The sequence below is a fragment of the Thamnophis elegans genome, chromosome 3 (genome assembly GCF_009769535.1).
Source record: "Thamnophis elegans isolate rThaEle1 chromosome 3, rThaEle1.pri, whole genome shotgun sequence".
In the NCBI taxonomy this organism is placed as follows: Eukaryota; Metazoa; Chordata; class Lepidosauria; order Squamata; family Colubridae; genus Thamnophis; species Thamnophis elegans.
Window position 1 is genome coordinate 16,768,588 of NC_045543.1, and position 279,127 is coordinate 17,047,714.

Below are 279,127 nucleotides of genomic sequence, written 5' to 3' on the forward strand. Positions count from 1 at the left end.
GATGGTAGCAGATTCCTTTGGAAACCAAGTTAAGCTGTCGCTTTCACTTTTTTCTGCACTAGAACTCCGGTCAGCACTGGAACCCTCTGTGGATTTAAAGCCAAGATTGTAAGTCTCATTCACTATTTTTCTAACATCTCTGGATTGATGTGTCCTTACATTCCCTTTGTCTGGCATGTGAGCAGTTCCCTCGGTGAAAGATGCTTTAGGACAATCAAATCTGCCAGTGTTGTGGAATTTGCCAGAATCTGGAACAATGATTGAGGACAGTTTCATGCTCTGAAATGTCGGCATCCTCTTGATGGCGAAACCTCTGTCCCAACACGTGTGCCTAAAGGCATTGGGAACCCTGTGCTTATCCTTCATTTGTGGGATGAGTTTCATTTCTTTAGTTTTGGATACGAAGGTGTTCCTAGGGGTATCTTTGGGCACCGCCAGGCTTGAAGGTTTAAAAGGAATGGTATCTTCTTTTGAATGTAGGGCCTTCTTTTGTTGGATAGCTCGCTGCTTCAGATTTGGCCATGGTTTTTGGGACTTTGCAAATTTGGGAACCAGAGGCAAGGTTTTGGGGTCATCTTGCATGGCCTCAAACACGGCTCGGGCTCTCCAATATTCCTGCCTTTCCCCTGAGGCCTGTTTTCTGATGTTGCTCGATTCTAGCACATTCACCCCACCTTTTGCCGAGACAGGGAGTCTGTCCAATGGAGCGTCTTCTTGGTACTTCATTCTCTCATTCAGCTCATTAAATGTATTTTTCAGCTTGTAAACATTCTCTCTTAGCTGCTTATTAAGCACAACTCCCTTCGTTGGCCTTAAGGCATTTCTTCCTCCCTCACTGATAGCAAGAGGTTCAGACCGCTCGCTGGTGGTGGAATGGCTCTGCACGTCCTCGGTTGAGAAGCTGCAATCGGATTTGGACAAAGAACTTGACTTGCCTTCCAAGCTATCTCCCTGGAGATCAGTACTGATGGAGGAAGGTACCGAAGAAGGTGAACTGTCCTGGATGGAAGCTTGTTCCATTTTAATCCTTTGCTCATATTGCAATTTTTTAGCTAAGACGTTTTTCACTAGATTGGAAGCAAGCTTAGTTTTGCTATAAGCGTTGCCTAGAGAAGATGCTTTTAGAAACTGCTTATAATTTATCCGAAACTCATCACTAATATTCCTCCCCTTTGCAGACGGGTCTTTCCTTGGCTGTGTGAATGACTGCACGGGCGCAGGCTCGCCAGGAACACAAAAGCCCGTCTCCTTCTTGTCCTTCCGTCTCAACTGGATCTGGCGTTTGGGCACCATTCTCTTTTTAGACAGGCTCTTTTTGCCATCCGCATTCTCTTGTCTGAGATCAATGCACTCGAAGTGTTCCTTCCCCAGGACTCCACTGAGCAGTTCTGTTTCTGGGTCTTTGCCTGGTGGTGGGAATGGCCAGTTTCCTTTGCTGTGGCCAACCACCATTGTTTTCCTCTGATCACTGCACGGCGGCCACCTGTTCAGTCCATTACAATCTTCTGGCAAGGAATTGGACAGGCTGGATGACGTCCCATTACTAGAACTATACATATCTAGGTAACTGCCTTGGGGACACGAGAGGCTCTGGAAAGACCCAGCGGTGAGCTTTTCCACTTCGTTATCAGCCTCATCGGAATCACTCAGAACACTTGAATTTTCAACAAAATATCTGGGGCATGCCAATTTGCTACTTACAGGACCATGAGGTCGACTGCCAAGGCTGCTCTTCTTCAGCTTGCGAGCACTGGGCAACATTTCCTTGGATTTATCAGCACTGAGTTGTGCAGAATGATCCAAGTATTTAGATCCGCTGCTGTCTCCTGGCTGCAGCCTTGGTGTGACTAGACCCATTCCACTACTGCATACTGGGTCTGAGCTATTATTAGCTTTGATTGACGTCTGAACCTGTTGGCTTTCTTTACCACTAGAACAGAGTTTGTCTCTCCAGTTTTGATCTTTTATAGCACTGGGGAGGTCTGCTTGCAGGCTCTGTACTCTTGCCCCTTGGACTGGCATTGAGCCTCCTAAAGTCTTGCTCTTATTTGGGGGGAAATGAACTTGGATGTCTCCAGAAGTTGCAGAAGAACTATTTCTTTTCCCTTGGTAAGCATTGCTGAAATCATTCAAAGTCCTGTGGGGTTGCCTGGCCGTAGCTGTGGAGATTCTGCTTTTGCGAGCAAGTTTTGTCTGATCTGCAGAGAGGATCAACATTGCTTGTTCGTATTCCGCGTCACAGTAAGTGCATTGCATGATACGATCCCCTCCAGCTTCTTCCAAGTATTCAATACAGTCTTTAAAACTCTCGGCCTCTTCTGAGCTTGGTGCTGAACGATAAGAGCTAGAAGTGTCGGAGGTACAATTGCTAGAAACATGGCTCTCTTCTTTCTCCAGGGTAGAATGGACTCTGCAGTTGTAGTTTCTAAGCTCTTCTTCATTTGCTCCAACAGGCTGAGAAGAAAGTGGGCTCTTACTTGACACGGAGGAGAACATTTTTGGTGCTGTGGAGATCATATGAGTCTGTAATGAGACAATAGAAGACTGGATCCTTTTTTCATCCTGGGTGCAGCTGGGACTCTTCCCACTCAACCCTGAGAACTTGATCTCCTAATTGAAGCTCAGGTTCCACCTCCACTCCCCCTGCCTTTAATCCCCTCATGAGAAAAAAGGCCAAATCCTTGGTTAGGTCATGTGGCTTTGCAAACCGTGCCGAGAAAATAGAAACACACACACACATACACATATAAACAGTGTGCTATAAAAACAGCATATAAACAAAAGTATCAGTGCTACCTCTGATTGCTTTTGTGTGTGTGTGTGTGTTTGTGTGTGTGTGTGTGTGTGAGAGAGAGAGAGAGAGAGAGGGAGGGAGGGAGGGAGGGAGAGAGAGAAAACACTATCACATGTCAATATGCAATAGCTGGTTTCAAAATGCAACTTACTCTGAAATGTGAATGCTTTGCAGAACACCTTTTGCCCATAAATATAATGAGTTAACATAAAATTACAGTAACCACCAGAATCTTCAGCTTGCAATCCAATTAAAGAAATGTTAGCCTTTGAATTGTGTTAAGTTTATCTACATACAGTTGCATTAAATAGTAGTGAGAAAAAGGGGGGAAGTATCTAGAAAGATGTTGTGGGATAATTTTTTTTAAAAAAACCCTTCTAACTCTGTACTTATATAACTGAAATGTCCATGAATAAGGTTATGAGTCAAGGAATTCTGTTGTACAGCATCCACTGTATTAGCAATTCATCCTAAAGATGAATAGTCTGGCTAGTCTAGTGTAAAGAAGGACTGGGATGACATAATAGCAATGTTCCAATATTTGAGGGATTGCCATAAAGAAGATGGGGTCAACTTATTCTCCAAAGCACCTGAAGGCAGGACAAGAAGAAATGAATGGAAGTTAAGCAAGGAGAGAAGCAACCTAGAACTAAGGAGAAATTTCCTAACAGAACAGTTAACAAGTGGAACAAATTGCCTTCAGAGGTTGTGAATGCTCCAACACTGGACATTTTTAAGAAGAGATTGGACAACCACTTGTCTGAAATGATATAGGGTCTCCTGCTTGAGCAGGAGGTTGGACTAGATGATCTCCAAGGTCTCTTCCAACTCTGTTATTTTATTACATCTGAAACCCAGTACATAATTCACTCCACTTTGTTTTCTCCATCTGGTGATTCTTCATGGCAATGAGTTTGCAGAAACTCATTGTCGTTCTTAGCCCTTTCTCCTTCTCCTCCTCAAATCAGCCAATTGCTCAGTTTTGACTCCACCAATAAATCTACACTGCCAGGGTTGACTTTAATCTTATTTCTGAGGGCTCCATGAAATCAACAAGTGTCCCTTCTCTCTCCTGTTACACATCAAAAGTAAAACATAAAAAGGCCTCTTTGGGGTTGTTCTATTAATGTACATGATTATGTGCTGGTGAAAGGGAGCTTTCTGTCAAATGGGCTTCCATCTGTGAACCATGAGGAAAAAAAAATGAGTGTAAAGGTTGATGAGGAAATTGGGTTTCTGACAGTGGTGGGATTCAAAACTTTTTACGGTTCTGTGAGTGTGGCTTGGTGAGCATGGCATCGCTTGGTGGGCGTGGCTTGGTGGGCATGGCAAGGGAAGGATACTGTAAAATCTCCATTCCTTCCCCACCCCAGGGGACAGTTACTGCAAAATCCCCATTTCCTCCCAATCAGCTGGACTCAGGAGGCAGAGAACAGATGGGCGTAGAGCCAGTCAGAGGTGGTATTTACTGGTTCTCGAAACTCAAAATTTTTACTACCGGTTCCCCAGAACTGGTCAGAACCTGCTGAATACCACTTCTGGTTTCCATTGGTTATTACAGCCACATAAGTAGCAGCCCTTTGCTTTGCAGTAAAAGCAGAAAAGAGATCATTGCATGAACCAGTTTGATTTAATGATTAAGCTACAGGTCTAGAAACCAGGCGACTATGAATTCTAGTCCCAACTTAGAAATGAAAGGAGGCTGGGTGATTTTGAGCTAGTATTCTTTTTACTCTTTCAGCCTAACCCACTTCACAGGGTTGTTATTGTGGGGTAAATTGAAGGTGGAAGGAATATTAGGTAAGTTTCCATCTTGAGTTAATAATAAAGGTGGAATAAAAAATATAAAATCTAATGACGGACTAAATCTTAAACTCAGATAGTAGATGGTTGGAATATGGCTGTTTTTGCATTATGCTTTGCAGCTGATTTAAAAGTTGTAAACTGCCTAGCGTATAGCTGGGTATCAGGTGGCATTATTATAATTATATTATTATAATAGAAGCTGCAATGATAAGAATGCAGTATTGCAAGTTAAGTCTGTCCACAAACAAGAGTTCGTTCCGAACCGGCTCAAGGTTGACTCAGCCTTCCATCTTTCCAAGGTCGTTAAAATGAGGATCCAGATTGTTGGGGCCAATATACTGATTCTGTAAACCACTTAGAGAGGGCTCTAAATCATTATGAAGTGGTGTATTGCTATCATTTGGTGATTAATTTTCAAGATAAACTAGAATGACTTCAAATAAATCAACTTTTGGAGGGCAAGAGAAATTATAAGAGCACATTATGAGCGTTGTCACAAAATAGTTATTGGGGTAGTGGGAAATTTGGTTGTCCAATTTACAAAATTGTGGAAGTGATCAATCACAAGACTGCTCTAATATTCACGTTTTAAAAGGCAATTCTATGAGGCCCAGAAACTGTCACTTCAACTAATTAACAAAACCAAGCAAAGATGATTCAGATCCTGCAAATCAAAATCACATGACTCTCATGTATAGCATCAGAAAAAAACCCAAACACCCCATTTCAAAGAAGTGACATTAGGAAAACATTCACAGGAACAAAATACTGACCTATTGCCCAATCTGTAATTACACAGACAAATATGTGCAAAAAAACAAATAGGCATGCAAAACTAGGCAAATAAGTCAGCTAACGGCCACACTCACTTACATAATGCAAACCAAAAACCCCAAAGCTGGCAAGCACATAGATTGAATAGGCACGAAATGAAATGGTCTCTTCATTTGGTCCACCAGTATCCTACAAGTGCCAGCTTTCACATTGCAGGTTGTCTTTTTTCTGTTTTATTTTATTTTTTTCCTGGGGCCATGTTAGAACAAAGCATATGCATATATACTAATGGTATTCTGCTTCTCTGTCTCTCCCACTTGGTTTCTCCTGCCAGCCTAAGCTCTTTTCAGAGGGTGTTTAAGTGAGATGTCCAAATTGGGACTTCTGGCTTGTTACTAAGGCAGTTTGGAAGCCATTCCCCCACCCCACCCCACCCCAGCTTAGCCCTTATTCCTGGTCTCCAGTCAGGACAGAAAGTTGACACTGTGACCACTTGTTGCTAAAACACTCCCCGTTCCATTTCATAGCAGGCCAAATGCTTTGCATAGAGAAGACCTCGCTCCCTTTCTGGTGTCTCCAGATAGGACTGAAAAAAATGTCTGTCTGAAAGTTTGAAGAGCTGCTGCCAGAAGATCAGATTGCTTCAAGAGGGATGAAATTTATGTCTCCACAAATTCATTCAGCCTATCAGGCATTTGGTTGTTTTTTTTTAATTGCTAATTCTCCTCACCCCCTGATTCACTGTTCCTAGCTATCATAGGTGGTATTCAGCCAGTTCACACCAGTTCGTGCGAACCAGTGGGGGAAATTTCACCTGGTTCACTGAACCAGTAATGACCTCTGCTGGCCTTGCCCTGACCTGCCTGGTCACCTGCTTCCCGCTCACTCGCCCCGCCTGCTGCTCACTTGCCCCGTCCACTGTTCACTCGCTCCGCCCACTGCTCACTCGCCCCGCCCACTTACCGCTTGCCCAGCCCAGCCCTATATATGTTGCCTTCACTATGCGGCCCAGCTAATTGCTTCGCCAGTCGCCTCCATGCCTTGCCCACTCAGCTCAGCTCACCAAAGGTAAGCATGCCGCCTGCTCGCCCTTCGCCTTGGTTGCTTCGGGGAACACGCCATTCCCTGGCTCTGGCCTCCCCAGGGCCTCTTCATGCATGCCGCCTGTTCTCCCTTCACCACGTATCACCCCATTTTCCCTCCTTCATAGGCCCTGCCCAGTCCTTACTTACTCTCCCATGGGCTTACCTTAATCCTTTTGTGGCTGGTGGCAGAGGGTTGAGCCAGGGCTGAGCCATCACCGCTGGGCTCCCCGCCAGGCTGCATCTCACCCCACTCTTGTCACAAGATGCCTGCAGCCACCTCCTCTTTTTTTGGGGGGGGGGTGAGAAGCCTCTCAGCCACTGCCTCTTTGCCAGCTACTGGCAAAACTACTGGCCTCCGCTTCTCGAATGTGCCAAAAAGGAGCTTCAGTCCCACAGTCATCGGTGCCCTGTTCTTCCGGCACAACAGGCATGGGGTGCAAATGTGTGGCTGGCACGAAAAACTGGAAGGCGACAGCAGCAGATTGAAGCTCTTTATCGGCATGTTTGAGAAGTGAAGGTCGGTAGTTTTCGGCGCAGGAAGCCTGCAGCCAAAGAGGCAGCGGCTGGGAGGCTTCTTGCGGCAAAAACTAGCCAAAAGCGTAGCTAGCGTGGGTGGGACTCAATTTTTTTTACTACCAGCTCTGTGGGTGTGGCTCGGTGAGCGTGGCGGGAATGATGGTCATGTGACCGAGTGGGCGTGGGCATCTCAACATGTCAAGTTGGCCACACCCACTCAGTCACATGGCTCCCCCAAGCCACGCCTGCCAAGTCACGCCTACAGAACTGGTAGTAAAAAAAAATGAATCCCACCCCTCCTAGCTATGCTTAATTGAGTCCATTGCAGCCCATTGTCATTGCAGCTTTTGGGAAAAAGCCCTTGCTTCAAACACTGCTGGGATGCCACCTTTGCTCAGCAGGACCAGCCAATAGAAAACCTTTAACGTGTCTCTTGGAGCATTTGTTAATAGGTTCTAAGTTGAGTCCTGCCCTCCATAGCTGCATATCAGGAAGAATGTATGTAATACCAAACAAGCGTCCATAAACACCCACTTGTAGAAGAAGTATGTGTGTCATGGCAAGCAAGTTGGAGGGAGGCTAGAAATGTAGTTGTTGCTCCTTTGTGAAGGGAAGGAAGGGGCGTTCTTTTTCACTCCCTGATTTTAAATAAATAAATTTTCTTAGAACATTATTGTTACTTTTGTCAGCTTTGTTAAATAAGCTTATCAACATTATTTGTTTTTTCTCCCCTCTGGCCCTCATTATTACAGGCTGGCTTGATCCAACAAGTCCTATAATCTAATCATGGAACTCTTTTAAGTGCTAGTTGAACAATGATCTGGTCATGAGCAGAGCATGCCATTTTATTTACTTAATTTCATGTACACTTAGAGGCTGTCCACCTCACACACAGAGCAACTCTGGGCAGTGCACAATTAAAAACATAAAAAACCATATAAACACTATGTTCCAACAGGAGGCTGTTAAAACAGAAATAGTATATTGCAATTAACTTTAATATTTTTTAAATATATATATATATTCCAATAGGCGGCAGTTAAAACAGAAATAGAATATTATATCGGTAGTCCTTGACTTACAACCACAATTGAGCCCCAAATTTGTTGTTACCGTGAGACATTTGTTAAGTGAATTTTACTCCATATTAGACCTTTCTTGCCACATTTGTTAAGTGAATCATTGCAGTTGCTAACTTAGTAACCCAGTTGTTAAGTAAATCTGGCTTCCCCATTGACTTTGCTTGTCAGAAGGTCACAAAAGGGGATCATGTGTCCCTGGAACACTGCAATTGTCATAAATATGAAACAGTTGCCAAGCATCTGAATTTTGATCACATGACCCTAGGGATGCTGCAAAGGTTATAAATGTGAAAAATAGTTATAAGTTACGTTTTTCAGTGCCGTTGTAACTTTGAATGGTCACTGAATGAACTGTTGTAAGTCAAGAACTACCTGTAATTAACATTAAAGAGGCAGAAGAGGGGGGCAAGGCAGTGGTGGGATCCTACCAATTTAACAACTGGTTTGGTGAGCGCACGCTTTGCGCGCATGCACTCGCTTTGCTTGCACACACGCCTGACGCAAACTGTGAGCGTGTGCGCAGTTTTGAGAAAACTTACCTTCGGCATTACTGCTGGGGAGGGAAACAGCTGAGGTGCAGCAATCTGCTCTGCCACGCGACTCAGCTGAGTAGATAAAGGTCAGCAAAGCACAGGGGTGGGCAGGGGGGCCCACTTGATCGTCGGACTAACCGGTTCACTCCCACTTGATTGATGGAGCTACCGGTTCACACGAACCAGTCTGAACCAGTAAAATCCCACCCCTGGTTCAAGGCCCTAATCAATCCCAAATTTTGTGTCTTCTTCAAGCAAATCTGCAGAGCCAGGTCTTCAGATACTTCCGAAAGACCAAGAGAGTGGAAGCCCACCTCATCTCTGCTTATCAAAGCACCACCTTTTTTTTACAAGGACCCTCTCTCATAAAGGTTTTATCACCCACAACACTGCAGATGAACTGCGCTCCACATGGAGTGAGGAGTTTTCTGTTGCTATTATCTCCTCTATTTAATTAGATTACAATTTATAATATCGGATCAGGTCAGTGGAACAAGGGGGAATCCTGGCACAGTTGGTGATAGGAAAAAAATGGGCACAGCCTGCTATGGTTACTTGCCCCAATTCCTTTCCTGTGTCTTTGAACTTCTGTTATTTTCTCAGAGCCTCTTGGTGGATTTTTAAGTTGATTTATTGTCTGAACTGGAGAAATCACAGGTCATTATTAACAACTCTCATATCCCTGGATGCCATGCGGTTTTCATGCCAGGCAAAACAACAGGAATAGTAACAAATTGCCACTTACCTATGTACAGCATTTGGAAGAGTTCCTACTGTGACAGCTGAGAGAGCAAGTTCAACCTGACAGTTGTCACTTGGAGGATTGGATTCAACTGGTATGGGGTGGGGCAGGAAGAGGCTATCCAAGCTGTGCTCCTTTGGTCTGCCTGCAAAGGCTCGGAGAGTGCAAATATCCAATTCGCTAACAGGAGCTCTTCATTGTATTGTAGTTGACTTGTCATATATGGCAAAAAGGATAATTTATCTCATTCAAAAAAAGGATGTTTTATTTCTTAGCTAGGCTCGGCCTTGCTGCCACTTGATCTATGGCAGCATTACCAGAAGTCTTTCTCGCAATGAGATGGTACAACCATCTTGTTTTATTGTTTCTATATTTCTTAATTATTAAAACTTCAGCCTTTCTTTTGTATGTCTGCTGTGAGATCTTTTTCCATGTCATTCTTGCAGCCTGCCAGTTATAAAACCCCTTCCAACCAGTCTTGACTTTGTCAGGTGAAACTTGTTCCTCTTCCATAACATCTTTTAGACACAGGCTCTCCATACTATTAGTATTAATTTCTGAATTAATTCTAAAAAAAATATCCTTCAATATATCGAGTGTTGGAATATTTTGCTTAATTCTGCAATTTTAAATGTTCTCCTTTAATTGTAATCTTTAGTTCCCTCTAGTGTCCAATTTTTGAAATCTGACTTTTTTAAAATTCAAAACAGAAATACCCCTGTTCTAAACCCACCAAAGACAGTTGTTAAGTTCTGGGCGAAGAATGGAGGTGAGGCCGGAATGATTTCTAACAGCTCTTTATTCAATACTGCCTGTGAGGCAACTGAACTCCCTGGCTGACACAGCTCCTTTTATAGGGAGCTGTTCAGCCAAATAACCAATCAGGAGAGAGTATTTTCCCGCTCTCACAGAGGACCAGAATGAGAACTTCAACTGACAACTATACACTATATACAATACAGAACAACAGTTACTTACCTTATAATCTCCTTATGAGGAGCAACTGTCCAGCACACTTGAGTGCAAACTCAAGTCCTCTCCTTCCCTAGAGAGATTTCAAAGAGCCAGTCTATTCACAAGTTCTTCATTCACCATGGTTGTTGCCTCTGCTTTTCACAGAGATGTCTTCAGTCTGCCTTTTTGGGGTCTCCGTGTAGGCCATGGAGAACCTAACCTTTGTGTTCTCTGTCATTGAATGTGGTGAAATGAATGTTTAAAGCAAGCTCATTGGTACCCTTTAGCAATAGCAATAGCAGTTAGACTTATATACCGCTTCATAGGGCTTTCAGCCCTCTCTAAGCGGTTTACAGAGTCAGCATATTGCCTCCACAGTCTGTGTCCTCATTTTACCCACCTCGGAAGGATGGAAGGCTGAGTCAACCTTGAGCTGGTGAGATTTGAACCGCCGAACTGCAGATAGCAGTCAGCTGAAGTGGTTGCAGTACTGCACTTTAACCACTGCGCCACCTCAGCTCTTTCATAAATCATTCCCTGGAAACTAAGACCCCATGTCTTTTCATCCAAATAATCTTTCCCAGGGATCATTTTGAGAGGGGAGACATCCACCCTATTCTTCTAATCAGATCTTTGCACATACAAATAAAAAGATTTTTACCATCACTCCGTGGCTTCTACGTATTCCTTTCCCAAAATGACCATCTCTTGATTTCCCAGATTCCCAGGCGGGAAGTGTGAAGCTCCTTCTCTCTAAATGGGAAATAGAGTACTATATCCTCACTGGAGCAAACATAGATAGATTTTTTAAACCTGGTTCTGTGATTCTGAAAACCTTGTGGCTTATCCTGGGACACTTTACGAAAGAGAAGTGACTCAGCATGAAAGCACAGCTACTCTCACCAGTGGTATGGCTTACAAATTGATAATCTGGCTGCACCTTTGTGGACTGGCTGAATTTCTGAACACTCTTGGCTACTCCATATCAATTATGCTGTCAAAGAAAGATGTTTCATAAAATGTGGCATTTCTATTTATTACTGTATACACTTTTCTGATCATAGATTTAATACATTTTAAGGTTACTTGTTCTACAACAAATCTCCTCAGCATGTAATAAGAACTTACTGACCTTGACGGGGCATAGAAGCTAAATAGCATTTGCAAGGGAAACCGTGGAAATCCCAGTCCTATAAACCAGACTGCAAAGTACAAATATATTCTGGAAGGCAGGGGCAAGCCACTTCTCCTTGACCAAAAACTAGATGGATATTCCATATAAACACAGAGTCAAGTTTAAGAGTCTTCTCCGTTTTTAGGGATGTGGTGGCTCAGTGGCTAAGACGTCAAGCTTGTCAATAAGAAACAGTTCGGCAGTTCGAATTCCTAGCGCCACATAACGGGGCTTCCGTTATTTGTCTCAGCTTCTGCCAACTTAGCAGTTTGAAAGCATGTAAAAATGCAAGTAGAAAAATAGGAACCACCTTTGGTGGGAAGGTAATAGTGTTCCGTGCCCCTTTGGTCTTTAGTCATGCCGGCCACATGACCATGGAGATGTCATCAGACTCTTTGGCTTTGAAACAGAGATGAGTACCTCCCCCTAGAGTCGGAACGAGTAGCACGCTCGTGCAAGGGGAACCTTTACCTTTACCCTTTTTAAATGATGGAAACAGTGCATACAATATCAATGCTATTTTAAATGCTCATAAAATAGCTTTAAAAAATCCCTTTGCGTTACCTTAGGCTAAATTTTATTCACCAGGACTGAGGAAATTTCAAGCATTCCTACTTACTTTCCATATTATCTTCTGTTTAAATCAGTGGTTCTCAACCTGTGGATCGGGAGCCCTTTGGGGGGTCGAACGATCCTTTCACAGGGGTTGCCTAAAACCATCGGAAAACATATATTTTCAATGGTCTTAGGAATCAAGACACCAATTTTATGGTTGGGGGTCATCACAACATGAGGAACTGTATTAAAAGGTCACGGCATTGGGAAGGTTGAGAACCACTGGTTTAAATTCTCATGTTATGCTTTGTCACTGTGACTGATTCATTCTTTATATACATGTACCAAAGATGTTTGTCAGTGGCAAAGTTCAAAGTTTATTCCAAACAGTACTAGTAACAAAACCTCTATTAATAAGTAGATGCAAAATTAAGATGTTTAATATAACCACTGAAAGTACTTCGACTACAAGTACAATGTGAGTTCTTGTAAATGTTTCAGCATCTAAATGGCATATGGCTTTATTGATCCAATTCCCCAAACATCACATCAGTACTGAAATGTAGCCAAGATAATTAACTGAAGTTTACCTGACACTGATTGAAATGGCTAATTTACAATTGAGAGATCCAATCCGTTTGTACCTAAAGAGGGGACCAGAAAGGTTTCAGCTTGAGCTAAAAGGTGGCTTTCAAACTTTATATGAAATATCCCTCTTATGTTCAATATCCATAGAATAAAGGAGAGATTTTTTTTTTCTTTCTCTTCGAACCAACCAGCAAGTAAACATAGATACGTGTATATCAGTTTACAACACGTGGCTTGAGACACAACAGGCTGCACTTAGTGGAAACTATAGCAAAGTTATGTTGTTTATTTAGTTTTTTCAAAAGCGGGTAGCAAAGGAACAGCAGCAGGTGCTAATCCACTACAGCGATGCCAAGATCATGCTACTGGATACTCTGGGTCAGATCAGTTCACTAATGGAGCTAAATTTAAAGGCTTGGGAATTAATTAAAAAAACATGTAAATCTCACTACAACTTAAGGTAAACACAGTATATTAACTGAGGTTTTGAAGGACCAGAATCCAAAATGTTTAGCAGAGTTGTTCTCAACTCACCCAACAACTCAGCCATTCAGATAAATCAGGGATGTAAATCCTAAGTAAATTAGGAGAACCAATTCATGGGGAATCGTATACGGAATAAAGGCTAGGTGGTGGACATTTACTGGGAAAACAGCCAGGAGAGACTATACTGAAATTGACCATTTCTGTCTGGAGCAGGTTTCACTATTGCCCCCCTTTTATCTACCTATAATTGGTATATTATATAGTTTTGGAAATGTGGCAAGCCAAAATATATTACTTCTCCAATGTATGGTTTCTTCAAAATAGGGCATATCTCCAGGAGATGTAATACAGACATAGCTGATTACCTGAATCCCAAGAACCTCTTTTCCAAGATAGAGAAAATTAGGAAGTATTTGTGATAATTTGTGAAGTATGATACCAGGGGTGTCAAACTTGTGTCGTCACGGCGGTGTCATGTGACATATCAGGACTTTGTCCCCCTTTGCTAAATCGGGTGTGGGAATGGCCAGTTGTGACGCATCTGGCCCGCGACCCGCAAGTTTGACAGCCCTGTACTATACTAAAATATTTAGTGTGCTCCTATCAGAGGTCTGCCTTCTTCTTATTAGATATTTATAGTTGCCTAGCTGATTCTTCCTCATCTGCAAAACCTTTCAAATCTGCAGAACTGTTCAAGACTTTTCTAGAGATCATGAAAAATTCAGAAGCTCCTTTCTTAGTGCAACACTTCTAATGTAATTGCTCATATGTTTCACCCAACATAATGAATTGGGATAAGATAGTCTTGCTGTTTTATTGCCCTTCCCACCATTAATTATGTTCCTTGATAGGAATGAAACAAAACATTCAAACACTAGCATTTCAGAATAGCTGTGTTGTATTCCCACTATTTTAGATAAATGCATAAATAAAGGATATCCAATTTTGACCCAATAAAAAGAATGAGAAACGAAAACTTGATATTTTATGAATTTTTCAGTGGGAAAACTTGGGAAATCCTTTAGAGAAGAAAAACAGTCCGAAGATGGTAATCCAAGGGAATGCTTCTGTAATTACTTAAAACTTTTCTTGAGCCTTTTTCCAAGTACATTTGCTATGTAACTTTCTTGTTGCATCTGTATTTTGAATTCAGATGCTTGTTTCCTGCAAAACAACGATACATAACCATTAACAATATAGTAAGAGTCCCTACCACATGGTGCTGGTGTCAGATTGTGTATCCAGACAGAGTTTGATAGGTTGAATAAATCAAAAAAATAATTGGATGAACGTACCCATACAAAGTCCTTCCCAATATACATATAGTTGAAAAGATTTATTACCACTCCTACTTCAGAGAAAACAATATATGGGTGCTTGGGCAGTATATCAGGCAGTAATGGAGCTGGTTTAGCTGTAATAATCATACATTATTGGGAGAGGGAGGGAGGGAGGCAGGAAGGGTTAAATATGCAAATAGGGAGCGAAGGTTTCACTCAGATTGGGGGCGGGGGGGGGCTGTTAAATAGGACATTAGCATTGGTCCATTAGAGCGGTGGGAAAAATAAAGAAATGTCAGTGGCCAGATTGCCTGTCAGTGCCCTTAAAAAAGAGAGCACTTTCAGCAGCTGGCAGAGAGGTTTTTCCAAGCGTGTTTTACCAGTCGCACAATAAAGAGCTGAAGTCACTTTTGGAGACCTGCCTCTTCATTCACCCCCAACTTAACAGGAAGGAAGAAAGGAAGGAAAGAAGGAAGGAAGGAAGGAAGGAAGGAAGGAAGGAAGGAAGGAATCAATCCTTCAACTCCTAGGCTTGATCCATCATATTTTCACTTGCCTTGGTATGACTGCTTTTCTATTAATTGTGATCAACTGCAGCGTCTAAGAAAACCAGAAGAACTATGTTTAATTTAGCCACTTTGTTAAAGTATGGTCACTTCATAACATGGGAATTTTGAAGTAAATATTACCTCATGGATATACCGAAGAAAGGGGAAGAGCATACTTGTTAAAACCATATAATAGCAAAATAGGCCTAGAATTTCTGAAAACAAACTGGAAGTTATCAGAAAGAAAAGCAGATAGAAATGAAGTGAAAAGAATAAAAAGCAGGAAACCTAGTTAGGAAAGCAACAATGGATATCAATCAGATATACCCAGGAATATTATGACCCATTAAATATTACTTCAGCTTTTTCTTTGGTTTACCTATTGAGAACTAAGGAACTAACACAGGACAGTTTGAAACCAAACAATATACATATAACAAGGATTAAAATGGAAAGAAATTGATTATATCAAGAGGAAAATTCAACCATGCTTGCTATAGGAATTGGGATGGAACAGGTGGAAACTGTGGCCAGGGATATCTTTGCCCATCTCCTAAGCCATTTAAGGCTATTCCTGGACTGGGAAGCTTTGTTCAGTCATTCAGTCTAGTAATGGTTTTCTCTTACCTTCACTACCAGTTTGGAACTGGGAGCGTGCAGGTGGTGCTTCTGCACATGCGCAGAACCTTCTGTGCATGTCTCTTCTTTCCTTCCTTCCTTCATTCCTTCCTTCTTTCTTGTCTCTCTCTCCCACACTTACTTTCTCTTTCCTTCCTTCCTTCCTTCCTTCCTTCCTTCCTTCCTTCCTTCCTTCCTTCCTTCCTTCCTTCCTTCCTTCTTTCTTTCTTTCTTTCTTTCTTTCTTTCTTTCTTTCTTTCTTTCTTTCTTTCTTCTTTCTTTCTTTCCTCTCTCCCTCTTCCTTCCTTTTATTCTCTTACCCTTACTCTTTCTTTCTCTCTCTCTCTCTCATCCCCACCTCTCTCACATACACACATATCTTCCAGTTGGTGAAAATTCTGTTTTGCCAGCTGGGAAGCTGGCAAAGAAGCCTCGTTTTCCCTGCCGCCTGCAGCTCTCGGAGGAAGGAGGCATGGAAGCGAGCCCCGGGCCTCATCTCTGCCTCCTTCCTCAAGAGCTGGCTTTGGGGATGGCCAGCCTCTCCCGTTACTTGCCTTTCACCCAGAGGCTCTGCCAGCAGGGCGCCTGCCATTTCACCTCCCGAGAGAAGCTTGGGAGAGATGCGCAAATGGCCGCAATTCGAGGTTCCCGAGGAGGACTCTGGACACCGGGAGTGGCAGTGGTGCCCGCTGCTGCTGCTTCTGCTGCTCCCAGTAATGCAGGCTTCTTGGAGACCATTACGTTTAGACGTAATGGCGCATCAATTCAAGCAGTTGCTTTTTCCCTTGAAATTTGCTGTCCCGGCAACCCGAAGGGGACATTCTCCCAGCTGTGTCTCAGGCCGGGAGGGAGTGAGGATAGCTGGGCACAGTTTGGCGCCTCCCGGTTACCCTCAGATCATCATGGGGCCTCGTGCTCCTGTACTACATTAAGATCCCTGCACTTTCCATTCCCACTGGAAGCACGCAGGCCACGTGAGCGAGCAAGCGCACAAGACCCCCCGATGATCTGAGGGGAGCCGGGAGGTGCCAAACTGCATCCAGCTGTCCTCACTCCCCCTGGGCTAAGGGTGGGAGCGACTGAGATGCCACTGGGAGAATGTCCCCTTCGGGTTGCTGGGACAGCAAATATCAAGGCAAAATGCAACTGCTGGAATCGATGTGCCTGCAACTTAATGCGCTCCAAAAAGCTTGCGTTACCAGGAGCAGCACAAGCAGCAGCAGTGGGCCCCACCGCCACCCCCGGTGTCCAGTGTCGTCCCCGGGAGCCTCGAGTTGTGGCAGTTTGCTTCTCTCGGGACATGAAATGGCAGGTGGCCCACTGGCAGAGCCTCTGGGTGAAAGGCGAGTGAAGGGTGCAGTGACAGGAGAGGCTGCCATCCCGGAAGCCAGCTCTTGAGGAAGGAGGCAGAGTTGAGGCCCAGGGCCCAGTCAATCAGTGAGCAGCAGGTGAGAAAAGCATGGGGTGGACAGGTGGGGTGAGCGAGCGAGCAGAAACTGGATGGGCAGGGGGAGCAAGCGAGCAAGCGGCAACCAGACGGGTGGGGGGAGCGAGCGAGGAAGGGCAGGCAGGAGGGAGAGTTCCGGTACTGTGCCACCAAACAAACAGGTTCCAAAAGGTACACTAAATTTCACGAACGGGTTCTAGTGTACCGGTGCGAACCGGCTGAAATCCACTCCTGGCACAGAACATCTGGGTGGGTGGGCGGACCCTCCTGCTGCTGCTACCAGTTCAGCCAAACCAGGACGAACCGGCAGAATACCACCTCTGATTCAGTCCTTATTCACTTTCTGGTTGGATTACTACAATCTGCTCTATATGAGGCTGCCCTTGAAGACCATCCAGAAGTTACAACGGATGGAGCATGTGGTAGCATGCACAATGCTGGACATCTCTTAGTTTGCCATATTGTTGCAAGATGAACTGCACTGGCTTCTTTCCAGGTGCAATTCAACCTTTATGGGATAAAGCCAGATTATTTTTGGGATTGTCTCTCTCTGTGGCTATCTGCCCATCCCACTAGTCAGATATGGTCTAAGATGGGCAGCCATACAAATCTTTTAAATAAATAAATAAATAATTTCAATGAATTCGCTAAAGTATTTGTCTCCTGCTGAAGTTAACAGTGAATAATAGAAGGAGAAAGAAATCTCATCTTGAGGTACTTACTTTAAGATTTGCTTTTGCTTGTTGACGAAATAATGCAATTCCTTGATTTCATTTTCTTTGCAGCTTAGAATATTTTCCTGCTTCTGAATGTGGGTTTCAATTTCTACAAAGGGAAGTTGGGAGTCATTTAAGTTTTCCTCTTCCCAAGTCTCAAAATGTATAGCACAATCCATTTATGAGTTTCGATGAGCAGATCTGTTTCTCCTCTTAATGGTCAACATAACCACTAGAATCCTAACCTTACATAGCAAATTTTAAGAGTTGTGTACCTAAACAAATGAAGCAGACTGATCCTATTGCAAGATAGATATTATTTGAAAGCATGATGCATTTAGAAGTATTTCACTAAAACAAAAAATCAGTGGGCCCTTCAAACATTTCAAATTTCTATTGAACTTACCTGTACATTTATTTATAAGTTTGTCTTTCTGAAGTGATTGTTTTAGCACTTTACTGTTTACTTGAGAAAGTCTACAAGACAAGTAACAAAGAATCGGTTTTATTACATATTTGATCTAGCAGAATTAATTGCAGAGGAAATAGGGACTCCAAGCATTTTTGGTTATATTTTGGGTAACATGAATCATAATACATATCATTTAGAATTTACCAGATTCATGTCTGAAACTACTGAATTGTCTGACCTGCAGAGCCAATGTGAGTTACAGATAGGCCTAAACGTACAACTGTAATTGAGACTGGAATTATAGTCGTAAGTCATGCTGGTTGTTAAGTGGGTAATCATGTAATTATTGACCCAATATTTGTTTGTTTGTTCAATTTCAATGGCTGTCCATCTCAGTCAATGACTCTGGGTGGCTTACAATTGAAAAAACAAATTACCTAAAAATATGAAAAACATTTTAAAACAATAAAATAGTAAGACCAATAAAACACTAAAACATACAAATTAAATACATATAGGAGCAAGATACTTGACCACTTAGCAAGATAGCAGGAAACAGGGTCGTTGATATATTGAGATCCCGAGCCTCAGGAACATAGCCAAGATTTTGGGCCTTACAAAAGGCTAACAGGGTTGGAGCCACACTTATCTCTGAAGAGAGGATGTTCCATAGAGCTGGGGCCAGTGAGGAATAGCTCGTCATCTGATCCCCATCCAGTGGACATTCTTTGGCTGATAGGATCTGCAGCATGCCTATCCTACTTGACTTGGTTGGATGGATAGCAGCTCTTGAAAAAAGGCAATCCCTCAGGTAACATAGTCCCAAGGCATGTAAGCCTTTAAAGATAACCACCAGCACCTTGAATTGTACCTGGAAATACACCAGTAGCTAGTGAACACAGGAGTGGTGCTACATGTGCTATATATCTGTCACTATTTACTACCTGCATGGTGGCGTTCTGCACCAGTTGGAGTTTCTAAATGGTCTTCAAGGGCAACCCCATGTAGAGCATGTTACAATAGTCTAACGTGGAAGTTATAAGGGCGGGAGTTATTGTGAGCAGGGCCACTCTCAGTCCTCTTGGTCCTGGATTCCCTTTAAACTTTTGCAATTTATTTTATATATACAATATAATATTGCACTGATTCAAATTAGGGGTGGGTTCCTACCCGGTGCACAACTGGTACACTTCACGTGCGCTTCACCGCGCAAGGGTGCGCAGTTTAGCAAAATTTGGGACTTCTGCATTGCAAACAAGAAAAGGAACAAGGATACCAGCTGAGCAGTGGCAATTCAATCTGATGCCACTGATCAGCTGGGCTTTGGAAGCAGAAATAAAGGTCAGTATAACCCAGGGGCGGGCGGGCTACACATTTTCACGGATACAGAGAACCGGTTCGCTCTCGGCTTGCAGTCAGCACTAACAGTTCGGCCAAACCAGTCCGAACCGGTAGGAACCCACCACTGATTCAAGTTCACATGGAGTTATTTGTAGTATTCAGTATTATTGTATGTAGTTGTAATGAATTTATTTTTCTAATATGTGGCTCCTAATGTGGGCATTGCCCAATGGCAGAATCCAGAAAGAGATTGCCAACAGGTCTGGTTTAATAAAATCTTTTTCAAAGCGGTCAATAGCGACTATTCCTTACTGTGCAATTAGTATTATTATTCACAGAACTATTATTTAAGATACCGTTTATTAAATTATTTTCATACAATAAATAGCAATAGCAGTTAGACTTATATACCGCTTCATAGGGCTTTCAGCCCTCTCTAAGCGGTTTTACAGAGTCAGCATATTGCCCCCAACAACAATCCGGGTCCTCATTTTACCCACCTCGGAAGGATGGAAGGCTGAGTCAACCCTGAGCCGGTGAGATTTGAACAGCCGAACTGCAGAACTGCAGTCAGCTGAAGTAGCCCGCAGTGCTGCATTTAACCACTGCACCACCTCGGCTCTCTCAAATAAATATTTGGGGTGGGCAGTCAATAAACAAGCTGATACATCATGGAAAGGTTGGTGAGTTGAAGAGTTTGGGGATTCCTAATCTAATCTCAATATTAGCCAACAACATTCCACATTCCAGAACTTCATTGTAAGTTTTAAATTTGCTGGTAATATTTCAAAAAATAAATAGTATTTCATTTAATGCAACTAACTATGCTTAATTTTATTGAAACCAGTGACTGAAGTGACACTAACTTTGCATATCTTTGGCTTTTGTTTTTCCCAGCATTTAGATGATCACAGATGCTGCCAGAAGAATTAGAAGGTGAGAGAAGGGTAAGGGGTTCGCCCCTCTAAGATAAAACTATGTGATGACTAATTTAAGGAGAGTGAAATAATTTACCCCAGACAAACTATAAAACCACTTCTATTCATAGGTTACAAGCTTACGCCTTTTCAAATGCTTGTTTCTCCCACTCAAGTTGTTTCGACAAAATATCAATCTCTCCTAGGGCAAACTGCAGGCGTTCAGATGTTATAGCTAAGGTATTCTTTGTCTCTGCATGTTCTTTCTCTTCTTTCTGCAAATTAAAGTACAACTCAAGAATGTGTGTTATAGACTAAATGTTAGCCAGCATATATCATGTTTGTTCTCACCAACTTTCAAGAATTCAGGTAACTCTGAAATCATTATAATCTTACAGTGTAATTCTTACTATTGGAAACAGTAAATCAATCTCTATCTATCTATCTATCTATCTATCTATCTATCTATCTATCTATCTATCTATCTATCTATCCCAGCACACACACACACACACACACACACACACCTCTTTCAGATATCAGAATTTTTTTTTTCTTATCTCTGCCTTATATTTACACAAGAGAAGAAATATCACAGATTAGTAACTGGAAGCTTACACACCTCAAGTTTCTTCACAATAGCGTCATATTCCTCCTTATTTACTGAGTTCTCTTTCTGTATGTTTATCTATAAAAAAGTTACATTTTGTAAATTATTGTTTGTATATAAGAATCTTATCATTTAGATCAGATCTCAGCTATATGCAATTAGATGTTGAGCTGAGTATACTTAAGCACATCTAAATATAAAAGCAACCTGTTTATTTCAAAAATCGTTATTATCTATTTTAAATTACTACATCTATGTTCACATAACATGGTTATGACTAGGAATCTGTTACTCCAGTGAGTTAACTGTCCATGGAAGTGCATGACTTGGGATGTCCCTCTCTCAGTTGTCCTCATGGCCTTTTAATTCTGATAGTATGTGTAAAGGAAGCGGTCACATCCTTTTTAAATTTTATTTTCATTTAGCATGCACAAAACCCAAAACATCTGCAATAGCCCAGATGGGATGAGAACATCTTTAGATGGTCAAGAAACTCTTCATTTCCCCTGTACATCTTTTTTTTTTCATCCCACATGTACTCACAGGAGAAAACTGAAAGCCACAACAGTGTGCCTTGAGAATCCCCATTTTCATCAGGCCCACCATGTTCTCTTGAGGTGTGCAAAGGAACAATTAACCTACACATCCATCAGCTGTTTGCACAACACAGACAACTAGATGAGAGGATTAGTTTTCTGACCACACTCTTCATTTTTTCATTTCATTTCATTTTATTTGTCTTGTATGCCGCCCACTCCCGGAGGACTCCGGGCAGCTCACAACAGACAAGGGAAAGGGGATAAATAGACAAGACAACACTTTAAAAAAGATGCAACATTCACAATTTCCGTGGGGCTGGATGTTTCACAAGCCCCCCCGGCCTGCTGGAGCAGCCAGGACTTGGTGGCTTTGCGGAAGGCCAGGAGGGCAGTAAAAGTCTTCAGCATAGTTGTAGCAGCATGGCATGGGCAAAGAATTTGTTTGAGTGGAGCGACCATGGGTTGGACCTCTTACCCTTTATCGATACTGATTGGAGCTGGCCATAGAGAAAGAAACTGAATCAGTGCAAGAGTGCACCAACAGTGCAACACCGCACTGTCTCAAATCCTGCAGCTGGCCCAGAAGGATATCATGGCTGAATCAGAATCAGAATAGAACTGGAAGGGGCTTGGCGGTCTTCTAGTCCAGCCCCATGCTCAAGCAGGAGAACCTGTCCTATACCATTTCAGACAAGTGACTGTCCAGTCTCTTCTTAAAAACCTTCATCCAGTGATGAAGCCCCCACAACATCTGAAGGCAAGCTGTTCCACTGGTTAGTTGTCCTCACTGTTAGGAAGCTTCTCCTCAATTCCAGGTTGCGTCTCTCCTTGATTAGTTTCCATCCATTGTTTCTTGTCCTGCTCTCTGGGTGCTTTGGAAAATAAATTCACCCCCTCTTCTTTGTGGCAGCCTCTCAAATACTGGGATACTATCAAAAGCCACCCAGAGATCAAGGATGGATGCATTATCCCCATCCTGCTCCCACCAGAGATCATTGACAAGTGTAACCAATGCAGCCAATTGACTGAAATAGTGGGACAGTTTGAGATGATGCTGTTCTCTCAGCAAAAATAATAATAATAACGATTTGTTTATAGTACTACTGTGCCAGGTAGCTACAGGGCTTCCCGTTCCTTTCTTGGCAAGACCAAGCCGCGACTTCCAGCTGCTGCTTGGGCAATATTTTCAAGCCTGCAGGACTAAAAGTCGCAAACTTCTGAATTCAGCTTTTCTCACAATCCAAAGCATTTGGAAGCGCGAGCGATTGAGGGAAGCTGCCCAACAAGAAGACCAGCTCTCCGCAACCCCCCGCCCGCCCACTCCAGCCCAAACCTTTAGTCCAGTGTTTGTCAACCTTGGCAACTTGAAGATGTCCGGACTTCAACTCCCAGAATTCCCCAGCCAGCATTCGCTGGCTGGGGAATTCTGGGAGTTGAAGTCCAGACATCTTCAAGTTGCCAAGGTTGACAAACACTGCTTTAGTCTCACTTTATCCAGTAAAGCCTCCTGGATCTCGAGGATATCTCTCAACTGTCGGACCGCCGCTGACGACGCCATGGAGAGCCGGCTTCTTCCTCCTCCGGCCAATCCAAGCTCGGATCCTGGCGCCTCGGGGTCTCAAAGCGATCCCTACGGCTAAAGTCCCGTGCGACGCTGTGCCCGATCCAGCTGTCAAATAAAATAAAATAAAATAATAACCGGGAGAGGCGCGACTCCTCCTCGTTTTGAATACACTCGCGAGGGAGCCGCTATTGGCTGAAGCCACGAGGCTCCTCCCCCCCGTTCGAAAATGGAACTCTTCTCTATCCTAAAGGGAGGGAGGGGCCGAGTTTGAGCAAAGTGTACTGCACCGCTTTGCTTAGCTTACCACAGAAAAGCTATCCCATTTTTTTCCCCCAGGAGGCACAAGTAGACTTCAATCATTAACAAAAGTCTCTGTTGTAAAGTCATATCAGCAAGAGACTTCGGGCTTCCCGTTATTAAACGAGACAAAATAGGTACAGGATAGAAACAGGCACACTCGTATATACAGATAGAAACCCACAGAACAGCTGCTAGTTTTCAAATTGGGGTTTCTAGGTTAAATAATTTACTCTATATGCAGCTCTTTTCTATGCCTGCTTATTTGGAAGCAATGTGAACTGAGGGCTCCAGAGTCAGACTCCCTGTTTATTTTACCTTTATTGCAAAGAAGACATAAAATAGATTTCCATTCATTGTTGGGATAATAATGCTGCATTCTGCACCAAAATCTGCCTTCTAAGCTTTCTTTTCGTGAAAAAGAGACTGCTATTCTTTTGTTTGTCTCAAAATGATGTCAGTTTACCTGTGAGTACACTCACTCTCTCTCTCTCTCTCTCTCTCTCTCTCTCTCTCTCTCTCTCTCTCTCACACACACACACACACACACACACACAAACGAGAGAGGATAATCCCAAAGGTGCTTTTTTCAGGAGGCAACTGGACTTTCCTGTTTTTCTTTGAAGATGTTTCGCTTTTCATCCAAGAAGCTTCTTCAGCTCTGACAGAATAGCGTGGAATGGAAGGATTTATATTCCTTGCAGACAGCGGGTCATCTGCATCCTTTCTAGAGGATCGTTGAAGCACTTGGAGGTTTATCTGTATTTATTTGTTTTATTTGATTTTGTCAAGCGTGTATAAGATAATAGATATAAGTATACACAAGATTATGAATACATGACCTGGATAAGAATAAATGAGGTAGTTAGGACAGGGATGGTAGGCACGTTGGTGCGCTTATGCACGCCCCTTTCAGACCTCTTAGGAATGGGGTGAGGTCAACAGTGCAAAGTCTAAGGCCGTGATGGCCAACCTATGGCATGCGTGCCACAGGTAGCACGCAGAGCCATTTGTTAGGGCATACGAGGCGTTGCCCTGTCAGCACCAGTGTGCATGCGTGCGCTGACCAGCTGACTTCGGCCTTCTTTTGAGGCCATTTTTCGCCTCGAAAAACCAGCCCTACGGGCTAACGGGAACTTCAGGAATGGACTTCCGGTTTGCTCAAAAGGCCAGTTTTAGCCCTCCGGAGCCTTCAGGAGCTTTCTGAACGCTCTGGAGGGTGAAAACCGGTCCTACGAGCAAACTGGAAGTCTGTTCCTGAACTTCCCGTTTGTCCATAGGGCCGGTTTTTCGAGGCGAAAAATGGCCTCAAAAGAAGGCCGAAGTCAGCTGGTTAGCGCACGCATGCACACTGGAGCTAACAGGGCAACACTTCGCATGCCCTAACAAATGGCTCCCGTCCATTTGCTCAATTTGCTCCGGGGCTTATGAGCAAACCAGAAGTCCGTTCCCAAACTTCCCGTTTGCCTGTAGGGCTGGTTTTTCATGCTCCGGAGGCTTCAGGGAAGTTTCGGAGGGGCTCCGGGGGGGGGGCAGTGAGGCTATTTACGCCCTCCCCAGGCTCCTAGGAAGCCTCTGGAGCCTCGGGAGGGCGAAAAAAGCATGCCAAAAATGGGGGGAGCACTGATCACGCATGCGTGCCTGCATGGGGGGAAGCATGCACGCACGCTGGGGTTGTGTGCATAGCATTATGGGTGTGGCACGCCCATGCACAACCCCCTGCGCTCCCCCTGCTTTTGGCACATGAGCCAAAAAAGGTTCACTGGTCTAAGGTTAAAGTGGTGGAGGTTTGGGGAAGAAACCACTGACATTGACCACTCAATCATATTTTCTGCAATTGAGTTTGGTACGGTTTACCTTAAGTTTGTATCTATTGTGTGCTCATGTATCATATCATATGTGTCCTCAGTCAGGTCCCTTGAGCAATGCTCCTGGTTCCTGTAGTCTGCAATTTTTTTTCTCTGGAAATCCATTCCTATTGCTGCACCATTCAAAGGGTGTTTATCCTAAATTGTATAGATAAGGAGTCTGTAGAGATTCTCAGCCATCCAGGTCATGGTTGCCCTGAAGGTGCTTTTTCAGGAGGCAACTGTATTTTCTGGGTTTTTTTTCCTTTTGAAGACGTTTCGCTTCTCATCCAAGAAGCTTCTTCAGCTCTGACAGGATAGTGGGGAATGGAAGGCTAGGAAAGCTAATACACAGCAATTGCCCCTGCTATTTGTGTTTAGTCGAGAGCAGTCTGCTTGGCGGTGACGGCCCTGTAGGCCGAAGTCTTCCTAATGAATCAAGGGCTTGGGTTAGCAAAACATGCTGCAGCCTTGATGCTACCGGTACCTCTGGATTTGGAAGGCAAAAGGAAGGAAGGAAGGAAGGAAGGAGGGAGGGAGGGAGGGAGGGAGGGAGGAAGGAAGGAAGGAAGGAAGGAAGGAAGGAAGAAAGAAAGAAAGAAAGAAAGAAAGAAAGAAAGAAAGAAAGAAAGAAAGAAGAAAGAAAGAAAGAAAGAAAGAAAGACAAATTGGCCTCCCATTTATTTTCTTCCTGGCTCCTGAGATGCTCAAATAGTGTCACTTCCCTTGCTTGGCCCACCTGCTACTGATGAAAGAAATGTCCTTCTGGGTTCGGCTCCAAGTGGGTAAAAAGACACTGGAGACATGGAGGCTGCTTGGAAAGATGGTTTATTGGTGGACAGGACCACATGGCTTGAGCCCTGAACAGAAAAGGTGATCACATGCTTCAATGTTGGTGGAGAAGAAGAGAAGGGCTGAGGGAGGGGCTTGCTAGGCTTTTTATAACCTGTTCAGTCCCACCTGTTTCCTGTTCCTGTGTGAAAAATATATTCTGATTGGTTGTCAGACTCCCATGGGGCCATGCAGGGGCTACTCTCTAGGCTGTGTTTTGAATCCAGGTTTGGTTGAGTTCTCAGATGCCATGTGGTGAGTTGGGTAAAGTTCCTTAATCCCATCCCCCTGGAGTTGAAGTGGAGAAGTCTTTATTCTGTAAAGGGACTAGCTTGGTCTTCTTAATGACTTAATTGACAAAGTGGGGATGGGCAGGAAGCTACAGGCAGCTATTCTGTCTTTTAAAACATGTTTCTTTCTTTTCACATCCAGAGAAATATTCTGCCTTTTCAATATTTCCTAGGATATTTCATTTTTCTGGGAGAGGGCTGGATGATAACTTCCTACACTACCAAGCACATCTTTGGCCTTTTCTCTCATGCTTCCCACATTACCATTTGCAGCCTGTTGCTGGCATGAAGTGCAAGTTGGTCATCAAGAAGCACTGCAAAGATTTCTGTTGGGTTTATGGAGATTCTCAGTCATCCAGGTCATGGTTGTCCCAAAAAGGTGCTTTTTTCCCCTGGTTTCTCTTTGAAGACGTTTCACTTCTCCTCTCAACAACACTGGACCTTTGGGTCAAAGTCGGGTTGTTTCTTTCCCTGCTGGGCAACCTGTACAGGTAGTCCTCAACTTACAACAGTTTGCTTAGTGACCATTCGAAGTTACAACGGCACTGAAAAAAAGGTGACTTGGGGCCATTTTTCACACTTATGACCACAGTAGCATTTACCCATGGTCACATGATTAACATTCGGATGCCTGACAATTGATTCACATTTACAATGGTTGCCGTGTCCTAAGGGTCATGTGATCATCAGCTTTTGTGACCTTCTGACAAGCAAAGTCAAATGGGGAAATCAGATTCACTTAACAACCATGTTACTAATTTAACCACTGCAGCGATTCAGTTAAGAAATGTGGCAAGAAAAGTTGTGAAATGAGACAAACTCGCTTAACAAATGTTTCACTTAGCAACTTAAATTTTGGGCTCAGTTGGGGGTCGTAACTCGAGGACTACCTGTATTTCATTTCTTGCCGTGGCTGATACAGGTAGTCTTAACAACCACAATAGAGCCACACATTTCAGTTGTCCGGTGACATTTGTTAAGTGAGTTTGGTCCCATTTTACAACCTTTCTTGCCTCATTTGTTAAATGAATCACTGCAGTTGTTAAATTAGTAACATGGCTATTAAGTGAGCCTGGCTTCCCCATGGACTTTGCTTGTCTGAAGTTTGCAAAAAGGGATCACGTGATCCTGGGACAGGGCAACCATCATAAATATGAGTCAGTTGCCAGGCCTCTGAATTTTGATCACATTATTAAGTGTGAAAAATAGTCCTAAGCAGGGGTGAAATCCTCCTGCTTTGGCCCGATTTGGCCAAACCGGTATGGATGATTGTCCTTGGTTTTTTCAAACCAGTAGTAAAAAAAGCTTCTGAGGATTGTGCGGCTCAGCTTTGAGCCACACGATCGTTGGAAGCTTTTTCCCAGCTTTTTAAAACATTTTTTTCCTGCCAGTTTGGGCCAATAGGCAGGAAGAAAATGCTTTAAAAAGCGAAGAGCTTCTGACAATCGTGCAGATTAGCTGTGAGTTGTGTGATCATTGGAAGCTCCCCCTCCCCACCAGCTTTTTAAAGCATTTTTTCCCTGTCTATTCTCCTGAACTTGCAGGAAAAAAATGCTTTAAAAAGTGAAAAAAAAATGGCCATGCCCACCCAGTCACACGACAACCCGCCACCACCAAGCCATGCCCACAGAAAAAAATTAGATTTCACCACTGGTCCCAAGTCACTTTTTTTCAGTGCCATTGTAACTTCCGTCATTAAACAAACCATTGTAAGTGAAGGACTATCTGTATCTTCTTTCTCTGGCTTTATCTTCTCATACTGCAAAATTCTTCATCAACCTCAACCTGGGTCTGCATGAGGAAGTGTGGTTTCATTATACAGTGCCAGAACTATTGTACTGAAACACAACTGTAAAATAGCCACACTGCTATTGAGTTGCCTAGTTTGTGGCAAACTGAATTATCTTTTGGATTCAGAGTAAACGCTTTATTTTGGCTTCTAATAGTATCTGCTTGATGGCACTGCTTTGCCTTGTTAGAGATAGCCAATGTTTTTGATCTTTCTTTCTGGATTTCACCTTATGTCTCTTTGAGATGTTTTATCCCTCAAGCCAGCATTTGTAAGGATTTTATTGCAGTAATCCAGCCTCCCTCCCCCCCAAGTGCAACAAATCAGTTTTGATATTTATATCTTTTATTTTATTTTTTAAAATTTTCATACAATACAGTCACTAGGTGTCTTTTTAAAGTAGTACATTTAATGATTTGTGTATAAAACACACACCATAAACACACAGGGTTTTGTTTCTCAATCCAAGGGTGAAATCTTCAACAGCAGATGCACTGAAATTACCCCAGAATGTGGTCAAATTAATGGAGAACTGTTTACTTCAAATTCACAAATTGCTCCGACAAAGTATTTTTCTCTAAACAAGGAATCTTATTTTAATATTAATCCTCTGAAATGTTACACATCTAAATATTGTCTGAAAAAAGTGAACTATACAGTAATGATTCAATGCTATCATGTAATCACCATTTCGCCAATCTATATATGTACATTCAGAGAAATAAATATCGCTAATAACTTAACATTTAAATAAATAAATAAATTAAAAAAAATTGGTGCTTGATGTGAAAATAAACGAGATTTTTTTTCCAGAACTCATGCACATCTGAAGAACATTAAAAAGAAACTATTTCACAAAGGCTGAACCATGCCTTTAAGTTTATGCAAAAATCTGCTATAGATTTTACCTATTGCCAAATGGGCATATGACAAAATACAGAGTTAATTTTGTCTATCAAAATTCAGGAGCTTGGTTTTCCTGCAATTTGCAATACAAACATTTGTAAAACATGGTTGATGAAGTCTTTCAAAACAAATTTTAATATCAGATACCATCTTTGAGAACCGTTTAGTCCTGAAAGGTGTCTTAAGAATATTTCTATGTATAAGCCTGCACCTTTTCAGCAAGGATGCAACACTGGGATGTGTGTGTGGGGTCAAGTGAACTGTGAAAGGGACACTAAAGATAAACCATGGATCCCAAAGTGATAGACCAAACCCTTTAAACATACCTACTAATTGCCTTTGTCAAAAGTACAGAATTTCATAAAACTCAGGTTATGTATTCAACATGTTACAATGCAGCACAGGATTAGGCCACATTTCATCTTTAATCCCACAATCACTTGATATAATATTATTTTTTTCAAAGCTATCACATTTCACAGGATTACAGGTAGTCCTCATCTTACAGTAGTTCATTTAGTGACTGTTCAAAGTTACAACGGCACTGACAAAAGAGACCGTTGCAGCATTCCCAATTTAGGGCCCATCAAATTTTTCAACTTTCAATTTCCAAACATTAGGGGTGCTCAAAAGTTGTGATATGCTTTGGGCATTGTAGAGATATTTTGGTTACTTTAATATAATTTAGATGTGCTTGGTAAGCAACATACATAAATATCGTAACTTTTTAACATTTTGTTTGTTTCACACAATCAAGATTCGAATGCTTGACAACTGGCTCCTATTTATGACCGTTGCAGCATCCCAGCATCATGTGATCCCCTTTTGCGACCTTCTGACAAGTGAAGTTAACGAGGAAGCCAGATTCACTTAACAACCATGTTATTAAAAACTGCAGTGATTCATTTAACAAATGTGGCAAGAAAAGTCATAAAAAGGGGGGAAAACTCACTTAACAAATTTCTCACTTAGCAACATAAATTTTGGGCTCAATTGTGGTCGTAAGTCGAGAATTACCTGTATTGTACATTTTCTTTTGTTTGTGAATTATTTATGACCCTGTGTTCAGAAGTTTTACAAGAAGAATGAGAAGCAAGCTGCTGTGCTATCATAGCCCAACGGATAAAGCTACCCATTAATATTTGTAGAATAAAGTTATGCCAAATGCATCCTGCCAAGACCCTAAAAAGGCATGGGTTTTATCTCTAGGCTTTGTAATCAGGCATGACCCGTCAAAACCACGCTTGACTAAACCACATCGCTGACATCATCAACAGGGCGACAACAGCCAGCGCGGAGAAAGAAGGGCGCTTTAAATAGCACTTTGAAAACAAGCCGATTCAACTTAAGGTAAGGGTTAGGGTTAGGTTAAGGGTTAGGATTAGGATTAGGTTTAGGTTTAGGGGTTAATTTTAGGTTTAGGGTATACAGCGTGCTTCTGTCTCCGCGCTGTTGTCGCCCTGTTGATGACGTCAGCGACACGGTTTAGTCGGGCGCGGTTTAGTCGGGCGCGGTTTTGTGATGGAACCGTAATCAGGCAATATTCATTGAGAGAACAATAAGGCTTCAGCTGGAACCCTCACCTGAAAGTAGTTCTAGCTACAACCATTTTTTTATGTCGTAAGTGAAAAGACCTTTGCAAACGAAGTTACCAACATCTGTATCTTGGATCTTAGCATGCCCCCTCCAAACAAAACATTCAGCACACAGGATGCCAGGACCTTACTATGATAACATATTCCTTGGATGGCACCTCCACGTACATTCAGAGTTTAGGAATCAGATGGTGTGTTCAGATCTCAATCCACCTGGAAGGAACCTGCTGAAGTTGTATTGATAACAAAGCTTAGGCTTACAGAAATGTAACTTAGCTCACAGTATTACTTAGGTGGAAATAAATTCCATTAGCCTGTCTAGAACTTTCCTCTAGGCCAAAAGTTGGAACCTAGCTCACATTCTGATATGCGTGAAGCCACCTGGTTTGACTTCTCTCGGAGTATGTTTTTATTTCATGCTCTAGAGACCTAAAGCTGTTTTCTTTCTTTGTGTACAAGTCTCACCTGGCAACCGGAATACCAATCCATCCTCATCTACTGGCCAGATAAGGAGTTAATGTTCCAGTTCCTGCTTTGTCTTCTCTCATTTTTTCATATTGTTTTTAGATGACGAATCTTCAGGCAGCACTTTAGCTTTTCCAACTGCTTTATGTATTGCAACATAAGAGAATGTATATCCTTAACACACTGGGCTGTAAAGTTCTCTTGAAACTGAATTGCATGTGTTCTGTACAGCATATACAGTCTGTGCATGTATTTGTATGCACTGTCTGTGCATGTATCTATACATAGATACATAAATGAAAGACTAATGCCATCTTTTTCTCTTCTAATTATGATGTCTTGCAAGGTAAAATTTGAGAAACCATAGGCTCAGAAAGCATGATGGCTATGATCCTGCAAAGCACCCAGTTGGCACTTAAACAGTGGCAAAGTATCATCATGAAGACTATAACAAAATGAAGGTAAATGAAGAATCACTAACACTGAAATAACGACTGGACTGTGAAAGGAAATGCACTGTACACACTACAGCAACTGCTGCCTCTATATCTCAGTCCATATACAGTTTCCATGAACATAAATGATTCCGTGTGTGGTTTGTATGGGATGCTTTTCTCTCTCTACGCCTTTCCTCTTCATTATAAAAGTCAGTCTAATTCCTGCCAACAGAACAGACAGTATTGTTCTCTCATGCCTCAGCCAATTGGCGGCTCCTTTGAATCCCTATGAGGTTGGAGAGCTTTTCACAGTTGTCAAGTTTTATGGATTCGGCTTTCTGTTTCAGTCGCTCATCTCGGTACAGCTTGGCCAAATTAGATAACTCTGATTCTGAAAGATGAAATGTATGTTTCAGTCATGCTTTCAGGGAAAAAAATATTTCACTTTTTATAGTCATTTCAAAGCTTGACTTACGTTGGCTTGGTCAAAATGAAAAGCTATTTACAATCAGAAATATATATTAGCGGACTGCTAGTTTGGCAGTTCGGCGGTTCAAATCTCACCGGCTCAGGGTTGACTCAGCCTTCCATCCTTCCGAGGTGGGTAAAATGAGGACTCGGATTGTTGGGGGCAATATGCTGACTCTGTAAACCGCTTAGAGAGGGCTGAAAGCCCTATGAAGCGATATATGTCTAACTGCTATTGCTATTGCTATATATATATGCTATATATATATTTGGGCATACCGGGGGTTGTAAAAATCATATATATATGTATATATATGTATATATATGTATATATATGTATGTATGTATATATATATATATATATATATATATATATATATATATATATATATGTGTGTGTGTGTGTGTGTGTGTGTGTGTGTGTATGTGTGTGTGTGTGTGTGTTTTATTTGTGCTGATAAATAAATAAAGGGAGACACAGCACAAATAAAAAACACAAATATAACAAAAAGGCAACAGTAAAAATATTGGGTTTCTGTCATGATGGACTCTTGTGACGAGCCGATTGACAGATGTTGGAAGCAGTTAGCTTCCTCCCATAATTGGGGCTTACCGGGGGTTGTGACACTAATATATATAAATAAATAAATAAATAATATAATAATATATATATATATATATATATATATATATATATATATATATATATATATATATATATAAAATAATTCTTAGATACAATGGCAGAACAGCATCCATTAGTGCTGTAAAAAGTGGTTAGAGAAATCTTTTGACACAGCTAGGGTATCAGAACCATAAACAACTAGGTTTAGACAAATCCTTAACATCAAATACATAGATTTCATGTGGTCAGTAGGCAATGGCAGAGTGAAATATCTTTATTTTTACTATGTATCGTTTAGTTTTCTTGGCAGCTGAGCTGGTTATAGTGGATTATTTGTCTGTTTTAACCTAAATTTGAAAATAATGCAGGATGCTTGGGAAAAGAACAAAACTTACTTTGTTGTTTTTCTTTCCTGCAACTAGTTTGGATATAATCAATATAATCTTTTTCAATATGTTTTTCAAGGTCTTCAAGTTCTTCTCCATGGTAATTATTTTCAAAGTTCTTATCCACGTAATAAGGCACCTGCAGGTTTTGTGTTTCTCTAACAACAGTGTGCCCTAGAGACCTGTGGTAGGAAATAAGAAGGAAATAAATTAATGCCTTCATTTTGCAAACCAGAAGTACCCTTTTCCCCCAATTAAAATTTTCTACTCTCTGAAAGCGAGCAAGGGGAATCATTGACATGCCCTATGCAAAGGGTGGCTGATTATGACCAGACCCGACATCCTGTCTTCCAAGTAGTACCAGCTATAAAACACTCATTTCTGGTTTATTTTAAAACAGCTGTGTCCTGCAAAGTGATCAGGAGCTCTATACCAAGCATCAAGTAGCCAGAAAGAAAAATCATCAACTCCTTAAAACCGTGGCACAACAAAACCGCGGTCAACTAAAGCGCACCCGATTAAAGCGCGTCGCTGACGTCATCAGCAGCGCGACAATGACCGTGGAGAAAAAAGGGTGCTTTAAAAAGCGCTTTTAAAGCAAGCCGATTCACGTAAAGGTAAGGTTTAGGTTTAGGTTAAGGGTTAGGGTTACGTTAAGTGTTAGGGTTAGGTTTAGGTTAAGGGTTAGCGTTAGGTTTAGGGTTAGGTTAAGGGTTAGGTTTAGGGTTAGGTTAAGGGTTAGGTTTAGGGTTAGGTTTGGGGGGGTTAGGTTTAGGTTTACGCATTAATTTTAGCTTTACCGCTCACAGCGTGCTTTTTTCATCGCACTGTGATGACGTCAGGTACGCGGTTTCGTCGAGCGCGCTTTAGTCGACCGCGGTTTTGTGGTGGAACCCTTAAAACAAACTGTGAGTTCCATCTCAAAACATCTTTTTGACCAAAAGCTATTCTACTATATTTACATGATGAGAATTGAAGATAAAGCAGGAGTGATTGACCTGTAGCTCCAACACCTCAGTGAAGAGGGAAGCTTTGACTCTGTTACCACAATAAAATGTATTTCTTTGTTCTAATCCATTATTATAATCCTAAAAAGTTCAGAATCCTCCCCATATATCATGATTTACACATAAAGGCATTGGAATACTACCCTCAAGAATTACAGATTTTTATTAAATATCCTAAGGTTGTTTTTTTTTTTACTTCATATCTCATTTCTGAAAGGCATAGGCGCACAATCTGGAACATGAAAACAAAATATGAGAAGATACAACACTGCTTTTGGAAGTGTACTGATGTAATTTAGCATGATAAATCTCTTTGCTATCTATTTCATTTGTAATAACTTTCCTTTAAAAATTGTCTATCCTGGCTTCATACCTAATTCAGAAGGGCATATAATACTTTAAAATCCTATCATTGTAAAAATTACTAAAAAAATAATAATAATACCGAGAAACAGATTCTGCAACATTGGGGCAACTGCTTAGAAGATTCTAAAACTTTTCTCCATTAATTCTGCCCCTGTTCTAAACAAGATATAGGCAATCCTTGACTTATGACCATTTGCTTAGCAACCATTCAAAGTTCCAAAAGACCTCCCTAAGACTACTTACAACCTGGATTCAAAACTGATAGCCACCTCACACATACACACACAGTCACATAATTGCATTTTGGGCGTTCAGCAACTGACCCGCATTTACATCTGTTTGCAGCATATGCTCCAGTCACATGATTGTAATTTTACAACATTGTTTGGCCAGAAACCAGTGTTTGGTTCCAAGTTTCTGGCAAAAAAAATGTCCACTACAGACAACGGATTGGCTTACTGACTGTTGCATTCACTTAATGACCACTGTAAAAAAGTTCCTAAAATTGGGCACAGTTATCTGGTGATCCATTTAACAATTGGCATGATTTACAACTGTAATTTCAGGCTGAATTATGGTGGTAAGTTGAGGACTGTCTGTATAGGGAAGGAAGAATGCAGGATTATATGGAAGGAAGCATTTCTACAGGTGTCCTGGACCTGTGTCATTAAAAAGATGTTAATATCACAGACAGTAAATATCTGAATTCCAGCCCGTTTAGTGCTCTTTTTATTTGCTTTAAATGTAGCCTATAGCAGCTAACCACATTTCATATGCAATGAAGCAATCTTCCACAAACCAAGGTTCTTGTGATATATCGAGATTACAACTCTCAAAATCCTAAATTGCCATGTACAGCATCTTTAATACTCTTTAAAAAAAAATTCTATTTCAAGTGGCTACTTACAAAGTAAGACTGGCACTTTTTTTGATTAGTTTTTGTTTCAAATTGCCTGGTACAAAACCACAGAAAACAAGTTAATCATTTTCTATCCATCCTTTGGCCTCGAAATATTTAATCTGAAAATGGTTTTCTGTGAAGGCATTGTGGATCTTAATATAATGTATTCAAATAATAAAAGAAAAAAAAAACCAAAATGCTCACGTTTTTAATGAAAACAATATTGTTTTCTATAGAGCAATAAGTCAAAGTAGTTTATAGGTTTAATGTCCCATCCTTCAAATAATTTGCAGCCCGGAAATTAAGTTCTCTTTTCAAAAAAAAATTCAGTTGGAATGTATAGCTATGGGTATGCCTTTTCCAAGATAAAAAGCTTTTCAAATTAACTGCTATTTATATATAATGAACTAGGGGCCGCTTTGAGCAGCAAGATTAAACCTGCTGTTGGAAAGTTAGTGTCAAGAAGTAGCCTCTATTCTTCCAAGAGCACAAAGAAACAGATCTAGACTTACGATTTAAAGAAGAGGCTGTAGGGTGGATTAGTAGCCATCAGCTGAGTTACTATTGAAACAGCTATTATAATAAAGACTGGCAGTAACTGGATAAATGCTGAGTAGGAATTCTGGAAATGAAAACTATGGTTAGTAAAGCATGTAAGAAATATATGGCGAAAATGGAAACCACAATGGTACCACAATCATCCCAGATAGGGCGCTATGTTTTAATTTAGAACAAAAGCATAGGAAAAAAATGTAACATAAAAATAATATTTAATTTTATGCCAAAATCTCTTGTGGTTTTCCATTTTAGAAGGCTTGTTTTGTTTGTGGATGCAATTTGATGGCACCTTGAGGTGGTGGTGGGGCTGTCAGTCTGGATGTTTAGGTTTTTGACAATGATAAATAGAAAAAATGAAATAGTATCTACAGAGGCATTAAGAGTTGGGCAGCATACAAATTTTATTGTGACTGGTCGCACAGTCAGCCAGATGTTTAGACAGGATTTGGCATTTTTGTCCACCTGTTGACTCCTTCCCAAGGAGCTAGGATAGGTTATTTAAGAATATTAAATATCAACCTGTTCCAAGTAAAGCTGCCTTTTGCAATTTTTGAAAAGAGGTTTGAAGTGGATTTGGTGCTAGGCTTACAATTAGTTCCTGTTCTAGCTTCTATTTTTTTTAGAAGAAAGAATAAAAACTGGAGATCTGGGTAGCAGAACCATTTAGAGTTTAGTCTGACTAATTAAATAAGAAATTCAAATTCAACAGAAGGTGTATTGTCACTGCATGACAGAGTTGGTCAACGTGCTATGCAAAGGACAGCTTTGTTACTTAGTCAGAATATAACAAAGGAGAAGTTAGAAACTAAATATGGCCCATCTATAGCAAAACAGCGAAGATTTTGTTAATCAGCTCAGAGATTTAAATTACTCCTCATATTGTAAAAATAATTCAACATACTTTGTCTTTTATGGTTAATTACTCATCAGTGATATACTCAGCATTAGCTGTATAACTTTGATAACTCCTTCATCCACTTACTGATTTTATATCTCTGAATCAATTGAAAAAAAGGTTCTCCAAAGGAAACACCATGCCATTCAGTGAAATTTGTAGCCACATTTATATAAAACAATAAGTCTGCAAATGCTTTCAAAATCTTTCTTAAAAAGACAAGTTACAATTAAGACCCTTATAAGATTCATAAGTATCACTTCACTTTAAAATAGTTCAAATATTTACTAATTACAAAAACAAACCCAAGCTTCCTTTTCTAGGGATAGGCAATAAATCAGCACTGTTTATCTATGATTATAATATCTTCCCTTCCCTATGTACCTGTGGTCTGATTTCTTCCTCCTGTTCATCCTGGGCCCATGTCCTCTCATGTCTGTTGCGCTGTGGATAACATGGGGGGTCCATTGAAGAATTGGAAAACATATGTATATTTCCTGTTGAAATAGCAATAGAACAAAGGTGCAATTTTTATCCTGTATTGCTTGTGTCATAAGAAACTAAGATTTCATTTTATTTTTAAAAGCTAATTTCAAACATGCCTTAAAAAATATGCAATGGCTCTATCAGTCCAGAAAATACTTCCTATGCTGTTTTCATTGCCCTGAATGGATTTTCAAGGGCTTCATGTTTTAGTAGTGGGGACATCTAATGAGCAGAATTCTACATGTGGAACTTGGGATCAAACATTCATCCGTAGTCCTTGCCTTAATAAGGCAAAAAATGGAATAAAGTGCTATTGCAGAATTGCATGATTCCCCCACCCAGTTTCTGGCAATATTACAAAGAGTTAAGATTATCACAACTGATGTGTTAACATCTACATACTGCCAAAATAGAAGAAGTAAAGCAGTAAAACTAAATTGGTAACCTTCATATTGTCTTATAACTCACCTAGGTAGCGATTTTATCATAAATTAGATTTCTCAGAACTGCAGTACAAATCAGTTTAATAACATTCCTATAAAGCAAAGCAGCCTTCTCAAACATATTTAAGCTGTTCAGAATCATTGACTGAAATGGGCAGCCATAAAAATTGAAAGAAAATAAATAAATGAATATGTGCCTGAAAATGTATCGATTACATTCCACAATTCTTTACTATTAGTTAGGAAAAATGAAATTTTTAACTCAACAAAGTGTAAACCCAATAAATGTACTGCGGTATTCAGAGTAGGATAAGCCTAAAGAATTGAGAAAAGCTATTTTAAGTTTCCTACCCTACAGAACTGTGTAATGGCATGGTCTAGTTCAAATAGCATCATATCTTGTTGAGTAGTCATATATGCAGCACTTTTAAAGAAAACTAGCTGATAACCAGGGGTTGTCCAGGTATTTATTTATAGGGGGAAAATGTCCTGACCAAACATAATTTCTAATGTTGGATTTTTTCCCCTTGCCAGAGGGAGCCCCCTTGTGGAGCACGGCGAAGCTGTTACCATTGCAACTCCACTGCGCTGAGCCATTTTATGGCAGTACGGTAGAAGCCATTTGAATGCACAATAGGCTGTATCGTAACAGAACATACACCCCGAGTGGTGTTGGGATGTCTTACCCCCACAGTATTTGTTCCCAGAGAGTAAGTCATCTGTGTACCAAGTTTGGTTGAAATTGCTTGAGGCATTCCAGAACACATACAAATACATAGCGAGATAGAAAGATAGAAAGATAGATAGATAGAAAGAAAGAAAGAAAGATAGATAGATAGATAGATAGGAAGGATAGATAGATCTAATCGGTTTCTGAAGTTCTTTGGAAACTTCAAATAGTCATCAAAACCGTATCTGGAGCTTCATCATCAATTAAAGGCCCCATGAAGCAGGGGACAGAGTCTTGTACAGATGACTGAACAGCACCTTTCATTGCACTTTAAAGCACAGCTTTAAAAAAAAATGTACCTGTTGGGAAATTCCCTCCAAAAAACATATTAAATATTTCTTCTGGCGTTATATCTGCTTCAAATTCTCTGTAATAGTTATAGTGGTTGGGCACATTGGTATAAAAAGTATCTTCCTTTTCTCCAAACTGATCATACTGTAATCTCTTTTCAGGGTTGCTCAAAACTGCAAAAGCTGTGCCTATTGCTGTAGAGTGGAAGAGAAACGTAAAGAAAACCAATCAAAAAAGAAACCCGGGTGAAATACATAACCATATTACAAAACTCCTACAAAACATCTTTTTGTCCCACATCCAACAGAAAAGTCTAATGTTTGTATTCTATTATTTGAATATTGGGAAACGGTCATGGTAGAAGGAATAATCTGGAAGAACAGGAGAAAGATAACCAAGTCAATGATTAGATAAAAGAAATCTGAGTCCCGGGCAGAAATGTAATTTGAGACTCTCTCTAGTTTTCATGAAGATTGTACCTTAGCATGACATGAACTCCTCTATAAGCCTGGCGTTCTGATATTATTTTGTATTCATTTCACATCCTTCCTGGTAGTAACTATTATTGTACGTAATACACATTCGAGTTGGAATGAGATCCCAATATAGTGCTTGCTTTACTGTTCTCTTAATTATGTATCGCCTGCCATTGTACAGCCACCTTTAGTGTCCAATGGCAACACAAATATGGAATTTCAAATCATCTTATGATCTAGATTCAGATTCAGATTAACCTGACAAGTTACATCAATCACTGGCGTCAAATGCTTACAAAGAATTGTATGTGAGAAATATGCAAGTAGCAACTATTTCCTAAGAGGTGGCAACGTTAGAATCTTTCTTAGTGTTTCACTTAGAATTATGCAATACTACAATTGTATGTAGGAACATGTTCTAAAAAATATCTTCCTGTTAGCCAACACAGCATTGGAAGATCTTCAAAGTTTGCTGTGGTCCCTTTCAAGCTGTTTCACCTACCTTTGAATGCATCTGTTGCTCCTGGAGCACAATTCTTATCAGGATGAAATTTAAGGGCAAGTTTTCGGTAAGCTTTCTTTAGTTCTTCATCTTTCGCATTTCTTCCTACGCCTAGAATTTCATAGTAATTCTTACTCTCCTTTATTCTATAAAATAAGCACAATTATTTAATTTTGTAACTTTTCCCCAAACACATCTTACATATTCTTATTAATACAGAAGAATACCTTCCAATCCAGTAACATGCTTTTCTAATTTGCTTCACTGATAGAAAGGGATTCAGCTGCTCTTGGGCAATCCAAGTTAAATTTACATAATGAAACATGTGTTGCACTATTGTGATGCCAGTTCCATTGCTTTTGTACATGTGTTGTCACACATGTAAGGAGCAGAGCTTGGGCCATAACACTGCTTTCATAATTCTGACAAAAGCCTCTGATCCTACACATGTTTGAGCGAGAACGCTTGTCCTATGCTTCCTGGATCATGTAGCAACTTTTGGTATAATTAAGCAAGATATATTTCTGTAGTCATTGAGCCAATTGGAATCTCACATTCAGAACTCTACTACTACTATTCTTCTGACAGTAAATAGGTGGGATCTTCTTAGTATTTTATGGTATCCCCATGTTAATTAAAACTGGCATAGCTGCTGTATATATATATGGATGGCTCCGTTCAAAATGAAAAGGGATTTCATTTCTTTGGTAAGCCATTATCTGAAGTCAGTAATGAATTATTTAATTGAAATTCTGTGTATACAAGATAACATGCCCAGCATTAACAGAACTTCCCAAATCAGGAGCTCTCCAAATGTCTTGTTCTACAATTTTCATAATTCCTAGATTTATTTAATTTAACAATTCCTAGATAATAGGATACACAGCTCAACCTATCTGTGGGCACCAGATTGGGGAATATAGAGATTAGTTTTATAAATTTATTCATTAAACAGGTTGCAAGTCTAACAAGTATGAATATATTCTAATTAGGCAAGTTCCTATTTACCTTTGAACTCCAAGTAACTGTTCCTTGGTGTAGGTCATGCTGCCTTCTCCAGATGTTGACTGGCTTCTTCCACTGTCACACATACGCTCCTTTTTCATTCTCATACAGTCACTACAGCCACAGCAATCAAAATTGTTTCTTACTTCCTCCAATGGACATGGATTTCTTCTGAGCTCATCAATTAATGCTGAAACAATGACAGCCTTCCTATGTATGTATATTTACCAAAGTGGATCACAAATGACATATTCAAAATACCCATGCACATATTGTATGTATGTATGTATGTATGTATGTATGTATGTATGTATGTATATATTCATATTCTATTTTATTGAGAGCCATTAATCTATAAAATACATACAAACACGCATAACAAAACTGAAAGTCCCTTAAAATCATGATATACCCATCTCTCCACATCTTTGTTTAAATTCTAAAACTTTGCAATGATTTTTTTTCAGGAAAGCAAATTATGAAGAATATTAAAAAGATATATTTTGAAATGATAACAAGCAAGGATGGTAATTCAGCAGTTCTTTAAAAAACGTCACGTAAGGTTTGGATCTTTGGAAGCAGTTCACACATATAACTCGGTGTGTGAATTCTGTTGGAAACCTAAGTTCTTCCTACGGTTCAGAAGGACAACTTATTATAGTACATTTCAATTCATTTCTAACATGTGGTCCAACAGCAATGCTGGCCCACCGAAGATTTTCATTAGTAATGTGGATTTTAAAAACTCATGCAACCCTATTTTTATGCTGTATTTCTAGTTGCCCTGCATGTACATCCAATGTACTGTTTAAAATTATATAAAGGTTTTTCCTTAAAATTCTACATAGTTGCATAAATTGTAATACCTTGGGTATATGCCCTCGCCCAAACTCACGATAGGTGAAAATCTCCCCCCCCCAGTTCAAAACTTTTTTTTTCCTTGTCCTTCCTTCCATCATTCTTTTTGCATTCTACAATCTCAGAACTAAAGCTAGCTTTCATTCTCAAATCTCATCCAAGCAACACTTCTTGTTTTTACCCAACTGCATTATCCTCCTGGTCTCCAATCCTCCGTCCCCTGAGCCATATCCAAGCGCAAGTATGTTCATGTGTTGCAAGAAAAAAAAATGCTTTTCCAAGGCGATTGATTTTTAAACAGCAGCACAAGCTGCCGCAATCCATATGATTTTGCCCTTCGTTGGTAAACAAACATGCACACCCCTAAACTAAGAAAAATTGAAAAGACCACCAAGACAAGAGGAAGACATTTACACCTTTCTATGCAAACTCACAAATTTCGCAAGTTCGATATTTTTTATACCCTTTATCTGTCATTTAGAAGCATCGCCTTGCTAAAGCGCTCTCCCTTTCCTTTCTTCCCACTTGCATTTCTCCTTTCTCCCTCTGAGTAAAAAGCTGAAGCCACAATATGGGATTTGATCTATCTGTCATGTCTCCACAAGGCTCTCCTCTCTGGGCAACCTGAGCTCTTGGAGCACCGATCTCCCTTCCCTTAATAAAATTTAAGCCCCCAAATCGGGCCGTTTCCCCCGGCTCTTGGCCCGCGTCATCGGCGCGGAGCCTTACCTTCGGCCCAGCGATCCCCGGGGCTCAGTCCTGCCATTTTCCCATCTGGTGGGAAGGAAGGATCCGCCAAGCAGCCGGGAGGGTCACGTGAACGCGAGCCCAGTGCAGCCTGGGCAACGTAGTCTTCGCGTGTTCGGCAGCTGCCCCGCCTCCTCCCTCCTACCAGGGGCCCAGCGCTTTTGGCGGGAAAAAGAAGCGTTTGCCCCGTTGTGAAAAGTCGCGCGAACTGCAAGGGGTGGTGGTGGCGGAGTGGGAGGGCGCGCGCGCCCGCGCGCTCCGTGTGTATAACTCGCAAGCGCGCGGTCCCTTCCGAAACCGAGCTGTCATTTTTCACTCTGGAGTTTCTAGAGCGTCACCCCCACTTTTTTTTTTTTGGCGCCCGTAGAGAAGAGTCGTGAAGACAGCTCTTTGCTTCCATATCCGAAGGGAGAAGAAAGGAAAAATACTAGGCGGTTATCATTTGTGGGTCAATTCAGCCGCTCGGAGGGAGCGCTCCTTTTCTCTTGCTGCGGTTAATGCACGCAGAAGCATGACGGCTTTTTATATTCCACAAGGTAGACAAAAGATTCAGGTGACTACGACTTTCAATGGCCGCGAAGGCGGTCAGGTCTGGGATTACATTTATGGCGTAAATCCTCCGGGCGATTTTTAGGTACTAAAGTAAAAAAAAAAAAAAAAAAAAACAACCCGGAGGAAATGAAATTCGGTCAACTGCTAGGCCAGAAATACCCGCCATGACGTACTTTCAAACGCCTTTACGTTTGGCACTGACGTTTTACTGAGGGGGGTCCTTGGTGCTCTCTGAGCTGGCTTGTTTTCTTGCAGACGTTTCATTATCCCAAACTAGGCAGCGTCAAACTAGGATATTGCCTAGTTTGGGTAACGTAACGTCTGCAATAAAACAAGCCAGTTCAGGGACCCCTTATTTCAACGCCGAGCTACAAATAGTCTCCTTTATTGATTGACAGTCTACGTCCGAAGCCTGCGCAACGGCTTCCGGCGCTTCGCCTTGCGCCGGAAGTGGTACAAAAAAAAAGATCGGGTTGGTCGCGCAGACGCAATCACGGCGAATTGGGTCGGCTCTTTCCTCCCCCCCCTTTCCCCCCGCCCCTCCTGTTGGCCTCCGCGGCGAACAGGAGCAGCGGGCGACCGCCGTCGGGTGGTCTCCGCTCTCGGAGCGAGCCGCGCTCCTCTTTTTCCTCCCCGTGTGGCTCGACTTTTAGGCCCGGGAGGACGGACTCCCCCCTCGCACTCTCCCCCCCTCTCCGCCCAGGGCGGCGGCGGCGGCGGAAGCGACGGCGGGAGCGGCGGCGGGGAGGAGCAGGCCGTGTGCGGAGAGAGCAGGTGAGTCGCGGCGCTCGGGAGGAGGAGAGCGCGGCGGCGGGAAGGCGCTTCGCTCCGGCACTCCGCGTCTCAGGAAGGTCAACGCACTCACATGCACCCTGTGGCTGAGGGGAGGGAAGAATAAAACATCCGGGATTAATTCTGCGTGACGTTAGTGTGTAAGAGATACATTGATGGACGAAGATGGTAGAAAACGTGTGCCTTATATCCCCTTTCCAATGGAGGGATATTTGTCCAGATGTTGGGCGCTAACTCCCAAGCAGCTTTCAAAGCAGCAGGATGAGCGTTTCATTCCAACCTCTGGAGTCCCATTTGGCTGATCTCTGTCCTTACTCCGTAGCATCTTATCATTCCTATAAATTGTCTCTTATTATCGCCCTCCGCTTTACTATGAGTGGAAATGAGTTTTGTATGATTATTGCACAGATACGTTTGAAAGTTGCAGATTATCAGGACATCTGGGTAAGCAGAGTACAAAGGCCATGAACTGGGCTGGAGAGAATGGCCTATGTGAAGATGGCTCTTTTTAGTTTTGTAGTGACCCTCTTGTCCTTAAGGGCTGAATTATTTGAACAGGTGCTTCAGCTTTGCTGCTTATTTACAAAGTCCTAAATCTCATGGTGCCTGTTTGGGAAAGGCATTGTCAGATGTTTTGGATGAGATTGGTTCTGATTTTGTATCCCCTGGGTGCAGTGGAAGGCAGAATAAAAGTTTGGGCCAGAATAATTCAGATCTGGTAGCCTTTTTGGTTACAGCTGTTCTTTGCTATGTTTCCTATACAGGTAGTCCTCGACTTACAGCAGTTCATGTAGTGACCGTTAGAAGTTGCAGTGCCACTGAAAATAGTGACTTACGACCCCTTTTCACACTTGTGACCATTGCAGCATCTCAGGGGTCACGTTATTTACATTTGGATGCTCAATAACTGACTCATTTATGAGGTTGCAGTGTTCAGGAGTCCTTTTGCCTCCTTCTGACGAGCAGAGTTAGTGGAGAGCCCAGATTCATTTAACAACCACATTACTAATTTAACAACTGCAGTGATTCACTTAACAAATGTGGCAAGAAACGTCATAAAATGGGACAAGTTTGCTTAACAAATTTTTCACTTAACATACATTTTGAGCTTAATTGTAGTCATAAGTTGAAGACACTATCTGTAATTGTTTTAAAAATATGAGAGCTCCGTTAGCTGAATGGTCAGGTCCATTGTTCGTATTGGTTAGGTTGGCAGCATGATTGGGGACCTGAGAATGAGCTATGAAGAAGATAGCTTTTTAAAAATTATTTTCATATATTTAATGTACAACACTTTGTGTAAATTTGTTACAAAGGAGATAAGATCACTAAAAAGCTTGTACTTTAGCTTACTGAATTTGGAAGGGAGCGCAGCTGATTTCAGTGGGAGATATTTCTCAGTTTTAGTGTTCTGGAAAGTGATGTCACTGTATTGTTTTTAATTCTACCTGTCATCATTTCTTTTTGTTTATGCAGTTGTGATGTTCCTATTTTAGAAAGACTGGGTGGGATCTGGCATGTTTTAATGTTTATGCAGAAAACTAAAAACTGTTGACTTTTATTAGAGCCATTTATACAGGTCTGACTTAACAATGGCTCCTTGGAAGAATATTTCTACAAATTCCAAAAAATTGTAGGGTTATAAAGTCTTGTCCATGTAAGTTTTACTTCACTAAATGAGACTTTGTTTCAAATAACTGCATGGATTGCAGCTTAAACCAGTTGCTGATATTTATCAACTATACAGTGTAGGCTTGCTTTTAACAGGTGTTTTTGCTGCTGATTTTCCTCTATTTTGTGCCAAGTTCTCTACAAGTTCAACCATGTTTTAGCCTACTGATTTTTTATTTTAAGTTTGCGATTTTTTTTGGAAAAAGTATTTTGGACTTGTTTTGTATTATACTTATTACAATAATTAGATACAATTTTGTAATAATGTCAGATTTCAATTATTTGCTCCAGTATTTTAGTTGGAAGAGTAACAAAGCTTTTATTACTGAATATCTATGTATTTTAAACATTCACTTCCTAAGAATATTACAATGAAAAGCATTTAGTCTGTGTTCCTGTCTGCTTCATTGCTATGAATGAAGTGCAGATTGTTTAACTATATGGATTGACCTGATGATGTAGTTTAACTGTTGAAACATATGGAGATTGTCGCATCTATGTCACCTCTGAGATGGAACTCCTCAGTAGGAAGTTGAAGAATACTGATTTTTGAACAGAGTTTCCAGAAATTCTGAAGATTCCTAAAAAATTAGTACACTTTGCCTGAAATACAACTATTTACCATAGTTCACGTTCTGATTGTACGTAGGTTGAGAATATTTAATATTATTCTTTGCTACATGAAAAGGTTGTTTTAAAATTAATATCATTTACTGTTCATAGTATGAAAATGCATCCTTTAGGGCAGTTGTAGTTTTCAGTTTCAAACATACAATATAAGAGTGACAGTGATTGTGTTGTTGGAAAGTAGAGAAACTATGAATACCTGAATTCTTAAAAATTAGATAGTGATGCTGGTATGTATCTGGTTATATCCATAGTAAACACTTAATTACGTTTAACTGTCATAGCATGCATTATTTTTGGAATTGTATGTTTAAGAAAGCAGTTGAATTCAATGATTTTTTTTTAAATGTTCCTGAAAAGATAGTTAATCCATTTATTGGATTGTAATTCTAGCAAATTAGCAAGTATAGTAAATTGAACTTTTTCATGTTCTTTGTTTATATCTAGTTCAAGTTTGGACCCAGGTTTTTAAAAAAATACATTGGCTTAATTTAAGAAGGCACTGTAATTTAGATTTAGCAAAATTATATTTTTAAAGGTATTGAACAGGGTATCCATTATCCATTGCACCCTGTTTCCCCCAAAATAAGCCCTCCCCAGATAATAAGCCCAATTGGGCTTTTGAGCTGTTGTGCTAAAATAAGCCCTCCCCTGAAAATAAGCCATCCCTGAAAATATTGCAACACAGCAGCAGCCATGAAGTGACTACGCTCACCACCACTTGCACCTCAAAAATAATAACACTGCCCCAAAAATAAGGCCAAGCACTTACTTTGGGGGGCAAAAGAAAATAGGACCTTGCCTTATTTTCGGGGAAACACAGTATTCAGTTTAATTGCAGAAACATTAGCAGCCACCTACTAGTAAACAATTAGTTGTGATTGTAAGTCGCCCAAAGTTAGCTTATTTATTTATATCACAAATAAAGGAATAAAGAAGCTATGCATTCAGGAAAGTTGTTTATTAAATGTATTTGAACATGGCATATTTCTTAATCCCCCTAACATAGCACAAGAAAAAATATGAAGTTTTATGAGTCTGTCAGGCTTAATGGTTAATTTAAAAAATCTTAGTTAACCTGCATTCATATGATACCAAAAATGTTAGGAAATATTTCAGATAAAGCTTTAAATACTTAGGAGTATATGTATCCAAACAATTTTTAAATCAAGATAAGTGTTACTTTATTAGCATGGATTATTCTATGTACAGTAAATATTAATACAAAAATCTGATTTTGTACCAATGTAAAACTGGAATAATAATTAGATTAATTACTAAGGAAGATAGTACCAGATTTAGCTAACGGCTACCTTTGGAATTTGGAGAAATTAATTTTTACTTACTCACCTCAATTTAAAAACATGCTTTCTAGTTACAAATAAAAATAAGGAACATTATTTTTCTGTTGAAAGTAGAATGGGAGATGTAAATCCTGAATAATTAATATGGGTTGCCAAAGAGGATACGTTAATACATTAGAAAAATTATATCTTATAGTTTTACATTTTTGTGTTTAACCCCAGAAAAGTATCTTACAAACAAATGTTTTGATACTTTTTCTTCTTGAGTGGACATATAACAATTTCAAAATTTGTAGGCAATGTTTTTGGTGAAATAGATGTTCTAGCTAGAAAAAAATGATTGAATGCTTTGCAAGATCAAGTTTGTTACATATATTCAATCATCAGAATAAAATATCAGCAAGAAAGAAATAATACAAATTATTTTTCAGTGTTGCAATTATTCAAACTATTTCTATTCATATATTGTATTTTTTCGGAGTATAAGACGCACAAAGATTTTGAAGAGGCAAATTTAAAAAAAGGTTTTGCACTCTCCAGACCTCCCCAAAATGGCCCGTTTTTCATGAAAATGGGCCCATTTTTTGTCAAAAAAAAGGGCATGCATAGCTTTTAGGAGGCTTATAGAGTGCTCCTAAATGCTGGGAGCCCCCAAAAACGAGCAAAAAAGGGCCTGTTTTTTTGCAAAAACAGGCCTGTTTTTTGTAAAAAAAAAAAAAAATGGCACAAATAGCCTTTAGGAGGCTTATAGAGTGCTCCTGGGGGCTGGGGAGGGGCAAGAACAAACAGAAACTGGCCCGTTTTCGCTCAGGAGCACTCTGGAAGTCTCCTAAAGGTTATGCACAGCCATTTTTGCAAAGGGGGTGGGGTTTCAGGAGGCCAGAAATGCTGTATTCAGTGTATAAGACGCACCCAGATTTTCAGCCTCTTTTTTGAGGGGAAAAGGTGCGTTTTATACTCTGAAAAATATGGTATGACACAGGATGATCAAGTCAATTGCTGTGTTTGGAAAGGTTCTAAGAAAAACTCTGTCAGGAGTTCCTTAGAGTAGTTGTAGTTTTTTCTCTTGGATTCATGCAGCTGTCTTTGTCAAGATATGAGAAGAGATGGGGTAGATTAAGGTGTTCTAATAGCATGACCAAATGTTGTGCTCTTTGATTGCCCATCTCTGCGCTGTCCCAAGGACTTTAACTATTACCAAAAAAAAATACTAATCCTTAAAAATGTATCAGGATTTGTGTAAATGATACATGCACAATGGGGATGTGTAAACTGTATCATCTTATTGGTTGCATAAATAACTTCTTCAGAAAATTAAAAACAATTTAACTCAAAAATATGTGAGCGCTAGTAGCCAAGGTGTAATTTTTCTTTGGATAACTAGCAAATACATCTCTATGTTTGTGCTTTTTTTTTTTGCTTATATATAAACCTAAGGAAGCAAACATTATTATGTAAAATGGTAACTTTTGATAAAGCAAAATGTAAGATAAAACCGATAGTTCCATTTATTATTACATTTCCCCAATTAAATATTTCATGGAATTACTTTAGCTTGTTAGGGTTTTTGTTTTACTTATTACGCAATTTATGAAATTGGTATATATTTTCAATGTTTACTAAATTTAAAGCAGATATGCAACAGACAATTTAAGGGAGAAGAGTGGTTGACTTTGCAGTGCTGACAACAAGCAAGCTTTAGTGTTTTACATAGATAAAATTTATGTTGATCTGTGGTCTGAATTGTCTTGCTGATTGAGGTGAAAATAATTGTGGGAGGCAAGAAATAGGGATAGAATTGTTCACTGCAATTCATCTAAAACTTCCAGATAAGGTATTAAATAAGTTGCCTCTCTCTTCTATTATACCAGTGTTATTACATTTAATATTCAATCTGAAGATAATAATGACATATTAAGTAGCCAATTAATTCACTCTGATGTCATTGAGGGCAATTCTTTTATTCATTAGCTAATGATTTTTGAATATATGAATAGTTTGATAATCTTGTTGCATTTCTTGAAAAATTGTCAAGGAAATAGTGCTGCTCCCTCTTATACTTTTTCCATTGTCCATTTGGATATGAACCCCTGATTGCCTGCAATCACTTGTTATCATGGGAATGTCAAATAATTATTCAAGCTATACTCCAAAACCCCTGGAGGAAAATGCATCTGAATCATGCACATCCATTCATTAATCGATAGGAAGCAATATAGTAGTTCATATTTTAACTTTCGTAAGAAGAATCTTACCACTTCTTTGGCAAATCACATGCTTGCTAAATAAAGGTAAATGCTTAATTTTACCTCCAAATTACATTCTTAACTCCTAGGATCTTATGTAAATTTCTTGCAGCAAAATTGTTTATTCCCCACTTCTTTTCATATACACTTTAATATTGTTAATTATATTAATATAATTAATGGAGTGTATTTCTTTCTCACTTACTTGTTTATCCCAATTAAAGCAATTCTTTTTCCCTGACCCCATTGAAGAGTAATAACTGAAATTTAGGGAATGGAAATAAGAGTAGTCCTCTAGTTACGATGGTAATTGGAAGTCCATTGTTAAGTGATGTGGTTGTAAAGTATGATTTCACATGACCATATTACATCCTCATTGTTACCTGAATTCCACTGGTTATTAGCTGAGAACCCACCCCAATCCAAACCTTTCCAGTCTTGATCCCTCCCACACTTAAACCTCAGTTCTTCCAAGATAAAAGGGACTTCAGCTCCCACCAGTTTCCCCCCCTCCCCATCTGTGTCCTTTTGGGCACCCTGCATTCTGCCTTGGGGGAATGGTGGCAAGCAGCCCCCAGGATCATACTGTTCTGATGCTTCTTGTCACGATGCGGTTCAGGGGCTTCTTGGTGTGTCGCAGCTCTGAGGCTACAAGGAGTCCCTGAACCACAGCACACTGCTGCCCCAGCCTGACTCAGCAGTGCAGTGTGGTGTGAAGCCGCAGCCGTACCAGGAAGTCCCAGTAGCACAGTGCAAAGCTGCAGTTGCCCCAGAAAGCACTTAACTGTATGGCACAACGATGCAGCCATCAAAGCCCCAGCAATGGAACACGCAGCTTCCTGGGAAACCTCAGTCACCCCAACCCAGTCCCAGCTTCAGTTGCCCCAGCCACTCTGCATACAAAGCCCCTGCTTCCCCATCCCAGTTGACATTCAGTATCTTCTTGCTCTTGTTGCTGACTAGTTATGCCCATCCTGACCCGTCACACGGCAGCTCCTGTTCATCTAAGACCATCTTCCCTAAGTCTTGCTAGGGAACTACTGCGTGCAACTCTGGGAAGAAAACCTCATGTGGCAAGCAACTGCAGGCCAGGCAAGCTTGATCAAGCAGCGGGAGCAAGAAGAAAGAGAAGATCAGATAGCATTGCAGACACCATGGATTACTGGGAGACAAAAGGGCACATAGGGGAATTGAAATGACCCTATAGTCATAAGTGGGCTACCAAGTGCCCAAATTTTGATCATGTGGCCAAATGGCCACTGAATGAATTATCATAACTTGAGGGCTGCCTCAAGTTTTAGTATAAATAATGGGATGAAATTTCCATGAACCTATTGAATTGTGTTTTACTCTGAGTGAGCTAGTTTTAAACTTCTAAATAATCCTGCTGCTCCTTTTTACACTAATAATGTATATGCAAAGTGCCTGTTTGCAATTTGCACATGTCTCATAAATAAGCCAAGTGATAAACATTTGAGTGCGGCCTGTGTGACATGTCCCTGAAATACTGGATATTTTGCTTGTATATTGAAAATAAGTTCAATCCTTTGGGGGAGGGGGGTGTTAGAGCTTTTGAAGTAAGAACTCTTAAAATCTTCCTACATTTATTTGGACCTTTGCCTCAGTCATGGTGCAAAGTGTTCAAATTTCTCCTCTTCTCCACACAAAGACACTTGAAAATAATAGAATTAAATTATATGTGGTAAAGACCTTGTAGATATGTCATTTCTTTCCTGTTGTACTTCCCCCCCTCCCCTAAAATCTTTAGGAGCTTCAGAATAGAAGAAAAGATGTACTTATTTCTACAGTGTTGTATTGAATTGGGCCTCAATCTCCATTTATTGCAGTATTGCAAATTTTAAGATAGAAAATCTAGTTTACATTATAACTAAATTTTATACTGATTTCATTTGTTATATATTACAGTTATTGAGTCAAATGGTTATTGTGATAATGTAATATTCTTTCCCGTCAAGGTGTGTATTGGTCCTGGTTTTATTTATTCTGATGTTAGAAATACCTTCAAATTGAGACATACGGTTTGCAAAAAGTTCAGATTCTCTCATTTGATTTTTGAAATCATATTTCATATGCAAAGTATGCTAAGCCAAATCTATTTTTTTAAAATTGGTTAATTTTAGGGATTATCTAATGTAGGAAGGATCTTATCTTAATTTACAATAATTTAGAGTTTTGGATACCTTTCAGATCACTTAATTTGTAGCACACTGCTTCTCACTTTCATGCCTTTAGGCATATTGAATAACAGTTCCTAAAATGTTCCATTTTTGGATAGACGTTCCTATAGTCCAACACTTTGCATACAGCAGAATTAGAGCATTACTTTAAAAAGTGATCAAGGTAATGATTGAATAAGAGATGCTGCTCACCTCTAATAAAAATGCAAAATAAAAACACAGCTTAAAACAAGGAACATATTAGGCTTTCAGGTGGCTTTCACACAGTGCTTATAGGATATACCTGAACACTTTTTTACTGGATTTCTCATTTATTCTTTGGGTGGGATTTAGCAGTGATTCTTTGTATTTCTCTTGTAACATGTTTCTAGCATGATCACATACTTTAAAACTTAACTTAGAAATGTCCTATTTTATTTCAACAGCACAATAGCTTTGATTTCCAGCTGAGATTGATTCGTATTATTCATTGATGTTTTAAAGAGCATTTTGTTATAATGACTACTCAAGAGGAAAGCAGCTTGCACCTATCTTCTCCCTCCTCTTTTTTTATTTGCATCTCGTAAAAAACGCAGAGAGTGAAGGACATTCAATAATGGTCGAATTGCTCAAAACTGAACAAGCAAACTTGGAAAAATTCCACACTTTTGCTAGATTTGGAAAGTTTCTTCATCTTACGTAAAGTACATATCATTGAAATCTTGTACAATGTGCTTAATATTGTTCTGTCCTTATCTGTCATGAGAAATTTTGGGGACAGTACAATGAGTTAGACAAGAAAAAGGAGAAAGAAAATGATAGTTTGCATGGGCCTTCCTCTGAGTGAGCTATCTTCAAGTTGTGTAACTATTGTATTGATTACAATCCAACACTGTATACCATTTATAAGAATATTTGGCTCCCCCCCCCCCCCAGTACTTTTATTTTTTACTGAAAATAAAGCTTTCTTCTAGAGGGAAACCCCCCCCCCCTTATTTTAGTACTTCATGGATATATTATTTCAGATAATAGCCAGAGATGGATAAGGTAGCTGAAAGATGGTATAAAGATGGATTCCTCATCTTGGGATGTTTACTAATGAATCGATTAAAATAATTCCTTTGAAATAAAATTCTGTATTTGCTACTTGATTAATTTCTACAGACAGTTCTGATGATGAATAGCGTTAACTAATCCCCCCACACCCCCTATGAGTTCAGTTGCATAGTTCAACTTGAGAATTTTACAGTGTTGCTTTTTTTTTTGGTTGAAGTAGTACAAAATGTCAAAAATTAGAAGGAAGGTCACAGTGGAAAATACCAAGACCATATCTGATAGCACATCGAGAAGACCCAGTGTGTTTGAAAGACTTGGACCCAGCACTGGAAGTTCTGCAGAGGTGAGTCAAAAAGTATTCTTCCTTCTTAATGTGACACACTCATAAACCAGAGATTATGGCAGGGAATGCTTTTCTCTTTTCTTTCTCATAGAGTAAGTCACCTTATTGGTTTAATTGGGATGCTATAAACCTATAAAGATTTTCTTATCTTACACTGATATATTATGAACTCTTACATTGTTTCAAATGGGATAAGATGAAGATGAACATCTTTGTTCAGTACTTGTTCCTGATTGAATAAATGTTTGTGTCCATAATCTAAACATACTCAATTTCAAAAAATAATCCACTCTTGAAGAAGTGACTCTGTTAGCTTGTTGATGTTGAGGTTGTGCCTTTATGTAACGGGGTTTCTTTTAATATTTGAAGCCTTCAAGATAACTTTCTTAGATGCAGTGCAACCTGTTTAACTCTGCTGACAGCTGATTATTCAATTAGAATGCTGCATTTGGATATTATCTATTTTCAACTCTGATTTTCTAGGTCCAAATCCATCCCTATTCTGCAGAATGAAGCATATGGATGGATGAATTGTTTAGCTAAAAACAGAACAAATTCCAATATTTGATTACATGTTTCACATTTTTGGTGATACATGGTCAGAAAAAAACTCTTTTATCTTTTAGTTGTGAGTGAGAAGAGATCTTAGTTCATGTCAATATACCTTGAAATGACTTCTGTTTAATGAGCACTGTCAGATTTGGCACTAAATTATTGTTTGGTTGGAATGATATGTGGAATTATTTGTTCTGTGAATCTTCACGCGAGCAGTATTCCAACATTAGTTTGAAATTCACCCAGTAATGTCTGTCTCTTAGACACAGTGCCGTAACTGGCTGAAGACTGGCAACTGCCTCTATGGGAACACATGTAGATTCGTACATGGCCCTTCTCCACGAGGTAAAGGCTTTAGCAGCAGTTACCGAAGGTAAATGAAGAACTCAGCTTCATATTCAGATGCTTTTTCAAGCTGTTTTCTTGTCATCTTAAAAAAATTACAATGCAATGATGTGCCTTATAAAGAATATGGTTATTCTGGAAATATTGTTATTCTCTCACTTTTTGAGTGTTGATTCTGAAACTCAAAATATTTTTGTTATTACGTGATTTCTGCTTTAATTTACCAATGATAATCAGAAGTGAAAATGAAATTATTGCAGTTTTGTTTTGCTCAAATTCTCTCTAGTAAGTGATGAAGACACCAAATTCTCAATTTCTCTTCATAAAAATTTACACCTGGCAGTGTGATCAGTAAATATGTTTTCACACTTTTATGACAAAATTATTTTTCTAGTTGTCAGTATAAAACAAAAAATGATATATATGAGAAATTTATTTATATTAGTACCTCATGAAGAGCTTTAGTCTTACTTGTATTTACAATATGTAGCGTTTTGTTTAGCTAAAATGTATGTATGTAGTCTGGAATCCAATTAATTCCTTTCCCTAACAAATTTGCATCAGGTGAGATGGAACAGTAGCTAATTTTTGCTATCTCCTATACTTTTCCATGCATTTTCTATGTGTGTTCATGGGAACAGGGATTGGAAGACAGATTTTGAGGTATGAAAAAGTAGTTTATAAAATAATTAGACTGCAATCCTATAAACAATTATCTGTGAATAAGTCACATTACATTCCAGGGCAGGGGTGAAATGCTATCGGTTTGGGCTGGTTCGCCTGAACCGGTTATAAAAAATGCTACCGTTCGCCCGAACCAGTAGTAAAAAAAATGCTTAACAAAGTAAAAAAAAAGTTTCGACAATCAGCTGTGCTGCGTGATGGTAGGAACTTTTTACAAACTTTTTTTTAGCATTTGGGGGTTGTTTTTGTTCCCAGGAGGCTTCCCTAAGGCCTGCTAGGCCAAAAATGGGGGGAGGGGCCGAGGGGTCGGTTTTTGCTTGGAGGAGGCTTCCCTGAGGCCTGCTAGGCCAAAAACGGGGTGGGGGGTGCTGCAAAAGAAAGAAAGAGGGAGGGAGGGAAGGGAGAAAGAAAGAGAGAGGGAGGGAGGGAAAAAAGCGGGAGGAAGGACCACAAGCCTGGCACTAGACGCAGCTTCAGAGGATACCTTGAAAAAGCACAGCAATCCAGGGCTGGAAGGGACCCGGAGGTCATCTAGTCCAACCCTCTGCTCCAGCAGGACATTGTTAAAGTGAGTTTCTGTCTTTTGACCCCCCAGTCACATGACTACATAGCCACACCCACCCAGTCACATGACCCCACCACCAAGCCACACCCACAGAACCGGTAGTGTTCAAGGGGGTTACTTTGGGAATACACTACCAATTGTAGCTGAGAAATGCAGGAAAGGAAATGCAGGAAAAACAGGAAAGGAGCTTGGATTATTGTTTGGAATGGCAAACATTTCATTTCTGATTTTCATATGAATATGGAATTACAATTGTGAATTTACGTTGTATAAATTATGCTTTAGATTAGAATACAAAATGTATTAAGCAGCAAACAATCATTATATGGCCATTTTATGAATATATTAGGAGCCACTCCATTTATAGCAAATTATCATTGTCAAATGGACCAGTGTTTTTCATTATTGCAAATAAAGTGATAATGATTCTTTCTTTAGTTTCAGAGGAAGCATGATGGTGCTACAGTGTAACTAGCAAACCATATTAGTGGAAAATTTAGACCTTTCATGCCACAGCTATAGGATGGCAGAAGGTAGGGCTTCTAATCAAAAAGACGGGCGACATACTCAGATAAATCTCAGGTTTACAGAAACATATACAGTATCTTTACAGAAACATATAAAAACACCTTAGAGAATAACCACTTTCCCCTCAAAAGCAAAGAAAGTACATAGGTTGAAAAAAAAAAGAATACATAAAGATTGTTCTTGAAGTTATGCTCTTCAATTAAGTCTCTAGTTAGTTTAACTAGAATAGTTCTTCAGTGGTGGGGAAACCTGAAACATCTTAGAAGGGGATCAAGAAAAAAGGGAGGGCACTCCAGCAGTTAAGTGTTTGACAGGATGGGAGCAGAAAAAGATGGCGGAAGCAGAAGATGATTAGAATAGGAATGTGACATTAAAGTTGGTGAATAATCTGTCATCTAAATTGTACACAATTTATCGCAGTCTTTTCTGAAAATCACTGTGATTGCATACTTAAATTCATTTAAGAAACAAGCTTGATTCTGTATATTTTTTTACTTATAGTTTTATTGCTTTTAAAAATGACTAGAAGCATAAAGACAAAAAGGCATACATTGTCAAAGAAAAAGACAAAATGTGCTTTTTAAAAGTGCAAAAATGCAACAAAAACATGTATAACTTTTAATTATGTATAAATGTATAATCACAAATGATATGTTATGATTTTATATTTGCTCGTGGAATAGTTAATAAAAATATTCAGTACTAATAACTGTTTCTATTGCATGAGTATAAATAGATATTGTAGAAATAAGAATCCTCAGTGATATTTGGGAATTTATGCTATAAAGCCTAGATTGATGACTGATCATCATTGATTTTAAAGTAAAGCAGTTCAGATCAGTAAATTAAATCATTCAACACTATGAGGAATAAATGATTTAAAATAAATCCCATTGTAATATCCACAGTTCTGGTGATCCACAAGTCTTCTGACTACACATATTATTTTTTGCCATATGGTAATTAATGCATTTCATGAAGAAGAACAATTTCTAGATTGGAGAACAGCAAGACTTTGAAATCCATGGATTTCTGATCCCTACCCCCCATCCCGGCAAGCATGGAACTTTCTTGAGCTCTTTAAATAAACATTAAATCATCAAATGTTAAATAGTTATTAAATCTTCAGGAGAAGACTTGTGAACGGCTTCAGCCTCCTCCCAGTGTAATTTCTGTCCTGTTTTCTTTCTCTTGTTTACAAATATAGATTGGGAGCATAGGAAAAGTTGTATAATCCTGTTATTTATGGATATAAAATGAATGTAGAATAGGTTAGAGATGGGTATCTTATAGCCCTCCAATTATTGAGACTACAATTTTATCTTCTGTCCATAAAGTTAATAGTCAGAGATGATAAAAATTTTAATCCAATAAAATCTGGAAGGAAATAATGTCTCCAAAATGTTTGGGAAAATCAAATGTTAATACTGTTAATTAAATAATCCTGTATATTACATGTTATATTATTAATATATATTATATAGACAGATGTGTGTGTACTGACAGAAACAAACACTATGCATACACAATTATACATCTACCAGCATATATACACTTTCTTATAAGATAATAATACTCCATGCAGATGGGAAAATGATTCTCTATTTTCAGGAATGCTTGGCTAAGACCTTTTTCAGCAGCCCTTAATTGTTTATTAATATTTTTCTATTAATACTGCTGGTTTTTAATGTTTATAACATTTTTATTGATTTGCCTGTTACATGTGGTTGGTTGTTTTTTTGTCTATAAACATTCCATAGCATTTGGACCAGATATAAATAGAATAAATAAGTTTTGTTTAGTATCAAGATAAAATAAATGTATTCATGAAAATATTGGATTATTATAGATTTATTTTTGTGTGTGGGCCACATTAAGCTCTATGTAACTAACTTAAATCTTAAGTAAAAATCTATATTTAATTTTTGTTTTTATCTGTATCTTAATTTCCTAAGGATATACACTTTCCTTTTATTTATGTTTTAAATATAACATTTGAGGGGCCAGTGTGTGGAGATAACTCCAGGTAATGTTTTTCTGTTATGCTGTTCCTGTTGGAAACGGAGACTCAGTTCAGTTGGGAATAAATAAATAAAACAGGATAGATAGGAAAAGTGAGAAAAAGGCTGTTCCTGAAACGCTACCAGTGCTGGGGTAAAAAGCAGATCTATTTTCATTCAAAGAGGCAGAGATGGTGCTATGCACACTCTGCCAATATACTTGTTAGACAGGCTGTGAAAAGTGTAATGAACCTGCAGAGGAAAATTAAAACCTTTTTTTCTTTTTCTGCCTCCTTTCCCAATGAGCTTGATCAAAATACTTGTGTTCTTTTGGCTGTTATAGGGAAACAATTATTCTGAAAAATAATAGGGGTATGGGGGAGTTGTCTTGACTAGCTGTGTGCAAAAATTTGAAATGTTTTAAATTTAAAATACCTGTTCTATCTTTTTTGAGAAGTGTTTTGTGTTTAGAATAGCCTAGATTTCCTACTTCAATACTGAATGTTTCCAGTTATTTTCAGTCCTTATCAACATTATTTCACTTTCCCCTTTAGCAGCTCTCTTCCACAGGATAATTCCTTATCTTGTTAACAAGATAATTACTTGTTAACTTACTATTGAGAGAATAAAATTAGCAAATTCATGGGAATCCATTTTAATATTTCTAACTACATTAATTTCATATCTTTTAAATTATAAAGATAATATTTATCTTAAATAATAGCATTAAATAGCACCATTATTTAATTTTTCTAAAGTTATATCTTCTTTAAACAACTGGAGATAGTGAATGTTTACATCCATTTTTAAACTTCTAATCATTTTAGATTTTTTTTTTTGCTTTATTTAAGTCCTAGCCCTACAATTTAATATTTGTCTTACATTACCTCAGGGTTTTAAGTTGAGCTAAATCTGAATGTCAAAATAATAAGCATTTATATCACGTATTCAAAAAATAATTAGCATTTTCCTAATAATTCATCCTAGAATAGAAGGGTAAGGTGGGGCTACTGTCTTTCCTATAACAATATGGAGAATTTGTAAATTACACATTAGCTTCCATTGCAACTGCAATTAACTATACTTTTTCTTGTTGGAAAAAGATTCTGGTACATTTTTAAAACTAGAAGCAAATACTTTGAATATCACTCAGGAACAAAATGAGAATGGTAGCAAACTAGGATGTGCTACTGAGTGATAAATAAGAATGAACGTGCCTTGATAATATTTTTATATAGGCAGTCCCTGGGTAAAGAGCAATTTTTGTTCCTAATTCTTTAACTGGAAGTTGTATGCAAGTTGGAACTGCCTATTACTAAGAATGGTAGGCAGCGTTCCCCTTCCTCAAGCCAACGAACTGCTGACACCGTGCAGTGCTTTCAGGATCTGCTGAAAACAGGCTTTATATTAAAAACATACAGCTTTCTGAAAGCATTATGTCATTTCAGCAGTACGTTGACTTGAGGAAGGATAACACTACCCACCATTTTTAATTATAGACAGCCTGTTCGTATGTAGTGGTGGTTCTTAAGACAGATGTTCTTAACCCAGGGACTAACTGTTATTTTTTAATATTTGAAGTCTTTAGATTGCCAATATCTGCTTTCAGGCAAAATAGATACGGTGTATGTTGCAGTCTCTTTCTACCTGTGGAAAACACCTATATTTTTGAATATTTATTTTTATTACAGTTTAGTTTAGCTCAGTTATTCAAGCATAGAAAAAATGCATGCGAGTTGCAGATGCTTTGTGATTTTGGGATATAGATCAAATTTCATCTGTTTGTCTTTGTTGTGAAGCTATATATGTGTGTATATGTTTCAAACTGGATATATATTGAGTTTTCAGTAGTTAACAGAATGAAGTGACATCGAGTATTCCCTCAGATTTGAACTTGACAGTCTTCTTCAGATTTGAAGATATAGAAAAAGAAATATAGTAATTGCTTGAGGTTATTGAGGTAATTAGTTACTGTAGGCATCCTCCCAAGTCATGTCTTTTTCAATGCAACTGATTATTTGTAAATATTAGGTGCTTAAACGTAAAACTACTTCTCTGTATTGCTTACAGTATTCTGTAATTTCAAATATGTGGGGAAAAAATTCTTGTTGAAATTAGTAACATATCTGTAATCTATCTGTTTCTAATCTGTATCTTAATTCTAATTGATATATACCTTCTTTAGAGAGCTTACATATTTTCTCTTTATACCAAAGTATTGTGTGCAATTGAAGGCAGGTCCCCTTTGATTGTTAGAAATGAATGCCAGGATCTTTGTGCTGGCAGAAAAGAGCTCCTAGTAGATAATTTACCAGGATTTTGGCAGCCCAAAATCTTGTAATTGCATTGTTTTCTTAGATGGAGCAGTCTGTTGTACAGAAAATTGATATGTGGCGAATTCAAAAATTAGGGAATAGCCATATGTGATCAGGATTCCCTCTAACTAAGCTGTGAACTAGTGATAGAATATATTTATTTATTAAATTTGTACGCCACCCATTTCACTGATACAGCGACTTGGGGAAATTTATAAAGTAATAAAAAGTACCCAAAACAATTAAAATTAGAGGAAAAAATATAGTAGAAAATTTAAAAACTGAGATGATGGGTGGCCTGGCAGTGGGGATCTTCTCTACTTGGTCAGCTGCCCCAAAAATAGCAGACCCTTGCTGGCCTCCCAGGCCAAGCAACAGAACTAAGTTTTTAGACTCTTGTAGAAGGCCAGGAGTGTGTGGGCAAACTTCATCTCAATGGGAGAATATTCCAGAGGGTGGGGCCCCACCAGAAAAGGTTTTTCTTCTGGACCTCACCAGCCGAAATTCTTTAGCCGCTGGAATTTGAAGAACACCCTTTCTGCTGGAACAAGAGAGGCAGGTTCCATTGGGGTAAGGTGGTCCCCCAGGTAGCCTGAGCCCATGCCATAAAGGGCTTTGAAGGTGCTAACCTAAACATTGAATTGAATCCAGGAGCAAACTGGCAGCTGGTTCAGCTCATATAATAGCAGTGTCACATCTACCACCCGAGGGGCTATCCATGCCAGTGCATTCTGTACCAGTTGTAACTTCCAGATACTCTTCAAGGATAGTCCAGGTAGCGCGCATATATTGTCACATGAAAGAAAAGTTACTGCAATGAGAGTAATACTTGCTACCTGTGTCATGCTTGCTACCTATGACAGATAACAGTGGCATTCAGAACACTACTCCACTGTTGTTTTGCCTCTCATTATCCTTTGCTGTGTTGTTGCTGTCTTAACTAACTGCTGTGTCTTTCTTCTCCCAGGCAGCTCCACATAAGCACAGAGTTACAAGAGTCCTATCTGGTCAGCTTCTTCACAACTATAACTTGTCAAAGAAATAGAAATTCAAAGCTGAGATTTTTAAGATGCAAGAGTTGACAGACTAGACAGACCCAAATATATCAGGCTAAAATAAAATAAATACCATGTTTAAATAAATCAGCACAGAGTATTAATCCAGTGACATATGAATGGGAATGTATTTGTCATTCAGTATATTTATCCCTCCTGCTATTTCATGTTTTGGTTATTGCAGTTTTCAAATTCCCTGTAGTTTAGTAATTGCCATTAATGGTGACCATATCACTGTAATATTTAAAAATGTGGCACCAGTTGCTAATATTTTTCTGGGCTTAATTCAGGAAGTTAATCTCAACTTTTAAGCAATTTCAATATTTGAGCCTATTCTATTTTGACTTTATCCAGATGTTAAAAATTTTTAACAGACACAGAAGGCCCACATTGGGGGCATATGAGAAAATTTTATGTACCATTTTCAGCAGTGGACAACTCTCCTTCAGAATTAAGATCGGTTCTCATTCTTTAAGCTTTTTAGAAGGTGTCAGAACAAATTTATTTAATTACATTTAAATTAATTAAATTTACATTTATTAATTGTTAATATTTTTAAATATTCAGATAGTTTTGTTTCCATAGACTTTAATTTAACAAGCATTCTACCTTGGTGATATTTGTCCCAAGGTAAGAAAGACATGCAGAATTACTTTTTAATGATAAATGTAAACAATTCAGATTATTTTTGAGACTAGCCAAAAAAGAAGTGAAGCCTGGTCAGGAATTGTATGCTGTTGGAGATGATCAATCAACTGGCTTTGTTAGTTTGATTAGTTTAATGATTAAGTTAGGTTAGCCTTTGATTAGCTCCAGCTCTAAATCTTAGTAAAAGTCTGTCAGGGTCCAATTAATTTCTTGTTTAAATCCTTGTTTATGCATTTTGTGTGGTCATTGGTTAGAAAGGAAAATCTTTAATATTTATTGGAAAATTTTCTGAATGGAAAATTTTGAAAAAGATTCAACTAAAAGGATTAAAGGATTGAAATACAGGTTCACATTAAGATTCAATAACTCATATGTATTTGTTCAGTCCACAGTTTTATCCGATATGGTTAAATAGCTATTGTGAGATATCATAACATGTCTATTTGTGTAACTTTTTTCTTTTCTTTGGGGAAAGGAATTATAGTCTTTGAGAATAAGCCCAATGATTTTTTTTCAGTGTGTTTGCATTTTCTCTATCATTGTTAACAGTAGTTTAGCTTTATTAAAATAATCACACAAATTCCCTTCATCTTAGGCAAGATCAGTTGTGACTGATTAACATGACAGGAACTGTGTTAAATAAACAAGAAATTATAAAGGTTGGGAAATGAAACTGAACTACAGAACTGCGGGACTTAAAACCTAAAACTTCCTTAAATAATAAATTCTATAGAAGCAGCTGTCTTTTCTGTCTTCATTATACAGGTCACCAGAAAGGCCTACAGGGGACCTTCGGGAAAGAATGAAGAATAAGCGGCAAGACATTGAAAGTGACTCCCAGAAACATAATACAGAAGAACAGCCTTCTCCTGTTAGGGTAGGATGCATATCTCTCCAGGATTTCTACAATAGTATAAGAAACAGAGAGGTGTGTCCTGTAAAATATAACTGGGCATAATAGGTTGGATCCAGGTTTGTGCCTTGATGAACTTCTTACATTTATAGAGGGAATCAAGAGGATCACTGCTGATCTAACGGATGGTGTGATTTTTACCAACTCCCCATAGTTCCTGTATCCCTTGGTACTACTTTTCACAAAAATTATCCAGAGCAGTTTTTCAGGAAGCAGTGGGGCTGCAAAGGCATGAAGGAATTTGCAAATTTACAATCTTTTGTTTGTAGTGCTGTCAGGCTTTCATGCACCCCTACCTAGTGTTGATTTTTACCACCAGTTATTCAAATATAATAAGTAAACCACAGTGTTATGGGAGCAGCTCCCCAAATTTCCTATTCAGTATCTAAAAAACTGCCAAATTGGGGAAGTGTAGAGTGCTTGCTGCTGTCTGAACTTGGTGGTTTTCTTGCAGATGTTTCATTACCAAACTAAGTAACATCATCTCTTGCATTTTTGAGTGCTGAAATAAGCTTTAGATCAGTGGTGGGTTGCCAATTTTTTTTACTACTGGTTTGGGTGCACTCGTGCAACACTTCTGTGCATGAGCAAAAGTATCTGGGCTGGTGGACGGAGCCTCTCGCCGCCGCTACTACCAGTTTGCCCGATCCGGGCCGAACCGGAAGCAACCCACCTCTGTTTTACATTTGTATTTTTCAATCCAACCCCTCTCTTCTTTCTTTGTATAGAATTATGACTGGTTCCTTAGCGACCAGTCAAAGTTAAACCAACCTAAAGTACAGGACCTATGACCTGGATTCAAAGTTAATGATGGTCGGACTTTCTTCGTGGTCATATGGCCAAACTTTGGGCACTTGGTCACACAGCTGCATTTATGGCAGTTGGCAGCTTCCTACAGTCAGTTTAACACCAATTTTACTGAAAACTAACTACAACTTTTGACAAAACTGTATCCATAGTAAACCATTGGTTTTGTTTAATGACCATGACAATCATTTAACAGGCACTGCAAAAAAAAGTATAAAATTGACTTCTTTTTTTTACAACCTATATGACCTATGTATTGGGCAAGCTTCATGGCTACGTATGTTGTTAGGAGTTGTTATGCAAAGAAAAGAATTTCACTGTAAATACCTAGGTTGTTGAATGACTGAATAGTTTTAATTTGCCCATGTGGAGCTCATACTTATGGTCATTTCAATTTCTAAGTCTTTTCAAATGCGTTTTACTCAGGTCAAGTGTCTATGCTTGAGTTTCATTATTTTTCATACATATATATGCCTCTATAGTTGGCAGAGTCATGGGCAGCATATAAATTAAATAAATAAATAAATAATAAACTTAACAGCTTATATTTTTAAATCATTGTAGGAAGTTGAAATGTTAGATTTATTATTTGTTAGAAAGTTCTAAATTAAAACAAATGTAGAAGTCTTATTATTTTGGATAGGAAAACTGGCTGAGTCATCTGGAGAAATTGTCATTAAGAATCTTATTTGAGGAGGTACACCTTGTATTCTATTATTTAAATATATGTGTAGCTTGTTAATTTAAAGTTCTTTCAGATGTAACAGAATGGTAGTTTCCATAATGTGTTCAATGAGGGAATTAACTACACACTAAGACGTTACCTAAAGTTTCTTGTTTAATTATAATTTCTTATAATTTATCATTTTCTTGAACACTTATGCTGTATTGGGACCAGAATTTTCTGTTGTTAAGCAAGGCAGTATTTATGCATGTATGCCACCCATCTTGTGGATCAGGGTAACCCTGACTGGCTTGTATGTCATGGTGGGTAGGAAGATATGTTTGTCTTCCTGAAATATCTTCAGCTTCAATTTCTTCACCAACTGTGAGGCATTAGCTTCTAGGTTATGTTGATACAAGGTTGGAGCCATTCTTCTTTCTATGTGGATGGTACATTGTGTCTCTGGCTCCTGCATAACCTCAAATCATAATAGAGCCACATCTATGAATAATAGCTAAGAAAGTGGGTTCTCCCCCGCCCCCAATGCTTTGTTGTTTTTTTTTTCTTCAAATATATTTTTTAGTTGTGGTCAAACAGATAATTTTTTGGTTTTTCAGTCAAAAGCACACATTTTAGATTTATCAAGACTTACTTTAATATTTTTGTGATGAGATCAGAGTACTTTTTTCTGATAATTTCTTGCTCATCATTGTACTGTATAAAGAGTGTTGCACTATGGACCTGTAGATAAGTATTCCAGTGTTTTGTTTTTAGCTTTTCAACATGTCAATAGCAGAGATCTGTAAGTTCTGTTTTAAAGATTTGACCAGTTTTCCAGCAGAATTTTTATAGATCTTGCCATAATGTCCACAGTTTTATGTAATTTCCATTTCTTAAACATATTGTTAAACTTACTAGCTAGAAATGTTCATATATTGTTACAGCCCTCCTATACTTGATAAGGGTGAATTGTCTTTGTTTTCAAATGCTCAGACAGCTGCTTAACTATGCTCATAGTTGTTGAAAATAGGCAGAAGAATAATCCCAATCAGTGAGGATAGAAGGTTCAGTATTTATTCATCTATGGAATTGCGTTCATCTGGCTAATTGTAGATCTAAATAATCAGTTAACCTTTTGGAGCCTTACTAACAGCTACATATATATATATTTTAAAATATATATTACTGTATCAACTAGAAGGGTGTCCAAACCTTGTCACTTGCCATACTCACTTTTTTAATAATTGAGTAAATAAATAACTTGATATATATATATATGAATTAGTTTTTCTGACATGTTGTTTACAAAGTTAAACTTCCTTACCATATTGAGATGTTAGCTTCTTTTCACATAGAGATTCAGTGAAATATATCATTTGACCAGGGATTACTTTTCATGCGACTGTAGAGATGTTAGGGAAGCTTGTTAGAACCATCAACATTGGGAAAGAGCATTATATAGTTGCTATAAAATATATATTTTGTGCACATTTTATACATTTAAATGTTAGAAGCCTGTAAATCAAAAGCTACTGTTGGACAACTTGCAGAACCAGGTTGGGGATTGATCATCTTAGAAAAACTCTATCCATGTGGTCGCTAAACATTGACATCAATTAGTCAGAACAAAAGTTATTCTAGAAATGTATTAAACCATTTCTTAATTTAAAAGAACATGCAATGATGAATTTTTGGGTTTTGAATACTTTCCCACTTGGTTTATCCTTTTCCTTAAACTTTTATTTTAAATTATATAGAAATTCATGATACAAAATGTAGCATTCAATTATAATTCCAATTTTTGATTTGTGAACAGAATGTACTGTCAGTAAAATACAGGCCAACTTTGGTTGATCTAATTTTAAGAGATAAAGAAGTCTTTTGCATGTCTAGGCTGCCCCATTGCTACCATCTTGTATTTCCCTTAATTGTTGCTTCCTATAATGTGCAATGGGAGCAAAACATTACAAAACAGCCCTAAAGCCACTTTAAAAACTGGATTCCAAATTGTGGTTTCTTTGTTAAATGCTGTTTGCCACAACTTCTACTTCACACATTATAGGGAATTTAGATTACCTGCAACGTCCAGGTTTTAAACTTTCATGAAGGGAATGAAGTAGCAACTAACAGTTGGACATCAGAGTATAGGAAATTTTCTGAAATTACCAATGAGCTAAGAGCTTTGTCTAAAGCATAATCAGTATTAGCTTTCAGTTTCATATTGATATTCAAGGACTTTAAAGCCAAGGGCTTGCTTCTGCTTAACTTCTGGAATTCTAAACCACAGCTTAGCATTTGATCTTGATTTATACTCTTCTCTGAGTAGGTTTCTTAATATAGATTATTAAATATATCAAACCTTTTATCAATTTCAACATTTCACCATACCGTTTTTTAAAGTTAAGAGTTGAGTTATGAAGTCAGCTGTGAACTTACACCCCAACAGATAAAAGTAACATTAAAATAGTTTTCATGTTCTGCTTTGAAAAATGCTAAGTAATTTTTTTAATGTTTTCTTCGGTAGAAAGAGTCTACAAGAGGAAGGCACAGGGGAAAGGAAGATATTAAAATTACTAAAGAAAGGACTCCAGAGAGTGAAGAAGATAATCCTGACTGGGAAACAAATAGAGACGGTAAATTGAACACGCCATTAAACCTTGCAAACAAATTAACATGTATTTTACTTGCCATTCTAAACCTTTTGTAAAGGTCAAGCAAAAAATAGATTGTCTACAGAAATTGCTTGATTTTTCTCATCTCTCCCCTACCCCTGTAGAGTGGAGAAATGAGAGGGGACGAGAGTTCAAGAGAATACTCTAAGCCAGGGCTGTCAAGTTCTCGGCCCAGAGGCCGGATGCATCATGCACTGGCCATGGCCACATCTGGTTTAGTGAAGGGGGGGAAAGTAACATGATGCTGCTGTGATGACATGAGTTTGACACCCCTGCTCTAAGCTGTTTGCATTGTGTGTCTGCAACTCTCATCCCCAGTTACCAATGTGATTGCATTGCTTTTGATGCATAGAAGAGCAAACAACTTCCTCTCCCATCTCTCTACTTTTCTTTATCCTGTAGAGTGCTCTGTTTTGAATGTCAAAATAATACTATAAGCTATTTATGTAGCATACAGAAATCACTCCTCGCCATGCCACAAAATAGAGAGATTGGAGAGAAAGAGATTTCAAGTGAGTAGTGCAAGCTGTTTGCATAGTGCACCCACGGCTCCCAGTCCCAGACTGCTGGCATGGATGCATTGCTTTCAGTGTTTAGAAGAGCCAACAGTTTGCTTGTTTGCAGTCTCTTCCCCTACAGTCTATCTACTCTGCAATGTGTGTGTTTGGAGACTGGGGGGAGGGGGGGATGCAGTTCAGGCACAGGACAAGACATACTAACTGTAATGGCAACAACGTGACTGTTGTGATGGTTGTAAATGGTTATGAGTGGATTATAAAGTTATTCTTTGCTGAACAAATGGTCAGTAAATGAGGATTACCTCTTTGTATTGTACCGTCAATTTACAGAGTATTTAATAACAATCTTTGAACCCATTAGGATGCACTCCTAGTCTTGCATTGCTTGAGATGTCATTAGTATGCAAATTTCTAGAAGAGCAAACCCTTGCATGCTGTTGCTACCTAACCCGGGAAGCAAAAACAGCAGAAAAGAAGACAAAAGGAGGGGGGGAGGGGGGACTGTGTTCACATATGAAGAAGAAGGCAACACTGAAGGATTTAATTACAGAGGTTACTGATTCTGATTAGTGCTAAAAGAGCCAGTTTGATAATACAGAAGCAATAGCAAAGGCACTTGTTTTTGTTCCTTTCTTCTTCTTGTAAATATTTTTTTATCTCCTCTCACTTTGGGAAGAAAATTTAGATTTGCATTTAATACAGTCTGTGGCTAGACTATGAGAATGCAGATGGTTTCAAGAATTAAATGGAGAAAACACATATTCCCTTTTGAATCTGCATACACTACTGCCCTGCCAACGCTGAATAACATTCAAAAATCATGTTCACTGCACAATTAGAATCCCTCTTAAATGAAATGGGAAATCATAATGGTGGTATTTATTGAATTATGATTGTTATTTTTAGAGTGTATTTATATAAAGAAAGAGTTTACTAACCGGTTTTGTTCTCTTCGTCCTTCCTGCTTTCTTTTTCATAACTTAAGATTCTGATAACGGAGATGTTAATTATGATTATGACCATGAATTATCTTTGGAAATGAAGCGCCAGAAGATCCAGAGAGAGTTAATGAAGCTTGAAGAAGAAAACATGGACAAAAGAGAAGAAATAGTAATTAAAAAAGAGGTTTGTATCTTGAAAAGAATCAATGCATAGTCATAAATAACTAAATCAGGGGACATTATTGGACAAATTAACAAATCTTCAAGATACTAATTCCTGTTAGTCAGATATATACTCTATACACACATATACATACCCTCATTGTAGTTCTGAATCCGAACTGTTACATGACTCCTACCGGCATGGAAAGTTGACAACATGTATTGATATTTTAGACTACATTTTAAAATGTCTTGTTTTCTTGCCAAATAAATAATGAAATTTAAAACTTACCAAATTTTTATCCTTCAGTGGTTCTTAGAGGCTATGTGTGCATGTGTATAATGAATATTAGATAAAGGAATTGCTTTCTGGTATGAATCAATTTCATTGATACTTGGTTGTTATTTGTGGCAAGATTATTACTAGATTTTATAAAATACTAATTGTTTCTTTTTAAGATTTCTCCGGAGGCAGTTAGATCAAAATTATCATCCTCACCTTCACCAAGAAAATCAAGTAAATCTCCAAAATTAAGGACAAGCCCTAAATCTTCCTCCACTGCCACTAAGAGGGAGAAGAAGGTTTCAACGGTATCTTCCCCACTCCTGGAGCCACAGAGGTAAGCAGATTGGCATATTTTATAACAACATGGTTATCGCTTACCTTGATTGTTGCTCTAGGTTTGTGCTTTTGTTTGCCAAGCAGTCCTATGGCCCTGTGGGGGTATCCCCAACGTGGAGACGACCAGCAATATTGGCAAGATATGGTTTTATATGGAATAGGATTTTTGTGAGGGAGACTTCAACAAAATTTGTAAAATGCTAAACACCTGGCATTGATTCTAGACCTGGTGTCAGTGTTCCAAGTAACACATCTGCCAAAAGCAAAACTCCAAGGCCGGTAGATTCCTCAAAGAACATGTTTATTGGATACATCATATTGGCACAGCTAGTGAAAACCAACTCTAGAAGTTCCCGTGGGTTTTAGCCTAATTAAAAGGGCAAAGGTTCCCCTCCCCAGGTGTTACCGGTCACATTGTCCAATGAAAGCTGGCAGACTGGTTGGTCACTCCTCCTTCAACATGACAAAGTCATCTGTTGGGATGACCTTGGTTCCCACAAGGAAACTTTTTGTTTTGACTGTTAATCAGTCTATCTACTTCTCTCTTCAGTGTTCATGGCAACTATGAGGCAGCAAAAGATGGCCAACTTCAGCCAACTTCGCTTCAGAGTTGACACCAACTCTGGTCTTTAGGTGAAGACTTCTTATATGACAAGGATTTCCCCTCTGTTTTTCCCTCAATGCAGTTCCCCTCAGATCTGCTTTGGCAAATAACTCTGAAGCAAGTTCTGAGGATATAGACAGGAAAGTTAATTTCTTTTCTCCTCAGTGATTGGATTTCACTCTTTATGCGTGTACAGTTTTGCCAAATGGAAGTTTGTGTAGCAGGTAGGCCTATGCAACCAGCTCTTAGGCAGAGGCACATACAGAAGATTTATCCATGGCAACCATGTCAAGAACTGCAATTTCACATTTGAATGACTATGGAAGACCTCAAGTGGACGTTTAATGCAATGTTTATGGGCTCAGCTGCTAGATCAATTTTGTACTTTAGATGTCAGAACATATCGCATGGGCACTCAGGAAATATTATTATAATACAAGCGGATTAATTTTTTAAAATACTGGCTTGTGTATTGGTTTTTAGAAATTCAAAAAATAACCACAATAAAAAGAAAGGTCCTCGCACGCCTAGCCCACCACCTCCAGTACAAGAAGACTCCACTCAAGGGAAAAAACATAAGGAAAAGTATAAAGCTAAAGAGAGGGTAGAAGAAAAGCCAAAGGAGATAAAGGAAAGGGGACGTGATTTTGAGAGACATAATAAAGAAAAAAAAGAGAAGCAAAGGTAAATACAGTTTGTTTCGTTTTTTGGTATTATTATCGTTTTGTTCAGAACATTTTCAGGTTACTCCTAAAAGCAAAATATAATGTTCAACAAGCAGCCATAGTCTCGCTCCATCCAATTTTGTAATCTTCTTTTTCTCTTTGTTGTCCCCCATGCATTCGCAAAATGTGTTTCAAGGAATCCCTCCAGCTTCCAAAACAAATGTGAGACAAATGAGCTTTGTGCATGAGAAAATGAATGGGAAAGGGAATCACTTCCTTAATGGAAACATGCCTTGGATCAGATGTGCTTAGATCTGGCCTGTGGGGCCGCCCTGGAAACAACAAAGGGCCGCCCCACAGTGCCCCTCCCAGCAAAAATGTAGCTTGGGAGGGCCACAGGCAGCTCTCCGGACCTCCGTTTTTGCTGGCAGAGTACTTAGCCCGCCACAGGCATCCCCAACACGAGTGATGTTGAACTGCCACGCCCACCTTGGCCATGCCCCCTGGGCTCCCCTCCAAAGTCAAATACAGCTCTGATGCGGCCGTCAATGAAATTGGATTTCACACCCCTGCCTTGGATGATTGGTGTTAATGGATGCCACTTAGAGAGAGTCGAGTGTGATTCCTGATGTGCAAATGTCTTACTGGCACGAAACCTAGGGTGGCTTTTTTTGATTTGTGAAAATAGATAGCAATCAGTTATTTGAGGACCCAGATTGTTGGGGGCAATATGCTGACTCTCTGTAAACCGCTTAGAGAGGGCTTTCAGCCCTATGAAGCGGTATATAAGTCTACTGCTATTGCTATTTCCATCTTCAGATCCTTGACAATTTTTTTAGACTTTTTTTAAATCCCACATTTATTACTTATAAGTAACTTAATGCAACAAACATACCAATATTTCTTCCTCCGCCTATTTTCCCCATAACAACAATCTTATAAGGTGGGTTGAGTTGAGAGAGAGTGATTCTCATCCATCAACTTTCATGCCTAAGGTGGAGCTAGAACTTACCTTCTCCTGGTTTCAAGGCCACCACCTTAATCATAGAACATAGAATCATAGACCTGAAAGGGATCTCAGAGGTCTTCTATCCAACCCCCTGTCAAAGCAGGGAATCTTATATTTTCCTGGTCCAATGGTTGTCCAATCTGTTTTTGAAAACCTCCAGTGATGGTGCATCAATAACTCCAAAGTGCAAGCTATTTTCGTGATTGTTTTCACTATCAGAAAAAAAATATCTAAGTTGGATCTCTCTTTCACAAGGTTGCGTTACTTCTTGCCCTACATTCTGGTGTTTTGGATAATACTTTATATCAAACTGGCATTTATAGTATATTTTCTAGGAAGGAGTATGTTTCTCCTTTAAATGGAGATATGCTGCCTCAAGCTATAAATAACAGTATCCATGCTATTGTTAATGACAATGTTGTATATGTTGGCTGTATGACTATTCCTCAGGGATCCCTCAGAAAGTTCCCACAGACAGAGACGTTCACCTAGTCCAGAAGACCATTCTGGCAGCAATTCTTCTTCACGAGAGTATTCTCCTGCCACAAGAAGAAGGCAGACATCTTGGGCTCCAGCTAAATCCAGCAGTCATAAACATTCTTTTTCACCTCCCCGCAGGTAGGTTTTAAAAAATATCTTTGTGTCTGTGCATTGTTATTTTATGTCTATGTATTTTAGACTTCACTTATTCTTGAGAGTTTGCTGCAATGTGAAAGCCACATTTTATTATATTTTATCTCACCTTTATTACTTTTTAGAAAGAACTCAAGGTGGCAAACATTGATAATTATTCCTTTCTCTTCTTATTATCCCCATAACAAAAACCCTGTGAATTGGATTGTGATTAGCCCAAGGTCATCCAGCTGGCTTTAATTCTCTTGTTCTTATTGTTTGTCCCAAGTGGTAAAATGTAATAAAACATATTTTGAACATCAGGAAGAACTGAAAACAAGCACAAATTAATCATAGCATATGAAGCATAGGTAACCTCTGTCTTATACACAACTCATTAAAATCCCAAACTAATACACATTCCTCCCCTTATTGTCCAACCCCCACAACCTCTAAAAACATGCTTATTTCATTTCAGCAAGTGATTTTTTTTTTTACTCCAGGTTTTAATATGTATTATCATTGCATTATCATTGATAACAACTATTTCAAAGTTTTTATATTTGTGGGTTACTGCTGGGTAAGGAAGGGATAGTCTTCACTTGCATGCATCAGCTCCCATTGAAGAATCTTTCCCATTGTATGGAGTTTTGGGAACAACTTCCATTAACATAAAGAGGTTGGGGGGTTATTTAAAATTCTTGTTTTTGGGAGAACATTTTTGAAGGGGAATCAATACTGGGGAAGAAGGGATAATGATTCTCTTATCAGCTCTAATGATCCTCTTTAAAAAATGGATTCTTCCTCAATTTTTATCCTAATTTCTGTGTGTGAGACAGAGTATATGTATGGGAGAAATAGAACATTGGATTTCCTTTGTGTTCAATACAGAGAATTTTGCAGGTTTCCAGGGATGCCCCTACCTATTTTGAATGGTGGCTTCTCTCATAGTTGGGATGCAAGCCTTTCACGGTTGCCTAAGGCAGGTTAGAAAAAATAATCCCATACTGGTAATAGAAGAAGTAAATCTGTATATAGGGTGTTCTGTACGCAGGGTGAAATCATGAGCTTTGAGAAATGCTATAAGTAAGCAGATGAAAATTGATCTATAATCTAATAGAATTTGCCCAGGGAACGCCTGTTGTTGGTTATACAGTATACGGATATTTAAACATGATTTGAATACTGCATATTTTTAGCCACCCAAAGCCAAACATACTGTTCAGGTATTAATGAAAACAAATGCCTAGCAAGGAAAATTGTGGACAGGAAAGAATCAGCTTGGCAATGAAACTTCTGCTCTACTTTTGGAACCAATCTGAAGGCAATTTTAGCAAGAGATAATTATAAAGGTTTGCGTGAATAGTGTTCAAAAGGTGTGTAGCACCAAGATGTATATACAGTTCTATGTTTACAGGTCTGCATCACCACCAACACAGCATCATTCTCCTGTATCGTCAATGCATCATTCTTCTTCATCTCAGTCGGGTTCGTCTATTCAAAGACGTTCTCCATCACCACGTCACAAAAGAACCCCTTCCCCCTCTTACAAAAGGACAACTTCCCCGCCTGTAGGTCGGTCTTCTTCTCCTTATCCTCACCGAGCATCACCTTCTCCACAGCAAAAACAGGCTTCTTCAAGGCATCGTTCACCAGTTAGAGAGAGAAGCCGGCATGATCACGAGCGGATTTCACAGTCACATGATCGTCGCCATGAAAGAAGAGATGGTATGAATAACCATAAAGACTGAATACAGATAGTCCCTATTTAATGGAACGGTTCTTTGTTGTTGTTGTTCAGTCGCTGGAGTCTTGTCCAGCTCTTCACAATCCCTTGGACCATAGCATCCCCTGCTGGCCCCCCTATCCTCCACTATCTCCCAGAGTCTGCCCAAACTCACGCCCACTGCATCAATGACACTATCTGCCCATCTCATCCTCTGCTGTTCCCTTCTTTCGCCTTCAGTCTTTCCCAACATCAGGGCCTTTTCCAGTGAGTCCTCTCTTCTCATTTGTTTATGCCTTTTAATTAAATTTGCTTGCTTGAAAGGACGCTTCTAGACTCATGGAGCATCTGCTTTAAAAAGTATTTTTCAGGACCATTTTCCTATCTTTTCTCTGAATGTGGATGTTAAACAAAATATTATGCGGACTTTCAAAGTGGGGAAGTAGGACTTTTTAGAACTTTTTGGATTATGAATTAGAAAGGTCTTAAGACTAGCAGTGGTAGAATAAGAACTATGTTTAATCAGCATCAAACAAATATGGGCTATTCACCACAAAAATGCCATTGAAATGTTTTCTTTTTCATGTTTCCCCCTGCTTTTTAATGCAGGTAGGCCTCAACTTAACGACCATAATTGAGCCCAGAATATATGTTGCTAAGTAAGAAATTTGTTAAGTTGAGTTTTGCCCCATTTTATGACTTTTCTTGCCACATTTGTTAAGTGAATCACTGCAGTTGTTAAATTAGTAACTCAGTTGTTAACTGAATCTGGCTTCCCCATTGACTTTGCTTGCCAGAAGTTTGCAAAAGATGTTCACATGACTCCAGGACACTGCAACCGTCATAAATATGAATCAGCTGTGAAGCATCCGAATTAAATCATGTGACTATGGGGCTGCTGCAACGGTCCTAAGTGTGAAAAATGGTCATAGGTCCCCTTTTCAGTGCCATTGTAACTTTGATCGGTCACAAAATGAACTGTTGTGAGTCGAGGACTACCTGTACTATTAAGTTGATCATATATTTACATTTGTATTTATTTTACTTCCAGAAACAAGAGGAAAAAGGGGAAGAGAAAGAGACAACCGGGATGAACGAGACTATGACCAAGAGCAAAGTACCCCCAGAGATCACAGAGATGATCGAGAATCCCGGGACGGACGGGATCGAAGGGAAACCAGAGATAATAGAGAACGCAGAGATCCAAGAGAATCTCGGGATGCTCGTGACTCACGTGATGCCAGGGAATTCAGTAGAGACAATAAAGAAAGCCGGGATCAGAGGGACGTACGTTCTACACGTGACTCACATGACTACAGGGAAAGAGAGTGTCGAGAACATAAGAAAGAGGAGCAGTATTTGGAGGAATCGCGTAGCTATGCAAGAGCCCATGGCAGGGAAGATAATTCTCGAGCTGAAAGTCGGACGGACTCAAGAAGTGAAACAAGAAATGAATCCAGAATATCTGGAAGAAGCAGAGGGAGAGGTCCTGAATTAACAGACAAGGGTATATAATACATGAAATAATAAGAATGTTACACCATTTGTTTACTTAAACATCTGTTTAATCAATAGGGTAGAAATGAATTACATTACAGCTTATTTCTTTTTATGACTTCACCAAATTTAGTCACCATTACTCATAGTGCAATGATCCTGTGCGTATTTCTTAAAAATTATTAAATAACGTGGAACAGATGGCAATTATTATCACATGGATTTCTCCTTTTAATAAGAAAAAATGCCCTATTTATCTTAAAAGATTAGTTAATTTTAGTCACACATTGCTATTGAGAAGATCCTTTCCTTTAATTCACTGATAAATGAATTAATTTTTGAAACAACTGTTTAGGAGATTGTATGAATGCAGACTCCTTTGCTGAAGCAAAGCTGTTGAAAATTAGTCTAAAGATTAGCTTTTGCTGGAGAAATATTGTTTGCCAGATGATTTTAAATCTTTCTGTTATGATCAAACAAGGCTTTCCTTTTCATAGTGCTGGATTTTGTTTTGAGTATGATTTTTTTCTTCCAGCATTAGTTTTATGAATCTGAATTCCTTTTAATTCACCACAGAGTTTGATCTGGGCTCAACTGAGGAGTTGAAAGCTCAAAGCTCTTAAATTGCTTAGATTTCTGCATATGGATTCTGTAGGTTGAAATGTTTATTACTTGAAAAGAACAGGGATTTTAAGCAAAACTTCCTTATATTTAGCTTTTTTATGGCAAATATATTACACAAATTATCATCCTAGATCAGAAATTACATTTTAACTTCCCTGAATGCATATTGGGAGTGCACAATTTACAAATCCTTTTATGAAATACAGTTCTTTTAATCAATCTGTAGTAACTAATCTCTGGCAGCAGAGATTTTTTTCATGTTTCCCATGTGTCTTGTTTTCAATAGGCAATAGAGGAACAAGAAGCTCTCAAGTTGATAGCCATAATTCTAGTAGTAGCTACCATGAAAGCTGGGAATCACGGAGCAATTACCCTGACAGGGATCGCTATGAAAGCCGTGAGCATGCAAGAGATTCTTCTTTTGAAAGGAGACATGGAGAAAGGGATAAGCGTGACAATAGAGAAAGAGGTAAGTACTCTTCAGGAGTGGTTTTTTTTAACCATTAACTTATTAATGACTACAAGGGCATAATGGTAGAATAGCATTAAAGATGAATGTAGCTGTGAAAGTTACACCGACTTCATGAACTTTAATTACAAGCACTAGTAATCAGCTAGCTCATTTAGCACAGTTCTGTTTACTGAGCAAATTTCCCAAAGAAATATTAAATTCAAGATGGGTTTTTTTGCTCTACAGTGGAGGTTGTCATTTCCCCCTTCAACCTTCCATCTCCATAGATTTTTATCATTATGGATACTCATCCTAAATAATACCTTCAGAATTAATTATTTCACATCTGTTGCAGTGATTTAACATTAAAGCATTAGTGTGCCCAAATATTGGAAAATAAATTAGATGATTATAAATTGGAATTAAAACCTGTTTATCATTACAGATCAGAGACAAAGCTCACCCATACGACACCAAGGAAGAAATGATGATATTGATCGTGATGAAAGACTAGAAGAACGAAGAGTAGACAGGAACGAAGATAGGAGGGATGAAAGACCTAGGGAGCGAGAAAGGGAGAGGGAAAGAGAAAGAGAAGCAGAACGTGATCGGGCCCGTGAGCGAGAACGTGAGAGAGAAAGAGATAAGGACAGGGAACGGGAACGGGATAGAGACCATGACAGGGAACGGGAACGGGAGCGAGAAAGGGAGCGGGAAAGAGAACGGGAAAGAGAAAGAGAACGAGAAAGGGAAAGAGAGCGGGGCCGGGAAAGAGACAAAGAAAGGGAACGACAGAGAGAGTGGGATGACAAAGAGAGAGGAAGAGAAGAACGCAGGGACAAGAGAGAAGATGTCCGTGAAGAAAGGACCACAAGAGATAGTCGTGAAGAGAGGAAATCAAAGTGAGTTTGTTTTTTAAAAAAGAAAATAAATAATTATGCAGTGTGAGACAGTAAATTGAATGAACAAGTTATACCCAACATTATCCAAACAAACATTGACAGTTCATATGTCTTCTGTAAACATTTTTATTTTTATTTTTGGAAAGAGGATTCTTGACATTCAATTTAGATTTTTAAAATTGGTGTGTAGCAGTCGTGTTTATATACATGGTAGAAGATGAATTAAATTTGTTAGAACTTAAATACCTAGAATGTAATGACTAACGGTTTATTTTTGGGTAATGCAGAAAACGTCACAGAAATGAAAGTAGCCCCAGCCCTCGGAAATCTCCTAAACGCCGCCGTGAACATTCACCTGATAGTGATGCCTATAATAGTGGAGAAGATCAGAGTGAGTGAAAGCATGTACTTACTAGCAGGAGTTGGCCATACAGTTCTTATGAACATAACACCCACTCTGTTCTAAGATAGGGTCCGCCAACCTTCAAAACTTGTAAGACTGTAGCCTTTTCTAATTTACAAGAGGGGTTTTTGTTCTCTCTTGAGATTTGGCAAGATTTTGACCATCCATTTATTTATGAATTTGTTGGTCCATTATTTTTGGTACCTAGAACATCATGTGATATTGTGCAGTGGCATCTGTAGCTGAGGAAGGTAAGCTAAATTGTACAGTTAAACTCCTGTATATAGAAGTATTTACAGGTAGTCTTCACCAGTGGTAATTGGGATCAGGAACTCCCATCACTAAGCAACACAGTTATAAGGCACATTGTCATGTGTTTGTTTTGACTTACAATAGCAGTCCCAATTGCCATTGCCATGGCTAGGTGAATTCTACATGTTCACAGTTCCCAAAGTCAGATGATCACCATTTGCAATCTCCTGCACGCTTCCCCATTGCCTTGGCTTGTTCGAAGTTGGCAGTGAGGATCGCAAATGGTGATCACATGACCACATCATAATTGTGAGCCACTTGCCGAGCGCCCAAATTGCGATTACATGTTTGCGGGGATGCTGTGATGGCTGCTTGCAACTATGGCCTACTTCCTTCCTTTTAGTTCCAACAATCTTTAGTTCATTCATATAATGTTGTAAAACTTGGTTTCACTTCTGTTTTGTCCTTTCTCGCGACAGTTTCAAAACTTTAATAAGTCTCTTTTGTAAATCCAGTGTAAAAAAATTATCCAGGTCACCCTTTGTTATCTGTTTGTATGTCCCTTTTAATTATGAAGTGGAATAGAGTAATTTGTTGATATTGCCATTGTTAAGAAGGCCAAAGGTGTATTCTCGAAAATCTGTGAATCAGTAATGTTTAACAGCCTCATTTTAAAACCAATTAATTTTTTTAAAGTCATTTGACTTTGGAAAAGAGGGATGTATTTTTAGGAGAAGAAGAATGTGTATACGTGTCGATGATTTTCCTACAAGTAACTTTCCTGTCAAGCCTCCTATCTTAATAATTTCCTCTTCTCATAACAAAACGTATAGCTGGATTTTTTTCTTCTTTGCTGTAAGTTAAAGAGAATTCCTAGATATAAAGATTTGCTCCAAAATCATGTGCATTGACACATTTTCTTTTTTATAGATGAAAAACGGCGTTTATTGAGTCAGGTTGTACGTCCTCAAGAATCACGTTCCCTTAGTCCTTCACACCTTTCAGAAGAGAAGCAGAGCCGTTGGAAAGAGAGCGACAGAAAGCCAGAGCGAAAGGAAAGCCTGAGACATGAAGAAAGCGATTACAAAGAACGGGGTACTTCTGGGGACAAACAGCGAGAGCAGCGAGAGGGAAATGAGAGCACAAGGACCAGAATCCAAGATAATGTAAGCAAACGGGATTCTGAAGAGCACGAGGCAGTAGATCACATGCACGAAGACAAGAAGAAAGCTAAAATACAGAAAAAAACAGCAAAGAAGAAGAAAGAGGATGATGGTGGCAGGTTAGAGCGCTATATCAGTGAACCGCCAGTAGAGAAAACTCAAGTGTTTTCTCCCAAGAAAGGTCAGAAAAAGAAAAATGCTGAAAAGAAGCGCAAGAGATCCAAGGGAGATTCTGAGGCTTCTGAGGAAGACAGTGGCCCCCATCAGAAGAAGAAAAAAGGCCCCAGGACACCACCCGTAACCACGAAAGAAGAAGTGGTGGAAGCAGTGCCTGAGAAAACTGCAGTAGTAGAAGTTCCTCCCAAGAGGGAGGATACAACGTTTAGTGATTGGTCAGATGAAGATGTTCCAGAACGAGGGGAAACGGTTCTAGAAAGGATTTCTGAGGAGCCCCATAGAACTAGCCACCGTACACGAGTCGAAACCCTGGAGGTTTCTCACGTGGTTGAAGAAGCCCCTCACCTCCGCCCTGCCGAGCAGAAGCGTAGCAGCAGCCTCTGTAGCAACAGGAGCCGTACTTCAAGTAGACTCCGATCACCCTCTAATGATTCTGCACATCGCAGCGGAGATGACCAGGCTGCAGTTAAGAAGATCTTACACAGCAGTTCAAGCGACAGAGACCGGAGATGCCTTGAAATCTCAGGAGAGCGGAAGTCCAGAATCGATCAGTTGAAACGAGGGGTTGCCAGCCGTAGCACTTCTTCTGGTAATTTCTGTTGTGTGGCTTTCTTTGCTCCTGTGCCGTATCCGTGGCTGCCCTGAGACTCAGTCCTTGGGAAGCCCAGAATTTGGGATAGGGGTAGGATAGAGGCTCAAGGAGCTCCTGTGAGGAGGGATTTGTTTCCAATGTGCAATGGCTAATGTTATAAAATTGCTTTATAAAGGGGTTAGTAATAACTTGTTTGGGGATAATGTCATTCAAGCAGAACTTGGCAACATTCAGCCTGCCTTTCCTTCTTCATACCCTACAGTTAGGCTTTTTAGAAGCTCGTGTGTTACTAGTAGTTTGCAAAAAAAAAAAAGCCCTCTAATCAGTAGTCCTAATGGATCTATTTTCAGTGAGGGAATTGGACAAGAAAGGAAAACTTATTTTTTCCAATAGGTTTTGCTTCCTTGGCTCTTTGTGTGGGTCATTGGGTTCTTAAAAAGCTATATTGGGATCACTTGAAAAAAAAAATCAAAATTTTATTTTGGGGATGAGTGTGACTCAGATGAGAGAGGAAACATGAATGTGAAATGGATGCATGAGGAAGGTGAACGGGAAGAGAGAACTAGGCATTGATACTGTTGGCCTCAGCTCTTTCTACCGGTGGTATCATGTCCCTGGCAGACTTCCTGCAAGTTAGAAATTTTCCTTTAGAAGTGATCAGTAAAATAGGGAAAGGCAAAGGATTTGCTTTCGGGTCAGTAAACCATGGTTTATTAATCTGAACTTGTGCAATTTGGTATATAGTGTCTGGATTTGTTGTCCTGCTAAACCTTTCTTCTGAGTTGAGTTTTTTTCTAAATGGAAGTCTGATCGTCTGTTCTGATGGAATTGATTGTGTGTTCTAGATCGACAAGATTCAAGGAGTCACAGTTCAAGGCGAAGTTCTCCTGAATCTGATCGACAAGGTCACTCCAGATCTGGGTCCTTTGATAGCAGAGAAAGAGTGCAAGACAGAGACCGGCATGAGCATGATCGTGAACGGGAAAGAGAGAGACGGGACGGGAGACAGAGAGAGTGGGACCGAGATGCGGCTAAATCTGAGTGGTTGAGGAGCAGAGAGCGGGACAGGATTCGGGAACGAGACCGACAACGAGAAAAACGAAGAGATCTGGACCGTGAAAAAGAACGCCTGCTCTCTGAAAATCTGGAAAGAGAGAGAGGGGTCAGCACTTCCTCTCAAGCAGAAATATCCAAGCATAGTGAGACAAAAGCAAGTAAAGATCATCAGGCTTTTGAGGCCACTGCTCTGGACTCTTCTTCCCAGGAGAAGGAAAGGCAGGATAAAGACCTAAGTTCTTTGCAAGGATTTGAAGATGGAATTGAAGCAGAGAAAGTGGAAAACGTAGAAGGTAAGTTATTCTGAAAATACAAACACTGGCAGTTTTTCTACTTTTAAACAAACCTGTAAATGGCTTCATTTAAATAATCTTCTTATTTGAACGTTCTACATTTCAGGTTTCCTCATATAGTTTTTGAGCAGCATAGTTACTGTTAGACCAAATGAAATTTACTTTCACAACTTTTCCCAGTACAAATGATATTTTTGCTCTCTAAAAACTCTGATGATGGTGAAAGAGAGACAGGAGAGTAAAAAGAGACAGAAACAGGTCATATGCATACCTACCTCCCATCCACCCTTCTCCCGATAATTACAGTTTTGATGGGATTATATACTGAGTAGAAAGGAAATGAATGAAAAAAGATTAAACCCAGAGTGCAATTTCTCTGATCTGACTCCAGACACGAACAACAAGCAAATCTAATTAGGTCTTCTGCATCATCTCATTTAGCGTGCCATTCCTGTTGGATCTGTGGAGAGTTTGACAGAATAAGTGCATGTTGCAACATTTCTGTCTTTCAGGTGGAGATGATGAAACAAAAATAGATGATATGCAGTCCATGGAATCTGGTGCTGGAGAATATGAGCCAATCAGTGATGATGAATTGGATGAAATTTTGGCAGGTGATGCCGAAAAAAGAGACGATCAGCAGGATGAAGAGAAGATGCCAGGTAAGCTTAGAAAAAAACCATTTACATCAGTCCTATATGTACTAGAAAGCCAAATTATTATTCCAAAATTACTGTTTCGAGTTCAGAACCTGAAGCCTGCACAACCTATGCCCAAAGAAAACGAATCATCTTGGCTTGATAACGTTAATAGAGCTGTTCCAATTCAACTGGTCATGAGAAAGAAGAGTGTGGGAAACTATGGTTTAAGAAATATCAGTGCCATAGCCATAAGAGACAGGCCAAAGGCAGTGCAAAGTTGCCCAGGTTTTCCAATCAGTTTTGTTTGGATTAGGCTATGACACATGAATCGGCGCACCTTGCATTTTTAGATGAACATTTTTAAAACAGAGACAGGACAGGCCTGGTTGATGATTCAGTCCCTGGGGATTCTCCTTAAAAAATGAAAGGGTCTTTTCTTAATTGAAGAAGGCTGTCTTTTGTGAGCTAAGAAGCACCTCTCATTGCTTCCATAAGGTTACTTTCCTTTTGCCTCTGTAACGGTTGGAAACGGGTCGGAGTCTACTTTCTTAACTGGATCTTTCCCAGGAAGCAGATTTGAAAGAAGACACAAACAGCCTTCTCCCAAACAGGGAATGAGTGTCCTCAGCCAACTGAAAGTGGGGGGGGGGGGGGGTGTCTCATCCCATTTTGTTTTTTCTTTGAGCGGGATAGCGATTGCCTCAGTGAGATTTACAACTGATTGCAGCCAGGAAACGGTTGCAACAGTCTTTGTGCCAGCCTAATGGGTGCTTTGGCATCTTTAAGAGATAACGTTATTTCAGAGTAAACATTTGCATTTGTCTTATTCTACAATTTATTGTCTCCTCTTAGGTTTTACTAGTTTGCTTTAGTTATTGTATGCTCAGGTTTTCTGCTCTTTATTTAAGAAATGGGCTGAAAAGATAAATGAAAATTATCTTAAGTTTTGTTTTTGTTTTGTATGCGTTTGCAGATCCGGTGGATGTCATTGATGTAGATTGGTCTAGCCTGATGCCAAAACAGCCAAAGGAGCCCCGGGAGCCTGGAGCTGCTCTTTTAAAATTTACTCCAGCTGCTGTCATGTTAAGAGTTGGCATTTCCAAACAACTGGCTGGCCCTCAGCTTTTCACAAAGATAAAAGAAACTTGCCAGAGATCTTTGGAGAAACCTAAAGGTAATCAGTTTATTCCCAGCAAATCATGAAGAGACGTTAGAAAACCTTAAAAGTTTGTATCAATTTTTTCTTTTTGAGCACGTGTCACTCTGAAAAGACTGCTTCTAATTGTGCAGGGTCCGTTTATAAATCAGAGCAAAATGCTCGCCAGGATAATGCATACAGGTTTGTAAAGGCCTTATTGAGTTGTTCTGTTGAAATAATTTTGCCCTGCCTTTGTGTGTATAAAATCTCCCTTTCTCCAGAGGCAATCATGTAATCTGTTCCTCTTCCTACCACAGAGAAGGGAGGTGCTCTAAGGGAATGGGGTTGGACTAGACTCAGGGAACTGGATATCGGGAGAGGAAGTAGTGACTTCTCATATATTCTCTAAAGATAGATAGCGTCTTTGTTGATATTGGTGATCTGAATCCCCATTTTAGAAGACTTGAAATCTCATCGTTACATTGCCTCTTTGTAGATGCAGAGAGCCTTTTTGAGCATGAATTTGGGGCTCTGAATATGGCTGCCCTATTGCGAAAAGAAGAGCGAGCCGGACTGCTGTGCAACCTGGGTCCTTGCTGTAAAGCCCTTTGCTTTCGGAGGGATTCTGCAATCCGCAAGCAGCTTGTGAAAAATGAAAAGGTGAGTACCTGAAATGTATTTTAACATGTAGTAAACTTTGATGCGGAAATCGTTGTCCATATAGTCATCCAGTTACATAGCTGCAACATATTTTGCTGATTTATTTTTAAAGCCTTTTTTTCCTTCTCTTTGTGAAAGCAACATGAAGTTAATGAAAGTTCTAAAAGTGGGATTATTTGTTGAGCAGCTATTGTTCCACTGAAATAATATTCAGAGTCTTTTTGTGAAATGCATGGTATTCAGAAGTGCCTTTTATATTCTAGCAAGCATAATCTTCAAAATGTGTGTATTCATTCATTCCATTCATTTTTATGTGCCATATTTACATGGCCGTCCATCTCGCAAAAGCATGACTGTTTTCTCCCAGAATTCTGGGGGGAAATATTTCTTTTGAAAAATTGATTTACATTTAAACTTGCGAAAAAGGTACCTGATTCTTCATATTTGGAGTTTCCTGCTTTGACTTCTTCCTCGTCTTATCTGTCTGCAGAAGGCTTATTATAGTTTTGGACATCTTTCATCAAGAACAGGGGTTCCTAACCCATAGGCCGTGGCCCCTATTCATAACTGGGCTGTATGAGTTGTGGGTGCCCAGATCAGCTTGTGCAAGTTGTGGGGCCGGTGCGCGCGCGCACACACACATGTAACTTGCGCAAGTTGAGCTGTGCACATGTGTGCGCATGTTGGCCTGTTGCTTGTGCAAGTCGAGCATGCGTGTGTGCCGGCCCACTGCTTGTGCAGCCCGGTACCCCTCTCCACCCACCCACCACTAGCCAGACCGCGAAGCTGCAAAGGTTGGGGACCGTTGATCTAGAACTTTTCATGCTGTGCCTCCAATAATCTCAGTGGTGTATATATTTTTACAGAATAAAATATGCTCCTCCTGAAATGCTAGTAATCATACATTAGAATACTTATCATGCAGTCATTGCTAATATAGGTCGTATCCTGTCCCAACAGGGCACAACAAAACAAACCTACACAAATCCTCCAGTGGTGGACAATGAGTTGCTACGGCTAAGCCTACGATTGTTTAAACGCAAGACTGTGCAGCAAGGATCTGGATCAGATAAGACAGAAGACACTAAACTTTCACAACCATATGTTCCAGAAATGTGCCTGTCCTGAGCCAGAGTCTCCTGGCCCTACGGTTGTTTTGTTTCACTGTTTGATAATATTGATGTTTTCAGTCTTATTTCCTTTAAGTATGATATTGCCACAAGAATGAAAATACTCAAAGAGTACGTGTGTGGATTCTGAGACAGAATGACAACGAAAAGTATTCAGTACAAAGAACGAAGACCACTTTGTCTGGTTTTGCTGCATGTTTTACAACAGAGTTCTAACCATGGATTTTATTTAAAAAGTCACTTGTGTTTAAGTGTGTAAAAATGTCCATTTTGGGATAGCTGCTTTATCATCTATTAAATTTTTTAAAAGAAAACTTCTGATTTTTTTCCATTTGTTTTTTCTCTTTTCCATAACATTTCCTTTGTAAGATTACTACTCAGTAAGATCAGCAAGCTGATAATCTTTAGCATCCAAAAAGAATCATGAAAATGCAATGTATGTTATCTAAATGAAGAAAATTATATTTTTAATTATGAAGATGTGATAAATCCAGGCGCATCATGCTCAGTGGAATTCCTCAGATGCTAGAGGAAAAAGTGGGATTATTTTTTTCCAGTTCTTCCTCCAGGTCAGGTCTCAGATGGGGGCTACTTCTGAAACTGACTCTTGATGTTTAATTTAGTTTGTGGTTAATGTGCGAAAAAGGTTCCATTTGAAATATATCTAGGCATCCTCATCAAATGTCCTTGAAAGGTATTAGGTCATAATCTAAAAGTGCAGATGCTAATAGTGGTGTGTGTGTGTGCACGCGCATGTGCGTGCTTATACACTTTTTGGGTTTTTTGAACATACTGACTTTGTTAGTTAGCTGCTTGTTTTGCTGACTGCAATTGTCTCCCCAACCAAGGATGCTTTTTTCCTATGATCAGCCCCTAAGAGCACCCATATTCCAAAAAAAAACCAGAGACTGATTGGCAGGTGCAGTTTTGGGTGAGATGTATTTCATTTCACTTTGGCTGCACCCAAGACCATCCACAGATGGTCTTCAGACTGCGTGACCCAACAAAAGGGCGAACAACAAAACCGCACCCGACTAAACCACGTTGCTAAAACTGCGACGTCAATGCGCCGACAACAGCGCGTCGACAGAAGGGCGATTTACAATAGCGTGTCGGCAGAAGGGTGATTTAAGTTAAGGTAAGGGTTAGGTTTAGGGTTACATTTAGCGTTAGGTTTAGCGTTAGGTTTAGCGTTACGTTTAGGGTTAGGTTTAGGGTTACATTTAGTTTTACAGCGCGCTTCTGTCGCCGCGCTGTTGTCAGCGCGATTCAGCGCTCATTCGTCAGAGTGCTTTAGAACACGCAGTTTTGTCGTTCGCCCTTTTGTCGGTGAACCTACAGACTGTAACCAGAGCTTTGGAACCATTTGAGGTTGTTTTATTTCTGCCTCTTCCTTTGTTTTCTTTCCCTAAATATCCCACTCCATTATTGGTCCTTTTCTTTAAGTTTATCAGTGTTCTGTGCCATTGGATAATTTGGGGAAGAAATTTCCCCCTTGGGTCTTTTTCTTAAGATTTGTTCTACCATCTGCAGTGTTACATTATAATTATCTCTTGCACATAGGTGGTGTAATTTAGCCTGCTCTTTGATGAGACAGGAGGCTTATATCATAAAGAAGAAGAATGTAAATATTTTCATTGTCTATACTGGACAAAAGATCCAGTTACAGGTGTTATCTATTTGTGCTCTTAAGACAATTATAAGATACCAAGATGGTTTTGTTTATTGGTTCTTGTTAAAATTGCTTAATGTTGCTGACCGAAGCGCTGATAGTCTCAGCACCACACAGTTGCCAAATTAGGAGGGAAAATATTTTATATTACTCTTAAGTTCGGGATCAGTACCACTACAAAGCCTCATTTTCATGCATGTTTGATCCTCTGCTTGCAGGTTTCTCCAGTGCACTGCTCGGAGAGTCCAAGCGTGGGTTAACACAGCCTATCTGCCTTTGGACTGAGTGATGTTTTTCTGTTGACCACGCCTCCCTTTGCCTCTGCATGCTCAGTTTGAAAACTCAGTCCGCCCGTAGGGACTGTTTTGGGAGTGCTCCAGTCCAAGGTCAGATAGGCTGGAGAAATTTCCCACTTTGGACCACCGTTATACCTTGATATTGGATGATTTATTTGCTAATGTGCATGTTGGATTGCAGCTGAGAGGCGATCTGGGCTTCCCCTGAGTCCGCTGGTCGCAGGCGCCTCAGGGGACTGTCAGCCGCTTGTCCAGCGGCCTCTGGCGAGCGGTGGGGGCGGTGTGAGACTCGCAGGCCACCAGCCAAGCTCCCAGCCCCAACTGTCACTCAGGGAGGCTTTGCAGGCATTTTCGCAGCAGGCCCGGGCGGTTTGTATTCTGCCCAGCAACAGTGGCGATGGTTGGCTGGTTCGCGTGCTTTTCTCCTCAGGTCAGCTGAAAAGAGCGGGAGGCGGCTGCGCGCGCAGCCGCCACCATTTGGAATCACTCCGGAGCGCATTTGTGAGGCGAGTTCGTTTGCTTGTGGGAGAGCGAAGAGTGGCTGTGACCTAAGGAGAGCTTCGTTTCGGCCCTCAGCGACTACAGACCGCCGCAGGGAGACTCGGGCCTGATCCGGGGAGCCTCCACAGAAGCTAAGTCTCAGGGATCCGAGGGCGGTGGGAGGAAGGAACCTATTAACCACTATTAAGAACACAAGGCCAAAAGGCTTCCTTCCTTCCTTCCTTCCTCCCTCCCCTCCCCTCCCTCCCTCCCTCCCTCCCTCCCTCTTTCTTTCTTTCTTTCTTTCTTTCTTTCTTTCTTTCTTTCTTTCTTTCTTTCTTTCTAGAAAAACGCCTAAAATCTGGCCATTTGCCTCTGAATGTACTTACAGACAATACATGGAAATCAATTATTTCTAACAGAGCCATATTTCAGAAATGATCTAAAAGAAAGGTTTTGAACCTTGCATAAGGATAGCACTATTTTGCTACTCATTAAAGCAGCCACAATTTTTTTTTAGTCTTCCAACCCTAACCCTAACCCTTAAGAGTTCCAATTGACCTTTTAAAGCAGTAGCACCCTTCTTCAGGTTTATATGGAGGGGGGAGGAAAGTTGCAGCTGCTTTTAACAGCAGTTGAGCAATTCTGTGTTCATGTGAGCTGGAAAGCCATTCTTCAGAATCAGGTTTGAACAGGCTCATTACCCACACTATTAATCATAGAAAAAAAGCATGGAAAATAAGTCTTACTTGAAATTAAAATAGCAAAACAATGTGAATTAAGTGGACTCGGTGAAATGCTGTAACGTATAATGCCAAAATGGGATTGTATGTTTTACATATTATTAATCACATGCGAAGCTATAGTTTTGATCCCGGTAATCGCTTCGTAGCAGGTCGGCTTAATGAGATGCTGAGGAAGTAAGAATCCATATCTTCCTGTGTCCCGAAGCTCAAAAGTAAAAGAATACTTAATTCCTTGGTCGTAAGCCCAGTCATCCGAACCGCCTGGGGCTAAATCTATGAGGAAAACCAGAAGTATTAAGGACTCAAGCTCAGCAATGGCCTGTTGATAAACAGAGGTACTTCATGTTCTTGTCCTGTACTTACAGATCGTCTTTGCACCAGGGCCTGCCACATAGCGATTGTGGTATGTCTTTCTAATAGCACCAGTCACTTGGTTTGCCACCAGTTGCTGAAAAGAAAAGAATTGGTTAATTAAATCATCATGGAGAACGTATGTTTCAAGTCTGAATGCAAACAGAGAGCTGTCCAAAAAAGACTTTCATCTTGTTCTGGATGTTCATGAGCTGCCTTTAAAACTAAGTTTCCCAAGGATGGCCCAGAGAGTTTGAATTCTTCACAACATTGTAACAAAATTAAAAGATGTACATTTTTTACAGAAAACACAAAAAACCTAAAGCTGCAAGTAAGCAGATGTTGGTCCCAGACCTAGCATGCTTGAGATTAAAATCTTATCTGTGGTTTACCATGATATAAAAACTAGGCTATTGTGTGTCCATGGGTTTTTTTATTAATCTCCCTATTTCCAGTGATTGCATGCTTTCGAATTTTACCCTTTGCTTTTGTGTCTTTTTCTCCAGTTATACTATGTCTGTTTGCTTTGGTTTGTAGTCTGAAATCCCTTTTGTTACCGGTATATTATGGCTGACAAATGATTTTTTTTGGGGGGGGGAGGGGAATCTAATGTGCAAGGCAACATTGACTTTCATTTAGCTAAAACAGCCTAAAATGTGACTGCAGAAATAAATTGAATTTTGAATGTAGTTATATTTGTCTGGTAGTAGAACAGATGCTGTTGACTGACAAGCTTTTGGGTTTCCCAAAATTGAGCCTCTGCAACAGATTGTGAGATTACAGAAGAGCAAAAGAAGAACATTGTCCTTGTAGAGCAGCACTTTTAATCTTAACGAATTCCAGCAACTATGGAGAAAACATTGCACTCCAATTTCAAACTTGGAAACTTTTAAGATACGTGGGCTTCAACTCCCACAAATGAGTTCCGCTCCCAAAAATATTGGCTGGGGAATTCTGGGAGCTGAAGTCCACACCTCACGTTTGAGATACGCTGCTCTAAATGCAGCAATCTTTCAATTTTTTGTTACACAATGAAAACTCTTGAAGAGCACAGGACAAGCAAAATCCTTTTGTCAGTAAAGCCAAACAATCTCAGTGTCTAGACTCTGATAACAAAGTTCTGCATCCTTGAAAGACGCTATTATTGCCAAGGGCAATTAATTGCTCACTATGGCAATCCTCAGTCTGATGGGTTGGCCATTTGATCATTCATTTTTCTTTACAAAAATAAAGATATATTTTTTTTTATTTACTTACATAATTACATTCTCTGGCTCCGAAATTGTTTATGTGGGCATACAATCTAATGCTTTTGGAATTTTAATTCCTGAATCCTTTTTCATTAATTGTAATAATCAAAAAGCAATGCTTCATGATAAACAGCATACTCCTTTCTACATTATACTAGTTTAATATAGTGTGTTTTTATCTGTTATAATGTACTATTTCTTTTATATCTAAACATGCGACAAACCATGATTTCCGTTCTTGATTCATTCTAGTGAGATAGATCCCCTGTTTTGGGGTGTGGAGAAAGCCTGGCTTACAAACATTCATTTTAGGAGAAATACTCAACACATGTGTTCTTGTTTGGTCCCAATTGACATGCATCCATCATACAAACTTGCTTCTGTGCCTAGCAACTATTGTGCTATAACCTTCAATGTAATTCCCCCGTACTTAGATAGGAAAAGTACACACTATGAATTATCTCTTATTTTATACACTTGTTCTGAATATCCTATATTCCTCTCAGACTTGAAGCATCCTTCAAAATGATAAATACAGTGGGTACAGGGATTCTGATCTAAAAGTCTCTTTTCTCAGTAAGTCCATGAAAGCTAAAAATAAGGCAGCTGTGTTATGATTCAGTTCGGATGTGGGAATAGATAGTTTGCTTGTTATGAGAATGATCACAGAGGGAAGATATTAGAAACTTTTGATTATACTTTATGGCAATTTTCCATTTCAGCTGAATGTATTTTATACAAAGCCTGATGTATTTTCAAACCGTGGTTTGATTCTGTTTTGTAAATAATGGCTTGCTGCATTCAAATGAAATAAGTGGTGGAGGAAGAACATGAAAACCAAACTAAGATGCCGTCGCTACTTGCTTTTATAACATAATAATATGGCCTGCTAAAACGTCTTGTTGACATTATGGGCAGGCACTCATCATTTAGTCACTTTTTCTTAATGAAGAAGTGCCCTTTGTACTCTTTCTTTAAGGAAGACAAAAGCCAAGTCCAAAAACCGATCACAAAGGCCGTCTTGAGCTCAGACTTAAGGAGAAGGGTTCTTACCAGTTCATCATGATCTTTAGATATATTTTTAGTATATGAATATGGAAACAGGACCATCTGGGAGTAAGAGTGCATTGTTAGATATGCTTTAATACGATCCTTGTGCTTTCTGAGAAAATTAGCCACAGCTTTTACTTCTGGTTCAGACTCAGGGTAAGGTCCACAGTAAGTCTCTTCACAGTCATTTCTGGATGCACCTTTTCCTTTATTTAAGAAGAAAAATAAAAGCTTAATTATAGGACCCTGTGGCAACAAATGGAAAACAATATTTATTTATTTAATTATTTGCTTATATTGGAGGTTAAAACAATGACGTCCTTATAGGTTGTTGGTACAAAGGGATCTTCTTGTCAAATCTCAATCTGCTGCTGATAATCCTTTATTAGAGCGTTCACCCATTTTCAGGTTGAGGCACACGTGTGGACCTTTAATTCACATGAGTTGGGGTTTGTTTATTTATTTATTATTTATTTATTTAATAAATAATTGGTTATTGGCAAAATGTGCAAAACTTAATTTGAGTCATTTTTTTTAAAAAAAACCTCTATTTAAGCAATTTCCTTTCTGGCTCCTTAAAAATTACAGTACAAGTTGAGGACAAACATTGAAGGGCACTAATAGAGCCTTAGTATTTTCAAAAAAAATAAAGGCACAGGGAAGTAGTTGCCCTCTCTTTGTATACTATGGATGCTTTGTGTGTGATGTTTTGCTGCTTAGTTTCCCTTAAGAAAAAGACAAGCAAATCCTCAGAATATAAACTGACAGCAAACAGCACTTCTTACTAGCACTGATGATGTTACCTAGTTAGGGTAATGAAACGTCTGCAAGAAAACAAGCAAGCTCAGAGAGCACCAAGGGCCCCTCACTTAAGAAAAAAGACCATTTCATTTGAGGATGAAACAGGGTACCATTTGTCTCCTCCAGCTTGCAACTAACTGAAACGTCAGAAAACCTTCATTACTGGGTGGATCTGGATGCTTTTCTGATGTAATATATGGACCACTTTTTGTATTCTTGTACATTTTCCCAAGCTATTAAGATCTAGTTCAGCCTTCTCCAGTCAAATGTTCACCAGAACTGTTGTGATGATACCCCTAACCCTGACTAGCATGGACTGGTGATGGTATATATATAGTCCAATACAATCCAATGCCCTTGTATTGGAAAATAAAATGGAATTCAGTGGTGTTTAATATAGGATAGGTTTGGACAGCATTTTATATATCGAGTATGAAACTTGTTTCCCCCAAGTATATGTAGATCGGTTTATACTTTATTATTGCAATAAATATTCATAGTGCCTGTGTATATGTACAAACAAGCATCTTACCACACCAGCCTGCATCAAAATTGCGATTCATATCTGTCCCAGTGCACTTGTTGTTGCCATGCTTTGACCGGCTTTTTCTCCACATTCGATTCTGTAGGGAACACACATGCACATCAGTATGAATGTAAATATTTTAATGTTAACATCACCAATGCATAATTTGTAACATAAAATAAATCTCATAGCACATAACTGCACCTTTGAAAACAAGGCTTCCCAAAGAACCCCCCGTTTATACCGCAGTGTTTTCTGAGTAGGCAGTTAAATACGTCTCCAAAGTGGGGCGTGGGAGGAGTCACATCTGGGTATTGTCACGGCCCATCTGTCCGGAGACTGAAGTAAATCTTCAGGCTACTCCCTCTACTCCTCTGACTCCCCAGATTAACCTCAGTCTTCGGCCCAGAAGGAGCTAATTTAGCTGGCTCTCCTTGGTACGAGAGTTTACCTTTGAATTTCTCATCTTAGCTTGCTTGATCAGCTAAGCTAACTCTTCTCATGCGCTCTATAATCAGCCTGTGCACAGAAGCAGTTAGCGCTACCGATTGCACCGGACCACCGTAAGTTCCTTAGGTTCTCCTATGGGGGCACTCATTACCAATACAGGGCCCTTCCCTTTGGGTTGGCCTCCACTTCCAGGACCTTCACCAAGGTCCTAACCGTGGTGGCAGCCCATCTCCGCTCCAAACCGGTCTGGTTACATTGTTACCTTGATGACATCCTTGTATTAGCCACTTCGGCGGCTCGGGCCAAAGGGGACCTAAGTCTCACCATTGCCACCGTAAGGTCCCTGGGGTTCTCGGTCAACCTTGAAAAAAGTCACCTGACTCGCACCACCAGACTCCAACATCTGGGAACCATCATTGACTCGATGGGGGGTGAGGTCTTCCTCTTGGGGGAGTGTAGGGACAGCATTGTGCAATTGATTCTAGAGATTCGCAGGAATCGATCTGTTCCCATAGCTCTTCTTTCCAGGCTTCTTGGCAAGTTCATCTCCTGCATCAGGTTAGTGCCTTGGGCCCGGCTCCATGCCAGAGAGCTGCAGTGGTTCCTCCTCCCACACCAAAGAAATGGGACGAGCGACGCAGAATTCAAGGTCCTCATGACACCACAGGTACTCCTGTTCCTCCGCTGGTGGATGTCCCCAGCAGACAGGCTAGTCCTGATGACAGATGCAAGCCTGTTTGGTTGGGGAGCACACCTGAACTCCCAGCTAGCCCAGGGATGGTGGACTCCGACGGACCTGCGGAAAAACATCAACTGGTTGGAGCTCAGAGCGATCCACCTGGCTCTCCGGTGCTTCAAGGCGAAGGTATCTGGGAAGCACGTCCTGGCGCTGATGGACAATGTGGCAGCCAAGTGCACGTGAACAAGCAAGGAGGCACCCACTGCGTGGCACTTTGCGACGAGGCGGTGAGATTGGGGAACTGGGCGGAATGGAATCTTCTATCAATCCGAGCAGAACACATCTCCAGGGTGGAGAATCATCAGGCGGACTGGCTCAGCAGGGAGACAGTAGACCACGGAGAATGGCAACTTCACCCCAGCATCTTCGACCAGATCTGCCAGAGATTCGGCCAGCTGGCAGTGGATCTCTTCAACTCCCCGTTGAACGCCCAGCTTCCGAGGTTCATATCGTGGTTCCCAACACAGGGAGCGATGGACATCAACTCCCTGCGCTGCAGTTGGCCATCAGGACTTCTCTATGCTTTCCCTCCCCTTCCACTCCTTCCCGGGGTGTTGAGGAAGCTAGTATTAGAGAGGGCAGAGGTCATCCTGGTGGCTCCCTACTGGACCTGTCGCCCCTGGTTCGCAGATCTGATAGAGATGTCAACCTCTCCCCATTGGAAGATCCCTCCAGGGGAGGTGTCCCTTCTCCAGGGGAGTCTGGTCCACCCAGACTGGCTTCAACTGACCATCTGGCGATTGAGTGGGAACAATTAAGGGAGACCCAGATTTCCGCCAAGGTCATCGGGACCATTGAGGCTGCCAGGAGGAGCTTCACCACTCGCATCTACGATGCGACCTGGGTCTCCTTTGCATCCTGGTGCCAGTCTGCTCAGGTAGAACCGGCATCAGCCACAGTCCCGCAGATACTGGATTTCCTCCAGGATGGACTGGAGAAAGGTCTGTCCCCTAGCACCCTCAAAAGGCAGGTTTCAGCCTTTGCCACCATCCTGGGGGGAATGGGCACCCAATCTTTGTCCCAACTTCCCCTCATTAAGCAGTTCCTCAGAGAAGCAACCAACCTCCGGCCCCATTTTCCCTCTTGGGACCTACCCACAGTGCATCAGGCACTACTAGAAGCACCATTTGAGCCCCTGAGGGAGGTGAGTCTTCTGTCCATCTCCCTCTAGAGGAAGGGAGAGATCCTGGCATTGCCTTGACGTCAGGAGGGCACTGCGCATCATATCTGAAGTGCATGTCGGCCATTAGGTGGTCGGAGGCCCTCTTCGTTTCCTTTCACCCTGCAACCAGGGGAGCGAAGGTCTCCCCAGCCACCATCAGTAGATGAATCAGTCTGGCCATCTCCAAGGCCTACGAGGCGCGAGGCCTCCTGGTGGCATCACCACACACTCCACCAGGAGTGCAGCCACCTCAGTGGCCTGGGCCACCCAGGCCCCCATTGAGGACATATGCAGGGTGGCAGCATGGACTTTGCCCTCCCCATTCATCAGACACTGTCGGTTGGATGCTTTCGCCTCCGCGGAAGCATCCTTTGGGAGGAGAGTTTTCCAGAGAGTGCTAGATACTCGGGGGGACTCAGGCTCATGGCCCTTCCCAGGGACACCTAGCTTTGGTATGTCCCAGCTGTGACTCCTCTCACACCCCACTTCGGAGACTGTCGGTTGGTCTTACCTGAACTGCATGTCTCGAAGGATGGCGTGGGAGCAGTCACTTCCCGGCTCTTGTGCGCCCAATGCAGGGTGGGCCTGAGTTCAGATAGTTACCGGTCAGTCAGGGACCAGGGGGTGAGTTGGGGGATTGCCCTGTTCCCTTCCTTCTAGATTCGCCTTGACTGGACCATTGGTTAATCTGGAGAGTCAGAGGAGGAATAGAGGGAGTGGCCTCAAGATTTACCACAGTCTCCGGGCAGATGGGCCGTGACAATACCCAGATGTGACTGCTCGCACGTCATCCTTCAAGACATGCAGTTCAGGTAAGACCAACTGACAAATTATTGTAAATTTTAACACATTTTACAGATGCAAGTAAATGTGTGCTTAAATGAGTCTAAATGCTGCGGTATTTGTTTTGATTGTGGGCATCGTGGCCAAAGTAATCTACACTGCAGACAAAAGTGCTTGTAAGAGCATGAAGTCTGGAATCTAGAACTAAGGCCACCAATGCTCCAAGTGCTGTTGGCAATCCCAAGCTTGAAAAATAGAAGACTGTAAGAAATCCGTGCCTGTTGAGCAGAAGCATCTTTCTAGTTAAAGTTAAGCCTTGGTGAACACATCTATTTCACTTTACAGTAATTAGGCAAAGGAGAACTTGGGACCAATATTTCTCTCTCTATCCATGTGCCCCATCTATTTTCCTAATTAGTTCAGGAGAGCTGCTTTTCACCTTTTTCTTCCCTGCAACTATCTGTGAGTGAGGTGAGATGAGACTGAGATTCTAGATTCATACATCGTGTTAAACATTGGTATAAGGGTTTAGAGTTAGAGAAAATTGTAACCATGTGGTAAGATTCACCATGTGCTAATAGCAATAGCACGTAGACTTATATACTGCTTCACAGTGCTTTACACAGCCCTCTCTAAGTAGTTTACAGAGTCAGCCTATTGCCCCCAACAATTTGGGTCCTCATTTTACCGACCTCGGAAGGCTGGAAGGCTGAGTTAGTCTTGACCCATTGAGACTCGAACTGCTGAATTGCAGACAGCCGGCGGGCAGCAGAAGTAGCTAGCCTGCAGTACTGCACTCTCTAACCAAGGTATTATTTTTATAAGTATACAGTACTTATAAGTAATTACATAATAAATACATATAGTGAGCGTATTTTTTAATTAGAACCAGCATCATTGACCCAGAAAATAGGGTCAAAGAATGAATCATTCTGTAAAAATTGAAATTAATATTTTATGTGTGAACTAGCAGGAAATTTGCATTCCTTCCTCTAGTAACATTTAAAGAAAAGAGGTAATCCTGCAGCACAAAGCTAATTGATTTGAATATTGTTTTATGACACCTAAGATAATGCAACATTGTAACAAGTCATCTCAATGTAGATTATTTGGACTTTCAAGCGTTCCAGTCCAAATTTCATAATATATCTAGTAAAAATGTATACTTACAGTAGTCCATGTATAGTCATAACCATCCACATTCATTACTGGCATGACATAGAAATCAAGGTTCTGTAGGAGTCTTGCCATTGTTGCATCCCTGTTTAGAAATTGTGCAACCTAGAAGTGGATACAAAAATAAGATTTAATGGAAACTGCTGAGTAGGTTGCTATATCCAATCAATTATTAAGGCACTGCTACTTTCTAAGTTGCATAATTCTATGTAGAGGGGTTGCAACCCACTCATTGTCTTTTGCTAGCTCTGGTGAATAGTGGTGTTTCACCAATAGCATGTATCTGATCCCACTATTAAATAATTATGGAGAAATTTCTCCTGCATTTGTTGGAATTCTTTTCCTCCAAGAGCTCAAGATAGCATAATTTATCTCTACTCCTATCACTTTTTGTCCTGTTTTCAGAGGACAGACTTCTTGTGCCCGTCTTCCAGAGGTGGGTTCCTACCAGTTCGCACCTATTCGGTAGAACCGGTTGGTCAAATCTACCGAACCAGTTAGAAGAGGTTCCACCAGTGGACCCAGAAAGCAGGCCACACCTACAGAAGAGGTTCCAAAATTTTTTGAAACCCACCACTGGTCCTTGGATATGATTTTTCTACACTATCATGCTCATATTTATAAAACTCAGTGCCTCTGTGAAAGGTAAGGATGACTACTGCATTTGTGATGTGTGTTGAAGTTGTTTTAACACAAACCAAAGATGCCTTTTAAAAAACAAGTTTATATCATATTCTTATGCATGCCAGTGCTGTGTGTGAGGTAATTTAAGGTGGTTCTGACAAGTGTCGTTGGCATCTTCATATCCGGTCACATGGGCGGCAAGCCACTCCCATCCAGTCACATGGGCGGCAAGCCACTCCCACAAAGAAGGCCACACCCACAAAGTAGGTTCGAACAATTTTTGAAACCCACCACTGCTGTCTTCCCAACATAATGTTAGTCAGATATGTTGGATTACAAGTCCCACCATACTAAGTCAACAGATGATAAGGGAGACAGTTTAACACAAGCAAAGTGAAAAAGGAGAAGGCTTGCCTTTTTTTAAAGCAACCTTTTAATATAAGGCTCTGAATTATGTAATCACCATAAAAATTTCCCACTGTGCCTCTCAGTCACTCTGTGAGCGAAGTTTAAAGATGACTAGATCTAGTTGCTTACTAGTTATCGCCATTGCTTCTCACTTCTTGGGTTAATACATTTTACCCTATGTCCGGTAGGATCCCATGAAGAATGAGGAATTCTACCAGGGACAAACCAGTTCAACAGACATTGAACTGGTTTTGTATAATTTTAATCTGTTCCCTGCTTTATCCTTTTAAGCTGATTTATGCAAAAGCATAAATCGTGGAATTAACCCATGATCTGAATTTACATAGTATGATAAACTGCATGACCTGATCTCTTGTCACATACTAGGCTTAAATGGGTGGCTAGTTTATGGATCAGGATGTTATATGAATACAATCATTGTTGACCTCCTGAATTTTTCATTCTCTGTAATGGTATGTGGGAATGACTTTTGGAAAGAAGGAAAAGCTACAGCCAGAGGGATGGTCAGATAAGAGGAAACAGCCCACAGCAGGAAAGAGGACATGTCAACCATCTCAGAAGAGACCCTCCCCAGTTTCTGGGGCTGTAAAGTGATGGGAGAAGTGTACATTCAGGTGTGCAAGGTTGATGTCAGCCTTACATGGTAGCACATCCAAACAAGCCCATCCAGATGAATAAATTCTATTTTATTGCAAGTTTTTACTTTCATTAACAGAATCTGCCTTTATTTTTCACTCAGCCTTCTACCTCCTCTTTAAAATAAATAAAAGACTCCAAGCTCCTTGGGAACCAGAACTCATGTTTATTTATCAAATTCTGAAAAGCACCTCCCTTTTTCTTATGTATCCTTGGTGGCTATGTAATGTATGTGCAAGTTAATAAATACTTTAAAAAAAAAACCATCAACTTACGTGTCCTGTAAACCAGAGACAACAAGCTGGCGAAATCCATTCCCTTGCATGGATTCCACAATCGATCCACATGGCATTTTTGGGAGTTCTGCTTCTAGCCAAAAGCTAATAAAAGGGAATTTAATAGCATAGGTTTCCAAGAAGACATATGGCTACTTGATCATATTGTTATCCTAAATCGACATCACTTGTAAAATAGTTTCTGAAATAACTTGTTACTTTCAAGTTTTGATAATCGGTGCAACAAGAAAAAAAAATTAAAACTGTCCCTCTCCTGAAAATAAAATCAAAATCCAGTGGAAAGAAAATAGTAGGACAGTTTTCAGTTCTCGTAACTTCATTTTCTCAAGTAATTTCGGTTGCAACTGGGCATGTCCAGAGGGTGCTATGTATTGAATATATATATAGTTGTGTTAAGCTTTGCTAAAGTGAAACTTATTTTTTTTATAAATTTTTATTTCTCATATATATATTCACAATTATATGATCTCATAACTGTTATTAATAATATGTATTTGTAACAATTTTTCTCCCCTACAGTTGACAATATAATTGAAGTTGCTTTCTTACCATCCCATAAACCGATCTTATTTTACAACAATCCTACTTCTTCTTCCTTCCTTCCCTCCTTTCTTCTCTCCTTCTCTCCTTCCTTCCCTCCTTCCTTCCCTTCCTCCTTCCCCCTTCCCTCCCTCCTTTCTTCTCTCCTTCCCTCCTTCCTTCCCTCCTTCCTTCCCTCCTTTCTTCTCTCCTTCTCTCCTTCCTTTCCTCCTTCCTTCCCTCCTTCCTTCCCCTTTCTTCTCTCCTTCCTTCCCTCCTTCCTTCCCTCCTTTCTTCTCTCCTTCTCTCCTTCCTTCCCTCCTTCCTTCCCTCCTTTCTTCTCTCCTTCTCTCCTTAGATGACCCTCACTGTTAGCTCCAATTGTTTTGGAGGGAAACTTTGAAGATTCATATTTGGGCGGGTTTTTCAAGCATTATGATTGGTTAAGACCCTGTGGGCTTAGAGAATAAATTACAGGCATTTGCCTGCTATTCCTCAGTTCCAGTTTTAAGTCAATAAATACTGTTTTACCTATGCTGGTCTGGTTCTTGCCTACTGAAGCCCACTACATAATAGAGGGGTTTCCAAATTGCCTTGATTCCACCGCTACCTGGTCCAAATAGCATTTCACCTTCTGAAGAAATTGTGAGGTTTGGCCAAACATACCTTCAAAACATAAAGTGGACGTTTATCAAAAGACTGCCCAATATGTATCTTTTGGATGACATCAGGATGTCTTGCAACTACTTCATCCATCCATGTATATATCTAAAAGATAAAATGGCTCCTTCAGCAGAGATAGGGCATTTAAATTTTTTTGAAGCAACAACTTCCTTCTATTATTCCGTCAGTTAATTCCAGTTGACATCAATAGAATCCCAACTACTATTTGTGTCTTTCCTAATTTTTTCCCAGGGTGATTGTATATTGACCACAGACTATACCAGGTTCCACGGTGTTGGGATACAATCAATATTTCTGAAGGTCAGAACAGCCATTTAGGCAATTTGTGTGTTCCGACAATTAAAAGAATAATGGAAGAGGCAGGAAAAAGCAATTGATGTGACCTAACTCTGTTTCTGCAATATAGTTACAACAATATCAAGTTAGCTTACTTTACAGGCTTAATGTAATGATTAGAAGAAGATAAAACATGGATATATTGTTTTGTATATTAAACGTGATTTTTTTTTAATTGTTGTCAAATAGGTTTTTGAACTGATTAAAAGCATTACATTAGTGGTACAAGATATGCGTCATAAAACTTGGGGACAAATTACCCCAAGTCTTACCACTTTTAGAAAATTAAATTGCCGTATTTTTTGGAGTACAATATGCACCAAAGTATAACACACACCAAGATTTTGAAGAGGTAAAATTTTTAAAAAAGTTTTTGCACTCTGCAGATCTCCCAAACCCTCTGCACACCTCATTTTTTTGTGGGGAAAAAATCCCCCCCCAAAACGAGCAAAAAGCAGCCCGTTTTTCATGAAAATGAGTCTGGTTTTTGCCAAAAAAAAGAGAGCATGCATAGCCTTTAAGAGGCTTGTAGAGTGCTCCTGGGGGCTGGGGAGGGGGGAAAACAAGCAAAAAGGCCCATTTTCACTCATTTTTTCCCTCCCAAGCCCCTAGGAGCACTTTGCAAGCCTCCCAAACCCTCTGCATGTCCATTTTTGTGAAGCGGGCGGGGTTTCGGGTGGCCAAAAATGCTATATTCAGTGTATACGACTCACCCAGATTTTCACCCTCTTTTGGGGGGAAAAAGGTGCATCTTATACTCCAAAAAATACAGTATATCTTTAGTGTATGAAAAGAAGCATAACTTTGGACTTGTCTCTCTGGCATAAAAATAACGGACAAAATGACAATAATTGGATCTTTCTCTAGCAAACCATAATGTATTACTTTAAAGGCCTTATGAAAAACCCTCAACCTTAACAGTCTTCTCAAAAACCTCCAAGGAAGATGCCATTATAATTTTAGGCTGGGTGATGGGGTCAGAATTTCCTCTTAGTTGCATTTTACACCAATTGCAGTTTTCAAGCACACTAATCTTCAAACCAAATCCAACTCTTAAAATGTGGTCTAGGGTAATGGTGATGAAGGTGTGCACTCCAGTAGGACCCCACCTGGTAAACCAGCCAAAATATAGGCAAACTATCTAGACCCCTTCCAGTCAGGCTTCAGACCCGGTTACAGCACAGAAACCGCTTTGGTCGCATTGACCGATGATCTCTGGAGGGCCAGAGATGGAGGACATTCCTCCATCCTGGTTCTCCTCGACCTCTCAGCGGCTTTCGATACCATCGACCATGGTATCCTTCTGCGACGACTGCGGGAGGTGGGAGTGGGAGGCGCCGTGTTGCGGTGGTTCTCCTCCTACCTCTCGGACAGGTCGCAGTCGGTGTTAGTGGGGGGGCAGAGATCGTCCCCTAGGCCCCTAACTTATGGGGTGCCTCAGGGCTCGGTCTTATCCCCCTTACTATTCAACATCTACATGAAACCGCTGGGTGAGATCATTCGCAGGCACGGGATTAGATACCATCAATATGCGGACGATACTCAACTGTATCTGTCCGCCCCGTGCCAACTCAATGAAGCGGCAGACGTGATGAACCGCGGCCTTGAAGCTGTTATGGACTGGATGAGGGTTAACAAGCTCGTGCTCAACCCAGAAAAGACCGAGTGGCTGTTGTGTTTCCCTCCCAGAGATTCGACCAATATTCCATCACTCAGGCTGGGGGGTCAAATTCTACACCCCTCAGAGAGGGTTCGCAACTTGGGAGTCCTCCTGGACTCACAGCTATCGTTTGACCACCATTTAATGGCTGTGACCAGGGGGGCATTCGCCCAGGTTCGCCTGGTGCGCCAGTTGCGACCCTACCTGAATCGGGAGGCTCTCACAACAGTCACCCGGGCCCTTGTGACCTCTAGGCTGGAATACTGCAACGTGCTCTACATGGGGCTGCCCTTGAAGAGCATCCGGCGACTTCAGCTAGTACAGAATGCGGCCGCGCGAGTGATTGTGGGTGCACCTCGGTTCACCCGCATAACACCTATCCTCCGCGAGCTACGCTGGCTACCTGTCGATCTCCGGATTTAGAGGTTTAGAGGTTTTATTTGCATTTGTAGGCCGCCCTTTTCCCTGAGGGGACTCAGGGCGGCTCACAGAAACCAGGGAAAGGGGAAATACAACATTGAGACAACAACACATAATAAAATAATGAGCAACATGCATACAACATTCGGGCGGGGTAGAAATCCTTATCCCCAGGCCTGACGGGCGAGCCAGTTCTTCAAGGCAGTGCGGAAGGCCTGGACGGTGGAGAGGGTACGAATCTCCACGGGGAGCTCGTTCCAAAGGGTCGGGGCTACTGCTGAGAAGGCCCTCAAGGTGCTATTAGTCACCCATAAAGCCCTACATGGCAGTGGATCTGGATACTTGAGAGACCGCCTTCTGCCAATTACATCCCTGCGACCAATAAGATCACATAGATTAGGCCTCCTCCGTATACCATCGGCCAGCCAGTGTCGGCTGGCAACTACAAGGAGGAGGGCCTTCTCAGTAGTAGCCCCGACCCTTTGGAACGAGCTCCCCGTAGAGATTCGCACCCTCGCCACCGTCCAGGCCTTCCGCACAGCCTTGAAGAACTGGCTCGCCCGTCAGGCCTGGGGACAAGGATAGTTCCCCTCCCGAATGATGAATGTATGTTGTCTACTATTTTATTATATGTCTTATCTTAATGTCTGTATTCCCCTTCCCCGATTTTATGTGAGCCGCCCTGAGTCCCCTCAGGGAAAAGGGCGGCCTACAAATATTAATAAAATCTACAAAAAATCTACAAAGGATCCCCGCTATAGTCATACTCCACCTTCATGAATCCAGGAGAACTACCAAGTTGCAAATCCAAGTTGCAGCCAACTAGAGGGTCTCTTGAGAAATAGCAACTCTGTCTTCTTTCAATTCCATTTGGTCAATCACACGGAGCAATTGTTGGCTCATGGCATCCAGGGAAGATGTTTGTTGGTTGACCTAAACAACCTTACGACTGTTTCATCACGAAATCCTTGGTTAGTAACTCCCTGAGAACCTACCATAGTTTTAGGAATAAAGGGACCAATTACACCAAGTCTTACCACTTTTAGAGAGTGATATTGTTCATAGAATGAAGTAGAACCACGAGGGGTAACAGTGTCATTGACAGTTTGTAGATCAATAATTTTCTGAACATCTTCCAAAGAAACTCTGAAAAGAAAGAGCATAACGGTTCCTCGTCTCTGATTTTAAAAAAAACATGGCTTGATAGTATCCTACTCGCAGGCACGGAGAGCAGGACATAAAGTATCATACCTGAATAAAATGGCAGATCGGTTAAGCTCCGCTTTCACGTTATCTACATCGGAAACATTGACATAAAAATGTACCTCCTTATTCCTTACAATGTTTTCGGAGGAAGCAGGTTGCCAAAGCACAATCTATTTTGAAATGAAAGAGAATGACATAGAGAATGGGACAAATACTTGTTACACTTTTCATGGCAATCTGTTTTATCTTGCAGCCTTTACTTTATGCTCTTTTTATGCAAAATATTTGGAGAGAAGTAGTTGGGGGTTTCCTTTCGACTTGGTCTGCAACTAAACTCAGACTAGTGTGGTAGAAAACTAGTAATTTTCTGACATATCTACCTTGGTTTTGCTAATTCGATTTACATATTAATTCTCATTGGATTGTTGGGAGAAATGTCCATCTGGGTTCAGTTCCAAGTGGGGAGAAAGACACTGAAAACATGGAAGCTGCTTGGAAAGATGTTTTAATGGTGGACAGGATCACATGGCTTGAGATCCTGGGCAAAAGAAAAAAAACACATGGGCAGGAATAAGAGAGAGATATATATCCTCTCTTGGGCGCTGCCTTGGCGCTTCTTATTCCAGTGTAAGAAATGTATTCTGATTGGTTGTCAGACTCCCATGGGGCCATGCTGGGATAACTTTGTAGAGTTCCAAGCTTGGTTGAATCTTGCTGGGTGATGTAATCTCTCCAAGTGCCATGTACTGAGCCCTGTTGCTAGATGGGTAGAGGGTCAATCCCACCTTTGTTGGATCCTGGGTAAGGGCATTTGCTTATGAATAGACCTAGCTATCTATCTCTCAAGTGCTGACATCTGCTGTGAGCTATTGAGGAGGATGGGGGCTATTAAAAGTGAGTCTGCTTCCTGCCTAAAAAAACATGCTTCTCCATTTCTCATCCATGGAAATATAATATTCTGCCTTTTTAATATTTCCTAGAATATTTCATTCTTCTAGGAGAGGAGTGGGTGCTAACTTCCTACAGCATGCGACTATCTATCTAATATAAATTGCATGATGCAATAATGATGTTCCCATTGCCAGCACCATAAGTATTCTGCATATGCATATTCCTATAAATATGTTAACTAAGGGGACATCACAAATGTTTACTTTACTCACTGCTAATCCTAATCTATGTTTTTACTTCAATTCTACAACAGTCTAGGAATAGCTTTCCACTCCACACTTCTGTAAAATCTTCCACAATTCTAGCTTGTTCATTTTATTATACACTTTTTTCTATCAATAAATACAATCGATCTTTCTCACATTCAAACACTTTTCAGTGACCCACTGGGACAAAACTGCAGGGCTCTTCCTGAATTTAGCTGGCACACCTAACTCATTAATTCCCACTCTCAACACACACACACACACACACACACACCACACACAAACACACACACACACACCAGGTTTTGCATGTACTCTTGCTACCTTCACCTTTGTGCAGGGGAACAATAACAACGTTCTTCCAGTTGCCAGACACAGATGCAATCTTCACATATACTTTTGGTAAGGACTGGAGATGGCAACATGACAAGTAAGGATAGGCAGAACCATTGTGTAAAAATGGAAGAAATTCTAATCTTAGAGGCTGGGAAACATACGGCTTAGAATTCATTGGTTCAAAACAATTGGAGAAAAAAAAAGACTAGGATTAACTCTTAGGGCTGAGGTACACATATATGGGATGCGGTGGCTCAGTGGCTAAGACACTGAGCTTTCAATCAGAAAGTTCGGCAGTTTGGTGGTTTGAATCCCTAGCGCCGCGTAATGGAGTGAGCTCCCGTTACTTGTCCCAGCTTCTGCCAATCTAGCAGTTCGAAAGCATGTAAAAATGCAGGTAGAAAAAATAGCAACCACCTTTGGTGGGAAGGTAACAGCGTTCCCTGCACCTTCGGCATTTAGTCATGACCACGGAAAAATCTTTGGACAGCGCTGACTCTTCGGCTTAGAAACGGAGATGAGCACCGCTCACTAGAGTTGGGAACAACTAGCACATATGTGTAAGTGGAATCTTTACCTTTACCTTTACACATATATAGGGTTTGATTCCTGTGCTCTTCTGTTTTCTGAGCATGTATGACTTGCTGGTACCTTCCATAAAGCTATTTAAGTGAGCTGAATTTCTGCAAATGTCAACTTACTGAAGAAAGGAAGCTACTCACTGCTCTGATTGTTAGAGAAAAACTGATACAGGTAAAGAACATTGCAAAGCCAGTTTAACCAAAAGCAAACCAGCTCCCTATGTTAACATTCATCCACCTTCCCTCTATATATTTATAGCCTTCTTGCTTTTCAACTTTCTCACAGCATTATTTCAATAATATTATTTTCTTGGACAGTTGTAGCGTTCATTTCAATTCCACTCTTCGATATATCTCTACCATTCCCTTAGAAAGCTTTCTGGCATTCCCAGTTTCAGTTTCATGCCATTTTTTATTTTGAATTTCATTTTTCTGGAGTCTCCTCTTTTTTCTTTTTGTTTTCTTTGCCTATTTCTTTTTTTTTTAAATATACTTTTTTATTTTCCATTTTCATAACATATAATCACATGTATACTATTACATAGCCAATATCATATTGTATTAAGTAGTAAATACATCAGTTCCTCTTGCCATCAACGCCCAGAAAGATAAAAACCCATTATTAGCTCTTCTGCTCTCCATACACCTCTTTCTTCTACCTCTCTCCTACTTCCTTTCTTCCCTCCATCATCCTTTTCTACTCTACTTCCCCTTCCTTTCTCCTTCTCCTCTCTCTTCATTCCACTCCTTATTCTCCTCATCTTCCCCCCTTACCTTCTCTCCTATCCCTCTCTTCCTATCTTTCTTCTCTCCTCTGCTTCCCACTCTTCCTCTCATTCACTTGGTGTATTTCAGCTTCTGGGCAAACTCCATTCTATGTTGGTGGTATTTATGCTTCCATATCAATATACTTAACATATCTTAGTTTTAAAGAAAAAATAAGAGAAGACAGTATACATGTGCAATCATATTACTTTAAAATCTAACACCCCTCATCAAGCCTAATATACATCCCTCCCTCCCTCCCCCAACCCCCCCCCAGCCTTCCCTCCCCCAACTTCCCAGAACCCATACACGGTATAAATCTTTAACAAAAACAGTCTAAAATATATTTGAAAAAAGAATAGAAAATTGATAACATCTTTAAATTGAATTTAGCTCCTCCTTGCTAGGCTAACTTTAAACAATTTATATCATTCCTGATCTTAATCATAAGCTATCTGGAATTTCTTAGTCCCATATTTAATTTTTATATAATCGATCCATTTTTTCCAGTCTCGTTTATATCTTTGCCTATTTCCAAAACAAAATGTCCATTCCTTGTGATCCTTCACAATATTCTATTAATCTCTTTTTTCTCAGTATGCACCATATGTATTTTTGAATATTTTTTTGCAGCAATTACTTTTCGATGTGCTTTTCGTCACCCTCTTTCATATCAATATTCCACCAAGCACACTTTCTCAGACACACCATTAGCGTAACTCCACACCTTTCTATGTGGTGATAATTCAGATTTAATATAGCTGCCTAATCCAATGGATGTATAGCTCTTCATTTTGTCCCAAGCAATTTCTACATCCTCTTTAAGTTTACCCACTATGCATTTTATTAGGAGATTAATCTATCCCCCAATATATTTTTATAAATATATTGAGGAATGGATTAATATATACCTATATAAACTTTCTTTTCCTGCAGTTATTCTACTTTTGCCCTTTTGTTTCACCTTTTTTTCCTTCTATGTACATTTTTTTTTCTTAAACTCCATTCTAAATACTACCAAAAATGGTCATAAATGAGTACTGTATTCTTCCTGGGTTTATATATCACCCTAAGCTGTTGATCATTAACCAACCACAATTGGCTGGGTTTGTGCTAAACCGTTTATTAACCAGCATTGCTCATTTCACATCACACTAAGCCAAAAGCAAATTCAATCCATTACAATTTAATGCAATGTGAAAACCCATCTTTTCTGCACTATATTCACGGTTTGCCAAAACTTACCTCAAAAGCAGTGGTCAGATTCCGTAGAATGTCTGCTTCTCTGTCAGATTTTGGAAAAGCCCACAAAACTTGATCACTGAAAGAGAAAGAATGAGAATGCAAAAATCTGAGCTGCAGAAACCATGGACCGGAATTATGAGATTCCCATTCTGAATGACTGAGCATCCATGAGTGTACAAAAGAATCATGATGGCGCAGTGGTTAGAATTCAGTATTGCAGGCTAATTCTGCCCACAGCTAGGAGTTCAATCCTCACCGCCTCAAGGTTGACTCAGCCTTCCATCCTTCCGAGGTTGGTAAAATGAGGACCCAGATTGTTGGGGGCGATACGCTGACTGTAAACCACTTAGAGAAGGCTATAAAGCATTGTAAAGTGGTATATAAGTCCAAGTGCTATTGCTAAGTGCTCTAGACTCCAAATAATGTTGCAAGGTGCCATTCCAAGAGCTTTGGCCCATCTAGCATGTTTTGGAATAACCCACATTGATTGGGGAGGTCCGACTGATCTGCTGGAATGGAGACTGGGTGGAACTGGAAAACTATTGCACATTTCTCATGGTATATGGTATATGTGATGATTTGAGCCTCTGCCTGTCTTTGCCTTAATGTAAGCGATCCTACATAGATGTAGAAGCCTACCAAACCAGAAACTCACTATGAGCAAATGAAATGTCTGAAGGAACCATATAATCCTGAAGTATAATATACTGCCCTACAAGCCAGATAAATCCATGTTGGCTTATCCACATGTGACTTTGAAGAGAGTTATGATTAGATATACAAGTAGTCCTCAACTTACGACAACAACTGCATCCAAAATTCATGTTGTCAAGTGAGACATTTGTTAAGTGAGTTTTTGCCCCATTTTACCACCTTTCTTGCCACCTTTATTAAGTGAATCAGCATAGTTGATAAGATAGTAACACGGTTGTTAAGGGAATCTGGCTTCCCCATTGATTTTGCTTTGGAAAAAGAGGGCATGTTAATGAGGGAACTTGTTTGTGTTTTTTCCATCGTTGTGAAACTGCAATTAGGTCATTACAATCTGTTTTATTTCCTATGGCCATTTTCATTTAAAATGAAAAGTCCCTATCACTTATATATCACTCTGTTGTGAAATCAAGAGTCAGTACGAACTAAAAAAACATGACTTGTATGAAATCGGAAACCATATGAAACTTGGTTCCTGAAATCATATTTGTTAAAGGGGTTCTCCCTGCCCTTCTTTCCTGGAAGCACCTAATCCCCAACTCTGCTTCCTGGAACCATCTAGCTAGGAAAGCCTCTATTTTATTTTATTTTATTATTTTATTATTTTATTTTATTATTTTTATTTTATTATTTATTTTATTATTTATTTTATTATTTTATTTTATTATTTTATTTTATTATTTTATTTTATTATTTTATTTTATTATTTTATTATTTTATTTTATTATTTTATTTTATTTTATTTTATTATTTTATTTTATTATTTTATTTTATTTTATTATTATTATTTTATTTTTATTATTTATTTTATTATTTATTTATTTTATAATTATTTTATTTTATTATTTTATTTTATTATTTTTTATTTTATTTGTTTTATTTATTTTATTTATTTTGTTTATTTTATTTTATTTTATTTATTTATTTTATTTATTTTATTTATTTTATTTATTTTATTTATTTTATTTATTTTATTTATTTTATTTATTTATTTCATTTATTTCATTTATTTCATTTATTTTATTTTAATTTTACTTTATTATTTATTTTATTTTATATTTTATTCTATTTGTAATATACAAATGTAGGGGCCATCTACTCACTCACAAAGCAATTATTTATATGGTTTTTCCTCCTGGTGGCTATTGATGTTGTTTGAACCACCACTGCTTGACTCCTGGCTATCTGGGAGTAATTTTCTTCTCTGTTGAATAGAACACAAGAGGACTTGCCAAGGAAATCAGCTTGTTTGATAACTCTAGCTAATATTCAGGTCACCAAACCAAAATGCTGGGTGTTGATTTAGTTTTGTTCTTGTTATAACAAATCTCTGCTTGCCTGTCTGAAGGCAATTTCTGTCAACCAAAGTATGGTGGGTGGTGAAACCAGTTGATCTGGGGCACAGTTTTGGCTAGCAGTGGATGAGGTTGTTTGGCAAGTCCTCCTAGGCTTCAGCTGAAATATAAAGCAGAGGTTGGATTCAGCTATGGTTCATGACTTCTCTCTCCTCTTTTGCTCCAAGTTCACTTGGATATCTTGGTTCTTTAGATGAGAAGGAAGAGAATGAAAATAATCTGTCCTGATTATGGTTAAAGGCCACCAAGAAATCAGAAGAACCAAATAGAAATCCCCCTTTTCCAAGACTTCACTTAAACCACCACCAAAGTGGTCAAGTCTGTTTTAACCTCAAAATTGGGCAAAGTGCTTAGTGAGAAATTGATTGAAAGCCATTTAAGCATTTGCATCTTATTTTACTTGGGGTGTTGAGATGACATGGTTCCCAAGGCCTATAATAGGTGTATAGTTAATTTAACATCTATAAAAGTGTAGAGATTCAGTGTGTTAGGTTAATTTTAATTTTAAAATATTTTTATTGGTTTCATTACGCTAATTCATGTAGACTCAAAACCTATGTCCTCCATAAAGTTGGTGAGATATTGGGCTTGAATTTCACTTAAGGCAGTTGGATAACTTTGTAAAGATAATGGAAACTCCTATATTGTTCTGCTGATGGGACAAATATTGCCATTGAGCCTCAGAGCTACGTAATACCCCTTTCTGATCACATTCCAACTTTGAGAAATCATCTGGTGACTTCTCCGTATAGATTCATCAGAAAATGGAACTGAAGACTTCTGAGAGTGTGATTATATTGTTACAAAGTTATTGTCAGCCTCTGTTTTGCTGCTTGCTTTCGGCTATGATTGAAATGGGGAATGGGGGCATGGTATTTGAGTGGGGAAGTATTCAGTACAGGAGTGATTGTAAAAAGGGAGTTGTTCTCACCATCTACTGCGCATGCTGCAGATAGAGGATTTGCCGCCAAGGCCAACTGTCCGTCATACCAACCTGATGATGCTTTTTGAAGATGTCTCCCACATGACACCTGTGGGGTGTACGGATTGGACCATGGGATGGGGTTACCAAGGGGAGGGGGTTGGGTCACATTGATATCAATGATTACGCGCGCTTTTGCCTCAGATCTTGCTTTGCTTAGCTGCTATCTACTCATGACCAGTAAAAGTACTCTTAATTTTGCAACATGGAGATGAGTGGATTCTTTCTTGGTTACTGAGGGAGGCAGCCTTGACAGTTATATTCTTGAATATAATTTGTTTGTTTTATGTTTTTTCCAATTTAAATAATCTATACGTAGATCTATCAGCAGAGTGAAATTACCACCCTCACAATCCTTCCACTCCACCAGGCACCTGCCATTGTGCAAGTCTTGGGTGTCTTGCTTTAGTCATGTTGTTCTGGGCCAAGGGAAGTTCCCCATTGTCCCAAACCAACCACATGAGGAAGTTGGGACCTGTCATCCAGTAGGTGACGGTGGTAGAGGAGGAAGGGGGGGAATAACCTTTTTCTCAGCTGATGGGTCGCCATTCATCCCTGAAACTTGAGACTTCAGTGGTGAAATGATTATCAAAGTTTCAAAACAATGAGCTGATTCTAAAACTGTGATTATGTCATTCTCATTATTACGTGAGTGACATGATCTCTCAGGGAACAACCATGCAGTCTGTTCTTGGGAAATCTCTGGATCAGCCAAATTTAGGCAGGAAGAGCACCCAAGTGATAAGATTAAGGCTGTATCCCTGAATAAACATGCAAAATACAAGGACTAGAGAAAGTAAAGCATTCACTTGTATGGAATGATTCCATTCGCAAGAGTTTTGAGCAAAAATGGGATTTAACATCCAAGGAAAACAGTGCATGTAATAAATTCTGTTCATCCACATATAAAATGAGTTTAAGGATTCCAGTTTGATGGCTAAATTTATTTTTTATCTATTGAAGAGAAAATATCCAACTGTGATATGAAGTTTTTTTATTAACTTATTAATAACTGTTGTGATCTAAAGTTTATTATTAACCTATTGAAGTTTCTTTTCTTTTGGAAAGTCCCTTACAATGATTTATCAAAAATTGGGATCTGAATGTTACGAAATCATTGTAGATTTGGATTACTGCCCTCATGTTAATTATGCTATAAAAAGTTAGCAGAAACCTAATTGCTTGAGAGAAGAGAAACAAAGAAAAGGATATAGTATTGATTTTATAATACTACCGGTATTTTCTGTTTCAATCAGGAGGAAGAGAGTCGTTTCCTCATTTTAGGTGTCAATTTTTAAAAACTTTACTCTAAATTGACTTGTTAATAGACAGTTGTGCTCCGTCTTGAGTTTAATCTCACTGTGGCATATATTGGCATTAAATTGATATGTTATTTATCTATGCTACAAGTTTCTCATTATGGGTCTTTTCCAGAGGTGGGTTGCTAATTCTTTTACTACCAGTTCAAGCGCGCTCCTGCGCATGCTCGCGCGCGCGTGACCTGCTTCTGTGCATGCACAGAAGCGTCTGGGTAGGTGGGCAGAGCCTCCCGCCACTGCTACTAATGGTTCAGCCAATCCAGGCCGAACTGGCACCAACCCATCTCTGGTCTTCTCCCCATAATAATTTGGCAATATAAAGTTCAGATTTCTACATCCATTTGGGCCTATGTCCTTATTTTCTTTTTCACTAAAAGATAAATACATACCTCTGGGAAGCAGAAACTGAGGTCTTTTGATTGAAGATTGATACCAAACAAAAAAGGAAAAGCTTTAGAGCAGCCATTTGCAATGAAACCAAGAGAAATAGTGAAGGCTGGTGACTTACTTTGTTGATTTTCTAAAGTCTATATTGAAAGAATGGTTAAATTTTAATATTCTCTCTCTTTCTCTCTGCAGTTTCTTTCCCCCTTCTGGCAACTCCCTTTTCCACTATTTGAATCTGGGCAGTTCATATCTTTATTAATAATGATAATTGCTGGTATATGCAATTCTGATTGATTGCTAAAGTTAACACAAATTATACTTTGATCCCTGTAGCGTGATCTATGCTTATCTTTAATTTGCCAGGAAACAAAGCACATTCTCTTCTCACTGATTGATTGATTTATTCATCTGATATATGACATCTTCCCATTGACATTAAACAAATCATAATGTCCTTATTTAATAAAATGGTGTAACTATGTTTTGAATTTAGTAGGTAGTTCTGGTCATGGTATCTCAAATGCTGGAAAAAGGGAAGAATATAGTTGGTAGGGCCAAAATGATTAAGGAGTTGCAGCAAAGAGATGTAAAAATATTCATCAGCCTGGAAAAGAGTGAAGTTTTTCTTTCTTTCTCACAATGGTGTGATGATCAACAAATTCATGGAGAGGCTGCATAACTCAATTCATGAAATCTTTCTCCCTCCTCTGTCTCTGTCTGTCTTCAAATCCAGGCAAGTGTCTGAAAGTGTCCTTCAATTTTAATGGCAAGATAATGGGAAGTGATTTGGCATTGCCTCCTAGGACTGAGACAGAGGGACTGGCCCAAAATCCCCCAGCTGGCATTGTGTCTAAGGCAGGGTGGGTTTCAAAACTTTTAGCAAGGGGTTCTCTGCCTGGCTACTGGGTGGGCGTGGCCATGGTGGGCGTGGCCTAGTCTGCCTCCTGCACCGGGAGGGGGCATTTTTGCCCTCCCCTGGCTCCAGAGGTTTTTTTCGAGCCTCTGGGAGGGTGAAAACAGCCTCCCCAAGCTTTGGAGGCCCTCCAGAGACCAGAAAAGGGCCCGTTGCCATCATTCCCGAACTTCTGGCAGGCCCGTTCTTCTTCCTCTCTAACCCTTTGTGCATGCCCTGAACTTACCTACATCCAAAACAGTCTGCATGGGGACTCCTGGGAGGGAGCCAATTACCTCCAACAGACCGATTAGATCCCACAGATTAGGCCTCCTCCGAATTCCATCCACTGGCCAATGCCGATTGGCTACTACCCGGAGGAGGGCCTTCTCTGTGGCTGCTCCGGCCCTCTGGAACGAGTTCCCCGTGGAGATTCGGACCCTCACCACCCTCCAGGCTTTCCGCAAAGCCTTAAAAACCTGGCTGTTCCGACAGGCCTGGGGCTGATGAGTTCCTGTCCCCGCTCGAATGGTGTAGCTGTTGAATTGTTTTTAAAATTGTGGTGTTGTGTTGTCCGTTGTCTTTCTTTTTTTCCTGTTTGTTCCCCCCCCCCCCCGACTTGGTTTGTGAGCCGCCCTGAGTCCCTCTGGGAATAGGGTGGCATAGAAATACAATAAAATCAAAATCGAAATCGACGGGCTGGGGTAAGTGGGGCCAGCCAGGAGTGGGATTTGGGAGTTCTCTGAATTGCACAGAATCTTAGCTAGAGGTTCTCCCGAACTCCTGCCAACCCCCAGCAGCCCACCCCTGAGGTGAGATTGGAATTCACCATCTCCTGGTTTCTAGCCTGGTGCCTTAACCAGTACACTAACTGGTTCTCTTCTTTTATATATTTATGAGCTGAATTTTACACCAATCAGTCGTATGTGAGCAAGCAAACCATCCCATTACTAGTTTTCTTCTGACATGTTCTCAACAGTCCAGATGTTCCCACTGCCCAAAAAGGACTTGGGACCACTCATATGCCTGCACGTATTTATTCTCCCATAGGAAATCACATTTATACGGGACTGTCCACATACTGTGTGTAAGATATAAGCAACCGTCTCTCTTTTTGTTTTGTTTTATCTGATCCATCTGGTTCCTCAGCATTTTTCTACGTTTCTTCCTCCTGAAACACCTAAAACATTTCCCCTTCATCTCAGCATCACTGAATCTGCAATCCGATACCCACTAAGGCACCATCAGATACAATGGGAGACGTATTTCTATAATTGTGCCATAGAAGGTGTGGTTAATAATTGGAACACAAGATTTCCACAAAAACAACAGAAAATGTTTAGGTTAGATGTTGAATTTCCAAGGTTTTTTTTGTTTTCTTAAGGTAAATCAAGAGGGAAATGATAAAGTCTTGGACTGGTGAACAAGAATAAGTGAAAAGGTCACATATATAAATGCATGCTGTATATATCTGTTGAGAGATTGGAGGAAAAAGAAACCAGCATGTGGTCAAATGGTATCGGCTATTTATTATGTTTGGTGCTGTACTTATTGCAATAATTATATATATATTAATTAATTTAATTTTAGTACAGTTGGAGTGATACTTGGTTTTGAATATTTGTTATACTTTGTTTCCTGGCATACAGCACCCGATCAGTCGGAATCAGCGATGCTGCAGAGGAATGTGTAAACATGAAATAATTCATGTTTGATTGTTTTCATAATTCTAAAGCACTGAATTATTTCTGCTTCCCGGGAGATACCCCTTCAACTCTTCCACATTACAAAGCAGGGTAATTAGAGATCATCTCATCACTGGATTATTTTTTCCTAATAAATTGAGCCAGCCATTGAAACAATACAAAACTTCAAGAAATGGGGAAGAGACCCAGAGAAAACATAAAAAAGAGGCAACTGAAAGAGCGAGAAAGAGACAGAGATGGTGGATGGGCATATAAATGCTTAAAACAAACTAACTGATTGACTGCATAGAGATTAATGGGCCTAAACTGGCCCCTAAACATGTGAAATTTCTTCCTGTTACGGTATTTACTGTTGCGGATTAAAAATGCTAACATTTGCCCAGACAAATTGCTGGGCTTTTATTTTGTTTAATTGCTTTTTGCTCTTTGTTATTCAACCAAACAATTTGTTAATCATTTGCTGCATTTTGTTATGATTATTTGTGGATGTTATTATATTTTAATTGCACATTTGCATGGATATTCGCAGCTGTACACATTGTCCTAAAATGCAGACACTTATACTTTGTTTAGACAAATAAATACCCTTCACAAACAATGTATAATGTCTTTGAGAGAATGCATGATCTGAAGATCAAATCTCTGTTGGCATTCCTTACCATTCTTTCTTGGAACTAATAACTGCAAAACTGCAAAGTCAATTCATGAAAAATCAACTGGGATTTCATTAAAATCTATCCCTTTGCACAACTCAAAGATCTCATAAGCAAAGGTGGAACAGCATTCCAGTTAAGACAATTATTATTTCTGTAATCTAAGTTTTACACTTTTGTAAAATAATATCCTGCAAATAATATGGGAGCACGGCGAATGTTACAAAAATGGGCATTTGCTCTCCACAAAGCTGCCGTTAAAGGTCATTCAGAAGCTGTATCTGACCCAATCAAAATGCAGAGTCCTGCGTGGACCAGGATAAACTAAATTACTAGAAAAGCACAAATCCTGGGGACGCTGCAAAGGCTGCTAGTAGTGTTCCAGATCCAATTCAAGGTATCGGTATCAGAGGTGGTATTCAGCAGGTTCTGACCAGTTCCGGAGAACCAGTAGTGGAAATTTTGAGTAGTTTGGAGAACCAGTAACCTCTGACTGACCTCACCCCCATCTATTCTCTACCTCCCAAGTCCCAGCTGAATGGGAGGAAATGAGGATTTTGCAGTATCCTTCTCCTGGAGTGGGGAGGGAATGAGGATCTTACAATATCCTTCCCCTGCCACACCCACCAAGCCACAACCACAGAACCAGTAGTAAACAATTTTGAATCCCACTACTGATCGGTATGTATGGCTTGGATCATTGTTGTCCTTTTACTCCAAGTAGAATCAAACCATCAACCTTGTATCTGACCAAAGGGACATGTTTCAGATCCCCTCATTTTAAGATTTCTTGGTTATACAGTAATTACAGAAAGTAATTACTTTCTCCTAGAATAGCCTGCTTCCTAAGGCTATTCTAGACTATTTGGCCTTTTTTTTTCTGTGGTCCTTCTAGAAGAGCTTTAAAAAAATCAACTTGTGAGGATCCATCCTTACAAGAATACTACTCAACTGGAAGCAGCTATTGAGTGGGAATGGCTGAAAATTAATTGGGCAGCATACAAATATGTGTAATAAGTAAATAAATAAAGTTAACAGCTTTAAGTTTCGATACAGATGCAATAAAGTTTGTTTCTCTTCTTTATACTTTTCACATGTTTCATAATCGCCCCACTCAGATTAGGTGTTGGTTCTACCTACTGAAAACCTAAAGCACTCTAAGATTCAGTTGAAGTAGCTCATTTTGGACTATGTGATCAAGCTCATGGATTGTCAAGGCCAACAGTAACTTAATTACCTTGAAACAACTCATTTAATTTAATTACACAGCTAAGGGGAAGAGCTAGGAAGCACAATTATGTAAGCTCTCTGCTGATTAGATTTACCAGAGTTTTCAAAAACCTAACAGCAGCCATGTAGATTTGAAGACACATCAATTTCTATTATACCGTTCCCTGATATAAACCAAGATTCAGTCCCCTTGAGCTATGATCTGTTCTATGAAAAAACAAAAGAAAATATGCAGTGCCTTCTTCAAACTAGAACCTACAAGATGCATTCCCAGACAGTATGGGTTGCAAATTGTGGGCACTGCAGTCTCAACAACAGTTTGGCAATGGCTATAGTACTGGCGGTTAGCTCCAATTAGGGAACAACAGGAATAAAAAGATACACTTCCTAGGAGATTCTGACTGAAATAGTATTGATAATACTACATAGAATGCTCTGCAAATGTAAAACATTCTAAAGTACATGACAGAACTAGTTGAGCTTCTGGTTATATAAGAAAGAAGATCACAGCAATACTTCAAACAGAAAAACAATCCTGGAACCAAACCGGTTACTTACAATGTTCAGATTACAAGATTGCCCCCCAAAATGTTATCCATCCTGATATAAGCTAATATTATTTTAATTGTTGGTTGCAGCTGAATGCATGATTTATAAATGGATGGATGGTGATGGCAAAGAAAATTTCCCCAAACTGAGTGGAGAGCTAAGGTAGTTGGAGAAGACTTTTCTTAGATTTTTAACTTTAAGCAGTTCTGGTGCCTCTTCTGTGCAAAAGGATCTCTTACTCCATCACATAGTGGCAAATATTCTTGTAACATAGCCAAGTAGTTAATTCTTAATTTCATTGTCTAATTAATAGACCTCTAGTTAAAGAGCTCCAAGAGGGACTTTGCCCTGCACATATAGCAAAGTCTTCATTCCTTGCCTGAGTCTAGACATAGAGAGCTTAATATTTTTTGACTGTAATAGCCAAAAACTGAATGGGTAAATGTGGGAATAAATAATTCCCCCATTCTTTCTCTGGCAATTCCTCTGTGAATACCCCATCTTATTTTCCACTTAACTTGTCTTAGATAATCAAGTTCTTTAATCTCAGTAATACTGTAAAACACTTTAATATTTCAAGATGGTGAGCATTTTGCTCTGGTCAACTTATTGAAAGACCTCTCAGCTATTACAGCTATGACAGTCCCTCTGCTATTAATTCATTACTCATGTCTTTACTCATTAATTCAGAGCTGGATGCCCAATAATGAAAGAGAGTGGGAAGTGCAATTCAGCTAAAACTGGAAGGGCTTCGATTTCCTGTCTCTGCATAGTTAGGATTGATTTTCTTCTCACACCAGTGCTTAACTAGCCAGTTTTGTCTCTTTACCTTGTCCTGTGCCATATTTTAATTGAGATGAAGATCATGTGTGTTGGAAGCTCCCCTAGTCCTTCTGCTTATGCAAGGAATATCAGTAAGAGAAATGTTGAACTGATAGCTCATTGTAGCTGCTGACTCTTGGAATACAAGTTTAGGGCATATTTCATTCAAAACACTAACACAGATTATATGGCTTCACAGAGGAAAGCTAGATTGGTGTAATGATTGAGATTCCTGGGCTAGAATCCTGGCTACTGTGAGTTCAAGTCCCGTTCTTGGCACAAAGCTCAAGAGAAGTGACCTTGGGCCAGGCACTCACTCTCTCTACCCAAGGAAGGAGGCAATAGTAAGCCACTTCTGAAAAAGTTGGTCCAGAAAACTAAATGCCCTTGTTCAGACAGTTGCTAGGAGTCATGACTGACTTGAAGGCACATAAAAAAGTATAACCAGAAACTACTCCAGTAACCTGATCATTTTTCACAATTTAATAGGATTAGTTAATATTCCTCTAAATCAAAACAACACACAGCTAGTTTACTTAATCAATAAATTCCTTAACATGGAGAAATCAGATTTAGCCATAGTCAAGATATGCAAGTAACACAAATGCCAGTCCTTGTGTGATGAACATTTATGTATGATAAGTTGGTGGTTACAGCTAATGAGGCAGGATCTTTTCTACATACTATAGAAGAGCAATGTCAAGAAGTAGGAGTGTGAATCAGATATTTACCTTAAGTCCTTCTCTGGTTTCATGGTAGAAACCCCAGCATAACATTAGGAAAACATACCTTCTGCTAAACTCAGGCTGTCCAGGTCAATACACAGAGTGAATTATAAAGTGCAATTGTCTAAAACTTTGCATATGGATTAGAGAGGTTTTAAACTATTCATCAGCAGTAGGGGGATTTCTTTTTACAATTATTATTAAACGACATATTGTACATCTCCAAATGGCATAGCAATGTTAATTCTTTGTGGCTACATAATTCTACATAGAGATGCAAAAGTCTAATTAAAGAACATCTACAACAAAACCATTCTGCAACTGTAAACATATAGACTCCTGTATTGATTTCTACATCTCTATGTACGTATCTACCCTTTCTAGGAGTGACTATTTGTGGAGAAATATCATTGGGCACATTGCCAAGGGTGGAGGAAGATAAGGAATTGAGAAGTCAGGGAGTAAAGTGGCTGTGCCAACTGAAGAAAAATTGCTTCTTTAGAAGTACGTATATAACTGTTGGCAGAATGCCTGTTCATTTGTCCACAGCCATAAAATGACTAAAATGTACTTTCTTTGGAGTTTGGGAGAAAGTATTTCTATCAAGTGGGTCTGTAAATCAATTACATTCTACATGGCAATCTGTGTTTTGATCATTTCCATTTTCTCTTTTGAATTAACAGCCAATCCCTCTGGTGATGCAATTGTTTGAACTGCTACTTTAAAATAGATTTTGCCCATATTCCACAATTCCTCCAGAATAGATATCTTATTCCTTTCTTTCTTAGATATCTTATTCCTTTCTTTCTTAGATATCTTATTCCTTTCTTTCTTAGATATCTTATTCCTTTCTTTCCATGACCATTTTGCCATCCCACAATCACATGGAGATATCTCTAAATACCTCCCCAGTCTGTAGTGGGCGGTGCTTTTCCACAGTCCTGTAAGCCAATTATGCTGGCTGGTCCTCTGCTTACATACCGTCTGTTATTTAGAAAGTAAAGCCCAGAGTTCATGAGTCACAATCTGCAAAGGAGAAAAGTACTTTTACACTGGAAATCTTCTCCAAGAACAGTCTGGTAGCTAAAGGGAAGCTGGCAAGCAACATCACAGATTCAAGTGTGACAAATAACCTCAGGAAGGTAAGGTAAGGGCTGGTGCAGGTAGGCTGGTATACATGACAAATTCTCCTAATGTTTAATTGGAAACAAACTTCACCGGTAAAATGTATGCATTTTCACCTAATTTTGGTCATAGCAAACTTTCAGTTCCTACATTTGATTTGATTATAAATGAAAACCAGGTCCTGATTAAAATTAATCTATGGAATTGTTGAATTATTATGATTATAATTAATACAATTCAGGTTAGATTATGATATTACATGGGGGATGATGTGTCAATAGTTGATGGAAGTTAGAGAGGATTGTCAGATGGGTGAGGATGTTTTGGGAGATGCATTAACAGGTAAGTTGACTTACCACTGATTACGGTATCTAAGATGACTTTGCTGAGATACTTTCTAAAATACAAATTTCTACAGGCTGCCATATATTGATTCCTTGGTGCTTATCACTGCTGCAGTTAATGGTAACAGTCAGTTAGCAAATTAATTATATGGCAACTGTTCTTACGTTTAAGAGCCAAGGTGGCGCAGTGGTTAAATGCAGCACTGCAGGCTACTGCTAGATCAGCAGGTCAGCGGTTCAAATCTCACCGGCTCAGGGTTGACTCAGCCTTCCATCCTTCCGAGGTGGGTAAAATGAGGACACAGATTGTTGGGGGCAATATGCTGACTCTCTGTAAACCTGAAAGGCCTATGAAGCGGTATATAAGTCTACTGCTATTGCTATTGCTACTGCTATTTCCCACAAAGCTTTGAAAAAACTATAATTACTAAAAGGGGGGACAACCAGTTTCACCCAGTAATATTCTTACGAAAGTGTGAACTTTCAAACCATACATTATAATATTAATCAACAGCCAATAGCTACAGTTACAGATTGACAAGCTTTGGTGTGTTGTCTAAAGTCCTTTCCAAGGTGATAAATATGCTTGTTATTACATTTTCTCTTCCTTTAGAAAGTCTGGTCTTGCTTTGTACAAACATGGAAAGCAACTCTGAAGAGCCTCCTCATTGCAAGGTAAATTAAACGTAACATTATTCTTTCTCAGAAATACGAAGCACAATTTAAAACAAACGGTGATAGGCTATTTTTGTTGATCGTTAGCAGAGAAACAAGCAACAGCAGGCTGCCATGAAGCCTGACATAGTTTCAAAGACATTTCCATACAGCATTGATCTTTCTGCATATGGAGACATATGGACAATTTGACATCATGTAATTTCTAATATCATTTTTTTTTGCTAGATAAATTATTTGTCAGTATGTTTTGTGTTATTCTTAGATCAATTGATAGGGCAGATACCAAATTCATTGCAGAATCCTTGTGGACTTTTCTAAAACTTGGGGTGAATGTATCACACTCACACTCATCTAATGTGGCCTCCATAGTATTCAAGGATATTGTTTGTACATAGTATACCTGATTGTGATCTTGGAAGAGTAAGTTGAAGATGTCTAGCTCTGCACCCACACTTCTTTTCATGGAATGCTTAAAGGTAGCAGTGAGGAATGACTCAAAGGTGTTGTGCATTGAAGTTGGATTCCAACTTCAATACACAAGTATTGTATATTCCATAGTGGATTCCTTAGTTGTTGTGGAGCACTGGAATTTAGCATCGCAAAGCATGTAATTCTTGAAAGTTCAGCAGGCTGCCCTATTTATTTTTCTACCGGTTTTATATTGTGGATGTAACGTGATCTTGTATGTATTTACTTATTTATTCAATTTTTACTCCACCTTATTTTTGTCACTGATGGTGTTCATACTCAGTGCTCATGTCCTCCCACTTTCCCACATCAACAATCCTTAGAGATGGGTTGGGCTGAGAGAGAGTGACTGGCCCAAAGTCCACTCAGCTGGCTTTCAAGGCCAAGGCAAGGCTAGAATTCATAAGGTTCTGGTTTCTGGGCAAGGTTCTTAGCCACTACACCAAACTGGCTCTGTGGTCTTCCTCTGAATAAACAACTGGATGGAATTATTTATATGAATCTGGGATTTCTTGCATGAACTCTGGAAGGTGTAGTAGAAAATATACCCATTACCAAGATATTAAAGAAGCTCATGGTTGGATAGGGCAGAACACAATGATAAATGCAGCATGATTAATCACCCATTTTTGCTGTACCACATCTGCGTCCCAGATTCCTGTATCCATCTCTCCCTAAGTTCTGCTTCCAGCTATGATGGAGGCAATCCCAGCCAACTATAAAAGTTGTAGTACAATATATTCAGCAGATTCCAGGTTGAGGAAAGTTGTTTTTGAGAATTTAGGAGTTCCTCCATGACCAGAGACTACAGAACCTGACTGTGGTCATACTTTCATCATAGACACAGTGGACACATGAGCAACTGAATCCCATTGTCTTCCATTTGGGTGGGGTGGTGTCCATCTTTCTCAGAAGTTTCAAATATATCCAAGAGTTGTAAGTCATTGTTAAGAAAGTAACAGAAGATACAGACTTTCTTTATTCCTGGCGAATCTCCTCCTCATCTTGTATTCCAAGATGGACTTTTCATTTTTTCCATAATGAAGAACAGGGAGAAAGATTGAGGCGGAAGACTAATAAAACAAGTAATAATCTCAGGCATTACAGTGAAATTCAGCACTCCTATCCATTTCTACTGGCTGTAGTTGAGTTTGTAACAAGTGTTGAGACAGTGTGTTCATTGCTGGTGCATCATTTTCACGTAACATACACAAGGGGTTATCATGGCACCTGCTCCATTTAACAGAAATCTTCCAAGCCTTTTCCTTTATGTGCATGGATCTTTTTAATTTTCAGCAAAAAGCAGCAAATGGGAATTGTGTTGCTCCACCCCTCTCCAAAGAGCAGAAGAATTTGATATGCTCTATACAATCGAAGATGCTCCCCATGGTATCTTTGCATCCTCCTGGATTTCAGGTATATTAAACTGAGTTAGCTCCTCCTGGGCTCTTTTGCTGTTCTCCCTGGCTTGTTTTAAATTAACAAATATTTGGCATGCTGATTGTTTCTTCTCCACCCACAATACAGAGTGACTGTTTACAAGTATTTAGGTGTCACTGTGTGTGTTCCCTCATCAATGGTGCCATTGTTGAAAAGGTACAAGATGTACCTTGGCTATGAGTCTTATACTGAATGGTGATTGCATCTTACTTCTATTGTTCATTTATCTCTGCAATATTAACATGTATAGAACTTTGCATCCCAATCTCATTTTGGGACTATGCTTTCATACATCTATTTTTGAAAATTGAAAAATTTATAGCGAGAAGAAAAATACCCTTACAAAGCCACCAAAACTATGATCTCATCTGTTGTCACAGTTCCAATAATGCAGCTGCAACAAGAATGAACACAACTTTGTGCGTCCCATTCTCTACATAGGATAGGGGTTTCCTGGTGGTCTGTGTCCCAAATAAGTCATGCATATTTCAGTGCTTTGCTCTGATTATGAAACAAAAAGAGCCCCTTTTTCCCCCTTGGCAGAAATAATTCAGGGTGAGACAGGAAGCAAGAGATTTAGTAGCTGAGGGAAGGAGACAGGGAAAGGAAAAGATGGGAAAATGGGAGCAAAGGAAACCAGAGGAATATGAAGCACTCAGACACAGAAGGAGGCAGCTGACAGGTGGGAAGGATGATACTTGGAAAATTGTGGGGATGGAGGAAGCTGGTGGGATTTGTTACACCAGGATATTGGGAAGTCAACTGAGGGCAGAGAGGAAAGATGATGGGAAAATTAGAGTGGAGGGGAGGGAAATGCTGAATAAAGCATGGTGTGATATTTTGTGTAGATTGAAGAGGGTGGCAATTGATATACAGAGTCCAGATTTCATTTAATCTGAATCAGGCCCAATCACAATATTTCATGTTTTGGTTTTGCTGAAGAGTAGCTGACCTGAAACAATTGAGCATGATGGTTTATTTTGGATTCTAAACAAAATAGTTCCACCATTCGGTGAAGCCCTTTAATGCTCACCATCAGTACATGAATATTTTAACAGAATAACCATTTCAAACAAATGTTGTTCAACCTCTTCTTAAAAACTTCCAGTGTTAGAGCATTTACAACTTATTGAGGCAAGTTGTTCCACTGATTAATTGTTCTAACTGTCAGGAAATTTCTCCTTAGCTCTAGGTTGTTTCTCTCCTTGATTAGTTTCCATCCATTGTTTCTTGTCCTATCTTCAGGTGCTTTGGAGAATAAGTTGACTCCCTTTTCTTTGTGGCAATGCTTTAGATATTGAAAAACTGCCATCATGCCATTTTAGGAGCAAAAGGTAACTGTGGGAAAGGCATTTGGGCATTGAAAAAAGCCATTCTTGCCTCTAATTTTTTTAAAAAAAGATTTCAACAAATCTCAGAATATTCCAAGCATGATGACCCCTTTGTTTGGCATGTCATTGGTCCCATTTTGGATGCACTCTTACAGTCCCTCACCGCTGAATTCACAGTTTAAAGAAATGTCACAGAACTCTCAGGAAATGTGTTTGACTAATATTTTACAGGGAAAGGATAAGCTCTATTTGAGAAAATTACTATCCATATTAGAACAACAGATTATGGCTTCAGTTGTATAGAATTTCAGCATTTCTACATAACCAATGAATGTACAGCTGCATCCCAACGCAGTGGTGCCTGTGTGTCAGTTTGGAGACATCGTCTGATCTTATGCTCATTTGACATATCCTCCACCCTAATCTTTCCTCCAGCACTACTTGACGTGTTTCAGTGGCACCATCGCCGTTCCCTTCCTTCTGGCAGAGTCTCTCTGTGTAGGGAAGGACCAGTATACCATCAGTCAACTTATTGGCACCATCTTCAGCTGTGTGGGCATCACCACCCTCATCCAAAGCACTGTGGGCATTAGGTACGGCTCATCTGGTTTGCTCCTTGGTGAATGTAACAGAGAAGAGGTCATTATGAGGGGGAAGCTGTTAAGATGTTTAAATTTAGTAGCTGGAACAGTGGGATTGTACAATGAGCCAGAACACACAGTTATAGTTGATTGATTGGAGAGTGCTGGCTCCTGAGGCAATCTGCACTGTGATTGGATGCTGTGGGTGTGGAGCAGTGGTGGGTTTCAAAAATTGTTCGAACCTACTCTGTGGGTGTGGCCTCCTTTGTGGGAGTGGCTTGCTGCCCATGTGACCAGATGGGAGTGGCTTGCCGCCCATATGACCGGATATGAAGATGCCAAAGACACTTGTCAGAACCACCTTAAATTACCTCACACACAGCACTGGCATGCATAAGAATATGATGTAAACTTGTTTTTTTAAAAGGCATCTTTGGTTTGCGTTAAAATAACTTCAACACATGGAGTGTTCTGAATTGCACCACAAACGCAGTAGTCACCCTTATCTTTCACAGAGGCACTGAGTTTTATAAATATGAGCATGATAGTGTAGAATAATCATATCCAAGGACAAGTGGTGGGTTTCAAAAATTTTTGGAACCTCTTCTGTAGGTGTGGCCTGCTTTCCGGGTCCACCGGTGGAACCTCTTCTAACCGGTTCGGTAGATTTGACGAACCGGTTCTACCGAATAGGTGCGAACTGGTAGGAACCCACCTCTGGTGTGGAGGGGGAGTTTCCCTTTTTCCCCGCCTTTTTCTTCTGGGTGTCCTATGTGCTCCGTGATTTACCTCATGATGCTCCTGCTTGCCTGACTATCTTGTTTACTGTATATACAGATGCAAAATACATCTATTTTGATAAATCTTACAAATGTGTGTTTGCCTATCTAGTTTGCTGTGTAACTAGATGTAAAATATATTTATTGATACAGAATTACAAGTTTGTGTTTGCCCAACTATCTAGTTTGCTGTATATACAGATGTAAAATATATTTATTTATACAAAATTACAAGTTTGTGTTTGCCCAACTATCTAGTTTGCTGTATATACAGATGTAAAACATATTTATTTAGATAAAACTATAACTTGGTGTTTGCCTGACCATCTAGTTTGCTGTATAACTAGATGTAAAATATATTTATTTGTATAAAACGACAAAGTTGTGTCAGTCAGACTTCCTTTGGGCACCTGATGTGCAATTCCCTGACAGCAGCACTGAATCCATGCACTTTCCCCCCCCCCCCTTCTGTAAGGCAGGCTTCCTCTGTTTCAAGCCAGTGCCCTGGCATTCCTGGTTCCTGCCAAATCCATCTTGGCCCTGGAAAAATGGAAATGTCCTCCAGAAGGTAATGAAATTTGGATAGCCTGTAAGTTGACAGGAGCTAGAATAGAAATATCTTCAGAAGCCTTTAACTGAGTGAAGGAAGTCAGTAGCTTTCCAAATGGTAATACAGGTAGTCCTCAATTTCCATCCGTTTGTTTAGTGACCGTTCAAGGTTACAATGGCACTGGAAAAAAATGACATGGCTGTTTTTCACACTTACGGCCATTGCATGGGCACATGATCAAAGTTACCCTGTGGCAACTTTGTTGTTTCAATTTATATTACTACCGTTTCGCTTGTGCACGCTCGCTCGCACGATGCTTTTGCACATGGGCAGAAGTGTCCTGGCAAGTGGGTGGAGCATCCCACCCCCATCACCACTACCAGTTCACCCGACCCAGGGTGAACCGGCAGAAACCCACCTCTGTCCCGGGATCATGTGATCATCTTTTGCAACCTTCTGACAAGCGAAGTCAATGGGGAAGCCAGATTTACTTAACAGCTATGGCAGGAAAAGCTGTAAAATGGGGCAAAACTCACTTAACAACTGTCTTGCTTAGCAACAGAAATTTTGGGCTCAATTGTGGTCGTAAGTGAAGGATTACTTGCATATGTGATGTGTCTATAAACAAGAATCAGAATTTCGCAGCCAGACATCCACATATCTTAGTGTTGTCAAGGTTGAGAAACATTGTGGTAGACAAATTGCTTGCCTTCCAGATTTTCTGATTAGAATTCCTATTATTCTTTACCCTTGATTTTGGAAACTACAGCATGTAGGAGTCCAAAATACATACATTCAAAGCCATCTTGGGGTCTGGATACAGACTTTTGGGTTTAGCAATATTATGTAGACTGTAAAAAGCAAGTAAATTATAAGCCAAAGATATTAAGTGCGTACAATTTTAAAAAGGAACATAGATTTAGTTCATAGAAACAATTCACCATAGCTTTCCATAATTTTCAGTCTGTAGAGTGCATCCTTGCATCCACCATGGTCACACACCATGGTCACACACATGGTCTTATATTAGTTTTCTTTCTTTTTTACTGTTATAAACTCCATTCAATAAATACATTCTTCTTCTTCTTCTTCTTCTTCTTCTTCTTCTTCTTCTTCTTCTTCTTCTTCTTCTTCTTCTTCTTCTTCTTCTTCTTCTCCTCCTCCTCCTTCTCCTTCTCCTTCTCCTTCTCCTCCTCCTCCTCCTCCTCCTCAACCCATTCAGTCATTCATTCTCCTTCTCCTTCTCCTTCTCCTTCTCCTCCTCCTCCTCCTCCTCCTCCTCCTCCTCGTCCTCCTCCTCCTCCTCAACCCATTCATTCAATCTTACTTTTATAAGTTAGGATTGGCATTTCTTTTACCCTGGTCCCTCTGTTTTCCTTTTAGTTTGCATCCAATCATCAGCCTCTTCACCTTGACCCAAGCTTTTTCTATTTTACCACAATATTTCTGAAAGACCCCATCCTCATTGCATTCAATTTATTTTGTTTCTCCTGGTATACCCAACTGTCATTTCTGTATAACAAAATTGGGAGAAGCATACATTTATACACAACTTAAACAATTGTTTATTCCGCAACACATAGTACCTACCACCATTATATCAATAAATGGGATGGAGGGAGAAGAAATACATTGCCCCATGTCCACTATTCTCTCTGGGATTCAGGCTGTTCTGAAATGGAATTACCTTCCTCGGGAAAGAGAAAGTTTATTATATACGTAGTTGTGCTCTTTAACCCCAATTTCTTTCTTAATTCATGCAGACCAAATCTATGGCAATTGGACATTACCACTGAGCACTTCTCACATATGGCAACCAAGAATGAGAGAAGTAAGTTTGACCCCAGCCTTCCCAGATGAACATCCAGCCACATTTCTCAGGAAATCAGGCATTAATTGGAAATAGTGAACAGGAGGAATTCTTTATAGCCTATAAGGAATTTGTTGCCAGCAAATTCCCACATTTTCTGCTTATAAATGCAGTCACCAAATGTTCTTTATTATAAGGGACAACCCTTCAATTCAGAAAGCTGTCCTTTATATTTATTTCATTTAGTTATTTGTTTTCTTGGTTTTGTGCTTGAATCTTCCCTTGTAATACAAAGTTATAAGCATATTTTTTTAATCCTTAGGAGCCTCTTTCAGATTTGCCTCTTTTCCAAATTTGTCTTTTATTTATTCCAATAAAATATGATTATTGCACTTATAAGTAATTTTCCATACCCATTGAGGGAAGTGTGTTTTAACTTTTAAATTTTAACTTTTTCCATTTCTTCTTTGCTAACTAGATGGTATGTTAGGCAAGATAAAGCAAATAAAATATGATATTTACTAATATTTCAAATATGTCCCAGGGATGCTTTTTCAAAAGGCAACTGGACTTCGTTTTCCTTGAAGATGTTTCACTGCTTATTCAAGAAGCTTTTTCAGTTCCGACTGTCTGCTTCTCTTGGACGAGAAGCAAAATGTCTTCAAGGAAAAACAAAGTCCAGTTGCCTTTTGAAAAAGCACCTCTGCCTTTTGAAAAAGCACAACCATACCTGGATGATTGAGAATCTCCGAAGACAAGATTTCAAATAATTGCTTGAACTGTGCCCTATTATGAGATATTGAGTTTATTTAGTATGTTTTTGGAGGAACTAAGGTATACAAGGTTAGGGTTAAGATTTGGTCGCCAAGAAGTTTCCTGGAGAATTAGGGTAGCAAAGAGCCATAGGAAGACTTCCAGCAAGCCCTGAACTTTCTGCCAAAATAGAGGTTTCTATTTTGTTTGGATTTTGGGGGGGGCAGTGCGGAGGGGGAGGAAACTTTGTTGGTAGGCACTGATGCAACAGGTGTCAGGGAGTCCCTCTGTGCATCTCATCAAAATACCTTTCAGTGGTGGGGCTTAAAATTTAGATTAGTCGGTGGGAGAAGTTAATTTGATTTTAAAGATGAAAATAGATGCTTTAACTACTTTGAGGCATCCATTCACTCTTTAAATCACCCAAACCCTGACTCTCTGTGTCAGAGTGCAGCTCTTAAAGTGCTATTCAAATCCTAGTGTAGCCTTCAAGTAGAAGAATCTTTGGATTAGACTTACTAGTTTTGCATTTATTGCTCAAAGCTGGCTGGCAAGAAAGCACACTGGGTGATTGCAGGACCCAGATATGTAGGCTAAGCTGGGGGGATTTATGTATGTTAAGTTCATGGCTTGCTGGAAGTCTTCCTATGGCTCTTTGCTACCCTAATGCTAGGGATTAAGGTTTAGTGAATAAGGGGAAGTTGGAACCAAATTTGTACAAAAGTGTTCTTTTACAAAGGGTTGTAAACCAACCCAAACCAGAGGTGGGTTCCTACCAGTTTGGACCAGTTTGGCGGAGTAGGTAGTAACTTGGCCACTCACGCACCCGAACCGGTTCTATTGTCAGTGGCATCATCTTTATTTTTGGTTCTGCGCATGTGCAGAACAATCTCCATTGCAGAAATGTAATTTCCACCCTTTTATAATGTTCTGCGCATGTACAGACCTTTTTAGGTGTAATTGTGCATCCGCACGGAGTGCGTGTTGGGGTGTGTGTGAGCAAAGCGCACATTTGTGCGCACATTTTTTTGCATGTCAAACCAGCAGTAATGCCAGTAGCAACCCATCCCTGACCCAAACCAGTTGGGCACATAAATATGAAAAATCAAGAAAGTTACATACATCCTTGCAAAAAAGCAGGCTTTTTGTCCTAAACTACAGTTATTCATCTCTCAAGCAGTGACAATGAAGGATATCATAAAATGCATGCATTCTTCTAAATGTTTCTGTCTTTTTAAAAAGTAAGTTGCATCTTTCCATGGGGGGGGGGGGAGAGAGGAAGAGGACAACTGAGTGGCTCCATTGGCTTCCTTAGTCTGCTAGTTCAGGTGCTGCAGCTTATAGCCAACATTGAAGCATCTGTTTTCTCTCCCACTTAGAGTTCTTCCTCTTAAGCCAGGCTTCAGGAAATCAGTCAATCTGTGAAATGTCTAATCTCTTTAGACAGAGGATTATCCTTCCTAAATTAGGATTATTACAAATATTGTGAGTGAAATACAGCCATGCTTGTCTTGCTGAAACACTGTATTTGCAATGCCTCTTTATTCAACTTAATTCATCCTTTTCCGGTTTCTGCCCTAGATCCAAGGAGCCATCATCATTTCCAGCCTGGTGGAAGTGGCGATTGGATTGCTGGGCATTCCTGGAGTCTTGCTCAGCTACATTGGGCCCCTGACAGTCACACCCACTGTCTCCTTAATAGGTCTCTCAGTCTTCCAAGCAGCAGGAGATAGAGCTGGAACACACTGGGGCATTGCTGCATTGTAGGTGCTCCTCTTTCAATACACCAGATTTTCAGACTGATGCAAGAGTGGAGCAAAAGCTGTAGAGTTACAGAACTACTGTAGGAGCTCAGAGGAGTGAACTGCAGAGATACAAACTGACCCGTTGGCCAGATGCTCTCATCTCCTCACTCAACTGCCAGACCAAGCCAAATGAAGCAGAGAGTGAAGTTCTGGATGGTTGGTTGCCAGTGGCTCAAATCTTCAGAAAGACTCTCCTTGTGCACACTTATGAGTGTAAGTGTGCATGATAAGTAGAATAGGACAGTGGCATGGTGAGAATATTATGAATCTCTTGCTCTCTTTTCCTAAGGGGTTTGTAGCTCTGCAGTTCTGCTATATTTTAATTTATGACCAAAGAAAGGCCACATGATTTTACAAATTGAGGAACAACCCACATATGAGTGTTGGTGGCTGAATTACCCATAATTAATGGTTAAAGGCTCATGAATAGAATATATAAAGTAGATATTATGAACCTTTCAGTCACCACATTCATTCTCTGTGATTCCGACTAACTTCAGAGAAGCTTGCTTTATGGGCTTAAATTGGAACCTCACATTTTATACCAACCTGTTGGTTCACTATGGTTCTGTCACTCTAGAGAGGCAAGGAAGCCAAGAGTTGGAGGAATATGTTGTGGGAAGGAGCACTGAACTTCTCTTGGTGAGAGCATTGACAGTTATCTGATTCTGCTCAAATCCAACTGATACATTTTTCATATATTTGCTCTGACCTCAGCAGGTCTCAGTTGAATGCTGATGACTTGGACTGAAGCTCCTTAACCTCTCAGGGCATCAATATTCTAAGGCTGATGCAGTGGTGGGTTCCGTACCGGTTGGAACGGGCCCGGCGACGTCCACATGAACGTATGCAGTGCGCGCATGCATCTTAGCGCCTCCACGAGCCTCTGCGATGCTCCAGCTGCTCAGCGGAGCATCACACAGGCACTGTACGCGCCGTGCACATGCGTGAAAGCACTGAAGACTTAAAAGACTGGTAAGGAGCTCGGGCGGGCAGGGGGCCCCTCTGGAGCATCGTACCGGAATGATATCTGGTGCTCCAGGCAGGCTCCGCCCGTACCGGGGTATACCGCCTGCAACCCACCACTGGGCTGATGACAGCCTTGCCCATGGATGCTGAGTGATGAGCACAGTCAGAAGATTCTAAATCTGCCAGCCAAAATCCTGGCTCTACTGAACCTCAACTCTCATGATTCTCAGCTAGTACGCCTGTTAGCTAAGTTAGCCAAGATTAGATATGCCTATAGAAAAGATCATGTAGTCATGAGATGCAAGTTCACAAAGAACTTGTGTTAAGCTTCACACACTTGTCTCAGTTTTGGGACATGGTGGGAGAGAATGAAGTACTTTTGTAAAATTACTCAGCACAAATCAGAAAATCAGATCAGATGCTCTCTGAAGTTGTCAAGCCAGGGTATACTCTGCGCCAGTTCGTAGGAGATTTCTAATCCGACTGGTGATTTATTAGAAGTGGCAGAATCTGCCTTCTTTTAATGGGATGTCCTCCAAATCATTTCCAGCCCAAGATTTCTAATAAACATAGCTGCTGCTCTGCTGGCTGGGATTTGGAGAGATGTACTCCTAATATAACTGCAAGGTATCAGATTTGTGTAAGGAAATGCCTAGATCAGTGTTTCTCAACCTTGGCGACTTTAAGTCCTGTGGACTTCAACTCCCAGAATTCCCCAGCCAGCTATGCTGGCTGGGGGATTCTGGGAATTGAAGTCTACAGGACTTAAAGTCACCAAGGTTGAGAAACACTGGCCTAGATAATGGTAAATTCATGATAAATAACTATCTATGTATAATCCAATAAATTCAATTTGAAAATTGATCCCAGGGTTTCTGCATCCAATTGCTCCTAATCTGTCCACTCATGTCTTTTCTCTCCTTTGAACAGGTCTATTTTTTTAATTATTCTGTTTGCTCAGTACCTACGAAACGTTTCTTTCATTCTTCCTGGGTATAAATATGGGAAAGGCTGCATATTGATCCGGGTACAGATCTTCAAGATGTTTCCAGTAAGGAGATTGTTTTTTACTCATCATTTCATTGTGGGCACATTTTGTACTCCACCCCCCCAAAAAAATAATGGGTCAGAATTTGCTGGTTTTTTATCTTGCCAGAGTCCCCAGTTGCATCGGTTGGCAAGAACATCTTATTCTTCCTCTGCATAGGTTACTCTGAGCATGTGTAAATAATCCATTCACATGCAGTACTCTCTCTTATCCATCATAAAGGTCAATTGACTCAGAAACTTCCCATGCGTCAAGAAGGCAAAAATGGGACAAAGAAGAGGCTTGGAATTAATTAAAACTAAATGTAACAAGGAGAGGGGGGATTGTAAAAGTTTTTGTCAATCAATTGTGCACATTTGTTAGGAGTAAAGGAGAAGGAATGTAGAAGAAATCCTTAACACAAAAGTTTGATTTTGGTTGAAATACTTAAATCTGCATTCTTGAATATTTAAAATTCTCAATCTGCAGTTTTAGACAATTCTCCAGGAATAAAGCTCCCTCAGCTGCATGGGATTTATTTGCAACATAAATATTCCCAGGACTGGATTACTCAAAAGGAAAAACTAGGCAGAGTAACACTGAGTAGATGGACAATAGTTTAGAGATGCACATTCTTTTCCTACAATTCCTTCCTGTCTTCTGACTTGTTTTCAGTGTGGATATATATGTAGCTGGGAGATGATGGTGTTCTGCCTTTCTGTGTATCTCCTCTTCAGATCATACTAGCCATTTTGGTGGTCTGGCTGCTTTGTTACATTCTGACAGTGACGGATGTGTTTCCTCGGGATGCCAATGCCTACGGATTCAAGGCCAGAACAGATGCTAGAGGAGAAATCTTGTCCATAGCACCTTGGTTCCGCTTTCCCTACCCCTGTAAGTTGGCCTCACGGTTCTCTTCGCCTCACATCAATCTTGGGAGAGAGCAATGGAATATGCGTCCACATGACATGTTAAACCACACAGGATTGCACTGAACACAGGTCTGATGCCCTCGTATCTCCAATCCTTCCTTCCCTGTTTTTCTCTTTTATTTGTCAATTGCATGAAAATGGGCAGGATCTTCCCCCTTTTACCTGCTCTTACATGCTCCCTTCCCGTGGGAGAGATCACCCCTGGGCTGATTGACAGAGATGGATTAGCAGTTCAGCCTGTGATGGAATAGTTGCCTTTGATGTGCTAAGTCCCTTCCTGCAACCAGACACTTCCAGAAACAGGCTGAATAGCAGAGTACATTCTCCGGAGAGCAACTTATGTTGTCCCAAAGCCTCCTGTCATCACCTACATCCCGAGACATGAGTTGCATGTAGGAGTTTAAATCTTGGTGAACAGTGGTGGGTTTCAAAAATTGTTCGAACCTACCCTGTGGGTGTGGCATCCTTTGTGGGAGTGGCTTGCCACCCATGTGACCGGATGGGAGTGGCTTGCCGCCCATGTGACCAGATATGAAGATGCCGACGACACTTGTCAGAACTACCTTAAATTACCTCACATACAGCACTGGCATGCATAAGAATATGATGTAAACTTGTTTTTTAAAAGGCATCTTTGGTTTGCGTTAAAACAACTTCAACACACGCAATGTTCTAATTGCACCACAAACGCAGTAGTCATCCTTACCTTTCACAGAGGCACTGAGTTTTATAAATATGAGCATGATAGTGTAGAATAATCATATCCAAGGACCAGTGGTGGGTTTCAAAAAATTTTGGAACCTCTTCTGTAGGTGTGGCCTGCTTTCCAGGTCCACTGGTGGAACCTCTTCTAACCGGTTCGGTAGATTTGACGAACCGGTTCTACCGAATAGGTGCGAACTGGTAGGAACCCACCTCTGTTGGTGAACCTGGAGAAAAGGAAAGGTTTTCTCATGTCTTTTAGCCTTCAATAATCCCATTTATCCTCCAGAATAAGAGTTGGAAAATGATGTATCTACACTCTTAAGAGCCGAGGTGGCGCAGTGGGTAGAGTGCAGCACTGCAGGCTACTTCAGCTGACTGCTAGATCAGCAGTTCAGCGGTTCAAATCTCACCGGCTCAGGGTTGACTCAGCCTTCCATCCTTCCGAGGTGGGTAAAATGAGGACCCGGATTGTTGTTGGGGGCAATATGCTGACTCTGTAAACCGCTTAGAGAGGGCTGAAAGCCCTATGAAGCGGTATATAAAAAAAAATCTGCTATTGCTACTCTTACCTCCATTCCTTTGTCCTTTGCTGTTTTCCTTCCTTCCTAACATGGATACTGGCGGAGGGGGATTACGAACACAGGTGTGTGTGTGTATTGTACTGTTACCTTTTGGGCTGATGTGAACTTGAGTGTGATTAAAAGACACACACACACACACACACACACACACGAATCTGGGCTTCCTGATTTTTATTTATTGGACTTCAACCTTTGCTCCTCCTAGAGAAACAACATTTTACAGGCCAGCTGATATTTGTTGTGTTGTCTGCTTTCCCAGGTCAGTGGGGGATGCCCACAGTGACTGCGGCTGCTGTGCTGGGAATGTTCAGTGCTACATTATCTGGCATCATTGAGTCCATCGGAGATTATTATGCTTGCGCCCGACTTGCAGGCGCTCCCCCGCCACCAGTCCATGCAATCAATAGGTAGGGTGCATCTGGCTCAGAGACGTGTATATTTTTTATGTGTCTGTTCTGCTTTTCACTGATGAAACAAAGGTAATATTTTAACCACATTCCTATAAAAATTGTGGAGGATGATACTTCAGTAGCTAAAAGCTCTTAGAAAAAATGGTTTCTCATTTTGTGATGCCAAAGGTCAGACTCAGAAGAGGGAAATTGGAAAAAACTTTATTTGTTTTTTTTAAAAAATGTCCACTTTTGGTGCACTTCAAATGTTTATTTCTTTACTCAAATATTTAAGGATTTTGAGAATATTTTTTTTCACTATGGAAGCACACTGACTCATTAACATATTCATGAGGCCTTCCTTTTGTTATACTCTGTCCAATCTTTGGAGATCCTTGTCCCAAGGTTTTCTAGACTGTGAAAAATATCTTACTATCATTATTCCAAGATTCAGTATTTCCACTATGTTTGCCTTTGAATCACTCTTTGGGTGATTTAATTCTGGCAATGCCCATCTTTCCCATTTCCCTTGCATATTTCATTCTGACATTCACAATGCACAACTGGTGTGAGATAGAACAGCTTTACTAGCTCACTTTACTGATTAAAACTTGAGATCTACTCAATGCGTGCAACACGATTGGCCTTACAACTCACCTGGTTTCTAAATCAATTTGTTCTCTTGGTAAGCAGACTACCCTGAACTGTAAACATTGAAGGAGGCTGCGTTGACAGGATTTACTAAGTCAGCCATCAAAACAAACAATTTCCCCACTTTGCTGCAAGACTAGAATAAAAGGGTTTACAATATTGTGCAAATACAGCTGTGAGGTTTGCAATTGACCTGGTCAAGGTTGTCATATGAGCATATGACAACACAGACCAGTAGGTCAAAGTGGCTGTTTCTCGGAACAGTTTCAGGAGACCAGATTTGTTTCACTGCTGAAAGCAAAATATTGCAACTGCTCCTTTCTTAAGACAGAGGCGGTCAATATTTGAATTCTAACTGAAGGCTAAAAATGTCTATTGTGGGTTTTCTTTTGAAAATCTTTCAGTAAATCAATAGGCAACGTGCACATTAGCCTCGCCTACACCACACCATCTCAGGCTGCTTCACAGATTGGCTGGAATATTTAACTGAAGCTTTCCTCTGGGATGAACCTAGTGGACCCTTTTCTTTTTAATGCACACACCACGCTGGGTGTGTGTTATATTCAGTTACATTCAGAATGGATAATGCTGAATCCTGTGGGTGTATGAAACACTAATGGATTGTTTGCGGTGTAAGCAGAGGTGGAATATCACCCCAGGAAGACTGAACCATTAGGCCAGAGGGATTTAGGAAGGTATCTAATTAGGGAACCTGTTATCTCCCTGTGGGTGGGCAGTAGGTCTGTATGGTTCTATAGGCTCGATTGCTGTTTCCAATAGTTCCGGATGTGGCAGCTACCTGCAGATGACATCCTCAAGCGCTATGATCAGCAGGAGGCCGTATCATAAATGTCACATTGGGTGGGGCAAGGCAGGATTTGCTCTTTTCTCTCTCTCTTTTAATCAGATGGTTTCTGTCTGCCAAAGTCAGGGAATAGGATGAATAGGTGATGAGAATCCAAAGCATCACTAGTCAACAGGCAGCCACATCTGTGTACGATGGACGCATTGTATCTGGCTTAACCCTCATCTACTTGTTAATTCTAATTTTTGACAGTTATTCCTTTAAACTGTTTAACAAGATCTTCATGTAATTTGCTGAGTATCCATCAACTGAAATGCATCACCCTAACATTTGCTAGGAGAGAGACTTGGAACATCTAAACACAACCCTTAGGATTCTTCTTCTTCTTTCCCCTCAGAGGCATTTTTACAGAGGGAATCTGCTGTATTATTGCTGGGTTACTGGGCACTGGCAACGGTTCTACTTCCTCCAGCCCAAATATTGGAGTCTTGGGCATCACTAAGGTACCACCCTTACACTATTAGATAGCATCTTCTGTTTCTAGGCTTTTGATGGATTTGCATACAGCTGCCTCCTGCTTCTTCTTGTGCACTGGGAGAAGCACAATGTTTCAGTTTATAGCAGCTGGGCAAAATCTGCAACTGGGATAGATAGATTTTATATTGGCATCACAAGGTAATTTTGTAGGATGAATTCTGCCATTCTAGATTCCTGAGAGATGTTTTTGCTCCAGCATTAAGGTAGCCCATTTTTGGTGCGGTGTTGTTCATATCATGGGCCCAGTTAAGTAGGCAGAATTGTTGTCACCTTTGCAGAAGTTAACTTACAGTATTGTTGTTTTCTAAAAATTAAGGAACTGCAGGAACAGACCAGGCTATTCAGCTAACCTGAAAAACACCTAGTCAGATTGGTAGTAGTTCTCCATGGTTTGGATTAGACAGAGACTCACCTTCTTGATTCTCTTAACTGGGGATCAGTAATGCCTCTGGAAGGAGCATCGTTTCTCACCAACTAAGCAGGTTTGAACTGCCTCACTCCAAGTGCACCGCCTGTAATTTGAATGGGAAATTTCCTCTGAGATGTGTCACCATTCTGCTTGGCTTGCAGCCGGACTGACCAGAGACAGCAACTGAGACAATTGTTGTTCTAAATAAATGAGTTTGCTGCTCTTATTTTGCTCAGAAATCACTCTGGAAATCCTATTGAAAAAAATTAAAGCTTGTATGTGCCAGATGGTATTAAATGCAAAAGGTCCTTTCGGGCTCAGTGTGTCCCTGCAAGCATGACTCATACGTTGAGTAGAGACAGCAGAAAATGTATCAGAAGATGAAGCATATACAGATTAATAATAATAACAGTGCATATGAAGGCTAAAAAACTGGCAGCTGTGATTTGATATTATTGTGAACAGATAATTATAATGCTGAATGTCTGGCTGATTGTGCCACAAACCATAATAATTTATTTAGTTGGGAGTTTTACTTGGAACAGCTTACATCCTCCAATGATATCTGTAACTCCATCAAACATCCACGTTTGCCTATCCCGGGTCCTTGGGAAGGAATCGATGGGCAGACAAAAATGCCAAATCCAACCTGTACATCTAGCTGACTGTGAGACAAACCATAGTAACTGATAATGAATCGTGGCACCGCGGTCCACTAAAGCGCGCCCGATTAAAGCGCGTACCTGACGTCATCAGCAGCGCGACAAATACGACCGCGGAGAAAACAGGGCGCTTTAAAAAGCGCTTTTAAAGCAAGCCGATTCACATAAAGGTAAGGGTTAGGTTTAGGGTTAGGGTTAGGTTAAGGGTTAGGGTTAGGTTTAGGGTTACGTTAAGCGTTAGGGTTAGGGTTAGGTTAAGGGTTAGCGTTAGGTTTAGCATTAGGTTAAGGGTTAGGTTTAGGGTTAGGTTTGGGGGGGTTAGGGTAAGGTTTTCGCGTTAATTTTAACTTTACTGCTCACAGTGTGATGTTTTCGTCGCGCTGTGATGACGTCAGGTACGCGCTTTAGTCGAGCGCGCTTTAGTCTACCGCGGTTTTGTGATGGAACCATAATGAATATATGTTGTTTATTTGTGCTATTGCTTTTCCTCCACAGGTGGGCAGCAGGAAAGTGGTACAGTATGGTGCAGGAATCATGCTTATTTTAGGAACCATCGGCAAATTTACTGCTCTGTTTGCCTCCCTCCCTGATCCCATCCTTGGAGGGATGTTCTGCACTTTGTTTGGTAAGTCATTTGTAGAAATACAAATCTTTCTGACTGATTGAAGGACAAGGTTGAAATGAATTGTTTACTTTGAAAAATGTTATTTTTTGTAATTCCGTGCAGCAATGGGAGGGAAGCACCACTTAAAAAGAAACTGTGGGTAATCTTCTACTCCTCCTGCTGCTTTCCAGTTCTAAATATTTGCTTTTTCCTAAAACACCTGTGTGTTATTTGTTACAGTGTAATGCACACTGTCTCCACACAAGAGCTGTAATTTGCATTTCTGGGATAGCCTCGTCTTCATATCATGTTCGGATTTCAACCCAGGGACCCTTATGCTAAAACCACATCCAGGAAAAATCAGTAGACTGAAATCATTCTTATGGTCTTTGTTGTTGCCTGATTTTTAGTTTGGGGCTTAACTACCCTTCTCAAGTATCCTCCATTTATTTGTTTAGCCATATATTTATACAGCAATAGCACTTAGACTTATATACCGCTTCAGTGCTTTGTAGCCCTCTCTAAAGGGTTTAGAGAGTCACCCTATTGCCCCCAACAATCTGGGTCCTCATTTTACCAACCTCGGAAGGATGGAAGGCTGAGTCAACCTTCAGCTGGTCAGGATTGAACTCCTGGCTGTGAGCAGAGTTAGCCTGCAATACTGCATTCTAACCACTGCACCATCAATGTATTTATTTATTTAACATATTCTTTCTTTCTGCAGGTATGATCACTGCAGTGGGTCTCTCCAATCTGCAGTTTGTGGACATGAATTCCTCCCGCAATCTTTTTATCCTCGGTTTTGCAATGTTTTTTGGGCTTACCGTTCCAAACTATTTAGATACACGTCCAAATGCTATCAATACAGGTACTGAAAACTCAAGAGTCTTCGCCTAAGGAAATATGAAAACTCTGCCAGGCTGTTTGAGATTAGAAGTGGCCTTTCCCCATTCATCTTGAGCAACTCTGAATTTTATTCCATTCTTCTGAACCAATGATCGGGTTTGTAGGTTGTTTAGCATGTGGCATTTCCTAGTTGCCCTCTCACAACATGTCATTGTCAGCATCCTGGACTAAGAGGGAGAAAGAGGGAGGAAACCCCACCATATTTTAAGTACAGTAAAAGAATCATCAAATTGGTGAGGTGTCTGGAAAGTGAATGTTATGAAAAACAATAGCAATAATTTCAGCTGGAAAATGCAGTGGCCCCCAACCTTTTGGGCACCAGGGACCAGTTCTGTGGAGAGAGGTTTTTCCATGGACTTGAGGGGTGTGTGGTTTCGCATGCTGCCTGCATCCTATGGATGGGTTAGGTTTAGATCCCCAGGGGACCGCAACTCATAGTTTGAAAATCTCTGCCCTACATAAAAGAAAGTTATTAAGAGTCAATGCAAAAACTACATGTACCATGGTATTTCATGTACCATGGGAAATGTTTGGCAGAATTCAGATCAAAAAGATGCAAAAGGTGACAATCTGCATAATTTGGAAAATACAAGTCTATTTTTACGCTAGGCAGAGAATATGTAGATCAGATTTTTACCCTTCAGCAAGTTACAGAGATGGATGAATGTGAGAAAGTTTGCTGATTTAGAGAAAATATGTGACAAAGTGAATGTTTGAGTTATACCAGTGGTGGGTTGCAGGTGGTATGCCCCGGTATGGGTGTACAGGATCCTGCCCAGAGCACCGGGTACCATTCCAGTACAGTGCTCCAGAGGGCCCACCCGCCCGCCTGCACTCCTTACCCATGCTTTAAGCTTTGTGTGCTTCCGTGCACGCGCATGGCATATACGGCACCTACGCAATGCTCCGCCAAGCAGCTGGAGCGTTGTGGAGGCCTGTGGAAGCGTCGCAAGTACGACGCATGTATGTTTGCACATGCACCATGCGCATCCCCGTGGGTGATACCGGGAATCCAGAACCTCACACTGAGTTATACAATCTGTGCATGTATGAACTCTGGGAAGGATGGAAGTTAAGAATGTGTGCGGGTTCTTTGGTTTTAATATGTTGATAAATCTACCAGGAATACTTGAGTGATAGTAGAGGTGGATGAATTTGGAATATAAAACTAAGTATTTTTTAATGCAGCAAAGCCAAATTATTTCCTGTAAATGTTAGATTTTATGATGCAGTGAGGAATTAATGTGTTAAAACCCAATATCGTTGTGTTTGAATGAAAATGTGGTGAACAATTACAGGTTATGGCTATACAACAGAGGTGAGTTGCTTCCAGTTCAGTCCGGTTTGGCTGAACTGGTAGTGGTGATTCAGCCTGGGTCACAGAACCGGCAGTAACTCAGGCTGGCCACGCCCCTGAACTGGTTCCCCAGTCTCTTCTGCTGTTGCTGGCATGTTTCTGTACATGTGCAGAACAAATTAGAGTCAACTGTGCATGCGTGAGCAATGTGTGGCTTGTGCGCGTGCGAAGCGGTACCGACAGGTACAGGAACCCACCCCTGCTATACATGATAAAATGTGATATGTATCTAATGTGTGTCCTGGTGGAATAAGATGGAAAAACAGATGGAGAAATTTAAGAGATGCAAATGCTGGTTGAAAGGTTGCAGGTAGTATATATTATTGAGAAAAATAAATGACACAAGAAGTGAAAATGACTACATACAACAGCTCTGCTCACTTTATTATATGGAAGTGAGAGTTGGGTAGGTTAGGTGAACATAAAAGCTAGGTGCAGTTGGAATGGGGTGCTTAAGATAGTCATGTAGCAAAATGAGAGAATGGGTGCTGAATCAACCTTGAACAACAATTATGTTAGAATTATGTAGTAGTGGTGGTTTGGTTATATGAAATGAATGAATGAGGATCAAATCAAAGTGTGAATGAGTCAAGAAGAAGGGGGAGACCCAGAAAGTCATCGATGGATGAAATTGATGGAATTCTCAGAGAGAGAACTTTACAAAACAAAAGCCAGAGGGATGCACTGCATGGACACAGTGTCAGCATGGATGGTTTAATAAGGACAGAAAGATTGAAGAGATGTAGGAAAGGATGTTTGACTAAGCCTGATTTAGCTACTTATATTTCCCTTCCTTTTCCTGTCACTTATATCTTGCATTGCTTACCTTTTCTTTTCTGTGCTTTATATATAGCGTTTCCTACTCTAAAAGGGAATAAAGTGAGGAATATAACAAAGATACATTTCAGAAATGAAAAAGTATAAAGCATATTTTGATCATATTTTGGACTATACATTATTACTGTTTTTAGGCATTGCTGAAGTGGACCAGATATTAAGAGTGCTTTTAACCACAGAAATGTTCGTTGGTGGCAGCATTGCATTTATATTGGACAACACTGTTCCAGGTACACCTGTTTCACTGTATTATTTTGAAGTGTTTAGCCTGTATTTTGGAAGGATAGATTTAAGTAGCCCCCAAATTCATCCAAAATAATATATACAGTATTTTGGTCACTGGGAGCTATACTTGAACATTTGCTGCTTTCTGGTTACCTGCATTAGTGCTGCTACTACACTAGATAGTACCTCATACATAGCAGTGGCAGAAAATACAGAACTAGATATACAAGTATTGTATTTATAACCATTTGTTTTTTGTTTCTGCTTAGATATATTAAGAGGTAGATGACTCTCAACATTGTAATCTTCTAATACTGTAGCTTGATAGATGCAGTGAATATTATCGTAAAATTAGATTCTTGCAGTCCTGTCTCATAACATTAGCATTTTAATTTTGTAACTACCTTGTAGCATCATAAAAGGCTACAACATTTATTATGGCAAGGATTTTCAAGAACCAATATGCCACAATATGCTAAATGTTAAAGGGCTGGAAGTTGTTTTTTGTGGTATCATAACTACCTCCCTGGAATTTAGGATAGCAACTTCCCACCTGCTACATAGTTCATTAGGTAATGAAACCCTATTGAAAACAAATTATGTATTTCCTATCAGTACCCAATTGATTTATTTATGGAATGGGATGCAAAAAGCAGACACTTCTGTTCCTTAAATACCGTTGATCCCATCACAGGAAAAAACTCCCATGCTCTTCTCAGAAAGTTAATTTCAACTTTTACATTTCTTTAATCTCATGGTGTAACTCTCTACTTCATGACATGTTATTAGCACAGCTTTCTTTTGTGAAGAAATTAGATCTTCCAAAACCACCTGATTTGAAATACACATTCTCTTTTCAAGGGACTCAAGAGGAACGTGGCTTAGTACAGTGGAAGGCTGGAGCATATGCCAACAGTGACGAATCTGCAAAACTGAAGAGTTACGATTTTCCATTTGGGATGGGTCTGATTAAAAGGACTCACTGGTTAAAGTATGTACCAGTCTGCCCTGTTTTCAAAGGTTTTAAGTCAAGAACAAAGAAAGATCCTGCTATATCAGAACAAGTAATCGATACAGTGGATGAATCAGGGATGTGTACCAAGGTTTGAAGGGGTTCTTCATTGTATAATGAAAAGTTAACAACAGAGACTGCAGAAACGTTTAGCTGTATTGAAACTATCCCCGTGAAAATGTCTCAGATCAGTCAAGGTCAATGACTGAAACACATCAGAGGGCATTTGTGTGCTATTCAAGAACTTTTATTCTTCTGTATCACATTCTGTTGGGAAAACCTGATTTAAGAGTTCACCTAAGCACTGTTGAAACTCAATAACTCAGAGACAATAATTTTGCTCATTTTGATTTGAAAGTATCCAGTGTGAGTTTAGAAGGAAAGCAGATATTTTCTTGATGTTGGAAGACATTTATTTGAAGACTGCCAGATCTGGGCCAAAAAATCCAGATGATGGTAAATGAAAAAGATACACGAAATATTATTTCTTCCCATCCAGATCTTAACAGTCTGGATCTGATGGAGCTGACCATGTGTGATTCAAGGTCAAATTACTGCAGTCAGTCCTAATTATGTGACATTCATTCATACTCACATGCAAGTAAAACCTTGATTTTACTGACCAGATTTTTTTTGGGAGGAGGGGGGAGTGTGGGGACAACAATGTCCATAAAAGTGTAATGTCTGTGAAATACAATAATATAAATATATATATTTATGTCAATGGTTGTTTGTCAATTTCTGTCAATTGTGTAATGAAGCAAATTATATCAATTGTTGGGACAGTGCCATAAACAACATTTTTTTCCTACTGTTTGGGGGTAATAGCTGAACTAAAATATTGCCCGTAACATTCGGAATCAAAAATTGAGGTTAAGCAGTTTTGCCTTAATAAGTCAGAAAAAACTTTTGTTAAACTATTAATAGGTTTTAGATAAATCTTATCAAGATTTTCTTCACAAGTACATGTATTAGATGTGATTCCAGGAATCAAATTGCTTTTATATATAAACATATGAAATGGTGCAAACACCCAAGGTCCATTCATCTTTTTACAATCATTAACATATTTGTCTCATAGAGTCAACCAGTAAAGGCTGAAACCTAAGAGGAAATTTTAAGAAATCTGAACTGGTAGTTTAGTAGTTAAAACAAAGGAAATGGGAAACTGGTCCTATTGTCAAAGTAAACTTTTAGCATCTTTCGCTATTAACATGGTGGGAAGGTAGCTTGGGTTGAGATTCAATGACATGTGAAGAGGCCCAAACCCCATACCATATCTACTCAAGTATTTTGTATACTTGACAAAGATAAACAATTATTATTATTATTCCCTTCATGTACTGAAGTACATGAAGGGAATTATAATTCAGAACATATGAAGTGCAGCACATTGAAGAACAGTGACTTACATTATTAAAATACAGTACAAGTAGTCCTCAACTTACAATAGTTCACTTAGTGGCCATTAAAAGTTAAAACGGTACTGAAAAAAGTGACTTATGACTATTTTTCATACTTATGACCATTGCAGCCTCCCCATGGCCATGTGATTTACATTCAGATGCTTGACAACTGACTCACATTTATGACGGTTGCCGTATTTCTGGGTCATGTGATCACCTTTTGCAAACTTCTGACAAGCAAACTTCTCCAAAGTCAATGGAGAAACCAGTGATTCACTTAGGAAATGTGGCAAAAAAGTTGTAGAAATGGAGCAAAACTCCCTTAACAAATTTCTCACTTAGCAACATAATTTTTGGGGCCAATTGTGTTTGTAAGATGAGGATTTCCTGTACCTTCATTTGTTGATTATAACTGCTATTTTTAAAATTCACCATTAAGCCACCACTTTATGTCCTGGTTTTTTTCAGTTCATTTTTCACAAAACCACTTTTGCCCAGAACTCTCTTTTGGTGTACATCTGAAGTAAACCAGTTCTGTTCCGTTTCATGAAAAGATTAATATATTCTGAACTACACCATTTTGGGTCTGGACTACCTGAAGTCGCTCTCCTGTTCTTGAAATATTCTGTACATTCCTAACAATCCTTAAACAAGGGCACTAAACACAAGCTACCACAAGTAGAAAAAGAGAAGCAGTGTTGAGGAATTTACACACCGGAACAATTACTATAAGCTTTGGTCAGGTTTTTATATATCAACCTATTGGCTTTCGCACTTGTCTACTTGAAATGCTGGTATCTTTTTTTACAGCAAACATTCCTGGTATTCTACATGTAGTCTTGAATCACCACTAATCTTATTGTTTCATTGGCAGCTTGCAAGACTATAGCCACTTTCAATCTCAAAGGGTCACAATTTTATTTAAAAAGCTTCCATATTTGTGGCATTTAGTATTGTATAAAGACAAACCAGGACGTTAAATAAAGGGACAACGTGAATGCACATTTGCACCTACTTGAATTTGCTTCTTTCTCTGACAAGAATGTCATTTGAATTATTTCTGAGAATTGTAAAGAGTTTTTCATTATTTCCAGCTTTTACCTCAGACATTGGGTTTGCATTGGATGTTGAAAATGTAACATGTGAACAGGACAACAAAGGCATTATCACAAGCTCCAAATAAGATGAACACTCATTTTGTCATTTCTACTGTTATTTATTTTTTTTTTAAATATTTTTGAAAAAATATAATTTTTTTACAATATTTTCAACTTAAACACTATTCACACTGAACACATAAGGCAGCGTAAGCTACCCAAATATGAAGTTTAAGAAGCCAAAACTGTACTAGATGTTTAAAAAAAAGTTGTGCTGTAGACTATTGTGTAATGATGATTAAACAAAGCAAGGGGAAAGCACCACTCAAATCACTAATGCTAAATTTTACAATTAAATCCAATTTTTAAGATTGTAAAATTTTAGAGAGGCAGTGCCATGTTTCTGGATTCCTGGAAGAATCTGTGATGTGTAACTTCACATCAAGTGAAATATAAACTCAGAAGTGGGACAAACATTCCAACATGATAACTTGCTGCAAATATAATCTCAAATTGCCAAATTTTCTCCCCCACCTCCCCCCAACCAGGTCTGTAGCCAAGAGAAAGGATTCTATACAGGCCTGTAAAAGTGATTCAGGTATTTTTTACAATTCACACTTTCCTCAAAAAAGAACAGCATGAAGTAAAGTTTTGCTTGATAATGGGAAGAATTAATAGCAGTACTGAAATTCAGCTAATCTGCATAATCAGATAAACCTTGCTTTTATTTTCACATTAAGGCATTATTGGGTGCATATCAACACCGCCATAAGTTTTAATTAAAACAGACCACTCTTTATCAAAGTCTGAATCCTTCTAAAAACAGAATTGCAAGAGTTTCTCAGAAACTTGGTACTTTTCTCAACATGACTGGTGCTTCCTTCCTTATTGTCTCCCTCACAGAAAGCTTGGATCCAATTCATTAACCTCTGACAGCAGTTGACTTAATAACAGTCTCAGCACTTTTATTAAGCATGCAAGACTAACAAAACTTTGGCAATGCGTAAGTGTAACACAGTGACAAGAAGAGAGAGCGTTTTAACAATTAAATCTTCTAATACTGGCTTCACAGTGTGGAAATTGTGCTACATCCACCAAAAGAGGGCCCAGTCTACTCATATATTTAGTACTTCACCCCAGGAACAAACTCCTTTGCATTGGGATTCAGATTACTCTTGACCTGGAAGAGAGAGATTTTAAAAGCTTAGACTGTGTTGCCTAAGGCTTTCCTTTGAACATATTTGCACCAAGTTTAACAGGAGTTCTTTGCAGTGAAAACACTCCTGAAAATAGGCCTCAGTGGAGAAAGCAAGATACTCTTGCCAAGGAAACGGCTTAGAGTCAGCTTACAAGCCAGACAGATCAGGATCCCCTGGGTTGATTGATAGCACCCAATCCAGGATCTCAATCTCCTCCTTTGATAGAGATAAATCAACTTTCACAACAATAACTTATTAGTGAACAACATGTGGCTCTATAGATCATATTAAATTGTAGTTTTCAGTATCTTTATCCCCTGGCTATTGTAAGACAAATTTGTAATACAGCAGCAGCAGCAGCTAGAGCAGGGATGTCAAACTCGCAGCCATGGACTAGATGTGTCACGCGCTGGTCACACCCACTCCCAGTTTAGCAAAGGGGGGGGAAGTCGTGATAAGTCACGTCACGTGACGCCACGAGTTTGACACTCCTAATCTAGAGGATCACATATTGCTCTTCCTAGACTAATTTTCTAGACTTGTTTTGACAGTATTAACAAAAACGTAGAGGACAAATCCATCAGACACAGTGTGCACCTTTGATAATGTCCCTTATAAAGGTTCTTGAGCAAACTTGGAAGCCGAGGGATAAAAAAGGCTTATGTTCTTAGGAGTTGGAAATTGGCTTAAGAATAAGAAAAAGACAAGTAGGCAATAGTGCAAAATGAAATTCCCGGGGACTGGTGATAGGATCAATGTTTTTAATTAGTTTATAAATAAACTGAAGTTAAGGAGTAAGGTGATCCAATCTGCTAATGACATGTGCATTTTGATAACAAAGATATCGGGAAGAGTTCTGAAAGGACATTTCTCCAAACTGACTAAATAGGCCTCAAAATGGCAAATGTAAATCAGTATGAGCAAGCACAAAATAATGCATATAAAAAAATCCAAACATAACCTCCATGAATGGGAGTTGAGGTTGCTTTGAGTGATCATAAAAGAATGATGGAGTCGGGGTGCACAACTCAACAAAACTCAGAGAACTCATTTCTTGTTAAAAATGACAAATTTTGTGTCCAGATTTAAGAAAGTAACTGAAAATGTAAAAAAAAACTAATGCCATTTACCTATCTGTCTAAAATTGAGATTGGGATACTATGCACACGGGGATGTACCTTGAAAAGGTGCAAAATAATTATATAAATGGGCAAACATAAGAGGGCTAAAATAGGTTCCTTATGAGGAATGACTACTTTTTAACTTGGACTGAAGGTAAATAAGGAAAGACATGATACAGTTGTATAACATCATCCATGAACTACCTGAACCGGGAGGCTCTCACAACAGTCACTCGAGCCCTTGTGATCTCTAGGCTGGAATACTGCAATGTGCTCTACATGGGGCTGCCCTTGAAGAGCATCCGGCGACTTCAGCTAGTCCAGAACGCGGCCGCGCGAGTGATCATGGGCGCACCACGGTTCGCCCATATAACACCAATCCTCCGTGAGCTGCGCTGGCTACCTGTTGATCGTCGGGTGCACTTCAAGGTCTTACTTACCACCTATAAAGCGCTCCATGGTAGTGGATCTGACTATTTGAGAGACCGCCTCCTGCCAATTACCTCCCTGCGTCCCATCAGATCGCACAGAGTAGGCCTCCTCCGAATTCCATCCGCCAGTCAGTGCCGACTGGCGACTACGCGGAGGAGAGCCTTCTCAGTTGCAGCTCCGACATTATGGAACAATCTCCCCGTGGAGATCCGTACCCTCACCACAGTCCAGGCCTTCCGCACAGCCCTTAAGAACTGGCTATCCCGTCAGGCCTGGGGATAGGATTACTCTCACCCCGCCCGAATGTTGAGTGAATGTTGTGTTTTTATGGTTAATTTTCTTTTAATCACGATTCTTTTCTTTTTAAGTCTTGTCTTGCACTCCCTTCCCTTCATTGTTGTAAGCCGCCCTGAGTCCCCTCAGGGAAAAGGGCGGCATATAAATTCCCAATAAAATCCTAAAATCCTAAATCCATGATGCAGAAAATACAGATCCAATTCTTTTTATTTGCAATACTGGAAGTTGAAGTCATGTGAAATATTTTATCCAATGCATACATAAACTACAGAATTTCCTGTCATCAGATGGAGTTTGAATTTAGTCTTAAAAGGAGACCAGTTCTCAATTTGTGGGCCACAAGATGATTATGCTCCACAAAGGTACTCTAGCTCATCTATGGTGCAGGTATCCAATATAAATAAAGTATTGCAATTTTAGAAAATTGCTGTATCTCTCAATATTTGGTAATGTCATTTCACATTTTGGATTTTGGCATTCTCACCCAGAATATGCAAAATGAATCTTGTGAGCTCTGGCAAAGTCCTAAGAATTTAAATCTATTATCTTCCTATCCACATTTCTGAATTCATGTGTATGGCTACTATATAATGCAGACCGTGATACAGCAGGGACCTTCACATATTTTTCTTATGAGATGCAAATCCTGCTCTTATGAAACAATATTGTGCCTTATAAGATACAACTCAACTTGTAAATTCAGAGCAGAGTGGATGAACTTAATATGCAGGTACAGGTAATTACGAAAGAACTTAGTCTACATTGAGACCAAAAAAATGGAACTTTAAAGGTTCTATATTTTTTTTAAAAACTGCTTTAAGTTACTCTCAGTCAGAGTAGTTCATCTTATTAAAAAATTCTAAGCTTTTTAATTACAATCAAAGCAATAGAATTTTAAGAATACCTACCAAATGAGAACATCATCAGACTATGATATTGTATCTACTATATTGTAAGGGAGAGTTTATGTGATCTTTAGAACTATTTGTAACCCTGCAGATTTATAACGGGATCTGAGCTTCACTGAAAACCTATTAATAGATAAAGAGAATCTGGTTAAAACACTGCATTCTGTCACCTCTTTATTCAACAGTCTGACCCCACATTTACTTTCCTTGCTGGAAAAAGTATGTGATACTTTAGTAATAAAGTAATAGTAGAACCTTCTTTAGCAGAAATTGCTTCAATAAAATGCTTTTCAATGCTTGTTGATCAATATTTCAAATTGGCCCACCCCTTTTTACAACCATTTCAATTCATGGATATTTGTGGGCTGTCTACCATAAACTGCTCTTATCAGCATTTCAACATTTCAGTTGGGTTAAAGATCAAGACTCAGCCATTCCTGAATGCAACATTCCTTTTGCTTCACACATTCTGTTATAGACATACTTCTATGTTTACAAAATAGTGAACTGAGTTGTTTTTTTAAAATATTATTTTACATATAAAGGAATTCCATGCAAAATATTTTTTAAAAACCTTCTTTTTAAGTCTTTATCCTATCCCAAAGGGTAACATTTACAGGAATGATTCCCATCTATCAATGTAAAAGAAACCTCTATATATCTCTTACTCATATTCAGTATAATTATATGAGAAAATACCCCATGGAATAAGAATACCTACATAATTAATAAATTCAGAACATACATGAAAATCATAATGACTTAAATATGAGATTCAGAGATGAGGAATAAATCATAATGATGCACTTCTAGTAATACTTCATGAAAACATGCTTTTAACTTCTTGGAAAAAATAATTTACATATATTTTGACTTTGAAACAAGGTTTATAATTTTTAGATGCAAACATTCTTTTGAACTACATACTGACCTCAAGGAAACTGACAGATGAACAATGGAAATGAATTCTCCATGTCCTTATTATTCCCAAGAGGTTAGTTCTTCAAACTAAATTTAAATTTAAGACAAATTTATGAATTACCCAGTAGCCTGAAGATAACATGTTACATGCATCCTATAAATGAGTTGGCTATTGACATAGATTATGCATGGACAATTATAATGAAATATGGTTATCTTTTATTGAAACCTGTGTGTGTTTTTGTGTGTGTGTGTGTGTGTACATACACGTAACAAAGTCTCATATAAATTACTTAGCTTGTTGTTATCAATGTTTACTCTTGTTATTTTAAAATAATTTTTTCTCTTACTTTCCTTCTTGGATGTTTTAAATGAAGCAAAATTAAAAAAAAAAACATGTTGAGCACCTCTCAAACTCTGATTGCTCTCTCATTAACTGGAATATCTGACTCAATTAGCCTCTTAACACAGATTATTTCACATACTTTTTCCAACAAAGACAAGCAAAGTTGTCTGAATGTGTCTAATAAAGACACAACACAGAATATCATTTGGAATATTGTTTATTTAACCATAACCTCTTTATCCATTAATAAGACTGCAGGATTATGGATGGTACCCAAGGATTCACCAACTTTCTCATCACTGTAGGATTTTAATTAGTTGGATAGCTAAAAAATGTACCAGGAGTTTGTAAAAAAAAAAAGTGTTTTCAAAAAACATGGACAGTGGGTGCCAACTTGGCACACTTCCTTCAAGACACTGCCTGCCTGTATAAGAATCATTTAAAAGCAAAATGCATTTTCTTCAGAATAGGAGCTTTATTTATTAGCAAATTTATATAAAATTTAACTTATCAAACCCAGTAAAAACAAATAAACCAATATTGTGACTTTGGGGAAAAATATATGCATACTGAATATGAGCTAAAATGCTCAACAGGCTCCTCTATTTAAATAAGTCACATCATTTGTGACATCAAAGTAACTACAAGTTGGCTTAAAAATCATGGAAATATTTAAATGTTTAATGTTCCAATTATACTTTACGATCTATACTCATTTTCATGTGAGCCTAATTTTACCCTTTTAATTAAAAAGTAATTAAACCTAAGCTATTAGAAAACAGCACTATGCACCATGGCCAGTAGACTTAATTGTATGGCAAATGCTAGTAAGAAAGTGCTTCCAGGCTCTCTCATCTACCAGACCATTCCCTCAAATGCAGGGGGAAAAGTTAAAAAATAGGGAGACCTCTGAACCCTACAGAACTAAACCACTGTCCTAATCACTTAGCCTCACATCCAATCTTTAGCCTCCCAAATGGTTCTGTGTACTCTTCTCTCCCAAGGCACATCTGTGCATTTGACAAAAATAAATACTTGCCATCAGACTATATGAAGAGATTAGAAGGAGAATAAGATGGTACACTTGTTCTGCATATACACTTGACTGTTGTCGGAAGGCCACATCTCAGCTAGCTTCTGATTGAGACAGCTGACAAAGTATACTGGTAACATTTGAAGAAAGGTGCTTGATTAAAATAATTCAATATTTAAAATAGGATGCTTACCACCAGATCTTCCAGTGACGAACTGTCACTGATAACAAGATCATTAAACTGGTCTTGAATTTGATCCATCGTTTGCGGAAGATCTCTTGCTGGAATAAACCATTCGTGTTCTTCCTCTTCCAGCATTTCTTGGAAGCAACGTTCTATAAATTCTTCTTCCCACAATTCCTCTTCAATCTTTAATTGAAACGACAGAAGGAAATCTATTATCACAGGACCTGAATGGAACTGGCTGAGCCCTGAGGAAAAATCTCTCAGATGGATCCTCCTCAAAGTTAGGAGAGCTCAGTGTTGAGCTCCCACAAGCTGCAGCAACTGAGGGCAAATGCAGAAAAGGGAAAGGAAGTTGAGATACCTGCTTCTTCCACGTTGCCACAAAATTGGGTCTGAGCCCTGCAAGGCCCTTCCTTTACTTTCGCTGGCATCCAAAGTATCCCTTCCCCCTCCAACCCATTGGTGTTCTCTTAGCTTCTTTTTCTGCAGATATATAGCAATAGCACTTAGATTTACATACCCCTTCACATTGATTTACAGCCCTCTCTAAGCAGTTTACAGTCAGTATATTGCCCACAACAATCTGGGTCCTCATTTTACTGACCTTGAAAGGATGGAAGGCTGAGTCAATATGAGCCATTACTATTATTGCTAAAAACATAGAGATAAACCCTATCTGCCTACGACTAAAACAATTAACCAAAAGTCAACGATAAAGCCAACATCTAGATAACCAGGAAAGAGCACTAGATAAATAACTGGGGAGAAACTAATAGCAATAGCAATAGCAGTTAGACTTATATACCACTTCATAGGGCTTTCAGCCCTCTCTAAGCGGTTTACAGAGTCAACATATTGCCCCCAACAACAATCCGGGTCCTCATTTTACCCACCTCGGAAGGATGGAAGGCTGAGTCAACCCTGAGCCGGTGAGATTTGAACAGCCGAACTGCAGAACTGCAGTCAGCTGAAGTAGCCTGTAGTGCTGCATTTAACCACTGCGCCACCTCGGCTCCTAAGCTCCAACCAGTTTGGCAGGCTATATATAAAAACAATTATACCTCCTCTCTCTAATGCGCTTAGCCTGTTAGTGAAATGTTTGCAAGGAAACAGCACCAAGAACCCAACATATAGCATTGCACGCTTAGTAGTAGGTAAACAGCAAATGCAAACTGGATATAGACCTACTATCAAACATCTACTGTCCTTTAAACCAAACAGAGATGAAGGAACTTTTTTGTTTATAGAGATTCACAGAAACACTGGAAGAATACAAGATTAACAGAAAAAAGTGGGATCTTTCCAATAGTGCAGAAGAAAAAACACAGGAGGCAATGTATCCTCTCACTTACCTGCCTGTTGAATTCCTCTTCATTTTCCATCCACATATATTCTGCAAATGGATTGTCATCTTCATGAGAGTGACCATTCATGATCATATCTTCACTGATAATGCTTGGACTAGTACTCCTACGACTTGGATCTTTCATGGTTGTGCCTTTGAGCTTAAGCCTGAAAGAAAGGGTCCCCAGGAGTTAAGATTTTTAGTTGAAACTCTAGCAATATATGCTTAGATGTCATACCATTGATATCATTGATATTTCCGTACAAGTTTGTCTGTCTACTTGAACTTTCAATAAACTTTTTTAGCAAAGAATCACTTTAAAATGCACGATTCTTGCTAGGAAGACAAGAAAAGGACAAAAGGTGTTTGAAATTTGCTCTTATGAACTTACATTGTCTTCTTCAAGCAGAGGTCTAATCCTACTACTGTATATAAAAGTTTGTATCAAATAGGAACCCATTCAGGAATTTGGCAAGGAGGACATAAAGATATTGTGTGACTTGTGCTGTGCAAAAGCAGCCAACAAGCACGGTGATCTTCCCATCCCATCCATTGCTTTCTCACAGAGTCTAACAGCAAGAAGTCTTAATTGATTAAAAGCTTGCAATCTCTAGTTAATTCATTTTCTGGGTTTTACAAACTTGTATCTATGCAGTACAGGAGGCTATATGTTAGATATAAATTCCCTAGCGAGCTATACATTTTTCAATCTTTTCCTCTTCTAAATATTACTTCCTCGAGGTTTCATCTTTTTTATTGGAGCCTGCTACTTTCAATGCATTCTTGGCAGGTAACAATTAAAAAAGTAGTAATAAAACGTTCATAACACAAGACCCCTCACTTCAATCCTGAGCTATAGATATTCTCCTTTATTGGTACACATTTTGTTACTGTCTAGTTCATCACGGTTTTTTTTTTTACCGTGAACCATCAGTTCTACTATTAGTATCGGTAAAAGCTTTTCAATTTCACTAAATCGGTTCTACAGCAACAAATATGTAATTTGCAATTTCAGTAATTAAGCTTGCAACCCGAGGCATCTTTTTTTGCATTGGAAGCATTTAGCATCTGCATACTATCAATTCATCTTTGAAAAACACAGTTTTAGAATACTAAATACCAGCATCAGTGCTTGCACTGAACTTCAATTACTTCCTCTGACCAGAGCAAGTATCCAGGTTTTTCAGCTATAAAAATGCCCAGCTATAACAATATAAAGGGACGCAGTAGCTCAGAGGCTGAGCTTGTCGATCAGAAAGGTTGGCGATTCGAATCCCTAGTGCCGCGTAACAGAGTGAGCTCCCATTACTTGCCCCAGCTTCTGCCAACCTAGCAGTTCGAAAACAAGCAAAAAATGCAAGTAGAAAAATAGGAAGCACCTTTGGTGGGAAGGTAATAGCATTCTGTGTGCCTTGAGCGTTTTTGTCATGCTGGCCACATGACCATGGAGACGTCTTCGGACAGCGCTGGCTCTTCAGCTTTGAAACGGAGATGAGCACTGCCCCTTAAGAGTTGGGAACGACAAGCACATATGTGCGAGGGGAACCTTTACCTTTTATAACAGTTCCATGAATCTCAAAGGGTAACTGCATTCTTTTAATCTGCCAGAAAGTGCCTTTCTGACTACTGACAGTCCTCATTTAATGACTGCCTCATTTACTATCTGTATGCAGTTCAAACAATGGTAAAAAAACATTTAGAATCAATCCTCACATTTACAATTTTTACAGGTTTGTAAAGCACAAGAAAACTGAAGTAAGATCATAAGCATAGCTGTAGCTTCACTTAGCAACTGCGCCATTTAATGGCTGAATTGCTGGTGCCAACTGTGGTTGCTAAATGAGTAAGACTCAATAATATTAGCCATTTTGGGTTACCCATCATATTAGCTGTCCATCCAAATTGAATAATTTCCAAAAAACAATTCCTACAAGGCTTTATTACTGGGTTCCCCCCAAAATAAAACAGGGTCTTATTTTCATTTGACCCTCAAAATAAGTGCTTGGTTTTATTTTCGGGGATGTCTTGTTATTTTTGAGGTGCAGAAGGTGGCAAGCATGGTCACCTCATGGCTGCTGCTGCGTGCAATATTTTTGGGGTGGGCTTATTTTCAGGGGAGGGCTTATTTTTTGGGGAAACAGGGCACTTAAGGTATCTTTAAATAATAAGCCGTGATGGAACAATTTTGTTTCTAATATTTGTTGTTCCCAGGGTAAACACAATGGAAAGAAACTGATATATTTCACAGTGGAAGTAGAAAACCTATTATCCTTCCATTCCCGTAAGCCACAGTTAAAGGTAAAAGTTTCCCCTGTCCAATCATGTCCAAACCTAAGGAGACGGAGCTCATCTCCGTTTCTTAGCCGAAGGAGCCAGCGTTGTCTGAAGACATTTCTATGGTCATGTGGCAGGACTGGGCTATATGCTGAGGTGCACAGAACGTGGTTATACCTTCCCACTGAAGTGGTACCTATTTATCTACTCACAGTTGCATGCTTTCAAACTGCTAGGTGAGCAGGAACTGGGCAAGTAAGGAGAGCTCAACCCATCGCATGGCACTCAGGTCTCAAACCCAAGCTGTCAGCTGCAGTTGACAAGCTCAGCATCTTTAACTGCTGAGCCATCATGCCCCTGTTAAGCCACAGTTAGAAGGGCCAAATTATCAGGATGAGGGCACCTGAGATAAAAATTCTCTGGAAGACACCACATATATTTATATTGCAATCTAAAATGCATCGGCTGGAACAGAAAAATATTACATGCATTTCTTTACTGGAGGAAAGAAAAGATGCTTTTTCTGTCAGTTGTTTGAGGTTGTCTAGATCAGGAAACAAACTCCACAAGAACTAAGCCTCATTGAGATAGACTGTATTACTTGCAAGCCTTTTTTTTTTTTTTTATTCTTTCCTCTCATATCACAGTGAGTCAGGGAACGACCTGCCTAGGTCTCTTCCTCATATTCTTTCCTTTCCTCTGTTTCAACAAATGCTTCTGTCCTTTTAACTTTTGTAATGTCTTTCAATTAACTTTCAAGACCAATGACTCTCTACACTGTTATTGAGTCTTCCTTTAGCCTCTTGACAATCTGCAAAAACTGTTCTGGTGAATGTTCTAGAACAGGGGTGTCAAACTCAAGGCCTGTGGGTTGGATCTGGCCCACGGGGTGCTTAAACCTGGCCCGCACGGCTGGCCTGGAAATAGCAAAGGACTAGCCTGTGGTGCCTCTGACAGCCAAAATGGGGCACGGGGCGGCCGTGAGAGCTCCCCACACCCCATTTTGGCTGGCAGGGTGCTGCAGGAGGCATCCATCCCATCTCTCCCCTCAACCAGCTACAATGCTGATCCGCCCCTCAAAGAAATCCAGTTTGACATCCCTGTTCTAGAACAACATAAGTATATTAGAAAAAGAAAACTGAACTGACAAAAATATCCTCCTTATTCCAGCAGACGTTTCTGTTGGGATTCAACCTTTTCTGTAAATGAAATACACCACAATGGTATTGGGAGGGGGGGGGGGAGAGAATGACATCCAAATATAGGATTGGCTGGCTAACCAAAGGCTCTCAATTTTTATGTGCATGCAGTAAGTATGATACTGTAGGGCTTCAATCTCCTGGTTGCATCCTCATTTTAATGTTGACTGCCCACCACCACTCTGCCCCATGGATGCCCCAAAACATCCTTCCCTTTACAGAAGTAATTCTGGCTCTAGTCCACAGAGAACCTGGAAAATCATGTTATGGTTTGCCAAAGACATCCACATATTGTCTTGCCAACCCAGAAAAAAACCCCATCTTGTTAAAAATGATGAACATTGAAATTAAAAATAAGCCACTATTTTAAAATATTATTCAAGTCTTAAATATATGCACTTCTTAAAAACACAGCAGTAATATCCAAGCTGATTTTTTTAAAAATAAGAATGTAATGCTGGCCTGCAATTTTATTAATCTGACTATACATCTTAAATGCCTACAGTATTACATTGTTCTTCAGCCATTATTAGCAATGAAGAAATGATGTCCTTATAAAGTTTCTCAGATACCACCTATTAGAAGCGTACATTGCATTTTTATAATCTGCATTTAAAAGCCAAATTTACTATTGTACCCATAGGGAAACAAAAATACTGTTTAATGAATATTTTACAATATTGCTTAAAAAGTAAAGATGTATTCAAACAAACCCTTGTGCTTACTTCAAATTTTGTTTAAAACATATAGATTCTATTACTCAGTTTGGGAGTTTATGCGGCTAGTCACCTTAGAAATTTCATCATGTTCCTCTCTCCATTTGCAACAATCAAAGGGAGCTGTGTTTAAATACAGACTTCCCTCTGGCAGCTCTATGTCTCTTCCTGATTTATCCTGCTATGCAGGAGTTCATGGGATTCTGATGTCAAATGAGATTATGACCTCACAAAGCTCACCTCTGAAGGATGATGTGAAATGAGCAAATCCCAAAAACCTGTATAACTGCTCTAAAAGAACAGGTTCCCAATTATCTCTGCCGTATTACTTACAACTGTCATTATTGTATAACATCATTTGACGATGGTCTCAAAAAGATCCATGAAAAACATGTTTTTTCCACGGTTTAAAAACCTGTTCCAAAAACTGCATCAATGCACAGAAATTATGGATGTGTTCTAGAAAGTAGTTTTTAGGGTTTGGTAGTATTTCCTAAGCTTGGCATCCTTCAGATATGTAGTATTCAAGGTCTTAAAATTCTTAGCAGTGACCATATTGGCTGAGTAAATTTCGGAGTTCTCTAGATATAAAGGCAACTGAAAGGCCCAAGACTGTCCTGTACATTTTTGTTTATGTCCCAGATATTTTTTAAATCTGATGTCTGTAGGAATTATACAGGAATTCCTAAGTAGTAAAGCGATGTGGAAAATGTTCCTTGAATAGCACATATAGGCTAAAAAAGCATGTTATATTAGACTCCTCTCTTAAATAGCTAAATACTCTCTACAGAGCAGAGTGGGTGGGTAAATTAATAATTATATTCTTATTTTTCAAGCTCAAATGAAAGGCTTCAAAAGCTCCACTTAACACGGCTAAACACCAGGATACAGTATTGTTTCTTTTTTCTTTTAGGAGTTAGTCAGAGACAAATGCTGAAAGTCAGTAAAATAAAAGGGTGGAAAAATAGCTGCTTTTTCCTCATGAGACTCTAGAAAGAGTTCAGAGAAGAGCAATTAAGATGATTAGGAGAGTGGAGGTTAAAACATAAAGAACAGTTGCTGGAACTGGGTATGTCTAGTCCAATGAAAAGAAGGACATGGGGAGACATGATAGCAGTGTTTCAATATCTCAGGGGTTGCCACAAAGAAGAGGGAGACAAGCTGTTCTCCAAAGCCACCTGAGGGTAGGAAAAGAAGCAATGGGTGGAAACAAATCAAGGAGAGAAGTGACCTAGAACTAAGGATAAATTTCCTGACAGAATAATTAATCAGTGGAACAACTTGCCTCCAGAAGTTGTGAATGTTCCAACATTGGAAGTTTTAAAGAAGAGGTTGAATAGCCATTTGTCTGAAGTGGAGTAGGGTTTCTTGCCTAAGCAGGGGGTTGGACTAGAAGACCTCCAAGGTTCCTTCCAATTCTGTTATTCTATTCTATTCTAAATTGTTTACAACTATTAACTTGTAAAAACACTTTCTTGGATACAAACTTAAATCTGGACTAGAATACCAGTATTCAAATTATAAAATATTTTAATAGCCAAAGCGTTCTTTAAATTTGATAAAAGATGCCTTATTGTTTGACTTCAGACATCTGTGAAAAATGAAAAAAAGCAGCAAGTTACACAGTAACTCTTAGTATCAATGCATATTTATTTATTTATTTTAAACTAGCTGTACCCAGCCACGCATTGCTGTGGCCCAGTCTGGGCGTAGTGGGGCATCGGGTGGGTGCTGCCATTGGTCAGGACTCGAGGCTGCTGGGCCGGGCAAGGCTGGTTGGGGGAGAAGGCGCTGGGGCTGTTGGCCTCGTGGAAGTTGTTGAGCATCTCCTTGGAGGAGTTGCGCTCGGGCTCCCCCAAGTCGGTGGGGATCTCGGAGGAGAAGTCCTCGGTGTTCCGCCTCACAGGGCACCCAGGGGCTGCCCCAGCTCCGCTGCACCTCAGCCTGACACAACCGCCGCCACCCCGTCGGAGCCACCTTGGTGAGGCTGTAGGTGGCTTGCTGTGGGGGGGTGGTGGAGAGCGTGAGCGGCCAGGCTGAGGAGACCCCTCCGCGTCCTCTAGAGCTCATGTTTCTCTAGTTATGTCCATGGAGCATTGGCTCAATAGAAATGCTACTACATACTCCCTACATAAGCACTCTAGACCAGTGGTAGTCAACCTGGTTGAGGAGCCAAGGTGGCGCAGTGGTTAAATGCAGCACTGCAGGCTACTTTAGCTGACTGCAGTTCTGCAGTTCGGCTGTTCAAATCTCACTGGCTCAGGGTTGACTCAGCCTTCCATCCTTCCGAGGTGGGTAAAATGAGGACCCAGATTGTTGTTGGGGGCGATATGCTGACTCTGTAAACCGCTTAGAGAGGGCTGAAAGCCCTATGAAGCGGTATATAAGTCTAACTGCTATTGCTATTGCTATTGGTCCCTACCACTAGTGGGCGTTCCAGTTTTCATGGTGGGCAGTAGGGGTTTGCTGTAGCTCTGCTTTATAAATTTTATAAAGTAAAAGTTATTTCCCTACTTTATAAATCACCATTACTGAGGAACTGGTGGGCGGTTAGAAAATTTTAATACTACCAGAAATACAAAAGTGGGCAGTAGGTATAAAAAGGTTGACTACCCCTGCTCTAGACTGACTTTCATTTATCTGATCTTGAAGAAATTTCCAGGCAGGGAATATGATTTCAATCTACCAGTACTTCTTTCAGACAAGGATTCTAAAATACCCTACCAAGTCACCCTGTTTGTGCTACAATCTGTATAATGCATTACACCATTAATTAACTTTGGACAATCATTTATTAATCAATTTTATAATACTATTTTATTTTAATATATATGTTCCTTGTTTAGATTGCATTATACTCATTGATTTCTGTTATTCCCAGGTTAGGAATGCCTCGGTTTAGGGAAGACCCATAGTTAAGAACGAAGTCTATTGTAGCAAAATTCAAGTGAAATATAGAGTGATTCAAGTTAAATACACAATGATTCCAGTTCATTACATAATACTACTTATACAGTATTATATGGTAATACTATTCTGGCTTACATACACACTTGACTTAAGGATAGTTCTTGGGAACAGAACTCAAGTCTTAAACTGTACCTGTATATATAGATATACAGAACAGTTCTATTATTAGGTAATTTACAGTATTGTGGCTGTCACAAACTAATTTGATTTGTAAAGTGATTTTGATTTTTTGAGAAATATAATTTTCAAATAGAAATATTCAGGATCTTAATGCTGGCCAGCTAAATTAGGATTTAAGAAAATTGAAATGACGCCCCCAGTACTGAAACGATAAGCTCTGTTTCATATTAGAGTTTAACCATGAGTTGATGGCTATAACTCAGCCTCCTACAGCTGGGAGACTACTGTTTAAAATAAGCCTTAAAATAAGCATTTGTGTCAGGTAATATACATGTACTTGAAGTGATATAAATTATTTCAAGCACTAAGGAGAAAATCTATGAGAAATACTTCTAATGGAAACTTATGAAATGCTTTCAATTATCGCATTTCACAGACTATTATCTTAAAGGGATGCTTCCCTTAAATAATCACAGTTGTTCAGTATTGAAAACTTGAATCTTAATTCTCAAAACATATCTTTAAAAATCCTTGCCCTAATCCAGGGGTGTCAAACTTGCGTCGTCACGTTGTCATGTGACATATCACGACTTTCCGCCCCCCCTTTGGTAAAATAGGGATGGGCGTGGACATGGCCAATGCATGATGCATCCAGCCTGTGGACCACAAGTTTGACACCCCTGCCCTAATCAAACAAGAGTGATTTACTGGCAATCATCAACTTTTATCCATTTAAGCCCTAAAGCATTGTTTCTCAACCTTGGCAACTTGAAGATGTCCGGACTTCAACTCCCAGAATTCCCCAGCCAGCGAATGCTGGCTGGGGAATTCTGGGAGTTGAAGTCCGGACATCTTCAAGTTGCCAAGGTTGAGAAACACTGCCCTAAAGTGTGTCTGTGTCTCTCTGTGTATAAGGATTAGGCTGGAGTGACTCTTTTCACATTGGTTACTCATTCTCTCATCTCTATTCACATCAGTTTATGAATTCATCAAAAGCAGCTCCTCATGGAAACGGTCAGGAATAGTGTTTATGTGCAACAATCTAGTGAGCACATAGCAAGCCATTTTTCGTAAAACAATAGTTTCATATGATACAAAAATGTGTGTGCATTTCCCCCCCCAATCTCTTTGAAAGTGAAGATTTTGACATACAAGCACATTCCAAAGGGTATGCAAATACAAATTGGGCAATTTAATATTAAAACAATGATTGGATGACTTTGCAATGCCACACTCCTAGTGTACAGCCCTACTTTCATTTGAAAATTGGAAGAGGTGGGAGAACAAAAATGGTAAAATTATATTGTAAGTGCCATTCAGTGAAAATACTTGATAAATATGCTAACATATATGGAGATACAGACTTTTTAGCCATTGCTACGGTATATGCTTTTATGAGAATCAGTTTGGGATAGTGGTTAAAGTACCCAGCTAGAAACTGGGAGGCTGTGAATTCTAGTTCTGCCTTAAGAACAAACTCATCTGGGTGTTTAGCCTAGTCACTTTCTCTCAGACTTAGGAAGGAGGCATCAGCAAACCTGTTCTCAAAAATTTTATTGCATGGACTTGCCCAGGAAGCCTCTGAGAATCAAACATGATGGAACAGAATGGAAAAAATGTTATTATACCTAACTGTCTAGTATCAAGAATTCAATGGAACTAGTGGTTGCCTCTAATGCTTATAATATTATTGTTATCATAGAAGCTCATATATCTATAAAGCAATTCACTTCTTATCCAAATAATATGTTTGATTACAAAAGAGAAAAAGTGCTAACATTTTTAATTTTACATTACCGTTACCAATTTGCTTTCCCACCAAATCTGAGCTCACTGTATAATTTTAAATATTAAAAACAGTCCTTTCAGATGATACAAAGAAATATTTTTATTTTTCTAAATGTGACAACACCAAATAGACAAAACAAATCAATATGTCAAAACTGAATGTTTACTACAAAAAGTACCTCCCCTCTTGGAAACAAAATAAAAATATGTTACGATGTCTTTTTCCAGGCTATAGTTTCCATCCCATTATTCATCAGGTCTAAGTCTGCTGTCCTATACATCCATATGCTTTTCCCAGAGACAAGATCCTTTCTATATTAGAGCTCACTGTTCCACTACAGAATTAACTGAAAACAAGATGCAGGAAATGCATGTCTGATCTTTCCAAAACCCCAACCTGCAGCGGCCCTCCGGAGTTGGGCCAGACCCAGCCAATTCACAGATTCTTCAGCAGTTCGCTGCCTGGCCTGGGCACACACCACCAGACCCAACCACTGGTCTTGCACCTCCCCAAGAGGTTCCGTTTTGATTCATAAAGCAGCAGCAGCGGTGCAGGCATGCACAAGGCGGCCGCCTTGGAGTGCCACCTGTCACTCTCCCCTATCCTGGCCTGCTGGGATAATTCACGCCGCCGGTGCCCGAGCATTTTACGCCGCTGGTGGACTCAGTACCTAGGTTCAAAACCTCACTTGACCAGATTCTTGCTGGTAACATTAGCTTAAGCACTGTCTAGCTTTAAGTATCTGGTAGAATTCTTCAGAGGATAAAATTGGGGAAAGAACTCACATAGACTATCCTTCTTGGAAAAACAGAACACTTGCAAACAAATTCAACTGAAGTAATTTTTGAGAACAAATCCCATTTTGTTTCTTGGGAGTGCTACAATTAAAACTCAAAGCTAACAGGATGGAGATGGCCACCCAGAATTGCTTTGTGTGAGGTGGGTAGCCATATAAATGTGAGAAATAAAAAATAAAGACTAGCACATCTGAAAAATGTGTAATATGGAAGACTTTTTAGTGGTTTCTCACCCACCTTTATTCTACCAGAAACTTAAGTCAATAGTTAGTATCCAAGCAAATCAAAATTCTAAACATTAAATGAAATTGTTTGCTTTTCACAAATCAACTGCACTAACCATCCTCGTACATTTAGAATTAGAATTCTTTATTGGCCAAGTGTGATTAGACACACAAGGAATTTGTCTCCAGTACATAAGTTCTCAGTGCCCATACAATAATAGTGATAGATCATTATCATAGTCATTATAAAAATACAGTCATCATAAAACATTAGATGCAACCCTTAGTGATAATCATGGACACTAAATAAGCAATCATATATTTTTCTAATACAAAAATAAATGCATCTATTTGAAAGAATGCTATCTTTTTCCTCCTTTGCTAGAATATCATTATGTATTATGTATATATTAGTAAGATCAACTTTTAAACCAAGACCAGCATTTCTGGTTTTATTTTTTTCTTTACATGGAATTCACCTCAAAGTTGAAGCAAGTCATAACCAGAAGTCTCTGCATTCAATCATTCAAGCCCCGGTCCTCTCATAGATTACTGCAATGCATATTACATGAGGCTACTACCCTTGAAGGGTATCGGGAAGCTTCAGCTGATGCAGTATACAGGTGCATGAGTAGTTCTTGGAGCCCCTAGAATAGGGGTGTCAAACTCGATAGTGTCGCAGGCCAGATTGTGACATATCACAATGTTTTTTGTCTTTGCAGAGACAGGGTGGCGTGGCCCATCAATTTGACAGACTTGCCCTAGAGTGATCCATGTTACATCACTGTTTTGTGAGCTGCACTGGCTGCCAATTTACTTCTAGGTGCAATTCAACGTGTTGGTTATCACCTTTAAAACCAGGGTCCAGGGTATCTAAGAAACCAGCTGACCCTGATGGGATTAGTCTGCCCCATCCATGCCACAGAAAGGGCATGCTGCAGATCCCGTCAGTCAAGGAATTTCAGCTGACAGGTCCAGAAGAACTTTTTCTGACATGGCACCTGGTCTCTGGAACATCTTCTCTCCTTCTGAGGTCAAATCCAGTCCCACTTTTGGTTTCCTGAAAGGCGTTGAAGACATGGCTGTGACAACTTGTCCGGGGTCCCAATGGGGTGTGGCACTTTGGAGTTGGCTAATGGGATAAATAACACCCCACCTCTTACCTGTGAGCACTTTACTCCCTCCTGCCTATATTTTAACTGATTTTTAAATTTAAGATCCTTATTTATTGTTTTAATGTTTTAGAGTGTATAAGCTGTTAGAGTCAGCTTCGGCGAGATGGGTGGCATACACAAATAATAGTTCGATAAACAAATAATATATAGCCAACTGCACAAAAAGAATTTTCCCCTTTACAGACTGGATGCGTTTTGACACTGGTGGTCTAGAGCACAGATGTATAATCCAATTTTTGGCATAAGCATAGTTGCATGCAGTTGCTAATTTATGAATTAGCAGAACTTCCAAATGGATTATATGGAAAAATTAGCAGGATCCACACCTCAGTTTTCTGAGGTATCTGATCCATTACTACAATGAGTACAGGTAGTCCTCAACTTACGACCACAAATTTATGTTGCTAAGTAAGAAATTTGTTAAGTGAGTTTTGCCCCATTTTACAACTTTTCATGCCACATTTGTTAAGACAACCGTTGCAATTGTTATATCAGTAACACGGTTGTTAAGTGAATCTGGTTTCCCCACTGACTTTGCTTGTCAGGAGGTCACAAAAGGTGATCACATGACCCCAGGATGGTGCAACCGTCATAAATGTGAATCGGGTGTCAAGCATCCGAATGTAAAACATGTGGCCATGGGGATGCTGCAACAGCCATAAGGGTGTAAAAATGGTAATGTCACTTTTTTCAGTGCCGTTGTGACTTTGAACAGTCACTAAGTGAACTATTGTAAGTCAAGGACTGCCTGTGATTCATACAAACCAATGGCAGAACAATGTCTATGGAGATTCTCAGTCATCCCGGTCATGGTTGTCTCAAAGGTGCTTTTTTTCAAGAGGCAACTGGATTTTCTAGACCAGAAGGAGAAAAGTACATCTTCCTTTCCCTGTCCTTATCATTTTCTCTAGAGGGACGATCGAGATCATCCTGTCGTATTGCATTACAATCTGGTTTGGAAGCATTACTGCTTCAGAACAGGAAAGCGGTGCAGAGAGTGGTGAGGATGGCAGAAAAGATCATTGGCACTTCACTTCCTTCTATCCAGGACATAACACATAAGCGACGCTTGAGCAGAGTCTGCAGGATTGTCTGGGATGCTACATATCCTCTTCACAACCTCTTTTCCTTGTTACCTGCTAGGAAGCTTCGTGGTACCCAAAGCAGAACATCCAGATTCAGCCTCAGGTTTGTTACACATAACATCAACCTTGTGAATTCTCAAGTTTACTCTTTCCGCTACATATTCAAAATGGGCAGTGATATGTATGTATGTATGCATGTGTGCATGCATGCATGTAGGAACACAGTGGCTCAGTGGCTAAGGTGCTGAGCTTGTCGATCAGAAAGGTTGGCAGTCCGGCAGTTCGAATCCCTAGTGCCGCGTAACAGAGTGAGCTCCTGTTACTTGTCCCAGCTTCTGCCAACCTAGCAGTTCGAAAGCATGTAAAAATGCAGGTAGAAAAATAGGGACCAGCTTGGTGGGAAGGGAAGGTAGAGTTGAAAATGACTAGCACATATGTGCGAGGGGAACTTTTACCTTACGTATGTATGAATGTATGGTGCAGGTATATATTAAAGTTTCTATATAGCATGTGTATATGTGTTATGTATGTGTTTGGGTAGATATATGCTTTCTCTTGACACCAGGCAACAGAATTTCATTTTTAATACAGGCCTCAGTGTTCTTCTCGCAGTTAAAAAAAAATGACAATAAAGTTATCTATCTTATCTAAAGTCCAGTTGCCTCTTGGGTGAAAAAAAGGCACCTTTTGGGACATGGGAGAAGAGTTTCAGAGGATTCCTCCATCAAAAGGCATCAATCTTCTTAGGTCCCAACCTTAACTGTCACCTTATTACCTCTGGCTTCTACAGTTGCTTTTGAGCCTGTCCAAAAACAAGACCAACCCTTCTTCCCCAGGCAGGCAGAAGGCGAGACAGCCGCGCCCTCTACACCCCCAGGCTGACTTTAGCTGGCCCCCACAGCCCCGCCCCTTCTCCAGCCAAGCCCCGCCCCGCCCGCGCGCCCTTGCCGAGCCCCGCCCACCCGCCCTCTTTGTTCCACTCCTTAGAGCGCGCGACGGCTCCGCCCCCCCATCGACCGGGCGGGGGGAAAGAAGCGGCGCTATCCCATCATGCACCATGCCCCTTATAGACAGGTAGTACACTTCTCCAGATACCCGGATGGATGGGAGGGAGGGAGGGGAAGAGGGAGCAAACCAACGAGGGAACTCGAGCCCCGAAAAGAGGCGAGGCCGTTAGGCTCTTACGAGCTGATCGCCCCACGCTCCCCCCCCCCGCCGTGGCGTCCTTCTTCTTTCCCCTCAGGGGACGCTCGTCGTTTTTGCCCCGTAATTCCAGCGGCGGGTCGGGGGCGTTAAGGGAAAGATAAAAGAGGCGAATGGAGAAGAAATAATGGCACCTTCAATTATTCGGCTCCGCCCCTCTGCGCTTCCGAGCCCTGAGGCGCCCCTCGTCGCCCCTCGTTTAAGCCGCCTTTCAGGCCCCGAGGCTCCCCAGCTGGCCGTTGCTTCTCGCCCTTCTTTATTCAGGTCCCTTTCTCCTTTGCCACCCCCTTCCTTTGGATACACAACAACCCCCCCCTCTTAGGCCGGAGGTGATGTCACTTCCTCCGCCTGCGTGTTTTTTGCGAATACCCGTTTCTACGCAAGTTTCTTTTGCTTCCGACAACGATCGTAGATCTACGAAGGTCTAGAGGGATTCCTGTCTGTTTGAACAAGGGCGGTTTTTCCTTTGAGCGCTTCTCCCTCCTCCCTCCCTGGGGGAGAAAATTTTGAAAGGGAAAGGATGATCAAAACCGGTTTAAAAAATATTTTTAAATATTTGACGCTTTCTGTCTAACGCAGGCTGGAAAACTGCGATCATTCTTAAGAATAAGTTCTATGATATTTTACAGGATGAGCCAATTAGAAGACTTCCAACGGCTTTTTAAATTTGAGGCCTTTTAAACCACATATGGTGAAATTGCTAACTGGTTTACTGAATAAATTTTGGTTGGGTTTGTTCAGTAAGCTGAAATATCACTTTTAATGCAGACCACAGACATCAAGCAGGTTTAGGGGGTACTACAGGTAGTCCTCGTCTTATAACAGTTCAATTAGTGACCGTTATGAACATTTTTCACACTTATGACTGTTGCAACTTTCCCATGGCCAGTGATTTACATTTGGATGCTTGACAACTGACTTGCATTTATGACAGTTGCAGTGTTCCAGAGTCATGTGATCACCTTTTGTGAACTTATGACCAGCAAAGTCAATGGGGAAATCAGATTCACTTAACAACCAGGTTACTAACTTAACAACTGCTGTGATTAACTTAACAAATGTGGCAAGAAAAGCCATAAAATGTGGCAAAACTCACTTAACAAATTTCTCACTTGGCAACCAAAATTTTGGACTCAATTATGGTAATAAGCCAAGGACCAGCTGTATATTATACTTCATAATTGGCAATGACCTATGTTCTCTTCAGGTTTTCAGGGTGAAGAAACTGAATTTTGTTCTGAAAGTCTGGAGGAAGTTAAGATGCTCCATTTCTTTTGAACTTTCCCTAGGCTGCTGGCTACAAAGGGGGAGTCAGAGAGACAAAGAGGACTAGGTAGTAGTCCTTTAACGCCATTTCATCTGAACTTCCCCGAGGCTGGTGATTGGAGCTGTTTTCTACAAGGTGGGACTCAGAGAGACAAAGAATCATATATCTATAAACTAAAATAGCAATAATACATTCTGGATTAGTGCGCTTGAGATTGTGATTTTGTTTTATTTCAAAATGACCAGCTTAGTTCAATGTAATAGCTGTTTTGTCCCCTTTGTAAACAAATTACTAGTTTACATAGACAGATTACCTGTCTAGAATCTCTAATCTGTGCTCTCCAAGCAGAAATTAGGTGCCCAATTCGGCCATTCCACACTATAGAGATGTCACGCTATCAGCCCCTCTACAGCAAAGATCCTGCAAGAGAAGAGCAGTCTGGACAACTGTGGGATCTGGCAGGGTAAGAGCTGTGAACCATAAACACAAAGCTTTTGCTGTGACCCAGCATAACAGATATAGCGCCCTTGCTGACCTTAATGGGGACACTAAAGAGACAGGTCAAGGTAGTTGTGATAATGATGACTTAAATAAGCAGGGGATCATGGTGCAAAATGAAGAACTTTCTTTGGAAAGGCGAAATGGGGACCCAGGTATCACACATCAGTCGTACAAGAAGATCAAGGTATGTAAAAAGAGAAGTCACCTTCTGGTTGGTGATTCAATCGTAAGGGATGTAAATTTAAGAAAGGATATGGAGGCTTTAAAAGAGGTCAGGTGTCTGCTACTGCCAGCAGAGACAAGAGGCGTATTCTTAAGATAGTCAAGAATGCAAGTAAGGACTGTGATGTTGATGCTATTATACATCTTGGCACAAATGATCTGTCCCAAAAAGATATACTTTCTGTAAAGAATGATTTCCAGAGCTTGGGGTAGGAACTTAGTAGTGTAGGTGATAGGCTTATCTTTTCAGAGGTTTTACCTCTGAAGGAGGTAAACAAAAGAGAAGGGTCGGCGTGTAGCAGAGTTTAATATGTGGCTAAAGGAGTGGTGTAAAAGGGAAGGCTTTGGTTTTATTAGTCATGATGCCTGCAGCTGGTCCAATGAAAAACTGTACAAAAGAGATGGTTTGCACTCATCCAAGAAAGGGACTGAGTTACTTGGCATTAAATACACAGATTTTCTGGATAAACATTTAAACTGGACAGCGGGGACAGAGAATTAATTGATACAGAATATTTCTGTCCCCAGTAATCTAAAACTCATAGGATTATCAGTGCATGTAACAGATGTTTGTGCAGGTAAGATTATTACTCCTGCTGTCAAGCAAAACCAAGCATTTAATAGTGAATGCCATATCGTGTATGACTCATACAAGTTGCAAGAAAATAGGGGCAGTCAGGCATAACACAGGTTATGTAGACAGTAAAAAACAGGGTCAATCAAAATGGACTCAAATGTCTATACACCAATGCACAGAGTATGAGGAATAAACAGGGTGAATTAGAAATTCAAGTAAATGAGGGCAGATACGATATTGTTGCCATTACAGAAACTTGGTGGGATGAAACCCACAAATGGAATATACAGCTAGAAGGATTTAAATTATTTAAAAGAAATAGACCAAATAAAAGAGGAGGTGGAGTTGCACTATATAGAAGAAATAACTATATCTCTACAGAAATAGAGCACAACAATGAACTATCTTGAATGCATTTGGGTCAATATTAAAGGAGGGGGGGGGGGATGACATTGCCATAGGACTGTACTACAGGTCACCCAACCAAGCAGAGGAAGTAGATGAATTTTTTGCTAGTCAGCTAACTAAGGTATGTAGGAAGCACACCACAATAGTAATGGGGGATTTTAACTACCCTGACATCAATTGGGAAACAAACTCTGTACCAAGTGGAAGATCCAACAGGTTCCTAACGAACCTAGCAGACAACTTTGTTTCCCAAAAAGTAGAGAAGGGAACAAGGGGATTGGCCATATTAGACTTAATTCTCACTAACAGAGAGGAAATGATAGAAGGTGTTGAAGCCATAGGAACCCTGGGGGCAAGTGACCATGCAATATTGGAATTCAACATTATGCAAACACAAGTAGTAGAACAAAGTCAAACTAGAGTCTTGGATTTTAAGAGAGCTAATTTCAATAAACTTAGAGAGAGCTTGGGAAAAATTCCATGGATGAGAATCCTCAAGGGGAAAATAACTCAAGAAGCTTGGGAAATTTTGAAAAATGAGATTAGTCTAGCACAAAAAAGATCAGTCTAGCACAATACCAATGAAGAGGAAAATAATAGCTCCCCCCAAAAATCAGCATGGCTGCATAAATAACTCTCTGACAAATTGAAAGACAAAAAAGTTAAGTATAAAAAGTGGAAAGGGGGGGACATAACTAAGGCAGAATATCAGCAAATAGCCCGAGCATGTAAAGATGAAGTAAGGAAAGCTAAGACTCACAATGAAGAAAGGCTTGCCACAAAAGTAAAAAATAACAAAAAAAAAGGGTGAGAGGATGCTGACGTCACAACGACACGACGTGCGATCTTGAAGCTCCAAGATCACAGTCGATCCTTTTGCCACTGGACAGTCTGTTTGGACCTAAACCGTCCTGAAGAGACGGTGATAGGGAAGAGTACGTCCTGCTGATCTCGGGGACACCGCAAAGTCCCTGATTGATCCAGGAGAAGCTCTTTTTGCCGACGACAGAAGCACAGAAGTTGGGACAGCTCCGGAACGGGAGGAAAACGGAAAGAGAAAGTGTGTCCATCTGGTGAGGAAATCCTTTTGTTATAAAAGAGTCTACCCAAAAAAAGGTAAGCTAAATTAAATTTGAAAACAGAAGAGAATAAGCGGCGAAATTAAGCCACTGTCAGGCCTGCAGTCATATTCCTTTTTAGGACCTTTGGCCTGCCACACTCTCTATTACTTCATTATGCAGTTTCATTAGTGTAGTAATTGGGGGGGGGGGGAATAGAAAGGAGTAGAATTGTGGAATTTGTTGTCATTGCTATCTAGAAGCTCAATGTCATCTTTTGTCGGTTCCACCACAAAACCGCGGTAGACAAAAGCGCGGTCGACGAAAGCGCGTATGTGATATCATCACAGCGCGACGAAAAAGATCGAAAAATGTAAAAATAAAGCGAAAACCTTACCCTAACCCCCCCAAACCTAACCCTAAACCTAACCCTTAACCTAACCCTAAACCTAACCCTAAACCTAACCCTTAACTTAACGAAAAACCTAACGCTAACCCTTAACCTAATGCTAAATGTAACGCTAACGCTCTAAACCTAACCCTAACCCTAACCCTAACCCTTACCTTTATGTGAATCGGCTTGCTGTAATTTTTATTTCAATTTTTCGATCTTTTTCGTCGCGCTGTGATGACGTCACATACGCGCTATCGTCGACCGCGCTTTTGTGGAACGCGGTTTTGACGGGTCACGCTTTTGTCTCCGCACCTCTGCATCTGGCCGGAACTAGATGGGTGAAATGCCAGCGTGGCTGAAGAAGATTGGAGCATGTGATGTATTTATGGTTGTGGGGATAAGATCATGAACTTTCAACTGAGTGAAATCCCAGAAAGCTTTTAGATTTGGGATTCCACGGTTTGTGCCAACATGTCTGTCTTATTAAATTGGAACTTTAAGGATAGCTCTGCCTTGGACTTTGATTTAATTCTGCATGATATTTGGAACGCTGACATTATCGCAAAGCTCTCTTTAAAATAAACCCAGCACGGGGCTGGTGAGTGGTGCTGACTCCCAATGCTGACTGGGTCAGCGTAAAATATAAGCAAATAATTAAGAGAACGTCTTTTGAGATAAGATGAGATGAGATGCTTTTCTACATACCTCCCAAGCAGCAAAGGAATTTGCGTAGGAGGATTTTTTTTTGATTTATTGCGCCTGGGAAGATGCAGCCAGAGGGGGCTGGAAAGGATTATTCTTCACATGGCTGGAAGTGACAAGATGTTTGGAATCCCAGACCTTCAGCCAAACATGAGTCAATCTTTCTCCCCCTTCACTAGTAAAAGCTGCAATGGACTGGAGTGGAGATAATTATTCCTTCCATACAGCAATAAATGAACTGAGCCAGCAGAAGGGATTTGGTCAGCATCTCTCACTAATCAAGCACCACCAAATTGGGTTTTCTTCCCAGGTCATGGATGGCAGAGATGCCACTGGGCACCGGCTGGGCCGTCAACATGGGAAACTCCTCCAAGCCAGCAGAGGGGGGCTTGGCCCATAACCACCACCCCAGCCAGCCATTGATGGTTGAACTGCAACCTATGAATCAAGCAACCCCAGGTCATGCATAGGAGGGATGCCAATGGGCACTTGCTCTCCCTCAGCAGATGGCACCATGGCAGATAACTGGGTAGTGGCCAAACCAGGGATTGACCTCCCCACTGGTTGCAGTCTTGCCTGCAATGCCCCAACAGGTTCTTACCCCACCTTTCTACAGAGAAGAGTTCTAGACAATGAAAGAAGGGATGAATGAGGGGAAAGCTGCAGGATGGATGGCGGAACTGCAATGTCCCACTGCTAAGATATTAATATAATATTTATTTATTTCATCTTTTACTGTGCTGAGTTTCACCAGGTTCGTGCTTCTTATTTCTTGGGTTTTCTCTTTAATTCTGTCTGTGCAGTTTTGGATTTCCTTTTCCTATGTGGCATATCATCAACATTTTTTGAATAATTTTATTAGGGGTATTATCAAGTAGAACATATACAACTGCAAAAGAAATACGTTAAAGAAAAAAGGTGCAGAAGAAGAAACTATAAAAATAGAAAAATAAAAAGTATCCTCCCCCTTCATTCCCAGCCAGTGCAATCAACATTAAGAACTTGTCACTATCTCTTAAAATAAAATCAAACATATCTTCTTTCTATATCTTCCCCCATTTTCTATAAACCCATCTGTGAAAGATATTAATAAACAAAATTGTAATAGGGATTACCAACGTATAAGCACAATATATCTTCCTCACACAATCAAAATCCATCCTTTCCCTTTAAACAAATTCCTCCCCCCACCCCAGATTTCCTCTCCAAATAATCACCAATTGGTCCCACTCAAAAAACAAAGGGCAAAGCTAGACAGGTACAATATTGCAAAATACAGTGTATTACATTGGATTGAATGACAATTGGTTAAAATTCCCTTTTATTTCCTGTATCCAATTTCTTTTGGTCGCCGCTACTTATTCTTTTTTTGGCACCTTAGGTAATATTTTCTGCCTCAAAAGAATAGCATGATGAGTATATACTCTGGATATGCTTGAAACAGAAAATGCATTTTCATTATATGAATGAAGCAACCATGTGGTGTGGGTATGGATATTGAATTGGTTTGATTCCTTCACACTGTCAGATGGGTGGCAAATAGTTTTAATAATAATTTTAAAAAACTCAGAAGAGTTTTGCCAAGTTTCAGCTGAGACGAAGCTAGAGGACTATTACAGCATATACACTTCTGTTGTGACTCAGCAGAAGTTTGCTGTGAGTTGAGTTGGAATGCAGGAATGTTGCTCCAGCTGTTGCTAGTTAGTGTCGGCTTCTGGAGATAAAAGGACTGATGGTGCCACGCCCTGGTTGCAGAAGTCAACGTTTGTTAGTGGTTCGTCAGTCGTTTGTTTGTGAGAGGCACATGGATAAGTGATTTGCTTTCTTTCTGTAAACCTGGTTTTGCTGCAAGAGCTCTTTGTTTTTGCATTCTGCTGCATAACCTTTTTGCTAGAGACTTTATTTATGTTTATTTTGGGCTCACAGCCAGCTCTGTGAACGAGCGAAGAAGCGGGGGTCAGAACACACTTGTATACTTCTTGCCTTTCCTCCTCTATCTAGCCTGTACACACACAGTCACCAATCTCCTTCCTTCCTGTCTTTGCATTTAAATTTAATCAGAGCATATCTGATTAGTCTGCAATCCTCTTCTCTTCCCAATGTCTTTCCTTTAGTCACTTCCCCTGGCTTGCCTTTTTCTCCAGTCTCCCACTCTAGAACACCTGCACCCAGAACCTGGGCACTCTGAGTTGTATACAGATCAAATATATGTACTTGGGTTTGGGCAGATTACCAAAATTTGGTAATTACCAAAATTACCAAAATCTGCACACAGAATTGACAAATTCTTAGTATGTATAAAAAAGCTGCCATTTACTTACAGGCTAAGCGAATGTACTATATTTTAAATTCTTTGTGGTGCCACAGCTAAATAATTGATTCTAATATGATGTTGTCCGTGTAGATTTTTGCTTGTCCCCCTCCCGGCTGCAGTTAGTTGCAAAATTGTAGAAATAAGTCTTACTGCTAGGTATGAGGGATAGAGAATGTGTGTGGTAAATTTCTCTCAATTTATCCAAATTGTACAATGTTAATTGCCATAAATTATACTACCGTATATACTCGAGTATAGGCCGACCCGAATATAAGCCGAGGGACCTAATTTTACCACAAAAAACTGGAAAAGTTATTGACTCGAGTATAAGCCTAGGGTGGGAAATGCAGCAGCTACCGATAAATTTCAAAAATAAAAATAGATACCAATAATGCCATTGCCCATTGAATAACATATACAGCCTGCCTGTGCCCATTAAATATACAGTAGCCATTGTAAAAATTTGCTCTGCATAACAAATTATTATCACACAATACTGGTGTATTCAATGAAATACTTCACTCACCTCATGATGCTGATGTCCCGCTGTGATGCTGATGTCCCGCCTCCTATGACACACGGCACAGTGATTCCTATCATTGGATCACTGTACCAGAGGAGGTGGGACATCGCTATGTGGCTGCTTGCCATAACAAGGAGGAGGTGGGACATCGTTGCAGAGCGGCAGGAGGGGGAGGAAGGGGAATCGTAAGACAGCCCTGCATTACATTAGAACGTGAGGAGGGGGGATGGTGCGGTGCGCGCTGCGCGGCAAACTGACACAGAGGGAGGGGAAACTCACAGGGGCACTGGGCCATTCACGAGCGTCACCCAGCGGCATGGCCCCGCCCCTTTTTCTCCTCCATTTCAGGCAAATTTTTCACTGACTCGAGTATAAGCCGAGGCGGCTTTTTTCAGCTCAAAAAGTGGGCTGAAAAACTAGGCTTATACTTGAGTATATACAGTATATCTCTTTCATAATTAGATGTACAAATGATATAAACTGGAATAAATGTTAATTTATGTAAATTGTTAAAAACAACCCATTATTATCCATTATTTTGAGGTAACGTTTGGACACAAATTTTGTCTATTCCATGTAGTCTTTTAAATGGCTTTGCTAGAATGAGGTTTTATTTTATGCTTCTCTATTGAAGCATCTAATATGTGCCAAGTTATTGAAAAGCATGTCGTTGTTAAATTTTTCTTTAGGCTACATGTTCTCTTCACTTTGTCTACTTTCATGAAAAAACAAGTTTTAAATTTGCCATAAAGAATAATGTTTCATAAGACCATGCTGACCTAAGTACAAAATGTTTTCTTCTGTTCTGAGCAAATACCCCGTTTCAAAAGAAAGAGAAGATTTATTTATTTTATAAACGAGCAATGTAATTGGTATGACCTATATGTTCTGCATTTTCAAGATTTAACTTTTCACTGCAGGCTAAGTACACATTGCACAAAAGACAGCCAAATTCACAATTCCAAAAAATTAGGCTGCTAATTGTGTTTGAACTAAAAAAAAAAATCCTATCTGAAAATTGAAAATGAGTGTGTGCAATTAATGATAGAGAATGAAGAACTAGCCTCAAATTTAAACAATTTTATTCCAATTCTCCTCATATGTTCAAATTCCCACATACTTTCTTCCAATTCCCAGTTTGGGCTTTGACATTTCCCCTCCAGATAATCCCTACTAGCATCAGTTAAATTCTTCATAGCTGTAGTCATTTTACTTATCTGACAGACAACAATCAAATAATGAGACCACAAATAGAGCAAAGCAGAAAAGTAATGAATCCAACTGGGATCTTTAATTCTTAAAAATGAACCGTTCCTGGCTCACTGAAGACTTCTCCACGAATGAGCAGAAACAATGGCTACCGTGATTCTTCGGATCTCTCTGGAGAAGAGATTGAGAAATTGCCCAAGAGTATTCCGAATGGCAATCTTTGCAAGGAGACCGTAAGACAGTGGTTGATTTGAGGTCTGGGAGCCAAGGGAGATGGATAACTTTGCTCTCAACAGTGGCAGATCCTTTTATAAAAACACCAAGCCAACCAATCTCATTTTCTGAACTGCTCAGTTTAACCTCTTTATGGATATTAAAGATCTTCAAACTGTGAGCTTAATTTGGCACATCAGGAGTTTAACTTCTTTGGATTTAAAACAATTTTAAACAGAAACATAGGAATTTAAATTAATATGCAATTAGCAATAAACAAAAATAAACATTTTGATTTGAGAAAGTTTTTAAATGAACTGGGACACCAGAGAGATTTGGTATATTAGATTTTTGCTATAAGATTTGAAAAACAAGTACATAATTAAATACTCATGCAAAGCAATTGAAACCATATTAGGAACCAAAGCTTGCTAATTATAAATGGATATTAAAAGGAATTAAAAGGACCAGGCAGAAGAACAATAAAATGCTAACCTGCTGTAACTTTTTAAAAAATAATGAAGTATTAATAATTAGTATCTCAGAAAAGTTAGATTTCAATGGATAACTTTTAGATGCTTAAAAAAAAACTTTTACCTGACCTAGATATTACAATCTGCATGGAAGAAAACAAAATTGAGAATAGCAAAATAGGAAAAGAAAGATGAAGAACTGGACATGGAACAGCTGTGGCATCACCCACAATTTCCACTACTGGTTTGAGCGAACCGGTAGAATACCATCTCTGAAGTCCGTTTAGTGACTGTTCAGTTACAATGGCACTGAAATCACTTATGTCCATTTTTCACACTTACCGCTTTTTGAGGCATCCCCTTGATCACGTGATCAAAATCCAGACGCTTGTCAACCGACTCATATTTATGATACTTGCAGTGTCCCAGAGTTTATCTTTTACCACCTCCTGACAAGCAAAGTCAATGGGATAGCCAGCTTCACTTAACAACCATGTTACTAACTTAACAACTGAAGTGATTCATTTAACAACTATGGCAAGGCAGAGCATAAAATGAAGCAACTCACATAACTGTCTCAATTAACAGAAATTTTACCACCAGAAATTTTGGACTCCGTTGTGGTCATATGTCAAGGACTATCTGTATTTTTAATGTTTATTTATGCTCAGTGTGATGAAGATTGGAAGCAATTTCTTTACTATTGTCCTGACATTTTTTTCTGGTTTTTTACTGTTTATTTAAAAACAATAAAATTAACAAAAGTTTCCCCTTTTTAGTCCCTAGTAGGTTCCAATATTTCCAAAATCAATTTTTCATTAATACTGCCCTCCATAACATCCTGCTCTCCTGCATGATTCTATACATTTAGAATTGCTTTATAATGGCTTTAGAAATGCACATTAAATATATTTATGGCTAATGGGTTATATTATTGGTTTTACAGTTGATCTCACAAAGAATCCAACTGATTATTCAAAAGTACACGACTACAGTAATTTCCCCTTCAGTAATGAAATAAAATCCTCAACAGGGATCTTCAAATCGTGTGGGATTTCTTAGGCTAGGCTAAATAATGAATTGTGATAGCATATACTGTTCATACAATACTGATTATTTGGTGCATGGCATCAAAATTTGGGTGCTTGCCTGCCTAGCTGCATTTACGGAATGTGCTTCAACAATCCCCACCTATGTTCCCCCCTCCTCCATTTCTTTGCCCTTTTGGCACGCTGCACTAAATAGCTCCTACTGCCCTGTATTCCACACACCCAACTGAGCTTTACTGTTCTCTTGCGCCTGCTGACAAGGGATGCCCAGCATGGCCCTTCATGAGGTAGCTGCTGAGCACACAAAGCCATCTTCCCAAGGATTCAAGCAGCCTTCTCGAAACCTTGCGAGGTCTCCTGGACTATGTCACAAAGGGCCTGGCCAGGTGCACTTTCTCAGTGGCAGGAGCAAGAAGGTGAAAGTCAGCTGGGGACAGTGAACTGCAAGATGAAGACAGGTCCAGCTGGACCTTTGTACTTGAGTGCTTGTCTGGGCTGAGGTGGCTACAGCTTTGCACTATGGAGATGGGGCAGCTGGAGCTTTGCGAAAGACCAGGCCTGGTGTGCCCCATCACCACCACCAGATGGCAAGATATATTGGGGGCAGCAGGGGTGACAGAATGTGGAGCTACGCTCACACCGGGCCATGGCACCCATTTACTTCCCTGCCAGCCTGCTTCTAAGTTGCCTAGGACTCGCACGTTCATGCCGGCTTCACCTTTGACTTTGCTTGTTGGAAGCTGGCAGAAAGTTACAAGTTGCTTACTTAATGACCCACAATTTTCACTTAATGATCACATCAGGGACTGCCAGGATTGAAACAGTAAGCAATGTGGCGATGCGATGCTGCATTTTACAACTGCATTGCTTAGTGACAAAAAAATTGATCCCAATTACCAGGACTACCATACAATATTTAACTATAATATCAAAATTTCAAGTCCCAGAAACCCCTGTATGTATGAGCAATGATTATATTGGAAGCAGCAATTCTGGAAGGCCACACGTTCTTCAAAAATTGTTTGTAAACAGAAGCGAGGCATAGATTACTCGATTGGTTTGGTTTATTGGTTTGACACTATAATAACTTGAATTCACATATATGTAAGCTGTTAAGTGATAACAACAGAAAACAGATTTTACACAAAAACTGCTACTCATATTAGCTATGTGAAGCTACATCAAAAGCACAATCCTAGGATGAAACCAATCTCAAGATGTATGCTCCAATTCTAGGCAGGAAACTTTGAAGCATGTCCAATTATATGTTAGTAATTGGTCTAAGATTAGAGCTGAAGTACAAACATAAAAAAGTAAAACTATTTACAATGTATGGTTCATATGTTGCTTTTGCTTATACTGAAGATGTATGAAAAAGTACTAAATTCAATTGCAAGCAAGAGCCCAGAAAAATAATACTGGTCAGAAGAGCAAGAGTTGACTTCCTATTAAAATAGGACAGAAAAACAATGACTCAGAGAAAACACAAGATTTATTAAAAGCTGGCTATCGCTTTTCCTACTCACTACCTAAATATACCAACAAAAAACATTTCCACTTTTTAAAAAAACCACACAAATTTGATAAATAGTCTCAAAAATGAAATGAAATAATGCAAGTCCCTTGAACAATAATATCAGTTAGACTTATATTAGAATGTGGAATGTTGCAGGTAAAAATAGTAACTGTTTATATTTAACTGAATGTGAACCTTGAAAAGTTTAATGGGGATGACATTCTCTGTGGTCTTCAATTGCTGAAACAGCTGTCAGTACCTCAAGATTGAATCTGCAGAGAAATGGTGAATATCATCCCATTTTTGAGCAAAGATCTGACAATGTATATTTTGCCGTAACATTAAACACATCACAGAATTAAACTTCTATTTCACTAAGATCTATGTAGTATAGCATTCCCAATTTTACTGTATTGAGATTAGCAACAAAAATAAAACATTTTTCCTTAAATTGGCATGCCTTTCCCCCCTTTCGTTTAAGCCTCTTTTTTTGGTTTCTGATCTTCAGCCATTTTCTCCATATGTTTCTGTAACACAGAAGAGACTTGAATCAAAATGTGTTAAGTAACAAGGCATGTTTAACTGTAATGCCTGACTCAGCAAAATTACATCTGAAGTAACTTATGTAGACATATATACTTAACATGACCAAGGCTTAACACTGTGATTTATTTCAATTTAGATTGAACTGAGTTTAAATATTGTATTCATAACCTTTGTGAACAATTCTGTCTTTTTGGCATAGATTTTCACTAAATGCAATACAAAACAAACATAGTGACATTAGATCTCTCATTTGACCTTTTCTTTTAAACATGTAGGTATGAATTGTATTGTTGGATGTATTGCTCGTCTTTTAGATCATATTGCTTTGCCATTTCAGTGAGTGTTCTAGCAGTAAAATTCTCCAGACTTCTCATTCCTGGAAAAGTAATTTTTCTACATTCCTAGATATTATCTATTAAAAAACAAATTAATCTCAAAAAGTGTGTGAAACAGTAAAGGGCACCTTGATAAATTTTGCCTCACCTTCAACTTTTGATAATGTGCAAGGCTGCTGCAATGAACTTTTTTCGCAGAATCTTCGTTAGTATAGAACAAGGAACACAATTTGCAGTAAAATCCAGTTCTGGGGACAACATAGGTCACACCTAGATATAGAGCACAAATAAGGAAGTTGCGAATTCGACATAGTGTATTTGGAATGTCAAGATCACAGAATCATAGGGCTGGAAGGAGACAGCTGTGATAATGCATTTTTACTGAAAAGAGTAAGTTACAATCTGAATGTAAATCAATGACCTTTTAAAAGCTAAATCTACAGATCTAAATATTTTTATTTATGGTGAGCCATTCTATTAGACTTTAAAAGGTCTCAAAAATTATTTACATATATTACAAATTGATATTCAAGCATCTATTGGCTGTAAGATAAAGTATCCAGCATTTTTGCTTGAGTGTAGGTGCGCGCACACAGTATATATTATCCAAAAGAAAATCATTCTTACCAACTGGAACGTTTGGCTGATATGGTCCAATTCTATGTTCATCGTGCTCAGTCTTAGTTTCTTGCATGGTAGTGTTATCTTTTTCACCTGTCATTGTACTGGTTGCCCCTTCAGATGATTCCAACTTTAAGTTCTCTGTTTTAGTGCCATTTTCAAATGTCTCATCTTCCTGCTCCATTTCTTCTGTTTTTAATGTTTTTGTTTCAGCTGAATTGTCCTCACTTTTTCCAGCCAATTTCATTAGGCCAGCTTTATATTGTTTCTGGTGTTCTGCATCTTCCTCATCACCAACTTCATCGAGAGTGACAAAACCTTTCATGCTTCTTGGAAAACTACCTACATGTCGCTGTTGAAACAACATATTCCTTTTAAAACCAATGTAAATCATAGTATCATTTGCACAAAAAAGAGAAAAGAACCCACAAAAAGTAACAAGAAAACAAAATGGCATCATACGTAAATGGCCTTTTGAAACAATTTAAGTTTTAACATTTTCTGGAAAACCATCAATGAGGGAAAAACAGCCTGATCTCCATCCATTAATACCATTTCTTCCATAGAAAGGCGTCACCTTCTTACTTCACCATGCTCACCTCCAAAATTATTTTAGAAAGTGAGATTTTTGGTAGTTTTTCTAATCAGTCAGACTTACTTTGATTGAAATAGATAGTTCTTAAAATATTTAGACATCAAATTATAAACAAGGCAATTGAAGATGCAAATACAGGTAGTCCTTGACTTACAACTGTACTTTTAGTGACTGTTCAAAGTTACGTGACTTATGATCATTTTTCACACGTATTACCATTTTTCATACTTATGACCATTGCAGCATCCTCATGGTCACGTGACCAAGATTTAGATACTTGACAACTGGTTCATATTTATTACGGCTGCAGTGTCCCCAGATCCCCTTTTGCAACCCTCTGACAAGCAAATATCAATGGGGAAGCTGGATTCACTTAACAAAGTTATTAATTTAACTGCAATGATTCACTTAACAACTGTGGCAAGAAAAGTCGTAAAATGGGGCAAAACTCACTTAAAAATGTCTCACTCATTTTGGACTCAATTATGATCCTTTGAGGACAAGAAAAACTGTACCCACAAATAAATTGATAACTCATGCCAGAAGGGAAAATATTTTGGGGTCAATCCTTTCTTGGCATGAAATTTTCATTTTTAAATTTTTTTACTCTCTCATATAGAAAACATTCAAGGTTTATAATTGTCTCAAAAGATTTTTATTTTTGCTTAAGCTCAGTTCCAAAAACAACCATTTTGCAAAAACGGTTATCAATTTACCCCTTTTTCAGATGCTGCTGATACTCAAATTCTTTATGTACCATGTTTACTGAACTACTTCAAAGTTCAGGGGAAGCCACCAGAATATAAACTGAGAGCAAACCCCAATCCTTACTAGCACTGATGATGTTAACCTAGTTTGGGTAATGAAATGTCTGCAAGAAAAAAACCAACCTCAGCACCAAGGACCCCTCCTTTCAACCCTGAGTTACAAATATTCTCCTTTACTGATAAGTTCATTCTGTCATGCAATAATAGCAACATCCAATGCAGATTTACAGTCAATTGCCAAGGAAGCAAATTGTTTGTACACATACAATTCAAAACTTTTGTTTCCCAAATTCCGACTTGCATTTTGACATTCTGACTTGCAAAAAACACAAAATAAGAAAACTATTTTTGGTTAAAACACACTATTTATTTTCTTTTAGTAATCTTACCTTTTTGAGTTTTTTTGCAGTTGAAGTAGCTGCAGTATTGTCTTCAGGTTTTGCAGCATCATCTTCAGCTGCCTCCTTTTCTTCAGTAGCTGTGTCAGCCAAGTTAGCAACATCTGTCTCATCTGCTGCTGAGCTGCCACTCTCCAGTAATGCTGCTGCTTCCTCATCATCTACTAGCAATTCATCTTCAGATTCAAGCAGTAAATTTGATTCCTCTTGATCTCCTTGTCCACCATCTTTTGCATCTAACCCCTCTGTCTCCTCTCTCTCATCTTCTTTGCCTTCAGTACTGTTGTTTTCACCTTTCTCAGTATCATCCATCTTACATTTCTTTTCACTTCCAGAGTCTTTGCTATCTGGAGAGATTCCTCTTTTTCTATATTGTAAGGAAAACAACATGTATTATCTAGGATATCAAAACATGTATTATCAAGGACATTTTGTATTTTTAAGCAAATTAATTAATTGAAAGATTTTTACCTTGGCTTATCTTTCTTCAACAATTCCATTCCTTTGTTAGGAATCTGAAACAATATTTCAAATTAAGATGTGGAAACAAAACTTTAGGGATTGCAATAGTACAAATATGCTCCACGGTACATAGAAAACCCAGGTGTTTCAATATATTATCACTAGCAAATCTGAATTAATCTTGTTATAGTTCTTACAGCCACCTAATCAGGATCCGCAAGCTACTAACATAGGCTTTTCCTCTGGAAGGGATTAGTCTCTCGTCAAGATTTAGAAAGTGGAATGGGGGGAAAACTTCTGCTCTCCTGTGTTTCCAAACCTGAATACAAGTCTCTTATTCAACTTCAAATATTAGTAATAGCAAATCATATTCCTATTTCACTATGCACATTAAACAGCCACGTACATCAAACTTTCTATTTACTGAACTCATCTTGAACCCAAACTTATGCTAACTTAAGTACTTACTCGTAATATTAATCTCTTGTATTTTTCAGATAAATCAACTTTCACACATCTGCCCTGGAACCAAAGGGCTTTGTTGGAACAGTGCTCCATCATAGCAACAGCATCTTCTCTGGTCTCCATTTCTATAAAAGCCTATTGAAAAAATATATGCAAGTGTTCAATTCACATTTTTTTAATGATTGACTTTTTTGAGGGAACAAAGCTAGGTAACTTTTTATCATAAATCAATTATAATACCTTGTAGTAAAGATAAAGCAGATGGATACGTAATTCTAATGGATAGATTTTCGTATGCACATGAATCATGTCAGGGATGAAAAGTTAATTACAACAAAGAAAAGAGGGCAAAAGCTGCTCAACCACTACATACAAGGTTTTTTAAATTCTATATTTCTATTGAAATAACTCTACCTATGTTACTATAATTAATGTTACTTATTCTTATAGTCCTATAGAATTACCTGACTCTTCATTCTCATCAATATATAATTCTTTATTTTTCCATAGGGCTCAGCTAATTTAAGTACAGCATTGTCAGAATAGCCCGAATGAGGCAAATTACTGAGATGGATCACACGACCAAGCTGTTGCTTTGGAGGCTCAAATTTCTGATCAGACTTTCCTTCTGGTTCCTGAAGAGTTAAAAACATCAATACACAGTATTGAATGTTAAGTCTTAACATCAGAAGAGAGATAATAAAATAAAAAAATTAAACATTGGAAATGAGAAATTGAAGTTTACCTTTATTCTTTTATATTTTTGTGATAAATGGACTCTTACAGGTTTGCCAAAAACCAGGGCTGGTGCTGTTGAATAATATTCTACTGCAGCTTGTGCATCTTCAGTGGTAGCCATTTCAATAAATGCCTAAAATAAAACAAAGATAACTTATGGGATTTTTTTTCCAAAAAAGATGAGCAAGAATAAAAATCAAGAAAATAACTCTATCAATATTGTTATTTTGCTGCTATAAATATACATTAAGTCTTGGTCTTCTGGAGAAATCTTTTCTTTCAAGTATATAATCATTTTTTAAAAAATAATGACAAATGGTATCCTTTAGATCTAAACGTGTGTGTCATGGTTCCAAGAAACATCCCCAACGAAATAAAACTCCAAGGCCTGAAATTCCTCAAAGCTCCAATTTATTAAAGCTTCCAGGTTTTCCCCACCCAGTTGAAAGTTCACAACCCTTGCCCCACACCGACAAGTTCATCACATGGTCTAATCCAATACTCCAACGCAACGCAACTGAAGACAATCTTCAAACACTCCCATTCAGGTGCAGGCAAGTGTCCTTGATTCTCAGAAGAAAGAATGTTATTATGGCTAAAATTCTATCGCTCCAAGCAAACCCCTCTCCCAAATTCCCAGGCTAAAATATGTGGCAGTCAGAAAGCTGAAAAAAGGAAAAAAATGGCTTCCAAAACTGACAATATGCTTCCTTCTCTTAGTTACATTTGTTCCTGTCAAACCCCGTATTTCAATTAATTTTTGTACTGCTTAAGAAAGTGATGGCTGTCACTGTTAAAATATTCTATCATATAAAAGGACTAATACTTACTTCATTAATTTTGTTCAGTATGAGATGATTTGTGATTATTCCAAATGGTTTAACAAGCTGTAGCAGCTGGTATCTCAGGTTTTTCCCTCTCTGAAAGTCCATGATATGCACAACTCTACTTGTCTCCTGTTAATTGCCAGCAGTAATAACCAACACATTTAGTAAAATGAACACAGAAATGAACTTTCTAATCTTAGTTCAAAAGCAAATTTTAAGCAATTTCATAACAAGCAAGTCAATAAAAACAATGGAACAAAATGCACAATTACATCCTGCCTTAAATTGAAATGTACACCACTCACAAATGTTACTCAGTTTAAAAGTATATCCCCATAAACCAGCTTTGCAAATGCACACATTATTAGTAACTACCAGTACATGGGCACAGTATGAGACACAGAATGAGGATACCAATTCACCTTGCCCACAAGAGCAGATACATGCAGCTAGGGCAGTTTGTTATCTAGGCAAATTAGGCTGGAGTGTCACATGATGAACAGCCTTCCATCGAACATGGTATTGATAGCCCTTGACTTTACAGCCATTAGTAATGCCTCGAAGTTATGACTGGTTCTTGTACTTATGACTATCACTGTCCCTGCAGCGATGTGACAATTTAGATGCTTGCCAACCAGCTCGCATTTATTATAGCTGCAGGGCCCTATGGGCATGTAATTGATTTGTGATCTTACTAACTGGCTTCAGCCAAGCAAAATTAATGGAAAATAGATTTCTTTAATGTAATTCTCTTAATGACTGCAATAAAATGATCACAAAATTGGATCTAGTCATGTGATGACTCTCTTAACAACTGCATCACTTAGTAACCAAAGTTCTAGTTGTTTTCTAGTTGTAGATTGAGGACAATCTGTAGTTTCATGTGGTAACTTAAACTTGTAAACATATGGTTTGAAAAGATATATATAATCCAGATAGTGGATAACTTCTTTCATAAAAAGCAGATACTCATTTCAAGTAAAAGTAATTGTTGAACAAAAATCTTAAATGGAAATGTACATTAATTTTTCAGAGAATTGAATACTAACCACTCTGCCTTTTTGCATGTGTCTAGGTCCTTGCATGTTTCCATTTCCAGCTATCAATATAGTATAAGAGAAAAATATAGTTAATTAGAAAAGAGTGTTGACTTTGTGGCATATGATAATGCAGAACTTTAAACAGCTTGACTTAGAATATATCTGAAATTTTGGCATATCAAAGATATAACTCAAAGTAATATCCACGCAATCACACTTCAATTCCATATAGTATTTATGTAATATGATCAAACAGTACTACTGCAAATGTCAGGTAACAATGTTATTAGTATGCATACTGAACATCCATTTGATATTCATAGTCAGCTTTTTTTAATTTAAAAAGTTCTACTCTTGATGATTTGACTTCACTGCATGATTATATCCTGATATATAGTCCTGTCAGAAATTGATTTTACTTATTACCTCTTGATCCAACAGGTGGCCCTCCCAGGTGGAATGGAGGTGGAGGTGGCCCCAAAATTCCTGGGGCTGGATTTGTTGACTGCAACATAAAGGGATCACCCCTAAGAGAAACAAATGAGATTTTGTGTTTTGGAAAATATATAATCTTTCACAAGCTCCAATTCAGCTTTGTGTATATAAGTTATAAGAAATCAGATATATGAAAATAAACAGTAATCCATCAATAACTATTTCCATAGTTTGATATCTGCACGTAATATTTATTAATATGACAACAGCAGCAACACAGATGTCAGATAATAGTGCTATCAAACATTTTTTGAACCTCAGAAATATACTTCCAATATGTCCCTAGAACTAGAAATAGAAGAAATAGACTCAAAGTTCAAATAGCTTATCAATGTAGAATTCTAAACTATACTAACTGCTTTCACACTTTCAATTTTTATAAAAAACATCATAATTTACAGTCTCTAATGTGACACTGGACAAACTTAATCAGAAAAAATTTCAAGAAGGTGCACATGAATTCTGTTAATGCAAAATATAAACTCTACTTAAATCACTCAATGCAAGTTTTAGACATTGGGACAAATGAGTTTATGTGTTTATGTCTGTGTATGCCCCAATAAAATAAAAAAATAAAAAACAGTGGGTGTGTTCTGCCATAAGGAAGCATTAACTATTAAAAGATTTCAGTTAGAACAGAAAAATAACTAGGACAGAAGGGAATGAAGAAAAATGCAAATGATAGAAAATTTGGAAATGTTTTTCCCCTTTGATATCTCTTGTGCCATTTTATTTAAATGGGAGAAAGCAAGCTTTACTTACAATCCATGTCCAGAGTCGTTATCGGGGTTCCATTCAGGGTATCTTTAAAAAAAGAAGTAGACAGACTAATCAATCTCCGAAACGTAACTGTTGGGGCTAGAAATACCATGCATTGTATTTTGTATCTGAGGCCCAAGATTTTAAATGTATAAATAAGCATAAGTTGATCATTACAGTTTCAGAGCCAACACCAATGTTCTCAGTAATTTAAAAATACTGGATTCTGAATTAGCAATGCAATGCATTTTTTTCTAAAGGCATTTATAAATATTACGTTACATTCCAGATTCTACTACATGCATATTGAAAGCTTCCATACATTTTAATTTACAGACTCATAAAGTCTTATTTATATCAACAGCAGTTTTTAGGTTGAAACAAAATATGAAGATTTATTGAATCAGTGGAGACTGAGAGTGAAACAGAAGTCATAATACTGTGGTCATGCAATTCAGCAGATTTGCAAAGGTTCAGGAATGAACAGTTAAACATATCAAAAATATGTGGTCAAAAAGATCCCATTAAATATAAAAAGTAGTAACTTTCAAATCTGTATACAAGCAAGCAATTTTTTAAAAAGCCTATCATTATAATACAATCCAATATTATATTAAGTTTTAAAATAAATGCTTCATTTTCAAGCAAAATAGTACAATTATGAAAAGAAAGTTATGTTTAAATGCTTACATTTCAAGGAGAAGTTGACAACGACGACTGTGACTTGCTCCATTGATATGTTGATTCCACTCCTGCAGAAGTGCAAAGTTGTGATGATCAGAAACAGCATTTCTAGAATATTATATAAACACGTACAGGTTTTGCCTTTAGACTTTATGCTATCATCAAAAAGCTACAGAAATTAACATTCAAACAAAAATCTATTTTGAGTTTCGTGTACTGCACAGTAATTTATCATGAAACAATTTAAATTTAAGTGTTTCCAAGAGATGAAACATGCATTTTATGTACCTTTTGTTTATATTTCAATTTCAAATTATTTCAAGATATTCAACTGGGCCTAGTGCAAAATACTTCTGCCTTATGTAAAATACAACATCAAAGCATTACTAGTTCTGCATCATCTGTAGCTTGCCATGCAATATTTTATCTTGGTTGTGAGAGGATTTCTCAAGAGGAATTTGTATGGGGTGTTCAAGACAATACAGTAGCTAGAGATATTGGTAAACATTTTCTTATTGCATTAGAAAAATGTTTTCCATCACTAAGCCATCGCTGTGTACACAATAGCTTGTAAGTTTAACATTCTAAGTTTTGTAGAAGAAAAAACCCTAAGTCAAATTTTAAATGTATATTTATGTACAGCTGTATCAAGCACATCCAGCAATCTGTTCTTCAATGAAATAGAACCATCTGCACCTCAAAATAATTGGGGGCAAAAAAGAGAAAACAGGTTCTGTTTGAGCCTGCTTTTTAAATCGTAATTTACAAAAAGCAGCAGTCATCTAAAAGTCAACCCTTCATGATAATGGCCAGTGCACACAACGTCCCAGTCAAGGGACCCAGGATAGGACGAAGACTGTAATTACATCCCTAAAGTTCAATTATTGGTTTTAATATTAAGAATATTCAACACTAGCTATTATTCGCAATTAGCTGTAGCTTGCTTTCTAAATTTCTTTTAACACCTACATAAAATCAATTCACTTTACAATTTTTCTTCATATTACTGGCTAAAAAAATTAATGTCAGCATAAAAGAAAAAAATAAAACCAAATAGTCCCATTTTACCTTACCTTCGCAGAATAACTATTTTTATTAGTTTTCAATGGTGTCCTTACAATGACAAAGCTACCGTTTTAAAGTAAATTACTGGGCGCTTCCACAAGCTCAGAACTGGGACCAACTGCAGAATTATAATCCAGAGAATTTCAACCTTATTTTAATTTAAAATTGTTTTAGCCAAATGACAAGCCATGAGATATACCAGATCTACAGGCTAAATCCTGAACTTGAAAAGCATGTCAGAAGCTGCCAATGGCAAACTTCCTCATTACTGTTACCAAGAAAACTATACAGCTGCATTCATGTAGTCAGAAATAAAGTTAGACTCAAAGATTCCTCTACCTTTTGAAATAAGGTGCTCTTCCTAATAGTACCAGTTCCAACTCACAAGTCATAGAACCCCAAGTTTTAAAGCCTGAGGGATCCTTGGTGCTCTCTGAGCACTAGTACTAGCACTGGTGATATTACCAAGTTTGGGTAATGAAAAGCCTGCAAGAAAGCAACCAAGCTCAGAGAGCACCAAGGATCCCTCATTTCAAACCTGAACTACAAATAATTTTTTATTAGTTGCAAAGCCTCTTTTATAGCTCTAAAGTAACTGTTATGAATTACACTTACCTTGACTGACTCAAAATATTCAGTATATTAAGTGAAGCTGAATGAATAATTTTAGAACCAAATATTATTATTATTTTATTGTCAAACTATATTACTATGGTTAAAATGGAATCTAGTATTATGAATCAGAAATTATCTTTCAATAAAGTCTTTGCTGGGCTGCTCTAATATTTTTGGATCAAATACACTGAGCCATAGGTGGGATGCTTCTAAAATCAAATCTTCTAAAATTTTGAACAGATTAATCAATTCCTTGTTTCTAATCATTTTTACAGGGCAAAGGTATTATACCTCTAGAATCCTTAAAACATCATAACAGAAGGGAAAATTGATATGGCTAGACTAAAAATGCTTGTGAGGTATCCAAGCACAGTAAATATACAATTTAAAAATACAACGCAAAGATGGGATTATCTGGTTAAGATTACAAGAAACATATTTTTAACCAGCCTTGCCACTCGTTTTGAAATTCATTAGTAGTCAGGAAAGGTTGTCCTTGATAATGGGGAAATTTCAATATGCCTTTGATTTTTTCTTAATAAAAACATTAGGAAATACCTCAAATTATAGTAAACAACACCGTCAAGATATTAGATTTTGTATACTACTTTCAATAATTTATTATGTTCCTTGTACAGCCTGTTTCAATCTGAAACTGCACTAGAAATATTTAAGAACAAAAAAAAAGGAGACTAGATTTTTTTTCTTTCAATTGCATGTGAATTCTATGGGGTTTTTTTTTAGCTGTTTACAGAATCACCTTTTTTCAGATGGACCTTTTTTCTTACATGCTATAATGACATCTTTCAATTAAGATGTTTGTTTTAATTAAAACTGTAAATGTTTTAAACTTCAGCCAAAAATTAATAGTTGGAAATTCTGAACGTGTCAAGTCAGCATACTTAATATTCCAAATAAAGTGACATTTTAATAAACTGAAGAAAGCAAGAGGTTCTATTTAGAGCAATGCAACGGGATTTAAGTGCAGGAGACAACTATATAATCATCCCTCTTATGAACTGTCATTGCTAGTGTTTCATATAACTGATTTCTAGAAACCTGAATTTGAGATTGACCTCAATGGTATTTATGTATGCACACGCTCATCGTGGTATTTCCTTATGGGATAAGCAACACTATGTAAAGCACATAAAAAAGAGTAAGATCCCAAGCGTGTCACAACAGACTGCCTACGCATTTGGCTGGGATGATGTGCATCATGCTTCATGGGGATACAGCCAATAATGCATTAACTTGCAAGGCAGTGTGTAGATCAGAGATCTTGCCTTGCACAGAACAGTATTGTTTTAAGTAAAATGGGCTTTGAACTGTGGGCCAAAATGTGTGAAACGGATCAGTCTGCATCAGCAGAGAAAGCTACATCTGGCACAAGTACAATTAAGGTTGGTAACGACTTCTTCATATTACTAAAACAATGTGATCACAGAGGTTTGCAAAGATATTGTATTAAGGTAAGAAAAAAAAGTTTCAGATATAGAAGAGTCAAGTGGAGAACTTTCAGATGAACAGACAATATTTCGTTTTTCATTAGTCTGAAAACGATTTTGCATACACCAAGGTATTTTTTTTTGAAGAGGAAGGACAACAGTGAAGAAAGTGTTAGTAATACCCAAGGAAATCATTTTAAGCACACAATGTGCACTCTTACCTGGATTTCTGACCATATGCTTTGAAAAGAAAAAAATGTAACAACAGTAATAATATTCAGCTTTAGTTTCCCATTGGCAAACTAACAGAGAACCCATTTGTAAAACAATTAGGAAATACGAATAAGCCACACTTGTTTGGTTTCAGACCTACAATATAAGAACGATGTTTGATCAAAACTTTTTAAAAGATCTATTCTAAACAGAAACTGCCAATAAGAACATGATATACTGTACAGCAGTAATCTGTTTATCTTTCTAAAAAGGGATAGATGCAATATGTGTAATAAAAAGTGAGCCTAAAGTATATAAGAAGGTTGTGAAAAGGAAGGAAAAAATGAGAAGTTTCAGCCATAGCATGAAAATAGTTTTTAAAGTGAATTTTAAAAAGAATGGATTAGTTTAAAAATGCTATCACCCTACAAATTTGTCCCAGGACCTTCCATTAAAGTATTTTCTCAGGCTATGGACAAGAAGAAAAAAACTGAATGTGCAAGGACAGTATCTTAACCAGAGCCAATTAGCAATCAAGACAGATGGGAAGAAATGTTGAATCTAGCCTCTGAATAACTGCAAAACAAAATGAAAAGCTACCCCAAACCAAGTAGAGAGATTATGTAGATGCAAAATATAAGTAGACTAGATGGCCTGAATTTAAGCAATATAGGTGAAACAATATATTAAAAGTCCTGGTTTCATGATTTGCTAATGATGCCCCGGAAACTAAGTGGCTTTGTCACTTAAAATTCTTTTGAAACCTTTGTAAAAGTATTTAGAACACAGAAATTGAGGCAAAGAAACAAGCAATAGGGACTACAAAGTAAAGAAAAACAAGCATCTGATACTGAACTCACCTTATTAGAATGAACAGGTATATCACAGATAGAGCACAGATGGGGATAGCCCTTCGGTAAGAATCCATGGAAGTCTTCAATATTGCTATCTGGTGGAGCACCTCTTTTTTTCTCAAAGAGAGATCTCTCAGGGACACGACTCAGTCTGTCATACTCACTGTCAAATTTACGATATTTATGCGAAGCTTCGCCATAATAAGAGTCATCCCTACACCTTTCTCCATCTCTTAATCTGTCATCTTCATAATCCATTCTGTCATAATATACAGATTCTTGAGAACGACTTCCATGATCATAATCAACCACTCGGTTGAGACTAGAACCACCATCGTCAAAGCTATCTCTTCTAAAATGCCTTTTCTCGTCCCAATCATCCCTAGGAACTCTGTATGGTGGTTCCCGTGCAGCTGCTCTGCCATCTCTACCATAACTCAGTGAAGAACCTTCTTCAGCTCTCCTTCTTTTAAGTTGCAGAAGTATTTGAGGCAAGTTTTCAGGAGTGATCTTGTCCTCAGGATAACGACTCAGTTCATCTAAGTCTCTAGTAGACAGACCAAGGCTGGCTAGAATATTAGTGGCCTGCTCTGCATCTCCACGGTGCTGAGAAGACAGAGAGAGTGGGCCTCTACTTCCAATGTTAAATATAGATTGTAAGGCATGGGAAGATGCACTAGCAGAAGACAGTGCACTATGAGATCCTTGTTGATTCAATGAAGAACTCATTCCAAGATTCATTAAGCTAGCAAGGCGTGCAGTACCCTGGTTCATCCTTCCAAGAGATGCTGGCACATTTAAAGATTGGGTAGCAGCAGCAAGAAGGCCTATTCCTGCAGAGAGGTCACGTCCATGACCTTGGGAATCCCTATTTAGAGATGCCTGGTGGAATGACTTGGACATTGCTGAACTATAAGCTTGTCTATTATGAATCAAACTTTAGAGATGTCTGAAAAGAAAGCTCACTCTAGAAAGCTAGGCAAACGTCACTTCAATAAGTTTACGCCAAGAAAGGGATCAATAATGATCGTAGATCTTCTTCAAGCTGAGAAACACCAAACAAGTCTGTAGAAAAACAAGCAGTTTTAGTCATAAAATCCTTTATGCAGATGCAGTTTTAAAATGTATGCATCATGTTGATCTAAAAACAATTTAAGATCTTGCATGGATTTCCCTATGTAATCTCAAAAATTGGATCATTAATCTTTTGATAAGAAATTGAATCCCCCACCCCCCAATAAGCACCAAATTTTGCCAGTAAATATACTTATTTTCAAGCGTTCATATTTAAATTGCAGGGTGCATACATCTTAACCGCTTTAGATTCCAGGAAAAAAGACCACAGTATATCAACTATGGAACCAAGAAAAATAATTCACATTTGTTAAAAACTATGACTTATAACATTGGTGAAAGATGAAACATTAATAGCTGAATACTTAATGAACCTTTATGAGACCAAGTAATTTTTGTTCAAAATTTGAGTAACTGATTTGAGACTTTTGAAAGAATATTAGGCTTTGGGAGCTCCAAAGACAGTCTCAAACATAAACTAATAGCCTATGCTACATAAACTCAAATCAGGCCCAAACTTCACCGGCACCTGATTGTGAGACTGAAGTTTTGTTTGAAGAAGAGAAATTCTCTGCACTATTATAATAAACCTTACTGTTGAAGGATAGGCATTATCTTCTAGAACTCCATAATATATAGCTAGTAATTTGCATTTAGTAGGCTTTTATTTATGCTGTTGTTTCTATACCAACAGTAAGTATCAAAAGCTCATTTGTTTCAGCAATGGCTTTTGAAGAAGAGTTCATGAGAATTTTCTAAAGTATCTCAGAATGCTAATTTTATAAATTCCCCCAAAACAATTGCGGCCTCATTGTACTTCAAACACTTTTAAAAATCTCACTCAACTCTAAAATTGTAACACCCATTCTTGCTACAGAACAAATAGTCTGAGGAAAGGCCAGAAACAGACTGGAGGATAATGACATTTCAAGTGAACATATTTTGCAATTATTGTCTCATTTAGCAAGAAAAGAATACATTAGGCAAATACTTACAAAGTGTACAAAATATTTACCAAGTTTTATTGGTAAGTGAATAGATATTTAATGTAACCAACAAATTTTGATAGTAACACCTACTGTAGCAAGTTGCTAAGTCATATAAATACAGACAATTATATGACATGCAAAGAAGTGTTACATGGACTACTTAAAAATATTGCATTAAAATGCTGCTGAAAGCAATTGTTTATTGTTGGATAAAACAGATGCAGGGTACAATAGGTATCTATTGTAAAAAGATGTTTTACTAATACCCAGTTATTTTTTGTTAAGGTAAATGGATGTGGGGAGTAAATTGAAAAGTACCAAACAACTGTAATACAGAAGAATAGTCAAAATATTGCAAGCAGAGAGCAGATGTCAATTGACATAGAAAAGAAGGAATGGACAAATGTCAAGTGACAAATATAATCTATGACACTTGACTGAACATAAGAATTCCTAAACAAAAAAAAAGTTTTAACCAGCCTGTGTACAATGTTGGAATCGCATTCTAAGTAATATTGACCAGTTTAGGAATAAGAATTATTTCAAATATTTTTAAAATATTTTAAGGTTTACCCCCTTGCTTAGGGCAAATAAATTGCTTCCAGATTGACAGGTGCCAAAACCCTAGCAGATGAGTCTAGCCTTTTTAAAGACCAGTAGAAAGCCTGGTGATCTTTTTTCAGTGCATGTATGGACTACGTAGCTAGAAACCTCCTAGCAGTAGGAAGCATCTACAATGTAAAGGTTAATGGAATGTTTACTCTTTAATAGTCATTTGAGTTAATTTTTCTGACTCCATCTGACATCTTGTCACTGACAAAGATAAAAAGTAGCATTAATTGATCCGAGTTCCTAATTCTTAAATAGTGAAAGAGAGGAGATTGGTGATGAGAAAAGCCTCTATACAGATATTTCCAGTAGTCTGCTAGTGCAACATTTCCTAAGCAGAGTTTGACATTAGAAAAGCAGGTGCTACGAAGTAGCATAAGAAGGTTGACTCAAATTAAGACCTAACAGGTACAGTGAACTGCTAAACTTTTGCATTGGGGCAATACTCTAATTTCAATTGTTTTTCTTGTTGTTTTGGAATAAAAGGGCATAGTAATCAAGAAAGGTGTCTATTTTTATTAATTTTGTTTCTTTTTTAGTAGTGATCAAAAGTTAAGAGAATACAGGGATGAAATCTTTAAACACAAAAGCATAGTATAAGCAATTTCTTGTTGAAAAATAGGTTTCAGTTTGACTCAATGATCATCTTTTTAGAAAAGACCTTTACTATTTGTGTGTTTCAAGAGAAAATATCTTTTGAATTGATTTTTTTAAAAAATCCATCAATTTGATAAGGTTGATTATATTACTTAAAACACACATATAACTACACCTCTGATTTTAGTCAATTTTTGAAGGATTTGGACAATTGTCAGATCCAGGAGCATCTGAAGAGTACCTCCTGACAGAGTTGGGCTGCCCAGCAGATGGTTTCACTGCATAGCCTGGTTTCCACATAAGCTGCAACTGCCCAGGCTTATATGAAATCGATGTAAACCTACAAAGAAAAAAGCAGATATCAGAGAAGTTTTAAAAATGGAATACTCAAAGGGGATACCCCAATAAGTTGGCGAGGGAGAAAAATGACAATAGCAACATTCCCCAAATCGGGATAATTTTACTTCCCTATGGTTCAATTGTTTTTATTTGTCATCTTTTATTATGATTACAGGGTGAAACAGTATGAGGAATTGGAAAAAAGTAGAATATGTAATCAGTCTCCATAAAAGGTTGCAAGAATTATATTGACTTAAGTCTTAAAATATGATGAGGCATATAAAGAAACTAAAAGTCAATATGCCAAGTTTAAGAATTATTTTACCATTGCCAATTAAGACTCAGAATATTTTCTATTTTGCCTCAAGTAGAAACCGGAGTGAAAATAAGAGAAATAGGATTTTCTACCTATAAGATATAGCCCTGTATATTATTACATATTTCTAAAGGCCTATGTAGAAACAAACAAAACTGTATTACTGGCCTTTTACGAGGGCCATGGATAAAAAGTCAGCACAGAAAATGGAAATAAATTATTTTTCTGTGAGAAGTTATTCCACTCATGTAGGTGGGAGAAGCAATTATTATCTCTCTAACTCCCTAGAGTTCCCCCAACCTAGCACAACATGAGGCATAATGGGTAACAGTAAAGAAAGTTTCATAATATACAGAGATGTTCATTCATGTAATGTTGAACTTCAACCAAAGATTTGAGAACCGATTTGCAAATAGGCAGGGGCCTGTCAAAGAAGAATAATTTATGGAAATATGGGAACATTTAATTATTGAAGAATAGACTACTTGATTTAAACAATAAAAATGATATTGCTTAGTATAGAAATGTATGTGTACTGCATTCAAGATTTTGTTTAGGGTTGCTTACATCAAGGCGTAAAATCAGACAAATAGTTACTTCAGTTTTGAAAGAAATTCCCTACTCCAATGATTCTCAATCTTTCCTTCATCACGGATTCCCTTCAAATGCCTTTTGTGGCCATAGACCACCAAGACTTAACTCTAGATTTAAATTACAATATTTCTTTAGGCCTTCACGGATCCCTTATGATGACATCACAGCCCCCAGGGGTCTGCGCACTAGATTGAAAACCAATGCCTTAAGTCAAGCATATAAAAACTATATTCAAAGAGAAGTTAGCAGGAAAAGTAATAGTGTAACCAAATTCAGTTGTGCGATGTGAATGGAAAACACTTTGCATTCTAGCGCTACAGATGCTTTAGAGCCAAGATTGGCATGTATATAGCAGTATAATAATCTCTATTGGATTTCTATACTCATTCCAGGATTTCAGATACACACCTAGCTATCTATAAGCTTTTTATATAAACTATAAGGTAGTCCTCAATTTACCCTAATTGGGATTGGAATCACAGTTGCTGAGCGAAGCAATTATGGTATTATGCCACTGCTTCACTTAATCACCACAATCCCTGCACTTCCAGTTATGATTGTTAAGTATACAGTTAAGTGAAAGAGCTGCCTGTGGAGGATTTCAGCCAACCCCCCCCCCCCCAAAAAAAAAAACATCAGAGGGAGTCCTCTTGGCAGGTATTGGCAGTTTGCAACCTTCCCTACCAGCTTCCCCATTGACTTTCTTGGGAAGTTGGTAGAGAAGATTGCAGATGGCAATCATATGACATCAGGGCACTCAACAACTGGTTTAATGAGAACCAGTTTGGTCTAGTGGTTAATGCTTAGACCCAGTTTGGTCTAGTGTAAGGCATTGGGCTATCTCAAGAGTGAGTTCAAATCCCGCCTTCACCATGAAAGTCAGCTGGGTGACTATAGGCTAGTCACTCTCTCTGCCCAATTCACCTCACAGGGTTGCTTGTTGTGGGGAAAATAGGGGGAAGAAGGAAGATGTATTGGTTGTATATTTGCTGCGTTGAATTATTTGTAAAAAAAAAAAAGTCTCAAGGCAAGATGGGCAATAAATAAATTTAGCAAATAAACAAAACTGGTTGTAAGTGAAAACAAGCTGCCAACAAGTGTGCCAAACACCCAGATCATTATCACAGAACCGTGAGTGTGCACACACGTTTTGCAATGGGCAGGAAGTAAAGCACACTTTCTGAGGTCATAGTAATTTGGGGCCATCATTGAACAGTCATAAGTGAAGGCCTACCTATAAAATATTTAATTCAACAATTTTTAAATTCTGGAATTCCAGAAATAGCCCAAATAGTTATAGATCATTTAAAATGAAATAAGATGGCATTTATATATTAGGTATTATATAAAAGAAGCAATTACAATTGTACAATAAACTTTTCTTTGAAAAGAACTGATATTCTCTTGAATAGCGATTCTTAGAAGAAAATGAGCAAAAATGAGCCTTGTGTTCCAAGGAAGACAAATAATTTTTATGGAGCTGCATATCCACTACCTCATATGTTTCCAAACCACTGTACAACCCTACAATGTATGCAAATCTCTTTAGCAGCGATTACCTCTGGAATGGAATGCATGCACAAAGCAGTCACTGAAACAGCAATGCCTTCAACTGGATTTCTGCAACATGTAGCAAAACTAGATGAACCAAATAATGAATGTCTAATGATATATTCCATAATCTGCCAAGAAGCAGGCTGCAGAATATTTACACTTTATATTCTAAGATACAAGCTTCATGAAATAACATTGATAATCCAAATACAAGCACGAAAGGTTGTTTTTTCTTCAAAAATCCTTCTCAAGAGTAGTTGGCAGTAAAAGCTTTAGATTGGATGAACGATTCAATAGCAACAAATTGTATACTGGCCTTCCTATGCCAGCCTCCGTGTCATGCCATGTCAAAGACCAGAGCCCTTTCTTGTCAGCAACTTGAAATGGAGAAGTGAGAATCCAACTTCTCCAAACTAAATGAAACAACTTTCAGATGTAAACTACAAGATAATGCCTCAGCTACAAAGCACATCACAGATGACAGAAGAGGAAACAAATCCAAAAAGATATACAAATTTAAAAGGACAAAAAAAATTGAAATTAGAAGAGAAAGCTAGTATTTGCACAAATGAGAATAGAAAGGGGCATAAACTTACAAAAGCAAACAAAAAGATACCCCCTATTTAACACCCCATTGATGATCATATGGGGAAGACACAATGATCAGCGATAATATTTTCAAAAATATTCAATAAACCATTACAAATGTGTTAAAAAGGAATGAGGAAATTAAGGGAAAATCAGTTGCATTGTTGTGTTTGCAGTGAATATGCAAATTAGTCATGCTGAACTGAACTTTTAAATAGGAGAAATTAAATTAAACTAAAATGTAACCGATGACTTAAAACTAACCAATGAATCCAAACATCTACCTTAGTTCTTTGAAAAACATATAACTTATTCCCCAACTTGGTACCTGTACTCAACAACTAGAGAATGGCAGTTAGTCTTACCTGAACTGCTATTTTCGGGGCTCGGACAGGAGGCTCCAGTAGATGGTATTGACACGCCCATTTGGCCACGAAGCTGAAGACACGCCTCTGTGCTCCACCCTTCCTTCTCCACTTCATCAAAGTGAGCTCCCCTCAGACCTGAAAACAAGGCACAAAGGAGAATTCCCACCACCCCAGCTATCATACTACCTAGGACGGGAACTGGAGCCTCCTGTCCGAGCCCCAAAAATAGCAGTTCAGGTAAGACCAACTGCCATTTTCTGGAGTGAGGGACAGGAGGCTCCAGTGGATGGGACCTACCAAAGCTAAGTCCCATGGGTGGGGAACTCATGCTCTGCAATAACCTGCTGTAGCACCCTGCGCCAAACGCTGCATCAGCCGATGCAAACAAGTCCAACCTGTAATGACGGATAAACGGCGATGGGGATGCCCATGTAGCCTCTCTGCAAATGTCCTCTATGGAGGTCTGGAAGTTAGGTGTTTCAGGCTAACCATTCTCAACGGCTCAAAGGGCTTCTCCATGAGAGCCCGTAGCACGGTGGGAAGATTCCACGTGGGGAATCTATGCACCACTGGAGGGTGCAGGTTGGCGACCCCCCCCCCCCTGAAGGAACCTCTTCACAACAGGAAGTGGCAAGGGCAACTAGTTGCCTGCGCACAGTCCCCCGGGCGAGACCCTTGTCTAGGCAGTCCTGGATGAATTCCAGGACCTGCGGTACCGAGGCCCTAGTGGGCCCAATCTGTTTTGTCTTGCACCAGGAAACGAACGCTACCCATGTAGACTCATAGATCCTCGAGGTCGCATTTCTGCGAGAGGCCTCTTTGGTTCTAATCACCCACAGAGAAAATTGAGGTCCCTTTAGGCGCTCCCGCTCAATCTCCACACAGCTAGTTGCAGCCAGTGTGGTTCCGGGTGCATCAGCTTCCCTTGGTGCAGCTCTATTTCCCCCCCCCCCCGTATCCGCCATGGAAGCTGGACTGACAGGATCCCGAGGTCCATGAACCAGGGTCTCCTCAGCCAGTGAGGAGCCACCAGGATCAGCTCTGCCTGCTCCCTGACTAGATTCTGAACTACCCCGGGGAGGAGAGGGAGGCGAGGAAAAGCATATAGAAGTCCCCTTGGCAATCTTGCATGAAGGGTGTCGACTCCCTAAATTCCCCGAGCTGGGAACCGAGAGAAGAACCGCGGAAGCTGGGTGTTGGCTGGAGTGGCGAAGAGGTCTACTACTGGCCGTCTGAACCTCCGGCAGACGCTCTGGGACAGGCTCCATTCTCCACCGTCTCTTGACTGAGCCAGTCGGCCTGATGGTTGTCGATCGCTTTGGTGTGCAGTGCCCAGAAACACGTGCTGCCCTGCCAAATGATGTGGGCCTTGGCCGCCATATTGTCTGCGAGTACCAGGATGTGATGACCCTCGACAGCGGTCCAGAAATATCAAAGCGCCAGATGGATTGCCCGGAGCTCCAGCCAGTTGATGTTGTGTCGGATCTCCTGCCAGGACCACCAGCCCTGTGCCAACCGGGACCCCAGGGTCACCCCCCCGCCAAACAGGCTGGCATCCATGGTGAGAATGAGGCGCTCCTGGTCCCTGAACTCGCACCCCATGAATAAGGCTGGGGACAGCCACTACTTGAGGGAAATCCGTACCTAAGGGGTGGCCTCGACCTTGGCCTCACCACTGCTGGTGTTGGCTCTCTGGAACAGTAGGAGTCGCCACTGCAGAATCCTGGCATGCAACCGTGCCCACGGTACTACTTCGATGCAGGATATGAGTTTCCCCAACAAGCTGGATAGAAAGGCTATTGGTCTCTACGGACCTGCTTAATCATCTTAACCAAACTGGCCCTGCAGTCCGGGGAGAGAAAACCCTTTTCTGCACTGGAGTCTATGACCTAAATGGAGAATTCTAGTTGATGGGGTGAGGGAACTCTTTTCGAAGTTGACGGAGAACCCCAGCCCCTGAAGGGTGTCCACGACCTGCCAGAGGTCCGCCCTCGTCTGACCCGGGGATGCCCCCTGGACGAGGACGTCATCCAGGTAGCAATGTAGCCTAATGGGAAAGCCCCTTAGGTAGGCTGCCACCACCGCCAGTACCTTGGTGAATGACCTAGGTGCAGAGGATAACCCAAAGGGAAGGGCCCTGTATTGGAAGTGGCGGCCCAGGTAGGAGAACCGCAGGTACCGCCTGTGGCATAGGAGGATGGGAATATGGAGATAAGCCTCCGTGAGATCTATAGAAGCCATGTAATCTCCCTCCCATACGCCTCGTAGAATGGATTTAAGGCCACCTTGAACCTGCGGTACACAAGATGTTGGTTCACGAGCTTCAAGTCGAGAATAACTCTCCAACCCCCCCGAAGCTTTCGGCACGAGGAACAGATTTGAGTAGAACCCCCGGCCCACCTGATCCAAGGGGACCGGTTTTATCGCGGCAATGTCAAGCAGATGCTTAATGGCCTGAGGCATCCGCCTTGGTTTGTCTAGATTTTGTGCCAGGGGAAGTGTGTGAAAGTGGTTGGGGGGGGGATGGAGAGGAACTCTAGCTGAAGCACATGTGAGACAGTGCTGATTACCCAGGCATCAGAGAAAATTCTCGCCCAGGCCTCGGAGAAGAGAGCCAGGCGACCGCCAATAGGTGGGATTGGGTTCAACCTATTTGCCCCGGTGAGAGACCGCCTCCTGCAAATTACCTCCCTACGACCTATAAGATCACATAGATTGGGCCTCCTCCGAATACCATCCGCCAGTCAGTGTCGACTGGCAACTACACGGAGGAGGGCCTTTTCAGTAGCAGCTCCGACCCTTTGGAACGATCTCCCCGTGGAGATTCGTACCCTCACCACCGTCCAGACCTTCCGCACAGCCCTCAAGACCTGGCTATCCCGTCAGGCCTGGGGATAAGATCACAATCTGTCCCCACCCGAATGAAGAATGAATGTTGTGTTCTATTTTACTCTTATGTATTGTTTTATGTTTATTGTTTAACCCCCCCCTCCCTATTTTATGTAAGCCGCCCTGAGTCCCCGCGGGGAAAAGGGCGGCCTATAAATATTAATAAAATACAAATAAAATACAAAAATACAAATAGGGGTGTCCACCTCCCCCTCGAAAGGGCCCCTTACTCTGAGGCTGGAAGCGGGATCTGTCCCCACTGAAGTTGCGGTCAGATGACCTCTCTGACCTGGGAAAAGAGTACCTGCTCTGCTGAGCTTCCTGTTCCAGGGGCTGATATGAGTGCTTGCAGTTGACCTTTGTTCCGCTTTCTTCACCGAAGTGAGTAAGACTTTTTTCTTGTTTTTGTCCTCCACGAGGAGCGGTTCCAGGGCTGCCCCAAGAGGAAGCCCTCCGTGTAGTTGGCCGATGCCAGCTATTTGGACTTGCTGTCCGCCTGCCACCCCGAGCCAGAGAATGGCGTGTTTGGGGGCTGCTGCTGAGGCTTGCCTTGGCCCGGGTCGCTTCGTGCACTCTCAGTTCAAAAAAGGACAAAGGTTTGTGCTCTTCCCAGCACTCTGTGCTCTCCGCAGCTCAAATCCAGTCGCCAAAGCCGTTTCCAGTAGATTGGTGCGATGGGGGGGGGCCCTCTGGGCTGGGAATCCCTAGCCTCTAGCCTCCCGATCGCATAAAAAACCCCAGGGATCGGCGCCACGTGCTTGGCAAAGCCTGAAATGGCTGCGGTGACCTCAGCGCTCTCTCCGATCCCAAGGATACAAAGTAACACTCCTTGGTGGTTAGAAAGGAAAACCACATAGAGCTACTTACAGTCTAGAGCAGAGAGCTAGCTATGGTGGCTACAGCGGCAAGGAGGTTCCAGTAGAGATAGAAATTGCAGGAGAAGTTAAAAATATGACTCGTTATTTAGCCGGACTAAGATGAAGTGGAGAAGGGTGGAGCACAGAGGGGTGTCTTCAGCTTCATCCCAGTCTCGTGGCCAAATGGGCGTGTCAATACCATCCACTAGAGCTTCCTGTCCCTCACTCCGGAAAATGTGCATTTTTTCAAATTTTAATAATGGATCCAGGGAAAGTATGAGAAGGTACAAGTAGTTACAGATCAGTTAAAATTACATAGCACAGATGTTAGTGATGAAATATTAAAGAATATACTGCAGAAAGAGCTTTCAATATTTCTCTTAATAGGTCATTTTTCAAGCTTTAAATTTTTGTAAGGAATGTAAATGCAGCTTAATCATTGACTTATGATGGAAATTCTGGCATAATTATACCATAAGTTGTTGCAATTGTAAGCTGAGTCAGTCAACTTTACAGTAGTAAACATTTTTATAGCAGTCATTAACCAAATAACCATGATTAAGTGAAAACAAAATCATTAAGCAAGTCCAGCTTCCCCAAAGGAATATTTGATGGAAATTGATAAAGGTTGGAAAATTGCAATCATGACACAGTGATGAACGAGTCATAAATATGAATGTTGCCAATCCCTCCAGTTGTAATCACATGGCCAAGAGTGATGGTTGTAAGCATGAATGCAGGTTGTAAGTCATTACAAGGCCATAACTTTGAACTGTGATTAAAATAAAAGGTCATAAGTTGAAGACTGTATTTGATCATGATTCAAGAAACCTATGCCATTACTTCTTTAAAACTCTTTCAAAATAGCTTATAAAAATTCATGGTGAAGTATTTTATCACATCCTTCCACTATCTGATAACTGGTTAAAGATAAGGAAATATAGTAGAATTAAAGAGATACTTTTCACAAAGGGAAGAAACTGAGTCCTTAATATGTCTTACTTCTATGATGGAATTGGTTATAAGTGAGTGAGATTTCCCGATTATTCAAGAAAAAAGAAAGAAGGAATTGAGAAAAGCAGCAAAATAAGCTGTGTAAAGTTGAATAGGCTTTAAAATGGGAACTGCAATTTAATATAAATGTAAAGGATTCCACATTGGAAGAAGAAATCAGAACCCCAAGTATACTTTAATAGGATCTGAATGAATAATAACTAATCAAGAAAAATATGAGAGGCAGTAGATGTAGCATGCTCACAAAACATCAATTGTTATGTAGCTAATGTAAAATAAGTGAATTTCATCCTCCAGAACTTTAGAAAGTAGAGTGACATCAGTCATAATATAAAAATTGTCTTATATAAATCTAACAATGGTCATGAAACTCTTGGAGTATTGGTTAATTCCCATAATCAGGCTAAGCCATAACCTAGATATGTATATTAAAAACCATACTTTACAACTTAGCACAAAGCATAGACCCAGCCACTGTAGAACTCTATTCCCTGCATCTCAGAAAAATTATTATAAGCAGCAAAAAAGCTGATTGAAAGAGAGCAATTCCATTACAAGAAGCAATTATAGAAATTTGGACCATTAAGTATGTACTTCCTTTCTGGTTTTGTTAGAATTGAGTCATCCCTGAAACTAAGTGCAAAAAACCCTCAACAATGGAAGGCTATAAGTGACTACTGTAATATAGTACAATACCTTGCAAATCACAAGTGCTAAAGAAAGAAAGCTGAATAAATAGGCCATTGATTTCCTGCATCTGAGCTTCTAAATTGCATCTAAGTATGAAAAATGTTAAAACTAGACTGATTTGATCTATTATTTTGAGCAGATTTTCTAATATTTAATCTTAAAAAGCAGTTTTTATTAGACAGGAGTATTAATTTAAACTGCTTTAAGAACTTCTAAGATCCAAGTGCAATATCTCAGGGTTCAGACTTGAGAAACTATTAAGAATATCTTTTCCTTTGTCTAAACTTGTTTCTTATAACAACTATATTTCATAAGAGAGTTGTCTTCAAGGAATTAGAAAAATAGCTAGGCAATCCTGCATGATGGTGAACCTGCAGCACGCGTGCCAGAGGTGGCACGCAGAGCCCTCTCTGTGGGCATGTGCATGGCGGCCAGCTGCTCTTCCAGGTTCCGTTGCAAGCACAAACATTTTTTTAAAAATGTATACCAATTGTTTATGTCATTACACATAATTTCAGGAATGAACAAAACTGGAGAATAATTCCAAATATCCATCAACAGTGCATTATATTACCTCAAGGCTGCCAGTCTAGGGAGAAAAGTAGAGATAAGCCTACAATTGCAGCAAAATAAGGAATTTGCAAACAAGGTAAAGACATTCATTATTCAATTCTACGTTCATTAAACTATTCATAAATTTAATTCAGAAATGTTATAGATTAATGTGGCTATACTGAGAGAGACTTTGCCCCATTAATTTGGGGCAACAGAAAGTTTTGTAGATACATTCCCAATTCAAATGTTCCATCTCTTATGCTGTGACATGTGTTGAACAAAAAAAAATTGCAATCATATAAATTAACCATTTCTGACAAACATTCTAATTCTATTCTTTAAACATTTCACTTTTGCAGAATTTTATAGAAAGAATCATGGAAAAAAATGGTTGTTACTAGTCTCAATACACCTCCAATATAAAATCCTGATTAAATGTAGGCTGCAATAGTATTTTTTGCGTTTGATGAAGGGCCTTCTATCAATATGAGGCTTGTAGAATTAGTACCATAATTCTGGAATCTTGAAAGAATAGAGACTCACCCACCCACCCTACAACCAAGGTTTAAGATTCAAGTTGTGTTTAAAAACTTCAAACTTGCAGTTGTGTTTCATATACATAAACCATCACCCACAAAAGATACCGATCAAGAGCAACTTCCCACCTTAGCACGGGCGGAAGAAAGTTAGTTTTCTATGCAATTTTTTATAAAAATATTTCCGTTTGCATTTTAATTGGAATAGATCGAATCCAATCCTCTCAGTAGCAGAGGATAAATATTCGATGCATGGTCTTAAAATGGCGATCAGTAAACTTGGGTTCAAATTTTGCAGTTAGGATTGAAAAATAACATGCGTTACCCGCAGCGCCTATAGCCCAAAGGAGTAAAACACTATTAAATACTCAATGCATTTGGTAATCAGCATCCCTGAATGCAAACGAACTTTACTTCTGAGCAAACACACATAGACCTTATTTGATCGTCGCCAGAACGAAAAAAATTAAGGAACACTATCTTCACCCAGGTACATAAGATAAAGACACAAACCAGTTAACTACTCCAAAAGAGAAGGCGGCCTACGTAACAAAGAACAAAAAGGTCGTATAAACCTCGACTCAAAAACGCTTCTTTGGCTTCCAAGACCCGCGCATGCGCACGACCACACCTCAGGCTTCGGCGCCGGGCCTATTTTTCTCACTGAGAGCGCGCACGAACACTTTCCGGCGGGAAGGGTTTTTGCCTTTCTCTTCCCTCGACGCATGCGCAAGAGTACGGTAGAGCAGCACGCGCCCCTCCTCCCTTCCAAGTTACCAACGGTTCAGGCCAAACGGCGAAGCAAAGGAAGCCTTCGCGGCCTAACAAGAATCGACACCACCCTGCTACACCACTCCTACCTCAGCAAGAAAAGGAGTCGTTCGCTTATTTTGCCATCGTTACCGCAAATAAAGCCTGGGGGAGAAAAGGACCAAGAGGATGAAAAAAAAAATCCCAAAACGAAGCTGCGTAGGTCTCAGTCCCACACCGCTCGCATTGGACCGCTAATCTAACCAACGCATGCGCCGTCTGGCCGCAGGACCTCGAATTTTGTGCGAATGGGATTCTCGCGAGAGAACGCGCTCGTTCTGTTGCCCAGCCTCTATCGCGAGAAGCTGAGCTTTGATTCCCCTACCACCCTTCAAGTCTTGTGTCCCCCCCTGCCCACTCCCAAAAAAAATCTGGAGAGGAAGTTTACTGGCACTAAAACCATTTCCCTCTTTAAATTAGCATCGGAATCGGGTATATGAATGCAATAAGCCTCCGTTTACAAAATTAAGCTAAACTTAAATATGACAAACTCAGTGCCCTGTGAAGATCCAATAATACATACTTCACTTATGTTCTGTGGGAAGTTATCATCCAGCCCTCTCCCAGAAAAATGAAATATCCTAGGAAATATTGAAAAGGCAGAATATTTCTCTGGATGTGAAAAGAAACATGTTTCAAAAGACAGAATAGTTGCCTATAGCTTTCTGCCCATCCCCAGCTAATGGGCCATTAAGATGGCCAGGCCAGCCCACTTTACATAATAAAGACTTCTCCTCACTGCAGCTGTAGGGGGAAGGGATATTACTCAACTGACCACAAGGCATCTGAGAACTCATCACAGTCTAGAGAGTAGCCCCCTGCATGGCACCATGGGAGTTTGATAACCAGTCAGAATACATTTCTTACACAGGAACAGGAAACAGAGGTGGGACTAAACAGGGTATAAAAAGCCTAGCAAGCCCCTCCTTCAGCCCTTCTCTTCTTCTCCATCAACATTGAAACATGTGATCACCTTTTCTGCACAGGGCTCAAGCCATGTGGCCCTGTCCAACAATAAACCATCTTTCCAAGCAGCCTCCATGTCTCCAGTGTCTTTTTCCCCACTTGGAGCTGAACCCAGAAGGACATTTCTTTCAACAGTTCTAAGAATCCAGACAATTGCCTTAATTTAATAAGCTATGTTGAACTCAACATGGTTTATTAATTTAATAATTAATTAATAATTATTACATTAATTACCTTAATTTAATAAACCATGTTGAGTTCAACATGGTTCAGTCCACACAGTATAGAAGTCAGTGGCAGTAGCCATGATGAATCCTAAATGTATTCTGTGGCTTCACATTTTCACACCAATTAAAAAAACAATTTGTACATATGATGTCTCAACAGGAGATTTCAACCCAACTATTGCAGGTTAAGAACTAGTCCCGCCCCCCACTCTATTATGTTGTGTCTGATTTTTGGAGACTGCCTTGTCAAGTTTCCTTCCCAAAATTTTAAAGAAGTGATTTGTCTTTGCCTCCTTCCTTGGGCTTAGAGAAAGTGACTAAACCACAGTCATCAGGCTTGTATCAAAGGCAAGACTAGAACTCACAGCCTCTTTGTTTCTAGCCTGATGCCTTAACTACATTAAAGTGGCTCTTTATAAATTCATTTTTAGTGCTGGAAAAACAGCAATCAAGGACTAACACAGGGAAGAGGTGGTTGATTTATTTTTCATAGCACCTGAGGACAGGACAAGACACTGTGGGTGGACGCTTGTTAGATGGAAATTCAATCTGGAACTGAGGAGGAATTTCTTGACAGAATGATTAATGATTAATCTTCCCCGCCCCAGAATAAAATATTCTACAAAATATTAAAAGAGGCAGAATATTTCCTCTAAAGGAGAAGAGGAGAAAAATCTTAACAAAGGCAGAAAGCAGCCCCAGTCTTTCTGCTATAGGAAAACAGACTCAAGCAGAAGCCTGAAGAGGCTTGGCTTTGTGAATGAGTATTTTGTATTCATTCATAAAGCCAGGCCACTCTATTCATAAACAAAACTCCAAATAAGCAGCAAAATAGGCAACGAGGCGAAACTGACAATATGAGCTCAGACAAACAAAACACATAGGGTATGCATTTCCCCTTTGCCTGTAGAGCCAGTCATGATCTCTACATGACCCCATAGGAATCTGGCAATAGCCAGTAAAATATTAAAGGACATATTCTTGCACAGGAACAGGCATCTCAATCACACACCCCCCCCCAATTGTATAAAAACCCATCCACTCTCAACCCCACCCCATTAACATGCTGCTGTCACTGTTGTTTCTGACTACCAAATAAATGGAGACCTCCTTTCCAATTGTGCCTGCCTTCCATTCATTTTTGCTGTGTCTTTCTCCTAGCTTGGAATAAGAACCCGACCAGATTTTACTTCTGACACAGTAAAACATTTTCAAAAAAAGATTGGACAGTCATTTATCTGGAATGCTATAAGGATTCCTGCCTTGGGCAGGGAGTTGGACTAGAAAACCTCTAAGATCCCTTCTAGCCCTATGATTCTATGAAATATATTAAAATAGAGTTAAGTGAATTTATCTGGACAAACTATTTCCTTTCCCACAGAATACCCAGATACAAGCTAGCTAGATACTTTTTACAATAGAATATTGGAGAACCTAGTCCTAGCCCATACATTTATAGGTTTAGTGTGCGAGGTAAGATCAATTAATTGGTTACTTGAATAAACCATGGTTAGCCACAGAAAACTACGACTACCTAAATTAGGTTCCAATTGTTACATCATGCTATGCAGCTATGCTTCCATTTAATTTATTTCTGAGTTTTCTTGTTCAGTTATTTTATTGTAATTTAAATAGCCTGGCATATAACTGTGGCTTGGTTCTTATAAAAAAAGAAGAAATTGTGCCAAATTACAGGCAAGTTCTGTAGAAGCATTTGCTAACATGTCATTGCAGAGAATCAGCAGTATTTCCACATCTCAATATCTTATGTTGACATTATAGTCTCCTGATTAATAAAATTAGATTCATATAGCCAGGTATCACCTACGTGTACAGAGAAGCAGAATTTGGGGCTTGATTTGGAATTTTCTGAACAAGACCTGACTGCTGTCATAAAAGGGGTCAGAGTTCACCACCACTGACTAGGCTCCAAAGGTCATCCTTTGTATATGGCCAGTCACAACAATCTCAGGGAAACAGGTGAAGAATCTTCCTACCATTCTCTACTTGTTCCCTGCTACTTCATATTGTTTTGCCTTTGTTCTCTCAAGACAAATAGGGGAAGGGAAGTGCCTGCAAACAAACCTTTGGTGCCCTCATCATTTATACTTTCTATAAAAACCAAGGAGGCATATCTGTAGCTCAGATAAATTTTTGAAATAAAGATGTTGGAAGTGTTTTTCCATTTTTATCTTAATACTTTAAAAAAAGATAGGGAAGAGAGCCACTTGTCTACATGATTCCTTTCGACAGGTTGCCTATACTAATGTAAGGCAAGTTTTAAATATATGGAGAGCTGGCACAGTTCACTCCTTTAAAGCAACCCTCACTCTTCAATGTAGGTTAGTATTACCTTGGCAGCTTAATAATAAAAGGCAGGATAACAAATTCATAATAATAACTAGGAACATATCGCTGTAGAAACTATTGATATAAGACAATAACTTAATTTAGAGCCTTTGTTTCTGCAGGATGAGTTATTGGCTAGAATTGTTGTTTTTTTAAAAAAATTCTTTATTTAAACTGAACATTCGTGATCTATCTGACTCAGTATAATATAGCTGGAGATGCCTCCTGTGTTCAAATTTAGGTTTTTTTATAGTTAGGTTTGTTGGAAGAAATGCCCTTCTGGGTTCGGCTCCAAGTGGGAAAAAAGACACTGGAGACATGGAGGCTGCTTGGAAAGATGGTTTTAATGGTGGACAGGACCACGTGGCTTGAGTCCTGAACAGAAACGGTGATCGCATGCTTCAATGTTGGCGGAGAAGAGAAGAGAAGGGCGGACTGAGATGCTGAGTCCCTGATTTTATCCCCCTCTGGCCTTTGATCTTGAGCTTGTATTCTGATTGGTTGTCAGACTACCATGGGGCCATGCAGGGGCAACTTCTAGGTTGCCTTTTGAATTCAGGTTTAGTTGAGTTCTCAGATGCCATGTGGTGAGTTGGGTAAAGGGCCAATATTATCATGCCTTAATCCCATTGCCCTGGAGCTGAAGGGGAGAACTCTTTATTATGTAAAGTGGTGTAGCTTGTCCTTTAATGGCTCATTGACAAAGGGGGATGGGCAGGAAGCTCCAGGCAGTTATTCTGTCTTTTAAAACACGTTTCTTCCTTTTCACATCCAGAGAAATATTCTGCCTTTTCAATATTTCCTAGGATATTTCATTTTTTTCTGGGAGAGGGCTGGATGATAACTTCCTACAGGGTAATGAAAGCTGACAATGCCATTATTAGATGAGAAAGAAACTTGCTAAACATATGTACATGCAAATATACTGTGACTGAAAGCTAAGAGAGGTTAAATAGAAAGCAATGAACGCTTTTTCCTGACCTTTGGAGTCAGTCCGAGATAGAATCTGGATAGGGCCGAGTGGCATTTAACGGCCCCGGAAGTGTAGTATCTTGCGAGCTGATGAGCGCCTCTAAATTTGTTATCTCTATGTCCCCTCTTAAAGGGCAGCCACGTAGGGAGGGGCGGCTTCCTTTGAATGGGCGGGGCTCTTGTCTGAGAACTCTGAGCGTGGAGTGGGGGAGGGGGAGGGGTTGACGCGGGGTTTCCTGATTGGTCAAGAGCGCGTTCGGGGCGGCTCGAGGGTCCGGCTCCTGCTGGAAGAGGGTTCGCAAAGAGGTAGGGGCTGGTGGGTGAAAAGAAGGTTGCGTGGGCACGGTGCGTATTCCCAGGGCTCCTTCCGAGGCAGCCGGGCATCCCTTTCCAAGTACCGAGCGGCGGTGTCAGCAGTTCAGCTGCCGGGGATCTCTTCTCTCTCGTCGTCGTCCTACCTGCTGCCCATATGTTTTGGACTCCAATTCCCATCGCGCTCGCCTCGCGATTGCTGTCTGTGTGGCTGATGGGGATTGTGTTGGGAACCTTTGGGTGCAACGGGTATCGTATTCGCTCTACGCCATACAAGTGAAGGGGAATAGTCGCCGGTCTCTTCTGCTTTAGCTGGCTCTTGAGGGTTGGATGCTGGAATGCTGCTGCGTAAATAAATGTAACTTTAACAGTAACAGAGTTGGAAGGGATCTGGGAGGTCATTTAGTCCAACCCCCTGCTCACGCAGGAGACCTGTACTAGGAGATTCGAACTGCCGCCCTTTCTGATCGACAGGCTAAGCGTCTTAGCCCCTGAGCCACCTAGCCAGGATAGGGGTGGGGGAAAGTTTGGGGACCGGGAATATAAAGCCACGGTAGAACCGGCTTATTTTGTTCTTAAACACGATCCTGAAGATTATGGATGGATTGGCCGTTTCTGACCCAGTTTTATAAAGCCGGGGTGGACAGTAAAAAGTGCGTGGTAGGAACTGCCGCGGTTCCGTGTGGCTTGCCTCCCATCTTCTCTCCCACTGCTGCCCAAATAGACCAGCCTCTCGATAAGCACTGAATAGGGGCCAGGTCTGTAAGGTATTTGATCTTGAATTGGATTAATCAACCGTTAAATATAATAGGTACCCTTCAAGATGATCTAATATTTCTATTAATACCAACCTGTGAGGCTGCTCTTGAGAAATTTCGTTTATTTATTTATTGAACTAATATGCCTCCCATCTCAACAAGGTGACTCTGAGAGGCTTACAGTTAATTAAAAAAAACACCAATATAAAACATTGAAGCCAGAAACAATTTATTAGTAACGAAATAAGTTATAAATAAATGATATTGCTTTGAAAATTGGGTTTTTTGGGTTGAGTTTTGGAGGATTTTTTTTGTTTGTATGCCTTCAAGCGTCACACCTGGAAGCACCCTGGCAACAAGTCTGTTGATACCTGGACGGTAGTTTTATTGGTGGGTTTTTTTGGAAGTGGCCTGGTATTGCCTCCTTCCTAGGGTTCAGAGAGAGTGACTGGCTCGCTTTGTTTCTAAGAGGGAGCTAACGCTCACAGTCTCCCAAGGGTTCTCATTTGCATGATACACCTCTTGTTACCTTAAGCAGAATTTACATCATTTACTCATTTTTCTGGCTTTATATGATAATTATAAACTAACTGAGACTTATAGCTGAATATTTGATCCATATTTTCTCTCATTCTAATATGCCTCCTAAGTATTCTTGACATTATACAGTTAGGTGGTAGTGTGATGAAATAGAATCTACCTTAGGACACTTTTCAGTTATTTAGCAGTATATAATTATAGGCCTAAAACATTAAATGAACAGCACATCCTTCCTGATCCTTAGCTAGGTGTTCTGACCCCCTCCTCCGTCCAGTAACGAAAGCCGAGACAAGCGTAAAATGGAATGTCCTTTAATAACAAGACCAGACTGAAAGCCAAATAAACAAACAGATAAGGACCTTGGCAGCAAGTCTGACAAACCTTGGCAGCAATTCAGACTAACTCTGGCAGCAATCCAGCCTGCCAAGTTCGTTTCTCTTTAGTCCAAGCGTTGACTTCTGCAAGAAGGGCGTGGCACAAGCAGTCTCTTTTATAGTCTGGAGAGGAGCTTAATGACCATCAGCTGAGCGTAATTACCTCCTATAATTACGTAGTTGTTCTTGACGCCGAGTAGCCCTTCGACGGCGTGCATCCCGGAACAACTCACTGTTGGTTTCTGGATCACTCTCCCTTGTCTCCTCCACACTGATCCAAGGCTCAGGCACTACCTGGTGGCCAACCAGTCTCTCTGCGCCCTGCTCGGAGTCGGAACCCTGTCCAGGGTCCTCCACATCCTCCAAGGCCGACTCATAGGGCTCCTCGCTGTCGGAGTCTGGTGGCAGCTCCAACGGCTCCTGCCAGGCCACAATAGCTAGGTATATGCCATCATACTTTGGGAACATTATCCAATCGAGCAGATTAAGATAACAAAACAAAACCAACAAAAAACCCCGAAGATGTGATAATACAAAACTACCTCCACTGCAAAACCAGCTGGTCAAATACCAGAATACAGAATGCAAAGGAACAGTCCCTAGAGTTTACAAGGCAGAACAAATGACCATAAATTGCCTCAAAATCACAGTGATAGTGTTGCAGGCTGATAACTCAAAGCAGCATGAAGCCAGGAGAAGGGACCCTGTTGTGTGAATGTTTCTAGTTCCCACTGTTCCTTTGGGCCCAGAAGTGCTCAGCAGTCATTTTTGTTCAGGAGCTTCCTGTGATGAATGGTGTACTTCAAAGACTTTAAAAGGCCTTTTTGTGATGACAGAGATGGAGTAAAATTGTTCTCGTTCCTTGCCACAAATGGGATGCCAAGGGTGCTTCCCCACTGATTTAATTCTTAGGAGCAAAGTAGGGCTGGTTTTCTAGAAGGTAGCACGTAACAGTTGGAACTCCTGTCAAGGAAGGGCATAACTGAGACTGTTGCCATTATTTCAGTTTTCACTGAAGGAATTTCCTTAGCAGGAGGTAAAGAAAAAAGGTGGGGGAAGAATAAAAGAAAAAGGGGATGTGAAGAAAAAGATTAGGAGAATAAAGGAGGTGGACACAAAGAAAGATGGAGGAGAATGGGGCTAAATACAATACTTTTCCTTGAGTTTGTGAGTAACAGAGCTTTCTTTATTGCATTTATCCTTGCAGGGTTCCTGGTAACTACCCAGCTGCTGTCTCCATATATGCAGAAAATAATACTAATAGCAGATAGTGGGAGAGCATGCTTATTTAAGTGACAAAACTAGGGTGGAAGAACCACCTTTATAGGTGTGTAGAACATGTGCCACCTGCCTCCCCCCCCCCAATTGTCTCTTATTTATGTTTCTGAGCAGTTGCTGCCCTTATAGTTAGCGGGAAGGGACACACAATATGTTTTTACTTGGATAATCATGGATTTCCCATCCAGACTCTATGGCTGTGATGGCAAACCTATGTCACACGGAGCCATATCTGAGGGCACACGAGGCGTTGCCCTATGTTAGCTCCAGCTCACATGTGTGTTTTGGCCAGCTGATTTTCAGCCTTCTGGAGCCCTGGGAGGGTGAAAAATGGGCACAACGGGCCTACTGGAAGTCCAGAGGCTTCAGTGAGGCCTGCATGCATGTGTGGAGGGAGGGGAATGGTGTGTGTGTGCACATATGCATATGCATTATGGATATAAGCACGCAGGTGTGCGCTATTGCACATGCGTGTGCCCTTTTGGCACCCGAGCAGAAAAACGTCTGCCATCATTGCTCTATTGTATCTTTCAAAAGGAAAATAAAATTAAGGAAAGAAGCAGTTTTAGGAGAAATTGTGCACATTTATCATTATTTTAAAAAGCATACAAGGACTACTTAACTGAATCACTGTTTTCTCTCCTATTAATTATATGGTATGTAATTAAAGTATACAATCTGCACATAGAATAAGAATAAGTTTATCTTAATGGTATTCTCCAGGATGAATTTGATCTTGACTAAATAGTGTTCTCTGAGATAAGATTAAATTCATACATTTATGAAATTTACCCTTGTATCCATGTTTGAAACAGAGCTTTGGGATATATATTTTGGAGTGGTAATGTTCACTGCTTAATGTCATGTTTGTTTTCTGTGAATATGGTAAAATTGTCCAATGTGATGAAAATAACGGATGGAAATGGGCGGGGATTTATTAATCAACTGTGTAATTTCAGGTTGCAATGCCTCACATCTGTTTTTGGTCCTCCATTGTGACAAAGCTGAATTTGGTGGTCTTGCTGCTTTTTATAACAAGTTTCTCTTCATGCTTGAATGACAGAGTTACGGTAAGTATTTTTTAATAAACAAATACTGAATACGTTTCACTAAAGAAAGTTAAGCCATCAGCCAGAATGAATATGGGCGAGTGGGATGGTAATCTTTCTCTTTTTAGCACTGTGCTTTCAATGCAGATGGTTACCAACACATTTAATTGGTTTTTTTTAACAGACCTTTTCTAATGCATGTGCAATACATAGAGTACTTTCGCTAATAAAAGATAATATACATGCTAGAAAGCTGGCAGCCCAGGTTCAAGACCCAAGTGCCGAACAATGGGGTGAGCTGTTAGTTGCCTCAACTCCTGCCTACTTAGCAGTTCAAAAGTTTGCATGCAACCTGATAAATAGGTACCAATTTGGAAATTAACAGCATTCCCTGCCACACAATGTGTAGTCATGCTGGTCACATGATCACGGAAATATCTTCAGGCAACCCTGGTTCCCTTGGCCAAGAAACGGAGATGAGCGCTACTCCCCCCCCCTCCCCAAGTTGGACATGAATGGAGAGGGGAAACCTTTACTTTTACCTTTATATGCAGGTCTAAAAATAACCCTATCTTTCTTCATGTAGGAATTTGCTTTGACAAAAAAAGAAGAGGGTGATTTAAAAGAACAGAACAAGGAAGAATTGGAAGTGATCGAGGTGGAAGAAGAGGTTCTTGATTCTGAAGACTTGGAAGTGTTTTATCCAACAAATCAGTGGCAGACTGTCCGGCCAGGTAATGGAGACGTGGTTTATTTTTAGAGTTGTGCAAATAATTCACAAGGGAAGCTTGCAAAGGGACTAAATCACTCCTCTTTACTCTTCCGCTCAGTGTTGTTAGGAAAGAAGGGCTGAATTAGGCCAAGATTTAGCTTAATCCAGCATTTCTTACAGTGACCAATCAAGTGCCTAGATGGAATATAGCCCTCTTCCGTCATTCTTGCCCTGCACCTGGTATTGGGAGGCATGCTGCCCCCAGCCTAAAGGTAATGCGATGTCTGTACTAGCCTTTGATAGAACTGTTTTCCATGGATTTAACCATTGCCCTTTTAAAGGATCCGGGTTAGTAGTCATCACCAAATTTTGTATTTAATTCTTCAGGTGAATTATGTGCTTTGCTTGAATGGCAGTGCCAGAAGAACTGTCCTCTCTGGTTGCATTCATACAAATGCACTCAGTGACCCATTCACAGGACAATGTCTCAGTACTGGATGCTTAGAATAAAATTTACATTATTTTATGTGCTTATCCACAAATGCTAGGGTTTAGTAACCTTCAAATCTCAGTTGATCGAAAGTTCTGTTAATTAATTGGCGGAAGAAAGTTCTAATAAATGAGGCTGCCTCTTAAGGAGCTACATTATTAAAGCTCTTTTTGTCAGTAGTGCATGACTTAAGGGAAAACATTAAAAAAGTAATGAATAGAAGTGAAAATGAATATCTAAGTCAGGGGTAGTCAACCTTTTTATACCTACCGCCCACTTTTGTATCTCTGTTAGTAGTAAAATTTTCTAACCACCCACCGGTTGCACAGTAATGGTGATTTATAAAGTAGGGAAGTCAATTAAATTAAAAAAAGGAAAGTGCTTCAGTATCGGACTAAACCCCTACCGCCCACCATGAAAGCTGGAACGCCCACAAGTGGGCGGTAGGGACCAGGTTGACTACCACTGATTTAAGCTATTAATATTTCCTCCTTCCTCCAGTATCTCAAAACCCAAAAAACCCATATATAGATAATGTGCACTTTTAAAAAATGAAGTCAGTTATACTTTAATTAGATTATGCCTTTTTGTTTATTTATATCTTAGAGGTGTAGACATGAAGGCAAATTATGAAATGCAGACAAAGGAAATATTTCATTTTATGAACAAGATATTTTATATACAAAAGCTAAAGTTAATATTGTAAGACACGCTGTTCAAATCATCTTTGTTGATTAAATAAGATCTAAAATGAAAAAAAACCCCACCAATTATTGTGTCATGTATTTTCATTATTATTTTCCTTAAATGTAATAAACATGTTCAGTTCCGAAATAAAAAGACTGTGCATTTCAAACTTTCCTGAGAACACATTTCATGTCCCTTAGTGGATACACTTGAAAAATTGCAAGATTCCAGGTTGCCCTCAAGTTATGATCACAATTTGAGCCCAAAATTTATGTTATTAAATCCGACAGTGGTTAAGTTTTACGATCTTTCTTGTCACAGTTGTTAAGTGAATCACTGCAGTTGTTAAGTTAGCGACACGGTTGTTAAGTGAATTTGGCTTCCCCATTGACTTTGTTTCTCAGAAGCTTGCAAAACAGTGTTTCTCAACCTTGGCAACTTTAAGTCCTGTGGACTTCAACTCCCAGAATCCCCCAGCCAGCTGTGCTGGCTGGGGGATTCTGGACGTTGAAGTCCACAGGACTTAAAGTCGCCAAGGTTGAGAAACACTGTTGCAAAAGGTGATCACATGACCCTGGAACACTGCAACCATAAATATCAGTCAGTTGCCAGATGGCCAAATTTTGATCATGTGATCATGGGAATGCTGTAGTGGTTGTAAGTGTGAAAAATGGTCATTGGTCACTTTTTTTTTTAGTGCTGTTGTAACTTTGAACAGTCACTAAACAAATAGTTGTAAGTTGAGCAGTACCTGTACTTTAGTTACAGATTATATCAATGGACATCTCAATTTGTTCATTTGTGAATTTTCTTAGTTTAGAAACACATGCTGTGCAATTTTGACGGAACGTATATTTTCTCTGTGACATTTTAATTCTGTTCACGTTTTACATTTGCGTCTTCTTTAAAATACCCATTGGCTCAGTATATGACTCCTTTCTCATCTTACTTGAATGGCTCAGTATTTGCATTGTCAGTCCCTTCATTGAGATTGTTTTGCAGGATTTTCAACAAATTGAAAAGTTTACAAGTCTCCTTTGAATAAACTTGACTCCTAGTGACTTCACTGATATGCTGAAACCACTATTTTTTAAAAGATAAACACATACATGACAGAAAATTTCACAGGAAATCTAGGCTACTCTCATCCTTTTCTGTTAGAAATTATTCCTATCTTTCTTTATCCTGTGAAGCCCATTGCCATAAATGCTCTGTGAGTATAGAAACTCATGAGTTGCTGATCGTTGGAATGGGTGGCTCTAAGTAAGTTTTACTTCTAATTTTACGTGTTTTTTGTGTCAGATTATCAGTTTATTATTATTTTTTTGAATGACCAATTTTTGATTCTAAATAATAAGCTCTGATTACCTAAATTCATTGCAGTACAAATTAGGACTTTAGCTAATCATATTGTTTTAAAAGAGATTTCTAATTTTGTGTTGCAAGGATTCAGACAATCAATTCAGTTCTGACTGTTGATAATAGTGTTCTGTCTGCATTTGGCATACAAGTGGTCCAGGGGCAAGTTGCTGTTGGCATTAATTTCGCTTCAGTGCGCGTGCTTCGCTTGTGTGCACGCCAGACACATGCTCCGCGCATGTGTACAACAAAGTTGCCCGTAAATAGGTCTGTGCAGAACATTAAAAAATGATAAAAACACACCTTGCTGCCCCAACTGGGGAACCAGTTCAGAGGCACAGCAGGCCTGGGTCGCTGCCGGTTCCGGCAACCCAGGGCGGCAAACCACTACCATTTCGGCTGAACCGGGCTGAACCAGTAGGAACCCTGGTTCCTGGGTTCCATAATGAAATGGCCCTGGGTTCCATAATGGTAATCTCTGTAAAAGGAGCAGTTAAATATGGTAGAGTAGCATATTACACTATTTATTTGTAATATGCTACTCTATTTATGAGGGGTGCGGTGGCTCAGTGGCTAAGACGCTGAGCTTATCGATCAGAAAGGTCGGCAGTTTGGCAGTTCAAATCCCTAACACCGCCTAACGGAGTGAGCTCCCGTTACTTGTCTCAGCTTCTGCCAACTTAGCAGTTCAAAACCATGTAAAAATTGCAAGTAGAAAAATGGCAACCATGCTTGGTGGGGAGGTAACATCGTTCCCTGCACCTTCCGTGTTTAGTCATGCCGGCCACATGATCACGGAGATGTCTTCGGAAAGTGCTGGCCCTTCAGCTTTGAAATGGAGATGAGTACCTCCCCCTAGGGTCAGGAACGACTAACACATATATGCAAATATTTATGCAACCAGACTTATGATTCTCCAAGTGTTGCTGAATTACAGATCCCAGAATTTGCATTGAAGAGGTCCATAGTGAGAAATGCTGGAAATTATTCAGCATCTGAGGGCATAGAAGGGGTCTCCAGCTAGATGACCTTATACTAAACTAAAGTGACGGAACTTTAATACTCTTTAATTTTTAATTGGTTCCCTTTTTGAATATGGTTTTGAATATTTATGGAACAGAAAGAGACAAAATTGAAATCCCTTCTTATTTTTAGGTCAAGCTATTCCTGCAGGATTACATGTACAATTAAATCTTCAGACTGGAGAAAAATTAGCCAAGCTTCCAGATGACTACAAAGAAAAAAGTGACACAAAAGACTCTCCAAAAAATAAAAGGTATACAGATTTTTAAAAACTTAAAAAAAAAATGGAAGTGGGTCAGCTTCTATTAGCTATCATTGTTTCTTTGAAAGGGAACGCTATCAGGAAGATGCCTCTTTCCAGAGCAAGGTCTTTTCATAGATATTGTTTGAAATTTTGATCTATTAGAGTACATCACCCACACTGTAAAATAAATTCCTGATATACTGGAATGATATAATCACAATGCAAGTAGAAAGCAACGCTAAAAAAATACCAGTATAAAGTAAATACTCAATTTAGCTTTACAGTTAGTGTACTAGTCTTGGTGAATCCAGGAGACCTTGGAATCTAGTTTATATATTGTTGTTTTGTGTTGCAACAGCCTGGGTGGTGGGTGGGGCTCGTTGACTACCGTCCAGGCCGTTGCAACACAAAAAAACAACGGACACACAGCCAGCACCAATCTACCAATCATGATACAGCCACATAGCCAAATCAATCCACTTACTGAAACAACGGCAGCACTCCACACCCACCCACCAAGATTTATAAAAAGACGGCAGCTCCGATCACACTTTAAGCCGAAAACACCAGCCTGAGGATGGTGAGTGAGACCTCATCGAAACGTTGCCAAGACAATCTCAATCTTACACAGGAAAAGACTTGAATACAACAAGACCAGCATACCTACACACATATACCTACAGATTAGCCATGTACAAGATTTTATTTCTTTTTATGATCCTTTAATCTGTTTTTATCGGGGTGAAGTCGGGGAGACTGAATGGAGCTGAGTGTTTGCTGGCTGGATTCCCTTCCTGAAGCCTACATGGAGTTCGTAGCAGATGTTTTTCTCTCTGCGCCCTGATAGAGAAACATCTAGGATTGAACTCTCAACCTTCCGAGTGGAAGGCAAGAGTCAGAGGCCTCTAGCCACTGCGCAGCTCAGCCACATACAAAGAATAAATAAACACAAATCATACATTGTAGCTCAAACAGTAACAAGAGAGTGGCGACAACATTTCAGCCTCCCAAGACATTCCATCACTGACCTCAAGGTAGCAGTAGTGAAACAGAGGAACGTCAGCAGCACTGTACAAGGAGAGACAACTAAATTACAATGCATTAAAAAAAATGCAATCCATTAGAGAAGATTTGAATAGGGACAATGGGTTCTTAGACCATTATTTCCGTATGTGGCTTTCATTTATGCTATTGTGTAAACCCATTAGCTTGTTTTTCTCCACCCACCTTTCTCTTGCTTCCACTTTCTGTATTTAAAGTCCCCTAAGTCCAATAGTGAAGCTGCTTTATTCATTTTTGTGTCATGTGTTGCTACTCATGAAAGCTTATTTCCCTAATGAAGTTGATTGATCTTAAAAGTGCTTACAATGAAATAAATAAAATAAAATAACAGTATAATAAATGGTTGGGGTACACCCTTTCAGAATTAGAATCAATATTGTTCTTAACCTTGGGGCTTCAAAAGTTAACCAGAGGGTACATAATGTATCAGGGAATAACTTTTTGTAAGCCATTTTGATTGTTTAACCAAGCTGGAAGATGGAATTTAAATAAATAATAACTAGAAAATTATCCATCTAACAATTCTATTAACATGCCAGTACTCATTATGCTTAATTACTAGTTCCTTCGGAATAAAGATTGCATTTTGATGGAAAAGAAACACTGATGCTAATTAGTATGTTTAAATGTGAGGACCAAGAGATTAAGAATTCGATGCAAGATGATTCAAATACATTATTTGAACTACAAAAAAATTAGATTATCTTGTAAGGGGCAATTTTTACAAAATGCAGGCAGTCCTCGATTTTATGACCACAATTGAGCCCCAAATTTCTATTGCTAAGTGAGTCATTTGGTAAGTGAGTTTTACCTCATTTTATAAACTTTCTTGCCACAGTTGTTAAATGAATCACTGTAGTTGATAAATTAGTAACCCGTTTTTTTTTTTTAAGTATATCTGGCTTCCCCATTGACTTTGCTTGTCAGAAGTTCATAAACATAACCCCAGGTCACTGCAAACCATCATAAATGTGAGTCAGTTGCCAAAAGTCATACTTTTGATCACGTGACCACGGGTAGGGGTGGGTTAGCTGATGGTTAGCTTGTGTGCATGCTTTACATGCACATGCAGTTCAATTAAAATTGTTCTGCGCATGCGCAGAGCTCAAAGACAAGATAGCAAAGGTGACGATGGCAACTAGGGAACTAGTTCGGCAGTGTGGTAGGTTGCCGTTGGTTCCAGCGACCCAGGGCGCCATACCACTACCAGTTTGGCCGACACCAGTAGGAAGCCACCTCTGACCACCGGGATGCTGCAATGATGCAACTTTCCCACCATGCCATTGTAACTTCAAACAGTCACTAAATGAACTGTTGTAAGTTGAAGACTACCTGTATATGGAAAAGTTTATGATGAGATGTTGGGAACCCTACCTGCGTAATAAGGGTCTTAACAACATTATAGTGTTGAATTTCGATGTCTTCAGCTGGGAAGCCTAACTGTGACCTTAGGGCAGTGGTTCCCAAACTTGGCAACTTTAAGACTTGTGGACTTCAACTCCCAGAATTCTGGGAGTTGAAGTCCACAAGTCTTAAAGTTGCCAAGTTTGGGAGTTAAAGTCCACAAGTCTTAAAGTTGCCAAGTTTGGGAACCACTGACCTAGGGGGTTGGTGAAACCAGAGACCTTTGCAGTTTTGGAAGCAAAGTCAGAAAAATAAAACAACTGTTTTTCTATCATGGGTCCCCTTTCAGTGGATAAAATATGAAGTGGTTTTTTTAAAAAAAATTCTCAGTGCGTATAGTCTGATGAATTTCTATTTTCTGCTCTCTGTCCTCCCTTCAGAACATGGGTTTTCTTATTGTTTCTGATAGGCAGGTTTTTAAATTTTTCTTTAAAAGAGGTACTATGTTTGTTTACCTTATACAGTATAATCCCTGATGGACAAGAACCATCCAATCATTATGAATATGTGGAAAAATAAAAACCAGAGCGCCTCAAAATTTAAAAAAGAAAAATCGCACTCTAGTCCTGTACATGTGTTTTCTGACTCTCTGTCTTCCTGTCCACCTCTTGTCTCTTTTTCCTTTCAATTATTGATTTATTCATTGTATTTTTAAAAGCGTTCTTTAGTTTTGTAGAAACTATATATTTCGAGTCCTCCGTTTGCCTTCTACAGAGATATGTACTCTGGACAGAGAAAATACTTTTCACTCTCAATTAGCTCTTGAATTATCTGTGTTTTTCTTTTAGATGACTTTTTAAAATTAAAATGGACATTAACAATACATGGATATTAACCCATAGACAAACTTTCTGTCCATTCCTGCTGATGGCTTTGGAGCATAGCTTATATGATTGTAGATTTTTCTTAAAAACTTACACATCTCTGGTATTTTTTTTAATGAGAATTTTGAAAAACAAACTTTACAAATATTTACTTCCCACCCCCCAAACCGCCCCCCAACCTTCCCCCCCCACCCCGCGACTTCCCAGAACCAATACAGGGTATAAATCTTTAACAAAAACAATCTAAAATTGTTTTTTAAAAAAAGATTGTTAAGAACATCTTTCAATTGAGCTTTAGCTCCTCCTTGCTAGACTAGCTCTAGACAATTTATATCATTCCAGGTCTCTAATCATAAGCTATCTGGAATTTCTTAGTCCCATATTTATTTTGAGTATAATCAATCCATCGTTTCCACTCCAGTTTATATCGTTTGAATGGTCCTTAAGATATGCAGATATTTTGGGCATCTCGGCTAGGTTTGTTACTCTCAATGTCCATTCTTGAATAGTAGGCAAATCTTCCTTCTTCCAGTATTGGAAGAGCCGAGGTGGCGCGGTGGTTAAATGCAGCACTGCAGGCTACTTCAGCTGACTGCAGTTCAGCAGTTCGGCTGTTCAAATCTCACCGGCTCAGGGTTGACTCAGCCTTCCATCCTTCCGAGGTGGGTAAAATGAGGACCCGGATTGTTGTTGGGGGCAATATGCTGACTCTGTAAACCGCTTAGAGAGGGCTGAAAGCCCTATGAAGCGGTATATAAGTCTACTGCTATTGCTATTGCTATTGCGCCACCAACAATCTAGCTGCAGTTATTAAGTGCAAAATCAAATTAATCTCTACAACTGTACAATCAGTAATTATACCCAACAAAAATAACTGAGGTGTAAACTTTATCCTTTTTTTAAGAACATCTTTGGTATTAAAACAATATATGAGTAAACCTTGCTTTGTGCCATGTGTTGTTTCCTCCATTTTTTGTTTGGTTTAGTTAAATAAATAGGGTCAGAATGGCTTTTCTGAAGGGGATATATCTGTTCCTTTGTTGATACATTGTTTATGGTTTATGTTTTTATGCTAGGCTAGGCCAAATAGATATTGACCCAAATTCATTCACAACGCAAGAACTCAAAAGGGCCTTGGCTAAAATGAAAGAAACCACAAAAGCGGACGATACACCAGAAGAAAAGGTATGATATAAATCCAGGAAAACAGTAACGGGAAGGCTGTCGAGCCCTTAGTGCACATATCCTTAAATCCAATGGGGAAAATGTTGATAAAGGAAGTGAAATCCTTGACACAAATGTGAACCAAAAAAATGGGTCTGGTCTGGTCTGGCTGAATCCTGCTAATCTCTACTTCCTTATCATGTCTGTTTTCTCCCCTGAAAGAGCAAGAGAAACAACCCTCCATTTTCAGTGCTGGAATGCACATTTTTTTGTTCAGACTGAGGCTCACACTTGAGTTTTTGAATGACATCCAGGGAACACATATTAAACAAGATGGTGGCACACAAATCTTTTAAACAAACAAGCAAGCAAACCAAACTCCTTGTGATTTAATTTGTAATGTAATTTTAATTAGAACATGCCGAAAATAAAATGTCACTATGCGCACAGTTCATGATGTATGATTGTGTTCACACTACAAATTATAATTGGGAGAGGACTTTTAGAGCAGAGTCCCCGTTTCCAGCTTTGCGGACTAGGGGAGAGAGGATGGTTCACCCAAGCAGCCCGCAAGCGTGCGTGCAGCTTGATTTGCACGAGTAGCATGCACATGCGCCTGCTGCTCACGCAAATGGAGTCTAAAGGCACACGCTCCCTTCCTACTCGCGCAAGTGAGGATGCACGCATGGGCGCCCGTCGGCTGTTTCCATGGCCCCAGTTGCAAATCCCTCACGGCCCACTAGTGGGCGGCAGTCCACAGGTTGGGGACCCCTGTTTTAGAGGCAGTCTGGGAAATGTGCCTCTGCTCTAATGAACTAATCTGTCTTTGGCTTCTAAATGCCTTTCTTCTTTTATTTTCTAATGCTTTTGTGAGGATCCATGCATGAGAGCAGGTAAGGAAGCTAATTTAATATTCATCAAAATGTGTATCCATCTATTTTTCACTTGCAGGATTCAGATGGAAATGATTTTGATTTTTTTTTTAAATTACAAACTCAGGCAGTTCCCAGACAATTGCAGCAGATGTTCCAGGTTTTTTTTATAAAGACATTTGAGCATCAGCTCATTGCCTACCCAGCACCTGAGAGTGTAGTAAATGAGCAGCTGAAAGGCCACATTGTGGCTTAAATTGTATTCTAACATTGTGGAGTCTTTTTCATGTGCTTTTCACTTTGTTCCATCTCTTCCTCATTCTAGCATGCAGATGTTTCAAGCTAGAGGCCTTATTCTTTGCTTTCTGAATGCATTTGTTCACTTCGCATATCAGTTGACATTGAACAGGTGATTGCTACCGATAGAAAGCAAAACAACAGAAATAACAGGCATTAAGTAGAAATGGATTCATTAAAATCCAGAGGGTTGTTTTTTTTCTCTTTCCCCATCCCCATCCCAGTTTCTAGAAAGAAGCAGCCCCTAGAATGAGAATAGGAATCTTACAAAAAGAGTAGATTGGAATTATTAAGGGATATTTATTTCTTTATTCCTGTATCTGGCCACAAAGTAATAGATGCTGTTTATGTTTGTGCTGAGAAGCAGCGTTTCTTTGGAGAAACAATCATGTTTACTTTTGGCTTATAGTCTTTTGGTTCGCTGCCCCCGTTTTCTAGGCTCACCGGGAGGACATCCGACGGAGATTCCGTTCCATCGAAAAGCTAAAGGAAGAATTCAGAGAGCTCAATCTGCAGATGGAAACTGACCTTGAAATTATGCTTAAACTAATCAACAAATTCAACAATTCAGCTTCAACGCTTGAGGAGAAAATCACAGCACTTTCCGATCTTGAGTACTATGTTCATCAGGTAGGAGGAAATTTTTTTTTAAAAAAAACTCTAGCCGTTGTTGGTGGCATTCCTGGAACTGACATTTACATGGCCACATGTTTTTATAGAATAGCACTTAGCAATAGCAGCAGCACTTAGACTTATATACCGCTCCACAATGCTTTATAGCATTGAGCTGTTTACAAATGTCACCGTATTGCCCCCAATAATCTGGGTCTTCATTTTACCGACTCGGAAGGCTGGAAGGCTGAGTCAACCTTGAGCCAGTGAGGATCAAACTTCTGGCAGTGAGCAGAGTTTGTTTGCAGTGCTGCATTCTAACCACAGAGCTACCATAGCAGCTGTAGAAACAGGCATTAATGAATTCGCCCTTCCTGAATAAAGAACCTGAACTCATTTGTTCAAGTTTTGAATCGGGCATGGTTTGAATTTGAGTACTACAGCATTCTTCTTTTACAAAGGCTTTCCCTGATTCATCAAGGCTACCATTAACTCTTTCTCTTAATCACATCTCATGTCAGCTTAGTCATTTTACGATCAATGTTCTAAATTCTCATTCCACATCATTTGTACTGGCTGACAAGTTTCTAATCTGTTTATTACTGCCTCCCAAGTGTGTTTTTTAACTCCCTAACCTTATTAATTAAGTCTTACTTAGAATACCATTTAACACACTAGATTCCCAGGGATGTATTCTAAAGAAATGCGAACTTTAGCTTTCTTCCTTCTAGTAAGTACATTGTTTGTACAGGAAGTTAGCAAACTAATCACAGTAAATGAATTTTCAATTAATTCCTCCAGGGCTGATTATAACTAAATAACAGTAGGGTTGCATCCAGAGATCCCGTGGGTGGGATTCTACCCGAGGAATATTCTCTCTATAAAAAAATACTGGCAGATTGTGTGACCTTTCATAACATTGTAAAAGATTGCAAAGAGGCTGGGCCAAAAATTGAAGTGGCGTTATTTGCGTGACCCGTCAAAAGCGCGGAGGACAAAATCGCACTTGACGAAAGCGCGCATGTGACGTCATCACAGCGCGACGAAAAAAATTAAAAATTGAAATAAAATTAAAATTAAAGCAAGCCGATTCACATAAAGGTAAGGGTTAGGGTTAGGGTTAGGGTTAGGTTAAGGGTTAGGGTTAGGTTTAGAGCGTTAGGGTTACGTTTAGCGTTAGGTTAAGGGTTAGCGTTAGGTTTAGCGTTACGTTAACGGTTAGGTTTAGGGTTAGATTTAGGGTTAGGTTAAGGGTTAGGTTTAGGGTTAGGTTTAGGGTTAGGTTTGGGGGGGTTAGGGTAAGCTTTTCGCTTTTTTTTTACATTTTTCAATCACAGCGCGATGTTTTCGTCGCGCTGTGATGACGTCAAATGTGCGCTTTCGTCGAGCGCGATTTTGTCCTCCGCGGTTTTGTGGTGGAACCGTTATTTGAGTTGAGGCAAGAGGTTTTGCATTTGATTTTAAAGCCTCATCATCATTTAATTTCTAGAATGTGTGGATTGATTTATCTCTGTATATGTGTATTTTAATGCAGTACTTACATGAATGTGGAACTGTATCTTACATAGGTGGATAATGCGAGAGATTTGCTTTCCCTTGGTGGTCTGCAGCTTTTGATTAATGGCCTAAACAGCAGTGAACCACTGATGAAGGAATATGCCTCTTTTGTATTGGGAGCTGCATTGTCCAGGTGAGCACCTCGATCTATCCCTGTTTAAGAATCTGGGTAAAAAAAGGAGCAACCCAAAGAAGGTATCAAGGTATTGTGTTTCCCCAAAAATAAAACCAGGTCTTATATTATTTTTTGCTCCAAAAGATGCATTGTGGTTTATTTTCCAGTTGGGTCTTATTTTGGGGAAAATGTAGTACTAAATACATCTGTCTGGCTGACGATCTTAACTGGGGCTTATTTTTGGGATAGGGCTTATATTATGTGGATCCTGAAAAATCATGCTAGGGTTTATTTTCCATTTGGTTCTTATTTGGGGGGAAAGACGGTAGTTCTCGACTTACAACAGTCCATTCAGGTACCGTTCGAAGTTACAACAGCGCTGAAAAAAGTAAGATGGCCGTTTTTCGCCCTTACAAATGTTGCAGCATCCCCATGGTCATGTGATCAAAATTCAGAGCCTTGACAACTGACTCCTATTTATGACGGTTGCAGTGTCCCAGGGTCATATGATCACCTTTTGCCGCCTTCTGACAAGCAAAGTCAATGGGGAAGGCAGAGTCACTTAACAACCGTGTCACTAACATCAACTGCAGTGATTCACTTAACAACTAGGGGAAGAAAGATCGTAAAATGGGGCAAAAGTCACTTAGGAACTGTCTCCCTTAGAAACAGAAATGTTAAGCTCAATTGTGGGCATAGGTCGAGGGCTGCCTGTACCACCAATACAATTTCACAATTCCAGATCTTCGTGGCAATGCTCTATGTGGCGCCTGCTGTCACAACTGATCGATCCCAAAATAAATACAGTAAAAATACCCTGCAGTTGCTACGCATCTGTAGATGGCTGTTTTTAACCTCTTTCGGAATTTGGAAAACAATTACCCACCTGCTGAAATGTGGCTTTCACATAGCAGATTGCTGCCCCCTTGACACAGTCAGGTGAGATTATCAGAGTGCTGCTTCATACAAAAACAACAATTAACAACAACAACAACAACAAAACAAGAGCTGGAGCATACAAACTTTGGGGAATTAGGTGGTAATTCGATTTTAAAGTATCTTTAAACCAATTTTGTTGTATTTAAGTACAGTGACAATAAAGATTATACTTATACTTTTCTGAAAGGATTCTAGTGTCAGAAACATAGCATATAAAGAGGAATAGATGCTCTGAGATTATAACCAAACCCATCAAAATCCAGAAGGCCCCAAACTCACCTTAGTATTCATTATTTAAGTAAATGGGATATGCAACTTTGCAATCCCCACCCCTACCCCTCCTCGGATTTTCATCATTAGGTCCTAAGTATGTCAGAGCCGAGGTGGCGCAGTGCTTAAATGCAGCACTGCAGGCTACTTCAGCTGACTGCAGTTCTGCAGTTCGGCTATTCAAATCTCACCGGCTCAAGGTTGACTCAGCCTTCCATCCTTCCGAGGTGGGTAAAATGAGGACCCGGATTGTTGGGGGCAATATGCTGACTCTGTAAACCGCTTAGAGAGGGCTGAAAGTCCTATGAAGCGGTATATAAGTCTAACTGCTATTGCTATGTCAGTTATCAGTCATAATCGGATAAATGGTTTAAGAAGTTTGCATTAGATCAGGGGTGTCAAATACTTTGGCCACCTAATGAGAAGGAAGGACTCACTAGAGAAGAGCTTAATGCTGGTAAAGATTGAGGGCAAAAGAAGAAAGGGACGACAGAGAATTAGGTGGCTGGATGGAGCCATTGAAACAGTTGGCATGAGCTTAAATGTACTCCAGAGGATATAGAGGATAGGAAGGCCTGGAGGAACGTTGTCCATGGGGTCGGGTTGGGTTGGACACGACTTCGCAACTAACAACAACAAGGGGTGTCAAACTCGCATTGTCACAGCGTCATCATGTGACGTATTGGGATTTTCCCCCCCTTCGCTAAACCGGGAATGGCCAGCACATGACGCATCCAGCCCACCAGCTGGGAGTTTGACAGCTCTTCCTTAGTCTATCATGGTTATCTTTTAGATCTCTTCTCAAAGCAAAATTTTGAACCATTGCTTTCATCTTTAGGATGCCATTAAGATTTTAAAGTGGCATTAGATGGCAGATTGAATACTGAAGCTTGTCCATGAACATTATTACTTTTAGAAATTGCTTAACCCAGCTCCACCTTTTGTGGCATGGCGAAATGTTACTGTGTATAGATAGATATTGGGCATGTCATGTGAACATCAAAACCACCTTTATATACTTCATTGTTTGCTAGTTTGTCTATGCCTTCCTATAAAGTCATATTTCAGAAGGCCAGCTTGTATTATGTTGCAGATTAGCAGAATTAAGTTTTTAAAAAGTCAGCTGGAACACTTCCAATCCATTATGTTGTCAGATATATTCCAAAGTATTCATTTCAGAATTCATTCTGTGTTTTGACCTGGGACTTGATTAGTACACTGTGTTGGCAAACACCATCTTACCTGCTGGCATTTTAAGTGCCTTAAACAAAACAAAATCAATAGAGAAATTTAGAGCTGACAGTGCACAGAAACTTGCACTTTATTGATTTAATAGGCTATATAGAAATTGCCTAAATGCATGTCAGTTGTAAGATATAAACTGCAGAATCCCAAAAACAGAAGAATTGAATGCCATGTATAGCAGTGTTTGGGGAAAAAATGGATTCACACCAAATAACAGCTTTCATAATGTGTGAACCAATAACTATTGTCTATGTCAGATAATAGCTATTATCTTGTGTTCATTCAGCTATCTTTCAAATGTTTTCATGTTGGCATAGGTTAAAAGGTAACAAAATCTGAAATGGACCTATTCAAAAGCAAATATATTAAAACCTTTTATAATTCAGCATATTTCTGTAAAGGATATGCAAAAGCTGAATGCTTATTGTTAGAAGCAAGAAGGTTTCCCTGCATGCATTTGCAAAATAAGAATATAGCTGTGCTGAAGTCTTCTGTTCCTTTAAGAACAAAAAGATAATCTTAATTTCAGGTGATTGTAGTCCATCCAGAATGAAGAGAATGTTCTGTTTTGCTACAAAAAGAAGAACCATCTTCTGCCTTATATTGTTGGACATATGTTTCCTGAATTCTCAAATCAATAGATAATGAAAGTCAGGAATGAATTTCCATAAGGCTTCTTTAATCATTGCAGACATACATTCTCTTTCTAATTCAGGGTCATATTGTTGAAAAAAGTCTTCTAGGGATCCCCTCCCACAGAAACAGTTAATTAGATGCTATGCTTGGCCAGTTCATATGGTTGGTTTCATGGCTATATGGGGAGTGTTATGGCCTTGGAAATTCATTCAGTGGAAACTTTGGGAATCAGTTCTCATTGGTCCAAGTTACTGACACTACAGGTAGTCCTTGACTTGCAACAGTTCATTTAGTGACTGAAGTTACAACGGCACTGGAAAAAGTGACATGACCATTTTTCACACTTACTTGCAACATCCCCATAATCATGTGATTTATATTCAGATGCTTGACAATTGGTTCCTATTTATGACGATTGCATGTCCTGGGGGGGTCATGTGATCACTTTTTGCGACTTTCTGACAAGCCAAGTCAACAGGGAAGCCAGATTCACTTAATAACCATGTTACTAACTTAACAACTGCAGTGATTCGCGTAACAAATGTGACAAGAAAAGTTATAAAAATGAGGCAAAACTCCCTTAACAAATTTTTCACTTAGCAACATACATTTTATGCCCAATTGTGGTCGTAAGTCGATGACTCCTGTATTTCTCCATGTCATCGTCAAGAGGACTTTTTCCAAGCTTTTTTCTGTCAGATGTCTAAACCATCGTTATAACCCATGGATTACAGAATCCACTTTCACAGGTAAAGGATGGAAACCAAAATGCCTGACTTTAAAGTTTTCATTATACACATCTGTACAGGATCAGGCTATCAGGGGATGTCAGAAATAATTATCTGGGGAATGTGTGTGAAAATTGCTTCTCCCCCTGTGGCTTCTTTTCATTCCTCTCTTACAAGACCTTCGATAGATAATTAGTGACCATACATGCTTTATTATAAAGTAGGGGCCCCCAACCTGTGGGTCCCTAATGGGCCATGAGAGGTTTGCAAACAGGGTCATGGAAATGGCTGGTGAGTGCATGCAAACACACATCCTCACTTGTGCAAGTTTCATTTAAGTGAGTGGTGGGTGCGCATGCCAGCTGCTCGTGCAGAATCATCCCCTCTCCCCCACCCCAGCCTTTCCGTAAAGCCAGAAATATTGGAGGAAATCTGTTATAAAGGACAGCCCTTTATTTCAAAAAGCTGTTCTTTAGATTTATTTTTTCAAAAACTTAACTTTTGTCCTTTATTTTGCTCATTTAACTTTTACTGTACAAACAGTACTACTTAATTGTACTGTCTTTTACTTTCCTGTGAAAAATACCGTGTTTCCCCGAAAATAAGACTGGGTCTTATTTTCTTTTGACCCGCGAAATAAACGCTTGGCCTTATTTTTGGGAAGGTTCTATTATTTTTCAGGTGTAGGAGGCCCCTTAACCTTGGTCCGCAGCCTGTAGATCAGCTGATCCAGAGAGGGCCGGAAGTTCTGCCCCTGTTTCTGGCACATTCTTGCCAGCCCTAGTGTCGCTGGGCCTGCCACTCTTTCTGCAGCCGCCACTAAGAGAAGGGATGCACTAGCTAGCTTTTGTGGCAGCAACCTCCACAAGGCCGTTCCATGTGAATGGCAGGTGCATGTGGGGCGTGTGGGGCATGTTCCCCCTCCCCTCAGGAAATGCCAGAGACCAGCTATGCATTTATTTTAGGGGAGGGCTTATTTTCTGGGGAGGGCTTATTTTAGCGCATGCGCTCAAAAGCCTGATTGGGCTTATTATCCGGGGAGGTCTTATTTTTGAGGAAACAGGTTATGGAAATGGAATTGTCTGTCCAAAATAAATAAAAACCCAACAGTGTTGGGTTTTTAGATATTTTTGTTAGAATTTTCATTTTGTTCCATTCTTCTTGGTTTTCTCTTGAATTTCCCTTTGTAAAGCACAGTTATGATCTTAAACAATTATTTTTATCCTTATGAACTCCTTTCATATTTGGCCTTGATTTTTTCCCCCAAGAAAGTATGGGCCCGGTGTCTACGGTATAATTAATTATGTGAAAAAGGGGATTCCCAGAGAAACTTTATCTTCATGTATATAAATGCATGCTTTTAGGCAATATTTACTCTTCTGTGCATATTTACCAACTTTCCATGGCACACTTTAATTTGGCATAGACCAGGCCCTGAGAAGAGCCAGCAAAAAAACTTAACGGAGGCTGCCAGCCGCCTCGCCAATATTCATTAAAAGCTGCCACTTCGATAGCAGCTGCGAGAACCGAACTGGCATCCACAGCCTCTTCTTCCAATCAACACTGGAGTGTAATCACCATGACAACTGTTGCTGGGGGCGGGCCCTTCTCAGAGAAGAGAATCACGCCTGGCAGGGAACAATAGGAGCTGCCTTGCAAAGAAGTTGCACCTCCCTCCCTCCCTCCCTCCCTCCCTCCCTCCCTCCCTCCCTCCCTCCCTCCCTCTCTCTCTCTCTCTCACACACACACACACACACACACACACACACACACACACACACCACACACACATACCAGGGGGTGGGTGGGAGGGGAGAGTGAGACAAGGTAGCCATGCTGAATTAAGCTGATTGCTCCAGAACGGTCAAGGGGTTGATCAAAAGCAGTAATTGCCATCTCTCTCTTAAAACAGGTCATGAATTGAATGGCACCAGTGATATTTTTTTTGTATACCACTCTTGTAAAAGAAGAGTTCGCCTTTGAGTTGGTGGTGGTGAGGAAACCGAAGGCTTTTGAAGGCAGTAAGGTTTAAGGAAAAGGGCATAAAAATAGAAGAAGAGCTGTGCAAGGTATATTCAAGGACCAATTGAACACAGCAAAACAGTTCATCGTAGGATGAAAGGAAGCTAGAAGGGGAGCAGTTTTCAATTCCATGTTTCCCAGCAATTATACTGAGGAACATAATGTCTTGGATACCAGGTAGTCTTTTCTGTCTGCTTTTGGTAAGCCTTATGCACGCTGCATAGCTGCGTGTAATCAAACCTTTAAAGCCAGCCACCCTTAGCTGCCATTGCTTAGCTGTGGAAGCGGATTCTGTAATCGACTCTGTGCTCTGTGAATAAAGTTATTGCTTTTGTTGATTCTGAATCGTACGCTGTTCAGCTCCATTGAGTGATTTGTGCTTTCCGTAGCATGAAAAAGGAAGGGGGGAAAAAAAATCTCTAGACCATGCATAATTTGATATAGCTCTCTTATTATCCCTCCCGTTTTTTTTTCTATGGGAAAGCGCCCCATAGAGTGAAGCCTTTCTTTGTATTCTAACCGAAGTCAGCATGACTTGTCTGGCTCATCAAAGTTATGTCTAAAGGCACAAGATGCAGCAACCTTCAGGCAGCTCAGCGACTCTGGTTCCTACAAGCCTCCTGTGCTCACCTTCAATTTCTGTAGGGAAAATAGCAAGAGCAATAGCAGTTGGACTTATATACCGCTTCATAGGGCTTTCAGCCCTCTCTAAGCGGTTTACAGAGTCAGCATATTGCCCCCAACAACAATCCGGGTCCTCATTTTACCCACCTCGGAAGGATGGAAGGCTGAGTCAACCCTGAGCCGGTGAAATTTGAACAGCCGAACTGCAGCTAACAGTCAGCTGAAGTAGCCTGCAGTGCTGCACTCTAACCACTGCGCCACCTCGGCTCTAAGCCAGGAAATAAATGTCATGGGTAGATTGGGGTGTTGGGTTTTTTTTTTGGTACTAACTTAATGAGACGTGACCCGTCAAAACCGCGGTCCACTAAAGCGCGCCCGATTAAAGCGCGTACGTGACGTCATCAGCAGCGCGACAAATAAAATTAAAAATAAATTAAAATAAAATAAAATTAAAGCAAGCCGATTCACGTAAAGATTAGGGTTAGGGTTAGGGTTAGGTTAAGGGTTAGGGTTAGGGTTACGTTTAGCATTAGGGTTAGGGTTAGGGTTAGGTTAAGGGTTAGCGTTAGGTTTAGCGTTAGGTTAAGGGTTAGGTTTAGGGTTAGGTTTAGGGTTAGGTTTAGGGTTAGGGTTAGGTTAAGGGTTAGGGTTAGGTTTGGGGGGGTTACGTTTAGATTTACGCGTTAATTTTAAGTTTACCGCTCACAGTGCTGTTTTCGTCGCGCTGTGATGACGTCACGTACGGGCTTTCGTCGAGCGTGCTTTAGTCTACCGCGGTTTTGTGGTGGAACCTAATGAGACTTTGACTCATTCATAATTTTTGAGGGGAATAGCATCGGACTTGTTGCGCTCCAACTTTTATGGAGGGAAGGTCTATTCTTGTTGATAATGAAAGGCCGACCCTAAAATATGATCATAATGTCTTAAATACATCATCATGTTAATGGAACGGAAAAAGGCAGGGAGACGTGGAAAATGAGTTTGGATTTTTTTTTTAAAAAAGTCAACAGATGCAAGTGGGCAAATGAATGCAATAACCTGTGAAACGAAGCTGAGGGAAGAGATTACCTTGCTTAGAGCCGTGCCTGGAATGCAGGAAAAGGCATTTTATTCAAAAATGTTATTGTGATGCCTACAAAGGTTCAGCCAAAATGATCTTTCACGGTCACATTTATCATGTCACTGGTTTCTTTTCTTTTACTGTTTGGGATTATGCTGACCTTTTCTCCAATACCCGTCCGTTGTTTATTATCTTGATATGTCTATGGCACTGCAATATTATCTCTGTGCGCTGGCTGGCACTGCTAGTTGTAGTAAATGGCTTTCCACCCCCACCCCCGCTTCTTATTGTCATTTTCCTCCAAATGAAAATGAGGAGTGCTACCTTTGAAGAGAAGCCAGCATAATTATGGCATCTCACGGCATGCTCAGAGTTGATCTTTATTTCATATCCACTTTTATATCTTGACTGGCATTGGAGGTTTAGGTAAAGTTTTCAAAAATAGTGTCTCTTTAATTCTTAACAATATCATCCTCCAGTCCATCAGTCCATCATGAAACTGTAGCTTCCTCTACAATGTTTCTTTTTTTAAAAAAAATAGTTTTTATTAAACATTATTACCTTTAAAAACAGAAGGAAAAATACAAGAAAAGACAAAACATACATAATAATATAAAGTAAATATACAGCCTTTTGTATCGGCATTCATTAGTTATACATTTTTTTAAGCGTAAAACATACAGATACAAATACAATTTTAAACATACAACCCCCCTCCCCCCCCCCGCGGTGACAGTCATTCACAGCCCAACTTTTTTCTTTCCTTCCTCATTGTTAGGTCTCTAAGCCACATCTTCTCATTACAAAGTTCAGGGATCTATTACAATACCCATGTTCACTTTTAACTTTCCCCATTTTAAGTCCCTGCTGTTCTCCTTGTCGCCCACATATACCATAAGTTCCAGCTAAGATAATGTTCCGTTTCTCCTTTGCCCCTCAGCCAACCCGTCATTCTATCCTTTTCTGCACATTCATAGATCTTTTTAATTATAGCATCTTCCGACGGTATGGTAGTGGATTTCCAAAATTGTGCATAAGTTATTCTTGCGGCCACAATTATATGTAGGCTCAAATGCCATATTGAACTGCTTATGTTTTCTGGTTTAATGCTTAGTAGTACAATGTTTCTATATACTTGGTCCTTTTCCATTCAATCTGCCTGCCCCCCTCCCCAAATACGCTGTATCTCCTCTGAAACTTTCCAAAGGTTTGTCTCACATGTGAAAACTCTGTTTCTTAACTTGGACATCTGCCTTCTTTACCTGTCCAGTTCTGTTTATACAATATTATTCCTCAAATCTGTGCGCAAGGCGTCTCTTCATAGATACCTTTGGAATAGCAAATGCTCTTTTGTAAGAAAGGGGAGATGCATGCAGTCAAAATAATTGTATACTATTTCCGTCAGTCTTTATTCCCATCATTTTCCTTTGCCATTTCCCATATTTACATTCAGATTGTAAACCACATGAAATACAAGTCTGCACTGTGCCAAGCCCATAGAGAGTGCTATATAAATTATAGCAACATCCCACCAACATAACGAAGATGTTTCTGTCTATAGCCGTCTATAGAATACAGGTAATTCTTGTAACAGTTCTACCAGTCGCGAGCAAGATCAAAGTGCTAAAATTGAGCTCAGAGCTAAGATTTTGAAGTTCAGACTGACAAGCCAAACATGTTTTCAGCAGAGATACTAGAGTCATGTTTTCCAGTTTGCCAAGGATGTTGACATTGATCCTGCTAGTGAAGTCCTTGGGCAGATTTAAAGGTAAAAATCACTGATACGTCTGTCTCTACTGCCAAGATAGTCTAGGCTTGGTTGTTGATGGACATGGAAATAACTCCTATTCCTGACTATGAAACGCAAAAGCATCTCTATCATAGAGACCTCTCATCTGTGCCCCACTAATCTTGAAGAATGATTGCAATTTTCATTCTTATTCTTTCCCCCCTTTTTAACCTAACACAGCAAAATCAGGATTTGGTATTACTAATCCCCCATATAGAGTTAAGTTTAGGACGAGCTTATTAAGGCACAGTTAATGCCAGTAGCTGCTCAGGGAATATGGTTTCAGGATAGCAGAATATGAGTTACATGTACATCATTTTATGTGGAAACAGCAAAAGAAGAAAAGGAAGAAATCTGACAATTCTCATATTATAGTGGCCATTTCTCCTGATAATGTCCAGCAGGATGTAATTTTTGATCTTGTGCCATTCTGACCTAGAAGATGAAACTAGACTCTTTGCATTACAATGCCCTGCATACCTAAAAGATCTAAAATCCTATTGAGGCATTACTACGTTTTAAAAAAAAATTAAAGGGACATGCTAAATCTACCAAGTTTTCTTTTCATTTATGCACATTAGACATGTTTGTAAAAATGTTAAATCTGTTTTTAGTAGATGTGTGCATACCCTTCCTGTAGAGATGTACGTGGAACGGAAAATAGATTTTTAAAACCTGAAACACACATTGCCTCCTAGAAGTTCTGATGAACCATTCTGGATGAACCATAACTAGCAGAAAGAAAATTGTTGCCGTGCCATGGTTAGGTGGAGCTTTGCAGCTCAAATTCTATAACCCTATTGTTGGCCAGCTTAATCTTCCTCTTGATGTCTTGATGTCTTCCTTTTATAACGTTCATCTAAACATTTCCATACCTGATCATCTTCCTTAGCATTGGAACTATCTCGAGCTGAAGATAATATCCCACAATGCCCTTCTGGGTGACACTGAATTAATCTCTTTCTTTTAGGCCAACTACCTTCATACGGTTATCACTGGAAGGGTAAAATGAAGAGGGATCCTTATCAGTGGTGGGTTCCTACTGGTTCGGCTGAACCGGTAGTGCTTTGGTGGCCTGGGTCATTGGAACCGGCAGCGAACCATGCTTGCCATGCCCCTGAACTGGTTCTCTGGGTGGCACCATAGGTACCGCCATCTTGTTTTTCGCTTTTGCGCATGCCTAGAACAATTTTTATTGCACTGCACATGCACGCACAGCATGCTCACAAGCAAACCGGCAGGAGCGTCTGCCGGAACCCACTCCTGATCTTTATGTAAGTCAGTTTTTGCTCCTGACCATAGGAGACAAACTAGCCAAAGCCAAACCTCCAAAGAATTCTAGGGAATGTGTAAAACAAAGCGTGGCACGACAAAACTGCGCTCCACTAAAGCGCGCCCGATTAAACCGCGTCGCTGACGTCAGCAGGGCAACAACAGCGACCGCGGAGAAAAAAGGGTGCTTTAAATAGCGCTTTGAAAGCAAGCCGATTCAAGTTAAGGTAAGGGTTAGGTTTAGGGTTAGGTTTAGGGTTAGGTTAAGGGTTAGGGTTAGGTTTAGGGTTAGGTTAAGAGTTAGGGTTAGGTTTAGGGTTAGGTTAAGGGTTAGGATTAGGTTTAGCGTTAGAGTAAGGGTTAGGTTTAGGGTTAGGTTAAGGGTTAGGTTTAGGGTTAGGTTTAGGATTAGGTTTAGGGGGGTTAGGTTTAGGTTTAGGGGTTAATTTTAGCTTTAGCGTTTTCAGCGTGCTTTTTTCTCCGCGCTGTTGTCGCGCTGTGATGACGTCAGCTACGCGGTTTCGTCGAGCGCGCTTTAGTCGAACCCGGTTTTGTGGTGGAACCAAACAAAGATCATATGCCTCCCCTCCCCAGCCCCGGTGCTTGGTAGCTCCCAAGAAGACTTATCTAAACAGCCCTAGGAAGCTGCTAAGGATATAGGGGAGGCGGGGGGGGGGGAGGGTCCCAATCCTGTCTTCCCAGCACCTTCTCTCTCGTGCTTCACCCTTATCTGTTTCATCATTGACTTTTTCCTCCCCAAAAGTAAAATAGTAAAGTAGAAGTAAAAAAAACTGGCAGGAAGAAAATAGCGATTTGAGGCCTATTCAGAACCAAACTACCCTATTTTATTCACTATCTGGACCAAAATTATCTGTTTTGATTCAGTCATCAGCCACAGGAAAGCAACTGTGCGTTGTGCACGGAACAATTTGTGCAGGAATTACTTTGCGTATCCGTAGCTTGCACATCAAATGACATTGTGTTTGCCTCATCTTGTCAAATTGCTCCAGCAGGTGGCGACTTGTGAAGCTAAACCGACATCCAGTACATGCTGTTTTGCAGTAGGTTCTCCCTCCAGGGCTTCATATATTCATTTTCAGCTTTGCAATATATTGTTTTGCTTAAAAAAAAAATCTTTACCTTGACACAATTATTTCGTATGGAAGCCAAATTGCAGTAAGATTTAAAGGATGCTGAGGTGCTTTTGACTGTAATGAGTTTTTATTTTCTCTCTTCCCAGCAACCCCAGAGTGCAAGTTGCAGCAATTCAAGGAGGTGCTTTACAAAAATTGCTGGTTATTTTGGCCACAGATCAGTCCTTCACAGTAAAGAAAAAGGTACCAGGGGGTGGGTGGTGGTGGTGGTGGAGAACATGTAGAATTGAATATTTTACTAGAATGTTTATAGCCTTCTATGTAGGAATGTAAATATCCAAGGCTGAACCAGGAGGACAGCTGGGCAAAAAGTGGTAAGATTAGATTGTTATAATCTAATAATGTTAGATCACTCCTAACCTTTAAAGGTGCTAGCACTAATCAGCAAAGGCCATACCCTTTTGCTCATTAATGCTAGCAGATCTGGGCGGTTCCACCACAAAACCGCGTTCGACTAAAGCGTGCTCGACGAAACCACGTATCTGACGTCATCACAGCGCGACGAAAAAAGCACGCTGTGAGCGCTAAAGCTAAACCTAACCCTAAACCTAACCCTAAACCTAACCCTAAACCTAACCCTAAACCTAACCCTAAACCTAACCCTAAACCTAACCCTTAACCTAACCCTAACCCTTAATCTAACCCTAACCCTAACCCTTACCTTAACTTGAATCGGCTTGCTTTCAAAGCGCTTTTTAAAGCGCCCTTTTTTCTCCGCGGTCGCTGTTGTCGCGCTGCTGATGACGTCAGCGACGCGGTTTAATCGGGCGCGCTTTAGTGGACCGCGGTTTTGTTGTGCCACGGATCTGGGCTGGATGGTTAGTAGATGTCATCAGAAAAAAAAAACCCAATAACCCTTTTTTGCTTCTGTCTCGTGGTCACCTGAATTTTGCAGCCCAGATCTGATAGCCATGTCACCGAACAGCTTTGAAGGTCGAAGTCTTCTTTCTGTGATAATCACCAAAACATCTTGACACTTGATCATCTCACTTAATTTGGAAAACAATTTCTTAGCGAAGGGCTTTAGTTACCAGTATGGCACCAAGGGACTAGGATATAATGGCTTTGAACTTAGGCAATCCTTATTAAGCCCTCTTTTGCTCCTGGAAGATGTGCGGGGTGCACATTTTTAAAACGTATTTGTTTTGTTTGGTTTACATTCTAACCACCTCCGCAGAGCACACTTATAATCTATATTAGACAAAAAAAGAGGCTGGTTGATTTCAACCTCGGTTTATTCATAACTTTATCACAATCGGTGCCCAAAGTTGCATGCAACAGAGAGACGTAACATGACATTAAAAATGCATTTTACCTAGTTATGAAATCCTAACACTTAAGAGATTTTTCTTGTATAAAGCAATGGCAACTGTGTAAGGATTTTGAGACTCTTCTAGAGATGATGATAATGATTTATTAAATCTGTATCCTGCCTGATTCTCTATGCTAATCTGGTCTGATAATAAGAAGCAAAGTCACTCCCAGATAAATGGCATTTTGCTTAGGATGGAGGTGGAGTTAGGGCATATTTTGCAACAAAAAGGACCCATGTGGAATCAAAGAGGCAGCAAAGAAGTTAGAGGCTCAGGTTCCTCCAAGTCACAGGGACAATTTAATTCAGAAAAGAGATACTGTTAAACTTTCCCTCTGATACGGTGAAGGGTGAGGCATTAATGCAAGCCAGAGAAGGAATCATACCGTATATTATACAATTGTAAATACATCGTTTGCTGATGTTTCCTGTTTATATTCAGGCTACTAGGTCACCTTAAACTACCTGGAGAGTAGGTACACCTGCTGCCAAAGGATGGCATTAAATCACGTTGGGTTCATGGCCAGCAGAACTTGCACAAGAAGCTGCACTTATTCTGGACTAGCTGAATACCTGTGCTCTGCTACGAAACTATGTGATCGGGCTTGATATATCGACACAGCTTGAAAATGAATGAGTAGTTACAATCGGACTCTCCTCTCCCCTTCTCTCCCTCAGGCTTGCCCCATAGAATCCTCTCCTTTCATATCCCCCTTCTCTTCCTCAAGCTGGCCTCATTGATCCTCTCCTATCTCCTTCTCTCCCTCAGGCTTGCCTCACAGAGGCCTCTCCTCTCCCCTTCCCTCCCTCACTCTAACTCCCTACCATCAGAGCATTTTTCAGGTGGGGAGGGGGAGTAGAATGTCTAAACTCCCAGCCTGCAGGCCGGATGAAGCACACACTGGCCATTCCCATGCTCAAGTGGCAGTTGGAACAGAATTCATTTCAGTTGGGGAGGGGGAGTAGAACATCTAACTCCTTAGCATCAGACTGTGTTAATAATAATATAAGAAATACTAATGATCTGATGGTCGTTTCGAAAAATCCTTTCTTAAAGAGCACCTAGAAACCAAGACCAACATAATCTGCCAAATTTCAAGTTTGTAGGCTTTACGGTTCTGGAGATTTCATTATGATGCATGCGTGGTATTTCACTTTTATATATATAGGTTCTAGTTTTCCAAGAAAAAGAAGATTGTCAGTACAGGGTAGTCCTCAACTTAACAACAGTTCATTTAGTGATCGTTCTAAGTTACAACAGCACTGAAAAAAGGGACCTATGACTGTTGTTGGCACTTGCGACCTTTGTAACATCCCCATGGTCAAGTAATCAAAATTCAGATGCTTGGCAACGGATTCATATTTATGAAGTTGTAGTATCCCAAGGGCATGTGATAATTTTGTGCAACCCTCTGACAGCAGAGTAAATGGAACCAGATGAATTTAACAACTATGTTGCTAACTGAACCACTGTAGTGATTTGCTTAACAACCGTGGCAAGAAAGGTTGTAAAACGGGACAAAATTCGCTTAACAAATGTCTCAGCTGGAGAAATGTTGGACTCAATTGTGGTCATAAGCAGAGGACTACCAGTTAGTTTGTAGAAGCTAGGGAACTGCTGGAAAAGTGAAGGTAGAACCCAAAATAGAATTGACATAAAGGGATTGTAGACTCCAATGCAGTGTTTCTCAACCTTGGCAACTTGAAGATGTCCGGACTTGCCCTGCTGAAAATGCAGCAGGCACAAAGAATAATAGGCTTAGGCGCCTGGATTGGATAGTATCTAAGGGTTTTAAGTTATTATATGGACACATCTGAAATCTGTATAGTATCTGAGTGATGGATTTAGCTTTAAAAAGTTTTATGGCAATTGATAGATATTTGCCCCCTTCAATAGGAAAAAAAGACCAATATGGCTTTACTGCTGTTATCAGGAATAGATTTAGTTGTTCATACCAGATTCCAGAGGATTAAAATAATATGCCAAGGCTTTTGAAGGATGAAACCAGACCTGTATTATTATTATTATTTTTTGTATCTGCCACGGATGTTTATAGCCTCTAAATCCCTTTGAAGAGGCCCCAGGGATGACGTCTGAAGACCAGCCTGAGTCAAAGAGAGTCAGGATAAAGAAGCTGTGCTAATTCTCTATTATTCACTTTACGAGGATAAAATTCTGTTTTGAGTTGAGGCGATGACAATTGAATTCATATCAGCATTGAGGAGAGGGAGAGCCAGAATACAGCACTGCTAATCGTATAAAGAGAAAGCTGTGCTTCTCGTCTTAGTGCTGTAAGGATGGGGCGGATTGAAGGAAGTTAAGCTGGGTAACGGTTGCCTTGAACAAATCGGTTTTTCAACGCATGTAAACATCCTAGCACGGCCCACCCTTCCACTGGATTCCCTTTTGATTTGGGAAGATCCCAACCTGCCATAATAAGGTCCAGGTAGTCCTCGACTTACAACAGTTCATCAGTGACCATTCCAAGTTACAGCGGCACTGAAAAAATGACTTAGGACAGTTTTTCACATTTGCTACCTTTGCAGCCTCCCCGTGGTCACGTGGTTAAAATTCAGACACTTGGCAACCAGTTCATATTTATGACCATTGCAGTGTCCCAGAGTCACGTGGTCCCTCTTTTGCGGCCTTCTGGCGAGCAAAGTCAAAATCTGGGAAGCCGGATTCACTTAACCACCGGATTCCTAACTTATCCGTCAAGAGCCGAGATGGCGCAGTGGTTAAATGCAGCACTGCAGGCTACTTCAGCTGTCTGCAGTTCTGCAGTTCGGCTGTTCAAATCTCACCGGCTCAGGGTTGACTCAGCCTTCCATCCTTCCAAGGTGGGTAAAATGAGGACCCGGATTGTTGTTGGGGGCAATATGCTGACTCTGTAAACCGCTTAGAGAGGGCTGAAAGCCCTATGAAGCGGTATATAAGTCTAACTGCTATTGCTATTGCTACTTAATCACTGAGACAAGAAAAGTTATAAAATGGGGCAACACCGACTTAACAAATGTGTCATTTAACAACCGAAATCTTGGGCTAGCTTGTGGTCATTGGTCCAGGACTACCTGTAAAACAAGTCATCTCCGTGAAGAAAAAGAAATAGAAATCGTGTATCCAGGAAGAAATGAATAAATAGAAAGCAGTGTCTTTTATTGAGCAGATTGAAGTTTTGCATTAAGGGGAATTAAAAAGGTAAAGGTTCCCCTCGAACATATGTGCTAGTCGTTCCCAACTCTAAGAAACGGTGCTCATCTCTGTTTCAAAGCCGAAGAGTCAGCGCTGTCCGAAGACATCTCCATGGTCATGTGGCCGGCAGGACTAAATGCCGAAGGCGCACGGAGCGCTGTTACCTTCCCACCAAAGGTGATCCCTATTTTTTCAACTTGCATTTTTACATGCTTTTGAACTGCTAGGTTGGCAGAAGCTGGGACAAGTAACCAGAGCTCACTCCGTTATGCGGTGCTAGCGATTCGAACCTTTCTGATTGACAAGCTCGGCGTCTTAGCCACTGAGCCACCACATCCCACTAAAGGGTATTAAGTTTCCTCAAAAATCATCATGAGGGATTAGAACAGTGGTAGTCAACCTGGTCCCTACCGCCTACTAGTGGGCGTTCCAGCTTTCATGGTGGGCGGGTAGGGGTTTTGTCCGATACTGAAGCACTTTCCTTTTTTTAAAATTTAATTGACTTTTGGAAAAAAATTTCATAGCATTATTTAAAAACATTTTCATTAGGTTTTCATAAAACCACCATTACTGTGGAACCGGTGGGCGGTTAGAAAATTTTACTACTAACAGAGATACAAAAGTGGGCGGTAGGTATAAAAAGGTTGACTACCCCTGGATTAGAAAGACCCAGTCTGCCCAGTGGGAAGGTCTCCCGTGCTTCATCCAAGAATGCAAGCTAACACAGATATTGCTGAAAGCCACATTCCCCAACCCCTCCTCCCCGTTCTTCCGACTGACATTTAGCCATTGTGCATTTGCAATGCTTCCGGACTGGCCCTGCGCCTATGGATTCACACATCACTGGGCAGCAGAGCACAGGAATTGTGAATTCGATTGTGCTGAACATTTGAAAGTCATCCGGTTACCTGGTCCTGAAGTAGAATCGGGGAAACCATGACTGTGTGCCCCGTACTTCGTGTACCAAGAGGAGAGGAAGATGGGGTGGGGTCTGAATGACACGGGAAAAGTCTGGGAGGCAATCCTATGTGTAGGGCAAAAATGAGAGAACAATCTGTTTTCAGGGTTACGAGAGCTGCACACACACACACACACACACACGCAGGTGATGTGATCACATTTTGGGCATTTGGTGACTGACTCACCTTTATGGCCATTTGCAGCATGCTACAATCGTGTAATTACAATTTGCAATTCCCCCTCCCTTTTTCTTCTCTCTTTATTTTTGCCAGTTTCTAGCATGAACTTCCCAGTTAGCAGCATAACAATGCCCATTGGGAAAAAGGAATTTGCTTAAGAGGTGCCACTTTTATTTTAACAGTGTGGCGTTTGCTTAAACCATCATCAGAATGATATGGTGGTAACTTTGAATCTGGTTGCACAATGTTTCAATGAAAAGGACTAGGAGTGACATGATAGCAGTGTTCCAATGTCTCATTGAAGAGGGAGTCAAGCTATTCTCCAAAGTACCTAAAGGTAGAACACGAAGCAATGGGTGGAAACTAATCAAGGAGAGAAGCAACTTAGAACTGAGGAGAAATTTCCTGACAGTTAGAACAATTAAATCAGTGGAACAGCTTGCCTCCAGAAGTTGTGAATGCCCCAACACTGGAAGTCTTTAAGAAGATGTTGGATATCCATTTGTCTGAAGTGGAGTAGAGTTTCCTGCCTAAGCAGGAGGGTTGGACTAGAAGACCTCCAAGGTCCCTTCCAACTCTGTTATTCTATTCTAAGTTACAGCGGCATCGATTTATGATTGTAATTCCAGGGTCAATTACAGTCACAAGTCGAGGATTATATGTATTAGGATAATAAAGATTCAAAAAGGTAGGGTTGGAAAACAAGTCTATGTTGATAAAGACAAATGCCTTATGACTGTTCCAACATTCCTGGTCTGTTGCCCAGCTAGATCAGCCCCATTTTCCTGGAATGAGGGTAAAGAATATATAATGTCTGAACTATTTCTGCACCAGTTGTGGCTTAGGATTGGCTTGGGGAATTGCCCAAAATTCTCCTAAAGTTCCCAAGATACCTGCGAGACCACCTACTGCCACCGATAACCTCCCACCATCCAGTGCGATCCCACAGAGTTGGCCTCCTCAGGGTGCCTTCGACCAGACAGTGTTGGTTCCACCACAAAACCGTGTTCGACTAAAGCGCGCTCGATGAAACCGCGTAGCTGATGTCATCACAGCGCGACGAAAAAAGCACGCTGTAAACGCTAAAGCTAAAATTAACCCCTAAACCTAAACCTAACCCCCCTAAACCTAACCCTAAACCTAACCCTTAACCTAACGCTAAACCTAATCCTAACCCTTAACCTAACCCTAACCCTTAACCTAACCGTAAACCTAACCCTAACCCTAAACCTAACCCTTACCTTAACTTGAATCGGCTTGCTTTCAAAGCGCTATTTAAAGCGCCCTTTTTTCTCCGCGGTCGCTGTTGTCGCCCTGCTGATGACGTCAGCGACGCGGTTTAATCGGGCGCGCTTTAGTGGAGCGCAGTTTTGTCGTGCCACGGACAGTGTCGGCTAGCGACCCCCAGGGGGAGAGCCTTCTCTGTGGGAGCGCCTTCCCTCTGGAATTAGCTGCCCCCGGAGCTTCGTATAATCCCCGACCTCCAGTCCTTCCGACGTGCCCTAAAAAATTGGCTTTTCCAGCAAGCCGGCCTGGCCTGAACAAAAGAAAACAAATTATTGATTATTGTTAATTTTAATTGAATTTTTTTTTTAAAAAAATGTTGTTGTTAATCTTAATTGGGTTTGTTTTTTGGCTATTCTATTTAATTTTTTAAAACTTTTGTAATATGTGTTTTTTTAATGTTGTACGCCGCCCTGAGTCCTTGGGAGAGAAGGGCGGCATATAAATCCAATAAATCAAACCAAAAAGAAAACCCTGAATCCAGTCTATAGAATGGCAGGGCAGACTGTCTAACATCCTAATGGCGAGCCTGAATATCCACACCTTAACAAAAACAGAAGTAGATGAGTGGCTGAGACGCTTGCTTCCTACCTATGGCAGTGACCCAAGATTTGAAGTTCTCCCCAGGAGCGAAGACCTGAAAAAGGCTCCTGGCTGATTGATTGGGATAGAAGTTGGGGCCTTATTGGCTTGTCAGTTGTCCGCTCACCACCTGGCCTACATGCTCCAGTGATTCTTCCTCAGTGCGCAGCTTTGCCATTCTTTTTTGGCTACGAGTGCTTCAAGGTCTCCTACAGATCCTAGTCTGATAAATTAGGTCACTGCTTTTATGTGAGTTCGTAAAGCCACGTGGCCTGCTCTAATCAGGATCATGCTGTCAACCTTTTAACAAGGCTGCCTCTGAATATCCTTGCCTTAAGCCGTGTTTGAAGCGCCGAGTTTCTCATGGATGTTTGTGCACCCCAGGAAAAGGGACGAGACGGATGGCTATGTTTGTGCGCGAGCAAAATGCTTCCTGAGGGAGAATTCCTTCCTTACGAAAGGCAGGCCGTTAGAGTACTCTGCGCTTGGCAGAAAATGTTTACGGCACGGTCCTGGGTGCTTTGCTAAGCAAACTGGTAATCTTACAAAATGTTCAGCCTTTGTGCTAGAGGGAAGAAAGGTGGGATGGAGAATTTGTCTCCTTTCATCTGCTCATTGCTCACTTGGCTTCAAGTGGGCCAGTCAATTTTGTGTGTGTGTGTGTGTGTGTGTGTGTGTGTGTGTGTGTGTGTGTGAAGGTTATCTCGTCTTGCATCCCAGTGATTTTATGGATCACCCTTGAGCACACAGGCTCTGTGAGGCTTCTGTGCTTAGCAATAGCGCTTAGACTTATATACTGTCCCATAGTACTTTATTTTATTTATTTATTTATTTACTTGACTTATATACTGCTTCATAGGGCTTTCAGCCCTCTCTAAGCGGTTTACAGATTTTTAGCAAATTGAGTCAGCAACTTGCCCCCACAGTCTGGGTCCTCATTTCACCCACCTCGGAAGGATGGAAGGCTGAGTCAACCTTGAGCCGGTGAGATTTGAACCGCTGAACTGCAGAAGTGCAGTCAGCTGAAGTGGCCTGCAGTACTGCACCCTAAGCACTGCGCCACCTCGGCTCTACAGCAGGGATCCTCAACCTGTGGGCCATGGCCCATAACCGGGCCACGGCCTATTCACAACTGGGCTGTGTAAGTGGCTGCTAGTGCGCATAGTGCACAGCCCCACTCGCATGAAAGTCGTGGATGCTTATGGCCCCACTCACATGAGCGTCATGGGCACTCTTAGCCCCACTCACGCGAGCAGCGGGTGCTCGTGCACATATGGACCTGCCCCTTCCCACAAAACCATCACCTCTTCCCCCTCCCTCCCCCCGCTCTGGGCCGCCAACCGGGAAAAGTTGGGGAAGTCTGCTTTACAGCACTCTCTGAGTAGTTTACAAATGTCAGCATGTTGCCCCCAACAATCTGGATCCTCGTTTTACTGACCTCGGAAAGGTGGAAGGCTGAGTCAACTTTGAACCAGTCAGGATCAAACTCCAAGCTGTAGGCAGTCCGCAATCCTGCATTCTAACCGCTGCGCCATAGATATGGATACATTTCTGGCACACTAATCACAGAGCCACTGATGCCCCAAAAGTTAAGAAACAAAAGTTGCAGATGTCAGATTTACTGGATTGTAATTTTTATAATAAGCCAAAGTGTGATTTATCTGATTTTGTTAGCCCTTTAGGCAGATCAGGTCAAGAAATGGGCATGGCAAAGATTCCAGGAATGCTTTTTATTGTAGTAAAATTGAATAACAGAATCGCGAAAACCTCTGGTAGCAGAGTGTTCTTGCCAGTGGCTTTGGGCCTGTTCCCACACATTTGGGCTGGTTGATTGCATTTTCTTCCTGTCTCCTCGTATAAAGAAACTACAGTTATGTAGGAAGAAGATTCATTAGCCAAGAATTTGCTTTCTCATTCCGTTGTGCCCCATGAAGATGGGGGGTTGGTTGGTTGCTTTTAATTGGCTCAGTGCTCCTAGTTTACGTTCTCCAGGCCACTTCTGTATTGACAGCCCTCTCACTACTACTATAATTTTTAGCGCTAAGGAGAATTTGTATCCACCCTGGTAACTCGAGCAACACCAGATCTGGATAAGGAAGCACCATTGGGAGTTCTGGAGAAGTCCCAATTGGTCTATTATTTGGCTGTGGCCTGGCATATTGTGGTTTGTTAAACATGTCACATGACCAGGCTTCAAATGCTGCTACTTATATCCAGTGGTGGGTTTCAAAAATTGTTTGAACCTACTCTGTGGGTGTGGCCTCCTTTGTGGGAGTGGCAGCCCATGTGACCGGATGGGAGTGGCTTGCTACCCATGTGACCAGATATGAAGATGCCGACGACACTTGTCAGAACCACCTTAAATTACCTCACACACAGCACTGGCATGCATAAGAATAGGATGTAAACTTGTTTTTTAAAAGGCATCTTTGGTTTGCGTTAAAACAACTTCAACACACGCAATGTTCTGATTGCACCACAAACGCAGTAGTCATCCTTACCTTTCACAGAGGCACTGAGTTTATAAATATGAGCATGATAGCGTAGAATAATCATATCCAAGGACCAGTGGTGGGTTTCAAAATTTTTTGGAACCTCTTCTGTAGGTGTGGCCTGCTTTCCGGGTCCACTGGTGGAACCTCTTCTAACCGGTTCGGTAGATTTGACGAACCGGTTCTACCGAATAGGTGCGAACTGGTAGGAACCCACCTCTGCTTATATCCCTCTAGCTACAAGCACTCCTCCAGTCCTGTTTCTCGCTGCTTTTTTCCATAAATGAGACTCCTGCATATGAATGAAATGAAAGATGGAAAGAGGGCCTCACTTGGTGATTTTGGTTGTGTGTGTGTGATAATTTCACAGATAATTAAAGACAATCCCATTAAAAATTACTCCTCACCACCCCTCTTTTTTAATGTGTCCCAGCTCCCATTGCAGAATAGCCAAAGGTGGCTCTAACCATTACAGTTTTTTATAAATACGTCAAACTTTTGCATAGCTTCTGGGCAGAATCTGAGGTGATGTATAGACTGCCTTTAATACTTTCCATTTCAGCCACGCCAGGCTAACAAAGTAGATGAGAGACATGATATTTCCAAATCCAGCTTTTGCATAACGTATTTGATGTATAAATACATAAATTTCTTTTCCAGCACTTTTCTGAATAGGAGGATTGGCACTAGCAGAAGGTGTTTGCATTAGCATAAGAAAGAGATACCCATTAGCATAGGTATCTCTTTCTTATTAGCATGAGAAAGAGATACCCACATCCCTATTCAGGCACTGTGAAAATTGTAGTATTCCAGTATTTGAGGGGCTTCTACAAAGACGAGGGAGGGTCAACCTATTTTCCAAAGCAGCAAAAGGTAAGACGAGAAGCAATGGGTGGAAACTAACCAAGGAGAGGAGCAACTTAGAACTAAGGAGAAATTTCCTAACAGTGAGAGCAATCAACCAATAGAACAGCTTGCCTTCAGAAATTGTGGGTGCTCCATCACTGGAGTCTTCCAAAAAGAGACTGGACAACAATTATTTGAAATGGTAGAGGGTCTCCTGCTTGAGCAGGGGGTTGGACTAGAAAATTAACAGAGTTGGAAGGGACCTTGTAGGTCATCCAGTCCAATATCCCCTCCCCCTTTCCAAGCAGGAAAGCCTACACCATTTCTGACAAATGGCAGTCCAGTCTCTTCTTGATAGCTTCCAATCTCCCAATCTCAACGTCTGAAGGCAAGCTGTTCCATTGGTTGATTGTTCTTGCTCTTAGAAAATTTCTCCTTATTTCCAGGTTGAATCTCTCGTTCAGTTTCCATCCATTATTCCTTGTCTGGTTTTCAGGTGCTTTGGAAAATAGCTTGACCTCTTCTTCTCTGTGGCAGCCCCTCAAATATTGGAACAGTGCTATCATGTCTCCCCTGGTCCATCTCTTCACTAGACTAGCCATGCCCAATTCCTGCAACTGTTCATTGTATGTTTTAGCCTCCAGTCTCCTAAGACCTCCAAGGTCCCTTCCAACTCTATATATTATGTTCTATATTCTATGAAGACATACTCACATATTTTCACAGGCTGGTGGTGCTGGAAAGTCTTATGGCATTACAGACAGCATGCCTTTGTTATAAAAGCCGACACATCACCTAAATTACAAGAAGGAATAGACTGGAGTAACTGAGCTCCTGAGAAGGAGCAAAGTACACACAAGGAAGATGTACTAAAAGAGAGGATGGGTTCTTGTGAGCTGTGAAACCAAACCCAAGCAGTTGTGTTGAATCAGCCACGGTTGGCTGCATTCAAACATAATGCTAACCCTTCAAGCATTGTTCACAAACCATAATGGTGAAGTTCACACTACCAACTAAACCAAAGGCTGTGAAGGAATTGGAAGTGACCCTAGGGAAGGCATGAGAGAGCTGTTAAGAAAAGAAGGAGTGAGTTGTTAAGAGGGGTTGCATGGTCCGTCATCTGTCTGCAAGAGAAAGAAACTCAGAATGATTTTTTTAGTATAAAATGGGAGAGAGAGGAATTTGGATAGGTTTACGAGATCTCTGTTATTCAGTTTTACTACAATAAAAAGCATTGCCATGCCCGTTTCTTGACCTGCTGTATCCAAAGGGCTAACAAAAATCAGACAAATCACACTTTGGCTTATTATAAAAATTACAAACCAGTAAATCTGACATCTGCAACTCTTAACTTGTGGGGGCATCAGTGACTTTGTGATTAGCGTGCCAGAAATGTATCCATATCTGTGCGATTTCTCCCTGCAGACAGCACCTTATAATGGCATCTTAATGACATTCTGTTTAGTGTGCCTTACAGGGAAATGTCAAAGCCACCGCAATAACGAATGCTAATGTCTAATTAATGAGATGATTGTTAAACTCAAGCAAAAGGGCTGCATGCACTACTACTATTTCCATTCCCAGATGTTTGCGCTTGAGTCAATTCTGTGATGGGAATCAAACCTTGAAAGGGCTCATCCCCGCTTGGGAGTTTGGATCACTCTGAGAGTTGGTTTCTTTCGTACTTCTGTGGCAAATTCCCCATGGATGCAATCTGTTGCCTTTCCCCGAGACCTCTCTCTCTCTCTGGGGTCTTGCAAACGAGGATCTCTGTGCAGATATTATTCTGCTGGCTTCCCAGTCGGGAGAAAAATAAATTGAAACCACTGAAATAATGAGAGCAAAATAATTCTGCCCTCAAGAATTGTGTATATTTATCTTAAAGCGCAAATTAAAAGCCTCAGCTTGGGTGCTGGTAGCAGTATTTTATTTCAGTCAAGGACCAGCAAAATGCAGCTATTCCGTTATAAGAAATAAAATTTAAATCACTTTTTATTTATCACACACATATGGCCACCCATCTCGCCACAAATCAAATCACTAGCACAGTTGCTACGATTGTAATACCTGTATCGTTAAGATTATAGCGTTAAGCGTATGAAGCTAAAAGTAAGTACAGTTGAGATTTATGTAATGTGAGTAAAGCTAGAGAATAATAGCTAAAGATAAAAATAGAAACAACTAACAGGAATTGTAAAACTACAACAGCACTAAAATCTGCAGGTAAACTATATTTCATATTAATATTGAAACTATATTAGTATAATCATGTGGTATAAAATAAAACAGTATAGAAATGAATCACAACAACTTCAAAGGCTAAAGAGCTAGAAATAAGCAATTAGATGAAAATTTATGGGCACAGTTCTCGTTAATCTGATAGCTCTAATAACTATGGGGAATGAATTGTATCGGTATAGTAATGGGTTATATACATAATGAAATAAGCACCTAAACTTTCTCATTAGCTGTGTTTATTTCTGGGTGGGGTTTACACATGTAACAGGTTTGGTGGGTTTAAAGCAGGGGTGTCACACTGGCAGCCCGCAGGCCAGCTGCATCATACATAAACCACGCCCACCTCAGCTTTGCAAAGGGGAGAAATGTCACAATATGTCACTGACATACCCGTGATCTAAAGAGATAATGCCATGACAATCAACTGGTAAACAGCATGAATAGCCACAGTAGATTATTTTCAGCAGCATCTACCCTGTTTTCCTAAAAATAAGACCTAACCGGAAAACAAGTACTTGCATGATTTTTCAGGATGCTCGTAAAATAAGCCCTACCCTCAAAATAAGCCCCACTTATGATTGTCAGCCAGATGGATGCATTTAGTACCGCATTTCCCCCAAAATAAGAACCAGAAAATAAGCCCTAATACATCTTTTGGAGAAAACAAATAATATAAGACCCAATCTTATTTTTAGGGAAATACTGTAGATAACCTTCACTTCAGGGGCTACCAGTGGTGGGTTCTGGAGCCCATTCCAACTGGTACGGTTGGAACGGGCCCGGCCTCATCCACATGGATGTGTGCGGTGCGCATGTGTTGTAGCTGCCAGGGACGCTTCCGCAAGCCTCCGTGACGCTCCAGCTGCTCGTTGTAGCGTCACGCAGGTGCTGTATGCGCAGAAGTGCCGAAGGCTTTAAAGGACAGGTAAGGAGCTCAGGCGGGTGGACGGGCCCTCCGGAGCACCGTACCGGTATCTGGTACTCTGGGCAGGCTCCGGTACACCCATACCGGGGCATACAGTCTACAATCCACCACTGGGGGCTACCTTCCAATAAGTATTTTCTCTGAAGGAAGCAGAGCTGATTTTCCTTATTTTACTCACTGTTTCATGAGATACATCATGGGGGAATCTTCAGGAGCAACTTTTCAGGGGCCACAGATAAGAAAAGAAAAAGATGGGTTAAAATTATATTCTTCATATTTCTTTGGAGTTACCGTCTTGCAAACAACAGTTCTGCTCACAGAAGTTGGATCCCGGCCCTTTTTGTTCTGCTGTGGATTCATTACACTTCTGTCCAGGCGTCATAAAACATAATTGTCTGCTCCCTTGAAATAGAGGGTCCTGTCCCCAAGTCACCATGAGGCCATAACCACTTTGGTGATCGTATAAAACAGTGGTGGGTTGCAGGCGGTACTCCCAAGTATAGGTGCACCGGAGCCTGACCGGAGCACAGGGTACCGTTCTGGTACGGTGTTCTAGAGGGCCCACCCGCCTGCCCAAGCTCCTTACCTGTCCTTTAAGCCTTTGGCGCTTCTGCTCACACACATGGCACGTACGGCGCCTGCGCGATGCTCCACCGAGCAGCTGGAGCATCGTGGAGTATGATGCATGCTTGCGCTGCACGCTTCCATGTGGGTGATGCCGGGCCCATTCCAACTGCACCGTTTGGAACGGGATCTGGAACCCACCACTGGTATAAAAATAAAATCTTGGTTACATAAATTGCACCTCTGGAGTGTGGTGGTGTATTTGTTAAATAAGTAAATATTGGTGTGTCAAGGCATGAGAACTGAAAGAAATGCAGAAAGGGCCTGCATGATGAGACCCAGGAAATGAAAAAAACCATGATGATGGATGCGGTTTGGTTTGTTTTTGTTCTTAGGCTCTTTTTGCTTTGTCATCGATGCTGCGACACTTTCCTTACGCCCAGCAACAATTTCTCAAACTTGGAGGCCTTCAAGTACTCAGGAATCTTTGCACAGAGAAAGGAATGGAGATACTGTACATCCGCACCGTGACCCTTCTCTACGACTTAGTAGTAGAAAAGGTAAGAGGGTTCATTATACTTTATCTATTACTAGCTGGATATCCATGCTTCGCTACAAAACTATGTGATGGGACTTGATAAATTGACACTTAAAGCTTGAAAATTAATGCAGAATGTGTAACTCCTTAGCATCAGAGCGTGTTAATATAAGGCAACTGGCAGTTGGAACAGAGTTCTTTTCAGGTGGGGAGGGAGAGTAGAACGTCTAACTCCTTAACATCGATGCATGTTAATATAATACTGTGTAAGAAATGCTGGTGATTGAATAGTTATTTCGAGAAATCCTTTCTTACCAAGCACCTAGAAGCCAAGAGGAACATACGTGCCGAATTTCAAGTTTGTAGGCTTTACAGTTCTGGAGATTTCGTGATGAGTGAGTGCTATTTAGCTTTTATATATATAGATTATATATAATTAGCACAAGTCTACTAATCTGAAGGAGAAGAGCAAGCTGAGCTGGAAGGCGGGATTAAATATGTCACCAGTTTGGAATCATTGTGTTGCCACTAAAGACCTAACATACAGCGATCATCAATGGGGCACCGTTGGAAAGAGGGGAGTCACTAGGTTTTGCTGAGCACCTGAATACGTGTCTTTCAACTGTGCCTTGAACCTTGTCAGAATAGCTGTTGGGGCTGTGAAGGTATAGCCTTATCCTCTGGTTTATTCTTTAACTTAGGCCCGAGTTCCTTCTCTACCGGCTGTTCCTTCTTGCCCAGCATGAGCATGTGAGAGAGTATAGGCAAATTACTATCAAGGAAAGTATCGCAATCAAGCTTCTCTGCTGGGATTTAAGAACAGAGATGAGCAGGGCAAGCTCCCAGCATACAATTCAGGAGGATTTGACTTCCCTTCTCTCTCTTAAGCCAGAGAAACACCCTTCCTTAATTATAACGTAGCAGTAAGGAGATGCTTGTGATTAGGATCTAATTAATGAAGTGCCTATATAGCAATTTACCCAGGAGGCAGCCCAGAGGAGCAAAGGCATTGTATTTTTTAAAATAATTATTATTATTGTTATTTAGAGAATGCCCCCCCCCCCATTGTGTTGTGTATCTGGCTGCTGTATGCTGTGAGCAACCTTTTACTTCATCTGTGTAGCAGATGGCTGGCTTGCGGGGCCCATGTGGGAGTTTTGCAGACAAAAATCAAGCATCTTGGGCTGCATCCATATTATTTCTAGGGAGCAGAAGGAGAGAGAGACAACACCCTCCCCTCCTCCTTTTACTACTACTCTGACATTGGCCCTGATCTAGCAGAGGAGGTGGATGACTCTTGCATTGGAAAAAAGGGATGGTGAATAGGATTTCCCTTAGGAGAAATGAACAATTCTACCTTCATCCCGCTATGTAGTGCTGCTTCTCCATCCTCATGGAAGCTGCAGAATGAAAAAAAAATATCCAAAAGACTGGACTATAAGCAAGTTCTAATTAATATAAATCCTTAGAAAACATGTTCCATTTTTTTCGAGGTGGCGTTTTGTGTATGGGAAGAGGTGAAGGCAAACGATATAGTTAGATGTCCTGCTCTACCACAGCCCCGGAGGATGTTAGTGATGGTGGAATTTGTAGTCCAAAACAGTTGCTTTATTTCTTTTATTTATTTATTTATTTATTTATTTATTTATTTATTTATTTATTTATTTCCAAGATAAACATATATTGTAAAAAGTATATCAGCTGGTTACAAAAAGCTTTTGTGCATCTCTTCCACCGTCATCAAATATAATTCATATTAATTCAAATATCTTAACTCAAATATTTACTATATTAACATCATCATACCTCCACTTTTATTTGACTACAGTTATTTAAACATCCTTCATCCTTAAATATACCAAGATTCAATCCATAACCACATGCTGGCATTTCATTTCCTCCATTAACATTAAATCCTCATATCCTGTTTCAGCTAAACATCCATAATATTTAATACCAAAGTTTTCTAATCCTCCATATATATAATTTATTATCATTACCCTTTCTTTATTTAACTATATCCTATATCATAGCATTTTCCACATTAGTTAAAATTTAACTGTATATAGTTTTTTATGATACTTATTGTTATTAATAATCTTTATAGATAGCCCAATAATATTTCTAACCTTCCCTTCTCATATCCAATTATTACTTATCATAACAACTCAACATTGTATACATTACTATCATTATCAATTTTTATTTAACTATACCTATTAGCAATGGATTTAACTGGGTTTAGCTAATTTTGAGTTATACTCTTTCATCTATCAACCTGTATCTCTCCAATAACAGAACAGCCTTATATCTGCTGCCATGTGTGGGTCCAATTCTCCACACATCTTTTTGAACGAATCCATACGAAGAAATCTTTGCACCTTCTTGTTTGTGGTATCTCTCATATAATTTTGGCGCCCTCTTTTTGTTTCCTTTATCAGCTTGTCTTAAATTCTCAGCAGTGGTATCAAATGTTTTGCAAATAGTATTTCATAGTCCATAAATTCTTTGATTTTTTTTCCTCCTTCTATGCCCTGTCTTTTGAAGTAAATTTTCTCTCCATTTAGCTCCTCTTCAAATATTCCATTCTTTCCTCAGAAATAAACCAATTGTCACGAATATCAACAAGCTCAAATTCTTTATCTCCTTTTTCCATTTTATTTTGTATTTGGTAAACATCCTTAGTTTTTTCCTCATACTTTGTTGCCCAAAACACCAAACAATCGTTAATCTGATAGCTCTAATAACTATGGGGAATGAATTGTATCGGTATAGTAATGGGTTATATACATAATGAAATAAGCACCTAAACTCTCTCATTAACTGTGTTTATTTCTGGGTGGGGTTTACACATGTTGTAACAGGTTTGGTGGGTTTAAAGCAGGGGTGTCACACTGGCGGCCTGCAGGTCAGCTGCATCATGCATAAACCACGCCCACCTCAGCTCTGCTTTTTCGTGAAAACAGAGCCATTTTTGTCAAAACAAATTGCATGCATAGCCTTATGGAGGCTTATAGAGTGCTGCTGGGGGCGGCGGGGGGGGAGGGGGAACGGCCCTCCACAGCCCTCAGGAGCTCTCTGAAAACCTCCATAAGGGTATGCGCAGCCATTTTGGTGAAGGGGTGGGGCTTCGGGAGGCAAAGAAATGCTGTATTCGGTGTATAAGATGCACCCAGATTTTCAGCCTCTTTTTTGTGGAAAAAAGGTGCATCTTATACTCCAAAAAATATGGTATCCGGAGAAATTTACTTGGCTAGAGAAAATAGACACTCTGCATTTTTATTTATTTAAATAATTTATATGGCCACCCATCTCATATCAATTACTCTTGTTGATCAGCTCAATGAGAACTTTTTGTCTGAAATGGTATAGGGTGTCCTGCCCTGAGTAGAGGGTTGGACTAGAAGACCTTCCAACTCTGTTATTCTTTTCTGTTCTGAAATCTTCAACAGTTTTCTGAATCTTCAGAAAAGGATGCCAGGGTGGTCCCAACTTCCTGTAGAGGAATAGAATAGAAATTGAATTGAATTGAATAATTCTTTATTGGCCAAATGTGATTGGCCACACAAGGAATTTGCCTCTGGTGCATAAACTTTCAATGTACATACAACAACAAAGTGATAGGTCATATATCATAGATCACAGTTAGAATCATTAATCATAAGATACAACAACAGGTGATAAATCATAGATACCAATAGGAGAAGGTGGCAGGAAAACTGAGAAGATGGGAAGGATAATATCAATATCGTGACCCGACAAATGCGCAAACGAGAAAAGCGCGCCGACAAAACGGCGACGCTAAAACCGCGCCATCATCAACGCGCCATCATCAACGCGCCGACAATAGCGCGATTTAAGTTAAGGGAAGGGTTAGGTTTAGGGGTTAGGGTTAGGGTTAGATTTAGGTTTACAGCGTGCTTCTGTCAGCTCATTCGTCATCGCGGTTTAGTCGGGCGCGCTTTTGTCGGTTGCCCTTTTGTCGGTGAACCTATCAATACAGCCCTATCACATGGATAAACATCTTTAGGCTTAAGGCGGTGCGGTGTGAATTAGGTGTTTAGCAGAGTGATGGCATGGGGGCGGGGGGGGGGAACGACTATATTTGTATCTAATACTTTTGGCATGCAGTGCCCTATAGCAGCGTCCAGAGGGAAGAAGTTGTAATGTCTCTGTGGATAGGATTGGATGCTGAACTATGAAGTATCTCTCTTCAGCTGGTCTTTAGAGAGATATAATTGCTTTTCATCTTTCGTTACACTACTGCTGATTATTGGCAGTGAATGGCTTCAGGCACACATATTTCCTGTAGCTTCTGAAATCGGACACAACGGCTTTTAGGCTTTTAATTATACATACATAAATACATGTATGTACAGAGGGACGGGGACGACGACTCCTGCTTCCCTTTTTATGATTTTTTTTTGTTAATCTGGCTGATTTCCTGCTTCCCATTCCCGCCCCCCCCCCAAATCTCATTTGTTTTGTCAGTTTCTTCCCCAGTTTGCTTCCCCTACAACTTTACAATGAGTGTATTAGGCTGGCTAGTAACATTTTCATAAATTGGTACTTTTATGATGGGCTGGGTTTCCCAGAGCAGCCTTTGTATGAATGGGAGAGGCCTTCCAGTAATCGTTTTGCCAAATTGCAGCAAGGAGAGACCTCGGGTGGTGAAATGCAGAGAGTCCTTGAAAAGAACAATAAAATTATCATGAGTACGAGTAGTCCTTGACTTACGACTACAGTGTTTCCCCAAAAATAAGACATGGTCTTATTTTCTTTTGACCCCCAACATATGGCCTTGGCCTTATTATCAGGGGAGGGGGGGCTTATTATTTTGGGGGTACAGGAGGCAGCAAGCATGGTCACTTCATGGCTGCTGTGTTATGCTGCTGCCACCATGCAACACAGCCATTTGCCCCTCAGGCTGTGCCCGCATCCTCCTGTCCCCACGCCAGGCTCTTCGGGAGCCCGCTCGCAAGAGAGCAGCTGCCCAACAACCCCTCCTCTCCAGCTGGGTAGAGCGCCACTCACCGATTCAGTGATATCCCGAAAATGCTAAGCTAGTGGAGCTTTGGGGGGAGAGGAACAGGTGATCACATGGCTTGGCACCTTTGAGATACTGCTGGGTCGGTGAGTGGCGCTCTGCCTGGCTAGAGGGGGGAGTTGCACGAGCGTCTGTTCCTCCCCTGGCTCCCACGGTTTGGCGCCTTCAGGATACCTCTGGGTCGGTGAGTGGCGCTCTGCCTGGCTGGAGGGAAGGGGGTTGCCCAATGGCCTTATTTTCAGGGGAGGGCTTATATTTTTGCCCACCCCAAAAATCTGGCATGGCCTTATTTTCAGGACATGTCATATTTTCGGGGAAACACGGTACAATTGAGCCCCAAATTTATGTTGCTAACTAAGCAAGGCGTTTGTTAAATGAACTTTGCCTCATTTTGCGACTTTTCTTGCCACTTTTGTTAAGCCAACCGCTGCAGTTGTTAACTTAGTAGCACAGTTGTTAAGTGACTCTGGCTTGCTCGTTGACATGGCTTGTCAGAAGATCGCAAAAAGTAATCACATGACCCCGAGACATTTGAACCATCATAATATGAACCACTTGCCAAGTGTCTGAATTCTGATCATGTGATCATGGGGATGCTGCGATGGTCGTAAGTGTGAAAAATGGTCATAAGCCTCTTTTTTTCAGTGCCGTTGTAACTTCGAACAGTCACTAAATAAATTGCTGTGAGTTGAGGGCTACCTCTAGTTGAGATGTCGGATTAGGAGCAGAAAGTCTCTGCCCATGGAAACCCAGTGCTCTCCTCCAGCCTGCATCATAGGGTCGTGGTTGGGAGGGAGGGAGGGAGGATGGCGGGAGGAGGGAGTGCTCGGTTAACTGCCTGCAGCCCTTGAATGAAATATAGAATTGGAATCTAATCATTAAATACCTTAACAAAATCTACATGTGCCTTCTGGCATGACTTGGCAAGCATTCCTCCCATTTTGAAACCCACAAAACCAGAAAGAGTTTGGTTTCTATGGATATTCTGAGCCATCCAGGTCATGGTTGTCCCAAAGGTGCTTTTTCAAGAGGCAACTGGACTTTCTGGGTTTTTTTTTTCTTGGAAGGCGTTTGCCGTAGAGCTGAAGAAGCTTCTTGAATGAGAAGTGAAGCATCTTCCAAGAAAAACCAGGAAGTCCAGTTGCCTCTCAAAAGACCTCCCTTCGGGGGCCTGTGGAGAGGAGAGGTGAGATAAACAGTAAATAATTCTTAGTCAACTACAATAATAACAAAGAAATGTTAATGGATAATATTTAATGATACATACAGGTGTGTTATGGGGGGTGGGTAAATGCTTAGATATCTTACTGAATTGAATTTGTTTCAGAATATGTCATAAAGATGTAATGTTATTGGAGGTTTATTGAAACTGCAAATGAATGCCAGTGGTGGTCTTTAAATACAAATGATTCTAAATAAAAACATGTTTAAACAACTGTAATTAAATGAGAATTGTGGTACAGGGACAGTAAAATAAATAAATTTTCTTTTTTGATTTAAAATGTACAATTTGAATGAAGTATATGTAAGGATTATGGAAGAAACGCATGGAATGTATTTGTAACCAATTGATACACTTTTTACAAGATGTAACGAAGGATGATTCTTTGTTTGTGTGTGTGTGTGTGTGTTTGTTTAATTAAAAAAATAAAATATTCCCCCCCCCCCCAAAAAAAGACCCCCCCTTCGGGACAGAAAGAGCTTGGTGCATTGACCACAGAGGCCGATAGAATTGATTTCAGACTTCACACCAGTATGTATATTTCATGCAAAAACAACGCTGTGTCAGCTTAAGTAATCATTTGAGGACTCTCTGTTGCAGCAATTGCTCAGTGACGAGGAGGAGGCAGCTTACGAGAAGAGTCAGCAGTATAGTCAGGTGAACCTGATGCCCGCCATTGTGGAACAAGGCTGGTGCACCATCATTTCGAACCTCCTGAGGACGCCGGAGCACGACAGCAGGGAGAAAGTGCTCAAGACGGTGCATGTCGTGCTCGCCTCCTGTAAGGACACTTACGCCGGGGATCCCGCGCTCAGCCACGTCCTCGGCCTCCTGCGCCAGGAATACGAAGAGCTGGCCGAGGAAGAGCGGAAGGAGGGGGACGAAGATGGCTACTTTAAGGAACTCCTGCACTCTATAAATAGCATTGCCCAACAATTAAAGTAAAGAGGACAGTCGCCTCGCCTGTCGAAGAACCTTTGTGGGGTTTGGGAAGAGTGGTGATGAATAAATCTATTCTAATAAGTTTTTGGTTTTGTGTCCTCCTCTCAGTGTGGCAAGGCCATATGCTGGGTAATAGAAGAACGGTTGCCTTTCATCGGTAATTTTCTGTGTGTTTTATCCCGCTCATAGATACAGGTAGTCCTCGAGTTACGACCACAATTGAGCCCGAAATTTATGTCGCTAACTGAAATTTTGTTACGTTTGCCCATTTTACCACCATAATTGCCACAGTTGTGAAGTGAATCACTGCATTTGTTAAGTTGGGAACACGGTTGTTAAGTGAATCTCGATTCCCCATTGACTTTGGTTCTCAGAAAGCAATGGGTGGAAACTAATCAAGGAGAGAAGCAACCTAGAACTTAAGAGAAATTTCCTGACAGTTAGAACAATTAATCAATGGAACAACTTGCCTCCAGAAGTTGTGAATGCTTCAACACTGGAAATCTTTAAGAAGATGTTGGATAGCCATCTGTCTGAAACGGTATAGGGTTTCCTACCTAGGCAGGGGGTTGGACTAGAAGACCTCCAAGGTCCCTCCCAACTCTGCTATGCTACGCTATTCCTTCACCGGCTGCTCACCTCCCTTTGCTGATCATATGACCCCAGGGTACTGCAACCGTCATAAATGTGAACCGGTTGCCAAGCGCCTGATCCTGTGGCCATGAGGATGCTGCAATGGTCATAAGTGTGAAAAATGGTCATGTCACTTTTTTCAGTGCAGTTGTAAATTTGTACGGTCACGAAATGAACCGTTGTAAGGTGAGGGTTATCTGTAATTTCAACAGCCAGGCCCAACAGTTCCCGCCACCACAGTGTTAACGAAAAAGAAACCTTTTTGGAAATTACCTTCTTAAAAAAAAAAAAAAGATATGCAGCAGCATTAAAGAAACTCATTGTCTTGTCTCTGGTCTAGGAGAGAATGTTTTTGCTTAAGGTCATACATTGCGTGCTTGCTTTGAAAAGCCAATTTCCCTGGAAGAAGAGTTTTTACCATATCTCACATGTGTCAGAAATTAAAAGCAGGGTCCGTTATAGCGATGGCAGTTTTCCTTTACATTTTTGCAGCTCTTCCTTACTTGCTAGGTTGTGTTGATATAATATTGCTGTTCTGGAGGAATTTGTTAATCCAATAGAAATGTTGCTTTTTTTTTTTTTTTTTTTGGTAGTTCAAAGTTTTATTTCTTTTAAAACAAACATTTCATCATTCCTCAATCAGTAAGACATCGAAGTACAATTTTTGTGTGTCAAAATAGTTCTAGTTTACCACCAAATTCTTGTCTAGCCTAATGTTCCCTCCCTCCCCCCTCCCCCCCAACCCCCCTCCCCCCCCGACTTCCCAGAACCCGTACACCATGTTTGAACTACCTTCTCCTCTTTTAATACCTCTAAAGATTTTAGTTGTAGTACCCCCCTTTCCAAAATGAGCAGCTGTCTATAGGTAGTTCTATCCTGTTTTTGTGCTGTGTTCATATTTTCAATTGCATGTCTAGGAAAGAAATGTTGCTTTTTTGACCTGCTAACTCAGAAAAAAACCTGAACCGAGTGGTGACATGTCAGGAAAGATTCTATGCCAGAAAGTGATGTAGATTTAATATTTTTTCGGGGTAAAAAATCATCAACAGCGGGTGAGCTTCACAGAAAGATGGCCTGGCCATTATCAAATTGCCCCAGAACCACAGCTTGTAAGAGAGAGGTAGTTAATTCCCTTCTGCAATGTTTTCTCAGTTCACACGCTGTATAGGTAGTCCTCAAGTTACAATTGCAATTAAGCCCCACAATTCCAGTCATAGGCCATGATGGTTGTAAATGGGTTACCATGTGAGGCGGTGTCATGGCCCGCCGTCAACCAGCAGAGCTGGCAGCAGATCCGGTCAGTGAGGAGGTTGGGGAGGAACATGGGCTAGTCCTGGAGTCTGGGAAAGGCTCTGAGGAGGGCTCTGTGTCAGAGGCAGTGAGAGGTCCAGAGCCATATGCCAGTTATCAGCTGCCTTCAGAGGCAGACATCAGTGAGGCAGACGAACAGCTGAAGCCTGTTCCCAGTGTGCGCATGCGCAGAGTTGCCAGACGAAGGGAACAGCTAAAGAACAGGGGTCGATGCCATAGGTGGACGATGAATGGACCCTCTCAGATGAAATAAAAGAGGAGCGAAAGGGGAATGGAGTTTGCAGGAGACAATTAGTTCGCTTAATTGGTTCGTGACTCTCCGAGACTCCTTGCCAAGTTTTGCAGATATCAGCCTGGCAGTTCTCCAAGCCAGATAAGGTCTGTGACTCTAAATCCTCCCTTGAAAGACTTTGCTGGATGTGAATGAGCAGAATTCACGGTAAATTCATAAAAGGGGTTTTTATCGGGACAAGGAGCTTCATGCTCTTGGGAAGCGTAGGTTAGAACAGGCGGATCCAATGTTAGGACCTTGTTTGTGGCAGTCATTAAGTGAATGTGGTAGCTGTAAAGCAATCAACTGTCCATGTTTAGATTGGATTTGGCATTTTTATCCATCTGTCGAGCCCTTCCCTAGCACCTAAGTGAACAAGTTGTTAAGAAGACACATGGTCCGCTATAGCAGAGGTCCCCAACTCCGGACCATAGACTGGCACCAGGCCGCAGCGTGCCAAAAAACAGGCTGCACAAATAAACGAAGCCCCATCCACGGAATGCAGGCAGCATACAGTCCACAGAAAAACATCTCCGTGGAACCGGTTCCTGGTTCCCAAAAGGTTGGTGGCCACTGCGCTAGAGGCCCAGTTTTTGCTGGGAGCTAGAATTAAATGCTGGCTGCTGGCAAAAACGTCATGAATCATGGTCACGTATCTTCGGGGTGCTGCAAACAGCCATAATGGTAAGTGGTTTCCCAAATGTGATCAGGTGTCCGTGGTGGGGATTTGGGTGGATGTCGGAACTTCAAAACCAAATGGTAAGTTCCATTTTCTGGCCCCAGAGCCATAACTCTGAATGGTCTCCAAGCAACTGGTTGTAAGTCAAGAACTGCATGTAGAAAGGAGATGTGATCCAGCTGGATGGCATTCTATTTATTTATTCATTCATTCATTCATTCATTCATTCATTCATTCATTCATTCATTTATTAGACTTATATACCGCTTCATAGAGCTATCAGCCTTCTCTAAGCGGTTTACATATTTTTAGCAAATTGAGTCAGCAAATTGCCCCCACAGTCTGGGTCCTCATTTCACCCACCTCGGAAGGATGGAAGGCTGAGTCAACCTTGAGCCGGTGAGATTTGAACCGCTGAACTGCAGATAACAGTCAGCTGAAGTGGCCTGCAGTACTGCACCCTAACCACTGCGCCACCTCGGCTCCATTCTGCACAAACCCTGTTTGAAAACATTCTGCAGAATTCCCTCTGGCTTGGAGCTCTTCTTCGGCAAAGGAGCTGATGGCAGAAAAACTGAACACCTTGGGCAGAAATAGGTAAAGGTTCCCCTTGCACATATGTGTTAGTCGTTCCCAGCTCTAGGGGGCAGTGCCCATCTCCGTTTCAAAGCCAAAGAGCCAGTGCTGTCTGAAGACAACTCCGTGGTCATGTGGCCGGCATGACTAAATGCTGAAGATGCACAGAATGCTGTTACCTTCCCACCAAAGGTAGTTCCTATTTTTCTACTTGCATTTTTACATGCTTTTGAACTGCTAGGTTGCCAGAAGCTGGGACAAGTAATGGGAGCTCAGTCTGTTACACAGCGTCAGGGATTCGAACTGCCGAGCTTTTTGATTGACAAGCTCAGTGTCTTAGCCACTGAGCCACCGCATCCCTTTTGGGCAGAAATAGCTTCCGTTTAAAACCACTGCTTGCCCTGTAGGAAGGTGTTTTTAATGGACGCAACAGCAACACACACGGACTGCGATCTGGGCCGTAGAGGCACAGTGGGCAACCAGTTTTGTCTGTTGGCATTTCCTTTGCTCCACTACTGCCAGTATAAAGTCTGGCAAGCATCTGCCTGAGTGCAAAAGCGAATAACAATGGAAAGTCTGTCTTCCATTGGAGGTGAAAAGGACCAGCTCTTGGCTTCTTATCGATCTGAGTCTTTTTGAAGCTGATAGCTCAGGGGTCTTCTTTGCAAAAGCTGGAAATATTTGTTACTTTTTGCAGATTTTACAGTTTTGGGGCTTTGCTATTAAGTTCCAGAAGTAATTAATGCACATTGATTTTTTTTTTCTTCTGCTGGCATTTTGTTGTTTAAGTGGGATAGGGGGTTTGGGAGACGAAAGGATCTTACAGGAAATGTTCCCTGGAGAACAGCATGTGATTATTAGAAGCTGTAAAACATGAGATGCTCGGTGTACGTCACAGTTTTGGCAGCACACACAGAGCCCTGCTTCACAGCAAAGGCTGCATGGGCATGCCTAGTGTTTTAAGTAGATCTTCCGTAGCGGAGAACAAGGGGAGCAAAGAAACAACGGGGTTTATTTTGGAATGAGCCCTGCCTCAGGATATGAAACATCCTTAAGCAAGACATTGCTGCGTTTGGAATATCTGTGTCTGGGGTTGGGTTTGAAGGGTGAGGAATGTGACACAAAGATTCCCTCTTTTGTTTTTTTTCCCCCCTCCACGCCTCCCCCTTTCTGCCTCTTCTCCCCCTTTCCTTCTCCTCTTTTCATCCTCACACCCGGCATTCAATCCAACAGCTGAACTGACTGCATGCAGAGAGCTTTGAAAAACTATCCATGGGCTGGAGGTGGTCTATCCATACCCAGTCTGAAAGTTCACACCATGGGGAGCTGTATTTTTCTGCTTTTGTGACAGCCTTGTTAACTCTCTGTAGACATCCTTCAGGATACTCCCAAGAATTTCTGCTCTAGCAGCCTATATAAGAGAACTTGCTGCTGGGGAAATTCATTGAGATACACCTGAAAGACACTAATTTGGGAAAGGCCAGCTCCAGCCATTTCTGGTTCCATATCCTTCATTCCTTGAACAACTTCCACGATTCCTTGCTTATAAATACTTTCTTCCCCTATTTCAGAAATAGGGGAAACCAAATGTTCCGTTCACTCCAATATTATTACTCTGTTTCATCCCACAGTCAGCCAGACGTTTAGGCTGGGTCTGGCATTTTTGCATCCATCTGTCGAGTCTATCCCAAGGACCTAATAAAGGCAGATATTGATGTTTGATTGGGTTACAGGTATTGTTGCAAGATGTAAGCTGTTCTGTAAGCTGCTTTTTGCAATTGACGGGTGATGATTTTGGTCAATGCCAATTGGGTTCTAGTGGTGCTCCAGATGTTTTGGGATTGTATCCAAGGCATCTATTTCTACTGATGCTACCATTGCTTCCTTTTATTATTTTAGTATTATTTCATTATTATTTTATTTCACCTCTTGTAAGTTAAGGAGGTGAATATATCTAATGCTCTCCTCTGTTTTCCCCACAACCACAATCCCTTGAGGGGAGTTGGGATGAGAGAGAATGACTGGCCCAAAGCCATCCACCGATTTCTGTGCCCAAGGAAGGCCTGGAATTCTCCTGGTTCCTAGGTCAGCACCTTCAGCATAACACCAAGAACTTTGCTTGTTAAAAGTGTAATTTTCACTCTGGAAAATATAATTGAGGGGTCTACTGCAGTTTCTAAGCAGCAAGGTTCTGGCTCTGGCCAGGTTTGCCACCTTAAGGAAAAGGTGGAGTGTGTGTGTCAGATGTGAAGGGCAACAACTCACTGCAAATTATGACTGATAAGGAATGGCAGGTTTTCTGGGACAAGTTGCAGCAGGGGCTGGAGCCATCTGAGTAGACAGGGGAGAATGGCACCGCTGCCCACCGAGATGTGGGCTTCACTTTTGTCTTCATAAAGGTAAGTTTAACTTTCCTTTTCAAAATGGTTGAAGCTGTAATGTGCTGATGTATTTGGAGTATTCTTTCCCCCCGCCCGTAAAATGTGTTTTTATTTTCCATTTTTCATTTTCATACAGTCACATATATACTGTGCATAACCGGGGCCATACAACATTAAACAATAAACACAGCAATTCCTCTTGTCAACAATACCCCCCCAAATAGAAACCCAATATACCTCTTCGACCCTCCATACACCTCTTTCTTCCACCCCCCTCCAACTTTCCGTCTTCCCTCCATCATTCCCCTCTACCCTACCTCCCCTCCCCCTCTACCACTCCTCTCTCCCAGTCCACTCCCTCCCTTCCTTCTCACCCTCCCTCCCATCCTCTCTCCCGCCCTCTCTACCCCTCTTTCTTCTATCCCGCTACTCCTCCCTTTAGTGTATTTCTACTATATGTCAATATATTCAGCTTGTCCTATTTTTACAGTGAAATTAAAGAGAAACAGTATACATATTTGGAGTATTCTTTGCCTCACTATCTGGCCTGCTTGAATTTCAGAGAACCACAAGGTGCTTAAAATGCAGCCTTATTCAAATGCAAAGAGGGGACAGAGCTGTAGTGTTGTGCCTTTTGCCTTGGTAGCACAAAGCCAGCTCCAGGCCAAAGGCTATTTATAGAGGCTTGAACTTCTCCAATGGCTTCTCTGTTCCAGTGATGCCCGCTCCCTCTTCCTCCTCCCCGTGATGCCATAGCACACATAGGCACTGGAGTGATATTTAAATGGTCTTGGTGGTAATGGGAAAACAAAGCTGCATATCATCCAATGGCAGGTGGCAAAAATAAAATGTGTATACCCACATGAGGAATGACTTTCTCTCTCTTTGCGCACAAATCTGCACGAGGTTGCAGAGTGACATTTTTATATTGCTGGGACATGCTCAGAGGTGCACCTCGCGTATTCCAAATCATAGTTTTATACGCCTGAAAGCGTATAGTAAATTATGCATTCACCTGCACGATACGAATGTATGGCTGAAAACAGAACCAACTGGTTTTCTCTCCTGAATCTTTCAGATCCCAACCAGTGTATAAATATAAGGTCACTTTCGGGTGAAGTCCAGAGGCATAATTGCAGAAATGGCCTCCTAATGTTGCTACATGCAAACGAATCCCGGTAGTCTTTAGCATTTTAAAGGTAGAAAGCAAGCAGAGATCTGCTGGGTGTCAGGTGGTATATAAATTTATAAATTATTATGGTTGGTTGCACAGTCACCCAGATGTTTAAACTGGATTTGGCACTTTTACCCACCTGTTGAGTCTTTCCCACGAACGTGGGATAGGCAGATGTGAGTGCACGCTCACATTTGTGAACCGGTAGGGAAGGTAAGTGAATCTCACCTCTGGTCTCCTTCCTTTCAATAGCAATAGCACTTAGTCTTATATACCGCTTTGCAGTACTTTACAGCTTTCTCTAAGCGGTTTACAGAGTCAGCCTATTACCCCCAACAATCTGGGTCCTCATTTTATCCACCTCGGAAGGATAGAGGGCTGAGTCAACCTTAAGCCTGGTGAGATTTGAACTGCCAAATTGCAGGCAGCCAGCAGTCAGCAGAAGTAGCCTGCAGTACCGCACTCTAACCACTGCGCCACCATGGCTCAGTGCCATATTAGCAATAAATATGGTGCAATAAAAACCAAGAGCAATCTTATGAGATTTTTAAACCAATCGGAAACGACAGCCCACCTCTAAAATCACAACAGCATTTTCTCCTTCTCGGAAATGCTCTTGAGGATTCCTAGAGCAAATAAAGGTGGCGGTTATGAAGTTACTTCATTAAACATATTGGCAACGCAAAAAAAATCAGAGCCGAGGTGGCGCAGTGGTTAAATGCAACACTGCAGGCTACTTCAGCTGACTGCAGTTCGGCTGTTCAAATCTCACCGGCTCAGGGTTGACTCAGCCTTCCATCCTTCCGAGGTGGGTAAAATGAGGACTCGGATTGTTGTTGGGGGCGATATGCTGACTCTGTAAACCGCTTAGAGAGGGCGAAAGCCCTATGAAGCGGTATATAAGTCTAACTGCTATTACTAACAGCAGCATTGTGAGCACCCTGGGAACATATTGGGTGATCTGGGGCTCATTGATTATGCAGGGCCTATATTCCAAGAGGAAAAGGTCCTGTTTATAACACCATCTCTTTGCCGATGTTCCCTGGCTCACAATCCCTCTGAGCTCACTCTGGAGGTGTTCTATCAAAAACTGAGTCACTGCAGTCATTCATGAGCATCATCAAGCATGAATCTCTGTTTTTATTGCGGTTTTTCCTATCAGGTCTGCTGCTTGCAAGCCTCACATTTTTCAGATTCCTTTTCTGCTTGGCAGCCCTGCTTTATGCTGTAAAAATGATGGGGCTTCTTATTTGCAGCTGAGATGCGAATATCTTCCCCTGCACGATAGGCTCGTTGTATAGGACTCACGTAGACTTCTTGGCGTTAGGCAGAGCCTTCTTTTTATCCCTGCCATGTCAAAAAGATCATACAAAAGCAGATGGCTACATTCTTTGACCCTGGGATTACTTCTGTTCTTGGGGAATATGAACAGATTTTTTTTTGGCCAGAAATTTAAGCCAAGAGCTTCTTTCTTCAGTTTTAAGTCAGCACAACCCCCAAAGAGGGCATACTGTCTCCAAAATTAAACATTTTCTGGATCGATCAGCAACGGTATTGACACGTTTTATTAAATATTCCTCATGAAACCAGTCTTTTTAGAATGATAGCTACATTAAGAATCTGTTACAGACAAATTAGGGACGAGAGTCAAATGCATATAAAAAGGTTATATAATATATTGATAGAAACAGATTCTGAAACAGAGCTGGTTAAAGACTGTATGATAAAATGGGCACAAAATTTTGAAGAACCAATAATGATGGAAACATGGGAAAAGATATGGGTAAGAAATGTAAGCCCAAAACTTGAGAGAGAATTTTTATAAGATGTTTTATAGATGGCATTTAGATCCTAAAAAATTAGCTTGTATGTATCCGAACTTACAATCTAAATGCTGGAGATGTGATTGTGCTGATATATTATCATATATGGTGGACTTGTGAAAAAGTCAAAGCATTTTGGATAAAAATATGATGGATTACTCAAAATATTCTTAAAAAGGGGATAAAGTTTACTCCTCAGTTATTCTTGTTAGGTATAATTACAGATTGTACAGTTATAGAGACTAATTTGATTCTGAATTTAACAACGGCAGCAAGATTGTTGGTGGCGCAGTACTGGAAGGAGGAAGATTTGCCTACTATTCAAGAATGGATGTTAAAAGTATCAAACTTAGCAGAGATTGCTAAAATATCAGCATACCTCAAGGACCATTCAGATGAGAAATACAAATTGGAATGGAGAAGATGGACTGATTATATTCAAAATAAATATGGGACTAAGAAATTTCAGTTAGCTTATGAATGAACGAACAAGGAATGTTACAATTTATCTAAAGTTAGCTTTACAAAAGGGGAGTTAAAGTATAAGCGAAGGTACGATGCTAAAGTTAGTTTATTTTAGTGTATGATTGTTAAATGTTTATACCCTGTATTTGCTCTGGGAGGTTGGGGGGGAAGGGGGGAGGGGATGTGGGATTAGGGGGGAGGGAGGGAAGGGGAAAGATATACAATTGTAAAATTTAATAAAACTTTTTAATAAAAAAAAGAATCTGTTACAGGAGCATGCCTTAGCAGGTGGCAATATTTCATTCATTTCATTTCATTTTAATTTATTTGTATGCCGCCCTTTTCCCTGAAGGGACTCAGGGCGGCTCACAACTCAAAGGAAGGGAAAAACAAACAAAGTTACAGAAACATAAAACCATACATAGTTAAAAAACACGACAATCATACCATTTGAAGTGGGGCAGCGAGTCTTTAGCCCCAGGCCTGTCGGAACAGCCAGGTTTTAAGGGCTGTGCGGAAGGCCTGGAGGGTGGTGAGGGTACGAATCTCCACGGGGAGTTCGTTCCAGAGGGTCGGAGCAGCCACAAAGAAGGCCCTCCTCCGGGTAGTCGCCAGTCGACACTGGCCAGCTGATGGAATTCGGAGGAGGCCTAATCTGTGGGATCTAATTGGTCTAGTGGAGGTAATTGGCAGTAGGCGGTCTCTCAAGTACCCAGATCCAATACCATGAAGGGCTTTGTAGGTGACAACTAGCACCTTGAAGCATACCCGGAGATCAACAGGCAGCCAGTGCAGCTCGCGGAGGATAGGTGTTACGTGGGTGAACCGAGGCGCACCCACGATCGCTCGCGCGGCTGCATTCTGGACAAGCTGAAGTTGCCGAATACTCTTCAAGGGCAGCCCCATGTAGAGCACGTTGCAGTATTCCAGTCTAGAGGTCACAAGGGCACGAGTGACTGTTGTGAGATACAGCCAACTGACTCATCTCAGGAGCTCAGAAAAAGTTAAAGTTGATTTGTACTTGATTGGTGACAAGCTTCTAGGACAGATTGTCCCAAAGGTGTTTTTTTCAGGAGGCAACTGGACTTTCTTGTCCTGTGGTGAATTGTCGTGCAATGACTTGGCCATGGTGACTTGGCTATGGCAAGTTTTCCTCGACCACAACTCTCAAGTACAGCTTGATTCTTAATTACTAAAATCTTGCCTTTTTCGTGACAGCAGTACAAAAGGCATTTTCTATTGCTTCCTTCTGGAATGCATTTGTCCTAGAAGTCTGTAGAGATTCTCAGTCATCCAGGTCATGGTTGTCCCAAAGGTGTTTTTTTTTCAGGAGGCAACTGGACTTCTCTTGTTATAATATAAATCCTTCCATTCCGCACTATCCTAGCAGACCTGAAGAGGTTTCTTGGATGAGAAGTGAAACATCTTCAAAACCAGAAAGTCCAGTTGCCTCCTGGAAAAAAAAGCATCTTTGGGACACCATAATCTAGATGAATGAGAATTTCTACAGACTTCTAGGACAAATGCATTCCAGAAGGAAGCAGTAGAAAATGCCTTTTGTACTGCTGTCACGAAAAAGACAAGATTGTAATAACTAAGAATCAAGCTGTACTTGAGAGTTGTGGTCTAGGAAAACTTGTCATGGCCAACTCACCATGGCCAATTCATTGGAGGACAATTGCCCATGGGACAATTCGCCACAGGACAACTCAATCAATGCTGTATTAATTGTTTCATTTCGTTACTTTTATTATTGGCAACCACGTTTTCGTCAAAATCGTTATTTCTGGATTGACTTTCTTTACTTTATTATTATTGGCCATGGTTCCGTTGAAATTAATGTAACTTTTGAATTTGTCCAGCAAGTTGTCCTGCAGTGAGTTGGCCACAGTGAGTTGCCCTGTGGTGAGTTGATAACCATGAGTTGACCACAGTGAATTGGCGCATTCCATGAGAATGTTCTCAGTTACCACAACAGCAGAGACTTTTTCCCCAGTGAAAGAAACACTCACCATTTTTTAGGAAGCAAAGGAGGTGTGCGTGTTCCAGGTTGAAAAGCTTTTCCTTTATTTTATTTTTGCAGTCTAACCAAGGTTATGTTAGTTGTGTCAAAAAAATGGCCGCAACTCACTTTTGACTGAAAACTATTGATGTATCTGATTATTACACTGTTCCACTTTTAAACTCTGAAACCAACGGAAGAGAATCATATCCTTGGAGTGCATTTCAGTGTCAGGACTGTAGAAGAGAATTCAACTCACCTTCCCCTTCTCACATGCTCTGGATGGTCTCAAGAGCAGGACTTTGGGAAAATAGAAAGAGCCATCTTGGCTGAATCAGAGACAGAAGTACAAGGTTTTCCCCCCCCCCACATGTGATGGAATGAGAACTAAGAATGAGGTGTACTCCCTGTTCAGATTCCCAGATCTGATAGACCAATCTGGAGACTGGCTTTATTCCCTGAAAAATTGCAGTGACTTCTTGTTAAAAATAATACCAGCTGGATGGTATTGGAATCAGTCCATAGGCAAAAGTCTTCCTCCTGGATTAGGATGTCTTGCATTCTTGCTTGCTGTTGATTTGGGGCATGGGGAGGGGAGGGGAGGGGGAGAACATAGTAATTTTTCCATGCCACTGAAAAATAATTAATCAGTTTCTCAGGACATTGCTCACCGGCTCAAGGTCGACTCAGCCTTCCATCCTTCCGAGGTGGGTGAAATGAGGACCCAGACTGTGGGGCAAGTTGCTGACTCAATTTGCTAAAAAATTTGTAAACCGCTTAGAGAGGGCTGAAAGCCCTATGAAGCGGTATATAAGTCTAATAAATAAATAAAATAAATAAATAAATTGCAAACTTTATCTGACCTGTTTACATGATTCATTTACTCCTGGAATAATCACTGAGTTTTTGTGTAGGCTCCTTGAAAGGGAGAATCATACTGAAACATGGAAAAATGAAGAAATTAAAGTTGCCAATGTTATCAATAATCCTTTAATCAAGCTCCATTCAAGCTTGAGAAGAAAAAGCACCCAATTCCAGTCACATTATTTTAAAAGGCAACAGTAACTTTGCCTATTAACTGAATATGAATAGACAAGATTTAATATTCATGTACCTTTGCATTTGTAAAGAATTTTACGATCTCAGATCAAGTTCCAAGAAAGACAATTTGAACATTTATCTGTTGAGATAAAGAAAGTAGCTTCTGCAATCTGTAAAATAATCAACAAAATGACATAATTGGATTTGAAGTATAACAACAATGCTTAAGTTACAGGATCTTCTTGTTTCCAGATAAAGTAGTTCTTTATAAACAAGGACTAATGTTGCATGTTTCAGGGGATAAAGAAATCTTTAAAAATACCAGGAGAAAAGAGAGCTGCCAATTTTACAGTGGTCCTTGCAGCTGCAGCATCTTTAGCAACAGAAATTAGAGGACTACAGCATGAGTGATTTAATGGAACACTTGGGAAGTGCCTGTTAAATCTAGATCTTCATTGAATATTAATTTACAGAGAAAACTTAACAGACAACTCCATTAAATCTGAATGTTAATTGAATTTGAACCTGAATTTGCATCATTTGCAATCAAACCTTGATTTAATGGACATTAGTCTATTCAGTTGGGGCTGAAATCTGAACAAAATTTGCCCATTGGATCTGAAGGCACTAGACTAGAACAATACCTATTAAACTCAACTTTTATTGTAGTCCTCTTTCCAAGAGAATATACCAAATTGTCTTTCATTTTAAAAAACTTCACCAACTTTGCAAAGTTCTGTGTTCTAAAATCACAAAAGAAGGCCAGGTAATCAGCTTTCCCTGACCATCTAATAATCCCAGGAAACAACATTTAATGAAGCGGACATGTATGTGAAACTGACCGCCAACCCTGTTTAGAGATTTATAGTGAGAGCATCAAAAAATTCTTTGGTGAGTTAGAAGTTACTTTCAGGGATTTTAAACAGCAATCTCTGCATGCCTATGATAGAGCCATATTCACTTTGATGGAATTTATTATTGTAGTTGATTATGTATACATGAAAATATCACCCTTGTTACCATTTGGGAATAGATGGACCTGTCTCTGTCTCTCTCCTCCCTCCCCCCTTCTCTCTTTCTCTCTGTCTGTCTGTCTCCTCCCTCCCTCTCTCTCTGAGTCTCCTCCCCCCCTCTGTCTCTCTCCCCTCCCTCCCTCTCTCTCTGTGTTTCTAAACATGGATAGCTATAAGTGTATTTTAAAAAGGTTATTTTCTTTAAGTGTAACAAAGATAAGCCTTAAACCAAGCTTTGTGTGGAGCCATTGTCATAACAATAATGAGATTCTGTTAAGAAAAAGCAAGAGATATTTAAATGTGGACTTCAGAAAGGAGGATCATTTTCCAGGGCCACCAAACAATTATTGACTTAGGACAGTGTTTCTCAACCTTAGCAACTTGAAGATGTCTGGACTTCAACTCCCAGAATTCCCCAGCCAGCAAAGTTGAAGTCCGGACATCTTCAAGTTGCCAAGGTTGAGAAACACTGACTTAGGAAGCTTAATATGGCTATAGTGTCAGGGTTCCAAATAATATCCAAAAGTAAATCAGAGTCCAAGGCAAAGTATTGCTCAAAGTTCCAATTTATTAAGAGAGCCATGTTGGCACATGTGGGAAAACCCAAACCTGAAAGCTTCCCGGTTTTCCCCACCCAGTTAAAAGTTCAAGATCTTGCCCCCACACCCACAAATCCATCACACAGTCCAATCTTCCACTGCCATCCTGGCAGTTCCACCCATCCAGTTCCGGTCAGGTGCAGAGGTGTAGAGACAAAGGATGACCTTGGATTCTAGAAAGGAATTTTTTTTTATAATTTTTTTTTATTTTAAACACATAAACACATCAACAAAAACAAACACATAACTTAAAAACAACATAGGAACAATAAGTTCCATCTTATATCATACAGCAGTTCCGAATTGGTTTCTTTGCAGTTAGTGTTTTCCCTTCTATACATTTCTATCTTGCGTTCATAATCTTGTTATTCATTATCCATTTGTATGTACATTTCTTTATTTATTTAAACTTAGCTACTTATGACCAGATATTATTTACCTATATTATGCTATATATTTTTACTGTCATTTGTTCTCTTACATACAGATTATAGATATACATTCACGTAATTATTCTTTTTCTTTGCCATTCTTATATTATTATTATTATCATCCCATTTGGAAGGTTATAAGGTATAGTTTAGAATGCTTTGTTTACCATCCTTCGCACTTGCTAAGCCACCACCTTGTTTTCTCTTTCTTTTCCTTTCTCCCTCCCTTCCTTCTCTACTTCCTTCCTTCCTTGTCTCCATCCCCTTCTTCTTTCCTTTATCTCTTCCCTACTCCTACCCTTTTTTCTTCTCCTTCCCGCCTTCTCTCCTTCTCTTTCTTTCTCTTCCTCCCTCCTCTTCTTCTTTTTCTCTCCCCTCTACCCACCTTTCCTTACCTCATTCTTCTTCCCTTACCTCTCCACCACACTTCTTCTTCTCCTACTTTCTAGAAAGGAATTTTATTTTGACAACATCACATTCTACTCCTTACTATTCCCCCTCACAATTCCCCACTAATGAAACAGCGTAGGAGAATAGAATATGAGTGTGGCAGGCCAAGGATCCGGCTCCAGGCCTGACACATAGTTTATTCAGGCAGGATCTGAAAAACCTGTAAATCAGGACCACCTTTAAGATTTTTGCTGCCTAATGCAGGGCAGCAACTGGCTTTTTCCTCACCATAATGAAGAGGCGCTTAGGCAAAGCGAAGTGGTTTGACAAAAAATAATAAAAAATCAAATCAACACAATTCTTTGGCAATTAGAAAGCAAGAATCATACTTAGTAATTAAGTAGCATTTATCCTGAATTTCATGGAGTGAGATGAGATGAAACATTTAATAAAAAACTAAGAGAAGTTATGTCTTTATCGGAATGTTGCAAGGAATAAAACAGGTTACTTTGCTTTTATGAGCCACATAAATCATCTTTTTTTTTTCTTCACAGCAAAATGTTAGGCCAGTGTTTCTCAACCTTGGAGGCTTTAAGTCCTGTGGACTTCAACTCCCAGAATTCCCCAGCCAGCTGTGCTGGCTGGGGGATTCTGGGAGTTGAAGTCCACAGGATTTAAAGCCTCCAAGGTTGAGAAACACTGTGTTAGGCAAAGAGCAAATCCATAGGCCAAATTTGGAGGCTAAGGACTCCAACAGTAGACAAACCCCTCATTTTAATGTATGCATCTTGAGATCCTAGCTCAGTCTTCCCCAAACTGCAAATTCTCAGAAAATCTGGGTGTTTTAAGTTTATATATTTAGAGAGCATCACCTTTGGGGAAGGTAGCCCTAGAAAACACGGTAGCTTCCAGTTGTGTACCTCCTGGTGTTTCTGCAAAAAAACTAGTGTACTCTTAAAAAACTTAAAAAGTAATTTATTCTTATTTGTTAGGGAAATTAGGTTGGTTTACCAACCCCAGCTCAAGGAAATGAGAATCACCTGGCGTTAAAAAGTGGTACAAATGCTTTCTTATTGAATAATACTGTTCCCCTTTTCGTTTTTGCATTTCAGTATAGTCTCTCCCCAGGTAGCTTTCCTGTCCTATAGAAAGGGATAAAGGAAGTAGTGAGATGGTGGAGGAAAGGGTGGAGTCTCTGTGTACGTCCTCCCGGAGATGAGATAGCTGCTGAGGAAGGAGGGTGTGCGTTTATTTTAGGTGAATACACCATTTTTTACACCAAATACACCAAATTTGTAAGAGACAATGTTGCAATGAATGCAAAGTCAGCTCCAATAGAGTAGTATTACTCATTTTTTTTTAAATCCAGGGTTGTAAGGAGAAAGATGGAGAGTATCTTTCATTTGTAATCATTCTCAAAGAAGCTGCTTGTATTTGATTGTGCCCCATGATAGACTTTATCTCTCTCTCTGTGTCTGTCTGTCTGTCTGTCTGTCTCTCTGCTTATTTCTCTCTGTCTCTGTCTCTCCTATTTATCTCTCTCTCATTCTCTATCTCTGCCTATTTCTCTCTATTTCTGTCTCTCCTATTTATCTCTTTCACTCTCTTTCTCTGCCTCTCTCTCCTACCTATCTATCTATCTATCTATCTATCTATCTATCTATCTATCATCTATCATCTATCTATCTATCTATCTATCTATCTATCTATCTATCTATCTATCTATCTATCTAGCTATCTAGCTATCTAGCTATCTAGCTATCTAGCTATAATCTATCTATCTATCTATCTATCATCTATCTATCTATCTATCTATCTATCTATCTATCTATCTATCATCTATCATCTATCTCTATCTCTCCATCTTTAATCAATCAATCAATCAATCAATCCATCCATCCATCCATCCATCCATCCATCCATCCATCCATCCAGTGGTGGGATTCAAATAATTTAACAACTGATTCTCTGCCCTAAAGACCAGCTGGATAGGCGGGGCTAGTGGTCATGTGACTGGGTAGGCGTGGCCAACTCAACGTCACTCACGTTGATGGGTGCTTCGCCTTAGCTGTTACAATGTAATAAGAGATAACCTGAGAGGCAGTTTCTGTAAACAGGGCAATAAAGGTTAGGCTAGAAACAACACCAGAATGTTTTCTTCCTGCCTTCCTTACAGGATTAGCCCTGTAAAGTGGAAAAAAATAAGATTTCTTCAAACAACCGGTTCTCCAAACTGCTTAGAAAGTTAACAACCTGTTCTCAACGAATAGGTGCAAACTGGCTGAATCCCACCACTGCATCCATCCACCCATCCATCCACTTATAATCTATATATGATGTGTTGTGTATTTTTAAAATGATTATATTTCTATTTTTAATATTTCTATTTTTAATTTTTAATCCCTTATTGTCTGTAAGCCGCCCAGAGTCCCCTGGGAGTGGGCAGCATACAAATACCAATAAACTGGAAACTATATTTTGTGTGCTTATTATTTTTATTATAACTCAAGGTGATGAACATACCTTCCTTCATAAAATATAATTGCTGGAATTCACAACCCCAGTATGCTGCAAACACCACTCGTCTTAGTGGCTTTAAAAAGGGAACCAATGTAATTTTTGAAAGCTTATAAACACTCTATTTGCCCAAATTTTGACATGTACAACTTTGAATCCCACTACAATGGCCTTCCAATCTTCTTGTAGGGTAGATCATTATTTGGCCTGATCACCTGAAGCTACCATGGAAGGGGCGGGCATAATAGCTGGCTAGGCACCATAAGCTTCAAATGAATTATATGCATTTTAAAAAAAGATGTAATTTAAGGTGCTGA

General features: G+C 40.1%; 8 protein-coding genes and 1 long non-coding RNA gene across 23 annotated transcripts; 4 read left to right on the forward strand and 5 right to left on the reverse strand.

Moving 5' to 3' along the window:
* Positions 1-13,898: 13,898 nt before the first annotated feature.
* On the reverse strand, positions 13,899-23,246 carry SPATA24 (spermatogenesis associated 24). Its single transcript, XM_032212751.1, has 6 exons — positions 23,007-23,246; positions 20,991-21,056; positions 20,513-20,643; positions 18,105-18,175; positions 17,705-17,807; positions 13,899-14,253 (listed from the first exon to the last, which is right to left on the reverse strand). Exons 1-6 carry the CDS (start codon positions 23,073-23,075, stop codon positions 14,163-14,165), a joined length of 531 nt encoding a protein of 176 aa, XP_032068642.1. The 5' UTR covers positions 23,076-23,246; the 3' UTR covers positions 13,899-14,162.
* An 8,137-nt stretch (positions 23,247-31,383) lies between these two features.
* On the reverse strand, positions 31,384-42,816 carry DNAJC18 (DnaJ heat shock protein family (Hsp40) member C18). 2 transcript variants are annotated; one of them, XM_032213952.1, is made up of 8 exons: positions 42,265-42,816; positions 40,681-40,867; positions 39,673-39,818; positions 38,703-38,888; positions 37,129-37,241; positions 35,804-35,913; positions 33,027-33,199; positions 31,384-31,929 (listed from the first exon to the last, which is right to left on the reverse strand). In XM_032213952.1, exons 1-8 carry the CDS (start codon positions 42,299-42,301, stop codon positions 31,790-31,792), a joined length of 1,092 nt encoding a protein of 363 aa, XP_032069843.1. In that variant the 5' UTR covers positions 42,302-42,816; the 3' UTR covers positions 31,384-31,789. The 2 variants fall into 2 exon arrangements, with proteins under 2 accessions (XP_032069843.1, XP_032069844.1); XM_032213953.1 differs by having other exon boundaries at positions 40,681-40,887.
* Positions 42,817-43,237: 421 nt separating this feature from the next.
* ZC3H13 (zinc finger CCCH-type containing 13) lies at positions 43,238-85,540 on the forward strand. 5 transcript variants are annotated; one of them, XM_032213946.1, is made up of 20 exons: positions 43,294-43,608; positions 52,925-53,050; positions 53,869-53,978; positions 62,511-62,622; positions 66,654-66,762; positions 68,305-68,444; positions 68,882-69,042; positions 70,132-70,332; positions 71,773-71,940; positions 73,352-73,662; positions 74,712-75,167; positions 76,068-76,250; positions 76,678-77,134; positions 77,422-77,525; positions 78,720-79,718; positions 80,567-81,070; positions 81,583-81,732; positions 82,685-82,885; positions 83,346-83,509; positions 84,470-85,540. In XM_032213946.1, exons 2-20 carry the CDS (start codon positions 52,934-52,936, stop codon positions 84,635-84,637), a joined length of 4,815 nt encoding a protein of 1,604 aa, XP_032069837.1. In that variant the 5' UTR covers positions 43,294-43,608; positions 52,925-52,933; the 3' UTR covers positions 84,638-85,540. The 5 variants fall into 5 exon arrangements, with proteins under 5 accessions (XP_032069839.1, XP_032069841.1, XP_032069837.1 ...); XM_032213947.1 differs by having other exon boundaries at positions 52,928-53,050; XM_032213948.1 differs by lacking the exons at positions 52,925-53,050; positions 53,869-53,978 and having other exon boundaries at positions 43,238-43,608.
* Positions 85,541-87,372: 1,832 nt separating this feature from the next.
* Positions 87,373-111,883, reverse strand: CPB2 (carboxypeptidase B2). Its single transcript, XM_032213009.1, has 11 exons — positions 111,772-111,883; positions 107,016-107,091; positions 102,977-103,101; positions 102,763-102,871; positions 99,292-99,393; positions 98,086-98,190; positions 96,116-96,226; positions 91,818-91,908; positions 90,488-90,690; positions 88,197-88,281; positions 87,373-88,106 (listed from the first exon to the last, which is right to left on the reverse strand). Exons 1-11 carry the CDS (start codon positions 111,846-111,848, stop codon positions 87,922-87,924), a joined length of 1,269 nt encoding a protein of 422 aa, XP_032068900.1. The 5' UTR covers positions 111,849-111,883; the 3' UTR covers positions 87,373-87,921.
* A 7,410-nt stretch (positions 111,884-119,293) lies between these two features.
* SLC23A1 (solute carrier family 23 member 1) lies at positions 119,294-143,071 on the forward strand. The gene is given in 17 exon segments (XM_032214246.1): positions 119,294-119,488; positions 120,429-120,490; positions 122,258-122,309; positions 122,312-122,341; positions 122,344-122,373; positions 124,163-124,325; positions 125,572-125,660; positions 127,406-127,473; positions 129,787-129,968; positions 131,910-132,030; positions 132,744-132,900; positions 134,484-134,631; positions 136,467-136,572; positions 138,173-138,302; positions 139,006-139,149; positions 141,516-141,611; positions 142,468-143,071. Coding segments are annotated over 16 exon segments (1,800 nt in total). The 5' UTR covers positions 119,294-119,488; positions 120,429-120,454; the 3' UTR covers positions 142,716-143,071.
* A 2,153-nt stretch (positions 143,072-145,224) lies between these two features.
* Positions 145,225-166,790, reverse strand: PAIP2 (poly(A) binding protein interacting protein 2). Its single transcript, XM_032213518.1, has 4 exons — positions 166,597-166,790; positions 152,918-153,077; positions 151,572-151,748; positions 145,225-146,301 (listed from the first exon to the last, which is right to left on the reverse strand). The coding sequence occupies exons 2-4, from the start codon at positions 153,053-153,055 to the stop codon at positions 146,245-146,247; spliced, it is 372 nt and encodes a 123-aa protein (XP_032069409.1). The 5' UTR covers positions 153,056-153,077; positions 166,597-166,790; the 3' UTR covers positions 145,225-146,244.
* Positions 166,225-167,941, forward strand: LOC116505988. The gene is made up of 2 exons (XR_004254995.1): positions 166,225-166,333; positions 167,670-167,941. It is a non-coding gene; the product is annotated as an uncharacterized LOC116505988 (long non-coding RNA).
* A 10,477-nt stretch (positions 167,942-178,418) lies between these two features.
* Positions 178,419-206,418, reverse strand: MATR3 (matrin 3). Of its 5 annotated transcripts, none has more exons than XM_032214678.1 (16): positions 206,245-206,418; positions 195,326-195,424; positions 191,822-192,880; positions 187,627-187,688; positions 186,940-186,981; positions 186,109-186,209; positions 185,692-185,741; positions 184,646-184,771; positions 183,823-183,948; positions 183,542-183,712; positions 183,081-183,212; positions 182,622-182,665; positions 182,142-182,517; positions 180,397-180,742; positions 179,918-180,039; positions 178,419-179,415 (listed from the first exon to the last, which is right to left on the reverse strand). In XM_032214678.1, exons 3-16 carry the CDS (start codon positions 192,716-192,718, stop codon positions 179,365-179,367), a joined length of 2,646 nt encoding a protein of 881 aa, XP_032070569.1. In that variant the 5' UTR covers positions 192,719-192,880; positions 195,326-195,424; positions 206,245-206,418; the 3' UTR covers positions 178,419-179,364. The 5 variants fall into 5 exon arrangements, with proteins under 5 accessions (XP_032070569.1, XP_032070570.1, XP_032070571.1 ...); XM_032214679.1 differs by having other exon boundaries at positions 195,260-195,424; XM_032214680.1 differs by lacking the exon at positions 195,326-195,424.
* A 4,496-nt stretch (positions 206,419-210,914) lies between these two features.
* SIL1 (SIL1 nucleotide exchange factor) lies at positions 210,915-261,586 on the forward strand. 6 transcript variants are annotated; one of them, XM_032213966.1, is made up of 11 exons: positions 210,959-211,014; positions 213,900-214,019; positions 214,930-215,040; positions 215,606-215,753; positions 219,423-219,543; positions 223,901-224,009; positions 225,596-225,787; positions 227,338-227,459; positions 239,267-239,363; positions 254,151-254,315; positions 261,163-261,586. In XM_032213966.1, the coding sequence occupies exons 3-11, from the start codon at positions 214,936-214,938 to the stop codon at positions 261,505-261,507; spliced, it is 1,404 nt and encodes a 467-aa protein (XP_032069857.1). In that variant the 5' UTR covers positions 210,959-211,014; positions 213,900-214,019; positions 214,930-214,935; the 3' UTR covers positions 261,508-261,586. The 6 variants fall into 6 exon arrangements, with proteins under 6 accessions (XP_032069855.1, XP_032069857.1, XP_032069860.1 ...); XM_032213968.1 differs by lacking the exon at positions 210,959-211,014 and adding an exon at positions 211,039-211,053; XM_032213965.1 differs by lacking the exon at positions 210,959-211,014 and adding an exon at positions 211,066-211,378.
* The last annotated feature ends 17,541 nt before the right edge of the window (positions 261,587-279,127 follow it).

Coding starts and splice junctions, on each gene's coding strand:
- PAIP2 (XM_032213518.1), bottom strand. CDS start 153,055: ATGAAAGATCCAAGTCGTAGGAGTACTAGTCCAAGCATTATCAGTGAA. Junction 151,749..152,917: donor AAGAGGAATTCAACAGGCAG/GTAAGTGAGAGG, acceptor TTTCAATTAAAG/ATTGAAGAGGAATTGTGGGA. Junction 146,302..151,571: donor CGTCACTGGAAGATCTGGTG/GTAAGCATCCTA, acceptor TCTCTCTTCCAG/GTCAAGAGTAATCTGAATCC.
- SIL1 (XM_032213964.1), top strand. CDS start 214,936: ATGCCTCACATCTGTTTTTGGTCCTCCATTGTGACAAAGCTGAATTTG. Junction 215,041..215,605: donor GCTTGAATGACAGAGTTACG/GTAAGTATTTTT, acceptor TTCTTCATGTAG/GAATTTGCTTTGACAAAAAA. Junction 239,364..254,150: donor CCTTCACAGTAAAGAAAAAG/GTACCAGGGGGT, acceptor TTTTGTTCTTAG/GCTCTTTTTGCTTTGTCATC.
- ZC3H13 (XM_032213946.1), top strand. CDS start 52,934: ATGTCAAAAATTAGAAGGAAGGTCACAGTGGAAAATACCAAGACCATA. Junction 68,445..68,881: donor AAATAGTAATTAAAAAAGAG/GTTTGTATCTTG, acceptor TTTCTTTTTAAG/ATTTCTCCGGAGGCAGTTAG. Junction 79,719..80,566: donor CAGCCGTAGCACTTCTTCTG/GTAATTTCTGTT, acceptor TGTGTGTTCTAG/ATCGACAAGATTCAAGGAGT.
- SPATA24 (XM_032212751.1), bottom strand. CDS start 23,075: ATGGCGTCGTCAGCGGCGGTCCGACAGTTGAGAGATATCCTCGAGATC. Junction 21,057..23,006: donor AGGAGGCTTTACTGGATAAA/GTGAGACTAAAG, acceptor ACTTTTTTATAG/ATAAACATACAGAAAGAGAA. Junction 20,644..20,990: donor CTATTGTGAAGAAACTTGAG/GTGTGTAAGCTT, acceptor TTTAATTTGCAG/AAAGAAGAGAAAGAACATGC.
- DNAJC18 (XM_032213952.1), bottom strand. CDS start 42,301: ATGGCAGGACTGAGCCCCGGGGATCGCTGGGCCGAAG. Junction 37,242..38,702: donor TGGAGGGAATTTCCCAACAG/GTACATTTTTTT, acceptor CTATTTCAACAG/GAAATATACATATGTTTTCC. Junction 33,200..35,803: donor TACAGCCTCTTCTTTAAATC/GTAAGTCTAGAT, acceptor TTCCTACCACAG/GTCTCTAGGGCACACTGTTG.
- CPB2 (XM_032213009.1), bottom strand. CDS start 111,848: ATGGCTGCTCTAAAGCTTTTCCTTTTTTGTTTGGTATCAATCTTCAAT. Junction 103,102..107,015: donor ATCTGACCACTGCTTTTGAG/GTAAGTTTTGGC, acceptor ATTTCAAAATAG/ATTGTGCTTTGGCAACCTGC. Junction 90,691..91,817: donor TTTTGATGCAGGCTGGTGTG/GTAAGATGCTTG, acceptor TCTTAAATAAAG/GAAAAGGTGCATCCAGAAAT.
- MATR3 (XM_032214680.1), bottom strand. CDS start 192,718: ATGTCCAAGTCATTCCACCAGGCATCTCTAAATAGGGATTCCCAAGGT. Junction 183,949..184,645: donor TACTGAACAAAATTAATGAA/GTAAGTATTAGT, acceptor GTTTTATTTTAG/GCATTTATTGAAATGGCTAC. Junction 182,666..183,080: donor ACAAGAGATTAATATTACGA/GTAAGTACTTAA, acceptor ATATTGTTTCAG/ATTCCTAACAAAGGAATGGA.